At 38.5% G+C, this 217,369-nt stretch overlaps 10 protein-coding genes and 1 long non-coding RNA gene across 26 annotated transcripts; 4 read left to right on the plus strand and 7 right to left on the minus strand.

Moving 5' to 3' along the window:
- Window positions 1-3,297: 3,297 nt before the first annotated feature.
- Window positions 3,298-26,070, minus strand: med24 (mediator complex subunit 24). 3 transcript variants are annotated; one of them, XM_041816304.1, is made up of 26 exons: window positions 25,951-26,070; window positions 25,567-25,697; window positions 25,385-25,467; window positions 25,262-25,300; window positions 25,103-25,176; window positions 24,245-24,468; window positions 23,602-23,713; window positions 23,301-23,451; window positions 22,515-22,628; window positions 22,136-22,189; window positions 21,929-22,011; window positions 21,707-21,793; window positions 21,355-21,466; window positions 20,089-20,231; window positions 19,934-19,971; window positions 19,738-19,820; window positions 19,329-19,507; window positions 16,532-16,631; window positions 15,929-16,104; window positions 12,861-13,125; window positions 10,276-10,457; window positions 10,099-10,192; window positions 9,824-9,923; window positions 8,831-8,911; window positions 4,492-4,640; window positions 3,298-3,657 (listed from the first exon to the last, which is right to left on the minus strand). In XM_041816304.1, the coding sequence occupies exons 2-26, from the start codon at window positions 25,694-25,696 to the stop codon at window positions 3,541-3,543; spliced, it is 2,970 nt and encodes a 989-aa protein (XP_041672238.1). In that variant the 5' UTR covers window position 25,697; window positions 25,951-26,070; the 3' UTR covers window positions 3,298-3,540. The 3 variants fall into 3 exon arrangements, with proteins under 3 accessions (XP_041672238.1, XP_041672239.1, XP_041672237.1); XM_041816305.1 differs by having other exon boundaries at window positions 21,355-21,454; window positions 25,567-25,711; window positions 25,951-26,040; XM_041816303.1 differs by having other exon boundaries at window positions 25,567-25,711; window positions 25,951-26,040.
- An 11,482-nt stretch (window positions 26,071-37,552) lies between these two features.
- Window positions 37,553-38,854, minus strand: kcnj12a (potassium inwardly rectifying channel subfamily J member 12a). Its single transcript, XM_041815991.1, has one exon. It carries the CDS (start codon window positions 38,852-38,854, stop codon window positions 37,553-37,555), a length of 1,302 nt encoding a protein of 433 aa, XP_041671925.1.
- Window positions 38,855-93,172: 54,318 nt separating this feature from the next.
- On the minus strand, window positions 93,173-96,962 carry lyrm1 (LYR motif containing 1). Its single transcript, XM_041816013.1, has 5 exons — window positions 96,877-96,962; window positions 95,415-95,596; window positions 95,267-95,327; window positions 93,805-93,836; window positions 93,173-93,705 (listed from the first exon to the last, which is right to left on the minus strand). Exons 2-5 carry the CDS (start codon window positions 95,571-95,573, stop codon window positions 93,592-93,594), a joined length of 366 nt encoding a protein of 121 aa, XP_041671947.1. The 5' UTR covers window positions 95,574-95,596; window positions 96,877-96,962; the 3' UTR covers window positions 93,173-93,591.
- A 703-nt stretch (window positions 96,963-97,665) lies between these two features.
- dcun1d3 (defective in cullin neddylation 1 domain containing 3) lies at window positions 97,666-110,371 on the plus strand. Its single transcript, XM_041816029.1, has 5 exons — window positions 97,666-98,049; window positions 99,133-99,215; window positions 105,953-106,000; window positions 106,152-106,709; window positions 108,399-110,371. Exons 4-5 carry the CDS (start codon window positions 106,264-106,266, stop codon window positions 108,940-108,942), a joined length of 990 nt encoding a protein of 329 aa, XP_041671963.1. The 5' UTR covers window positions 97,666-98,049; window positions 99,133-99,215; window positions 105,953-106,000; window positions 106,152-106,263; the 3' UTR covers window positions 108,943-110,371.
- A 2,042-nt stretch (window positions 110,372-112,413) lies between these two features.
- LOC121528547 (katanin-interacting protein) lies at window positions 112,414-144,485 on the plus strand. 3 transcript variants are annotated; one of them, XM_041816054.1, is made up of 28 exons: window positions 112,414-112,506; window positions 113,050-113,158; window positions 116,210-116,298; window positions 116,514-116,689; window positions 117,109-117,221; window positions 117,335-117,436; window positions 117,587-117,736; window positions 117,977-118,220; window positions 118,753-118,884; window positions 118,986-119,143; window positions 122,822-122,937; window positions 123,238-123,334; window positions 123,445-123,657; window positions 125,001-125,138; window positions 126,001-126,844; window positions 128,243-129,007; window positions 129,096-129,304; window positions 129,397-129,475; window positions 131,163-131,340; window positions 131,463-131,628; window positions 135,398-135,564; window positions 135,647-135,711; window positions 136,153-136,263; window positions 137,423-137,562; window positions 137,650-137,751; window positions 137,837-137,997; window positions 142,803-142,888; window positions 143,020-144,485. In XM_041816054.1, exons 2-28 carry the CDS (start codon window positions 113,120-113,122, stop codon window positions 143,076-143,078), a joined length of 4,899 nt encoding a protein of 1,632 aa, XP_041671988.1. In that variant the 5' UTR covers window positions 112,414-112,506; window positions 113,050-113,119; the 3' UTR covers window positions 143,079-144,485. The 3 variants fall into 3 exon arrangements, with proteins under 3 accessions (XP_041671988.1, XP_041671990.1, XP_041671989.1); XM_041816056.1 differs by having other exon boundaries at window positions 123,448-123,657; XM_041816055.1 differs by lacking the exon at window positions 112,414-112,506 and adding an exon at window positions 112,653-112,709.
- Window positions 144,486-146,148: 1,663 nt separating this feature from the next.
- LOC121528506 (cytochrome c oxidase subunit 6B1) lies at window positions 146,149-148,226 on the minus strand. 2 transcript variants are annotated; one of them, XM_041815996.1, is made up of 4 exons: window positions 147,987-148,226; window positions 147,151-147,299; window positions 146,734-146,834; window positions 146,149-146,401 (listed from the first exon to the last, which is right to left on the minus strand). In XM_041815996.1, exons 2-4 carry the CDS (start codon window positions 147,254-147,256, stop codon window positions 146,348-146,350), a joined length of 261 nt encoding a protein of 86 aa, XP_041671930.1. In that variant the 5' UTR covers window positions 147,257-147,299; window positions 147,987-148,226; the 3' UTR covers window positions 146,149-146,347. The 2 variants fall into 2 exon arrangements, with proteins under 2 accessions (XP_041671930.1, XP_041671928.1); XM_041815994.1 differs by having other exon boundaries at window positions 147,151-147,264; window positions 147,987-148,216.
- Window positions 148,227-153,272: 5,046 nt separating this feature from the next.
- fam234a (family with sequence similarity 234 member A) lies at window positions 153,273-160,604 on the minus strand. Of its 6 annotated transcripts, none has more exons than XM_041814950.1 (12): window positions 160,471-160,604; window positions 159,288-159,592; window positions 159,098-159,208; window positions 158,828-159,010; window positions 157,758-157,882; window positions 157,483-157,615; window positions 155,357-155,489; window positions 155,139-155,282; window positions 154,822-154,903; window positions 154,570-154,722; window positions 154,383-154,485; window positions 153,273-153,660 (listed from the first exon to the last, which is right to left on the minus strand). In XM_041814950.1, the coding sequence occupies exons 2-12, from the start codon at window positions 159,559-159,561 to the stop codon at window positions 153,449-153,451; spliced, it is 1,653 nt and encodes a 550-aa protein (XP_041670884.1). In that variant the 5' UTR covers window positions 159,562-159,592; window positions 160,471-160,604; the 3' UTR covers window positions 153,273-153,448. The 6 variants fall into 6 exon arrangements, with proteins under 6 accessions (XP_041670884.1, XP_041670887.1, XP_041670886.1 ...); XM_041814953.1 differs by having other exon boundaries at window positions 160,527-160,598; XM_041814952.1 differs by having other exon boundaries at window positions 159,288-159,595; window positions 160,527-160,581.
- A 120-nt stretch (window positions 160,605-160,724) lies between these two features.
- luc7l (LUC7-like (S. cerevisiae)) lies at window positions 160,725-169,732 on the plus strand. Of its 2 annotated transcripts, XM_041816216.1 has the most exons (11): window positions 160,725-160,962; window positions 162,199-162,269; window positions 162,584-163,391; window positions 163,545-163,643; window positions 164,996-165,106; window positions 165,264-165,407; window positions 166,115-166,291; window positions 166,457-166,545; window positions 166,655-166,684; window positions 166,793-166,954; window positions 168,640-169,732. In XM_041816216.1, exons 3-11 carry the CDS (start codon window positions 163,254-163,256, stop codon window positions 168,758-168,760), a joined length of 1,071 nt encoding a protein of 356 aa, XP_041672150.1. In that variant the 5' UTR covers window positions 160,725-160,962; window positions 162,199-162,269; window positions 162,584-163,253; the 3' UTR covers window positions 168,761-169,732. The 2 variants fall into 2 exon arrangements, with proteins under 2 accessions (XP_041672150.1, XP_041672148.1); XM_041816214.1 differs by lacking the exon at window positions 162,199-162,269 and having other exon boundaries at window positions 163,297-163,391.
- On the minus strand, window positions 169,384-199,736 carry LOC121528671 (epidermal growth factor receptor kinase substrate 8-like protein 1). Of its 3 annotated transcripts, none has more exons than XM_041816209.1 (19): window positions 199,481-199,736; window positions 186,042-186,141; window positions 185,595-185,753; window positions 185,355-185,504; window positions 185,156-185,238; window positions 182,234-182,346; window positions 181,906-181,961; window positions 181,696-181,825; window positions 181,520-181,608; window positions 181,362-181,436; window positions 176,916-177,064; window positions 176,249-176,393; window positions 174,846-174,877; window positions 174,657-174,759; window positions 174,016-174,141; window positions 173,742-173,910; window positions 172,956-173,121; window positions 172,600-172,732; window positions 169,384-170,166 (listed from the first exon to the last, which is right to left on the minus strand). In XM_041816209.1, the coding sequence occupies exons 1-19, from the start codon at window positions 199,528-199,530 to the stop codon at window positions 170,080-170,082; spliced, it is 2,115 nt and encodes a 704-aa protein (XP_041672143.1). In that variant the 5' UTR covers window positions 199,531-199,736; the 3' UTR covers window positions 169,384-170,079. The 3 variants fall into 3 exon arrangements, with proteins under 3 accessions (XP_041672143.1, XP_041672142.1, XP_041672144.1); XM_041816208.1 differs by having other exon boundaries at window positions 174,846-174,880; window positions 199,481-199,734; XM_041816210.1 differs by lacking the exon at window positions 199,481-199,736 and adding an exon at window positions 188,481-188,586 and having other exon boundaries at window positions 174,846-174,880.
- LOC121528674 lies at window positions 191,057-193,919 on the minus strand. The gene is made up of 2 exons (XR_005993491.1): window positions 193,662-193,919; window positions 191,057-191,453 (listed from the first exon to the last, which is right to left on the minus strand). It is a non-coding gene; the product is annotated as an uncharacterized LOC121528674 (long non-coding RNA).
- LOC121528672 (sodium-dependent neutral amino acid transporter B(0)AT2-like) lies at window positions 196,422-215,260 on the plus strand. 3 transcript variants are annotated; one of them, XM_041816212.1, is made up of 12 exons: window positions 196,422-196,558; window positions 200,870-201,089; window positions 203,046-203,203; window positions 204,707-204,827; window positions 204,934-205,109; window positions 207,351-207,461; window positions 207,541-207,782; window positions 209,547-209,730; window positions 209,835-210,036; window positions 210,206-210,365; window positions 210,491-210,653; window positions 212,875-215,260. In XM_041816212.1, exons 2-12 carry the CDS (start codon window positions 200,870-200,872, stop codon window positions 213,118-213,120), a joined length of 1,983 nt encoding a protein of 660 aa, XP_041672146.1. In that variant the 5' UTR covers window positions 196,422-196,558; the 3' UTR covers window positions 213,121-215,260. The 3 variants fall into 3 exon arrangements, with proteins under 3 accessions (XP_041672146.1, XP_041672145.1, XP_041672147.1); XM_041816211.1 differs by lacking the exon at window positions 196,422-196,558 and adding an exon at window positions 199,102-199,404; XM_041816213.1 differs by lacking the exon at window positions 196,422-196,558 and adding an exon at window positions 200,698-200,761.
- Window positions 215,261-217,369: the final 2,109 nt, after the last annotated feature.

The raw sequence follows: 217,369 nt of genomic DNA on the forward strand, positions 1-217,369 counted from the left end.
TGAAACAGGCCATTTTGGAGCAGACAGTATGATGGCACCTTGGTGGCAGAAAAACAACAGGAGTAATTGGAGAAAAACAGTAATTTACATTGTTATAAATTAAACAGTTAGTTACATTAAGAGTTATTACTAACCAAACATACAAGTGCACTTGTATTAACAAGTGACTTGTTAATCATAGCTCAAGTCTTGTATTAGCAGCGTTTTATGTCTTGGCTGCTGGCCAGCTCTGTCCTTAACCCTTAGAGGTCCACTGGCTATTTTGCCATTTTGTTAATTTTCTTTAGACAAATTGAACCACTCAGAAAATAAATACCATGCTCATGTTTGGTATAATCTTTTTCGGCACCACCTCAACTTTATAAAATGAAAACTATATATTTTTAAGTTTAATTTACTGGATATAGGGCCTCCAAAAACACAAAAATGGATATTTAAAAATTATTATTTAAAACAATATATTGTCATTTTTTAAAAGAAATTACAAAATGCTGGAATTATGAAAAAACGCTAGTGCCAGTCCTGTACAGCATGGTCCACTGTCCCCTATGTGTAACATTAATTTTTATATCAAATTAAAATGACTATATTTCCTGTTTCACTTGGCCCATTGACATCAAACAAAAACTGAAAGAAAGCTTTAAAATCATGCTCTCCACACAAAGTGAATGCAGTGAAAAATGTGCCTTTTTGTTCATGCTGTCATGTGATGAAATCCCACTGGCATGATCGTGGACCCCTATAGGCTACCAACCTTAGTCCCTGCATGTACTTGTAAGGACATCACATTTTGGCTTTCCTACAAAATACTTATATTTTCTGCTATCAGAATTCAAATAATAATCTACAATTTCCACTGGAGTTTAAGTAATGTACTTAAAATGTTGGGAAGTTTCAGATGTCTGATGGACATTTTTCAGGATGTTTTCTTGAAATTTTGAGCAATTTTAATGGATTTTTCTGGGATATGTTTGTACATTTTAGACAGTTTCTTTGCTGCCCTTTGAAATTTACTGATTTTTATGGAAAATTAATGGAATTTGTTTGGATGTTTGGGGGAATTTTCAATCGTATTTATGTAATCTTGGGAATACATTTTTGTATTTCTTTTTTTTTTTTATTAAGTGATGCAAGACAGAACATGACAAGTGAAGGACAACATACAAGCATTACATACAGATGGTGGAGAAAAGACAGAGACAAGCAGGGACTCTACATTTTAACAGCCTGAAGGTGTTGAAGGCATATGAATTTGTGAGTGTGTGTGTGTATGTGTGTGTTGGGGGGTGTGGGGGTTGTGCGCGTATATAGACATTATACATATGTATTTGTGTGCATGTATTTGTTTTGGGGGAGACATAAGTTGAGACATAAGTTGAGATTAAGTTGCATAAATTGATAATAGACAGGAGGAGAGACACTGTGAGAATGCAGTATATATTGATAGGGTGAATGTATGGAAAGGAGTAGTTTATGCAGAGGAAAGAAAACCAAAATTAATACTTAATGTTGAAGAGAGAATGGAAAAAACTGAACAGAGGGACCCAAAAATAAATAAATAATGGGAAAAGATAAATAAGTAGATTAAAAAAAACAAAAAAAAAAAAACAATAACAATTATGATATTGGTAATGCCACAATTTAGATTATTTTCGTTACTGTTGCAGTTCTTGCTTCTATATCTAGTCTTTGGTCTCTCCCCCCAGAGGACCCTTCATTATTACTGTGAATATATGACTTCAGGTGCCCTACCTCAGTTGCTCCCAGACCCTTCGGAGGGAGCCGGCTGATGGGTAGACCTGTTGACAGTTTGTCAGCCAGTTGGGCCGCTCCCAGACCCAATGGGAGGGAGTCAGCTCATATGGGACAGTTTGTCTCTTTCACACTCCACCGTTCAAGGGTCAAGGGAGAGAAAGAGTTGGGGGTGGGGCACCAGGAGAAATTAGGAGAGACCAGGAGGGAATGAGCACAACCAATCAGCCAACTGCAGTGCACCATGCACATTACATGCCAACAGGAGAACAAACAAGTTAAAAAATAGGAAATAAATAGTAAATAAATAAATGTATACGAAGAGGAAGGAGAGAGAGAGAGAGAGAGAGAGAGAAAAATATATATATATGTTTGAAATTTTCAGGAATTTAAGGAACATATCTTGGAAATATTTTCATGGAAATTTGAGGGATAGTTTTGCATGTTTTGGAGCTTTCCATTGGAAGTTTTTATGGAAATTTGTTGTCAATATTTGGTGTATTTTCATGGGAAATAAGGAAATTTACTGGATGTTTGGAGTATTGTTGTGTAAATTCAGGGAATGCATTTGAAATTTTTGAGGACAAATTTTCTCTTCATCTTTAGATTGTTTAATGGAAACGTGATATGCTCTTGTAAATTTGGGGATTTTGGTGGAGATCCTTTCAAATTTCCAGAACTCTTATGGAAATATTAGGGAATTTATTTGGAGGTCTGGGGTAAGTTTACATCATTTTTGGTCAAAATGAATTCCTGTTCAAAGACAAGGCTGAGCTTTGAAACTTAACATTTCTCACTGATCCCTAGTAAGTGAGAGAAACTAAAAATGCATTCAAAAAAAACCATCTGGCAAATCTATTCATGGTTCTGAAAATGAGACCAAAGGGGCCAACTGCGGCCTCTGATCTGTTATCAAACAAACATGGCCTAGTTTAGGACACAAACCTTACCCCTGACTGTCTTTTACTTCTTTGTTTTCAACACTGTGGACTGGTGCTGCCATGTTAATACTGTAAACAAACATTTTGACAAGGAGATTTAGACTATGTGCTTTTATTCATGAATAAATCAATATCTCATTTCAAAATGTCTTGATCAAGAAAGACAAAAGACTAATAGTGGCAAATAGCTGCATGAATAGTTCTCATTTGCCCTTACTGCTCCGTCTCAAGGTCCTATTTACAATGCATGTCTGGCTGATATTAATCACCATTTGTATTATAAAGTTTGGCAGCTTCATGCTGTTTACTCATGTTTTGTGTCTGAATGAGCTGATGAGCTATCAGTTTCTCCCTTCTCTGCTACACAGAGCATCATTCTCATCCTGACCAGAGGCTGATCCAGTGGTAGCTGAGGACGACCAACCCCCCACCCCCCCCAACTTGCCTTTGCAGAGCAATTATAACAGCTGGAGAAGGCATCCATCAAAACCAGATGTTTTGATGTGAACTGACTGCAAACTACCTCTTGCTAACTTTCTGCCCAAAAATCATTTCTTCATTGTGTAAAAACACAAAAATGGTAAATTGACTAAGTAGGAAAGGATGTTCTTTGTGTTCTTTATTTTAAAAATTATTTACATAGTACTTTATAAAGTGTGAAAAAGAACGTGGAACATAAAAACAAAACACAGACACATGGTCATAGACACAACTTCCAACATCAACCAGACTTCAACTTTGATAACCCAGCCACTTCAAAGCCTCTCAAACCAAGACAAACTACAGCTAGGGATTTCTTTACTATCTGCTGAGCTAATACTGGGTCAACAGGAAGCAAAACCACCGTTCACAAAGCAGAGATAGCTTTGGCAGCAACTCTCCTCCCCAGCGGCAGACTCAGGTCAGTGATGGCCAGGACCACTTTAGGTTTGGCCAGAGCAGGCAGCTTAACCAACTCTGAAACCTGGAGGAATCAAAGAGACGAATACGAGTTATATTTCAGCTCTAGAGTGTTGTCACAAAGAAAAGCTCAATGTTATGATGTCCCTCAAGGCACTGTTTAATCTGGTTATAATTATTTAAAGGGCAAGTTTGATTAGGGCAAGCTGGGTCTTTGCCCAGACAAAGCTTTTGATGAAAAATAAAGTCTCAGCGACTCATTCTTTCCAACAAAAGACTGAAATAGAAGTTACACTAAACAAGTTCATTTTCTGTCCTTAACATTTTCTGTATTTGTTTGGGTTAGTAGTAGGAGCAAAATATTCTTCTTCCAATGGACCAAATGTGGCTAAACCAAAAATAAATCAATGAAATATTTGGGGTTAAACATAAGACAGCAGCCTCTGAGTGGAACTAGCAAACCCCTTTTTGAGTCTTGTAGAATTTACCTTATTATCCCTATACATTGCTCCTTTGTTGGGACATGTTTTAAAGTTCAAACACAGGATTAAAATTTGCATGATAAAAGATGTTTAAGTAAAAAATAAATGTTTTTTCAAGGAAGGAAAAATAAATGCTTTTCATTTATATGCCAGCCCCCTACATTAGTGAGCACACCAGTTAAGCTAGCCCAGTCCAAATGTCTGGTCATAGCCTAACATATCAAGTCTTCTCGCAGGCTCTAACTGCTAAGGGACCTTCACAGCCCACGCACCGTTGACCCTTGGATTGTCTCTCTGTTTTATCACTCTTTATGGATCAGCAGAATAAACACTTCCTGACAGTGTCTGACACAACAGCTACTCCTCTCCCTCCTTATCTCCACCTGTCTGTTCTCCCCTCCCAGTTCATTTCTCACCATTGTAAAAGGCATAAACTGCAGGATGCTGCCGCGGCTCCCCTGCTCCAGGCAATCCACACACTCCTCCATAAAACTTTGTACGAACTGGGTATGAGGTCCGGCCATCTTGGAGCCCACGATGGAGGAAATGAGGAGGAAGAGGTTGGCTGAGGGGAAGAGGAGAGGTGGCATGAACTGTAAACGTTGATCATTAGGAATTTTCTGAATGTTTTTGTGGTAAGGGTCAGCTATTTTGTGGCTTTGCAGGTATGATTAATTATTACCCAATACTCCTTTTGTATGAGCTGTAGGGAAAAAAATTAACAGGCAAACTGCTCAAAGTGAGATTATCATTGCATTATAAAAGCAGTGCAAAGGAATACTCTACAAACATAACTGAATACTAATTAGGGAGTAAAAAAATGTCAATGTACTAAGTTAATTCTCTGGTGCTCTTATCTTTAAAATTCACTAAATTTTCTGTCTTATTGAGAGAATTTGAATAGATGTCGACTGGAATTTCAGACAGAAGTCTCAGAGAAAACCTTGAGTTTTTTTAACCCTGAAATGATTTCTGTTTTAGAGAGAGAAGTAACTCTAACCTAGGAATGAGGGATGAGTCAAGCCAGTTTCACAAGGAAGGACACTTAATCAGTTACTTTGGTAACTACATTTGGAAAGTTAACCTGGTCAGGAGCAGGGTTTCTTCAGTTCCTCCCTGTCTCCTCTCCCTACAGAGCCAGAAATGTGGTTTCCTTAGAACATTCATCCATTCATTCATTTAGTTAATGTCAGTCATATTTTTTTGAACACAAATCCATGTTGTTTTATATGAATACAAAGACACTAGACTACATAAAACAGAAGAGATAAAAATGTCAAATTGATCAGGCTGAATTGATGAATTGAACAGGATAAAGGTGAGAGAGTATTTATGTTTGAAACCAGCTTTATGATGAGAATACAACTAATGCACAAACATTACAGACTAGGAAACATTTCATTAACGAAACAGAGAAAAAAGTCAGAGGTCTAATCCTGGATCAAATTATGTATAGACTTGTTTTAGAAGTACTTACATGAACGGTGGCTTGCTTTAGCTTTGTTAGCTTTAGCTGAAGCTAACATAGCTACACTAGCTACATAATTAAGCTAAGTACACAAGCCAGTGAAGCTGGGTTAGCTTTTGCAATGTAGCTCACATAGCTGCTTTACGGTCCTAGCGTAAGCTACATTAGCCGCATAGCTATGTTAGCTACGTAGCTCAATTAACTATAGCTAAGTTAGTTTTAGCAACATGAGCTGCATCAAACGTGGCCAAAGCTAAATTAGCTATATATATATATATGACATAGGTATGTTACAATGTCATTTAGCAGACACTTTAATCCAAAATGACGTACATTTGAGAGCAAGTACAACACGAGCAAAGATCTAGACAAGAAGAAACAACATTAATAAGTGTCACAAAAGGCTTCAAGTCCATTTGGACCAAGGTACTGCCATGCAGTGTTAAAAGCAATTCACATGGTGGATAAAACATTTTTTTCAAAATAAACATAATAAAAAAAACACAACCAATAATCAGTGTGAGAGATATGTTACTGCTTTGAGAGCTTAGCTATAGCTATCCGTTATCTACGTAGCTTGCGTAGCTAACAGAGCTACATAATCTTCTTTTGCAGTGTTGAAATGTTTTCACTGAGGATGAGCTTTTTTTCCTATAAGCACACGGTTAGATGTTTTTAAGTTAGATTTCACAGGTCACGTCTTTAACTTTGGTAACCTGTTACCTTTTCCCTAACCCAAAGCTAAAGAGAAGTTAGGGAAATGGAAATATGTGCTAAAGCTCCAAGCTTTAGCATGTTTTTCCATTTTAAGATGTACGGCGTCTCAGGTGAACAATCCGTAAGAGTGGCTGTGAGAGCCAGACTATCTTGGGCAAATTTCTTTCACTGAGGCTGCTAATTTCTGAATTTTCAGTGTTTGTAGCTTTACAAGTTATCATAATTTAGAGTCTTACTTTCCACAATAGACTCATAATAAAAATACTCAAACATTAAAAAAAAAAAAGTCATGTACTTAAGCTTTAAGGTAATGAAACTTCTTTGTTCTACTGTTGAACTTTTACATTAAATCCACAACAGCTAATACTCGAGTCCCAGTGTGAGATTTTTTTTTTTTTTTAACTGACAATTTTTATTGGGTTTTTACACATTAAGTACATCAGTAATAATGTATATGATGACAAAGTGTGTGATTTTTTAAATTACTCAGTTGACATTTGTCCTTGTTCAACTTTGAGAAACAAAAAAAGAAAAAACCTGAATCCCTCATGAAAAAACAGTTGTGTCAAAGCACAAGAGCACTGTGTAAACAAAAAGCAGGAGCTGCATGTACTAACACACCATGTTCTGCCCCACCGGCTCTTACAGTCAGTGGTGCGATTTCCCCTATTTGCTTGTCTGTTACTGCTTATGCTAGCTCAGCAGCAAAGAGTCAGCGAGGTGTTAGACAGGAGGTGTTAGAGGGGAGTAAAGTTTCCCTTTGAACTGGCAATGTGAAAAGGGGAAAAAAAACACACTCAAAGCCAACATCGTAAGTGCAAATCATTGTGAAAAAGCAACAGAGAAAACAAACAAATCAATAAAAAAATATTTCAATGTTTGAAGGATATAGAGCAACTTATTAAATTATGATAGAAAATATTTTATTTATTATAGGCACATCATAAACTAGATTGTGTACCAGTCTGTGAATCTACTAAAGGAAAGTAAAAGCATTTTTCCACAAGAATAAAAAAACACAGACAAAGGTGAATAGTCTATTTTGGGGTCTTCTGCATTTAACAGCACCCTTTGATACCATAGATCATAGCATTTTATTTAAAAGAATACATAACTGGGATGGCATTTCAGTTACAGCATTAAACTGGTTTCAATCATATTTGAAAAAAGTTATAATAAGGTCTGTATAAAAAAATCAGGTGTCCTCTACTTCTCTGCCATGTGGAGCTCTCCAAGGTTCAATCCTTGGCCCATTCCCTTTTCCTTTTTATATGCTGCTGTCTGCTTTATTTTCAAGAAGTTACATATCACTGTTACGCTGATGACACTCTGATTTATTTTTCTGCCAAATCACATAGGAGCTTTCAAAGATCTTCATCTATCATAACCTTGTCAAACTGGAAATTCTTATTGTGCCCGATCACTTCACCTCATGCGTTGAACAGTTTATAGGCATAATGGATCCAATATTGCAGCTACAGTAAAAACCTTAAGAGTCATTATTGACAAATACCTGACCTTTGAAAACCACGTCACAAAGCTTGTACAAAGTCTTCCTTTAATTACTTCAAAATATGACAAATGCTTTCACCCTCAGATCCAACACTGCTCACACACATAGCTTTTTTCTAGATCACTGATCATCAACTGATCAGCCTGGGGGCCATATCAGGCCCCTACAGCTTCCCATTTGGCTTCCAAAAGATTTATTAAAGTCAGAAAATGTGCTGAGGAAAAATGCATTGTTGCATTTATAGTATCTTTTCTTTCTTTCTTTCCTTTTTAACCCCTCCAGGTATGACAGTAACCCCAAAAATGAGTGAGATTAAACACATTTTTAAAGATTGGCTTGACGTTTGAAAAAGTTTTACAAGAATCCAACTATCAGCTATTACTAGCAAATACGATGCATGACACACATATACTCACCAGTCTAAACTTGATTACAGCCTCTGTTTTCTGTCAACTTAACACTTCAGGGCTTTGAGACTGTATTTTTCACTGCCTGAGAATTAAAACATAAGTCCTGTCTCCTTCAATCAGGATGCAGCATATTCACATCAAACCCAGTGATGGACTGAATGGCAGCCGTGGAAATATGTGGCTTAAATTTTTCAATCACTCCTTATGGGACTGAGTTCACTGGTAAAGGCTAAAAAAAATTAAGTACATTTCAAAGAAAATGGAACAAAAGCTGATCAAGCCTTTGCTAAACTAGCCCCCACTTCTGGAATGAACTCCCACAACAGTCACTAGAATGCTTCCATCAGCATTTAAGAACTAACTTGTATGGACAAGCCTTCATGTAACTTGCATTTTTGTGTCCTCCTATTCTGTGGATAAAGGCTTGCACAGTGTAAGATCAGATAACCCTGAAGGTCACAGCCTATGATTAGTTTGTGCTTAATTCACTTAACGTCACCCTTGACGCCTTACATGGACGCAAATAAATGCACAAATACGTCACTCATCAGTTGACAGACTTGATGTGTGTTATTTCCTTCCACTGTGTAAGACGCAGACAGAATGATATGCATGCACATACTGAAGAGACTGACATGAGATCTTACCCAGGACTCTGTTGAGAGGGTCTCTCATGTTGACTGTGTGGAGCTGAGAGGCTGAGAGGGAACTGCTCATGGATCGGTCTCCTGTGACACAATGTGTATGACACAACAGTGGTTGATTTTTATTTTACATGAGAGGAAACTGTAGCCATGAATAAGCTTTTTTGTTTTTGTTTTACATGTGAGAATACACAGAACTTCAACAAGGAAGCAGAAATGTTCCCCCAAGTGTCCTGTCGACAGCTGACTAAAGGTTGCAAAAGATTTAAAGATATCCTTCCTCCACTGACTTGCATAATCTTCCTCTGTTCATTAAATGACTTGTTGGAAAGGAAGGCTGTACTTGCAGGTTTCTTTAAATTTAATGCTGCAGTTTCAAGTGTCCAGTAATAAAGAAAAAACGCACATGATGTCCAGTTTCTACGTCAATTTTCTTTTCAGTAGAATACATAAAGCTATTTTGAAACTGGGTGGAAAAAACACTATTACTTTCATTCTGAAGAAGAGTGCATCATACACTTTCTCCCTAAGTCATGCAGCACTTAGATCACTGACAACATGTGACAGGATTACTTCTTTCAAATTACAGATAAACTGTAATTCCCAAGTCAGGTGTTGAAATGTGTTAGTGAGGCTGATAGTTGATTTGAGGAAGTGGCTTATAACTACACTTAAAAATATCTTTTTGGATTATTTAAATCAAAAACCTGCTATGCTCACTTAAGAGTCAGCTGATGGGAAAACCTTCCATAGATAGTGATAACTGATGATGATAACTGATAAGAAAGATCAATTAAAAGACCACAATTATTCATTTTTCTCTGCTGTAGCTCAAAGCAAACACAAGAACTAACTCATTGCTAATACCATCTTTGAAGTGTATTTGCTTTTTAAAATCCATGTGGTATTTAAATAATCCCCAGCTCAGACTGACTGAAAGGCCACTGGGTTCATAATTAAACCCATGCATTAAAACCCAGACATTAATGGACTGACCTGGGCTGGAGAGGGCGACAGGCTCATCCTCATTGGAGCTGAGCAGACGCATGAGCTTCGACGGCTGAGTGTCATCCAGGGGGAAGAGACTGTTGTAGTCCTATGGACAAAAATAAACAATAGGTATTCATTTGTGCTTTTTTCAATTGTTAGTGTCCAATATTAGGAATGAGGTCTGGTTATTTATAGAATTTAATACGTCAGTTCCTCATGCTAATGAGTGGTTGTTATGAGCAGCACTATGACACATACACTGCACACTGCAGCAGCTTTACCTCAATGTCTTCTCGCTGTCGTTTGCGTTGGCGTGCCGAGAATGGGCCTTTGTGGTGAGAGGAGTAAGAGCTGAGCGCACACCACACAGACAACCTGAGAAGTCATAAAGGAGTTGAGTTAGCTTCCTAAAATATCAAGGAACACTCAAGAGCTGCTGTCTTAAACTTTGGTCTTACTTGGCCAGCGCTTTCCCAGGTGGATCAGCCAGGCTGTTCCAGTGGGCAGAGTCAGTGAGCAGCTCAGGCAGGATGGTTCCCAATAGTATGAGGCTGATCTGCTGGGTGTCCAGGCAGAAGATACTGTAGAGTAACTCCACCACACGATTGGCCCACTCCTGACGGGTTTCCTTCAGCAGCTCCTGAAAAAGACGTAAATAAGATAGATGTGTCAAAGATGCTTTTAATACCAAGAGACAGGGTTTTTAACATGTAGGAGTATGTTTTTCAACCATTCTATAAAATGTACCATGTAGACCTTTTGACCACTGATGGTTTAAAGGTGTGAGAACAAGAGACAGAGGGCTGCATACTGTGATCAGTTCAAGTAGCAATCATGTAAATAAATGCATGGAAATGCTTTTTATTAACTTGGTAAATCACCATAGGAACAGAAAAATATTAGCTGTAGACCTGCCTCTGCGATTCATGGATGCAGTCTCTAAAGATCATTCAAGTCTGAAACCTCTGTGCAGATTGTGCAAATAACAATTCTATGCACCCTGATGGTTTAAAAAAAACCAAAGCAGTTCCTTATATGACAGTTAGAACTCTATTGAAGGACTAAATCTTAAGTTTCAGTTTCAGCCATGAACCTCTGCTCTGCTGAAGCAGAAGGGAAGATGGTGAATGAACATAGGTTCATACAACTAGAACATGACTCTCTGATTTCTCAGCTTTAGCAGATCATTCACACATTCTATTTCTTCACTATCTCAACTTATCCTGTTGCAAAACTTTTTGTTGAACAAACTCTGATTTGCTTTCATAATCCAACACATGAGAATAAGTTTACATAGTAGGAGCAAAATAAAATTAAAGACTTTTTAAGACACTTCATGTGCCATAAACGATCAAAATTGAAAGGCATATGAGATCTCTCTGTACAACAGACTAGGTCTGAATTTTCTGATTTAATGTTGTGTTCATGAAATGTTAAATGGTACAGAGAAGATACATCTTTTGTTCATAGACGGTCAAATTTGATGATTTTTGGCAAATTTAAAGCCTCTATCAATATGCCATATACTGATATTTATCAGGACATATTTTAGCAGGTACACTAGGCTGATTCTCAGCCTTTTAACCATCAAAAAGAGAAGAATGCTTTTTGTAAAGGAAGACCTGTTAAAAGATGTTAAGAGAACTGGAGTAGTGTTTCACAACAGTTTAAGGTGTATTTGATCACCATGAGTCAGATAAAATCAGAGAGGGGTCTGGGGTCCTCCCCCAGGAAATTTAGAAGATTCCTGGAATTCTGGAGAACAGTTATGCAACAATCTGTGGCGAAGATTAAAATCGAATTAAATTGGCAAGAAAATGAAGACTGGATAAGGACATGTCTAAGTCAAAGTGCCTACTAGAATTTAAGATCTCTCACTGGTAAAAACAGACTTTTCAAGACTTTCTAAGACCTTGAATTTCAAATGTCCAATTTAAGACTTTTCAGGATCTGCAGGAACAGTGTTGGAGTGTACTTTCGCATCATCCATCAATTAAATTGTCATTTTAAACACTGGCCGCTGCCTAATTTTGCAAACGGTGCACCTCAAAAAACCACCAGTGTCCACTTCAAGCTGGCTCTAGAAACCAAAGAATCCCATTAGTTTCAAAGGGAGGACTCCATCCACCTAGCTTCACACTGCAAGCATCCCCAGAATGCTTTGTGAGTTGCTTGCCTTGCGAGACCAGAGGCACTGTCACTTTAAAAACAGTATTCCTCAATGTGTGGCAAATTCATCCATGAAACAACATAACTGGTTTACCAACTAGTAAATACACATTATGGACTGTAGTTTTGTATTCAAACAACTCCTCAATTTAAAAAGTTAGTAAGCAACAGACGGAGCGCTGCTGAGCTGACTGTTCTGACATGACTTGGACACATTCATTGAGGCCCACCTCAAAACTCCATCTCCCACTATTTAAAGACTGACAGAAAGTTAGAGTCAGCATTCCAAAATGGGGTTTGCCATAACATCTCTGCAGAGATGTTATGCCATCACCAAGACCGTATCCATACATTATACAGTCTATGTTAGAGAATTAAAGACTGCAGGTTTGACAGAAAATGTGGATCCAAACTGATGGATTCAAATAAGCTCATTAAAGCTCATGTGAGAACCTTTTGGTCTGGGTCAGTCTTGGCAACCCCTGTGGATAATACAGTACGGCTACAAAACCTGCCTAGCTGGTTGAAAAAACAAAACCCACATGGTAACCTTAACTGTTTGATATTGTCTGACACAAAGACAAAAAAATCTACTATAAAAAGATGTATGAAAGACAAAGCTGCAGATGTCCTGTCTGACTGAGTCTAATCATGAAGGGGGAAAAACACTTCCAGCTGCTACAAAGATGGCAAACCAGTAATGAAAGCAGAACAACAGGTTTAAACAAAAAGGACTGTATGATATGTTACTTAACAGGTAGCATAACACCTAGTGGTTATTTTTTAAACAAGCTATGTTTAACTGAATTTCTTCACATTACTAGTCTTGGTGGTTTTGATCCTGAAGTTATCTGCATGTGTCTGGTCTTCCTACCTTGACCAGATTTTTGGTGAACCAGAACACTCCTCCCATGTTGAGCAGACTCTCAAACAGATGCAGGGCCCGGCTGTCCACCCAGCCTTTCCGCAGCACCGCCTGGAACTGTTTGCTGAGGGCCGTGTGGATGGGGTCTTTGGCTGGCAGAAGGTTTCGGTAAGGGATCGGCTCTTGGCCCTCGACTGGGGGACGCAGGGTCGCTGCCGTTTGTTGGAAGACGTCAGCGCACATGTGCTCCATGATGGAACTCATGATGATCACTCTGCAAAGAAAAGACTTTCTCATTGTGGTGGTCTGGAAAGGCGATCAGTTAAAACAAACTTAAGATGAGGCTTTATCTCAGCATGTGCTGAGCTTTTAAAGTATGTACCTTTGAAGGTGATGGTCGAATAGTTATATCACAAGATTACATTTCAGAAATTCTATGGACATATTTTTCTCCCAAAATATTGCAAATGCTACCACTTAAAGGTTTGCTCTTTTTAGATTTAGGGGCCAGGGATCTGTGTGATAAAATATCACAAATATCTTCTTTTAGAATAGCTTAATTTTTCTTAAGTTTTATTCCCTTTTGTCTTTTTGTTCAGTATCTTTTTTGAATTAGTCCTCTATTTAATTTTCTCAACTTTTTTTATGCCATATTCCTTTTGATTCATTTTAACATGTTTTAATATCTATTATTTTAATTGTTTCTATGAATTTTATTTAATTTATTTTTGTTAATTTTATTAGCTTTACTGTATTTACATTTTCATACACTTTTCCACTGTCATTTTTGTTGCTTTTATGTCTGTTTTTGCGATGATTTATATTGCTTTAAACAAAGGTTATAACCTACTTTTTGCCAGGGCCAGCTTTTTTCTTGACACACTGTGGGGCTGGTTTTTCAAACTAACAAAAAATATTTATAATTACAGTATTTAGGTCTAATTTAAATATCAACGTAATTACTTTTATTCTTCTAAATTTTTACTGTGTCATCAGTCCCTCTCATCTGTATTTCTGCCAGCAATGAGGGTGTATTTGAGATATTCTAGCTACCCATTCTGGGCTATTGTGCTATGTTCTGACTTGTAAAAAAAAAAAAAATCCATGCAGGAAACAGGTCTTTGTTCTGATTCTCAAACAGGAAAAACTGCACTCTCAAAGGGCCTGAAATGAAAAATTAACATGGATTTCCACAACTTTAATCAAAGAATGATTTGATACATATGTGTTTACCACACTAGAAACGCTATGTGTCACGTTTTTGGTTGATGAGTTTGTTAGGCCAAAGGTAGTACTTTAGACTTGACCAAAACAACTAAAATCAAACAATGGCATGCAAAAAAAATGCTGTTAGATAAGAACAGCAGTGAAGAATCAAAGATTAACAACCAGTGTGTCCCCACTCTTACATGCAGCAGGTTGAGGCACAAACACTTCAGTCATAAAACAGGAGTTTGTTTCACCAATCTATTACTGTTCACTTTACAATGGGTGCAGCAAGCCCTGCTTTTTATGAGAGCCAACGCTCTTCTCCTGGTTGAATATTCACTAACAATGGCTGACAGATGGATTTCTGTAAAATGGATCAAATGTCATTTCTGATAAAACTGTTTAAATCTCAGCTGGTTTTGTGATTTGCTTTAATACTTGTGGGAAATAGAAAAAAAGCCTCAACACCACCAAACCTTTGTTTTTTGCCTCTTCATATTTTATGAATGTGTTATCATTCTGAGGGAGAGATGGGAAGCTGTGGATGTAGCCCTGAGGCCACCACAAAAAGATTACTGGCTTAAAACCATTTTATTGCCTTTGAATTTAATTTCTTTTATCTGCTTGTTTGCATTGCTTTTACTTCTCCATATTTATTTATTGACTGTCTTCTATTGTCTTTACCCGTTTGCCTCCTCTTACTTTTTTTTGTGTAAGTTCACATTACAGCCAGTTGCTGTTGTGTTGTCTTGTTGTGTCAGGCGTTTTTGTTTGTGTTCTTTTGTTGCCTTTTGAGTTATTCCTCTGCCTTTTTTTTTTGTTCAGGCACTTCGTTAATTCTTGATCTTTAAAACAAGCAAAAGAAATTACATTCTTTGTTCAATATTGTATTTAACTCACAAAAATATATATAAAACACTGCTGATTTCATGAGTTTACCTTACCAGAAATGTTTATAAACCAATCAGACCTATTAAAATAAAAAACAAAGTGGTACATATGAATTCATAATGGATAAGCTGTAATCATTAACAAGTTACTTTTAAGCTTTAGAACATTTTAACTAATTTCACCTTGGTATTATTTAGGTTGATTCTGATTTTTATGCTCTTCTTCTCAGTATATTTTACATACATTTATCTAATTACACTTGGCTAATCTTTTCTATATAAACCCATTAGGAACAGAAACCAAATGTGAATAGAACAGCTTCTTTCACCCTGCTTTTAGAACATACTTTTTAGAGTTGTTGTAACTGAATAACAGTCTTAAATTGGCTTTCTTAGTATAACCAAATTCTAAATACCTACAAAGTAAAGCATTTTAGATCATGCTACTTCAAGGCCTAACAGCAGATCGACAAAGCTGCACAAAATATGACATTAAGAAGTACTTTTTAAAATTGTGTCTTTTTTGTTTTTTAAACAGCGTCTGATGAAGAGCTACTCTGCTTGAAACGTCACGTTGGTGCAATAAATAATTATATTTTTGGAGCCCTGCAGTGTGCGAGACATTTTTCTGTACTCTGCCAGTCTCTTTTTCGGCTCAGCACCTGCCCACCTAGGTTTGGATGTGTATGTAGACTTTTTTCTTACTTTGTAAAAATTGACCAATAAAGAGTCAACATGCGAAACAAAATAATACTAAATTCAAGTGAGCATATTTTAAAACTAAGTATTAACAGAAATGCACTGGTCAAAAGACAGTTATTAATGTACTTAAAAGGATTATGTGAATATATATATATATATATATATATATCTTTGATATTTAATCGTTCATGGAATGGATGGATAAGATTAGGCTGATTGACTTTTAGGCCTTCTTTTTTGAGGTTAAGTTTGAATGTGTTTATGTTTTAGATGTACCGTTCATTATAAAACTGCAGCGTGTTCTCCCCATACAGAGGGGTAACGAGCTGCCGGATCATCGTCTGGGGTTTCTCTCTCTCATCCCTCCCCAGCATGCGAACATGAGCGACCAGCCAGGCCACTGCACAGATAGCCATACTGCAAACTTTCCCCTTGATGTTGTCTGTGATTTTCTGTGCAGAGAGAAAGAAGGAGAGAGAGAGAGATGGCAGAGTCGGGGGAGAAAAGAGGAAGGAAGGATGTGGTGAGATTATGAAGTGTGGTCAAAGGAGAGAGAGGATGCTGACTAAAAGGGCATCCTTCCACTTTCCGTGATAGAAAAACTTGTATGGGAAAGGGAAAAAATGAGAAGTCGGATACACCCTGAGAAGCCTGGCACGTCACTATTGTTGCAACATATTCACTCATTTAAGTACGTCAATTTCTTCGGAATATGTCATGCTCCGTTTAGTAATGGGTCAAACCGCAAATCAAGGGAAAGAAACTTGTGGACATGTTAAGACATGAAAAGTTGTGGTATGAGCTAAGGGTCATATGAGCAACTGACAGATTTTTTTTTTTTCAAAGACATTAATATGAAGACACAAGAGTGGGACAGACCTGTACCGCCTCCACAGAGAGAACGCCGTTCTCCCACGCGTTCAGGACTTCCAGGATGGCTGCTGGGATGCTGAGGCAGATTTCATGCCATTTCACTTGACTGTCAACAAAAGAAGAGGCAGAAATACTTCTTTAAAGCACTTTATTTCAAATTTTCCCTAAAAAATATATTTAAATAAAATATAGGTAACAGAATAAAATCTGAAGTACTTGCAATGCACGAAAAATGTAAATGTAAAATATAATCAGTTAAGGTCATTTTTTGCAGGAATGAAAGCACCATAAAGTAAAGTTCAATACATTAAAATACATACATAAATATATTAAAAAAACAGCAAGATAGTGTTGGTAGAAATAAGCTTTATCAAGCATGAAAATTTAATTATCACTGTCAAACTCAAATTATTGATTTTAAGCATTTCATTACCTTTGATTATATTCATCCATTTTTAGTTTAATAAATAATTCATGTTGCTCCTATTTCTAGCATTGTAGGTTACATTAAGGAGATAAGAAGAGCATTTAAGTGAGAAAACTGCTCTGAAGGTCTAAAAAGCACTACAGATCAGGAACCACAATGTATCTTAGATAATCTTTGGGTTTTGACAGGAGGATAAAGTCCTGCAGAGAGAGGAAGAAGAAGAAGATACTTGAGTGCTTTACAATAATAAATTATCCCTGTGCATTTGCAAAGTATGCAGCTATGAAGATCTGTGCATTTTTAAGTGGACTGATTTGTACAGCCTCAGGCTGCTTGAATGTTTTTGCTTTAGTGTGCAAATGACAGAATGCAAAAGATGAACCTTAAGCCTGCAGTAAATCAAGATAAGCATGACCTGTGGGGTTACTTTGTAACATAACCAAGTTAAAAGCAGGCACTCAGAGCGAGGCCGAGGGCAACCCAATTCTTGAATTATGCCTGGTCTTGTTCAATGTTTGCTGTAGGAACAAACAAATTTTATGTGCACCAGACAATGTTTATCTTTAGTGAATTTTTGAGGGTTAAGATTTTCCATCTCCAAGAGAAAGCTCAATTATGGTCGAAAAACTAAAAGAACTACGTAACTCTTCAGGAAAGTCACTCCTTTTTTCTCAACAGCTAATAATATTTTTGTGCAATCACAGAGTTTAGAACATTCACTGATTCAATGAAAGAGTTCCGGGAATTTTTGTCTTGGACTTCAAGCACTTCACACATTTGCTGCCTCCACAGTGGACTGTATTTGTCAGCACAGGAAACTACAATGTTTCCTATGACGGCACACAGTTTTCTCACTGACTGTGCTACACTGAACTTTAAATTTGTTTTCCATTTAACCATCAGCATATGATTATTGGCTGACACAGCGGAGAACTATAGCTGTTGACGAAAAATGTAAAACAATTTTAACACTTACATCAAGGATTTTCTGCCCTAGTTATTTTATACTATACATATTCATTAAGTAAAATGAGAGTGGTTGATTTTTCTCTATTACTGGAATAAAACAATGATTTAAAAAAATAATAAACAACTCTTAAACACGTGTGCTGTATGTGACATTAATGACAGTAACACTAAAAAAGCAGTGGTTCTAAACTTGTGGGTTGGGACCCAGAAAAGGTTTGCAGAGCTGTTGTCAGTGGGTCATAAATGTTTGCCTGGATAAAAGAAAAAGTCTATGATATACGGAAGCCTTAAGTGGACATGAATGAAGGGTAAAAGTAACAAAAATTCAACGATAAAAGTAGAGGTGATAAAAAATCCATACTTAATTTTCAGCATCACTTTTTGTTACCTTCACCCTTGAGGCCTCTTTCCTTAAATGATAAATGAAAATATTTTAGCTGTTAATGATAAATGATGAATAAAAAATAATAAAAATCATCAAATTTGCAATTTACATCAAATTGCAACAATTTTCAATCAACCTCAAATTAATCAAATCAATTCATATTGATCACTTCAATTTTTAATTCAAATAACTTTTTATCACATCTGTATATAACTCACATGACTTTTAATCACCCCCCCTCCCTTTATCATGTAAATGTTTGATACTTTCACCCTTTATGTTATGCTCATTTGTTTTGTTTTGTTTTGTTTTGTTTGTTTGTTTTTACTTTTTTTCATAAAATAACAGGTGAATTTTGGCTGTTTTTTCTTTATCTTTAATAAATTATTTATCTTAGTGTCTTGGGACAACAGATTCAGTTTTCCCATGATAATAAGTCAATTTATCTAGACTTCCAGAAAACAATGTTTTCATTTTCTTAAGGGAAAAAGAGTCAAATATGCATGAATGTCCTCCCAAGGCTTTGGTAATAATGTGCTTTCTAAACATGATTGTTTTGTACCATCTCTTTGTTCAGCCAGGTCTTGCTCGCTCCATCTAAGGCCTAAAAAACATTTCCCATTTAAATCATTTGAGTGATTAAATTTACAGAAATGTGGATCATCAGTTCTCATCAAAAAGGTGGTGGTGGGTCCTGGGGCTAGACTATGAGAACAAATGGCCTAGAGTAATGGTTCCCAAAGTTGGTACACTGAAGGGGGGTCATGGGATGCTTTCCAAAAACAAAAACAAAAAAACAAAGAAATTTTTAATGATTTAAAGTGGTATATTTCATCCATTTCTGTAAAAAAAAGTATCCTTAAATTAGTTGAAATTAACATAAAACCATGTTTAGATTGTGCTTAAATGTAAGTCACATGTACTAGAACGCCCTATTTTGAGCGTCACAGGCTGTAAAGTTTTGGAACCCCTGGGCCAGAGCATGCACAAATTACCATTTCTTTTATTTGCATGTAACTTACACTAGTTTCATCTCTGAGGAGTTGTTCAGCAGAGTGACCAGGCTCTCCACTTTGCCAGGCTCTGGCCTGAAGCAGGGGTGGTCTGGGTTCAGAGTCTTGCCCTCTTCTGGCATGCAGGTCTGCAGCCATGTTTCAAAGAAGGGCGTCTCTCCTGAAGGGCTGGGGTCTGAAAGTATCACCTGGAAAAAAAAAAAAAAAAAAAATAGGGGAGACATCTATATCATGTATACTATTGTTTTCAGCAGGCAGTGATGCTGCAGAAATGATCTGCTGACTGCTCCACAGCTCTCTCTAGACATCTTGTGGTGAAACACAGTAAATGCAGGCTCATTTGCTGCTACATCCACACAATTTCAGTCGCTTTTGCATCTATAATGGTCATCACAGGTTTGAACCTTAATGAACTAACCTCAGATCCGTAAGTCTGCACCACATGGCAGAGCATGAGGAAGGAGATGTCAAATAGTAGGGCCCTTACTGAAGCAGATTTGGCTGAAGGATAGGAGGGAAAATCCCTGACCGTTAGTATCTTGTTCAATAAACAATATGTCAAAAAAGAAAGATATTCCCACATTGGAACATGTCACTCTTGTATTTGAACTCACATCCTTCCCCGCTGATGTGCTTGGGAAACTCATTGAGCCTTAAACACAGAAAAGACACATCTAGTTAAAATCAATTTCTTAAATCAACCAGACTTTTCCACTTGGGAATCAACTGGTATGAAAAGCTTAAGTAATGACCCTTGTGATTTACTTACTTTATAAACTTCCGAGCAAAGGATTTGAGTTTCCCAGTGGCTGCAGCGGCTGCCAAGAGAAGATCCAGGCTTTTTCCAGATAACATGTGTCCCAGGACCCCAAGAAGACCCTCAGGAGACTTAGAGTGATCTGCATCAACTGTCTTTTAAATGAGAAAATACAGAATTATGGGCATTTGTCATTTTTAGAACAGTACTTTTACTTATGATGTAATCTTAGAGAAAAAATTTCTATTGTTTCCTTCTTTGATTATCTTCATTTGACGATACCTTGGACTGGCAGATTAACTCAGTTGTGAGATCCAGCTTGTTCCAACCTCAACTTTTATCCAGTTATCTTAACTAGCTTCACCTCTGTAGATGGCACTGTATTACAATACTGTAGTATTGTAATGCACTTTATTTCATTTGGTGCCCAAGTTTCTCTTCATTATTTATAGCTCAGTCAGAACACTGTGGCCCAGCTTTGAACTCGTAAACACAAATACAAGCATTTTTCCCATTTCAGCCTTGCTTCACAAGCTCACTGTTCAACTGTCCCCCATGGGGCCTTTTCTTAAATCCACAGTTAAACTGCACTTTAAATCAGTGGCTTTTGGTTCTGCCTGAGAGATGCCTTTTATCCACTTTTTTTTAATTTATCTTAATATTTTAACAGTTTTTGTCCTGTTATTTTATATAGATCTTCTGTTGTGTGTTAAAATTGTTTTAATTTCTTATTGTACAGCCCTTTGGTCAACTTTTTAAGGGTTCACATAAACATTTGGATTGGATTTGGAACATTTTTTGTGAGCTTGTACTCTTTCTTTTTTAAACCATTTTCACACACAAAACACATAAAGAACTAATGACACAATTTCTGCTAGCAGTTATCCCTATTTGGCCTTTTCATTTCATTTTGTAGTATATTTTAAGCAAATGCAATGCAAGGATATTAATTTCAAACTAAAAACCAAAACAAATTCCCAGAAAGCTGCAACGCCTTGTAAAATGTGAATGAAACAGAATACAGTGATTAACAAATCATTTTCAACCTAAAGTCACCTAAATACAGCACAATGACAAGATATTTTATGTTCAAAGTAAAACTTTGTTTTTTTCTCTATATATATATATATATATCTATATATATATATATATATAGATATATATATATATGAACACATTCTGAATCAATAGAAATAGGTTGAAAAGGAATTGAGAACGCATCAAAACCTGTATTAACCTGATAGTAAACACATAAAGGGGTGAAATCAGGGGCTCTACCTTGAGAATATTGGTGACAGTGGGCTCAGCTCTCAGGATGAGGCCTGGGTTGGGCTGGATGTTTGCATTTTCGGCTGTTTTTTGCTTTGGGGCGAACTCCCTGTCCCCAGTCCTGAATCAAAAGTGCAGCGGAGGGGAAGGGATACAAAGAGGGAGGCAATAGAGGGAGAGAGAAAAAAAAAGAGAATGGGGGGCACGGGTGCATGGATAAAGTGTATCGTGTCAATATGGTCAACATGCTAGACATGATTATTTCGATAAAAAAGTAAAAACATCCTTAATTTTGTTCAGACTTCATTATTGTGTTTATGTTGTCATCTTTATGCACTTATTGTGAAATGGAAACCTGTACCGTTTTGCAGTGAGGCAGGTTGTGTTCGAGTCTGACAGCAGGCCCAGCTTGTTACACTCCTGCAGGAGCATGCCGAGGCAGTCACAGCTTAGTAAAGGAAAAAAAGAAAAGAAGAAGAATGTAAAACTTGAGGCTGTTGGTTTATTAGGAAATAGGATACAATTTCTTGAAGGCAGATTACAGTTTGCGAAAAAAGGTTGTGGAGTGAATTCATTTTCTTACTTGCATCTTTGATCAGCTTTGTCCAGAAGTGGTGTGAGCTTGAGTAAGTATTGAAATGCAATGTTGACATCCTCCATGAAGTCCTGTAGAAAAGAAGCTGTATTTTTAACCTATTTCTCTAAGACCATTACTACATAGAGGTCAAATGTCATGATTATTGTTATGCTGTTTCCTTTGGAGGAATCAGTGAGGGAGTGTGATGTTTACCTGTCCTTTGTCACCCTGAGGATACTTCTTTAGTCGAAGAAGAACTTGAGGAATCTGGAAGACGGAATCAAGAAAAGCTTCTTTAAATCGCAGTTTAAAAAATATTTAATAAAGAAACCTAATTTCATAATATATCATATACTGCATGAATGAATAGCAAAAGAAGATTAATTTGAGTCTATTACGTGGAAATTTACTGTATGATACGAAACATAATTGTAAAAGAGTATCAAAGCAATGGACATAAAACTTTGCTCAACAACTGCCATAATCCTGTGACTTCATCAATAAAAATGGGCCGGACTAAAAGAGAGACAGTGAAAAAAACAAGACTTCTCAAAGGCACATAAAAGGTACAGTGTTACCAAATGGATCTTACTTTGAGGAATGTGAAGGCAGTCCATTTGAGCTCCTCTGTACCCTCTGGTGACTCAATAAGGCCGGTAAAACAGGCTTTCCAGATCTCCAAGACAAAAAGAGGAGCAGGAATTCTCTGTGGAAGACAGATCACTTGAAGCAATGCTACTGATCAATTAACACCAGCAATAAACTGTCAAGGTGCAATAACAGATACGCTTAGCACTCTCGTGTTTTACAGGATCTCCCTCTATATGTCAGAAAGAGTGTATTGTTTCTACATTGCATTTTACAAATGTATTTATGTTTATACCTAATATTTTCTAAAGCTCAATTTAAGAACAATGCATAATAATTTCAATACACCAGTGCAAATAGAAAAAAAACATCTATTCTGCTATGGTAGAATAGATGTTTTTTAAGTTCATCTACTCAAATTAATGCATTCTCCTCCACTTTTGTATTCATAGAAGGAAATGCAACACTGGTAACACTGAGTTGGATTCACAAAGAGTAGCTGCAGATAGCACCAAGAGTTGTGCATCATGTGCAAATCCAGTTCACAAAGTATACAGTGCTTATATAAAGTATTCATCTCTTCAATGTTTAACTCTTTTACTAATTTTATAATTCAATCATGGCCAAAATTTGGGTTTTTGACAAAAAAATAAATAAACATTTCTACCAAGGAATGTCAAATAAATAAGAATATGTAGTGTGAAATAAGTGACAGCTTTGTTTTAAATCTGAGTCTTACAGTGTTCCAAGCAAAATCTAGCATCACATCCCTCTGCAGCTCAATGATCACCTGCATTCTCTTAATCATCATGAGTTGCTCTACGAGTGGCTGCGTCTCTCCCGTCAGGTTCATTGTCCCCTCTAGCATTATGAAGGCATGGATGGATGGGTAGGATGCATGTGGCTGAGGGTCGCACTGCACGGACAGCATTGAGGGGATACTAAGGAGAAAAAAATAAATACTAAGTATGAGGAAGATAAATTAAATCATATTTGACTTGACAAATTGTCAGGTCTAAGCTCTGCACCATCCTGCTTTAGCTATAGATCTCTGTCTATTAAAGATTTAGGAATAAGGGAGAAATACCCACCCTTTCACGAGTGATAAGCTCTCCTCTAATTTGGTTCTCAGTGCCTGGTTTTGTATGCTGCTGAGGCCTTCTGTCACTTTCAGCATTGACTGCTCTACATTGCTCCAGGAACCTATGAAGGACGATGAACAAGAAGGCTGTGAGAAATCTAACTCACATCAATCGTGCTTCATCAGTCTCTACAAAAACGTCATATCTTTTGAGGGAAGGATCTGTGGGATGTTGGCTAGCCTAGGTTTGTACAGAGGCAGTAACCCTCAAAGTGGTAGGCCTATGTTTGATTTCGACCCTCTGCTCCTTTCCACCATGCCATTTCCCACTTTTCTCACCAGTTTCCTACTCTATTTACTTTCTTATCAAAAAAAAAAACACATAAAAGCGTAAGACATATATTCTGATGTTATAAAATCCAGCAGTAAAAATAAGTAATAAAAATATCAGAATACATTTCCTCAAACAGTTTCCTCTTCATTCATATATGAAATCTCTTATCTCAATACAGGGAGTTTGGGAAAAAAGGTAGAAACTGTTAAAGATTTTCATTAAGATCTGGCAGAGCAAAAACTATGATAATTTTTGCAGAAATATTTTTCTGCCCTTATGCATTTTTGTCAATCCTATATGAAATCGTATCTACACTGACCTTGTTCCTCCAGCCTTGCGATGTGAACCAGAGCTCTATTCTTGTTGCTATTCATTAAATTCTGTAGCCTCTCTTGGCAAGCCTTTAGACTGGCCTCTGTGCTGGCTGAAGGACCAAGCTCTCTCAGCTTCTCACAGTACCAGGCACAGCCCTGCAGCAGCCAAACAACCACTCCCAGCAGAGCCCGACACAGGCCGATGCACTCCTCTGCTTTCCCGTGGCAACTTTGAAGTCAGAAATGATAGGCAGAGATACTTTAAGTGAGGAAAATGGTTTGGCTTTAAAAAATGTTGTTTATATTTAGTTTACAAAGGAAAAATTAGGCTTGGGTGTACATAGACATGGACAACATGCTCAAAGAAAATGGCCTGATTATAAAAATGGCAGCTGATATACAGTATATGGACAAAAGTATTTAGCTGCATCTGTTATTCATTGAACTCAGGTGCTTTAAACATAATTTAAAAAGCATTAAATCAAGTATCTATGCATGCAGTCTCCATTTGCAAACATTTGTGATACAAAATCAGTCGTCTTGAAGAGCGCGCCACATCTAAGCGCATGTATTTGAATATAATGTCATTATAGTTTCTGCTGGTGTAATGGTCAGGTGGCTAAATACGTTTGCCCACGTAGTGTATAAAGCGATACAGTGTGATTGCAAAGGTAAATATTAACGTGGAAAAAAGCTGCAGTCGTTTTTGCATGATCACTTTTTCACACACAGAAGCAATTAAGTCATAATCCATGCCTAGAGTGATAATCTAATCATGGGTTTTTTGAGGCTTCACATTCAAAACAGCCTCACAGCCATAATTAACAGAGAAGACAAGCACTGAGATGAATAATTTTGCATACCTGAGACGATGGCAAAACATGTCCATGATCTCCAGCAGGGATTTAACACATAGCTCCCGAGAAAAATCATCAAACTGTCAGAAAAGACATGAGACATACTCATGAAACCCTTTCTCCTTCTAACAAAATGCATGATAATATTCGTCGAGCAGAACTTACCTTGCTAATGGCAGTAAGGACACTGGAATAAGACACCATCTAAGGAGAGAGAAGGTATTATTTACATTTTTTTCAAAAGGAAAAACTTTAAAGTGCTGCTTAACCAAACAGTTTTTCTCTCACCTGAGAACTGATAGCATATTTCAGGTAGGACAAAATAAGGGGGTTTGGAGAAGGACCAATCATTGCTTGCTCCATCAGGGCCTCTGGAATCATGAAGCAGAATTCAGTCATGATAAAAAAATAAGACTGAAAGAACTGTTGTTTACATGATGGTAGAGAAACCTCTCTGTCTTTCATTTTACCTGCGAGGTTAAGGTAATCCCATGTTGCTCCCTTTGGAAAGTTTTTCTTGATGTTTATTGCCCATTGGTAATCACTCCAGCGCTCCTTCCATGCCTGCAGAATGGCTTGTTTCAGATTGACCACCTTCATCCTGGAAGAAACGACCTGTACGCTTGTAAAAACACTTTGTAACGACACACGCGTTTCCCAATTGATGATGCTTACTTTAGCAAAAATGCTCTTAACATTTAGCTGAATGACGTTAGCCGCTAGCTAGCGAAGTCATTCATGAGGAGATGAATTAAGGATGTGTTGAATTATTTGGGAATTAAAAACATGAGAATGCTTCAAGCTATTGTGGCAAACTCAGTGGAATCATCGTTTAGTTTAGTTGTAATGCTTACCTGGCTTTTTTTTCAATTCATAAAGATAACTGTTTGTAGTTCCTACGCTTCACAATACACAGAACGCCATTTTTACCGTGAACAACTTAATCGCGCATTGGCCAATATGCCCACACCGCAGTATTCCCTTCGTGGATTGGTTGAAGAGGGAACCAACGGCTCAACACGGAACGTTAAAGCAGTTACATAGCAGTATCAGAAGATGTCGCAATTTAGCTTTAACGTTTAAGGACTGGAAGCTCGACACAGTGTGAACTGTGAAGGAGAAAAGTGAGTTAAATGTAAAACTTTCACACTAAACGTCTATCTACCTACTAAAGCAAAAATACAAAATACTTGACTAAATGTCGACGCAGGCAGGTTTCTCTCTCGAGCGCTACTGACAAGCTAGCGTTTATTAAAACGTTAACTTCCCCTTGAAAATGTGTAACAAAAACAAGCTAACTTCAGCCAGCTAAACAAGGAGGTAAACTTTCCATTTAGAGTCATTTTAAGTGCAATTATTCCCTCGTTCTCTCAAAATTTAAATGGCTTTATTTTCCTTTTGGAAAAAATATTTTATTCATGAATGGCATACTGTGAAATACTTTGTTGTAAACCATCCTTTTCACGTGTGATTCATTGCCTCACTACAGTTTCAGCTGTCTTTGTGTGTCATTTCAGTCCTTTTCAACAAGATTTTTGTCAGTTATTTCACGCCATAGAGAAAGAACGTGAAGGGGGAAACACTATTGGAAACAACATTGTTGATGTGTGCAAGTAATTGATTGTGTGAGTAAAAACAATGCAAAATTGAGGACGGACAACTTTGAAGAGATACTTCAGAATTAATCTACGCATTTCAAGGCTCAGTTTGGCTTTACATGGTAGTTTTGAAATCGTTTGTAACACATGAAATTTATCAAATATTGATCTCTTTCCAGTTTTTCTGAAAGGGATGCTACACTGCAGATTAACACAACCTGCCCACCTCTGAGAGTGAAGGCCCTGCATTGAATCAGTGACTACAAAGACCCTCATTCTGCCCAACACTGGAGACCTTGTCCTGGCTAGGGTGAGGTCTGTACCCTGGGACAGAGTGATGCCAGCCTGTTCGTCTTGGCATAGTCAAGGTAGGCCAAAGACAGAGGGGTGATGTGGTTGATTGGTGCATGAGCGTGGAGATACTTGGGGAGATGCATCCACAAACTGCATTAGTGAAGGGTGTTGACAGATATGACTCTATCCCTGGGGAGACTAGAGAGCCTGCTCTGTGTCTATTCCCATGATTTCACTGCTGAGACAGTCCCAGTTTTTGCTGACTCTTATTGTTCTCCTCAGTTACCTTGAAGCTTTTACTTGTGGCTTATCCCATTGCAGTTTTCCTCTCTGGTATTGTTTATGATACTCAAAGCCTCCCTAAATAAATCTTCTGCAGAAGGAAGACATTTTTTGAAACATGCTTTCATGTTATTTATTTTTTATTTTTTGAAAGAGTTGTTAACCAGTCCCTCAGATGTAATTTTATAGCTGTTCTGGGCACCACAAAATAAATCCCAGCTCAGCTGGACGTGGCAAAGTAACTGCTCCTCTCTTCAAACCCGAGCATATAACACTTAGTATATCAAGAGGGTAGTTATAGCTTCATTTGTTGTTGTTTTTTTTGTTGGACTAATGAATGCTATTCATCATGTTGATTTGAGTAAATTGGTAGCCAACCCATTAAACACAGACAGGCAAAAGAGGACAATCTTATTGGGATTTAGGATGCATGGAAGTTAATGTAACTCATATTTCCTGGCTTTTGCCTCTTAGCAGTGATAAAATATCTGTTACTTTAAGCCTGTATTACCCTTTCTGTAGTATGTAACTTAACTTTCTTTCTTTCTTTTTCTTTCTTTCCTTCTTTCTCTCTCTTAAGCACACAGAGGGCCTTTGGGCTCACATAAGTAATTACCAAGGGAGCCAGGAAATGAGAGTGCCCCCCCTCATGTCCCCTCAGGTTGTCCGCTCATGTTGCATCATGAATCAGGCAACTACTGTAACCAAGAGGAGATAATGTCACACCATATTTAAGGCTACACACTGCTCCTTTCCTGTCATATGGGACACGGTCATTCATTTAGAACTGGGAGGACAATTATAAGAATGAAAATGAGCATCTGATTGATAAAACCAGTGGTAAGAGTCTCAAAGAAACACATAAGATCCTGCTCTAGTGGTCCAAACACAGGTCTTAACCACCTTTATTTTTGAACCTCTAATATCCATCAAAGTATATGGAAATGATATTATACAGATTTAGTGTATAAAAGTATGAATAGCTAACTGAAAATACCTGTGTGTGGATGCTGGCCTTAAACTGTAGACTGTATAAAACATGGGTGTAGTCTCAGTGATGTCACTCATTGTTTCTGAGGATTGAATATTCCTGCAGGTGCTCTCAAAAAACCCTGACTGTGCGCTCCGACATGGATGATTTTTCCTGTAAACTATGAAACATACAGACCTCAGAGTTATAGTTTTTGCTGTCATTTTCATTTTTTTGTTTGTTTTACAAACACATTCAAGCCTAAGCGTAGTGTAAAAATTTACATTGCAATATCTTCTTTAAGCAATAAATATACCAATGCATCTCAATAAATTACTATATCATGAAAAAATCTTTTTCCCTGGTATTTTAAGTTGAAATGGGAAACATGCATTGAATTCTAAATTCATCACACACAAAGGTTTTTTGCTTTAATCTTGATCCTATTTTATGAAAAAGTCAAATTTGCAATGGTTTCCTGAGCCTTTCTTAAGTCACTCTGGTTCAGTACTCACAACCACAGTCATGGGGAAGACTGCTGTCATGACAACCATTGATACCTTCCACAAAGGCGGTAAAGCCACAGAAGGTCACTGCTGAAATGGCAGACTGTTTTCAGATGTTGTATCAAAACATTTTCATGGAAAGTTGACTGGAAGAGCAAAGCAAAGAAAAGGTACACAAGCAACAGAGATGTGCTCAGCCTTCAGAGGATTGTAAAACAAATCAGATTCAAGAACTTAGGGGAGCTTCACAAGGAGAGGACTGAGGCTGGAGTCAGTGGATGAAAAGCCACCACACACAGACATCTACAGGAAATTCAGGAAGTGTCTTGTTCCTAGTGTCAAGCCAATCCAGAACCACAGACAACATCATAAGCACCTCACTTCAGCTAAGGAGAAAAAGAACTGGACCACTGCTCAGTGGTCCAAAGTCCAGATTTTGGATGAAAGTAAATTTAGCATAACATTGGTAAACTAAGGTTTATAAGTCTGGAGGAAGATTGGAAAGGCACAGAGTCCATTGTTTTAAGTTTTCACAGTCAGCAATGGTTTGAGGTGCCATGCCATCTGCTGGTGTTAGTCCACCATGCTTTATCAAGTCCAGAGTCACCACTGTAAGCCGTCCACCAGGAGATCTTAGGGCACTTCATGCTTCCCTCTGCTGAGAAGAATTAGTGAGTTACTGATTACTTTTTCCAGCAGGACTTGGCCTCTGCCCACAGTGAAGCCAAAACTATTAGAAACTGGTTTGCTGACCATGGTACTACTGTGTTTGATTGGCCAGCTAACTGACCTGAGTTCCATAGAGAATCTTTGGGGTGTTGCCAAGGGGAAGATAAGAGACACTAGACTTAACAATACAGATGAGCTGAAGGCTGCTATCAGAGCAACCCGGGCTTCATAACAACCCAACAGTGCCACAGACTGATTTGCTCCATGCCTTGTAATATTTTGATGTGGTGGATTTGGGGTTTTCGTGAGCTGTAAACAAAAAAAGAACAAAAGAACCCCTTTGAAATATTTTACTTCATGTAAATTATTTAGCTTTAGCTTTTTTATTAGCTTTAACTGTAGCTATTTGCAACTTTTCTTGTGAATCCAAAATAATTGATGCTTTTAGGATGGCTCACAGCTGTGGTGGTTTTCACCTGAATGCATAAAAAATGGTGTGATAGCATTTTAAGTGGTGACATGCTTTGTGATAATGCATTGCTTGTTTGCATAATTTGATTTTTCTCATGTATTGCAATACATTCAGACCTTTGCAATGTGTTTATTGCGTAAGCACATTGCAATAGCGATAAAATTACTACTTATTGTGCAGCCTAAAATGCCAGTGTAGCTCATCATTAGACTTTAGCTTCATCTTGGTGATTATATAAGGCATTTCATTTTGATTTTTACGATGTATATTATCTAATGACCAATTTCAGCTGGGCACATGCATATATATATATATATATATATATATATATATATGCTTGGCATATAGGACCTCCAATAAGTATCTCTGATTGAGTGCTACTATCACAGGAACTAGCGGTGCACTTTTAGCGAGGAGAAGTGTTAGACACAGAGGCACATGTGGCTTGACACTGTGGAGCTTTATATAGCCCCCTCAACACAATTTCTCCTCATTTTACTGTCATCCAAGGTCCAAGCGTATAGGGAGTTTGTACCAGCATTAATTATAACTGCTCTATATGGGCTGCCTGGCAGAGAGCCCAGCCAAACAGCATTCTAGAATCCTTATACTGGATCAAGTCTGAATTCTGTTGAAAATGTTTTATTTTATATCAAGCTAGCAAATGTAATAATCCAGACCCCAGCTGGCTTAATTAATCGTTCCCTTAGAGTCACAGAAGGGTCATTCCCAAGGGATCCTAGATGTCAAATTACTGTTTTGTAATTTGGGTTGAAAAAAAAAACGTTATTGCTACCGTATCTCTCTCTATCTCCTTCTCTTTCCCTCTGAGTTGTGTCTGGTTTGTTCCCAAGCTTCACACTTTCTGTGTGTTAAGTGACAGCAGCATCCATATGGTAATTAAAAAAGTTTTTTTGAAGGTGCCCTCAGTGTGTAGAAAGAGGCTGTGATACCCATGACACATATTGCTCTAGTATACAAATAACAGCAAAGATAGCATGACTGAATTCTGTGTTTTCAGGGGAATATGGGAAAAACCAATTCAGGACATTTCTGCATTTTTGCTGATCTTAATGTCAAAATCCAACAATAAGACATTTGTGTTTATAATTTTTTGGCCTAAGTGTACATGGATGAAGACTTTGATGTCTCATAATTATGGCACATGACTAGAGTTGTATTATACCAGTTAAAAAAGTAACTGAATTTTGTTATCTACACATCCTATCTAGAAACTAAGAGACCCCTTCCATCTGTACTGCATGTGTTTGGGATTACAAAGCAACTATCTCACTTACAGTGCTCTTATATATCCAGGGCATCTTCTCTTCTAATCCGACCAGCTATCAAAAGACAGCTCACTTTCATGGCAAAGTTAAATTCCAAGTTCCTAACCCGGTGTTGTACTAATGAAGAATCTATAATGCCTTCATGCATTAGGTGCTCATTAACACTGCCCAGCTCTAATCCTTAAAGCTTACTTCTACCCTGTGTGTGACACCAAGCAATACAAAACCCAACATACAGTGCCCAGGCAATGTTACATAATCAAACTAGGCACATGCTTCCAGTGCAGCCTCTGTGATCCCAGTGTCAGTTAGTGCTTAGACCCAACGCCTGAGCTCAGCACAACCAGCGGCCAACATGTTAATCCTACATCTGTCACCCACTAAGGGTGACTTAATCCCTCCACCCTGAATTATTTAGAAAAAAAAATGATGGCGATAAATCTTGTATGAAGAGTTCAGAAGTTGTCTTTGCTACTTGTCAAAGTTTTCTTTAGTTGTGATGATGAGGGTCTTGTGTATTTAATAGTGTATCTTTATTTTTGTGTTATTGACCAGAAATATCCAACAATGCTCATTATGAAATGAATGATGGTTATTCCAGTAAGCAGTTCTATCATGCAAAATACCTGTGCACTCCAACTGAAGCAGCTAGATAGAATAATACACAATAACAGTAATTTCATAATTTGCACCTGTGTCTTCCTGCTGTAAAAAAGTCTTAAAAAGGAGAATGATGTCTTGAAACATGGGTAGCAGCACCCCCCCAACTCCATCCATCCATCCATCCATCATCCATCCATCATCCATCCATCCATCCATCCATCCATCCATTCATCCATCCATCCAACCAACCAACCAACCAACCAACCAACCAATTAACTAGCTAACCAGCTAATCAACCAACTGATTGGAGGGTGTCAGGCTTGTGTCCACCCAGGGCTTTTATACAAATGTGTTTTTTAAAAATGCCCATTTGAGTGGTTGTGATTTTATGGAAATTTGAGTTGAGATTTCTTGTTAAAGAGGTTGTGAGGGGTCCTGAAGATAGACCAGTTGAGAAAGACATACTGCCTTGAAACATGGCAGTTTTCTCAGTTTTGAGACAGCAGACTTATAATGATCCCTCATGTGCTTCTACACCATTGATCTGAAAAAGTCAGCTGCTGGTGCCTTGCCCAGTTCAGAGGGGCCAAAAGGCCCCTGGCCCTGCTAGTTGTTTGTGTGTCACAGTGATTAATTGATGAGCCTTCTTGTTTAATTGGCCCATGACCAGGAAGTCATCTGACTTTGGTTACATCAATCTTGATCCCTCATCTTAAACCATCCCATTGTGGTGATGTATTACCTCAGGTAACACTTTAGCCAGTCATTAATTGAGCTTGAGGATGAGCAGGGTTGTATTGAATTTTAACAAACCAAGAGCAAAGACCAGTTGACCACTTTCAATAGAAGAGATACAAACAGTCATATTTCACAGTTAGTTTTTAATTTAACAATTTCATGTCTCTGAATTAGAATCAAAAGCCCAGTAGACATTTTGCTGGACATAGGAAGACTTCTACAGAGGTCAAAGATTTTTCCAATCATCCCTTTAAGAGAAATAACGTGAATCTTGAGCATCAGCGCTGAAATCAAACAACAGAAATAAAATCATTGAAAACTGAGACAAGAATCATATTTTGCCTCTCAATAGTTATCTCTTTGTAATACTCTAATAAAAACAGATGAATATTAATTGCTTTATTCTATCAAAAAGAGCTTGTATAAAAATAAGCAGGTTCCTCTTCAGCTGCTCCCTATTGTATTTTTATTTAAGATTACCATGCCTTTTACAATAAAAACATTAGATATATCTAAAACCTCTTTTCTGGGTTTCTTTCTGAAGGGCTCAGGTGGGCAAAAATCAAGCTTGAACAATCCATGAAAAAATCTCCAGTAGAAATGACTGAACTGTTTGTTTTTGTGATGCAGCATAGTCATGTCTTTTTTTAAACCACTGAAATTTAGTGAGTAGGTGCAGAGGCGTCACACATCAGTTAATAAAACCTTCCCAGAAGGCAATGAGCATAATAATATTTAGGACAGGGTAAAGAACTTTTAAATTATTAGCCAAAAAAACATCCCAATATTTTTTGACAACCCCCATTAAAAAGCAATATTAAACCAAGGAAGAGTCAAGCATGCCATCAGAATCAAATATTAGGACCTGTTAGTCATTGTGACCAAAATAACAACCATTTTATGGTTCTTATTCTTCTTTCCCTGTTGTAGTTTTCTCCATATGTTTTATTCTTCTCTTATTACTTGTAGTTTTGTCTGTAAATCAACATATTTGTTACGAATGGATATGACAGCTGTGTTTTATTGAGGTAATGGATAAATCTTAAAGAAAGCATTTTTTGTTACATAACAGTAACAGGATGATGAATGATATATGATTAAGAGAAGTGATCTTGACGCAAGCGTCACTTTTTATGCTTTCTATGGCCAAAAATTGTCTCGAAAACAAATATTTCTTATTGTACAAACCACTGTCCCTTAAATTATCTCTTGATTTGGTTTCACCTTCCAATTAAACAGGATTCTGCTCTTATTAATGCTATTGTTTTTAGAACAATTTAACCTTACTTTGATATTTTATCTCAGTAATCAAAAGTATATAAGTAAAATAAAAATGTGGCATCATTAACCTCATCCTATGCATTTAATGTGTTATCTCTATATCCAAAATTATATGTAGTATATCTTCTTGTTCATTGTTTAGTAGAAGAATTATTAGGCTAAATGAAATTAATTAAGAAAAATGTACTTTAATGTTATTGCTTTCAGTCTGACTATTTTCCACTTTAAGTGATCCTATAAGCTTATTGCTTTTAAAGAGCACAAAAAAATAAAGCAAGTCAGTTATGTAGACTATTTCTTTGTTGTAACAATGCTTCTTGGCAATAAATCATATACAGTTGGAAAGCCTGTTTGTTTATCTTTTAAACTGCGCAACATTTGTAAGGAACATGCATTTGCAGGATGAGCTAAGTATGTGGGTTGGTGCATTAAAAATTTGCCGGATCTTCTCTGCCAGTGCCAAACAGCTTATTCTGCCATTGCCTCTTGTTTGGTGGGATGAAGGACAGAAGTCTGAAGACATGAGATATTCTGGCAATTTAACAGTTAATTTGTTTAACAAACAGTAGTGTGTGGAAGAACCATGCAGCCACAACAGCCTGGCGCCTCCTCCTCATGCACAGCATTTGTCTCAAGTCAGCCAGTATTGTTGTTGTTGGTCACTCTGGCACAAACAGCACGCCCAAGCTAATCCCACGGATGTTCAGGTTATAGTAGGCTGTAGGCTGAACTATTACATATGAGTATCAATATTTAACTGTTACACTGATTATCATTAGTTTATATCAGGGCTATCCATACTGTGACTCAAGGGCCACCTGTAGCTCTTCAATAAATTTAATATATGTGATAAATTTAAGTTTATTTCTATTTGATTTGTGAACATTTTATTCCCTTACATAAACAGGACACTCTATGATATTAATGTTTAAAGGTAAAAAATGGAATTAAAAAAAAATTCCCAGAAAAAACACAATTTTGGAAAATACATAATTAAATTTGGCAAATATAAAATGGATTTCATAGGGTTTGGTTCCAGACTGTGGAGATGTGAGATTGCCACTCGTTGCAGAATATCTCAATATCTCTCTGCACTGACATTGCCTCCAGTGATGACAATCAGACAACTGATTAATCAATAGCAACCACTAACTAAGCTGTTTGGCATTGGTAGAGAAGGGTTGGCAAATTTTTCATGGACCCAATCCAAATACTCAGCTCTGCTGCTCATCCCACAAATGCATGTTCCTTACAAATGTGGCACAGTTTAAAGGAATATCAACAGGCTTTCCAACTGAATAAGGTTTACTGCCAGGAAGCATTGTTACAACAAAGAAATAAACTACCAGACAATTTTCCTTACTTGTTGTGCTAAGTTTTTATTTATTTATCTGTACAGTGAAATTTTTGTTTGAAGCAATGAAAATTAAACAGAGGAGGAGAGATCTGTTTACTTCTGTTCACCTGTTGCTTGTATGCAGTATATCTTTTACAGCAATTACAGCAAAGACATGTCAGGTCTCTTGCACATTTATCTTACATTTCAAAGGGTTCACTTAACATATACTAATTAGATATTATTTCATCCTGCCTTTAGGTTTAGATTCAGGTTAAATACAAGCTAGAAAAACTTTGAAACAAAAGTGACTCTGCTTGTTAAATCCTGTTAAATCTTCTCAAAGTTGGCCACAACATCTGGTTATTCTAACTTTATTAGCTAATGCAGAGTGCTGTTGATGCAATTACCCTATGATAATACTTGCTCTTTAGCATTTAGAATAAATAGGTTTGCTGCAACCAAAGCATAGAAAGTTAGTACTTGTGTTTATTTATATCAGACTGTTTTACAAGCCCTGGGTACAGATGATAATGGCATTTCTGTCCCAGTGCTAGTCACAATATGCATAGATTTATTTTCAAGAAGGACAAAAATATGTGAAGTTTGATGATTTTATGCCAGATTGTTGCACTTCAAATTCCCTTAAAGCAGGTGTGTCCAAATTTTTTCCACTGAGGGCCACATGCAGAAAATTAAAAGGCTGGCGTGGCCATTTTTATATGCCTCCCCTTCATGACTCTGTAGTCAGTCTAATTCAGGTAAAGATGTGCTTAGTGATAAGACGCTTAAATGACTAGCTGACAAGTAAAGTAGTTAGTCATTCCGAGATTTTAGGGAGGCCAGTCAGATTTCATGGCAGCCTTGGTTGGCTCTAGCTATCATTGGCTCCATCCTGGTCAGAATGAGAATGACACCCCATGTACCAGAGAATTAATAGTGTTGTCTCAGTTTAAATCATGAAAAGCGCATCAATAAATTGTCCCGTCAAAATGTTTGTTTACAGAATTAGTACAGTTGCTCTGCCAAGTGCTAAAAATAAGATATACACTAATCCAAATAAATTTTTACCGTCTTCACAAAGTATCATTTTTTCTGTGTTTTCTTATTGACAGGCGAGTATAGAAGGTAATACAAAACTATATTCGTCTGTCAGTAGTACTGTCAAAAGTTCTGATAGAATATAAAGTCAAGCACAAGCTTCATGTTCTAATGTGGGCTATTTTTTATTTATGTTTTAGAATTTGCTCCAGGCCGATTAAAAATGAGCCAAGTGCCACATTTGGCCCCTGGGCCATTGTTTGGACACCTCTGCCTTAAAGAGTAGAACAACACTGGTCAATGACTACCAACATACAGGTTTTAGTTTTGCCCTATTTAATTGATAATTATGTAAGTAAAGGTTCATTTTAAGGTGCATTTCTGTGTGAGATTACAAGTTGCTTCTTTGGGTAATTGATCAGATAAATAAAACCCTGGTTATTGCTATCAGTATCTTGCAAAAATACATTTTGTGATTCAGTGCTATGATAAAACAAGCTGGCTGTCCACTAATTGTGCTTTAGTTTCTTTGAACCTAACAATTTAGAAGTACTTGTTCATGAAATGATATGTGTAGGCAACTGAAGGCATATAATTACTGTATGTCAGTGGATTGTGTTTTTTTTATATCAGGAAGGTTAAAAAGTAAGCTTTAAGAGATAATAAATAGTATTTCTTTATCAAAATTAACAACTCTCCAACAAAATCTTTTATATTTCTTTAGTGCAATGCATTTTGCTTGCTCTCTTCAAAATAAAAGGCTAGGTTTACACCCATGCTGAAATGAAGGGTTAAAATACGTTGTTCTCAGTGGCTCATGGTCAGATGTTTATCATGGCTCATTGCATCTGAATGCTGCAGTGCACGAATTTTCACTGTGTCACTGAACGCCTGTCCAGCAAATTACAGCAATGTGAGTAGAGCTTAAGAGAGGCCTTGTAACACTATTATTTGTGCCCAAGAACAAGTTGAAGTACAATTACTATTTTCCAGAGGTGATTTTTGAAAGTGATACTGCACACAAAACATAACTTACCTAAGCAATTTATTTACACTTTAGATTTGACCTAAAGATTCTCTCATTGTTATTATTTTTGATGCTCTTTCATTGAACACTCTCAACTTAAAATGACCGTGTGAAAAAAAGATTCAAGTTTCCATAAGGAAGAAGGTCTCTCTGGCCTTCTCCTTGATTGTACACATTCTTTATCAATCTTGTCTTAGCTGTGAACTCGTATCTTTATCCCCTCCAGTCTTTTTCTGTTCTTATTGTCAAGTCTTTCACAGTTGTCAATTATCCTATGGCACTTTGCATTGTTCTGCATTTTTATCCTTAGATTTAGTCATTGGAGGTGACCCTGGGTCAATGAATAGAGGTCATATTTCCGACTCTCTACGGTAGGACCTTTGATCCAGCGACCTTGTTGCCTGTAGGCGTTCAAACTCATGCCGACTGTTCCGGTCCGGACTCAGGTTTGCCAGTGCTCTTCCTCCACTGCCAACATCCCCCTCCTCATCCTCACGGTTTAGGAAGGCCAGCTCATTTTCATAACAGAAGGAGTTTGAGCTGGGGACTAGAAACTTGTTTTCCACCATGTCCTTGGCACTGCAGCGAGGGGTGGACGGCACCTCATAGGTTTTGTGAAAGTGAGAGTAATCCACCTTGTACAAATTCTTCTCCTCGAACAACACCGGCTCAAAACGGTGTCCCCAAAGGATCTCAGAGGCCAGGTAAGAGCTGCGAGCCTGTGTGGTCATGGCAGTCGCTTCTACCATCCCCTCCAAGATGACGACAATCTCAAAGTCTGCTGTTTCCAAGTCCTGTTTGCCGATCCCAAACAGGGGGCTCTCCTCATCTATCTCATGGAGAATAGTGATGGGTGAAACCAAAAAAATCCTGTCTAGGCCTTTATCAAAGCCCACATTAATGTCTATTTGGTCTAGGGGAATATATTCACCTTCGTCAGTGATCCGAGGTTTGATGAGCTGTGCCCTGACATGGGCCTCTACAATGTGGCTCTTGCGTAGGTTCCCTACTCTCCACATGAGGCACAGCTTTCCATCTCTCATGGCAATGACTGCATTGTGGCTAAACAGCAGTGTTTGGGCTCGCTTCTTAGGCCTCGCCATCTTGGCCATAATGGCTCCAATCATGAAGCAGTCAATTATGCAACCCACAATGGACTGAAAGACCACCATGAAGACAGCCACTGGGCACTCCTCAGTCACACAGCGGTAGCCATAACCGATAGTAGACTGTGTTTCAATGGAAAATAGGAAGGCAGCCACAAATCCATTCACCTGCAGGACACATGGAGTGAAGTTATCATCTCCTGCTGGGTTATCTAGATCTCCGTGCAGCAAAGCAATGACCCAAAAGGCTAAACCGAAAGCAAGCCAGGAGACAACAAACACAAGAGTGAAGACTACCAGCATCCATCGCCAACGAATGTCAACACACGTGGTAAAGATGTCAGCCATGTAGCGTTGTGACTTCTCATCCATGTTGGCAAACTGCACGTTGCACTGGCCATTCTTTTTGACAAAACGATTGCGACATTTGCGGCGTGTGTGAATCTTGCCATTGCCAAAGCCATTCATGCCATGCATGGTAGTGAGGCGGAGGCCCTCTTCCTCGGATGACACAATGCTGTATCGGTTGATCCTTCCCACACTCATGCTAACGGCGGGGCCTCCAGCTGCAGGGTTAGAGCAGAAGGCCAGGCCTGGTGTTCCAGTGTGCGATTGAGGCCCCTCACAGCTTGATCATTGGTTGAGCTGCATTTGAATGAGTCATAGATTGGGAGCTGGGTGGGAGCCTTGTGCTTTAATCCAATCCCTGTAGAGAGTGTCAGGAAAAAAACAATGTTAGCCTCTTTGGTGACATAATGGTTAAATCATAACATACCTGAGTTTCAAACATCACCAGATAACAAACCATAAAAGCCTTGGTAAAAAAAAAAAAAAGTTGTTACATAAGAAACACTCCAACATTCGTTTTGCTACTGGCTTTAAAAGAAGGCCACAGATATTTATAGACAGAACAGTGGATGAGCTGTCTGTTAGAACCCAAATGACCAATTCACCATTATCACTAACAGTTCTTAAGCTTGTTATTTGAGTAAGTCATTTTTTAAGCTAGGATATACAAGCTGTAGAAGTAATAGATTCACTTTATTTTAATCGCTTTATTTATTTTTGATGTGTATTTTTTCCCCAGAGTTTTAGTTTGTGCCATTGAAAAGAATATTTATCATGTTACTTCATAAGTTCTACTGTTGTTGTGAACTCAAAAGAGGTACAATCAATGTATTTATAGTCAGAAATCCATCTTCTGCTAAGATTGTCTGCTGGTAGATGTAATTTGGATAATGCCTCTAATATAAAATATTAGCGACTGTAGTATGCAACAAGTATTCAAGCACTGAAAATACTCTATCCTGTCTCATTTCCCAGTTTGAGGATTTCACTGTATCTTTTTTTAAACAAGTCTTGATAATACAATTTTCTTCAGTTAATTTCACACCCCTGCTCATCACCATCTTTGCCTTTTTCAGACATCACGACTCTAAATCCAATTGGCCCTCACTGAAGGGTCCTCATGTCTTTTGATGTCAGCTGGGTAACTAAAGAGCTGGCCTCGCAGTAGAGCCACTTCTGTCACATGGCATGTCCTGTGCTCCTCTCTTTCAAATAAAAAATGACTGTAGAGACAAAACAAGTCATCTACTAACAGATGTTCATTATTATGTGATTATTTTAGCAACAACTCATCTTGATTGGTGGAAGGGAATAGGCTGTCATATTTTAGGGTGGTTTCACATTGAGAACCCAGGCCTAGATCTGAGTACACTTGACCTCAAAGTCTGGCTGATTTGATCAGTGTGAACTTAAGTGTACTGGACTGCTTGAAGAGGTGGTCTCCGACATAATAGACATGAACTCAAGTGTGGACCTTGGGAGATGTGAACACAGCAATGCTTGAATACAGGGTAGTCATTGGCAAGTTAAGTTGTGAAGGCAATTCCCGTCTCCCCAGAAAATTGTCAGATCCACAAAGCATGGGCCTATGTCCTCCTTTGAGCTGCATGGCCGATGTGCAATTAGATAAAGGTTCATTGATGCCATCTGAAATAGATTAAAAACAGCAATATTGGCAGGATGGACTTCAAGCTGTGATCCATGTCCCATCTTTGTCACTAGTGGTTTAGTTTATCAGTTTATTTGACAGGGGCCATGCAAAACAAAACTGTAAAGCCAGAGTTAGCTATAAAGCTAATTTTCATCTGTGGTCCCTGGGCAGGAGATGTAAAAGAATATACAATACAAATGATAAAAACAAACATACCAACATTTAAAACAATACATACTCAACAACAGTCCATAAGTAAAAACAACAGATTTGAAATTACATTTCATTGTCTCTAAGGTACATGATTAATCCAGTCACAGTCGTGATGTCACATAAAAGGTTGCATTTATTGTTGTATTAAGTTGCACTTGAAAGGTTTATAAAATGCCAGCAGGAAGGCCTTTAAATTTAAAAAGTGCTACTGTTTTTTTTTAAAAAGGCAAAACTTATTTTGGTTAAAATATTGTCTAATTTTGAAAACAGTACAGTAAAACCTCAGGGTTTGTATTTTTTATGCCACTTGATATTTGTATGTTTTGAGTTGAGAAATACACACTTAAAAATGATCATTATTCTCTGCATTTTCCTTGATAACCAAGCAAGTAGGCACATGATTCTATTTATACTGTAATCACAATATCAAATCACAACATTATCCAGTATAACTGCACACATTATTACCAAATAGTTCAGCCATTCTTATATCTCTCCCCTATGGTTGTTACTTCTTCTTTCTTCTTCTTGGTGGATTTGCGAACCAACTGTGTGCATACACATACAGACAACTATTGTATTGTATTGTATTGTGCTGTGTTAATATGCAAGTGTGCTCATGCACAGAATGATGTTAATGTGAAATCAGATCAGCAGAGGGGAGGGGAGGAGGGCACAATTGTGCTTGGCATGGTACGAAACAATCATGACTTATATGAAAATGCCCATTGTCTTTCTGGTGATTAATAAGGCTGCCACATTTATATAGTAGATAGGCTGCAACATGGCGTGCAGTCATCACACAACATAGATATGCATCTACAATACTTTTTTAAATGTGAGAGACTTGTTTGTCTATATTGAAAGAATAGCCATTGTGTGTTCCATTTACTCCAAGGAGGATGGAGAGAGTTGTACTCTTTATTTGACCCCATCCTGTAAAGCTGTTACAGCAAATTTATAGCACCTTATGGCATTGCGTATGTGTAGGTTGTTGATTCCTCTCTTGAGGTGTGCCCTGTACTACTTATAAATTCTAATAACACACACTTTGAAATTTGGCTCACAGGGAGATAATACAAGAGTAGACATGTAGCACATCTGACACCAAAAGAGAAATTTTTCTGTCAGAACAGCTGTCAAATGGTGCTCCTGATCATAGAGTAGATAATCTGGGCATTACTTTGGGTGTTGAGCCTCAGGGTCAGGGAGAATTACCCATGGGAGCTGGACTGAGGGGGACCCTCTGGGTGCAGACAGCTTTTATCGCCTGGACACACTCAGTATGACTCTTCCCGTCTGACTTGCACCCTTAGGATTTGAGTATTCCCTCATGGGCACTCCCAAATCCTTTGTGTCCTTCTGTCTGCACATTCACAGACAGATAAACTCTGTCCTCAAACACGTGCTTTCGGCTGAAAGTTTTCCTCAGCCTCATTTATACGACCATATTAAATCAATTTTAATGTTTTGAAGTTTGAATTTAGCCAAGCCACATAAATTGCAGTTACAAACGTATGGTGCTGTGAAAAAGTATTTACCCCTTCCTGATTTCTTTCTTTTTTTTTTTTTTTTGCATATTTGTCACACTCAAATGTTTCAGATCATCCAAACAACTTTTGATTTTAGATTATGATATCTTGAGTAAATACAAAATGATGATTTCATTTCCTTCAGGAAACACTCTCACCACACACTTAACCATTTCATTGTAAAATGGATTTACAATTTTACTTAGCGGAGCCTCTGGTGCAAGCAGTATGCTTTGACTTTCCAGGGGGCACATGGCTAGAAACCCCCATATGCATAAGTACATTTATGACAACGCGTATTGAATACAACAAAATTTCATTCAAAAACAATGAATCCACAGTAGCATGTATCTGAATATGAGAGTCAACAAGCTTTATGCTATAAAGGAAGAGGCTGGGGTGGAGGAGGTTAAGCATTGCCAGCAACAACAGGGTGGTGCATCAGCATTAATGAAGCAGGGATTAGTGAGAAGTACACCATATCAATCAAATACACCCCTGTGTTGAGAGAAAGAGCTGTGATTGGCTGTGGGAGCTAGGAAGAGATAATTGGGATCAGCTGGCTGTCAGCTGATCATGGCTAGGTGTATGACTACCATGTCCTTCATGAACTAATGATGAGCTTCATTTATTAAGAGAAAAAAGCCACCCAAACCTGTCTGGCCCTTTGTGAAAAAGTAATTGCCCTCTAAACCTAATAACAGTTTGTGCTGTCCTTGGTGGCAACAACTGCAAGGGTTTGTAATAACTGGCAATAAATGTTCCACATCACTGTGGAGGAATTTTGGCCCACTCTTCTTTGCATAATTTTTTAAATTCAGCCACAATGGAAGTTTTCTGAGCATAAATGGCCTGTTAAAGATCCTGCCAGAGCATCTCAAAAGGGTTTAAGTCTGGACTTTGACTAGGCCACATCAAAACCTTTTTCTTAGACATTGTCCTGGTGCATAACGAGCATGTGCTTGAGCGTGAGGTCACAAGCTGAAGCAATAAAACAGCCCCAGACCATCAAATTACCACCACCATGTTCGACTGTTGGTAAGATGTTCTTTTCATAAATGCTGAGTTTGTTTTATGCCAGATTTAACTGAACACACACACCTTCCAAAAAATTCAGCTTTTTGTCTCTCAGTCCACAAAATATTTTCCCAAAAGTCTTGGGGTTCATCAAGATGTGTTTCTGGCAACTAACGAACCTTTTTGTTCTTTTTGGTCAGCCGTGGTTTCTGGCTTTGGAACTCTCCCATGGATGCCATTTTTACTTGTTCTCTTTCTTATTGCTGAATCACGATCACTGATCTTAAAAGAGTCCAGTGAGGCCTGCAGGTCTTTAGATTTTGTTCTTGGTTCTTTTGTGACCTCTTGGATGAGTCATCGATGCGCTCTTCAATGTAGTAAAAAATTCTGTTACACTATCAGAGATCCCTACATGCACATTCTTAAAACTTTTCCACGTGGGTCAAACACATAGTCCTATCAGGAACTGTATACACAGCAGCTCCTGTCAAGTTGATGCTCTAAAGGAGGAAATCTGATAGAATTCCTGATAAAGTGCTCATGAAAATGATGATATCATGATAAAGTGATTCTGCAATAAGTGATATATTGCAAAACAGCATATAAGAATATATTATGTTAAACTAAATAGTACAAAGTGTCCCAAAAAAAGGACAAATGCAAAATTAGTGTAATTGTTTTCTGTAGTTTGTTTCATTCTCTTACCACATTTGATCTCTTAACTTCTTTCACTGATGTCCAGTATTGTCTCTCTTATCCTGCTGCTAATTTCCTTCTTGGCTAATTGTTACATTTCTCTCATTCATGTTCCAAGTGCCACTATGAGGAGCTATGGCACAGTTAGTCAGAATTGCAGGGAAATCTGTTTAATGCCAGTATTTAAAACTGAATTATCAATATGTGGCACTAGTGGACAATCACTAAATTATCACTAAATTGGGATTACAGCCTTATTAATCACAGCCCTGTTGCCTACTTCTTATGGCATCTCCTCCTCGATGATAACACAGATAGCTGTAATGAGCCTGTTCGTCCTCTGTAGCTCTCCCATTGTAATGGCAGGTGGACTTGGCTTTATTGCTTGGTCACTACGCTGACGTTGTTACATAATTAAGATGAATTTTGAGCCTGAACATTGTATCAGCATTTTCCATTATACATCTTGATCCTTGCACTGCTCACATGACTTGAGCAGCCCCTATATGGTGTGCTGTCTCCATATCATACAGTAGTTGTTAAGTGTCAGGTGTCCAGTGAATTGGTCTGATGAAAGTAAAACCCTCCCTGTGTCCGTGGAGTCATTAGATAAGTTCTGGTGAGCCTCAGGGAAGCCTTTGCTGTAGAAAGCTCTTTTAAACAAATTGTCCTTTTGAGAGGCTGCGATGCAAACTTGTTTGTATTAGAAATACGTCTGTGTCAATGATTCTTTGACTTAAAATGTTCAAACTGAACAATCACTATTATGTAGCTTTCATTAAAAAAAAAACAGATTTTCTTTACTGTTGCTAATTTGTAGACTACCTGCAAACACTGGCTAATGCACGTTTATATTTGTCCTAAGCTTAGATCTTTATACATTATTTACTCTTGCTTGATGGAGAAATTTCCACACATAATAAATACTATCATTCTGCTGAAAGCTACATTTATTTATAAAGCAGAATAAAAATCGTGAAAATGATTTTATTTGAAAGTACTACGCAAGTCATTTCCATTAGTAAGAAATGGATTCTTGTTCGATTTTATTTCTGTTCTGTCTCTAATCTTGCCTTTTATTTAGGATTATCTTACTGTCAGTCCTGCTTTGTGGATTTTTCTCTTGAACTAAATAAGAAATATTTGCAAATGTGCTGTTTCATAAGCCACATAAACTGCAGTTACAAATTATTCAAATGTTTGCTTTTTATTGAAAAGAACAACCATTTTATGCTAAAAATATAAGCTTCATTTGGTGCTTTTATTGCCAGTAGTACATGTAAGAATGTAGGTTTTTTTGTTGTTTAAATTTAAATTTAAATGAAAGATCTGCTCTATTCCCAAATTTTGAAACACAAGATAACTTATTTTCCACAAATTTGGTTCTTTAGAAGCAGGAATAACAACTAATATAGGCTTATTAATGCTTTGAAGGTGTGTAGATAACACAAATGTTGAACACCAAGCAGCGTGAAAAGACAGCTCAGTGGGAGGCCATTAGTATTCTCTTGTTGTATTTGTCTTGCAGTTCAAACACTTTAACTTGAGAGCGCATCAGTAACCGAAGAGCATGCATCTTTGATTCATCAGAGGAGGATTTGCACTACAGCCGATTATTCCATGAACAACCTTTTGTGACCTGGTCTGTTGTGTGTGTATTCCTGGGGAGTTGAGAGAAATGACCTAGGGAGGTGATAAGCTTGCAGCTGATTAGGATGAATAGGATGAATAATTGGATGTGCAAAATAACAGAAGGGGTAGGAAGGAACAACAAGCCAGACTCAGAGAGGGCACTTCATCTCAAGACAAGTGGCAAACTGAGCTCCCATCACTATGATCCGGGCCCACCTCCCAAGGCCATTGTGCAGGAAGGGCCAAGGCTCAGGTGTCATTGTATTTTCCTATAGCTCACCATGTGGAACTTGTCTCATCTCAAGTGACCTGCCAGTATTTTCCTATAGAAGGTAACACCCCTTCACCATGCAGAGATGTCATCTGATTGACAGCATGTTTCACAAACTAGATCCTGGCAGTTCTGATGTTTTTACACTGAATGTAATATTTAGTAATGCCAGACAATGAGGCACAGACAGTACAAGTTAGAACTGCATTGCTAAACTTGTAGGCCATCTCAGGTGCTAGTTGAGCTGAGCAGTAGAGAAAATGTTCATAAAGAGTTTATTCACTTTCTCTTATTGTTTAAACAGCTGCAATGCTCAATAAATATGTAACTAAATGTGTAGTTTTTGTGCAAGCTGCACCTGTAGCTTTTCCTCTGTTCAAACACCTGCTTCCCATTGATTGATCATTCTCTCCTGGGCTTTTTTGATCTTTTTTGTGCAGTTTTTTAATTACTTTTATCTATTCACAAAGGCTGAATCCCTCAGATTAAATGGAACTCTGCCATTTTCTATTTTAAGAGACAGACGATTAAGTATTTCTTTTAATATTACTGCTTGATGTTATAGATCACTTACTTTTTAAGCTATACTCCAGTGTTTTGCTATGATAATGTGCCCTTGGTGGTATTTTATATTTCAGATTTCAGTTTGACTCAGTGCAGACCAAATATCCAAACTGAGATAAAAAGCTGTATAATTTCATTGCTTGTATAATCTTATTGTCTTCATCTATGCCCATTTCTGTTCCACACCAGTGATTCCTTCACACACATTGACTGAAAATTGCATCACCTAAAGCAACAAATTATTCTTCTATGCCTGCTAATGTCTGTTCTCCAGTATTATCATTATGCTAAACTAGATGCTACTCTTTGTTTTTGATAAAAACTGTTAACAAGTGGACTTATTATCCAGCTGTTATTAAAGATTGAAAGGGAAGGGAATGGAAGTATGAATGTTATTTTACATTAAGCAAATTTGTGATTTTATGCTATTGTCAAGGCCTAAAACTTTGTCTATTTTCTTTTGATTGATTTTGAAGAAATACAACAAATTGTTTTACACATCTAAAAGGCAACAGAAATAAACTGATAACTGATTTAAGCATGGTTTTAAAATATTCTAAGCAAAGGAAATTATCATATTTTTAGGAAACATGAGAGCATCTCCAGCTCTGGATTATTGCTAACTTTTTAACCAAATTGACAAATATTTTATTGATTACATTTTATAAAGACTGAACATTTGTTCATTTAAAACTTTAGCAAAACTATTTTTATTATGCTAATGCTTTTATAGATCCTCCCATTACGCTGTTGCTCTTTGTCACAGAGGAAAAGATGTGGTATTGATCAAGACAACACAGAGATGAATTGCTGTTTTTTCTGATTTAATTGGCTGTAAACAGGAATTAATTTTAGACTCAGCTGGTTATTGATAAGTGTTTTGTTTGTCTGCCCTCTGGCACTCTTTCTGTTTGTTTTAACCCTTTGAATATCACATCCTGAGACCGACAGGCAAGGCCTTCTTGGCCATATGCTAAAGCTAAACAATTAACCCTGCAAAAGTGCCTTTGGATGGAAATATCACAATTATTCAAACAGTGTTATTGCCCTATCTTAGAACAAAAGCTGTAGTAAAGCTATGAATGATGTAAGCGTGTGATAAGTAACACATCGTTTGCTGTTTTGGCTTCACACAGTAGCACAATGTGTTTGAAATGTAGATATGAGCCTTTAATGGCTCCTGGTGTTGTTTACATTTGTATCAGAAGAAGTGCTGAAGGCTTTGAGCTGTTTTCGGACTACAGTTTTAGGGGAAAGCAGAGACAGAAAGATAAATCCTTTGCTTTTGAATTTTTATCTATGAATCCTATGTAATCAGCAACTGGTTGATTCTAATTTGATATGATTTTTACAGATGAATATGCTTAAAGAAGGAATGCTTAGAAGTTATAGCCAAAGTTTCCTTTTCTCCCCTTACCTTTATTTCTGCTTGTCTTCCTGCAGACTGCCGAAGCAAAAGGTGGTTTGTTGTCTCCCCGTGTCCCTATTAGCCAAACTGAGGCATTCTCAGCATCTGCCACCACAGCTGCTCCTTTTAAATGTGTTAATCTAACACTGGAGAAAGCCACTCCATCATTTTCAGCAAAAGACACAGCCCCTCTTTGAATTTCTTCATCCTTGCTTGATCCTTTGCTCTCCCTCTTTTTCAGGTGCTGATGCTGGCAGAGATTAAAAACACTTCTGATCAGGCTGAATCCCAGAAGAACCTCGCAACAAGTCAGCCAGTTAAGCTCTGGATGTGCAAACAGGTACAAAGCAGAGTGTTTAATTATCCCAGTGGAAATTCAGGTGTTTGTATCTCCATCTCTGAGGTATTTTCTTCAGCTGGTCCTCTACTCATCCTTTATCTTCACCAACCTGAAGTACATCTTACAAATTTTGTCAAACTGTACAATACTCCCTCACATAAAACGGGACAATACTCTCTCACTGCTATGAACTGAGCAGCTTGCTTTATCAATCTTTTGCAATCTGATCTAGCTGGACCGCTGGTCTCCCTCTCTCTCTCTTTTTCTCACTCTCTCTCCCTCTGACTATTTCTTTGGTTTCTCCTCTTCGTCTCTCTCCCTCCCTCCCTCCCCTGGTGTCACAGAAAGAAACTGCCATTTGCAGCCTCCCTCTCTCTCCTCCCTTCCTCTCTTTCTCTTTTTGTCTCCCTCCCTCCCTCCATCTCTGGCACTACCAGTTGACAGCAACTTGATGCACAGACGTATCATTCAGAAAACTCCAGCAGACAATCCACCATTGTATTTGATCAGATGTTAATCGAAAGTAAATGGAAGCAACATTATGAAGAGAAAAAGGCTTTCACAAAGACTTCCCTCATAAAATGAATAGCCCTGAGTTTGCTGCCTGTTTTAAAGCCCATCTGCTCTGCTCTCACGATGAATTAGTCATTTATTTTCATAGAGAAAAAGTGACCAACTGGAGGTTATTGGTTAAGTCAAAACTTTTCTCAGCATAAGCTTCCTTTAGATGCCAAGACATGACTGGGGTAACATGTTATGTATCTGTCTGACCTGCACTGAAAGGTTGATGTGATAAAAGGTTCTGTGCATCAGTATACCAGGCATTGGGTTCAGAGAGATGCCTTTCACACCTATCATCAACAGCTAATCAAAAACATATGACCCCAGGATGTGGGTTTGTGTGCCTGTGTGCATGTGTGTCCATGTCAGAGGAATTGAAAGTGAAGTGTGCCAATCACGCTATCAGACAGTGGCCTCATTTTGTGGTATTTGTAACACTGTTCGATAGCGAGTCTTTATAAAAAATATCTCCTGAGGTGTCACTATGCAGAAATCTTTGAAAAACTATTTGCCGATTTTTGCCTGCAGGTGTTTTTTTTGCGGGAGCGAACAAGCCATAGCTTTTTTTTTTTTACCCATCTTTACTACTATAGAGTACACCACCTTCACCCTTGACAGCTACAAAGTGTGACATTATCCTCACAGCTGAGCGCCTGCTCTTCTTTTCTCACGTCTTTTCAGAGAGCCGGTCATCAGTCAAATGCTAAAAGAGATGACAATTAGTACAGGAGGGGTTTGAACGAGTGAGAAGTTTCTAAATACAGCCAACCATACTGGCTCAGCCCCAGCTATATCACTAATGATTCATCAGTGCAGGAACCCTCTCCTTTTTTTATTCTCTCTTTCTCTCTCTGTGCTCCTATTCGCTCTTTCTCCCAGCCTCTGATTTCAGACTTCTGAGAGTGATTTGCAATAGCCTGTGTGTGATCATCACCAGGCTATTGTGTTTGGCCGAGCACGTCGACTAATGGAGCTCAAAGCGTCCCTTTAAAGCGCCTCTCCGTCTGTGTCGGCAACAGGTAGCGCACTGGTTCCTGCATAATGTAAGGCTCCGATGGCGTGGCTCTCTCGGCAAGCCTGGAGAACAGTAGATCACAAGGTTCACACATCCAGACGGTAAACCTTGTTATGTAACGGCACCATAATCACAGGTGTCGGCTCACATATCTTCTGCATGTGTCTAAATGAGAGGGTTTTACCTCCCAGAGAGAGGGCTAAGTGGGATTCACTGCAGCTTCCATGGCTACAGGTATAACACATTTTCACTATTTTCAGACCAATAAGATTTGGTTGGAATGAAGAGGGATGAGGGGAGAGACAGGAGGAGGAGGAGTGGGGCTTTTGGTCCCCTAAAGGCTTTAGCTATGCTCAGGCTATTATTAGACATGACTCTTCAGGAATAGGATCTCTTGGATAAATGAAAAATAAAATCAGGAAAAGATTTATAAATATAACAATTCAATCATATGTTTTGAAATCAAAATATTATCTGGCTATATTGGGGTAATTGTTTTTTTTCTCATGTATTCAGTTCCACTCTTAACATTTCAAGAGATCATAATCCAGGAATTTCGCAACATACATTACAGTGCTGAAGAGGGAAAAAAGAAAGAACAAAGAAATAAAAAATGCACTTAAATGTAAAAAGAAACCATTTAACCCTATGCAAAAATGTATGCAAAATTAATCATAAATAAAAAAAGAACAATCTGACTAACAGACTTAAAGTGAAAATTAAAGAAAGAATTGGAGCACTGAGGTTTTAAACAGCAGCTTATCAGAGAGACTGTAGAGAGAGGGTAGTCTGAGATAGGGAGATCTCTGCTCCTGCCAGTTGTGTGCAGTAAGGTGTAATTTGCATTAATCAAATCTGGCCTAAGAATAAACTTTTCACAATTCTTCTGGAGATAGTGATTGTGACATTTCATCCTTTACAATAAGGCAGAATGTGAACAGAAGCTATGCTGACATATTGCTGCTGACAGCTCAATCTCTCTCCTTCATGATCAAGAAAAATCATCTACTGAAGGGTTTTGAAAAACAGACGGCAATGCATTTCAAATATGAAGCATTAGTAGTAATGTGTGATGGCCTTATAGTTTATAAAATGACTATTGAGGAAAGATTGTTCAGGGAATAGCTCAGAGAGACAGATTAGCCTCAAAGGTTTGACTGAAGATAGTCTTCAGAGTCTTGCTGAATGTCTCACTCAGTCATGACACCTCGATAGAGATGGCAGTGTAGTTCATATGGAAGTATTTGATATGTTGCAATCAGCCTTTCTCATTGTGATAATCCAACCACAGAAATCTGTTGTCATTTAGCCCCTCTGAATTTTTACCCCAGGTGAACCATTCTCTTCTACACTAATCTGAATTGATTGAATCTTGCCCTGAAGAGCCAGAACTTTCCTCCATACTTGCTCAGCTTTTCACTGAGCACAGAATTAGATTTTTCTCAAAGACACCTGTCTGAAGCAGCTATTTCAGGCTTTGGAGCCATCCCTGTTCATTTCATCTTTGCAATTTAATTTCTTATCTATTTTGGGGGTATTACTGAACTCACATGAACTGAATAGTTGTGGCAGGACCTTCTTGTTCTTTTGTTAGTTTAAATATAAGGTGTTTAAGTGGGCATATGCGTTTAGGGGTTAATTCCCTGTTGAAAAGGGTAAGGATCTCAAACACTTATGATAACACAGAGTGTTATTGATGATATCATGCTACATTATGATTAGGGCTGTTAGCATTGATGCATTAATCATAAATAATTCAGGTCAGGTAATTACTGCAATAACTTTTTTAATCGCAGGCTTCCTTGTACCTTTCAGTACACTTTGGATAAAGCACTTCAACATCTCCCTACAGCCAGAGTGATGTAAAATAAATATACCACTGCTTTATCTTGTTGTCCCATTAAAAAACTCAGACAGCTCAGTGGACAAATCAGAGGTCATATACACCTTGTGTTAGCAAACGTTTGACTCATACTGAACCCTTATTTCATTTTCAATCCATAACAAGTTCATTTTTCTGTGGTTAAGCACAAATCTTAATCTTCGATCTATCTGTAGTTCATAAGTTTCTTTAAAAATAAAATCAGATCTGTGTCTAGAAGGAAGTCAAATGCCCTCAGTTTAAGATGGTACAGAAAATTAAGTAACTTAATAAATTGACAGCCCTAATTATGATACATTACGTTACAGAATGTCATGTTTTGTTATATCGTGATAATGCATGAACTTAAGTTACGTTACGCCAAATGGTGATGCAGTACGTTGTGTTGCATTACCTTATTGTCTGCTAAGCTACCTTATTTCTCCTCACATTGTCACATTGTGCTACACTTCATGGTGATGCATTGCATTAACTTTACTTGTCCTTACATTACGTTAAGTTACATTATATTATATAACACCATGCTACTTTACCTTACATTACACTACATTATGTTACATTATGTTACCTCACACTGCATGGCTTGCTAGTGCTGTGTTACCTTATGTCACACTACGCTACGTTATGTTGCGTTGCAGTACATTGCCTTAAGTTGCATTGGGTTATGTTGCGTGATACATGACATTAAATTATGTGACATGATGTGACATGACATTACCCTAGTGTTTTCTCCCTGTCCATTGTCTGATTGTCGTATGTCTTTCCCGGTGTTGCTCTTAGTAAGTTTTTTATTTCCTGTATTTGGACTTTCGGATTTCCGAGCCAGTCTAGACTACAGGCCCCTTACCACAGCAGATCTGATTGAAGAACACAGAATATGTGTTTGTGTAAGGAAACGTCTACTCAACAAGAAAGAATTGACTGCAAAGGATTTGGATGTGATCACCATTCCTAGTAAGGATGTGGTGATGGTTCATGAGCCTAAACAAAAAGGGTGGGTTTTTGTTGTCCTGAGGATTTAGTTGAAGTAGTTCTTCTGTTTGTTTAATGAAATCGTTTCAAGTGTTCTGCGTTTGGGTCCTTCTCCTTTTTTGCATTTTTTCCAAACGTGACAGGTGAAGACAGAGATAATGCTTTTACGTAATGACTCCTACTGTTGCACTTAACCTCCCTCTTTCTCTTCGTCTTACTTGGTCATCCTTTGCTCCTTTGACTCTAGAGACACTGATAACGATAGAGGAGTACTCTCATGGCCATCTACTGACACCTATTAATGGGGTTTTATTTTACAGTAGGCCTGCACAATATGAGAGAAAATGCACATATGCTGACAATGTAAAGTAATAATCATTATTCAGCAAATACACATCTCAAACCCTGCATAGCTAAAACTTACTTTGCCTACGTCATTCTGCCCTTTGGTTAAACCGAACACATCATGGCTGATGTATCAAGAACTTGATGTCATGTCTGTGAGGTCAAATATTGGCAAACTGAGTGTAAATGCACAGCAGGCGTGTTTTTTTTAATATGATGGGACACTTTACGCTTTATTTTTGCACCTTTGCCTTTTATAGGCAGAGAGAGGAGTACATGCGGTGAATTGCATGTTGAATCTTTGGATTTGTTTTAAGATTGTGGGCCAAACTGGTGCCCACCATGCTGCCCTATTTCACACATGCATTTGCCCTCCATTGACTAAACTAATGCAATATATACGGCTGTCTTTTTAAACCAAGGCAACGACTCTGATTGACCTGCAGGTTTTTGATAAAAACAAAGAAATCCAAACCAAATATTGATTCCATGTTATATCCAGAAGAGTTTATTATTACCTCCACCAAGGAGGTTATGTGATCGGCAGGTTTTGTTAGTTTGGTAGTTATTTTTTTGTTAGTTTGTTTGTTAGCAACATAACTCAAAAAGTTATGGATGGATTTTTGATGAAATTTTCAGGAAATGTCAGAAATGGCACGAAGAAGATCTGATCAGATTTTGGTAGTGATCCGGATCACCGTCTGGATCCAGGAATTTTTGAAAGGATTCTGTACTATTGGGAGATAGGGCTAATGGTGGAGGTCTGCACTCTCTGGGTGCTTTTCTAGTTGGGAAATACCACACTCATTTTCTCTTGTGTGTCATCATCTGCTTATTCAGCCAAAAATATGTTGGTTTTGAGGTGGTATTTAAGTAGTTGTGGACTAGCATAATATGCCATAGTTTAAGAAAAACCTGTGATGTGCTTTGATTAAAAATTTGATCTCTTTTCAGGCAAAAAAAAAATACCCTCCATGATCATGTTGATGATGATAAGGAAATAAAACCCTCATAATCAATATAAAGTTGTAAAGTAGCCATGTAGGTATTCTAAAGACTAGTTTAAACCAACTCTCACTCTTATGAAAACAGTGTGTTGCATTTTGATTTTAGGGTCAGTGTAAAACCTTAATTTTCTTTTGTGAAGCTGGAGTCATTCACGTTTAAAAAAAAGGTTTCCATACAGTCTAGAACCTACTATATATACTTTTCAGCTCCCCTGCTCTGGTATCATTGCTTTTCACTACACTTTCATTATCTAATGTGCTGTGCGGAGCGATGCTGGGGATGTCGTTAGGGGTATCTTTGGTTCACCATGTCGTCACCTTGCCTGCACACTGAGAAAAGCTTCTGTCTGCTTTTCCACCGATACCCTGGGGGGATTAATCGGCTCAAGATCCAGTGTCCTCAAAGCCACCTCTCCTTCTGCTGACCCTGACCTCTGCCTCTGCCCAAACAAACAGACTCTAGCTCTGGTGGGCAAACTCTTTCACCCCTCTTCTACATCTGGCAATTTTTATGTGCTAGCAAGTTTTCCTTTGCAGTAGATGCTTACATTTTCATCCTGCTTTCATCAGATGGAAGTGTTACTTTTGTAATACCATTATGGGGATACCACTAACCCTGTCAGTTAAGGGCCTGGGCACTGCCAGTGTCTAAAATGACCACCTTATAAACATCATGATGCATAAATAGCACTAAAAGAGGAAGTTTCACCCCAAAACGCTACATTATGATGCATGTGTGATAAGTGTAATATTTGTGTTGGTATAATACAAAACCTTTGATTTTATAGAAATGTAACATAGCTTGTTTGATAAAACCTAAAGCCCATTCATGAACAGGAATCATTCTTTTCTTTTTACCAAAAGCAGATATAGGAAATCTGCTGTTGTACAAACAAATATGACTCATGATGCTGAGCATTGTCGTTTTCTCTGCAAGATGTTTGAACTAATTAAGTGCAGAAATGTTTGAACCACTCAAGCATTTTTCAGTGTTTTCAAGTTACTGAGAGCTCCTGCAACTTGCTTATACTAGATGAGTTTGTGTTCAAACGTCAGATCAACCTCTAACCTGATGCTTCCCTTGTGTCTGTGTGACACTGCGTGTTGGTGAGTTCATTATAACAGATGTTGACACCGGTGACACGAATTAAAGCTCCCTGCTGAGCAGATTATGTCTTCAGACGTTGTCGAACTCCCTCTCTGTCTCTATCACAGCTATATTTAGAACTGGTTTCACACAGCTGAAAAAAAGCTCATTTATTTTTCACAGACACGACCACCTGTATGGAGGACAGCTCGTCACTGTCTGAAAAGGAAAAATTGTATTTTTTATCATTAGTAATAAAGCCGTGTCTGTATTAGGAATGATGACAATGAAGAACGTTGAAGTGATCTGAGTTCTGCTAATATTCTCTGCACTTTTTCCATGTAGATTCACTTTAAATAGTAGATCCAAGACATGGTGCAGTTTTTGGTCAACAGGCACATTGTGACTTAATCAGATCCAGAGTAAGATTTTCCCGTTTCCCTGCTCCTCTGCAGTGAGATCAGACAGTTTATATGATTACTTTTTGTATGAGTCTAAATCTCATAATCAGATCTTAAGACAAAATCAAGAGTCTGAGAAGAAGAACTTATTCTATTACTGCCATAGCTTTCACTGGGAATTGGTAAACTTAGCATGCATATGTTGTCTGACAGCATCAAAAGGTAGACTATTTTGCATTTATATTTTGTATATGAGTCTCAGTAGTGTTAGTTCATCTGTTTTAATACTCATCTTCTTGTTCCAAGCTTCTTTCATGTTCCCATGTACGTGTGCACAGGAGAGTGCATGCACACAGAGCTATTTGTAGCAGGTCTGGCTCCCTGGGAACTCATCCTCCATCTGTCGGTTCCACACAGCAGAGCCTTGCAAAGCCCTGAAATTGCCCAAAATGTACCTGCAGCTGACCCCTTTAACTCCGAAGTATCACAGACCCCATTTTTCAGAAGCATCTCTCTTTCTCTTTGCGCTCTCATGTTGTCTCTCCTCCTTTACTCTGATTTCTCTCACTGACATGCACACACACAAAGACCTTTCTGTAATCTGTGTGTGCTCTTTCACGCACTCAGGCACAGTCACTGTAACACCTACACACACTTGTCTTTAAAGTCACTGAAATAGAAACAAGACAGAAGCAACAGATTTGTGCCACATCTTAACAAGACAGGATGTCATCAAATTATTTAAATGTCACACATGCAGCACTGAAGCTTTAACACATGTTCAGTAGTGTGTTGTGGTGTTATTGAGATGCTGAAAAAATAGGCCTTTGGCCTCAGAAAAATGAATTAACCAGTGGGGCATATGGTGAGTTTGTGCAGGCATATGGTGGGACACCACTTGCCCCTATAGCTCAGGGCCTTTTTGGAGAGAGCAATGACATGTCATTCATAAGAAGAGGCTGAGATGCTCTCCTTTACACCTAAGAGCTGGAGGACTGTTTATGTTTCATTAAACAATTAACTATTTGATTTCCCTTTAAAGTCAAATTTTGAGAATACCAGCTCTTGTTAACATTAAATAAATGCATTTGAAAGCACCTAGAGGGATATGTTCTTTATGACCTGTACAGTCTTTTCTTTAATCAGTACATCACTGTTTTATAAAGGTCAGCCAGATGTTTTTGATGCTGGAACATTGAGTCAAGGCAACTCAAAATTGACCCTTTGTCAAGCCCTGCGCTTCTTGGTTCTTTTTTCTAGGTTAGAAATAAACTCTTGGTGCCAAGCTCCTTCCCAATGAAAGCAACTGAACAAAATGGTGATTTCATTGATTTTTATTTATAAAACTCATTGATTTGATTCTTTTTAAATTTGGCCTCAGCCAAAAATACAGTAGGGGGGATAAGGGTAACTCAAAGTTGTTTAAAATACTTGTAAACCAATAAAAAATATGTAGATTAGGTTTTGGTACAACAGAAAGCTGTGCTGTTGCCATCTTCATCTTCTCTGGTTTATTTCATCTAATGGAAAGCAGGCAGAGCTAAAGTTACTGATAGTTCAGTTTATTGTATCAATGCTACCACAGCAGCAAAAATGAAAAATAAGGTTAATATGTCAGAATGAGATGACATCTTAATCTTAATTAAGTTTTTGTCACTTAGGACCCTCATGCAGCAACCAAGACACTAATTTAATCTCTAAAATTTAGAAAAGTCAGAGCCAGAACTTAGCTTCAGTAATGTTCATGTGCCAATATATCTGCCACACTGGAGATTCCTTCTCCTTACATAACTGCCAAAATGGAAGTCTACAACAGTACAGACAGTTTATTTATTTATGATGTGTGGGCTAGTAAAGCTGGAAGTGTAAGGTAAGCACGATTAGCTAACATTAGCTAGTTCACATTGCTTAGCACTCCTATCAGGATCACTGTCAGCTGTTGGTCAGTGTTCGGGGGCTGGAATACAGGTTAAAAGGCAATCATATTTTGATCAAGTTAATCCAATAATTGATGGCCGGATTAGAAGAAATCTGTTTAGTGGCACTGTCTATTGTAACCTGCAGAGACAGAAGTATAACCTGAGCTTGTCTCCTCATCGGTACATCCTTCTGAACAACAACTTTCTTTTATAAAAAAAAAAAAAAATGAAATAACTAGTGAAGCACAGAACATTCAAGACTGTTAACTACTAGCGCACAGCAGAAGGAAACTGTTTTTGCCATCCTGGGGGCCACTTCTAAAGTGGAACTTATCTAATGCTAGCTATACTTTGACCACCATGTTTTTCACTCATCTATGACAATAACACATTCACAGATGTGGATAACTACAGACTTGGTTGTAGAGCTTTGTCTTCAAAACTTTGTGCCATTTTGTTCCCTGCTGCTGTGTTGACTTCATCACATCCTGTTTTTCCTCCACACTGCCCCTGCTGTACATGTGCATTCTGCATCTTGCACTAAGCAGCATTAATTTTTGAAACTTTGCACAGCCAACACCCCAAACAGACTGTGGGCATGCAGGACTGCCATAATGTTTGTACATATGTATAGGTTCAAAGGAAGTATATCTCCGGCCTTGGGGAGGGGATAAATCTCTGTGGATTATGAGGAGGAATAGTTCATGAATCCTGTGAAAACAAGCTAGCCATAGCTCAGCCCCTCCTTACATCTTGTGCATATTGAAGAGCATAAAAGTAATGTTTATTGACAAATGTGCACGTCTTACAGAAAAAAATGTGAGTTGACTCAATGTCTTCTTAAGGCTGGCCACACACTAGACAATTCTTTTAATCTGGAATGATTTTTAAACTGTAGGAGACCACAGACTTCAGGACAATTTCCAAAGATTTTTCATCTTTAATTCTCTGAACGCACACACCAGACGGCTCAGCCAGACTGTCAGATCACTGGAGACCATACATCTGCCGACCTGCCTACGACTTTGTGTCATCACGGGACTTCAGAAAAAACAACAAAACATGGATGTCTGTCGATACCGTCTTGCTGTCTCTCCACACCAGGCTGCCCTGGCATGCGTTACAGGTGAAGCAAAAGCCATAATACAAGGGAAAGACTCGGGATGAAATCCTGAGGATGCTACCCGGTCTTCTCGCTCTCACTGGTTGTTGTGGGTACTCCGTCAGCAGCTCTATGACCTAGAATCATAAATATCAAATGTATCTGATATTTACAATTTTGGATTTTGGAGGCTATGACACGATTTGGAGCAGTAAAACAGTCTTGTTGACACCACACACATGCAGACTACTCAGACAAATAGTCATTTGCGACGAGGCTCCTCTCAGGATACGCCCCCACGATTGTTGGGGGAGGCAAATCTTGCCCCAAATCGGGCTTAAAAATCTTGTAGTGTGTGGCTGGCCTAACTGATGATTCAAATCTTCAGCAGCTCTGGTCTGACTGCAGCTACATGAGAAATACTCCAAAAAATACATCAGATTTATTGTTGAAGGATTTACACACCACCGCTGTCTTGCATAAATGCAGTGAAAGTGCAGTGAGACATAATTTCTTGATTGTCAATTAAAACTTTGCAAAACTCCTTAAAAAACTTGTAGATCATGATTGCCTTTCACATCCCTTATCCCTTTGAGTGCAATTCAACCATTGCACTAACATCCATATCTGCGTGGCTCTGGTATCATCAGCTGTTCCCAGTTGTTCCAGGTTGGGCCCAGTGTTGCGTGGCAGGAGCTGATAGCAAGGCCGTAGCAGTGCAGATGCGTCAGCTTAATTCTCAGCTGAGGCTTTACACTAATTCACTGCATCCGATCCCGCAACAAGGCGCTCAATGGCCCCGCTCACCGGCTCCAAAGGCTACACATTTCTCCCATTGTTCCTGTGAGGGAAGCCGGATTTAAAGGGATGGCCGGTGAAGAGAATGATATTCAGCATTTTTTAAAAACTTTTTTTCCCTCTTTCTTTTTTGTTGCAGTACATTGCCCATGTCTGTCACAACATGTCATCAACTGTCAGTTTCATTCTGCATGTGCCTACACATGTGTGCCTACATGCATGTGTTTGTGTTTGGGTGTCACTGACCAAAGGTAACCCAGTGGGATTCAACCGGGCTCTGTGTGAGATTAAGCTTTTTGTGTTGCTGTCCCTCTTTAACAGCTCTCACTGTGGGCGTGTGGGTGAGAAGTGAGAAATAGACTGAGGCTGTGTGAAAGTATTAAAAGTCAGCCCTCATCATAGCTATGAGAATAACATTGTGTTAGTAAGGCAAACACAAACTCAGGAGGTATACCAATGCATGTCAGTCAATTATCCTGAACTACTGAACTCAAGCTACAAATCCCTATTTCTGTCTTATTAACTATACGATATGGTCGTATTAAGATCAGAATGTCCCTGCTATTTTAAAACAAACTCATTTTTAAAAACGGTAAAAGGGTATTTTAAAGTTTTAATGGGACTTCTAGCTTTTTAGTAATATACAAAAGAACTAGATGTGTGACGGATGCTTCTTTTATTTTCAGCTACCTTTGACCCACTTTAAATCCATTTGTCACTTTTTGCCCATTTTTATGTCTTTTTTGCCGCTTTTAACCCTTTTTTACCCTTTTTCTCTTGTTTTTACCACTTTGTCACCACTTTTAATACATTAATTCCATTTTTCACAATGTGCTTCTACCTTTGACCCAATTTCATCCATTTTGGTCCATTTCGCAACATCTTCTTTTGTCACTTTTAACCCATTTTGCAAGCCAAACTCAAACTTCTTAAAACCAAAGACAACTTTGGTCCACTAGCACCACGTTATAACCATTTTAGGTACAACCACTGATATAAGAGATATGCCACATGCACATGATAGTAGTATTACCTGTGACGTAACGTTAAAAAATGGCATGTAAAATCACATTTGTGGCAGAGTTGCATAAGTGATTGGACACGTGACATCATTTATCACTGACACAACAGTGTTCATGCAGTCTGCAAGTTAAAACAGAGATTTGAACTTATACGTTTAGCTAACTGGCAATGCAGTTGTTAACTTTTTTAGCTTTCTTACCATAACGTACTTTCTTAGATTTGACGTGCTATTTTTGAAGCTTGAGATTTTCACTATTGTAGGTTGTCACAGTAGACAGGACATTATGTGGCTGTTGTTCCTGTTGTTCTTGATTTGGGCCAGGGATGAACATGCTTCTCTGAAGGAGACGCAGGTATTACATCTTCAGCCATTATCTCAAACTGTTGATAGTTAAGGGGGAGGGGTCACTCCTCTGTTTACTCTGTGATGCTGAGGATTTTAGCTCACACTACAGTGAGAGCTCAGCTGAGTAAAAAAATACTTAATGAAAATAAATTATAGACAAGTAAAAGTAGCGACCAGTGCATGCCTGATGTAACGGAGTAAAAGTATTGTTTTTAATCACAAATGTAACGGAGTAAAAGTAAAAAGTACTCTGCTCAAAAACTACTCTCAGAAGTACGATATTTTCTTTTTTAAAAAACTGCTCAAGTACATGTAACGGAGTAAATGTATCGCGTTACTACCCACCTCTGGAAAACAGCTTAGACATCCTGTACTCCAACCATTTATTGTTTATGAGAATACAACTAGAGCTTAGTATTTATCTGACCGTGAGGTACCTTCTGCAGCTGTGCTATTTGGCAGACAAGTTGTTCTCAATAATTGATAGTATCATTACACCCAGAGAACTCAGAGATGGAGGACCCAAACTTATGTAACATTTTGCTTCAGTCCATCTAATCCTCTGGCATTAAAGACTAAAGCTGCACGCTCATAACATTATCCAACTCAGGAGACGGTGGGATGGGGCGCTCTCATTACATCCCTGAACCTCCTGGGTGAGCCCTCATGTCACCATAAGGTTCAGACCTGCAGCTTCATGAAAGAAGAGGTGCAAACTGACTGTCAGCACTCTTCTCTATTACACTTGATGGGGTAAGGCTGTTATTAAGCTGACAATACACACGTCAGAAAGACCAAGAGCAGAGCACTCCCTCTGAGGTTTTGTCTCACCCGTAACTCCATCCCAGCCCTTTAAACTCCATCACCCTATTGGATATCCTACAAATCGTTTGGATTTACTTTCTTCAACTTGCAGATGTTTTGATGCATTGAAGGACCTGGATCATTTCTGAAGACATGCATTATGTCGCTACATTTGTAATGAACTTTAATTTAAACTTTATGCCATTCAGTATCTTGCAGAAAATCATCTCGTGAACAAATACCGCGAAGTCCTAAATCTTTGAGAGGGATTTGGCTGTAGACAATACATCTCTGATGCAGTGTTAATTTCTTCGACTAAGACTATAAATAAAAATGTTCGTCAACAGCCTTTTTTCCATAACAAAAATTACACTAAGACTAACCAAAAATAGATCTTGGATGACTAAAACTGACAAAAGTAAGTTTAGTTTTCGTCAAGATGACTAAAACGACACTAAAAGGTAATAAAGTTTTTGTCTGATATTAAAAACCTATGAAATTTCACCACTGTGGGGAAATCTTTCAAAAACAATGCATCTGTATCTCTCTTGCCTCTCAGCTGTAGAAAGCAGGGACCCCAGGTCTAGAAGAGTCCATAGAACACGCCAACATAATTTGGTATCAGATTTAGACAAGGAAATAAATGCTTGGACTAAAAGTAAAGACTGAAATGCAAGGACGTTTTTTGGACTAAAATTAGACTAAAATGTTTTGGAGTTTTCGTCAACTAAAACAATAAAAGGTAAAAATGACTAAAAAGCTTGGACTAAAACTAAAAGACATGTCAAAAGACTAAAACTGAGACTGAAAAATAGCTGTCAAAATTAACAGTGCTCTGATGGCCACGCTCACAAAATGTTCACCTGAGGCCCCACATATCTCAGAAAGGACTTGCCTTAATTAGCTGGTACAATGTATTTCCAGTTTAAGATAAAAAAAAAATGTTCATAAACAAAGTCTGGCAGTTACATTCATTAAACTAGAATGGCCGTCTGAGGCAGCAGACCCACGCCTAAGCAGCGCCACCAAGGAACTTATGCTCCCATTGATTACTATGGTGTTCAAAATTTCGAAGTCTGACAAAAACCGAATGGGTGCGTGGATCATCACCAAAATCTAATCGATTCTTCCCTGTCACTATCCCAATATTCCCTGAAAGTTTGGTGAAGATCTGACTTTCCCTTCTCGAGTTATCTTGTACACATACAAACAAACAAAGAAATGAAGAAACAAAGATACAGAACCCTTTACATAACCCACTGCCGATTTCATCGGCGTGGGTAATAAACACACGGCAAACATTAGAGAAAGAGCAAGGTCTCATAAGTAAAATAGAGAAAACGGACAGGGGTCTAATCTGGAATAAAATTAGATGTAGACCTGTTTTATAAGTAGCTAAACAAATGGTGGCTCCTTTAGGATTGTAAGCTTTAGCTATAGCTGACATAGCTTTGCTAGCTACGTAGTTAACATTACGACATAAGTCAATGTAGCTAAGTTAGCCTTAGCAACGTGAGCTTTATCAAACGTAGCTAAAGATAATGCAGCTACATAAAGTCTACATAATTTACTTAGCTGCTTGTGAGCTTAGCTTTAGCTATGTAGCTAAGTTATCAATGTAGCACTGTTATTTATAGCTAAGTTAGCTTTAGCAACATGAGCTTTAGCAAATGCAGCTAAAACTAAGAGTGTTACGTAGATATGTATCTGCATGGTTTACATACAGTTGAAACCAGAAGTTTACATACACTATATAAAAAGGCACATAAACTTCTTTTTCTCACCATCTATCATTAAATCAGATTAAACTTTTCCTGCTTTTGGTCAATTAGGAGTACCAAAATTATTTCTATTTGCTAAATGCCAGAATAATGAGAGAGATCATTTTTTAGACAATTTTTTATTATTTTCTTGAGAGTCAGAAGTTTACATACACTAAGATTACTATGCCTTTAAACGATTTGGGAAAGCCCAGATGATGATGTCATGTCTTTGGAAGCCTCTGATAGGTTTATTGACAACATTTGAGTTAATCAGAGGCACACCTGTGGATGTATTTTAAGGCACACCTAAAACACACTGCTTCTTTGTATAACATCATGGGAAAATCAAAAGAAATCAGCCAAGATATCAGGAAGAGAATTGTGGACTTGCACAAGTCTGGTTCATCCTTGGGTGCAATTTCCAGATGCCTGAAGGTGCCACGTTCATCTGTTCAAACAATTATACGCAAGTATAAACACCATGGGAATGTCCAGCCATCATACCGCTCAGGAAGGAGACGGGTTCTGTGTCCCAGCGATGAACGTGCTTTGGTCCGAAAAGTGCATCTCAACCCAAGAACAAAAGCAAAAGACCTTGTGAAGATGCTGGCTGAAGCTGGTAAGAGTGTGTCATTATCAACAGTCAAACGAGTCAGTCCTGTACTGACATGGGCTGAAAGGCCACGCTCCCAGGAAGAAGCCATTACTCCAAAAGAAACATAAAAAAGCCAGATTACAGTTTGCAAATGCACGCAGGGACAAAGAGCTTAATTTTTGGAGACATGTTCTGTGGTCTGACGAAACTATTTTTAAAAAATGTAACTTTTTTGGCCATAATGACCATCGTCACATTTGGAGAAAAAAGGGGGAAGCTTGCAAGCCTTAGAACACCATCCCAACTGTGAAACATGAGGGTGGCAGCATCATGTTGTGGGGTTGTTTTGCTGCAGGAGGGACCCGTGCACTTCACAAAATAGATGGCATCATGAGGAAAGAACATTATGTGGAAATACTGAAGCAGCATCTCAAGACATCAGCCAGGAAGTTAAAGCTTGGGTGCAAATGGGTTTTCCAAATGGACAATGACCCTAAGCATACTGCCAAACTGGTCACAAAGTGGCTTAAGGATAACAAAGTCAAAGTTTTGGAGTGGCCATCACAAAGCCCTGATCTCAATCCCACTGAAAATTTATGGGCAGAGCTGAAAAGGCATGTGCGAGCAAGGCGGCCTACAAACTTGGTTAGTTACACCAGTTCTGCCAGGAGGAATGGGCCAAAATTCCTGCAAACTATTGTGAGAAGCTTGTGGAAGCATATCCAAAATGTTTGACCCAAGTCATACAGTTTAAAGGCAATGCTACCAAATACTAATGAAATGTATGTAAACTTCTGACTCTCAAGAATATAATTTAAAAAATGTCTAAAAAATGATCTCCCTCATTATTCTGGTATTTAGCAAATAGAAATAATTTTGGTAATCCTAATTGACCAAAAACAGGAAAAGTTTAAGTATTTACAGTTGGGTACTCACTGATACTGAGTACAAGTATGAGTATTTTACCATACCATAACTGTTCTTAAAAATATTTCGAAAGATTTTTTTTTTACATCAGATATTCCTGATCCCTCCTCTTGACAATTTCTTAGTGCATAGTTTTTATTCTCTTCTGCTTTTTCATCTTCATTTATGTTACCAAACCACAGACATAGCTCCAACTCTAACTACCTGTTCATATAATGAGCGGCTAACATCGTGCTTTCAAATGATACCCTCAGTATCTGCAATTTTAAGAGTACGAATACGAGTACTGAGACTTGGTGTCAGCTTTGATACCTGACACTGGTATCTGTGTTTCCCTGGAGAAAAATACAGATTTTTATAGAAGTATATTCTTTTTTGTGTGAAAGTAAAATCCTCATTGCTCAAAAGCAACTGGATTTGACCAACAGTCAAGATTAAAACATGCAACTTTGACATAATGTTTTTTCTCAGTAAAACCTTTTTGGCAAAATATTGCAATTGCAGTTAGTAATCTCTGAGTGCTCTCTGATTTGTAAGGCTGCTATTATTGGCATGATGTCCGTACCAGCAGATATGAAAATTCATACCAATATTTACAACCAATATTTTAGCTATAGAAATGTGCCCCTTAAGTCTGCACAATACAAGTGGATACAGTGAATGAATTAACCAAGAAATTACAGAAAGTCTGCAGATGCATTGCGCTTCTTTTACAGATGTTTAAGGCACTGATTCAAACCCTAGCCTCAACAAATGATCATGTCCCTACTACAGTTTGTGAATGTCTCTCTGTGTTGGCCTCTGGGCTCTTACATCAGATTCTTATTAGGCAATAATGCTAGAGGACAGTCAGATCCAAAGTAACAATGCCCTAGCTCTTGTTTTGGAGGACATATTTTATTTTTGGCTCATCACCTCAGCACCCTGTCTATTGATGAATGACCGATTGAGCTAGCTCCACCTGATATTTTGTCTGTTTAAATAGATCACTATCAATGGTGTTGATTTGGTTCACGAAAAAGTGAAGCCTTAAAACAATCTAAAACAAAACCATTATGAAACATTAAACTTTGTGATTAAATGGTTGTATTTTGTCTGCAGCAGCAATAAATTGTTGTCCTGTAGTACCGAGAGAAACAAGTGGTTAATTGGAGGGAAAATGCAGATGAAACAGTTTTAAACATCTGCATACTGATTGTCAAGTGGTTTCAAAGAATTGTAGTGTTGAGACATTACAGCAGAACTATCATTTGAAGTAGTTCTCCCAGACATCAAAAAATGGCCAATTACTTGTGATCAACTATCAATAATTCCAGGCAAACTTCTCCTGCACATTGTCTAACTTGTCAAAAAACCCTGGCATTGTTTCAGTACTAGTTACCTAGGTTTTTGTGCAAAAAACAGTGTTCAGGAGTTTGCTAGCAATTTTTGAACGGTTTCTTACTCTGCCATGCATCTATCTGATGAAATACATTAGTTTAAGAGTAAAATAGATTGATAAAATACTAAACAATACTAGGTAGAGCAACTACTTCAGTCATAGCACCTAACCTATTTGAAGGAAGTTAAATCTCATTGACTATTGATATTTCCCTGGTGCAGTGGAATATGGGAAACAAACCAAAATGAAAGAATCAATCACAAAATCAGCATGAGACAGTTTCCTAGCTGTATCCCTTTAGAGTCTCAAGGTAGATGCTAATATTTTGTATTTTCACCATGGCCCATCAAGCCTCTAAATTTGGTGGTCAAAATAGAATTTGAGTGGCCAGAATGTATTCAGGCCACTTAAATTCTTTATGGCCACATATGAATCTCAAAGATTTTATGTTTGACACACTAAACAATAATGGCAAAGCCTTTTTTTGCTCAGATTTGTTCTCCTGTCTCTTTCAGACCTAAAAGTGAAAAAATAATCATTCTGTGACAAAAGACCAGAAAAGACTGTTGTAGTTTCTGTCTGCAGAGACACAGAGGGCCACATCACAGCCTCTCTGTGTCTCTTTCCCTCCACTATGAGCCACCGGGCCTTTACACACGCGCTGTTCTGCAAAGTGGGATGTGATGACAGAACAGCCTGTCACAGTGCATTGTGGAAAATTGATATGGCAGGTAATGCCAGAGCTAGCATCAGAAACCATGAAAAAAAAATTGTTATAAAATGGGTGAAAAGACATTCAATATCTGAGCTACTGCCGTGGATTTAAGCTTTAAAGACCCGGAAAGTCACTGAAGTTCCAGGCGCACTAGAAATCCTTCTGTAAGGATAATGTAGGCGTCATTAGAATGGAGGACTTTCAGAAGAAAAAAACAAGCAAGTGGCTCAAAAATGATTTAACTTTAAATAATGTGCCCCTTGGTTTTGTATACAACAACGTCAGTCATCAGAGGGTTTTCATACAACCGAGTAGTTTCAGATGTTGGAATTAAATCATTTCCTCTGTTGGTACTATCGACTTAAAGTAAAGATAGTCCCACACAGGGTTGGGAATTAAGATCTTTGTCTACCTGCCCATTGTTACTGTCAGGTCTGCCAGCCACTCATTTCTTTAACCAGCCACTTTATGTTAACAGGCAGCATTGTGTAATAAAATATAATACAATAATCAAGGCTTATAGTATTCAAGCATAAGCTTAAAAAACACACTGATTACAAGTCATACGTTTGCAGGATTTTGTCTGTATTGTTCTGCGAGGGTCTCTCCCTTAACTCCCAATGCCTGTTTTAGTCACCTGTCGACAAATTCATTTTTGAAACAGATGACACTTTGTCTTAAAGATAGCAGGTATGGAAGTTACTGTAAGAGTGAGAGTGCCAAGGAGAGGCCTCAGTGTATGGTACTGTCAGCTCAGCTCAGTGTCAGTGTCTGTACTGACCATGGTGATCTGACGCCAAAGTGAGTGCTGGGCTGAGCCCCAGTGGTGAGGTGACACTCTCAGGATATGTGACCTTTTCACAACAGCCACGCTGAGCTTCTCTCTCCACCAGACATCTCAGGAGGAGTCATTTACATCTTCTTACTGATCTTTTTTATGCATCAGCTACAAATGCTAACAAAACAGTAAGTAGCAAAAGTGTTGTTGACCCCCCTGTTGTGTTTATATCATCAGTAAATCAAGATTCCTGACTGAGCTTGGCATGATAACTTGAAATTTTTTTAACACTGATGCACCCACTTTAGCACAGAATTGTCTTCTTCATCCTCAATAATTGGTGTACTACATTTCCCAGAGTTCCCCTTAGACCTTCAGGGACTTGGTGTGAACTTTTTACTCTCAGCCAAGGCTTGACATGTCTACAGCAGACAACAAGAGCCATTGTATGTGCTGCCTGAAATTTTCCAGCTGACAAGAGCTGAGAGAAGCCCGCCCCCACCTAACGAGTGTCTGACAGCTGCATTGCATCATGGTGTCTCAAGACCTCTTCCCAAGGATACTTTGAGAGCTTTAGCACCTCTGAGATGGATTTCGAAGAACTACTGATCTATATAGCAGCTTTTGTTCTCTGATTCTAAAAGGCTGACCTTTGTGGACAATGTGTTTATGTTCTCATGATAACTGGGATGATGTGATGTTTTTTTGCCAGAAAATATAAAGGTGTAGTTTTTGTTTATAGTGAGGTTCTTTGGATGGTAGTGTTGGACTGTCAAGACCAGACTTAGAGGAAATTGTCATAAAATTTTGTACAAACAGTCATAATATTGCATAATAGTCATGGTCTTTTCACTGAATAACACTACTTGCCTCCATAACATTAAGAAGCCATTTTTAAGGTCATTTGTCCATCCCAATCCTCTGCACTCCTCCATGTCTTCTTTACAGGGAACATGTTATCAGCTCCAGTGTAATTGGATCGGTGTTAAGATGATCTGCAGGAAAGAGGGACATCATCATCATCGAATCGCACACACATGCACACTCTCTTGCTGCAGCAATTACTACTTCAACATTTGTACCCTTGGTTACAGTGAAATGTAGTATTTCCACAGGGAGGTGGAAGCTCTAATAAGATGCTGTACATGTTCTCACTTATCACCTCATACCCTTTAAGAGAAGGTATAATTATCCTGACTTGTGTGGCCTTATATCTGATTATGCAAAAAAGTTTATCCACAGTGGAGGGTTGGGTTTTGCCTTATCAGACTCCAGCATAGGTAGAAGTTATGTTTTGGGATGTCTAGATTGATCTGTGTTATTCTAGATCTACAGGGCTCTATTGCTGAAAATAATCAGGTAACAGTTTGCTGGCCATTTATTATTCCACATACAGCGCTGTGGAAAAGTATTCACCCCTTCCTGATTTCTTTACTTTATATTTGTCACACCTAAACATTTCAGATCATCAGACAATTCTTTTACGAGACAAAGATGACCAGAGTAAATACAAAATGCAGTTTTTAAATGATATTAAAGAAAAACAGCCATCCAGACCTGCCTTGCCCTATGTGAAAAAATGTACAAAAATGTAAATATGGGCTAAACAGCTCGTCACAGCCACTTGCTACTGGTTGAACAAAGCCTTCACAAAGCTTTTTGATCGATTTAACGCCTTCACCAGACTGTGTGTCTATTGGAAGCTGTCATTTCTCCCATGTTTCCCTCTTTTTTCTATAAATCTAAAGAAGAGTTTCACTTTGTGTTTGTTCTTGTTTTGTCCCCGAGGAATGGCAAAGTGCTCTGTGCTTTTATAAACCTCAGCCCTGCTGAGCGCACTGCTGTCCAGTAAAGTAACTACTGCACTGCCAAAGAAGTGAGAGTCCCCAAGTACAACAGTACGCTCAGTGTTTGGCTGGGTCAGAGTGGTTTTCCTCCTCGTCCACAAAAAAAAAAATCACAGAGAGGTCAACATAAACTTACTGAATCATATGTGTGCTCCATTTTAGTGATGATACATTTGACTCAGTGTTCCAACCGGTCAGGAATAATTTCATTTGACCTTTTGAGTATTATTAGAATAACTTTTAAAAAAAAGGTGAATTATGTCTGTGCTTATAATTATGGCATAGAGTTTAAAGTAAAACGAGCAATCAGAGGCAAACACTCCCAGTTCAGTCTTGTTCTGTTTTTGACTGCAGATTGCCCACGTTTGCCATCTGCTTTTTTTGACGCCTCTTGTCTTTTTATGGATACTGATTCCCTCAGCTAAATGCTGCTTTGAGCAGACCTTGTCAAAACGCTTGTAAATCTGGGTACTGTCTCTATTACATTGATGAAGTGTCAAAAATCAGACATGTATAAAAACAGCACATCAGTTTGATTTCAGTAAAGGTCTGATCTAAAAGTACTGAGAAAAGCCTTAGTTAAAGGTACATTGTGTAGCTTATTTGAAATGTTACTAAAAATGTTACCTATGTGATAATGAAAACCGTCTGCTGCCACTGAACATTATTACTCATCTATCCTCGACCTCTTGAACATTTCTTTTCAGTCAGGCTATCTAATCTTATTACTTCACTAATTAACTGCAGACGTGTTTATTTTAGGATCTAGGTCAGCCTGGTATCAACATGACCTCTGTGGACTGGCTGGAGAGTATTTTGTATGTTTATATACCTAATATGAAATATATAAAGTCACAGTTAAATTACAAGCTTTTGTTATAGCTGATTAAATTAATTTGTGATTTTTCTAAAGAGGACTACATAAAAGCACTGCACATGTGGCCACAATAATTGGCAACTAATTTTTTGTATGCTCAGGAAAACCATAACAGCAATCAGCAGTTTAAACACACACAAATCTGAATGATAGAATAGAGAAATGTGGATATTTTTAATTGAAAATCCAATGAGTAAAAAACTAGCATTTTTTTGTGCACAGTTTTCAACCATTAAAAGAAAGCAGTGACCTTCCAGAGGACGTGCTGTCAGACAGCTAGGAGGCAATCTGAAATTTGATGTGAAGAGACAGGTATTGCTGACCTGCCATCTCAGGAAAACAACCAGTCCATAAAACCTTCCATCGAGAAGTTAAGTCTGTTAGAGTCCACGTGAGAAAAAAATGCTACAACTGATAACTACTGCATATGCACTTTTTAAATTTTTCAAACAAGTCAATTTATATCATGTGTTGGTTTTGGTATGCTTCCTTATGGTTAGATGGATGTTTTTTAAAACGATTTTAAAAGTTGTTTATTACAGACAAATAGTGCAAAGTCATTGATATAAATCCTTATATTTCTCCCTGTCCTTATGCTTTTTAGACGAGTTTTAGTCATCTTGACAAAAAATTAACTTACATTTAGTCAGTTTGAATCATCAAAGATCTATTTTTGGCTAGTCTTAGTCGAGTCTTTCTCAAGGACAAAAGGTAGTCCACAAGCTTTATTAGTCATAATTTTAGTTGACAAAATTAACACAGCTGCATATCTGCACTATAATGAAAGCTTTTATTCAAAATAGAGCAGGTGTGACTGTTTTCTCTAACACATCTGTCTTGACCTAAATGACCCTTAGCTAAGCCCCTCCCTAAAACAACCACTGTCCAATCCTAGGTTAGCAACCGCTACTATGCACGGGAGGCCTGACAAGCTTTCAGCAGATGCTAGGATGCTAGCAGAACATCTGAATCTTTACAGTGAAGTTAAATTTTTTGCTTTCACAAAGTAAAAAAAACAAGAGGAGAGTTGTCAGATATGAAAAAAACAGTGTGGAGGACAGTGAGAACACATGAACATAGGCAACAGCAACGTTAACATATATATATATTAAAGCTAACGCAACATTAGCTTAAAATGTATTAATACACTGCTTTCCACATTATTAAGCAAATGACATTCATCTCTTATTTTCCTAAATATTAATGCAAATGACAGTATTTTTCAAGTCATCAGCCGTTAGAGTATAATTCTAATGTTTTTGAACAAACTTCAAAATGATAACTATTATTTTTTTTTAAATATAAACCTCGAAATGCACTTTTCCACATTATTAAGCACGACAGAGTTTTAAAACATTTTATAGGTTGTAAAGACCTGGTCTTTTTTTAATTTACAGCATTAGGAAGTCACATTTACTGAAATCAGCTATTTCAATCAAAAACATATTAACAGGCCAAGTTCCATGTTAACATAGGAGCCCTTCTTTGATATCACCTTCACTATTCTTGCATCCATTGAACTTGTGAGTTTTTGGAGAGTTTCTGCTTGAATTTCTTTGCAGGATATTAGAATGTCCTCCCAGGGCTGCAGTTTTGATGTAAACTGCCTCCTACCCTCATAGATCTTTAGTTTGAGGATGCTTCAAAGGTTCTAAATAAGGTTTAAGTCAGGAGAGGATGGGGGCCACACCATGAATTTCTCTCCTTTTATGCCCATAGCAGCCAATGACACAGAGGTATTCTTTGCAGCATGAGATGGTGCATTGTCATGCATGAAGAAAATTTTACTACAGAAGGAACTGCTTTTCTTTTTTTGTACCATGGAAGAAAGTGGTCAGTCAGAAACTCTGTATACTTTGCTGAGGTCATTTTCACACCTTCAGGGACCCTAAACGGGCCTACCAGCTCTCTCTTCATGAATCCGGCCCAAAACAGGACTCCGTCCCCTCCTTGTTGACGTCATAGCCTTGTTGGGGCATAGTGGCCATCCACCAACCATCCACCACTCCTCCATCTGGACCATCCAGAGTTGCACGGTACTCATCAGTAAACAAGACTGTTTGAAAATGAGTCTTCATGTATTTCTGGGCCCACTCCAACCGTTTCTGCTTGTGAGCATTGGATCGGGTGGCCGAATAGTAGGTTTATGCATTACTGCAAGCCTCTGGAGGATCCTACACCTTGAGGTTGGTGGGACTCCAGAGGCACCAGCAGCTTCAAATACTTGTTTGCTGCTTTGTGATGGCATTTTAGTATCTGCTTTCTTAATCTGATGAATTTGTCTGTCAGAAAACTTCCTCATTATGCCTTTATTTGCAGGAACCCGTCTGTGCTCTGAATCAGCTACAAATTCCTTCACAGTATGATGATCACAATTAATTTTTCATGAAATATCTAATGTTTTCATTCCTTGTTCAAGGCATTACACTATTTGACACTTTTCGGCAGCAGAGAGATCCTTTTTCTTTTCTATATTGCTTGAAACCTGTGGCCTGATTAATAATGTGGAACATGTGGAAAAGTGCATTTTGAGGTTTTTATTTATAAAAAAAAATAATGTTTGCCATTATGAAGTTTGTTCAAAAACATTTAAATTATGCTCTAACGGCTGATGACTTGAAAAATACTCTGTCATTTGCATTAATATTTAGGAAAATAAGAGAAAAATGTCATTTGCCTAATAATGTGGAAAGCGGTGTATATTATGTCACTGTGCTGTACAAGAGCAATGTTGTTTGACTATGTTTGTCCCAATGGGTCACTTATTTCTGTCCCAGTTCTGACCCAAGTCACACACCATAAAAACTGAGCCTGATAGTAACCTAAGCTGTTGTTTCCCTGTTACAGCCTGCCTGTTTACACAGATTGCACATGGTTTGGACAATAAAAATGACTATTACAAGACATTATTTCATCTATCTATATGTTAAATGTTTAAACAAACAATGAAAACATGATGAGTTGTTTTTTACATACAGTCTGCTGCAACAATCACACTGCTGTGTTCAACACATGAACAACACTTAAGGTGCATTCCATTTGATCTCAGAGTTCTGAAATTCTGAGTTGACGTCATCAAGAGTGTCTTAACCGTCTTATTCTTCATAAGCTGAAGAACTCAACTCCAGCTGCTTTTCAGTTAAAACTATGAAATCTAACCATGGTTTATGTGGAGAAGAGAGAGATAGATGTCTACTTCAGTACTGTCCTCAAGTCCATGGATTGGCTGGAGCAGAAGTTCGGCTCACAGCGGCTGCTTTATGTTTATGTTGCTCACTTGTCTGCAGTCCTTCAGGTTTCAGCTTCATTTTCTCTGCCATTGATTATTAAATAAAAATTCATCCATGCCATCATGTTCCTGCATAGATGTCCGAAGATATTTGGCATGACGTCTTCAGTCTCGATGACATGAATATTCACTGCCTTAATTAGCCATGTGCTAGCCTACATGTTAGTCATTAGGTATTTAGTCTAATGCTAAGTAACAGCTCACACTCAGACAACAAATTATATGGGATCAAAGCTTTCACATGTGTGTTGGAGATGTTTCTGACTCCTCAGATTTTTTTTTTTTTTACACTTTTTGCTACGAATTTGTTATGATTTCCTTCAGAATACCCCCTACTTACAGTGTAAAACTAGGTATTCAGCACAACAGATGTGAAAGCTTGACAGGCGTAGCAACAATAATCAAGGGGGGGTGGGGCTTAGTGGAGGGTGAATTAAGAGTCATATTTATGTAACAAGACTAAGAAGTTCTCTCCATTTAGCATAGAATAAATCTAGTTGATTTAACATCCTGTATGCTAACTTTCCATAAGCTACCACTACACTATACTAACTAGAAGTTTTTTACCTAGCATGTTGGTCATGTGGATCAGTCTCAATTCAGGTTCAAGGAACCTCTTAAAGGGGTATTTTGGTATTTTTGAAGTTGGTTAATATGAGGTACTCAGTGGCATTCGCCTCCAGTGATTTCAGTGAGCATTGCCCTTTTGAACACAATGTGCTTGGGGAAGCTAGGCTGTACAGCATTGCAGACGGGTACACCGCATAAATTGTGAGTTCACCGCAAAAATATGACAAAAAACAATACTGAATTGATTGTACGCTTGATTCAGCAGAGGAAACAACAGATAGTGTTGTGTACAATTGAGCCAACATTGTTTTTGGCCCGCATTTTTACCTTAAATTTGCTAAATTATGAAGAGAAACTATACCCATCCACTGTACAGCATGCCTTTTCCAAGCATGTCATATTTAAAAGGGCAGTGCTCACTAAAATCATTGGAGGTATTGCAAAGAATATAATACAACTCCTATTCAAAAACAGCAAAATATCACTCTGAAGTGGTAGAATCCCCTCAAATATAAAGCCCCAAGATGTTTTGGGATGCTAATCCAAATTCCAAACCATTGGCTTGAATACATAATGCTATTTAAGCATGTTTTGGGAACACTTTTTTCATCTTGTGTTTTTTTGTTTTTTGCTTGTTTCAGATATTTCACTTCATTGTATTGATATAGTCTTACACTATGAATCTGCTTTGGAACACAGATTTAGAGCTTCATTATACATTATTTGGCTGTTCATTTAGCCTATACAATAGAACATAGTAACAAATAAAAATAAATCTGACTGTGGCTGAAATGCCGAGCTGTGAATCGTTAGTCTTCCTACTCACGGTAAGTGTTTTCTCAACCACGCTCTCTTTGTCTGCTCTCAGCGCGGTGCAATCACACTCCAAATGAATCATCTTTTGCTCTGAGTGCTCTGATTCTGACCAGGTTAGCTGCTAGTGCACCAGCACTGGTTCTGAACAAACCTAAACACTGGGCTGAACCTCATCTCTGCCACCGTTATTCTGTGAGTGAGCACCCACTGCTCCTCTCTCTGTTTCAAATGGATCACAACAAAGAGTGAAAGAGCCACAAATGAGACTCCAGCTTCTTTTAGAAAACACAAAAAATTGCACAGGACAGAGTGAAAGGCTTTTTGAATCTAACACCACAATAGAATAAAGCGCCGTGGAATTGAGTATACTTCGTTGAGGAGAATGACTAATGAATATGCAAACCTTCCTCCACACAAAGATCCAGTCAAAAGTATTCTGTTCCCATTCCCCTAAAATGAGTTTGTTTTCAGCCGCTTATTCATTCTCTTGATCATTTACCATCCACATGCTCAAACTCTTTCTGACTCCAGCATGTCAAAATGTTAATGTGGAAATTATTTACCAACCGCTATTTAGATACAATCTAAAATTAGCAGAACACATCATTGCCTTGTTCCTCGTAACAAGACATCTGTAAATGATGTGCAGAAGATCACACTTGGAGACCTGTGATTATTAATTTTCACTTCCAGACGCTCACTGACACCCTTGGAGGAGGAAGCATGAATGGTTAGGAGGAACCTTGGCACAAGAAAAAGCTATCATTAATATGCTATGTGTGACTGTATGTATTAGGAATGCGTGGTCTGAATGTTTATGAACCAGTTTTTATATCTAATTTTTGCATTTACAATTTTGCTTGTACTTTACCTGTAATCATTCTGCATGCAGGACAAAGACTAAAGATGTCTGACACAACTCCACCTCCTCTTATTGAACTAAAAATGAATCCAACCCCGAACGATTTGCAAAAATAATCTAATTGTGATTTTTTTTTTTTTCCAAAATATTGTGATTGCGATTTAATATGCGATTATTCTTTGGTTAATGTTGTGTATTTTTCAAAAAATTCAAGCAATAAATAATTCCATAAATAAGACCATGTGTATTGAAAACAATGAAATTATTTCCAAACCAATTCATCCATAGTAGCATGAATCTAAATATGGGCTACAACAAGCTTTAAACTATAATGAGGGCGGCTGGGGTGGGTGAGGCTGGCTACCAGCTAATGCAGCTGGGGTATGACTGTCGTGAAGTATCGCTAGGCTTCATCAGTTTTAGATGAGCTAACTATTTTTGCTCCTATTGCAAATGTGATGTCATTTGCTTTGTTTAAGGCTATTTTCATTTTTATGTCACTCATTTTGATTAAGAAAAACATACATAAAACACAAAAAGGAGGATTTTTGTAAACCATTATAAAAAAATTGACACTTAAATGTTTACATAATGTGCATTAAATCTCTGCCGCTGCAAAAATTGATTTATTAAACTGGTAACTGGCAACTTCTGCAATTTAAAAATTGCAGCAGACCATATTACGATTTAATCTAATTTGCAATTAATTGCCCAGCCCTACCCCCTGGTGCTGTGTAAATGTGTTGTGATGTCCTTATATATCCTTGTGTTCTTCTCTTATTTGTATTCTTCTTTATAGTTGTTAATCATAGTCTTGTATTTTTAACAGTTTTGTGGTTTGTTCATTACTATATGCATCACTGTTTGGATTTGGAATGGTGGTTCTTTACATATATTTTTATTCTAAGTTAAGGAAGCCAAATGTTTGCAGTGCTGGAGTTCAAGATGTATTTCCTGTAAGGTTTTGTGTTTATTGTATTATATCATATTATATTGCATCATTATATAAAATGATAATTTCCTACAGTATCATATTGTATCCTGTCACACTGCAACCGTGTCAGCTGCACCAAAACATAACTAAAATCACATATATAACCTGTTATTGAAAATTATTGTAAAGAAAAAATCATTTAATAACATTAGGGATGGTAGCATATTTGTCATCAGCCAATTTGGCAAGCAGACCTCAGAATTCCAGCCATATTAAACAACTACTAAACATTTGCTTCTCATAGCCATATATATTTACAGAATGCTATGATCCAGCATCATGTCTGCACTAGAGCTGGGCCACAGTCACATACGTCTTTCCAGACCTGGATGGTCCCTCTCCTCTCCTCCCTCTCTATAGTCAGCAGGCTAGAGCATCCATGGTTCCAAAAAGATTGATTAATCCGGCCACAGAGCAGTTTTCCACTTTGCTTCAGTCCACTTTAAATGAGCTTTGGCCAAGAGAAGACAGCAGCGTTTCGGGGCTGTGCTCACTTATGGCTTTTTCTTTGCATGACACAGCTTTCACCTGCACTTGTGGATGGCACAGCGAACTGTGAGCCTGGGCAGTGATTTCCTGTACAGAATCCTGTCTGTTTCAATGCAATGCCACCTTCGGCCTTGTCCCTTGCGCACAGATTCCTTCAGATTCTTTGAATCTTTTTATAACATTGGATGGTGAAATATTCAAAGTCTTCACAATTTTACACTTAGGAATATTTTTCAGAAATTTAGAAGGAGGCTTCAAAATGAGATGGCCTTCAACTCACCACTGTTATGTAATCACTCTGCTAATGTGCCCCCTGAAGGATGCAGCCTCTGAAATGGGACACAGTCCATAATGCAGGACATATCAGTGTGATCTGACAGAGCCTGGGTGCTTTTATTCTCTAAGGAGATTCTAGCTCTGGTTACCACTCTGACCATGTAACAATGGTCACCTGAAACCCAGCACCTACAGCCACCTACAACCAGTTGGCCTCATTTGTCACTTTCACCACATAGCTGTGCACATAGACCTATGGTACACACTATACTAAACATCTTCTGTCTGAGGGAATAATGCACAGCTTTTATTCCTGAGCAGGAGAACTGTTTAAATGATAACGGCTGCAAGTTGTTACAGGTAAAAAATCTGTTTTTAAAGGTGAATTTAACAGATGTGCACCTGGATGACACTGCAAGATAAGATAGCAAGTAACATTTAGAAATCAAACTGTGCATTAAACATGCATAATCACACAGCCTATCACGTTGCATGAAGCAATTTGCACCCACAGTTTTTTTCCACCAGCTACAAAGAGGTATCTTGTGTTTCCTGTCATGGCCGCCACTGGCTAACCTTTTTTTTCCATTTTTACCTGATGAACCTGGTGCTGGCCGAGCCTTTCAGTGAAGCCATCTCCTCACTTTCACTGCCCAGTGCTGGCTCTGTGCCCCGCCAGCCTCCTTCTCTAAAACCCACAACCCACCTCGTCTCACCCCACCCCCCCCCACCCCCAGAGGAGCATCAGCCGCGCTCCACCCAGTGAAGATGTAAACTAAGCTAGCTCAACACGAACACACCCTCCTCTATTATTCATCGGCCTACTTTAATGAGTTTTCCATTCACCTTCATGTATCTATCACATTTTTTGAAAAGTGTTTAATCACTTTAATTTCATTTGATCAAACTTTATATGCATCTATAAGGGATTAAGTGTACCCCCATGTGTTAGGCAGGGAAATGACTGAGGAGAATCAAAAAAATGTGTCTAAAGTGAAAAATTAGCATACTTTTCAGCATATAAAGGGCCTTACAAAAAAGAATACTGGCAGCTGCATTAAACTGATGTTTATCTCAATTCTCTCATAAGCCAAAGGGTTCATACAAACAAAATGCAACACCTGTCCTCAAAAGTTTGACTTCAAAAATACTACATTGCCAATCATTTCATCTGTCCTTGATGGTAATAATTAAACCTTGTTAGTGTCTCTTCCTTTTACACCAAAGGCCTGTCTAGGCTTTCACTGCCGTGCCAGGCCGAGAGATCGCATGTCAATCACACAGATAATATGTTTGTTTACATACCATGATCATGAAAAGAAGGCCAGCTAAATATTTGATAATGTCTTCGAGTTACCCAGGAACAGCCACCCTGTGACCCAACACTGGAGTTGGACCTGTGCAGATCCAGTCATTGTTAAACACCTCTACAGAGCGCTGGCTCACATTCGTGGGCACATGACTCTGCTTGGCAAACAATCCAAAGCACTCTCAGGCTTTGTGCTCTGTGTGCTCTTTGTGTATCGGACTCTCAGCATCTAGTTGTCCTCGATAAGCTGCATTCTGTTTTGCATGCTACAATTTAAAAAGAAAGCAGGATTTTAAAGGAAGAAGGTGTGAAAGTGTCTATGAAATCCCTTAAAAAGATAGATTCTCCTTTCATTAGAGTCCAATCATTAGCCCATCGCCCCTGACCTCACTTTGACTGTGTCACACTTGTATACACTTCACACATTTTCCATGTAGCGTCCCAGTGGACGGAGTTTAACCAAGCATGAATCAGCACTCCCCTGCTCTCTCTACATAGCAAGCACCAAGCAGTACTCTCCAATCTAAACCCCCCCCAACCCCACACATGCACACATAAGTCCTCCACCTCCTCTGAACTCACAGTAGTTGCTCTCTAAGCTGAGACAATGTGAAACCCGTGGTCCAAACAAAACCTGAGAAAAAACAAAGAGTGAGTGGGACGAGAGAGAGGAAGAGAGCTGGAGATGAGACAAATGTCTGTGGCAAAGGGAAAGGGCAATGAAGCACTTAGTCATTGAAGAACATCTCATTCTTTTGTGGCATATTTTGTAACACTCTAAATATAACTCTTGAAACAAAAATAACTAATTATTGTCTGTTACATTTTGTTGTTTTAGTGTTAACCTCCAGGGTATCTCAAGCCACAAATATGTACTCACAAGTGTTCTTACAAAGTCATTTTAGAAATAGATAATATTTTTGGCTGCTGTTGGCCAGTCACATGTAAATCTACCAGTGTTGGTATACTTTTTCCTTGATATAAGCTGATCATAAAACTTTTTGACAGATCATATTATGCAGAAAACAATGCTCTAGGTTGTTCAAAAATGGTATTATTAAATTCTCCCAACATTATTTTCAATATCGTCTTATGATTTTGTTTCTATTCAGTTGAACCAGAGATTGACATTGGTAGTTCATACAGAGCCATGTGTCCACAAATTGCATTTCATTTGAAAATAGTTCAACTTTTTGAACACTGCCGTTCTCGTCAATGTGATTTCTCCTTTACTAACCAGTTAAAATCAAAAAGGCTGGACTTCAGATACAAATGGAAAGGGGCAGCTAAAAACCTTCTCATGGTTTCTGTGTATGTGTTTGTCGAATGTCCTTAATTAAAAGCAAATGTCCAGCATACATCGCAATTCTAAAACAGACTTGATGATCCCCCAATCAGACAGACCTTGAGACATTTTGTAACCCAACAGCTTTAAGCACTGGTTATAATTTAGATGCCCTGAAATGTAGATTTTGGTGTTGCCAGTTCAAAATACTCCCATGGTGGGGTACATACTCCAAGAAAATTGGGCTGATTTTGGCTCTGATTCACCCCTCTTGACCAAAGTCAGCAACAGTTCGATCATTTCATTGTCCTGAAGTTAATCTTACCAGACTTCCTGTGGTGTGAAGTTTGTTGAGCGTGATTTTACCCTCCTTGATCTGCTCTGAAGAAAATCAGGACTGCTCTGGAGAAAATTTGTATACATTAAAAATTCTCATTATAAAGATCAGGAATCCTGTTGTGTGGAAGGAACACTGGGGACAGCTGAGCATACACTCTGAGGATTGTCATGTTGAATGGAACAATAGTGTCAGGAAACGAGCTGTGAGACACTACCTCTGTCTGGACAGAGGGGATGTCATTTTCCGGTACAATGTATTTTCTGTTTTGGATGGGGGTTTTTTTCTAAATTGAACTTTATTCATAAACAAAGTCTGGCAGTTACATTCATGAAAGAACTACATTGCTGGTCGAGGTCTAATCCAGCATTTAAAAAAATGTATCGACTCGGTGGTTTGCTTTAGCATCATTACCTTTAGTTAAAGTTAAAATCGCTTTTTTTTTAATTTAGTTGCATTATATTTTATGTAACGTAACAAATAAAGCATAAGCAAAAGTAGCCAATATAGCTTCAGCTTTAGCTATGTTACTGACACAGTTTACGTAGCTAACCTAGTTAACACAGCTTTGTTAGCTTTTGCCAAGTTTGCTGCATTTGAGTGTTTTCATGGAGGATGAGCTTTTTCTTTTTGTTTGCTGCCTGTCTTGGCCAGGAAACTCTTGTAAATGAGATTCTTGATCTCAGTGAGGTTCTCCTGGTTAGATACATTTAAATAAAGATAGATAATTAAATAAATACTTCTTTTTTAATAAACATTTTTGTGATCTGGTTTTCCAACCTTTCCTCCTTCCCCTATGCCTAACCAGAAGTTTAATCTGATTTTATTTCTGAAATTCAAGGGAGGCTGTCTGAAACCTGTGGTCTGCAGCCAGACTGTCTTGCTTAAATCTGAAATCATGTGCGGGCTCTCTCATTTTCAAATTTGGTTAAGGTTGTAGGTGCTGTTTGGATCTGAGATAGTACAAAATATCTCTCTATGTCTTGAAAGAGAACCCATATTCTTTGTATTTTGTGTCATGTCATGCTTTGCTAAACTGCCAGCTTAAAATCAAACTTTCTACTTCTTCTGTCTTAAATGGTGGATTTTAGCCATTCTTGGTAACCTTACCACCTCCCTCAAGATAACAATATAATATGGACTAACACCCTTTGTGCGCCCCAAGCCGACAGTTGAGAACCATGGCCTTAGAGGCTTCAGGAACAAATTGATTGCCTTTGAAATTAACACATTTCATGACTCTGATGATGGTGATTACTTATAATTGAATCAGTGGGGCACTAATCCTTTTAAGAGCTTTCACTTATTTAAATTACATGTGCAACAAAGAGCTGCAGTCGGGCTTATTACAAAAGCAAGCAAGCTGAACCAGCTATATAATAGTTTGGCCATTGCTAAAATGAATGAGATGTGCTTTGATAGAATAGATTTGATTAATTTAAACTGCATTAATAGCTTAAAATATGTTAATTAGTGGAGTTTTTTAGTTGATTTTTCCTTGACATGGCATGCTATTAATACTTTTACAGTGGTAGTATTTGCCTGACCTTGTGTAGTGTGACTGTAAAGTGAAAACAAGCTTGATGTTTTATTTAATGAAGGTACACATGTTGTCAGAACAGACAATCATGTGATCAGCAGCGGAGCATTAAGGCCGGTTGAACAGGTAAGACGAGGAGATGGATCTCCCCATTTACCAGCATCTAATTACCCCATCGCAGCTCCGTAAGTACAGCATTACATGTTCAACTCCTGCATTATTCTTTACCCTATTCTTTCCCTGTTTTTCGTGCTCCCACTGTTTCTGCCACCACATTTCCCCCAGGGTCTCTCTGAATCCCCTGAATTATGCACACGGAGTGAAGGGCTTAAAGGGCCTGTATGATGGATCACTCTCCTCTTTCTGGAGCCTTTCTGTATTCTTCTTCTCATACTCAAGCTTATTTATCATCTCCATAATGACACTGCTCTCAGGTGGATCACTAAATATCTATATTTACACCAGACAGCCTTTAAAAAAGACCTCCTTTCTCCATGATCCAGTTTTTAGTGTGTGACATCACTTCAAAAATGGGTCACACCCCTGCTGAGAGACTTATATTAACAATTTATTTATAGACCATAAAATCAACTTTTGCCTCATATGGTGTTTGTCCAAAGTCAAAGAAGACTTTTGAACGAAACTTTAATGAAAATTGTCCTACAATAATGCAAGTGTGGAAAGATCATGACTCAGAAAAGCTCTTTCAGAGTGTAAATTTAAACATACAATTTCTGTATATTCTCTTTTTTTAACAGTTGATAATCTTTTATTCATGCAAGCAGTAATTTTTTTCAATAGTAGATTTTCCATCTTGAATTGTTATAGATAACATCCTATGCTCACCCACATATATATAAATCAAAATCCCCATCAGACAGGGCCTTTCTGAGTTTGCATGTTCTTCCCACACGTGTGTGGGTCCTCCAGCTTCTGCCGACAGTCCAAACACAGCTCATTAGGTTAATTGATGAGTCTAAATTGTCCATGAAGTGAGTGTAGCCTGGTTATTTGTCTCTCTGAGTCAGCCCTGTGATTGACCGGTGACCAGCCCAGGGTTTACCCAGTCTTTTCCCCAAAGACAGCTGGGATCAGCTCCAGTCTACTGCAACCCTGAAGGGAACAAGCTGTATAGATAATGGATTGACAGATGGACTCATAGCAGCTACTTGAATCTGATTGGCTCGGCTGGTGTGTGCCTTACGCACTTTAACTGCAATTCGACTTTATTCTTGGTCTGTCTTAAGCAAAGGTCATGCAGCAACCTACTGTATTGTCATATTTGGGTCTTTGTATTTTAGTGTACTGTCTATGTTGTCTGGTCTCTTGGTGTTGTCTGATTTTTATGTAGATATTTAATGTACTCTTTGTATATACCATCTACCTGCCAGGGACTACAGATGGAAATTAGCCTATGACTACAATCTGGCACATTTACATGTCCATGTTCATTAATGTGCATTGTCCCTCGTTATTATATAAAGAAATAAAATAAATAAATAATGAAATATCGGCAGGCAAAAGGAACACAGAAATTTCAATATGCAGTCAAGAAAATATCTCAGATCCATTCATTAAAATGTTACTGTCACAAGAAATGTTATTAGTGGATTGTTATTTCATTTATTTACCTCCTAGTCAGACTGGTCTGTTGAGAATTTATAAAAAACTCCAACATAAAAACTGTCTTTGCAAACAGAAAAATACAGCAGAAATTAAACAAAGTTAAAAAAAAAAAAGTTCTTGATGAAAAAATATATTTATGTTACCCATAATTAATAAGGGTACAATGATGTTAAACTTTAGCACTTTCAACAAGTGGACAGATCAGGTGCCCATATACAGGAGCTATTAAAAGCTGATTGGTCGATATCCAACTGTATTTATTACCTTAATACCTCTTTTCTGCAATTTAATTATTAGATCTAAATTTGTTTTATATGTATTTCCTCAAATTTCAGCTCAGTACATCGTATAAGCCACTGCAAGTGAACAGTACAGTATATGAAGGCTGTTCGTATTCAGTAAATCCCTTGTTCTGTTAAAGTAGAAAACAAATTTGGATACGTTTTTTTTTACATGTGAGGTGTCCAACAAAGTTTATCATCTATAATCACCCTCAAACACTTAGTTTTAAATAGTCTTTCAACTTCAACATTGTTTGAGTTCAGTTTCATGTCAGCCAGCCCTTTTAACATCAAACAACATACATTTTCAACCCTCCAAAGAGAGGTTTATGGATTATTTAAATATTTTTCTTGCCTCATAAGGAAATGGTCATAAATAATTCCTGAAACAAATTAAACATCTGTTTTAAGTCTCCTTCAATATAAACAAAAAAAATTACAATCCCCAATCACTTTATATTGTAAATGTGTTCAGTGGCTTATTAACATAAGTCAGCCAATCATAGGGCAGCAACTAATGCATTTAGGCATGTAGACATAATAGAGATGATGTGCTGAAGCTCAAACTGAGCATCAAAATGAGGAAGGTGTTTTAAGTGCAAGGAGCATGCCATGGTTGCTGGTGCCAGACAGGCTGGTCTGAGTATTTAACAAACTGCTAATCTACTGGGCTTTTCCTGCACACCATCATCTCTAGGGTTTACAGAAAACAGTCAAAGACAAAAAATCCAGTGAGTGGCAGTTCTCTAGGCCAAAATGCCTTGTTGATGGCAGAGGTCAGAGGAGAATGACCAGCGTGGTTCAAGTTGGAAGAAAGGCAAACACAGCTAATACTAAACAAGAACCCCCTACAATGATGTATGCTGTAAAGCATCCCTAAACTCATAACACATCAAACCTTTAAGCAGATGGGCTACAGAACAGGAAATGGGGCTACAATTAATACAGGCTCACCAAAATTGGACAATAGAAGATTGGAAAAACATTGCCTGGTCTGATGGGTCTTCATTTCTGCCATAACATTTAAATTTTTGGTTCTGAATTTGGCATAAACAGCATGAAATTCTGTATTGCATGTTAAAAGTCACTTAAAGGTCACATATTTTACTCCTTAGAGACAAGTTTATATTGGTCTCAGTGGTCCTCAAAACATGCCTGTGAAGTTTGTTGCTGAATAAACACTCCAGTAATGGATTTCTGTATGTCTAAAAACACCTCTCTGTTTCAGCCCTGCTCAGAAAGAGCAAATTCTGTCTGTGGCTTTAAATGTTAACAAGCTGTCTGACTCCGCCCCACTCAGGAAATAGATGTGGCTCTCCTGATCTGAGAGGAGGGTCAGGAGAGGAACTTTCTTCCAAGTGTGGAGGGCCAACCAAACCTGGAGGCGGTGCTAACTCCCCACATGACATCATCAGGGGGAAATCTGAGAACGGCTTGTTTCAGCACACATTTTCTGAAAGGTGGAGAAAGAGAGGGGGTGAGGGAATGGATTTTTCTGATTCTTGGAGGGATTGTGGACAGGCCTGGGGCACAGAATTTTGTTAGAAAAGCCTGAAAAAGCGTATTTTGCATAATAAGTGGTCTTTAAAGCATCTTTCCTCCCCATTTTGATGTTTCTTTTGAACTTCAGCCCATCATCTTGACCACGTATACATGCATTGGTTGCTGCCATGTGATTGGCTGACTGGACATCTGTGTTAATGTGCACTTTCACATACATGCCTTAACGAAGTGGTTGTGAGTAGCACACTGTACATACTGTATAAGTCCTGTGGGGAAATTAAGGTGCAGATGTAAAACAGAATACCTAAAAACACAAATAATACCAATATCAAACACATGTTAAAGGTGATATTTATCTTTTTATCTTTTCACAATTGTTTTATCACTTGCAGCATAATGTTAATTTAAAAAATGTTCCATTCATGGTATGAAGGCCCAGAAAGACACATACAGGCAGCTAGAGTGCTGCAACAGCTACTCCATTATTTCTTGTTTTTCTGTACACATTTTTCTTGTATCTTCCAGTGATCAACATGGACAGTCACAAGCATAAACAGAAGGATCCCGTTCACAAGCTGGCAAATATCACATTCAAATACAGCAGGCTTCAACACTATGTTTGGCAAACAATCTGCCACCTTTGCTGGAGTTGAATAGTTCTTTCCCCTCTCGCCACAGGAGAAGTGTGACAATATGTGGAAAATAACACAAGTATGCTTATAGTCTTTAATGAAGGGCTGTTTTGATCCTTGTATTGTAAGTGTAAAGAACTGAGAGATAAATGGCAATAAAGATGGTCTTAAAAGTTGTAATATACTGTAAATAACAACACAAGACAGTATTTGAGCTCACTGCCAATGTCCAAGTATTAAAACACTTTTTAAAGTGCTAATGTACGGAAGCCAATTTCTGCCTAATAAAAAAGTGAAAGTAATGCAATTCTTGAAAAAAAAATCTTAAGTCATAATTATGAGATAAAAAGTCAAAACTATGAGATAAAAAGTCTTTTTATCTCATAATAATGACTTTATATCTCTTGATTTTGACTTTGATATCTCATAATTTTGACTTTTTATCTCATAATTATGATTTTTTTTCTCATAAGTATGACTTTATATCTCCTGATTTTGAGTTTTATCTCATAATTTTGACTTTTTATCCATAGTTAAGTTTTTCTGTTTCTTAATTATGACTCTTTATCTCCTAGTTTTGCCTTTATATCTCATAATTTTGACTTTTTATCTCCTAATTTCAACTTTTATCTCATAATCATGATTTTTTTATCTTATAATTATGACTTAGTTTTGTTTTTGGTTTTTTTTTGTCAAATTGCCTTACTTACACACTTTTCTTTTTTAAGTTCCCAAAAAAAGAAAAATCACACATTTAAAGCCTGTCTTAAAGGGTATTGAGCAGTGATTTGAATGTGGATATGTCTTTGCAGCCTTGGATATGTTTAGGTAGTGAGTTCCATAGGGAGGGGCAGGAATAGAAAAGGCAGTGTGAAAATGTCTTGTGAAATGATCCATCCACTTGCTATTTAGCAAATACACCTAATTTTGTGCATGTTTTTTTTTAAAGACTCCTCAATTTAGATTATCAAAAAAGCAACAAAGGAAATTCAAGCCAGGTATCATTAGAGTGTCTAGTGAGGCCACATCGTTACAGGGGTCAGGGGGTGAGGGGACTGGAATTATGTGGGGTAGCTTGGGCAACAGAAAGCACAGCCAGTGGCAGAGAATAAACTCAAGTCAGCAGCACAAAAGACAACAGAGATGCAGCAACAGTACAGCAGATTCTGGTTGCAGTTCATCCAAAGTTTCAATGACAACGTTAAATAATTCATGTCTGTCACAGCAGCTCTGTCAGAAGCCACTGTGACAGGACTCATCCCATTGCAACAATAAAAATGAATGATTTCTCTGGCTTTTGAAATGGTTGGTAATATGTTAGGTAATGGAAGTTCTCTACTAAAAACATAAATAGAATTGGAGCAGTCATCTTACTACTATAACTGGTGGCCTGTGTGTCTGTCTGTGTCTATATGTGTGCCACGTTGTTGCTCTAATTGTTCTTGATACTCAAAGCCTTTTTGGGTGTACTGGTTCAAAATCGGTGCCATAACAAAATCATAAATATACACAGATTTTCTACAAATCCAGAATTGTTGCATCGTTCTCTTCAGTTTGCACCCCTCACCTTCCCCATCCACCATTACACATACGTTCAGTCTGCCACAATGCTGAAGAGGAGATGACTTTCGCTCTTAAAGACACACAAAGACAAACTACATCAGGCACAGGAGTCTGTTTTTTCATTAAAACTGAGAGAGTAAGTGACAGAGCTGGAAAACAATGGGACTTTTTTTAAACACAACCACAAGGAAACAGATTTGGCACACCTGGATGTTATAATTCACCTGCACTACGATCCCTGATTAAAGAAAGCTCTCTTTAATGCATTTCTTCTTGCTCTTATGTGTAAACATAAGAATATGTGTCTGTCCCTTTGCTGTCAACTAGTGTGATGCTTTGTTAAAGCTCCACAATAAAGTGGAGTAAATAAGTCAAAAGGCACAGCTTTACTGCTCTCCTTAGTTGTAGGCTGATCACTGCAAATACACACCATCATGTGGAGAGGCTGAGCTATTATGCAGTTTTTGGGGGAAAAACACCCCTCTCCATGCAATTGGTCTTATTGCATTAAGCATTTAATGACAAGGATGGTAATAGTACGATCTTCAGTGCTGATGGAAATGCACTGCAGTTTTTATAACACAAAAACTTTTCAGAGATCAGGAAACAATTTCACCTCTGTATGACTGAAATAAATGATTTCAATGTTGTGTAAATAAGGTCAGTAAATATCATGTTGACATTGTTATTACTTAGCCATAACCAGGAGTTAAATACGTCTGTAGCTCCCAGCTTGTCTTTATCTATTTGTGGCATTTTTATGCAAGATGTGAGTGTTGTGGTTATTTTCTCAGACTTTTCCTTCATTCAAGGAAGACACTTTGTCAAGGTGGTCCTTAAGTGAACACATTAATATTGCCATTATTTTGATTAATCACACTGTCCATTATTCTGAATTGTAAACATGGATTGTCATCATTTCTGCATGATGTGAGCAGGATCGGAGAGACCTGTTGCAGGTGCAGGCAGGAGTGGACGGCACACACTGCAGGAGCAAGCGGTAATGGTCAGAAATCCAGTGTGAGCAGGATTAAGAAATGTTTCCCAGGCTCTAGTTTTTGTAATTAATGTTGCGGTTTCAGTGCAAAAATTGTGCATACTGCACCTTTAACTGAGTAAAATAGATGGTAAATACAGGGTTTAACAACTTTCCAAATTGACATATATAAATGAGTAATGTTTTGTGCCTGTCCTGCTTGGTCTTGTGAGAGTTAAAATCACATTTCTGTTCTCTGTAATAAATGAAACATCATTGCAACATGACTAATGACTAAAGCACAACTACAGATGCACAATGTTAGATTTTGGCTGATATTTACAAATTCATTTTAGTTGATCCCTATATCAATGCAGATATCTCAACATGGTTCAGACCTTAAACTTCAGTCCTTAGAGCACAATTTAAAGTTTAAGGATGACAAAGAAAAGCTGACGTGGGTCTACTGGACCTGCCTAAAGTCCCTCAAACTTTTTAGTACATTCAGCTGATATCTATAGCCAATTCTGTGAATACTGCTGGAAATGTTAATATCCACCACTACTGATTTATTCCTATCAGTCATTTCTAAAGAGGAGTGATAAATATGAATGCATGGACTACATCTCTAAATTACTGTTGAAATAAAAAGTACGCTGCTGCTACTCGCCTGTCAGTCTCTAAATGCGTTGAGGATGGTCATTTATCACTGAGATAATGTAGTCTTTTAAGTGAAAAACAAAGCAGTAGTAACCCAAAACGTTTATTGAGTGAATTTGCTCTGCAGCCCACAATTAGTTAGCGTGAATTTGTAATAGATGTTCAGGAGACGGAGTCCTCTGAGAACAAAACAATGGAGACAAACGACTATTTTAGAAGTTTAAAATCAATGATATATTCATAGCTCTGTTCAAGTTAGAAACCAAAATAATTGGTGATTTATTACAAAAACATTCTCATTTTCCAGCTGTTGTTGACCCATTTGGTGAACTTTGTTCCTGATTTTCTGAGCTGAACCCACTGAACTGCAAAATAAAAGCCTTCAGTGCTTAGTATTGTGTGACCCCTTGTGGACAAAGAGTGAAAAAGTCAACATGCCTTTGCTCAATTTCATTTCAGGAACAAGAGGAGATTCCTTCCAGGGCGGGATAAAGGTGTATAGTTTCCTCCTCATTTATTTTTAAGCCTTTGTCCTGAATTACTCTTGTCAATCTGACTTCATACTGGTTTATAGGTCGACTTTTTGGAGACAACCTAGTTTAGCTGCAGGCTCAGTTTCTCTCTGTGTTTCTACAGTCGACTCTTTGTCAGTATGGAGATTACTTTACAGACACTTCTCTTTGAGTATTCCTTTAAAGCCATATCTTTTCCCTGTGTTAGAAGTCTTAAGGGTGAAAACAATTCTGTTCTTTTCTGCGTGCAGACATGTATGCTATCAACTACATCGGACATGTTAGTTCTGTGATTAAATTAAGATGGCTTTATTTTACAAGGACACCACCTCTGAAGACACACAACGCACACGCCTTTGGCTGCAGTCTGGTGCGTCACCCACTGAAGTGACATCACCATCTGAAACATGCAAACTTAACTCAGTGTCCTCTGGGCTCCATCATGTGGCTGCATACAAGCCAGTGTGGCACTGAAGGACAAAGATAATGACCTCAAAAAGTCCTCAAAAAGAGGACACCAAGCTAGTCAAGGTGACTCATTCAGAGTGTGTCATGATAATGGTTGTGCCAAGTCTACATTAAGAGCTCCGGGCTGTTTGAGTTGACATATATACAACACTGAATCACAAGAGAACAATACTGAACTGTGAACGTGTGCCCCACTGAGATTATCGTGTCATGTTTGCTGATCCACACGTTTTTTAATTTCGTGCTCCTTTCTGGAAAGTGGAGCAGAACGTAAAAGAAAGGATAAGTCCCAGTGGAACTCGACATATGAAGGGCTTTTCAAGAACACCTGGTCTGTAGCAAACTCACTGAAATCAGCTCCATTGTCTGATGCCTGTCATTCAGGAAAAATGGTCTAACCTCATGATTATATGTCTTGTAAAGAGTTTTTAAAGGGGACATATTTTTCCCTTTTAAGACAAGTTTATATTGGTCTCAGAAGTCCCCAAAACATGCCTGTGAAGTTGGTTGCTGAAAAAACACCTAGTATAGGATTTTTGCATGTCTAAAAACCCCTCTGTTTCAGCCCTGCTCAGAACAAGCCCTTTCTGTGGTTTTAAATGGTAATTAGCTGTCTGACTCCGCCCCCAACCACACCCATCTAAGGCTGTGGCTCTCCTGATGTTACAATGTTACAGACACTTTTATCAATCTCCCAGAATATGTCAGCAGGGTAACCCACTGAGCTATCCAGCATCTCAGCCTGGCAAATGAGAGGAAGATCAGTAGAGGAGGGCGGAACTTTCCTCCAAGCAGAGAGGGCGAACCAAACCTGAGGGCGGGTGCTTACTCCCCATGTGAGGTCACAAGGGTAAAATCTGAGAACGGCTTGTTTCAGCACACATTTTCTAAAAGGGGGTTGAACGGGAGGGGGGAAGGGAATGGATTTTTCTGTTGCTTGAGGGGACTGTGGACAGGCCAGATGCACATATTATGTCAGAAAAGCCTGAAAAAGTGATTTTTGCATAATATGTTCCCTTTAACTGCTGATGAAAACAGACCATGGGGATTTTTTTTAACCAGCATAAAAATGTAATATTTCAGTTTTCTTTTTTTTAATACATTTGCAAAAATTTCAAATCACTGTCATAATGGGGTCCTGGGTGTGGATTAATGAGAATAAAATGGATTGTTTTACTGTAGCAACAGGCTTCAGCATAACAATTTTGAAAAAAAAATGAATGGGGTTCTGAATACTTTCAAAATGCACTGCAAATATTTTCTGTTGTTTTTGCTCTGTATGTTTATCTCACATTTTGTCCAGTTGTGCTTGAGGTTTCTGCTTGTTAAATTGAAGTTTTTCTTTTCACTACTCCCACTATATACAATTGAATCAATGATAGCTAGGTAAATGTAATCCCATAGACCCCTGTGTATAGGCACAGTATGGCTACTCTCCTCTCAGGCAGTGCTTTTAACATAAACAAGGACTCTTAAAGCAGCTGAAGGCAACACTGTCAATAATGATGATAAGGTGTGTATCAAAAATATGAGTCCTGTCAAGAATAATTGCCCATGACAGCTAAAAATGAGGCCATCTTAAGCTTCACATTGATTGCAAAATATGTATTACATCTTCAGCTGTTAGTTGCAGTTTGTCAGAATTATTTATTGTACCTGTACAGTTCATCGCTTTATCAGCTATTGAAGTCGGTATTATTCTTTGAAATAAAAAAATGTTAATATTTCTATATTTTCTTAAGACTATTATCATCATAAAGCTAAAATGACTTTATTCCATTAAAAAGAGGTCAATATTTATGGTGCTGTATAATATTTTAAATCACATTAAGATACAAACTTCATGTCCACCATTTCATTCGGTAATTCTGCTTCATACCAAGTTTACCCAAATCTTCCTTTTTAACAGCTCTCTGTTTATGTTGTTGCCTTCCTGGAGAGCATTCTGTAAGTTTTCTCATGTTGTCATCATTTCACATGCTTGTCTGTGATTGAAGAAAATGACCTTACCGTCAAAGGTCATCATACAGGCATGATGACGTTCCTGGTTACAGTTTCTCAGATGTTTAAAGGTCACATATAAAAATGCATTTTTTTTTCAGGCTTTTCTAGCAAAAATATACACCCCTGGCCTGTACACAATCCACCCCAAGAATCAGAAGTAATTGAAGTGCACGTGTTTTCGCTAATGTGAATGTTTTGCAGATGATGAACCTTCAGGGCACCCATACACATCAAAAAACATTTGAAAGCATCCAACAAATTGTTGGAAATGATCGATGACTCAGTATAAGAATGATAGAAGAAATGGTCTCCATTAATGAAGAGACAGTTCAGCAAATTTTGCATGAAATTTGATCATGACAAGAGTGTGTGCCAAAGTTGTCCCAAACCTTCAGACTCCTCAAAAAGAAAAACAAATTTGTGGAGAGATTTTGGAACAAATTGAAGGAAATCCAGTTTTTGTAGCAGATGAAACTTGGATCTTCCAATACAATCCTGAGACAAAATGGCAGTCACTGCATTGGAAAACACCATCATCACCAAGGATGAAGAAAGCATGGCAAAGCAAGCCCAATTTCAAAGACATGTTGATTGTTTTCTTTGATATTTAGGGTGTAATTTTGGAACAAAACGGTCAACGGTGAATCAACACTATTACAAACAGGTTCTAGAAAAGTCTGAAGAAAGAGACCACAATTGTGGGAGAATATTTTCATTTTTGATCTAGACATTGCACCATCGCATCATAATGCGTTCTTGGTAAAGCAGTTTCTGGGACAAGAACAAATCCCAGTACTTGATCACCCTCCCAAATTCACCTGATTTGGCACTGGGACTTTTTCCTAAGATCAAATCTGTGCTCAAAGGAACACATTTGGAGTTTGTGTCAGAAGTAAAGAAAAGAACAGCCGGTTCTGAGACAAAGACTGACTGCTCTGCTTTGATCAGTGGAAGACCTGAACACAGCGGGTGAGTATATTGAAGAAGGACATTGGAAAATGTTAAATAAAACTGTATTGCAGTCTTGTTTTTTAATTGCCATACTTCGTATTATGAAGTGTTCTTAATACAACTTTATTAGCATCTTCATGTTGAAGTTCAGTTGCTTATAACAAATAGTTAAAATCATTGTATATCTCCATTTTAACACAAATCAAACACCCGTCTTAACCCCTACATGGCATAACAAAATGGGATATATTGTACAACATTAAGAGAAAAATAAATAAAATATACAATTTTATCGTATATTACAGGCCATTCCACAATGACAGGCTTCTGAAGCAGAGGCCAACACTCTCCAGGAACAGTTAGAGCTCATGTATTACACAGTTAACAGAGAAAAATAACAGTGCAAAGTGTTTCTTCATGAATGACGGTTTGCTCTTGCATCATTGAGTGCTTGCAACAGATCAGCTTGTGGATGCACTCTGGTTTCCTGTCCTTGGTAACTTGAACTCTTGCAAGGAGTGCATCAGGTCTCGTCATGTGACTGTAAGTAAATTGGCTTGGCTTGCTTCCTCAGGCGCTGCTGTGCTCGCAGCTTCCTGCCTTTCTGAGTCGCCAGTCCCAGTGGTGGAAGATATGTCTGGAAATATTCAGAGAACAAAATAAAAACAGCTGATTAAAACTTTACTGCAACACAGTGACCACAATAAACGTGCTCTCTCCTGTGTTTATTACTTACAGCTCTTGGATATGGGTTCCTGTAATGTAGACCTGGGAAACAAAAAATGAAAATCAAATCAATCAATGGAATAATAATACAATAATACATTTTATTAAGGGTGCCTTTATACGACAACAGGGGCTCTCAGTCAAAACAATAAAAAGATGAGGAATAAGAGATGCACTGCTCAGCTCTTCCCTCCTCTAACTACCTCCGCTGATTTGTGGACTTCCTGGTTTGTGCTGTAAACTACTTGCAAAGCATTCTGGGATCACTTGCAGCATTAGCCAGAAAGAGCATTTTTAACAGCTGAGACCTTAGACCTTACATCTGGGAGCAAAAGTAACTCTTATCTATAATAGAGTTGTATCAATAAATTTAATTGAATCAATTAAAATGCAACCTTCACAGCACATTTCCAAATCAAAATGCTCCCTTTAGACTTAACTCCTTCTTCCCTGAACCCCCCACCCATGTTTCTTCAGCAAACATCTGTGAGACGGAGAGAGTGGCAGAGCGGTGCTAAGAAACACATGAAAACAAGATTCTGCAATTGATTTCAAGTGATAATATGCATTTCAGTGTCACTTTGGTTTCTTGTATGCTGATGACAATGCTACATCATTAAACCCCGAGGAACAACATTATGAGTTATTGGAGCATTTTTGAGCCTCTGAGTGACACGAGCTGAAGAAAGCAGCATCCCATAAATGTGGACACAGAGCTGAGAACAACAAATCCAAAGGAGGTTTGACATTTTGCTTTATTAATATTCAAGAAAATCAAAACTTAGAAGAAATGTTGTAAACAAGTTAAACATTTAGCATCAATCATGCAAATATTTAACCTTGCAAAACAGATGGATTTGCCCGTTTCCGTGATTCTTACTGGCAGATCCATCTTGCAAAGCTCCCATCTGAACCGCTTGGGCCCGGTTAGAAAGTGACAAGGCCAATCAGCGTCGAGGGGCAGTACTTTTGGGCACGTCAGAGTTGTGATGTAAGCAAGCAGCTAGAACAGGCCGGTGCAAGTATGGCGGAAGAGATTAGGCTGTATGCTGCTAAAACGTGAGTTTTATCAGAACTTGATGACATTTCTTTGTTAAAAGAAGAACAAAGAACTACAGTGAGTTGTTTTCTTTTCAAAAATGACAAAAGTTGTGTACTGACATGTCTACAGTCGCAGCTATCTATGGAGTTTATTCACCTCGGTTTGGGGCTACAACGTCATGCGTTTTCTTGATCTGATTGGCCCATAGAGATATGACAGAACGTTCATCCAATCATCCTCCGAGTTTTTTTCAAAGGCTCTGCCCTCTCTCAAACACTGTCTATCGAAGGTTTTCCAGATGGATGTGTGAAAACACATCCATCTGGTGTGTCAGGTTAGAAAATAATAGTATTCTGTTAAAAGTGATTCTCATCTGAATTGGAAAAGGCTTTATTAGACCTTGTGTGAAGAGGCATTTCTCCCATCTTACCTATTTCTATCCTTGCTTCACATTCTTCTATACACTTCTTTATTGATTCTTGATCTGTGAGCTGGAAGGCAAACAAAAAAAAAGCTTACCCCTCCATATAAATATAACTTTTCATCTCTGTGAGGATTGTGGTTATTTTTGTCCATACCTGTTGGTTCTGTCTGAACAGTGTGCGTGCCTCTTGAAGGATGTATTTTCTCTCTGTCTCTGTGTCACCAGCAACTCCACTCTGTGCCTGCCATGTTCGAGCGATGCGGAACACTCGCATGTACAGGTTCAGGACGGTCCTGCGAGTGGAGGCTGTCATCTGGGCTCAGAAACAGCAGTTAACTAAAATGTAGAGTAATGTGTCCATTTTAATGTACGCATACATTTTTTTTATTCAAAATACTTTCTTGTTGCTAAACTAATTTGAAGCTACTCACTTGCTTTGATTCCCTTACTAAGGTTATAAAAAAAAAAGACAGTTTTTTAAAGATTGATTTTGGGACTTTTATGTGCCCTCATGCACAGAGAAGGACAGTGGACAAAGTGACAAACGGGAATGAGAGAGTAGGGTTGGACATGCTGGAAAGGTACCACAGGTCAGACTTGAACCTGGGCCGCCAGGTCACAACCAAACAGCTAGGTCATGTACGTCTCATTATTAAAACTGTAAAAAAAATTCTCTTCTGTCAAATTTAATCTAATAGCAGCTGCAAGCAAAATAAGGGGGAACACCATCTTACTTGCTCAAATATTTTGGCAAAAATTGTATTTTTGCAAAATAAATATTGCTTGTAATTTTTAGGCTTTAAAAATTAACAAATAACCCAGCATTGGGTGCCTTTTGTTACCATATGAAAACAGTCATAAATATAGTTAGATTTTACAAGCGTCATACTGAATTTACAATGCTGGTATTGTGACAGCCCAAGACCTTACCTTGAAATACTGTAAAACAAAACTCCCATTAATCTATCAACAATCACTGACATATACAAAAAACTAACCAACAGATATATAAATAAGCAACCACGATCAGGATAATCTTATACAACTTTGAGGCAAATCGTAATAAAATTCAGTGTGACATTTTTTGATGCACCTTACGTTAAGTAACTTAACCCCAGCTTGCTCCCACTGTTGCGTCGGTGGTGTGTGAATGTGAAGAAATAGGATTAGCTAAAACTGATGGCCACTTCACCTATTGTGGAGTGAATGGGTCAGTGTGACCTGGGGTTAGGTACAGTCGCTTTAGCCTGCTGTTCCCATTTTGTCACACTGGGTGTCGCTGTTATCACAAAAAGACTGATTCCACACATGACAGTGATGAAACATTACATGAATGAACGCATCTGGCATTAACGCTATGCTCTGATAAACGCTGGGATAACAAGGAGGTAACAACAAACATATATTTAGTGGTTAATGACTTTCAAAACTAAAAACACAAACAACACTCTGGTATCACTTGTCAACATCAAGTCAGTCGCCCTGTAGCTCCATTAGGCATAGACAGTTAATAAAAACGATGCGTTGATTTTCGGCAAAGGGGCGTCTAACACTGTAGACTCCATTACATTGATTTCCTGTATTTAACTGGGGTTAAAGTATCAACCATGACCTACCGACTGTCTTGAGAAGCTTGAGCTCGACAGAAGCTGTAGTGGTAAGGGCAGCAAAAACACATTTGTCGCCGGATGATGACGTCTACCAGAATCAATTTGTAGTTTTTTTCCCCAAAGCTTTATTAGTGGAATATAATGTGGATTGACAGTACTCAAAATGTTTCAGCGGCATAAAAACTTTGGCACAAAAAACTCTTGTGAAGAAGAGGTTTAAGTAACATGCCATATACGCACAAAATGCAAATGGAAAAAGGAACTTACTGTAATAATGAGGCGTAATACACATTGGTTTGGGCATGAGCAGTTTAAGTCTCATTTTTTATTAATAGTATTTAAATTTTAACCAACTTTAATGTCATAAATATAACTAAATTGCAAAGGCATCCTACATAACAACAAAAATCAAAACAGCTGTAATAAGCAAAGTAAAGTTATACTAACAAAAACATAAGAAACGTTACTTAAAATAGGGATGCTGAAAACGAAAAAAAAAAAACAATTATAATTGTTACTGTCATCCCTGCAAAGTTTAAGTTGCATCTGTGTCAGAAGACTGCAACACTTTTTGTAGTTATTTTTAGAGCCATTCATTAGTTTAAAGATTTAAAGAAAACATTGAAGAGTTAATTTAAGTATCTGTGAAAGTGCCACCTGCCTCTCTAAGAGGTTTTAGGGCTGCATAAACCTTATGTGTTTTATGGTAATTACATTTAAATGAATATTTGTATGTTGTGTTGTTACCATTGCTGTGAGGTAGATCAGCTGTTGGCCGCTTGCAGCAGGGAGGAAGTGATGCAGGAAAATGTTCACAATGTAGCTACACTCAATGACTAAAAGGGGGAAGCACAAAGAAATTGGCTGCTTAAGCTGGGATGGTCCTTTAACTCTAACAGTAGATTTGTTATAGTTATAAATGAAGTGAGGAGCGACCCCCCATTGCTGTTTTTTATTAAATTATTTTTATAAAGTGAAGTAATAATCGACATTGATGTGGAAGTTTTTGTCAGCTACCAGCTAACTAGTTAGCTAGCAATCTGAGTTAACGCGACGAGTTTGCCTCAGTTCGTTTCTTGTCGTAAACGCTGCCTTGGCCAACTTACTAACTACTTTATTTGAGCTGGCACACCTGAAGTAATGTACATCCAGGTCAACACAGAGGAATCTGTTAAAAAGGTAAGTTACTTTGGTATGATAATCGTGTCGCGCTGTTTTAATCGAAAGACCTAGCTTAGCCGATAGCTAACTTTTAGTTAACCGAGCTGATGCTAGCTAGCTATGGCGACGTCGTCGGGGCCAGACAGTTTTGATGTAAATGTTTCAATGGAGATGGTGTTTTGTAAAATTTTATCAAGCTTTACACTAAGAACTACTTGTTTCTTGACTGGTTGAACTATCCTGCTGTAGTTTGTTATCAAAACTGTATTTACTTGCCATTTTAGTTGTTTTGTATGTGCTGTTAAGCTCACTTGATCCTGTTTGAGCTAGCTACTTCCCCCCAGAACTAGGAAAAAATAACATTAATGACTGTAATATCAGTAGGGATCATCTATTCAGTTTTACGGAAGCGACACATCGCCAACAGCGGGGCAGATACAACACATTCTAAGTCTTGCTCAACTTTGTTATAGCTGCTGGTTTTCTGCCTTACAAATTAGCTTTATAAAACTACAGTGCTTGGCTAATACAGAAGGCTAGTTGAGGATGATAATTGAACATCGGGATTAATAATAAGTAGGCCACGAGACGTCCAACAGATGTTTAAGTGAAGTTAGTCAGCGCCAGCCGAGGAGACATTTGTCTCGACATGCCCCGATCTATGATCCACACAGACGATTTGCTCCGATGTTGTTTATATTTGCTTTTCTTAAGGAATACTAAACAAGTCCTGAGTTGATAAAATCAACGATAAAAGCTACTTAAATTTCAAGGAGCTAGTAGTTTTGGATTTTGAAAGCGAGTTTGTGAGATGTAATTCAGAACAAAGCGTGTCTGTGCCCTGTTAGAGGTCTGTCATTGGACACCCTCAACTCCAACACAAGAGCCTAAGTCCACAATACATTATACATTTTAAATCCTAAGGCTTTAACGTAATTTCCTTTGTCGATTTAATTAAAACACTGAAAACAATTCTGCACTGATGAGAAGTGTTTTGTTGTGCCCATATGACAGATTCATTGCCTGTTGACAAAAATAGAGTTTTGGGTATGATGAGCTATCGCTTTCTGCTTATGATGACAAGATAATGTGTCTTTTCAGCACTGTGGATGTCAAGGTCACAACGATGGAGCTGAATAGAGAGACACTCTGATCCATGGCCAATGCCATCTGAGGGACTCTGTGTAAGTAATACCCTGACCAGCTACTTCATAAGAAGACAATTAGGTGGTCAATGTTTACCTTTGGTGGAAGGAAGTGTGTGTAATTATCAAAAAGATTCATAACGTCAATGCATGTAAAGGTTGTCAAATTATTCAGTGCTTTGAGATCTTGTCATGATAAATACCAGTCATCATAGTTAGGGATGGGTATCATTTGGGTTTTTCTAGTACCTCTGCTAAACTAATACTTTTATACTGTGCTGGTGCCTTAAAAGTGTGTTGAAAGTCAGCAGGAGTCAAAGCGGTCTGAGTGTAGTGCATAATTTACTGAAATATTTTAAGAAGGTGCCAGTTGAATTTGGGATAAGAAAAGGCAACTGATGTAACTTCACACTAATTCCATATCGATTTTCTTGCCTTTCATTTGGGGTGGCAGGGTATCGAAATTAACTATCAATATTGTTGTTGTAATTCAGTCCAGTAGGTATCAGATGTTGGTACTAGGACCATGTCGATACCATAGTGATCTAGTATCAAAAATTAGCAATATTTTCCAAATTTTTAAGATCATCAATTAAATTTCAACCAAAGGCTGCCAAGAGAGAGAGAGCAAGAGAGACCACCCTTCATTACACAAATATGTTTTCAACTTGTTAGTGCAAAGTAGGAAGGAGTTTGCGAAGACTTTTTGGCAATTTAGAAATATATATTTCAGTCAGGAACACTCTTGTCATATATTTAATGATTTTATTGCAAAATGGATATACAGTTTTACTTAGCAGAGCCTCTGGTGCAAGCTTGACTTTCCAGGGAGCACATGGCTAGAAACCCCCATGCATTTATTACAACACGTATTGAATACAACAAAATTTCATTCTAAAATAATGAATCCACATTAGCGTGAATCTGAATATGAGAGTCAATAAGCTTTATGCTATAAAGGAGGAGGCTGGGGTGGAGGAAGTTAAGCCTTGCAGTAGCAACAGGAGTGTGGTGCATCAGCATTAATGCAAGCAGGGATTAGTCAGAAGTACATCATATTTAAATACACTGCTGTGTTGAGAAAAAGAGGTGTGATTGGCTGTGGGAGCTGGGAGGTGATAATTAGGATCAACTGGTTGTCAGGTCATGGCTGGGTGTATGACTACCATGTCCTAACAAACTAACATTAGGCTTCATTTATAATTTCCCAACATTGGTGGCCCAATGTCAACATTGCAGCCAAACCAATAAGGATGTAAAATATTGGATTTTTGCTGATATCTTATATGCCAGTATTTACAGATTAATTTTAGCCAACACAGATATTTAATTGTAGTTCAGACCTTAAAAAATTTTAGTTTGAGGTTGAATAAATTAACAAATATCAGTCCTTAAAACACACTTTGAAGTGTCAGGGATGATGGTGAACAAAAAAACATCAGCTGACGTAGGTCTGTTGTTCCACTTGTTTGATCATTTGGCCAATATATACAGCTGATGTAGGCAGATTTTCAAAGTCAAAATATTGGTTATAATTATGGCCAGAAATTTTAATATCTGCTAATATCAATATCATGCATCCATGATAAACAATATCAAAATTATTTGATTTTACTAATTATGTGAGATCTGAGTTTTTTAAAATATCCCTATTATAAACATAGAGTTCGATTAATGTGAACTGCAATAATAAAAATAATAAATCAAGGTACTTCCAGTAAAATGGACTGATAGAAGACAGATCAAACTTAAATTTCTCTTGTGTCAGATTGATTACTTTAAACATTAGTTCGTGTACAGTCATGTAATGCAGTTTGCATAGAAATATTCCAATAATCATTCCTAGGAATCAGTTCCTCTGATACAGCCTAAAATGCAGTACAAGGATTGGTTTAGTTGCTTCATTTATTCCTCAAGTATTGATTGATATTAGCCCTAAAATGTTATCGTTACTGTTATTGTTACTCAAACCAGTAATGTACTCATAATAGATTCATAACCTTTCATTCAGAATTTTACTTCCTCCAACAACTATTACCTACGTTAGAAATGAAGAAGTGGTTTCAGCTTTTCAAGTCATGATGATGAATAGAAACAGTGCATTTCTAGCTAATCAGCTGTAGTTGACACAGTATTCCCCATCACATGTTTTGGGGCCCTGATTACATAAATTTGAAGTTGAAATAATAAGACAATAAAATCTGGCTGACAAACAGAGGGGATTTTTAGCTCAGCCTTTCCCCTTTCATGTAATGAGTCTGGCAGCACAACAGAGATGGCAATCATATCACATTAATAAGAATAAAGTGATGAATAAATGAAAGTCTGTATTGTCATTGAAAGCACAGCAAGCAACACAAATGTGAATGCAACTCGACTGGTTTAAATACAACATAAAACACAGGACAATTTAACATGCAATAAAAACACAATATGTAATGAAGATTCATTAAAACCGAGGCTAAAATGACAATTAAAACTTGATATTGCACACTTAAAACTAAATTTAACTCACTTCTAAAAATGAAGTAAAGTGCAAGGAGTAGCAGCATGAGTGAAGGATTTTATTGTCTTACAGAGTTTAGAGTGCAGATGATCATTGGAAAGATGATAACATACATGTGCTGTTCTTTAACAAGTCTAGTAATAAATATTATTGGGGAAAATGAATGTAAACATCTTTAGTACAATTTTTTCCCTAACCTAAGTCAAGTTAAATTAGTTGTTTGTTTTTTTACATAAACCAACCTATAGTCTTTTTTCTGTAACAGCATGATATAGGATGGCTGCTACACAGTCAAACACGGAACCTGCTAGATCTCACTCTTACAGCGTGTTCTTAAAGCCGGCTCAGACGTCATGATTTTTTATGTTTCAATGGTCACTATGTCAGATTCACAGAGCCAGAGAGGTGTAGTGATTTCACTGACAGGCATGTCAGACTACACAGTGCTACCCGAGTAGTCCTCACCACCACAATGATGACATTAAAAGGCAGAGAGGTTGGGCTAGACTACACCCAGAAAGATGGTTAACAAACACACTGTTTTTACTGTACTGTTTGTTTACCCATCCAAACTTGGTGATGAATGATCAGCTAGCTTGATATTGATGTTATTGGCAGTTACTCACAGGTTTGTTAGTGTGTCTGCTTTTTCTCTCTCACTTTACTCTTTTTCCGTCAACAACACATCAGAAAGGCAGGGTTGTAGTTGCCAGAGCTCTACAATCTTTCCAGTGTCTCATAGTTTGATCTCAAGGCAATAACTTCATCCCTTGTCTTCACTTTGTCTTGTTTAGATTTTGAGACAACTACATGTGCAAAGCACTGTGTGCTTTCATCGATAAACGTCATTGCTGTCATGGAAGAAATCATGGGACCCAGGAGAAAAATCAAACCAGCTAGACTTTCTGTTGGGAGGTTGTGAGGCATCTCAGACGTGTCCTTGATTGCCATTCACAAAATGAAACAACAGATTTTCAGGTCCAAACCTCCATGACTGGTTGGGTTACAAGTAGGGGTGAAATGATTCCTCAAATTATTCGAGTGATTCGATTAAAAAAATTATTCAAGCAAATTATCTGCCTCGAGGGTTCGCTTAAATCAGTCACGTATGTATTTATGCCCATGCTGTAAGCTTGGACATCGCGCAGTGTGTTACACAGCGTGCTGTTTTGCACGGATGCCTATTTGTGTGGCATAATGCACTTGTTTTCTCTGTTACTATAACGTAACATGCATGATTCAAGGCGTAAAAATGACGAGGGAAGAGAAGTTGATGCATTGATGTTGACAGGCATGCATCCTGCGTTTTTACGCATCCAGTGGCTGCGGCTTCATAGCAAATATGGCACTATGCCTGCAGGGGTGAACCTACGCAGATCCCCGGGTTTACGCACTGCCTGCATGACTCACTGTGTGAGACAGTGCTCAATTTGTGTCTGCAGACTTTCCTAAACTTCTCTGATTGACCCAACAGTTTTACAGAAAACCATCTGGTGTCATGATTCACGTCCTGTTTTGGTGCTTTCCCTCTCCCTCTCTCTCCCTCTCTCTCCCTCTCTTCCGCCTGCACACATTATACATTTAATTAGAAATTATTTAAAATTCAGCACACTGATGTCTTTATTACAGCGTATTTTTCATAGTTTCAGCATCCCGAATAATTTGATTCTTCTATTGATAATAGTTGACAGTAATTAAATAGAAAAACTATTGCCACAGACAGTGACTGAGACTAAATAGGTTGAAGTTCATCATCATATAGTCAGGATTCAACGGGTCACAGAAGTAGTTTTATCCCTTAAAATGTGTTCTCCATGTCAGTGGATGGTCTTAAAAGATCATATTTTTTATGGTGGATGAACTCACAAACAAAAATGTGCAAAAATTAAAAGTGAACACCCTTTGAATTATAGACCGTATTCCTGTAATCTAAAGGTTCACCTTTCAGACATCATCAGACCACTGTGTGAATAATGGAACTTTATTCTTGCTATAATGTGAAATATTACATTCATGCATAAAGTAGAGGATGTTAAAATGATTAAGTGTCCCTTTACTTTAATGACAAACTGGAAAATAAAAATAAACTGCAATAGGAGAAATGAAGTGTTGGCACCAAAAATTTCGTGGGAGAAGATCCCTAAAACCCTTAATATGGCATAATCTAATGTCATTATTTAACTTCCTTTCCTTGTAACTTTAAGAAATGTAAATTGCCATCATAACTTTATTGCACTTTTTAAAATACATTTTCTTTAGGGAACCTGGTAATACCAATTTGTAATATAGCAGTAGTTCATTTAAGGGGCTCAGCTTCTTTTCTCATTTGTCTAGTACTTCTTCTCTTAAAAAATCAAAAGTGACTGATTTAAAAAATGCAATATTTCTTATTAGAGCACTCAATCGGTAGAAGTATTGCCAAACTACTCAATTACAAAAAGAATCACAATAACGCTTGTTGATGACTTCATTGTATCTGCCTCGGTGTGACTATGGCTTCAAGCACAGAGACCACAGGAGGAGCTGGTTAAAAAACGATGCTACGTAGAGGTGGGCGGTAAACCGGTATTAATACCGTCCCACAGCTGGCGGAGAGAGTGAGTTGTGACACGCAGCTCAGGCTGAGTCTAGTCAATAGCACGTTTAGCTCTAGCATTACATGTAGCCAGGTAACGAACCGAATGTCAAGGACTCTTGCCGTTGTAACTAGGCACAGTCAGCAGGCAAAACGTGTTTTTTCCTATCAAAGTCTGACGGCCATACCGCAACAAATGTCAGTGTGCTGTCTCTGTCAGCCTGCCTGGGGCTGTAACACAAGCTAAGTGCTGCGTTGGCTGGTCGCAGAGCCCAGCGCTGCAGCTCTTCCTCTTACAATGGCATAAACAGCTGTTTAAAAGTCTATTTTAACTTATGATTTCCTTTTCTAAGTCCACGGTGAGTCAAAGATCCAGGCTGCGATGTTAAATGAGGTCAGAAAAGCTGCTGTAAACTAGCCGTATTCTCTGGTACGTCAGCCAAAGCTAAGCTCACTCAATGCTAACACAATTCTTCCGTCAAGCTCTTCAAAATAAAATTAACGTGTTCAAGTCATTAGCAGCTTAGCAGAGATGAAATGCGAAACTTGGTGTGCAGTTAGAAGTAAACCTAGAGAGACTTAAAAAAAATAAAACATGTTTTCTCTATTCCTATACGTAGAGATAAATTGAGTATGCCATCAGAGGCTTGTTTTAAGGGGAGAAGGGGGTTAATAACACTTGAATTTGGATTAAAAAGCATTATCTCTTTTTAATTTTGTAATACCATGATATTATACTGTTATCGTCAAAGGCAAGAAAAATACCGTGACATGATTTTTAGGCCATATCGCCCAGGCCTAGTCTTAGCCAGTCTTTACGGCATGGGAGTGAGCATCAGTGATAAAATCAGCTTGATAACACTGAATCCTTTTTGTATCTAAACTACAAGCTGTGCAGAAGCAGCATGAAGCGACTTGCCATTTTTATCCCATCACCCTTGTTTTGTTTTGGGGGTGTTTTTTTGGTCACTTTTGTCGCCTCTGTTGACATGGTCAAGGAATGAGGACTGAGGGGATTTTACAAGTTTCAATTAGTGTCCACCAGGAAGATTTTGAAAAACAATGTGGTCACTTTCCTCACTCACAAAGCTTATTAGCTTGTTTTTTCAAAGTGGAGATGGTGGTGCATAAATGATATCTGTGATTCACATGTTGTGTGCTGACTTGTGTTAACACGAAGACAAAACTATTCAACTCACCACCATCAAAAGCTTGTCGATAAAAAGCAGCACACTTCTGCTTCTTCACAGTCAAATTACTTATTAAAGTTCTTCATAATAGAGTTTTATGAAAATGTATGTGTGTGGTGTCTAGTCAGAATTCTCATAAGAATACGGAAATCGTTAAAAAAAAGTGGGGAATAAGTAGATAAATTCATACAAACGTAGTCAGACTTGCATGGCTCAACTCAAAGAGGGCTCTTTGACATTGAGTGTTTTTCACAAATGCCCTGGTGAAATTTTCTAGAAGTTTTCATGTCGGTCAGCGAAAGGTTGGAGGAGGAAAAAAACAGAAGGGAGCTAACAGGGGAATTTCAGAGTAAAGTTTCAGACATGCTGCTCACCAGTTATTTTTAGGAAACTTTCAGGGATTCTGTGCAACTTTGACTAGTGCTTTAGTGTCTCTGCAACAAAGAATTCATGCTGCACTAGGTTTCTGTGGTTATAAGTGATCTTGAACTGTTTTTTTCCTCAGACTAAAGTGTGGAAGTGCAAAACCTGAATCCTGGCAGATTTGGCAAAGGTAATTTAATGACCTTTAACATTTAAAAGAAAAAGAGGTTTTATTTTCCTCCAGAAATTTGAATCTTGACCTTTTCTACTTTGAGCAAGACAGCCTCAGGTCAGACCCACAGTTAATGACACTTAACATTTCACCTCTGTCTCCTCCCCAGGCCTGAGGGTATGTTGAGACGTCCTGCTAGACCAGAGCAGAGGCGTCCAGGTGGTTCCGACGGGGACTGAAGGTGAGGAGAAAGGACAGACGAGGGGACCAGGGAGGAAGACATGGGCCAGTGTGTCACCAAGTGTAAGAACCCAACGTCCTCACTCGGCAGCAAGAGTGGAGACAAGGAGAGTGGCTCCAAGTCCTACCACAAGAAAGGAGGCGGAGCCGGTGGTGGTGGGGGCCACAAAGAAGAACCTAGTGCCCCGTGTAGCAAAGCCACCAGCGAGCTGTCCAATGGCACAAAGGCTCCTGAGGTCACTGTGGAGACGCCCGTCATCCCCACAGTAATGGGGGAACCACGCAAGGATGAGAGTCTGGATGGGGACGGGCTGTCACTGATGCGCATTGAGGAGCTGTTCTCCTGCTACAAGGATGAGCAGGAAGACGCCATTTTGGAGGAAGGCATGGAGAGCTTTTGTAACGACCTGTGTGTGGACCCAGCAGAGTTTCGAGTGCTTGTTCTCGCCTGGAAGTTTCAAGCAGCGACAATGTGCAAGTTTACAAGGTGAGGCAGGGTTTTGGGGAATGGGGCATGTTATTGTTACTGGTATTTGTTGATCAGGGTGAACTAGCATAACAACTGCTAGACGATTGGCTGTGAATGAGATTAGACGACTAAAGAAACTACAACCCAGATGCTCTGCAGGAATATAAACAATGTTTTGATAAACAGAATTTGCCATCATTTCCTGTCTTATTTTTGAGTCCCATACCTTTGTTTTCTGTTTTAATATTCACTGTCTGGCTGGAAAAGTCAAAAATCAAGAGAAAAACTTATTTTCTCCTATCAAATCTTATTGGAATGTAATTGGGGTAAAAAATAAAACACTTTTTTTCATCAACGAAGTCGGCCAGATATATATCCTGAAGATCTTCTGAAAACTGGTCCCACTCTTATATTGCAATAATTAAAAAAGCATTTTGTTTATTCTTTTACCTCATGATTTTATCCGCGTTAGATGTGTTTATTTGCATTCAGTCCTTTTGTAACATAAGTTACATGCTTGTTTCTCCCTTCTACTCTTACTGTCATTTCTTGTAGTCTTTTGATTTAAAACACATTTCTAAAGCAGGTTACTTTGACTAGATTGCTGTTGGTTAATAATTGCACCTCTTATCCAAACAGTTTAACAGGATTTTAACTCATACCTTCTATGCATAAATTAAGCATCACATTTAATATGTAAACATTTCTTTGAAATGTAAAATAAATGTCAAAAGTAGAACTCAAAATAATTTACAAGTTCATTAAATTTGTTACATTTAGGGAGAGAAAGAAAAACTGAAGTAAATAGTGCATTCTTGACAAGAAAAACAAGAAAAGCAGCAATAAACTAGCTACAAGTGCTTTGTTTCTTGTGTTTATATACAGAAAACAACACAGAGCACTGTAGTATGAGTGTAGGACACTGTTGGCATCTCGCAGCCACAAAAAATATATATAATGGTATAGGAAACTCCGGTCTTAACACGAGACATCACACCTTAGTTTATGCTAGAAGGAGGCTGATACCTGTTGATTTCTCTCTCTTCTGCTCTCTCTCCCTCTTCCAAGTGCAAACACATTCAGTGATGATAATACATACCGATATAAATACCGCATATATATTGCATATAATTTTGCAGTATAAATGACCTGCATGACAAGTACTTCTCAAGCCATAAAGGCAGCTGCTTCTCCATTATCCGTTTGACTCCCTGGCCTTCAGTCTTCCACTTTCCAGTTGTCGATTAATCTATCCTACAGCAACACAGCTTTCAGCATCCTAAACTGAAGCAATGTGCACCCACCCAGTAGTTTCATACTGTCAGGTGTGGGGGAACACAGGAAATAGATTCTGCTGTACACTCCCACTCTGCAGTGTGTGTCAGAGATGAATAGGACTGCCTGCTGGCCAGACTGCTCGTCACTGTTCTCTCTCTGTGATTCTTAACTCAGCACTTTTCCATCCAGTGGCTTTTGACAACAGCACACTCTGGTTTTCAACATGTTTTATAGTCAGCTGTTGCTTACTGGAACTGTTTGAATTACGTTTGACTTTTGTGGCCTGTGTTGTAGCGCTTTGGTTAACAGTATTTATACATGTTTTAAGAGTCATCTCTTTTGAAAAACACAACAGTGTATCCGTTCAACTAAAGCTTACATTTGGCCTTAATCTCTTTAATTTTCTTTTTGTTTACTTTGTGTCTTCAGGAAGGAATTCATTGAGGGCTGCAAGGCCATAAAGGCAGACAGCCTGGAGGGCATCTGCTCACGTTTCCCCTGCATGCTGTTAGACGCCCAGGGTGAGGAGAACTTCAAGGACCTGTACCGCTTCACTTTCCAGTTCGGCTTGGACGCTGAGGAGGGACAACGCTCGCTGCAGCGTGAAATCGCCATCGCCTTGTGGCGCCTTGTTTTCACCCAGGACACACCTGCAATCCTGGAGCGCTGGCTGGACTTCCTGGCAGAGAACCCCTCAGGTATTCGGGGCATCTCAAGGGACACGTGGAACATGTTTCTCAACTTCACCCAGGCCATCGGGCCTGACTTGAGCAACTACAGCGAAGACGAGGCCTGGCCCAGCCTCTTCGACACTTTCGTGGAGTGGGAGCTGGAGCGCAGGAAAAAAGAGGAGGAACAGGCACTGACGGCAAATGAGGAAGAGAGGAGGTGTACTGAGACAGAGTGTTCTCCCACCACAGACAGACGTGAAACAGAGGGGAGTCGCGGCTCACAGACGTGGGGGGGCCACTGACCAGGAAACATGAAATATTTGTAAAGGAGGGAAGGATGTGACCTACACGTGAACTGTGCATCTGTGAATCATTGAATGAATATGAGTATTACAGTGACAGCTGTTCATCTGGGCTCTCCTTTTTTCTGTCGGGTGGGATTCCTGCTTTGCAACCTTGTTTTTTTGGTTTTTGAAAGGGCTCTAAGAACTTTTCTGTTTTAAGCACTTCTATTTAAGTTATTGTTTTACTTTTCTCTCCTCCCATGAGTGTTTTTAGTCAACGGACGTGTGGTCCATTTTAACATATACCTACCTAACATAACCCAGCAGAGTTAGCTCAATAAAAGCTTAATTTTCATTACAAGCGTCAGGAAAAGCCATAGACATTTCCCACATTTATCATTTAGACAGTTGATTTTGACCAGGTAACAGTACTGGTATGTTTTCTGCAAGGAACTAGTTAATAATAAATAAGAAGGGAAATTTTGGCAACCTGTGGACAACAAAATATGAGATTTACAGTGAGAGTTGGGGTCATGAAGCTCATCTTGACTGAGCTAATCCACATGGATTGTATGCTTTTATCTTGCAGTGCTGTGAGGATTAATTGATTGCACATATATGCCTTTGTAACTGTTAGCCTGCAGTATCACTGCAAACGGTAACGGGTTACAGTTCTGTCACAAGGGCGTTCAATTTTCAAATAACTAAAAAACATCATTTACATTTAATACACAAGTTGGTTTCTGTAACACACCCACCCTCTCTTCTGCGTTGAGTGTTTTGAGTGCTACTTGTGCAGTTAGCAGCGTGTTAAAGCAGCTGACTGTGCTCCTTTTGACCTAAAGCATGAACCATTTTAACGTCCACCTATTTTCAAGAAGCGGTTAAGTGTTTAAAACACAATGATGCTAGCTTTTCTCTAAGATTGAAGCCTGGGACACAAAGTGGCAAGAGCCTGGTCTTGGTGCATAAATTCATGACAGTTAACACTGGGTCACACGCAGTGCTTTTATTTACTTTCAGGGGTTAAATATTATTCCCATCTTTGAACTACTATATTTTAAAGAAATGTCTACATATTCCACAAATAATGTTGGCTGCTGCTGGTGATGGTTGTAATGGAGTGCACAAAAAAACCAATGGCATGCTTAGTGGATATACTTGCAATGCTTTGCAGAGAGATTGATGTCAACCACATCATTTCCATTTCAACCTTTTCCAAACAGTAGATGGTTCTTAAGTATAGCCTAGGGTGTTTTGAGATGAGTGAATGAGTATTAACTAGACATGCTTGCTAATCAAGAGTCTGTGATATGGGTCCAATGTGGTAAGAAGGGTGGCCATAACCTGATCTGTTTGGTTTACATCTAAAATGGTTTTATTTCAAACCCCTTTGTCCTTTTTTATATAAAATGTATTGATTTATAATAAATAAAACAGTGTTGAACTTTTGACTGCTGACCACTGATATCTTTACATATCAGTTTATTTTGAGGGTAGGGAATTTCAACACAGCTTCTCCAAACATCCTAGTTTAATTTTTTTTATTCTTATTAGTTTATTTTGCACACAGAGACATAATAATTTTACATAAACTACCAGGGTCTCAATTATTAGTCCCAGGAATGCTTAAGTCAGTTGTGTCGACTTGCTGGATAACAGCCTGCAGATATTTGTTGTAGTTTTCAGTCGATCTCAGACACGTCTCCTGAGGAATCCCAACCAAATCTTCTTTGACCAGTCTCTCAAGATCCTCTAGATTTGATTGTCTTCTTTCATTGACCTTGTTCTTCAGTTCACCCCACATATTTTTCATGGGATTCAAGGCAGGGCGTTGTGCTGGCCAATCAGTAACATTCACTTTGGGCTCCTGGAAGTAGTTCTTCACCAGGAGTGATGTATGTTTTAGGTAGTCAAGTTGGAAGATACAGCTATTACCCAGACCCAGTTTTTCTGCTGAGTTACTGAGGATTTCTACAAATAGAGAAACATCCCAAAGAATAAAACTAAAATATGCTGTATGAAAATATGGTATTTACTGAATTGTTTTTGTTCACCATTTTCATCTTGTTGTCTGTCCCTGCTTTCTTTCCCTCCATCATCCTCATCTTGTTCACTGTACCTGCTTTTGTCCCTTACATCATCCTCATCTTGTTCTCTGTCCCTGATTTCTTCCCCTCCACCATTTTTGTCTTGTTCACTGTCACTGCCTTCTTCCCCCATCATCCTCATCTTGTTCTCTGTCCCTGCCTTCTTCCCCCATCATCCTCATCTTGTTCTCTGTCCCTGCTTTCTTCCCATCCATCATCCTCATCTTGTTCTCTGTACCTGCTTCCTTCTAGTCCATCATTGTTATCTTGTTCTCTGTCCCTGCCTTCTTCCCCTCCATTTTCTTCATCTTGTTTTCTGTACCTGCTTTCTTCCCCTCCATCATCCTCATCTTGTTCTCTGTCGCTCCTTTCTTCTCCTCTACCATTTTCATCTTGTTTTCTCTCCCTGATTTCATCTCCTCCACAATTTTCATCTTGTTCTCTGTCCCTGCCTTCTTTGCCTCTACCATTTTCATCTTGTTCACTGTCCCTGCCTTCTTCCCCTATCATCCTCATCTTGTTCACTGTCCCTGCCTTCTTCCCCATCATCCTCATCTTGTTCACTGTCCCTGCCTTCTTCCCCTCCATTTTCTTCATCTTGTTTTCTGTATCTGCTTTCTTCCCCTCCATCATCCTCATCTTGTTCTCTGTCGCTCATTTCTTCTCCTCCACCATTTTCATCATATTCTCTGTCCCTGATTTAATTTCCCCCACAATTTTCATCTTGTTGTCTGTCCCTGCCTTTTTCCCCTCCATCATTTTCATCTTGTTCTCTGTCCCTGCTTTCAACCCTCTATCATCCTCATCTTGTTCTCTGTACCTGCTTTCTTCCCCTCGATCGTCCTCATCTTGTTTTTCCTCCTCCACCATTTTCATCTTGTTGGCTGTCCCTGCCTTCTTCCCCTCCATCATTTTCATCTTGTTCTCTGTCCCTGCTTTCTTCCTCTCTACCATTTTCATCTTGTTCTCTGTACCTGCTTTCTTCCACTCGATTGTCTTCATCTTGTTCTCTGTCCCTGCCTTCTTCCACTCGATTGTCTTCATCTTGTTCTCTGTCCCTCTTTTTTCCTCCTTCAGCATCCTCATCTTGTCCTCTGTCCCTGCTTTTTCTCCTCTATCAAACTCATCTTGTTCTCTTCCCCGTCTCAGGAGGTTAAAAATTCCATTTACTGTTTAACACCACTGGAGAATACTTTAAAAAACTGTAATTTTCATTGGGTGGGGGGGGGGGAGTTATTTTGTCCTCATTTGTACTTGTACTCTCCAGATGAGTGTGGGTGTTGCAGGTCTTGTGGAGGCTTGTATGGATACAGGAGCAGCAGAGAGGGAGAGGACAGGCAAAGGAGGAGGGGCTTACACTGATGGAGCTCTTGTCATTGGTGGACAGCCATCCTAGTTACCAACCAACACTACTCACAGGACACATGAGAAAACAGGAAAAAGTCGTACATTTTAAGAAAGATAACAAATTAAACACAGATTTGTGGTGACGGTGGGTATTTTTCTGGCATTTAAAATGCAAGTGCCAGCGAGAATCTGTGAAAAAATAGTTTTTTGTTTCGTTTTATGTTGAGAAAAGCTACAAGCTAATGCTAACTTGCTAGCCTCCGTTTGTTATTAGCGTCAGTGCTAACGATGCTGTTTGGTCGCCTGTTATGTCTTCTCCAGGGACTATCCTGCTAAAAAAACTTTCTGGTAATGTAAAAATTATCCAGCTAGCCTTCTCTTATTATCCATATCAGGAATAGCAAGCTTGACCGCCATCGTTATGGTTTACAGAAATTAATATTACAGCCGTTTGGTCCCTTCATGAGATTATGATGCGGCAGCGCAAAGATGTCTTGAAATGTGTTTTTATTCATCAAAACCCGGCTAAAGCAAGAAGTAAGCGCTTGGCGTGGTCGTAGCAGATATTTTGTTAGTTGTTCATCCTCTTCTAACGGGTGGGGCGACATTTTTAAAGAGCTGCTTACAAGGTAATTTAGGTATCATGTCACAGGTAACCTTGGGATGCTCATGTGTGTTTCCTCTACAGCGATAATGAAGCAAAACAAAGATTTCAATGATGGATACTCGGCGCTCCCCCAAATCTCGGTTCGGATTATATGAACAGCTTCATCCGCAGGCACACAATGGATAACGAGGTAAGGAAACATCGTTTTCGTGTAATGACTCATCTGCTCTGTCAGAGAGTTCAAATCATCTGTCATCTTACTTGATTTGCTAAAAAAATAAGCTGTCGGATTTCCTGTGCATTTGTTTCAATTATGCATGCCAGGTTTTACAGCAGAGTCTCAGCTGTCTCTTGTTTTTCTACACTCTGGTACTAACAAGTACTCTCTGTTCCCTCTTTAAATTTCTTTGTTTCCCTCCTGCTCCTCATATAGGCTGATGCTGTAGCATTTTTCATTTCTAAAAACTGAGTAAGGGCTTTGTGATTTTTTTATCTTGCATGGTTTATAAAAGTGGAATGGCATGAGCTGTCCTGTATGTGTCTGTGTAACGAAGACAACCAGTGCTCCTTCCAAGACTCAATAATTCAATTCATACTGGCTGAAAGTCAAAATCAACATTTCTTTTCCTCAGGCATGCAGAAATAACAAGTCTTTATGGAGTCTTTTCATTTTAAGTGGTGGATTGTTAATGTCTCTGTTAGATTCTCAAATGTAGAATTGATTTCTTATGTGAAGTTAAGTTTTAATCTTACAAGCGCAGATTTTAAGTCTAGTTTGTCTTTGATGTTGTTTGAAATATACACAAATACAGAGTGATATAATATTTAGTTCCTCAGGGGCAGCAATGCTACATAAGAAATTAGACATTAGAGGTTGAAACATAAGGTTGAATGAAGTGTGAGAGAAACTGTTAAAATGGCACTTGAAGCGACAGAGGCAGTGTTAAATCAGACCAGTAGAAACAGATCCACCAGTACTTACAAAGTGCAGCTAGAAATATTACACCAATATACAATAGCCGCATTTCCGTCCAGTTTGGTGGTCCAGTTTGATTGAGTACGGTTTGGTATGGTTTGGTAAACCACAAAATAGTTTGCATTTCCACAGTTACCTGTACCTCCATTGGTGGGTGTGTAGCTCCAGCCTTTTGGGGCGGGGTATGCTCGGCATCCCCATGGAAGGCTGCTGAAAAAATAGGATGGTATGGGTCACTTATTTAGGACCCTTTCCAAATGGTAATGGAAACACAAATGTGTACCCTACCAAACTGAACCAGACCGCTTGGTAGAAACAGCCTAAGGCTTCCCAGTTAGGGCAAAAAGCAAGATTGTGATGATACTGAGATTGGGATTATTAAACATACTTTAAGTGTGATTTCAATGATTAAATGCTTTTGTAGGAATGCATGATACTCTGTTTTTTGCTGTTATCCATTATGCCAGCAATTTCAAAGTCGTTTTAGCTGATAACAATATTGATGAAGATTTTTATATTTATACTTAAGACCTAAAACTTAAGTCCTCAAAGTACACTTTAGAGTTCAAGGATGAACAGAATAACAAAATTGAGTAATTAAAACACATTATAAAATGTAAGGAATGGGGATAAACAAAGAAAAAGACTTAAGCTGTCAGGGGTCTGTTTGTCCAGCCTAAAACTCCAAAAGTTTTTTGCAGCCGATATAGGCCAGTATTAAAGAAGTGTTTATACCTGCCTACACTGATAATTAACTTTTTAAGCTAATATTGGCTGATACTGATGTCATGCTTATAATATCGGGCTTTCTTATAAATTTGTTGGCTTGTTTTGAGAGGATGCAAAAACTGTGTAAAACATTTTGCAAGTTATTTCACATTATTCTAGGTCCAACTCCTTAAACTCAAGTTGCTCATTATGACTAAAGTTGATTTCTCTTTTTTGTTAACTAACAGCTGTCTTAGTCTCATCTTCTACAGCTCTCTTGCTTTACAAACTAACTGGAAATATGCACCATGTCTGTCACTGCTCCTCACTTAAATTAAAAGGGAGAGCTGTTTTGGTGGGAGGGGCAAAGAGTGCGCTGTACCTTTCTGTTGTCTTCCGTAGCTCTCTTGCTTTACAAAAAAAAACTGGAAGTCTGCGCCATGTCTCTCTCTGCTCCTCACTTAAATTAAAAAGAGAGCTGTTTTGGTGACTGTTTTATACACTACACTGTAAAGGAAGATCAACATGACATATAACATAGCAATCATAATCTTGATTGTCATGTTTTACAGTGGGGAGCCAAAATTATATTTGAAATTACATCTCCAGTTGTTGCCCAGCTTTTGTGTACATAACGGAAATATTACCCTAAATAGACCCATACATGGAGAATAAAGCACTTACAGAAAAGTATGATCTTTTTTTGCCTTTATTTAATTGGCGAGACAGGAAGTTATGGGGAGAGAGTGGAGAAGAAATGCACAAAACAGCACCAGATTTGGGATCAGTCATTGTGTCTAGGTTGGTTGCTTCTGTATTTGGGCGTCTACTGTACTAACTGAGCCAAACTGGCGCCCATAAAGACAAATAAAAGGAATACTTTGTACTAAACTGTGTGAATTGCTGGGTTGTAGGATGACAAATAGTCAGCTTCATCTCTTTATTTGGCATGCAAGTAAGTATGCATTATGCAAAGAAGACATTACTGTGCAATGTAATAGCTCTTGATCCAGTCATTTTAATCTGTGTGCCCACATCTAATGAATTCAGTGTAGGATTGAGTTTTAAAGCGCCTACATTTGACTAGGTATTGATTCATGAAATTGTTGGAATTACTCCACATGGATGTTGGCCCAACTTTAGTCAGTAGTTTCACTTAGTTAAGGCACTCATACTGTCGTGCTTGCTTTTCCTCCAATTTATTTCAGTGTGGGGAGTCTCCTGGCGTTAGAGTAAAAAAGAAGTTGTCATTATTTTGAACCATCGTGAACAAAATCAGCAAACATTTTGAAAAATTACAACCATGCACAGATGGATGAATCTTCAGCGTATTTTCCACCTCATTCACTGACTCAGTGTTTTCCCCATTGCATGAGCTGTCGTGACGCTTTATGTACTCAAGACTGGAAGAGAAGCAGTTTGCATTCATTTTGTAATATTGTTTGCAGTCTGTGAATGTGAATACCCATGTTGCACTGTGACAATCTGTTGTCCTCAAATAGCTGATGTCGGCTTTCCTGACTCTGCATGTGTTTACTCTTGCTCATGCTCTTGAAGGAGAATCCGACGTGCCAAGGAGGGAAGCTTGCCTCTGCTGTAGATGACACTCTGGATGAATATTTAATCGCCCTCCAGCACAAAAACAGGTGAAGTGTGAGCATGGGCTGCTTGGGAGGGATGGATAGGTTTACAGAAGAGACACACATAGCTTTTGGGACACTGATTGTTTTGTTAATCTTGGGTACACAGAAGTAGAGTGTGAAGCATGCAAGATTAAAACAGATCTGTGGGTCTAAATCTTAAACTTAATCAAGCTGTGTTGCAGTGCCCTTTTTTTTTCACAGTTTTCTTTCCTCCTCAGGATCCTAAAGCGCCTTAAAGTCAAAGACCCTAGAGAGATCGAGTTGGAACAGCTTGAGCAAGGTTTCTCTATTTATTTAAATGGAGCAAATGCTGATGCCAGTAGGAAGCAGCCCAAGAGCTCCAACCACCAGTCTGTGTCCTCCTCACATGCTCGGAGGCCTGCACATACAGCAGGTATGCTGCTCTGAGACCAAAATAAACCTACACACTTTAAAGTAAAAACTCTTATGTAAGACCTCATAATTCTTTTATCTCTCTGATGTGCGGGGGGGAAAGTTGCACTAAGTTATTTTTACACATAAATGGAGGGCTCCACATCGTACTCATCTTTAACTGCTTCTGTCATCCCCAGACCATATGGAGGACCAGCAAATAGCCAACACTCTTCAGCTTGTATCGTGCATGGCATGATCTCATGCCCATTCCTCAGTGAATAAATGATAGTGACAGTTGTAGCTGGCAGCCAGTTCTTAGTTCTTCCTCTCTCTGTGCTGTGGACCATCTGCGAGTGTGCCAGCGTGTTCCTTCTCCTCCGAGGCAGCAGTCCGCTGCAAGCTGCTCACGTTCTTTTCTTTGCTCTTACTCATTCGCAGATGCCTGTAGAAGCATCCACCAGTTAACTGAAGACAGGCGCAATCTGGAGCAGACCCACAGGAAGAGGAGTCACACTGCCCCCGGAAAGGTCCAGAGGAAAGAATGGGTACAGGTAGAGGCTTCTCATTTCTTCTTATTGTAATTGTTGAATTCAGTGTGTGAGAAAAAAACTACTTCCCTGTAAAAGTACACTGTGTAAATGTTTCCTTTCATGTCTGTTTGAAGGATTCTGTGAGAATTCGAACAGAAGAAGGACCAAGTTTGAAAATCTCCCCAGAAAAGCGCTACCCGGAGGATTTTGAGCCTTATGAAAGCATAGACATGGAGGTAGAGTGAAAACATAACAATGCCTACTAAGCCTGTGTGTGGGTGTTTTTTCAAGGGGAGGGGCTATGTGTCAGATGCAGCTGTCTGTACTACTTAGCATCTCTCCATCTCTGCCATTTCCACTTTGTCCAATCACCCTGTGTCACACAGAGCTCCAGTCCGCGCTCGTCTCATACCCCCTGCTCCCAAAGAGATACCCTCAAGGTGTCACGCTCCTTCAGCTCCAGGCCTGAAAGCCAAGGAGGCCAGGCCAGCCAGGAGCACAATGAGAAGGTACTTCTCAACCTTGAAGAAGTGAAGGTAAGCTAAAGAATAAGTATGCATCATGCTGTTTTTTAACCTGTCAAGGGAAGTGAATCATCTATATTAGTTTAACGCTCCTGGATGTTAATTTATGACACATTTTGTTAATGATGACTTCATAAATCAAGTGAGTACTTAAACTGTCATCACACATGTGTGTCTATTTGCGCCTCTGAGTGCTTAAACTGATGACTGTGTGCATGGGTGCATACATAAATGCTGACATTTGTAAACTAGGTTCTGCGTAGGAGCCTGGAGGTTAGCATGCGGCGGAGCAATCGCGGCTCAGCAGGGGAGGAGTCAGATGAGGAGTGGGTGGAGGAGCAGATCGAGAGGGAGGAGAGCGTCGAGAGTCTGGATGAACTGGGACTGCCTCTCACATCCTCAAAGTCCTCCTCCTCCAGCCCTCGACCCAGCGGCTCCCGCAGCCATCTTGACTCAGCAAACCTCATTGTTTTGGACTTTGGGCCCTCACCTAAAGGTAGGCTTCATCACTCACTTTCTTGGTTTATTATTGATTTTTAGAGTGAGTCTTGGCTGTTTGGAGTGATTCCATGCTCTTCCTTGTCTGCTTCATCAGCACTGACCTGCTCATGTGGGGACAAAGAGGCAAGGACGTTTGCCTGTCTGTGCCTACTTCAAGTATTAGTCATTCTTGGGATGTAGAAGCACTCTGGGCATCTTGCACCTGCAGATTCTCAGTATATTCTTGGGTTGTCACAATAACAGATTTTAAAACTTTCATTTAATTCTTGTAAATATCAAACAGTATCTATACCCATTTAATACCACAGCAACAAAAACTCTAAAGTACCAAATATTGGATAGTTTCCTGTTTTTAGTTACCAGAAATGCAGCTAATTCCTGCTTTGGTTCGTTTTGATTCCATGAAAAAACAGATTGTATTGTTTAAAACAAATGATATTCAAAAGTATCAGTGTCTTGATAATTTTGACTACCTTACTATATCCCTTCTTTGATGATCTTCCTCTTCCTTTTTTGTCCCATGACAGGTCGTAAGCTTGAACGCTCTCTGTCTGCAAAAAGGAAAGAAAGCATCGACGCTTATATACCAACTAAGCCTATGTTGGTGAAGAGCAAGACATTAGATAGGCCACCTTCCAAAGGCAGCTGGGATAGTCAGAGTGAGTCCTTTAAAATTTTTGAGTGTTACAATTATGTCGTCAGTGTTTTTGTTACTTACAATATGATGCTTGACTGTTGTCTAACAGCTATTTGCTTTCAGTTTCAGGGTCAAAGATTCGGGTGGAGAGGCCTCTGTCAGCTGCCAAAAAGGCTTCTTTTGAGGAGCGGGACCCAGAGGAGATGGCATGCAGGGTGCGTCATGCTATCCAGAGAGAGAACGATCCTTTGCAGAGTTTTGAGCTCTTCAGCTACAACACGGTTTGTGAAACCCTCACTGTACTTACATATTTTAATGATGATCAGCTGTTAGTTGCTGTAATGCTGATCCAAAGAACACCTATTTTGTGGTCTGAATTTAGTTGCGGAAAAATGCTGGTTGTTCAGGTCAATTTATGTTTAGAGTTTAGGTCATTGCATCGTAGCTCCATTGATGAATATAAAATGGTATCATCTGCATAACGTTAAAAAAGCATGTAGCGTTTCCTGATACAGTTACCAAGAAAGTTGGATAGAAAATAAAAATGGTCTGAGCACATAGCCTTGTGATACTCCATGTTAACTTTGGAAGATTAATTGTTTATGTGTCAGGTCAGGTATGGGAGCATATGTTGGTTCGGCACTTTGCCAGGCCCATGCCCCATCTCTTCAGGTATCCCCCCAGCTGCCCCCTCAATAATACCTTGGAGGGGGCTGTTTCAGTTCTTACCTCCAACATCAAGGGGGCCAGTTGGTTTGCAACCGTGTATGCGCCCCCCACTTAGGGATCGGACCAGTAGTAGGTGTATCCACCCTCACTTATCTCGCCAGTGCAAGGGCACCCCACCGCAGACAAAGCGGCAACGGCAATCCAAAGCCAAGCCAGCTCACTCGACATCGCTGGTATGCAAGAGTCCTTCCAAAGGAAAGCCCAGGCCTTCATATGTCGTGCAGCTCATCTAATAGCTACAACCTCTGGTGTACTGCCCCTGCCCTGCGCAAATCTTTAATTCACAGATATTTTTGTGTGATGTAGTAGTAAGGGTGTGGGGGTTCACACCCTGTGCCCCGGGGCTCTGGAAGAAAGGCTAACCGCTTTTCAACTGCATAAGCACCTGCCATTAATGTGTACAAATGGAGATTTATCTGATGGTTCATTTAATGCCAAATAAGGGCTTGAATCACTAAAGGATTGTGCCACTTTTGCTGATGCTAAACCTGTGCAAATGAGAGAAAAAGAGAGAAATGGATGCAAACTGCACTGCCAAGCAGACATTGTCCTGGTCGTGCCTGTCCCATTTGCCTGTCTGTAAATAAGATAGTATTCAAAAATTTGGCACACAATTACCCCCTTTCTATGTAATTCACATACACCAGTGATAATTGCCACATGCACTCAAAATGGTGCTATTTGACACCACTGAAGTAAAGTTAGTTTCTTTTTTTTCCTCTCTCTTTCCCTAGGGTTAATTTTATCAACTCAACCTATGACTAGTTACAACAAAGAAATAATCTACCAAACACACATTTCCCACACATTAATGCTTACTCAGCATTATGTACAATAAAGCTTCAGATAATTGTTTTTGTCTCATTTATAACTATAGTAACAATTGAAGGGACTCACTTGTTTCAGGGTGGGCGGTGCAATATTGGAATATAAATACTATCAAGACAACATGCAGCAAAGCCTGTATTTACTGAGTGAACTAAAAAGAAATCCACAGGTTGGGATGCAAAGAAAAATTTTCAAGAGCCAGAAGACATTGCTGTCTCTTTCCTCTGCTCTTTGTCTATAACAAACACTAATGTTAGCATGTATGTTTTCATGAGATGCTGAAGGGACTAGATGAAATGTTTTACAGACAGATGAATTAAACCAAAAAGCAGTGATAGCCTAATGCAAACAAAATTCAAGGGCTGACACCTTTCACTCGAAACGGCAGAGTGTGCAGCTGACTGATTGACAGACTCAGAGGGAGACGGAGAGGATGCTCACAAAGTGATGCAGAACTACTGTGTCTGATTGTTTCACAGTGGTTACGCTGTAAATAACTTGCAAACAACATCTTGCATTTGACATAAAGATGCAGGCTTTTTGTCCAGTGCTGCTGAGTGTCTCTGCTCTTTCCCCTGTCAGAGCCCCAAGTCCCATTTATCATCGGATTAAAAAGTTTATGTCAGCGTTAGTGTTTGCTACAGACAGAGAGCAGAAGAGAGAAAAGACATTGTCTTCTGGTTATTAAGTCCCAACCAGCAAGCTTTTTCACTTCTCCTCAGTAAATAAACGCTGCATGCTGTCTGATAACGCTCATAAGTGCACGGGCTGGAACAAGTGATCCTGTTAATAGTTATTATCATATAAATTAATGATCTGGGGATACTTTGTAGGCTATATAATGCCAAAGAGTTATTGTGCCATGATCACAGAAATTATGATTAAAGGCAGGAGAATGCTGATCAGCTGTCATTTTAGTACAGCAGAATGAGGATAAAAATCATTAATAATACTTCATAAAGCTTGTTATGTTCATTTTTAAGATCATGCAGACTACCAGAGGATGCAATGAGGAACCTGTCACTGATAAAGCTGATTTTTTTTACCTGCACGACCAATCGATTTGCCAGTGTGTGGGTGTAATTTCAGTTGACCAAGATTTTGTTTGGTTGTCTACAGCCTTACAAAATCCTGTCACTGTCACTAGCTAGTTTGAAACAACATTGACTCTCTCTCACTCTCACTGCGAATTTCTGACCAAATGGGATTTTGGATGGACATGAGCTCATCAATTAACAACTTGACTGGAGGGTGTCAACTCTAGTTTTGAGCCCCAACATCCACAAGAATGAACTGGCAACTGTGTTACAGCATCACTCTGTCAGAGAGAGAAATGTCTGAACTGAGTTTGGATGCATGTCTCTGCACCTTCAGTAAGGACTCTGTGTTCCAAGTATGAAAACTGTAGTTTGCTTTTTTTAGGTCTGACTCTGTCTATGTCACATCTACTGTGATCTTGGTGTAAAGCAACTGATGTGACACATGGATGGTTGCAATCAGAGGCATGATTTTCACATTCATTTTCACTCAGTTGCCAAACTTGGTGGGCGTCAGTGCTGGCTTATAATCAGTACAAATTCTCTTGTGTACAGGGGCATTTTTCTGGTGCTAATCATGGGGCTGTTAGCTGGTGAAATCCATTCCCTAGTGTTCAGTGTCTCCAACAAGATGTTATGGTCAAATGTGTCAATTTCCCCTTCTTGTACTAATAAAAATAAAGAGCAGATCTTTGTCTAAAGCCATTAGAACACTGTTTTTCAAGATTTGTATTAGATCTGCTGTTGTTGTGTTTTGATGAACTCTAGATTCAGACTGTTAATTCTAAAAATAAGCTGATATTTTGCATAATGTCACACAAAGGGTCGGCACGTGCTCGTTGGGAATCTTCAGAAGAAAGGGAACGTTAGATCTGAGTTTATATTTAGCTAAGGTGCCTGAATCAAGACTCAACTTTTTAAGCTTTTATTCTTGCAGTGTGTGCCGCAGTATTTGCAAGAAAATTGATCATGATAAGTGAAGAAGTGCTAACCAGGTGCATGATGTGGGCAAGTAAGTCATGAATTTAGGTCAGTCCATGGGACAGAACAAAATATGTTTTAAAGCTGTTTCCAAGGTGCTTATATTGAAGGAAAATCAGCTCCAGTAAAAAACAGCAGGTTATGATTTTTAAGTCTGATGTTTAGAGAAATATGCTGAAAAAGCACTCAGGTTTGTTTTTGTGTCCTTTCATTAACTCTGATTATTAGGCCGCAGCATTTCAGAGGGCCTTGGTGTATTGTTTTAAACATAGTTCTCCCTATACAGAGATAGTGTTGTGGATTTGGCTTACATGTAAGCTCTGCATTTAAAGCTTAGACATCTCTGCTGACCTTTTTATTTTACCCCTTTTTTTTTTTATCCAGGGCAGGGGACACCAGGCAACGAATGGCTTAATGCGCCGCAGCAGCAGCAGCAGTCATGACAGAGATGAGAGCAGTGTCACGATGGCAATGAACAGAATAACTCTCTTGGGACCAAGGTATGCTGATTAAACACAGTACTTAAACTCAGAAAATGCAAAAACATACTGACTTCTGAGTGATAGAGGAACACCTGCTGTTATGATAATAAACATGTAGCCGATATTTAGCAATGCCTGAATAAATGTAATGCAGTTTATATGAACTAATACAAAGACAAATTTATGGTGTTCACATCCTCTGACCTTGAGGAATTATATGTCAGCGTGATTGTGCTCAGCTATCAATCCCCATTAACAGCTAAAGGTCAGAGATAATAGACCAGGCAGCAGAGCTCATGGTGTCATCCTTCTATTCAGGCAACAACAGAAGCTGCTGAAAGCCTTGGAGAAACTTGAAGCAACACCCAGCAACAACACTGCTCAGAGTGTCAGAACAGACTCTAACAAGCAGCCGGTGAGTCAGTCACAGTGTCTCACACTTCACATTAAATTATCCCAATACTGCTGACTGTGATAGAGACATACGCGCTCAGAAGCACTTGTTAATGTTGTGTGCTGTCATAGCAGAGACGGCGGTCTTCAACCGAGGTCATACCTGCATTGTACGTTACCATGGAGATCCTGTCAAACTGGGGGAATGCTCTGCAGGTCGGGCTGACTGAGTTGCAGTTTTTCTGCCTCAGGAACAAGAAGCTGTACGTGTCGCCTCATGACCTGGACATCAGGAACACAGACTACCCGGGGAACCTGGAGGCACTTGTTAATGGAAAGATGAAGGTCGGTTTCTAACTCCTGCTTGTTTGAAACAATTCTGCCACATGAATTTAACATAAAAATTCAACATTAAAGCTCTTCTTGTCCTTTTAATTAAGGGATGTACTGATACTTTTGTATTTTTTTCAGACAACCACATCTGTCTTTGTCTTTTTTATTCTTAATATAGACGTTGAATGAAAAATGTTGACAGGGTAAAAGCTGTGCAGTCGCAGGAAGCATGAGGAGTCTGCAATGGCTGATGTTTGCACCATATGAAGATTTAAATTAAGCCATTTAAACACTCATCTTTATTTTTATCAGCATCTTTATCGTCAATAACAGTATACAATCAAGAGGGAAGTAAAACACTTCACACTGGCATACGGTGCCTATAAAAAGCATTTTTTCTCTTTTATTGAATTTTACAAATCGTCGTCATGGTCAATATAATTTGGCTTTTTTTTTTTTTTTACAAAACTCTTTAATGTCAAATCATATTTATGCAAAGTAATGTCAATTAAATAAAAATATGAACTTAAAAAACCTGTATAAATATTCATCCAGCCAATATGGGCTCGTTCTCTCATAGCTGGTGAAATGAGGATCACCTAAGTGCAGAAAATGTGTCTCAAGTAGTACAAAGACACCTGTGTCTGAAAGGTCCAGTCACTGGTTAATCAGTATTCCTGGCTACTATTATACCACGAAGACAAAAGAACACTTTAAGCAAGAGAAAAGGTAAGTGAAAGGTATAAAATCAGGGGATGGATACAAAACAAAATTCTAAGGCACTGGACATCCTCCACAGCTCAGTTAAATCAGTCATTAGCCGGAAATGGAAGATATATGACATGTGTAAATCTGTCTAGATCAGGCCGTCCTTACGAACTGACTGACCTTGCAAAAAGGAGACTAGTGAGAGAGGCCTCCAAGACACCTATGACTACTCTGAATGAGTTACAAGCTTCTGCAGCTGAGATGGGAGAGACTCTGCAAACAACAAAACAAACAAAACAAAACAAGTCAGTGTTTTGTTCCCTTCACACTGACAAATTATCCATGGATCAAATTAAACATAACAACCCGTGTCAGCCATAGATATTTTGACCGTTTATAGCAGGAACTGCTACACTGGAGCAAAAAACATTTATTATGGCTCTGTAAATTTTTTTTTTGTCCCAGTTGTTTGTCCCAGTGATCAAGCAAGCGCTTTAATAAGTCCCTGAATCTTAAAAATCCTAAATGGGACACAGCCATCAGTCAAGTTACTATTTATACTCAGGCTTTTGTACCTGTCTTTTGAGCACTACTTGCACGAACAAAGCATTTTCTGATTTTTTTTTCTCTCTTTTGCTTGGCTACAGACCACCAAAGAGCGTCACATGTGGGCGTGTCCGTTCCACCCTCCCATCCAGCTTTACTTCATCATCAGGAACACAGAGCGCTTACCTGACTTTGGAATATCTCGCATCAAAATCTGGAACTACAACAGAAGCCTGAATGTATGTGCTTTTTATTATTATGTTTCACTACACTGATTCATTCCCCTTTTGAGAAACAAGATGATTAATTTTTCTCTCTGTGACTCTAGGTCTGATAAATACAGCATGCTTCTACACGCCTCTACACTGTAGAGGCGTGATCGTGTCAGGGGTGGGGTTTGTTTTAGCAGTGGTTGGCTGAGCTGCCAGTCAGTCTGTCCAAATGTAGAGCAGTGAGAGATTAGCTCCAAAGGATTAGTGTTGGGGGAAACATGGGCTTCTGCCTCTCAACCTTATTGCTGTAATACACTCAAAGACCCCCGTATATCTGTCTTTATGTTGTTTCAACTGTCTAGAGTGACTAGATGTCTTGATCCTTAAAGGTAAGGAGCTGTTGGTGGGAAATAGTGTGTAGTTTAACCTGGGTTAAAGTGGTTTAGTGCCTAAAGAATCACATAGATTTAATTTGGGCTTCAGCCATTTCTTCGAGGTAGCCATGTCCGCGAGAGTACTAATTACTATTATCTTTAAGAGCACTTACTCTGCGTTTAGGAAATAGTTATAATTTTTAGTCTGTATGCTTTTAGAGTTTGTAACTTGCATTGCCAAGTTGCATTAAAATTAATTTATTCGCTGTACAAAAACAACAAAGTATGAAATGCTGGATACTATCCTGTGGTGCCTTTTAAAACCAAATTCTTTATTTTATTTATTTGAATCTTCTCTTTTTTTTTAAAGTGCAGAAAAAAATAAAATATGTAGATACCAGATATTGGAATTTTAAATAAATGTGGATTTTTGTTGCATAACTCTGCCAAAGCTCAGGTTCTGGTGACTCTCTCTGTGATTTCAGGTTAATCAAAGCTCTTTCTTTTCCTTTCAGGATCTTGACATCGGTGCCCGGCTCATAAAACTGTACTTGAACAGCACTTTAGTGTTTGAAGGTGAACTAGAGAAGGGCTGCGCCAACCAGGTCTTTGACTACAGCACCTCCATAGACCTCAAGGATTTCCAGGCCTCAGACTCCTTGTTCTCCAGCCCCGTGTCCTCAGGACACAGTCTCCGGGGTGCCAGCCCCCAGCGCCATGATGACAGGAAGATTGGGGAGAGCACCACTACCCAGAGACACCTAAATTCCAATCAGCAGTTGTCTGACGCAGCAGGCCAGGCTATGTTAGGTATGCAGGAAAAATCTCATACACCTCTACCGCCCATCACTCCCTCTCCCTCTGCTCACCGCTCCTCCACCCAGAGAAACTCTTTTGACCTGCCGGAGGAGCCCCTCTCTCTCAGGCAGCAGGTGGAGTCTCCTGCCCCCATGGAGCAGACGGTCACCACCCAGCCGTCCTCATCACGGGTGGCCCCTCAGTGGCTGCAGCCCCTGAACAGAGGAGCCCCAGAGGGCTGTGAGACCAGCCGAGAGAGGCCCCGGTGGCTGGTGCCCCAACACTCTGCAGAGCCCAAATCGCCGTCATCCTCCTCCTCTTCAATGCTCCCAGAGCTGCCATGTAACCCCGCCAGAGTGTGCCGGGGCAATGAGAGGACAACAAACAGGGGTCAGTGGAAGGCTAACTCTGTGGACCAGAGCTGTGACCTGCTGGAGGAGCTCGGAGAGCAGAAGCCAAACAGACCAATCAGTGGGCGCAGGAGCTCCTTTAGAAACACTCCAGCCAGTGCCAGGACAACAGAGGAGCAGCAGCGAAGAGCTACTGCAGTGACAAACACAGGTAGGAAAAGCTACTACCTCCAAGTTCTGACAGGCAAACACTGAGGAACGCCTCTGTGTGTTGTATTTCATCAGCAATTATGCCATGATGCAGGCGAGGGGCTCCAAACCTTTTCCCCTGATCCCCCATACTTGTATCTTCCAAAAAGCCAAGCCCTCCAGAACCCACGTGAAAAGGTGGTGCATTTCAGTCACAAGCGATCACAAAGAACCCAGAATGCAAGTGTGGATGACTAAATACCCTGAACTTTTTAAGTAACGGTTTCATTTCTGTTTGTTTTGTCCATATCCTATTCTAAAACCTCAGCTCAGTGGTTCCTCCTGGTTGGGAACATTGATCGGAGTAATTAGTTTCTGTCTGATTGGCAGCATGCTGTCAATTTATCCTTCCCATCGGACACCTATTTAGTAGTTCTGCTTCAAGTGTTTGACTATTGACTATGACAAGAGGAATGCATTCAAAGTCTCTGTCTGATCACTAAAATAAGGAAGTGTTTATTGTACAAACCTTCTGAAAATAAACAATATTTGCTAGGCTGCAGATGAAGAATAGAAAAGGGTTGAACTCTTGTTTACAAAACAAACCAATTCAAATGTATTTATGATCCAATTTTAAAGACTTAAAATTGTCTGAGGCAGTTATCATAAATAAAGGAAGGATGTCCCAAACTCTTGGGTCAGTCCCCCAATTTAAGTTTTTATTTTTGTTTTTTTTATTTTTGCACAGTTAAGAATGACAGGAGCAGATAATATACAGTGCAGGAAGAGACAGAAAACAGAGAGCTCCATCTCAATAAAGTAAAAAAAAATTAAAAAAAAAAAAAAAGAAAGAAAGAAAGAAACAGAATCACACAAAGTTAGAGGAACTCAAGATTGCTTTTCAAAAAGTAATATATGCATGTTTTTTAAGATATATTTTGCAGACTTTTTTATGCTTACATTCATAGAAGAAGAAACAGGGATGGGGGGGGCAACCCAGGTGCCTGCATACATGGGGCATGCCTTAAACCCCCAGGCCATCTGCGCCTCAGTATAAGTATTTTTAAGTTGTAATTAAGAACATAATTTATCATTTAAAATGAATCAAAAACATAAAAAATGATTTTGTCCTGAGGGCCAAACTGCACCTAGTAAAGGTAGTATAGTAATGCAGAATCTCAATTAAGTTCGTAGATGAAAAACTTCAGGAAAATTATTCTTGACATGGATGTGGACCTCCCTTCCTCTTCAAAACTCCTGTGGCATTATCTCTTGCTTATCTAATCTGCCTTCTCATATTTCCTTTGTGTTTGTTTACTTTTTAAATAATAATTTAAATAAAATTTACAGTCATTGGAGGATTGTTTTTTTTTTTTTTTACTGTATTTTAATTACAAGCCTTTCTTTGTGAACTCTTTAGAGGAGCCAATGTCACTGGTGAGTAGCCGGAGACAGAGCAGCTCTCGCTCTCAGCTGCACAGCCAACAGGATGACACCCTCAGGGAGTCCTGGGACTCTCTCACCAAATTCAACCAATGCCAGCGTGGACGCATCTCCAACATGGGCTTCGAAGGTGACATCTTTGACGAGTTCCTTCAGCGCCAGGGCCGCGGTCCACCCACTTTGCCCATTAACACCTCCACAGCCCCCAGGAGCCCACTCTCCTCTTTAACGAATCAGGGAGTCCCATGTGAAAACCCTGAAGACGATTCGTCCATGGAGCGGGAGGAGGAGTTCGAGATCCCGGTGTTGCCTCAGGGCCAACGCCTGGTCATCAATATCTTCTCCACATGGGGCGACCGCCACTATGTCGGCCTCAACGGGCTTGAGGTGTTCAGCTCCAGCGGGGAGCCTCTACAGCCTGCACACATTCACGCCGACCCTCCAGACATCAACATCCTCCCTGCATATGGCAAAGATCCACGAGTGGTTACAAACCTGATCAACGGTGTTAATCGTACCCAGGATGACATGCACCTTTGGCTTGCTCCCTTCACCCCTGGCAGAATCCATACCATCTTCCTGGATTTTGGTGCTCCGTATCAGGTGGCGATGATCAGAGTGTGGAACTACAACAAGTCACGTATTCACTCCTTCAGAGGGGTGAAGGAAGTGGAAATGCTGCTGGATGGACGTTGCATCTTCAGGGGCGAGATTGCAAAGGCCTCTGGGACTCTGTCAGGAGGTAGCAGAATGAAACAGAATCACAACTTTTCAGTTTCCTTTTTCTGCCATTTTCAGTTTCCTTTACTTCATTTTTCTGTCACTTTCAGGGCTGGACCAGTTTGGTGACACCATCCTGTTCACCACTGACGATGACATCCTGGAGGCCATGTCTCGATATGATGAAACCTTCCTCAGTGAAGGTGAGTGTCCAGAGAATCTAGTGTATGAGGAGGAGCTGCAGAGACCACGCACCGCTGATGGAGAGGGGGAGGAAAGACCTTTTACACAAGCTGGTTTCAGAGACGAAGACCTTCAAGTAAGTTCAAGATTTATCAGCAGCAAATGTAGGCTGTTCTAGAAATGTTCTGTGTTTTTTATTTGGTGTCAATGTTTCACATGTTTTCCTAGCTAAAACTCCACCTCAACCCCCCCTTGAGTCAGTCTGAGGAGAACATGGAGCATATTCCTGGGGTGTACACTGGAAAGTGTGAGTAGATATCAGAATTCTGTCAGATGATGTTATATTTATTGGTTTGTTTACAGTCATGGACGAAAATATTGGCACCCCTGGAATTTTTCCAGAAAATACATCATTTCTCCCAGAAATTGTTGCAATCGTCAAATGTTTTTGGTATACATGTGTTCATTGCCTTTATGTGCATTGGAACAACACAAAAAATCTGAAGAAAAAAGACAAAATTGACATAATTTTACACAAAACTCAAAAAATGGGCCGGAGAAAATTATTGGCACCCTCAACTTAATGTTTTGTTGCACACCCTTGTAAAAAATTAACTGAAACCAATCACTTCCTGTAACCATCAACAAGCTTCTTACACCTCTCAACTGGAATTTTGGACCACTCTTCTTTTGCAAACTGCTTCAGATCTCTCAGATTTGAAGGGTGCTTCTTGCAACAGCAGTTTTGCGATTTCTTCATAGGTGTCCAATGGGATTTAGATCCAGACTCATTGCTGGCCACTTCAGAACTCTCCAGCGCTTTGTCTCCAACCATTTCTTGGTGCTTTTTGAGGTATGTTTCGGGTCATTGTCCTGTTGGAACACCCATGACCTCTGATGCAGACCCAACTTTCTGACACTAGGCCCTACATTGCGGCCCAAAATGTTTTGATAGTCTCAGATTTCATGATTCCTTGCATACAGTCAAGGCACCCAGTGCCACAGGCAACAAAATAACCCCAAAACATCTTTGAACCTCCACCATGTTTGACTGTAGGTTCTGTGTTCTTTTCTTTGTAGGCCTCATTCCATTTTCTGTAAACAGTAGAATGACCTGCTTTTCCAAAAAGCTCTACCTTAGTCTCATCTGTCCACAAAATGTTCTCCCAGAAGGACTGAGGCTTACTCAGGTACATTTTTGCAAACTCCAGTCTGGCTTTTTTATGTCTCTTTGTCAGCAGTGGGGTTCTCCTTGGTCTCCTGCCATATTGCTTCATCTCATTCAGATGACGACGTATGGTCTGAGCTCACACTTTTGCACCCTGAGTCTGCAAGACAGCCTGAATTTGTGTGGAAGTTGACTGAGGATGTTTATCCACCATTCACACTATCCTGCGTTGCATTCTTTTGTCAGTTTTTCCCTTCCGTCCACGTCCAGGGAGATTAGTCACAGTACCGTGGCTTATAAACTTCTTGATTATATTTCGCACAATGGACAGAGGAATTTCAAGATCTCTGGAGATGGTCTTGAAACCTTGAGATTGTTCATATTTTTCCACAATTTTGCTTCCTAAGTCCTCAGACAATTCTCGGCTCTTCTTTCTCTCCTCCATGCTTGGTGTGACACACACAGGCACACAACACAAAGGTCGAGTCAACTTTTAGACATTCTAACTGGCTTCAGGTGTGATTTCTAGATTGTCAGCACCTGTTACTGTCACAGGTGAGTTTAAATGAGCATCACATGCTTGAAATAGAATGATTTACCCACAGTTTTAAAAGGGTGCCAATAATTTTGTCCGGCCCATTTTTTGAGTTTTGTGTAAAATTATGTCAATTTGTCTTTTTTCTTTGGATTTTTAAACACGTGTATACCAAAAACATTTGTAAATGCAACAATTTCTGGGAGAAATGGTGTATTTTCTGGAAAAATTCCAGGGGTGCCAATATTTTCGTCCATGACTGTACTTATAAGCGTTTATGCCCACACCCAGGCCTTAGACTAGAGATGGTGCTGACTTGGGGCGACTCTCACTACATGGGCCTGACGGGGTTGGAGGTGGTGGGGAAAGATGGAGAAAGTTTACCATTAGACCTCAATATGATGGCTGCCTCCCCTAGAGACCTGAACGACCTACCTGAGTACGGACATGACCTGCGGACACTTGATAAGTATGTGAGACTCTAAATGCTCTGTGAAAATGTTTACCTCTGTGTGTTTTACTGACTAAAGGGACGATTTCTACCTTAAAAAAACTCAATACTCTCCATATAACATAGCTTTCTTTATCCAGGCTTATGGATGGCCATAACATAACCACAGATGACCAGCACATGTGGCTGATCCCTTTCTCCTATGGAGAGCCCCACATCTTAAACATAACATTCAGCAAGACCCAGACCATTGCAGGATTCCGTATCTGGAACTACAACAAGTCGCCTGAGGACTCGTACAGAGGGGTGAGACTCTTCTGACAGGCTCCAGCCAGGGCCAGTTTAGGATACTGTAATAGAGTGGGCTTGTTCAGTTTTATCTATGGGTAAATTCAGCAGTAGGTATTCAGGAGGTTATGGAAGACTGTGTGTAAGGTGCCTGGCTGCAGAGATGTTTTAACAGTTTCAGCAACATGTGTTGCAAGAGGGGTATATGAGGTTAAAAAAAAAAAAAAAACAACTTTGTGGCATAAAACACTGAACTTATTGATTAATTAAATAAGTTATTGAATGTCTGGTCCTTTTGACTATTCAGCCTGCCACTATAAAGGATTGTTTTATCATTTATAGTTTGTGCGAGGCTATAGAGCCCCTGAAATCCTAGACAGTGAACATTTTTAGCTTGTGTGGGCTTGATCAAAAATTTCCCTCTTGGACTTCAGGGGCTCTGTATCAGTGTTGATTTTGTCGACTAAAACTATGACTAAAATGTTAGTTAGGGATTCAAAATCCTTCTTGTTTTTGTTTAAATGAAAAAGACTAAAATTACCAAAGTGTGGTAAAAACTAAAAGTCATTTTAATATTAAGTCAAAGACTAAATGTTTATTTTTCATGATATAACAGGAATGAGAAAGAGACTTGAAGGAAAAGAGCCACTAGCCAGACTTGAACCAGGGCTGCCTACGTACATGGGGCACTAATGATGATGCAATATTTCTTTTACTAAAAATGTGTCAAAAGAAAATCATTTTTCCAGTGGCAGAGATTTTATGCACATTATGTAAAAATAGCTCATTCTATCTAAAACTGGTGAAGCCTAGCGTTACTTCACGACAGTCATACCCCAGCTGCAATTAGCTGGTAGACAGCCTCACCTCCCCAACCCCGCCACCTCCTTTATAGCTTAAAGCTTGTTGCACCCTCATATTCAGATTCATGCTACTATGAATTAATTGCTTAGGAAATAATTACATTGTTTTCCATACTCATGGTTTTATTTATGGAATTATTTATTGCTTGAATTTATTGAAAAATACATAAGATTAACCCATGAATAATCTCATATTAAATCACAATCACAATATTTGGTAAAAAAAATCGCAATTAGATTATTTTTGCAGATTGTTCAGCCCTATGATGCACTAACTAAAAGAGTTTCTACTTCCCTTATCATCAGCACTTGTCATACGGAGCTATAAAAATATGATACATTAATATTTTATCTTACTTTCATTGCACTAATCTTTTCACCTACAACTAACCTAAATATTGCTCCCAAATATACATTAATTTTTATAGATTTTAACCCTTTGAATGCCAGTTTTTTTGTCTCACTGCCATGTTTTTGTTGAAAAAATCTGTAAAATGAATTATTTTCTGTAGACTACGGGCAAAGTAATTCTTTTGTGTTGAATTATTACAGCCTGGGATATGTCAATGAATAGCAGCAACATTGATTTTTATGCATTATTATTTTTTTGCATCGTTTTTCTTCATATGCCAAATATGGTCAAAATGACGCCATCTGGTGGAAAGTTGTAAAAATGATCAATGCCAAAGCAAAAGCCCAGATTAACACCCAGATATGATTAAATGCATGTATTATGCTTTAAAGGAGTGAGGTCAAAAAATGCAGTTTCAATGGGTTTCAATGATGCATTTTTCAGAAATAGTCAGTCAGCCAAACCTTTATTTATTCTCGAAAGGACATTGAGGTTTCCTTCATTTCCAATGCCGTCGAGATTACAGACACATTAAAACCACAGCACAATAAAACAAGTACAGTATATAGAACAATCACTGTGAACAACAATCTCATCAGTGACAAGGTAGATAAAATGAAATCAGGTAAAACAGTTGCAGCGAGAAACACAATGGCTAGAAATCAAAGTCCTGAACTCTGAAAGAGAGGGAAGAACATCAATTTTTAGAGATTGTTGGAGGATGTTCCATGAGCTTGGAGTATCAAAGGAAAAAGCTGTTTTACCAAGTTCAGTACATGCTCGAGGAACTTTAAGAAGTAAGATCAGTAGAGCGAGTTGTATAGTTACCAGCATTCCACTCTAACAAGGTTGAGTGTAACTCTTGCTTGTATACAGTTTATTTTAGACTTACTGTAAGAGCTGAGCTGGAAATAACAAGATAAATAAATACACAATCTTGCCAAAATTCATGCCATATACATGAACACAGCCAAAATGATAAGAAAGTAAAGAACAAAAAAAGAACATACAGCCTGTTCTTAGGTTTATAGTTAACTAAAACTAACTAAATAACTGAAACTTTAATGAAGAAATCATTTTAGTTAATTGGAACGAAATAAAATCTAAGCTTACAAAAACAAAATCTAACTAAAACTTAATTCTGTGCTTACAAAACTAACTACAATAAAATGACATTAGAGTCGCCTTAGTATGACCCTGCAGCAGCAGACTGACTGACATGAATACCCAAGCCTGAAGAGAGTTTAATCGCCCAATTTAATTGAAGAAGAATCCATGCAGAATCTATGGTAGTTCTAGGTTTTGATTTGTATACATCATTTGTAAACATCAAAATTGAATAAATAAAATGAGAAGTGGAGAGCCCTTTTGGGTCTTGTCCCTAACAAGTATCCCATGTTGCTGATAACAGTAAAGCTAATACTAAAACTAATAAAAACTTAACAGGCCACCAGTAAAACTAAAGAAGCTAAACTGAAAATGAAACAAAAAACAAAAACTTCATAAAACTATAAAACTAATCAAAAATCCATAGCTATTGTAACCCATGCATGTTCTCACTAAACCCAGCCCATCTCCATGCTATTAAATGTATTCATGGGACCAGTTTAAACCTGGCATCCTTTAGTCAGGTTATGTTCTCGTTTACATTTTAAACAACATTTCTGAGGTGTTTGAGTGTCAGAAATCTGTCCAGATGATGTAAACTGGCACAGCACAGAAGCATGTGTTACAGACGCAGCCAATTTGTTAATTATGGTAAACAAAGCAGTGAGGATGACAAGCTGTCGTGCAGACATCATGCTGAAGGCACGGAGCTTTTTGGAGGGTATTTATCTAATCTCAAACAGACCACAGTCTGCACTGTTGTTCACAAACTTCATTGGTAAACAGAGTTGCATTACAACAGATTAACAATTGAAGTTTTAGTATCTTGTAAACTGTGTGCTCCATCTCACTTACTCATCCCCATCTTCTTTTTATCACTGTGTGCTTATGCAGCAGACCAGACATGCAGTGTCATTTTAAAAGCTTTGGTCCCTCGTTTTATCAAAACCATACATTTAAATAAATGTGGCTGCATAGTTTTTGTTGATACACAACTTGAAGTGCAGTTTTTTATCATAAATGACTTATTAATTCAACACCTAACAAGCTGTGCTTGCCAACGCATCTTGAGCCATTTTGAATTTGTGCAGTGAGTCTGCACCAAGGGAAGTTGCTCTGATGATATTACAGGAAAACAGACTAAAACTCTGAAAATCTTGGATAAAGTCATCTAGTTATGCTGCTAAGTCTAACAAGATGATCAGATCTCTCTGACCTTTCTAGAGAGGTGCATTGATAAAGTCACGTAGCTTTTTCTTCATTAGAATTGTTAAGACACTAGAATGAAAAAAGTCTCCAAACTTGCAATCATTACACGGTAGCAATGCCAGTTCCCTTTAGATAATAGGGGTAAATTTTATTAGTAGTTTAACCACAAGGTTTTACATTTAACAAAGACAATCTGATGAAAAAAAGATGGTAAAAAGCACATTAAACATAAAAAACCTGTCTCCATTTTGTTCAGGTGAAGGTGATCCATGTGTTTGTGGACGATGTTGCCATCTCCCCGCCCGAGGGCTTCCTGATCAGGAAAGGACCTGGCAACTGTCACTTTGACTTTGCTCAGGAGATCCTCTTCATAGATTTCCTCCAAAAACCCACCGACAGCAAGGGAATAGAGGACTATCACAAGTAGGAGCCAGACTTCAAATTAGCATGTGTTGCAATGCCAGAAACTCTCTTAACTAGTAAGTAATGTATGTCTTTATTTCAGAGGAAGCTTGAAGAAACAAGAGCAGGCCAGCATGGACTATGAAGCTCCCATCATGCCTTGTGGATGTATCCTTGTTACAGTTATGAATCCAGTCATAAATTCACAGCTAATTTTTTGAGTATTAAATGTATGACAACAATTTGCAGTTTGTTTAATATGTTTTACACAATATGAGCTTAATTTTCTTTTTTACTGAGCTACAGATGTTATAGTACATGTATAGTGTATTGAGAAGAAGTGCACTAGTATGTATATAATGTATAGTGCATTATACAACGTTATTTTTAATAAATAGTAATAAATCAACACTGACTGTGTTCAAATCACACAAGAGTTAATTTGCTTTTAAGAATGATTTTTTAAAATTTAAAGTCTAAACTCACAATTCAGACAATAAAATAGTTAAAGATGAGAATAGCGCTTTATTTAGTAAATAAGAATTTACTTTATCAGAGCCTTTCTGATGTTTGTTACACGTTGTTTATTCCTTAACCCTCGCCTGTCAGTCATCTTTCAGCTGCAGCTCTTAACAACGTGGGGAGACCCATACTACATCGGCCTCAACGGCCTTGAGTTTTACAACCAGAGCCACGAGAAGATGAGTCTATGTGAAAACAGTATCCTTTAATGAAGCACCAATCCTGTCAAACCTAAAGCCTTTAGCTGAAATTTATCTCTATATTTCAAATTTAATTGTAACTGTGGCAAAGAAAGATAAACATTTAATTTAGATGGAGATTTTTAAAGTTAAAATTATAAATCTTCTCCTTTTGTTTGTTATGGATGAGAACAGATTCTAAAACTTGTCTGATTACAGTTTTATATGTTTTTTTTATGTGATATTTGCACAATATGCCTGTCATGGCTGGCAGTGCCTCAGCCTGTAAGAACTTGGGTTAATAATCAGAGGTTTGCTGGTTTAGTCTGGTGATGGGTCTGGTAGCTGGAAGGATACCAGTTCGCTTCCTGAGTAGGACACTGAACCCCTAACTGCTCAGGTGGAGCTTGTTTGTATGCAGCAGCTCTAACTCTGCATCTCCTTTGCATGTCCACTGGATCCTGGTTGTACTGTGCATGTTTTTCAGCCTATGTGTGTAGCACGTGTGATAACAGTGCAAAAATGGGATTTGATAAATAAATTACAGTCATGTACATACATTTTAGACATGTAGGGCACTAGGGATTCATCACAGGGCCTGATGTGCCACAACCCAGGCCAGGAGAGGGGGGCAAGGGTCAAGCTCAATACACATCAACATATGAGTACCGCCTGGCATCCAAGGTTAAGGAGGACAGCGTCTCTTTTGTCTTTTCACCCCTGATGATTTGCTCAGACACCCCTGGCAGTTTTCAGGCCTTTGGGACATCCCCAGCATGAGCAGGGGCTAATGGCAACCCTACTTGCCACCCAGACAGTACCCTAGCCCTTGTTTACTCCTCACACCCACCCTTTTTGTGCCCTGAAGGTGTGGACTTTGTTAATTTTTCAACACTTTATTTCCCCCTGGTAAAATTCAAGGACATCCAGAGCATGACCGATGTTGTGTCAGTCCTTCCCACTCAATGGGTCCCCCTTAGATGGGCTTATTTGCCATTACACCCCTTACTTCAGCCTAAGCTTTTGGCCCAAGCATGCCTTAAAGTTCTGCACAGTACTGTTTATCTCCCTCTTATGATATAGATTAAAATATGCAAAGAGTAAATTGACCTGTTATAAATAGAAATTTAGGGTGTATTTGTGTGCAGTAATTGGTTCCTCAACGTAATGTCCACTAGACATTGCTGCTTTTCCTGACAGCGTAAACATCCTGGACAATGTGAGCGGTGATGTTAGGACTCCAGATAAATTAATAGACGGAGACAACAGCACCCACGATGGAAGACACATGTGGTTAGCACCGGTGCTTCCTGGACTGGTGAGGAGATAAAGAGACAATAAACAGACAGTACATATATAAACATACTCAGTAGAGATGTTAAAGGAAATTTTTGTTTCTTCTCAGGTAAACCGTGTGTATGTCATCTTTGATCAGCCTGTAACTGTGTCCATGATCAAACTGTGGAACTACTCAAAGACACCACAGAGAGGAGTCAAGGAGTTTGGGGTAAGCATCTCAGTCTGCTGTGGGCTTTGAAATTACTGCTTTTGTCTTCAGTTCAGCTAACATAAAAACATTGTTGTGTTTTCAGCTGCTGGTGGATGACCTCCTGGTGTATAACGGCATCCTGGACTGTGTCAGCCATGTGTCAAGAGGTATCCTGCCCACCTGTGATCCAGAGGTGCCCTATCACACCATCCTGTTCACAGACAATGCCTACATCGCACACAGGGAGAGGAACACTGTCATCAGGTTAGCCTGGATTTTTAAACAATTTTTTCTAAAATACTTCATGTATGCTTTACATGTACATTTTAAACGTCAACAAAAATGTATCCAGCAGTGTGCAAAGTGTTTGCAAAGTTGAAGACCATATCAAATTGAAGGTTGAAACCATAGTGTGATCCAAGAAGGGTAGCTCACAAAAAATTTTGTTAATTTTAAACTTTTTCCCTTATTTTGCAGCTTTATAAAATTAAAGCTTATCTGTGGGTGTATTATTTATATAGTGGATATTTATAAGCATAGCCTTAAGCTTGGCTACACTGTGCAATTTTCAGCTTATTCAGAAAGAGAGTTACATGGCTCACTTGAGGGCCGGACTAACTTCCGGTCTGATGATGTATCATTTGTCATGCAGTGTACGGTCCACACAACAGCCAACCACAACCCTACCAGCTGCTATCAGCAAGTTGGATAGATTTCTGACTTTTTTGATCATATGACTGCACAGAATTGCACAGTGAGAGCAAAACTATGAGCAGAATCTCCAACTCTGTGCCATTTTTTTCCTTTTTCAACTGTAGCAATTTAAAGAGTGCAAACAAGACAATATATATGACTTCAGCCTTGGTCCATCACATCAAAAGGCCTCATTCACAGCATCTTCTAAGATTTTTTTACATTTGTTCTTAAGAAAATTAAGAGAAACCCACATGGACTTTATGACACGTTCTTAATCTTGTGAACCGTTCACACCTGTGTTACGTTTTAGGTGCTCATAAGCTGAAAGTGCCTGCATGTTTCCCCTACTTAGGATAGAGAAATGCCTCTTTTATGCCCATACATGGACAATGAACTGCAGTGCTGTGTGCAAACAAAGAAGTAACACAGAAGTGAGAGAAGTAACAAGATGTTGGTAACATCCAAATGAATATCAACCATAAAAAAAATCACAATATTTTTAAATAGTTCAATCTGTCAAAAGTGGACATAGTGCTGCTCCAAGTTGCATCAAAAGAGGAAGATTTGAATATATTTTCAGTACCAGTTGTAGATATTAAAGCTTGAGTATGTAACATCCGATGAGAACCGTGTAGAATCAACTCTACTCCCCCTCCCTTCCTGTTCTTCTCTGTGTTTGAGCTCCGTAGCTCCGCCCCTCTTCTCACATACCTCCGCTGAACAAATACTGGCGGTGGCAAAGCTCTCGTGGAGTGATTTTGCTCCACTTTTCCACTGAAATCAATGGCCGGATTACAGGCAAGAAAACACTTCATCTCATGATGAACAAATTCTACACAGGACCGAACAAAGCTGGTAACTCAGCCATTGTTTTAACTTCTCACTGAGCTTAGAGGCAGAGGAGCACCTCTACAGCGGCCAATAGGAACGCTTCCTCTGACCTGAGCTGTGATTGGCTGCGAGTGCTACCCTCCTCCTGGCTGGAGCATCGTCCCTTGCTGGTTTTCCTCAAGTGAGAGTGCAGCGCGAGAAGGCGTTGTGGAAGTGTGTTATTCTGTTAGATGGCTTTAATAACAACACCCTGGCGGGTTGTGTTGTTTTTGTGGGCATACGATACTAAAGATAAATCGCTTACTGCAGCTTTAAATATATCATAGGTTGAAATCATTGGTTAAGATGGTGTTTTTAATCGGAAATGGCATGCATCGTGCAGTAATAACAAAAGGATGCATTCATGATGAATTCCAAAATATCTGAATCAGGCGTTGAGGGAGGGTTCAACCTGAGTAGGGTTTTATTAAAGCAAACATTTATTCCAAACTCTAACATTTTAAAACAATGGAACAGCATTTAAACACTGTAAGTTCCTGGCATGTTTAGAGAGTTTTTGATTGTTTTTAATAAGTCACAAACATTAAAACTCCTACACCTTTTTCATTTATATTCAGAATTTAACATTTTGCTGAAAAGATCAAACACTGCATGTTTCAATTTATACTTAACCATAGTTAAGTTACGTATTTGTGCTCAACATTCAATTACTTAAACGTGTGAAGTTGACAAAAATGCAGTGAATTGAATTAAAAAACATATTTTATTGTGTCATTCTTAATCTAGCATGTTTGAGTGCTGTGACGTGCAAAATTAAACATTTTATCCTGTCATATCAGCACTGAAATGTTTATTAGAGTGCTCTGGAATGTTTTTATATTTTGTTTTTAGCTAAAAACAGAGGTAAGGACAATTTGGTGAGTGCCAGAATCTTCTTAAAAACTGTGCGAGATGGTTTTATGAACATGTTCCTTCTTAAAAGCGGTTGTTACAGTCCCAGCTATGTGAGTTGCGAGCACTCCTGTTGTCCTTGACCATCAGAACAAACAGTGTGATCACATAAATTGTGAGTACTTGTTGTGCAGAGTAAACAGTTTAGTTGCACAGTATGAGCTGACGTGCGACCTCGACTGTTATAGAGTCGGCTTGAAACAGCACAGTGTATGCCAGGCTTTACTTGTGTTTACACCTTCCAAGTTACAAAAACTGATTTCCACTTCTTGCATTAGAATATGTAAGGTGTTTTTCTTGTTTGTTTTTTTAAATATCTACGTGTGCGATTTCTGCTTTTATTTTTGGATATGTCACCTAGAAAACTTGGAAAATGTAAAGAAATGCTTTCCTGGCACTGGCAGCAGCTTTAGCCCTGGAAAATAGGCCCTCAAATACACGAGTCAGATAGTTTTATAGATAGTATATTGATAGTTTGCCATCACTGTTGATAAAGCTAATATCAGAAGTCCCAACCCTTCTTGATTTTGATTGGTAAGCTCACGAGAAGTCTCATTGACAAGCAAGTTTCACCTAACAGCTCTGTGAGCACTGTGAAAAATGTAGAAAATGGATGAAGCTAGTTTAAAACTTGGCTGTTGCCAGGCAGACCAAACCTTCTCCTCACATAGTAGCTGTGATTGGCTGGGTAGGTGCTAACTTTCCCTGACTTGTTGTTTGATCCAGACTTGTTAACCCTTTATAGGGCACTCATTGAAATACTTTGAAATTCAAGCCCTAGGATGTTATTGGTGGACATCCTAAGACTTTTTTTGTTTACTTTTGTCACTTTTATGTATATTTTGAAATATTATGTTTAAAATCAGGGTCAGCAAAGTAACCAGATACAGTTCCTTTTTATGAAAAAAAAAATCCATGGATTGTATGCATATTAAATTTTTTTTTTATGGAAAACAAACACCTAAAAAGTCAAATGAGTATTTACTTGAACATGAAAAAAAAGATACAAAAGATTTATTTTAAATACAAATATTTTTGAGGTACATTTTCATGTTTGAAAGATGAGTCGGCATGCGGCTTTTCCATTAAACTTATGACATGGAACAGGTACAGGTCAGACTACACAGTCATCTGAAATAGCTTCAGTGTCTCTTGGCAGGCTCAGGAACATCAGAGTCGGTGAAGTTGCCTTTAGATTCTGACCTCTATTGAAGGCAAGAAATTACTGGCATCAGAATACTGTATAAGTAATGGTGGTATCACCAGTTTTATCTTACAATTCCAGCACCTATAATAATCACAAATATTTATTGACTATATCTAGTGTTGATGAGGCTCACATTAAAAATAAAATCTGATTTTAAAATGGAAAAAAATGGTAAAACTGTTTTAATACTCTCTAAAATCACATATATTTCACTATTAACACAGTTTATTTTACCCTTATAATTCCTTCAGAAAACCTAAAAAATCACAAATATTGAATGTCTCAATAAATTTTAGCAGGATCACTAAAAATAAAAAAACTGATATAAACTACATAACTTTAATGCAACTGTAATAATAAATAATAAAGAACCAAAAATGGCAGCTGTTTTAATAATCATTCATAAAAGTGACTATAAATTAGCACAATTTACAATTGGATCACTCTTCTTTTCTTTGTTTTACAAACCTATGGCAACATCTGACCGCACAGTAGAGGACTATTATCCTCAATATTTCATTTTTCAAGAAAATACCCTTAGTATGGTTTGCCATATGTTTTAATTAGGCCAGTATTTTACACCCTGAATGGGCCTATATCCAAATTTGGTTCAATTTTTCACACTAAAATTGCAGCAACTGCTAGAGAATGGAAGCCCTAAGCAGACACACATCTATACATTTTTTACTCCCTTTGCTGATGCTGAAAAGTAAGTTGAAGTTGTCTTCTTGAGATCTTGACTCATTTATTTCATTATCTATGGATAACAATGCTGTTTTTCCCATGATGATGGGTAACTAATGACTGAAAAGGAGACTAAAATCAAATGTATGGATATATGTCCATGTAGAGCGTCAGTAGTTAAGAGTTATTGATGGGCCCTGTCTTGTTTGGAAGTGTGGGGGTCTGATGAAGGCTGCAGGATTATTAAAGAAGGAAACAGCGGCTCCAGACAAACAGAGTGACAATAAAATATGTGTTTTTCAGCCTCAGTGTCACAAAGTAGAGCCTTAATTAAACACAGATGTGCTCTTCTCCACCTCAGCCCCCGCGGCAGCAGACACTACAAACAGTGAGTAACAGAGCGTCGTGTCAGCACCCCCCTGTGGTCAATCCCTGTACTGAAGATTCCTCCAGTGCCCTCAAACGCCCCCATCAGCCATCCCTCACTCTACTTCCTACACTTGTTTTGTCTCACCCCCTGCTCTCTCTCTCTCTTTCCTTCCTCTCTAGTCCCATCCCTCGTCTCAAGGCCTGGACCTGCTGGCTTCAAGCTTTGTTATTAGTGAAACCTCCATTTTATGTCTTTCCTTGTTACTGTTCTTATTTAGAACGGCAAATCAACTTAGCCCTGCTGCCTCTGTGTTTTATTCTTGTGTTGCAGTAATTATGTGGAGGATCAGGATGTGAAGATGACCAATGAGAACCAAATAGTCCATCACAGCAAGAAGGTGCCAACAGCAGATCCAGGTGAGCAGGGAACAGCTTAAATGCACTTTCTTAGTACTTCAAATATCAATCCTTAATCCATAAGAGAAGAGCTGAAGAGTCTTTTTGATGCTATGTTTTTTGATCTGTATGTTTTATGTTGGATGATGCAGCTCTTCGGCCGAAAACCTGCATGACTGATGGTGGGAAACATGGAAAGAGGAGGTACTGACAGAAAGGATGGAACCATGGCTGACTTTTTGCTTGCTTGGTTTTTTTTTTTTTTTTTTTTTGCTCGCTGACTTTTGAAAACCTCCTTAAGTCGGAAGTTTCTGGTGCACACTGAAGAGGACAGAGCTTGGATAACACTGGGTTTGTGCACACCTCTTTCCCTTTGCAAATATAAACATACCAATGCAGATATGTCAACATGTGTGGACAGGTACTGTATGAAAAACGCCCAGTTGCCCCTTCCACAGTGCCAGGATAACCTACAAGGCTGCATTAAATCAGCCTAATTATTGTGCCTAGTTCATAACACTATATCTGTGGCTGCTAGTTGTGAAATTGTGCTGCATATTTAACGCTGCTTGTTGCGTGCAAATACTTCAAAAAGAAAAAAAAAAAAAAAAAAGCTCTACGGCCACATGTAAACACTGTCACATCAGGATGTGGCCTAAGCTACATTTATATTTAATCCACTGATGAGCCTACAGGATCAGCTCTCTGCCTAAAGGGCATGAAAGCTGACCAACACTCCCACCAGAGCACCAACCTATCACAACGCTATGCAGACACTCATTTATATCTATCAATAGTTTATATATGTCCACTGATATATTTCAAAGCCACACGGATTTACTCCACAGATGTTTTCAACCTTAAAAGATTTATATGAATGGTTAAAATACACCTGGAAAAAAGATATTAAAGCTCCTGTGAGGAACTTTTGGTTTGTGTTAATTTTGGCGCCCCCTGTGGACAAAGCTCTTCATTGTGTTGCTTTGATGATTTTGTACATGTAATTGAGCCATTTGAAGCTTATTTCTTGTCACAGTCAAACATATCAGTCATTGCTAATCTGCTGTTGGTGTCGTTGATCACTGACACCTTTAGCAATGACTTCAGGCTTTAAAAGCAACTAGATACAGATAGTCAATCTTTTGTTGATGATCTGGTTTTTTTCTTCACTAATACAGATCAATATTTATTTCAGTCTGTTTCTTAACAAGCTAAGTACTTGTCACAGGAGCTTTAAATTGATCACATTTTGTACATTTTCAACTTCAATGAAAAAAGTAAATCTTTAGACTACAGTTTTGACTCTTCAGAATACAGTGAATTCAAGAAGTATTCCACCCCTTTTCACTTTGCTCAATTTTGTTGAAGCCTGATACTGGAGTCATAAAAAAATATTTTCATTCTCATTAATCTACACTCTATTCCATCCTGACAAAGTGAAAACAGAATTTGAAAAAAAGCAAATTAATTGGAATAAAAAACCTGAAATATCACATTTAGATAAGTATTCTGACCCTTTGCAAAAACACTTATTTCTCGTCCTATTTCTTTTGATATTTGCTGAGATATTTCTACACCTTGATTGGAGTCCACCTGTAGTAAATTAAATTGATTGAAACAATTTAAAAGGGCACACAATTCTCTATAGAAAGTCTCACAGCTGATAATGCATATCAGAGCAGAAACCAAGCCATGAGGTCAAAGGAATGTCCTGCAGGGCTCAGAGACAGGATTGTTGACCGGCACAGATCTAGAGAAGGCTACAAAAAAAGTCTGCTCCATTGAAGGTTCTCAACATCGGTCTCTGTAATTCTCAAATGAAAGTAGTTTGGCACAACCGGGACTTTTCTAAGCGTGATCAGGGGCCTTAGGAAGAGAAGTAACAAAGAATCTGATGGTCATTACTGTGACCATCACTTATCTGGGCTTACGGCAGAGCGACTGGATGGAAGCCTCTCATCAGTGCAGAACACATTAAAGTCTACTTGTCTCTCATTTGGAGTTTTTTGCAAACTCCAAGCAGTCTTTCATGTGTTTTACTTGGAGGGGGGACTTCCATCCCGTTTGCTCGACCAGCTCTTTGAAGAGTCCTGGTTTTGTCAAACTTCTTCCATTTAAGAATCGCGGAGGCAACTGTGCTCTCAGGAACCTTCAGTTCCTTTGACCTCATGGTGTGGTATGCATTGTCAGCTGTGAGACCTTCTATAGAGAGGTGTGTGCCTTTTGAAATTGTGTCCATCGGTTTATTTTACCACAGGTGAACTCCAACCAAGATGTTGAAACATCTCAGCAAAGATCAAGAGAAATGGGGGGAACCTGAGCTAAATTTCAAGTGTTTTTGCAAAATACTTATGTAAATGTGATATTTCAGGGTTTTTTTATTTTTTATTTTGTAATTAATTCACACTTATCAGGTACTGAGTGTACATTAAAGAGATATTTTTTCCAACTGTAGCATCAGGCTGCAACACAACAAACTTTTAAAAAGTGAAGGGGGTCTAAATACTTTCTAAGTGCAGTGTAAATTTGGCCTCAAATTCAAGACAGTCTATTTTTTCTGCATAACATCAAGTAGAAGAATACACTTGTTTGCAATCCAAGTGACCTTTATCGAAGTTGCTCTTTAAGGTAGATTGTTGTAGAAGCAAACTCCACTTAAGCCAGCAAAAGCAGTTTTAGTCTTTTGGTTGGAAATACAAAAATAAAATGTACTTTTTCCAGCTTGGATTTTGAGTAGATTCAGTAACAGGCAACTTCTTATATGCAAATACTCTAACTTTACCTCAAATTGAGAAGAATGATCTTTAAAAAGGGATTTATGTAATTCTACCTTCACTATAATACTGGATGTTGTTCTGCTCATTTTTTCAAAATTTCCTGTAGTAATTTCTTGCATGATTCTCCTCGGCATTAGCTGCTGTTATCATCCTTTAATATTTTGTTGAAGGAGTTTTTACTGCTGCTTCTTTGAGCCCTGATATTAACTATCTCATACTCCTTCCTTATAATGGGAGTTTACTTGTAAATGAAATGCAGTTTTATGTATTTAATTTGTGTCACACAGCAACAATAGTCATCACCCTGGCGGTGGCTTATTTTGCTTATGTGGCATTTAGTGTTTTGAAATATTTAATTATTTTTCTAATCTTGATTAAATCTGTATATTTGATGTAGGTTTATTTGAATGAATAAAACATTGAAATATCTTTGCATGTGTGTTTTTTTAAATGAAATTTGTCAGGGGGTTTTTTGATGAAAAAAAGAAACATGGGACAAATATGTAATTTATATATCTCCTGAGATACTTTAATACAGACTCTGCTGTACATTTCACGGTATGTATAAGGAATGACCACTCAGATACAGAGCAGAGTATCAGTAGTTAAAAGGCGGTGTTGGAGCTACATTATCTCCCACCATTTATACAGTTAGCTGAAAATATTACATCCAAGTGGACTCAGAGCTTTGGACACGGCAGTTTTAGATTTTCCCCGGGAACGTCCCCTCGTCTCGCTGGTCGTCCCATTTCTGGACCTAAAGGGGCAGAAGTTCACATGTAAACTTGGACATATTTTAACTCCATATGATTAAAAAGGGACATCTTCATGTTTAGCTGAGGATGATTTAAAAGGAATGTCTACTTTTGGCATGAAGCTCTTCATTTTTGTTTTGATTCTCAGGACGGAGCAGAAACTCACAGGAATTTGAGGGATGTCAAAGTTGTTTGACCCGAGCAAAACAAACTCAGACCACATGTGGAGAGTACCATGTGGATCTTGCCATTCCCATCAAATCCCTTGTGTGTTCTCCTCTGGATTATCTCACTGAAAAGCTAAAATTAGATGCAATAAAACATTTTTTTTTACCCAGGACATGGGGCAGAGTGACTGGTAGACCCTCAAGTACCAGTCACAGGGGGCTGTGTCCACTCCTTTGGCATCCAGAGCTTTCTGGCATCTGTGATAGTCTGTTAATAGACAAACAATAACAATATTTTAAACCCCTCATGGCCTTGATCCAGGTTTTAAGGGGGCAGGTCAGGAAGTCTCTATCTGGATTACCCCCAGGGATCAACATGTGCAAAGCCCCCAGGTGAGCTTTGCTTGGTTCTATACTTTACAGATTAATTCACCATTACTTGTTGATTAAAAAGAAAATGATGGGATATTTTACTGTAAAATAAATATGTTAAAATGCATTAAAAGCTGTTATGGTTAAGGATGGAGACATGTCTAGACCCCCCTCCCTCTCAGCTGACTGCTATGACCTTGACCCAGTCTTACCCAGGTAGTTGGACCAGCAGTTCCTAGTCTGGTTTTGGTTAGGGAATCTGGCGTCAAAGGGAGCAGTGCGATAAGTCTCAAGTTTAGTCTTGATATCCTCAGCCATTTTCACTTCTGTCAAGAAGAAAATTCAGAAATGTATTCCGAGTCTGTCAAGGAAAAAAAGCTTTTTCTGTTATCAAGGGAAACGAACCAATTATGTGTCAATCTGCACTTGACCAATAGTAAAGCTCATCTAGTTTTAGGACAGGTGTGCCGATAGGCTGACCCACATCATATATGTGCTGCTAAATGCTCTAAATGAGGGTGCCAGGCAGCTAAGCGGGGACGCAACTATTTTGGGGAGATTTGGGGTGCTGCATGCGGCAATACATAGACGTTTCTGGAAATGCAGCGCTGCCGGCACGAGCATTACTCTCTTTTAACTGAGCAAATAGAAGATTTTTGAGTGGTCGGCAATCAAAAAAACGCCTAATAACGACATTAGTGTAAGAAAAACGGACACCCAAATACGGAAATACTAAACGATACTGATAGGTAGCTTATCGATATCCATGTTTACTAGGCCTTTAACACATTTCCCTTATACAAAGCCCAGTTTCTGTTTCTGTTTTAATAGCCTCAAGGAAATAAAAGATAATTTGTTAGTTTTCTTGATTGAATAAACCGTTAAAACATCAAACATATTGAAAGATAGAGCATTTAAATTAGTGTTATCAGTTTAAGACGCCTCAGCGGAGCAGTCAATAATAATCCCAGCCTTAAAAATATTAAAGTAGCTTTAAATTACATGTTCAAACAGAAATAGTTTGAAGAGACATGCGAGTGTTCGTTACCTCTGTGTCAGTCGCTGGCTCGAGCTCAAAGTGACTTTTATACTGGACGGTGAAAGTGTCTCGTTCCCTCTGATAAGGACTGTGCGCACCACGCGCGCGCTCCGCTCTGTGGGGTATCGCAGCCGTGCAGTCCTATCATAATGGTATGGCGGACTCAGGTCACATTGAAATGACAGGCAGGGCTCAGAATACGAACACAGGTATGTGTGGGTAGAGAGAGGCAGCTGGGATGAACTGAGGTAACACAGGAACAATGCGGCGCTGTTTTGTATTGTTTTATTTCTGGTTTCATACATGGCTTTGTACTTTTTCTACAGGATGCGGAAGTATTCAGCCTTTCTTTATAATGGCTAATCATTACCACATGTTGGCACTATTCACTACACATCAGGTATTTTAAATGGGGTCTTATCAGGGGAGGGCTACAGTGCGTTTTACTTTTTAAATACAAACTGGGCAGCAAAGAAAACCCATTCTCCTCAATTAGGAGCTCTGTCTAGGAACCAGGTCAGGTAAGGACACTGCAGCGATCATTATCAAGTAGCACAGGCGAAGAAATCAAGGTGCACGGCCCATATTGTTTATTACGCGTTTGTGTCGCGAGATTTCAAAAGGGTCGCAGATTTATCCAACTTGGGGAACATTATTTTAAAATCCATTCATGAACATTTTAAGAAGTATTCGAGCATTTTCTAAAAACAAATCCAGCTTTGTGTAAAGGTGGACATAAATGGACCCATCTTCATCGGACTGTTGTGGCTATTTCAGCCTTTCCATCCTCCAAGAGTCTCATCCAAATCCTCCTTGAGCCGGGTACCGCGCTCTAAAGAGTCCAGGTGTTCGGTGGACTGCGTGGCTCATGTCTCCATCATGATACCATAAAGAAGTCATGAGTCTGTGAGGCAGAGGAGTGTCATGGTTAATAAACGACGCGCTCCATTGAAGAGCAAACTTGAGTTACAACTCCGTGTGAGACGTGACTGTCTACACTACGTGCATGGACAGCGTGACACACAGAGGATCTGACCGCGCTTCACTGCGCATGCGTGATAAGTAGTGTTGCAATGCTAATGTCTACATTGCAACACAAGAGGGCAGAAAAGGTCGTGTTTTATGTTATTGATCAGGACACAACGTCTGTTTTCTGAATCAAAGGGTTGATTTGTAGTTGATTCATCGAAATAAATGTATAAATATAAAAAAACATGTATTTGTTGATTTTTCCCCCTCAAAAACAATCAATAAAATTACTTTTTTTACCTTATAGTTTTTTGGTTTGAGGATAAATTGTATACAGTCATGTCCAAAAGATTTTATACATACAAAAAAACAACAAAACAAATGTTTCAACTAATTCAAAAAATACCACTGTTAACTCAATTAGATTTGATTAATTGGTTATCCAGCCTTAATATGAAAAATGTTATTAAAGCAAAATCATGGTTGAAAACTAAACTGTGATATCCCTATTTTATTTTTATCCTGGTAACCACTAAAATCAAAGCAAAAAACAACTAATTTTTACTTGTTCATGCTGTACTATACAACATTTTTATAAATGTAAACCTCTTTTCTTACAACAGAATTACCTTTTTGTATTAATGTCAACAATGTGGACTAAACCATTTGTGAAAGTGATGTCAGACTGCCTAGCTAGGCCTCAATGTGCATAAATATCAGGATAGCAGACAATAAAGCAGAAGAAAATGGAAAAAAAAAAATAAGAAAAAATTATTACATTATTGCATTAAGTGCCAAAAACAGGTTAAGAGGGGCAAAAAATTTGCAGCAAAAGCAGTAAAAGGGGATTAAAAAGTGGCAAAATGGCTTTAAATACTTTACAACAGGTGAAGTTTGGCAAAATATGGTTAAAAGTGTCAAAATAGAAGAAAAGGGACAAAAAATGTTCTAATTAGGCATAAATTTGTTAAAAGTGGCATAAAGGGGTTACAAGGAACAAAAACAGGCAGAAAAAAAAACAGTGGCAAAAATAGGCAGAAAAAGTGAAATGGGTCTAAATGGGCAGGATAAAGAGGTGATATGGAGTTTAAAAAGTGGTGAAATTGTCAAAAACTGTTAAAAATGTGTTAGGAATGTTGAAAATGGGTGAAATTTGGCAAAGTGTGGTTAAAAGATGCAAAAATTTGGTTAAAAGAAATGGGTTTAAAGCAGCACAAATTGGCAGAAAGCGTGTTGAATAGGGGTTAAAATGGGGCAAGTGGGGCAAAAAGTGACAAAAAAATAAGTGAAAAGAGGTGAAAATTGGTTAAAATTGCAAAAAGGGGCTACAAGAAACAAAAAAAGGGCATGAAAAGGAGTTAAAAGTTGCAAGATGGATAAAAAGTGGCAAAACAGGCAGTAAAAAGATGAGATAAGGGGTCAAAAAGTGATGAAAATTGGCAGAAAAAAAGGGGTAAAAAAAGTGGTGAAATGGGTCACAAAGTGTCAAAAAATATTGAGTAAAAGGTGCAAAATGGCCAAAAGTGGCAAAAAAGGGTCAAAAAGTGGTTAAAGTATCTCAACAATAGAAGCCAATAAAAGCTTGACACGCTTCAGCTCCTAAAGGAGGTAGCTGTTAGAAAGGATGTCAGCACCCTTACTACTGATCCAACACATATATTAATATCATTAAGGATTCGTTCTTGTGATGGGCCCATTTACTGAGTTTTTCAGGGGCCTTGCAAATTCTGTGGGCAGGTCTGTCCCTCTTTGTGAACTACTAAAGCTAACTAGACCATCAGAATTAAGAAAGTGGTTGTCAAATGAGGTTAAAAGTATGCAGCAGAGACATCTTAGTGGTAAAAAGAAGCAGGGTGAGAGTTTATGACAGGTACATCCAGTAGACACCTTGCACATCTACTGGACAAAAAGAAAGAAGATTGCTTTTTTCAGCACAACATAGAAGTTATCTACAGGAGATTAAAGGCTTTAATGATTGGGTGAGTTATTTAGGCCCATTTAAGAGATTGCCAGTACTTGTTATCAGGCCTGACACAGAGTTTGCTAGGCCCATGAAAAACCCAGTTAATGGGCCTCAGTAGCAGTTTATTGATAATATCAATATGTTTGATCATTAGCAATGGTGCTAGCAAGCATCTTTTCTAACAGTTACCTCATTATGGAGCTGAAAAGTGTGTCAAGCTTATTTTAGATTCATTACTTGTTTGGCCACTTTTTGCTTATTTTGCTTCCTTAAACCCATTTTTGCTATTCTCTGACCCATTTGCCACTTTTCACTGATGTTCTCATGGCTAATGTGCAATTCCTGCAGTTTTCCATTGTGTGCAGTTTTGTTCTGAGTGACGGTGCACGCTACCACATACTGGGTCTGTGCCTGAAGCTGGATGTATCCCAGAGCATGAGATCACAAGACCAAGGAGATCTAAAAGTTCACGTGGTAATATCAATATCACATGATAATAACCTTGTACAAAGTGAGAACAAACTGTGACAGGTTACTTTGCCTTTCAGTGGTCACTTTCACTTCACTATTATTTCCTTCATTTTTAGAAAATTTTAGAAATTAATTGAAATGTAAGCCACAACTGTCATGCAATACACAGGAGTAGTGAAGGCAAAACATTTGTATTGTTTTTCTTCAAATATCCATCTAATTGAACTCATTTTGATCTACATTTCAGTTTCCTAAAACTATAGAAATGTAGAGTGTTTCTTTGTACAAAATACAGATGAAATATGGTATTCCAGTCAGGTGAACATGTCTTAATATGGAGGGTTCCCTATAAGAAAACCAAACAAAGAAAAGCAGCTACTTAAAAACGTTTTAATTTTGCTCAAATTCAAAAATATCAAGTCAGAAAGAAAAGCCAGCTCAAACAAAAGTTCAATATATTAATGTACATCAAAAACCAAAACCTGATCTCCGATAGTTAACCGATATAAAATCACTGAGAAATAAAAACAGCTTTATAAAAGAGGATGTCAGCCCACAGCATTAATTATCACTGATCTGAAGAACCTTTGACACAGTGAGCATCAAACAACATCTGTTACAGCATCTTGGATTGAATGGGTGTGCATAGTGTGCAACCAACACCTATCAAGTTAATATTTACATCTTGTCTGTTGATACACAGTTAAGAAAACACCAAAGAAGCCCTTGCATTGTAACCATATCTTTAAGGCAACTGAATTGTCTGAACTGTCTGTGTAGAGATGTGCTACATTTTAAACCAAGTGTGGCATAATTTTGCATAGATCCAAATAAAATCCAGCATGTGCCATAAAAAAGGAGTGTTGCATCATTGCAGTAAAAGTGCTAGGAACAATACAGCAAGGAAGATTGTCTTTATCAGCAGGAGGAGAGCAGCCTGTGAATGGGATTGTCTGGAAGCAGTAGCAATTTGGGAACTAAAATCAAAACCATGTACACATTCAGAAGATAACAGGAAGAACCCTGTCAAATTAAGTGCACACATTTCGTTTTCTTAGAGTTCTGCAGTCAGAAAGTCATAGCTTAGTGTTCACTTTTTACTTTAGTGGGAGACTAAACCACTAAATCACAGGTGTCAAACTCAAGGCCGGGGGCCAAATCCAGTCCGTGGAACAGTTAAATCCGGCCTGCAAGATGATCTCATATTTCTGTTGTAACTTGCCCATCAGTATGAGGGGTGCAGATTTCCTCAAGTATATAAATGTGAACTTATACTTGATGATTTAAGATATCCTTGTTAAGTCATAAAATCTGAAAAAGTAAGGAGTAAAAATAATTAGATAAAAAGTCAGGAATGTGGGGAAAGAAATTAATTTGTGTTTTAATTTCACGTTTTCAATTTTGCATCTCACAATTAGGACTCAAACTTAGGATTTTGACTTTTAATTTCATACTTTGAGTAAGTCAACTCATAATTTTGACTTCTCATATAATATTATCAGCTTTAAGATTCATAATTCTAATTTTTAAGTGATATTTTGACCTTTTTAAACAATTATTTTGTATTTTACCTCATATTTTCAACTCCAAACTTTGACTTCATAATCCCATAGTTTGACCTTTTAGACTCACAATTTAAAATTTGAATCATTTTTGGACTTTTAATTTCATGATTACTAATTTTACTTCATATTTTGACCTGTTAAACTCATTATTTTGACTTCTTTCTAATATATTTACCATTTAAAACACTATTTTTTAATTTCAATTTCATGATTTGACCTTTTTGAACTAATACATTTACTTTTCTCAGATTGTGAGCCTTTAAACTCATCTTTCTGACTTTTTAAATTTCAAAACTTCTATCATCAGTGCTATTTTTTTCATATTTTAATACTGGTGAAACAAGGTTGACAGTTTCTAGGTAAAAAGGTGACCCTGTTAGGCCCTCAGGTTAGTCCTGAATTCAGAATCTAGCCTCTGCTGTGATTGAGTTTGACACCCCTGCACTAAATAGTCAATTGGACCAAAGTAATCCTAAACTGAGGGAATGCTGTACAGTACTGGATCACCAGTCGCTGAATCGCAGACGATTGAAGGCCTCTTTGATGTCCTCATTGGTTTCTGAGCTTCCTCCGCTTCCAAGGCGGCGCACTGTGCTGAAGGGGACGTCCTGCTTCAGCTTCCTTTTGCTGAGGACAACGGTGCCCCCAGCGCCCTCCCTCCCAGGACCCGTCAGCAGGATGTAGGCAGCGTGGCGTCCACGTTCCAACAGTGTGGCTATGATGGGAACAAAAAACACAGCCACAAAAGCTAAATCTGATGGGTATACCATAAATGGAGGTTTACTCTAAACTGTCTTAGGGTCTCATTCATAAAGCAGTGAGTAGAACTCATACTTAAGTAATGTAAAAAAAACATTCAGATTTATAGTGTGGGCACTAATTTTTGTCACCACCACAGAATTAAGCCATGTGATTGCACACACTGAATGGATCACATTATAGGAGCCTACAAGGTTTCATGTTTTTACATGTTTACTTAAGTTAAAATCAATACTTAAATTTTAGCAGATTCTTCATACATTAAAAGATGCATGACAAGATGCACAAAGTCTATCAGATGGTCAAATGTAAACTGGCGTGTTAACATGATTTCCTGCAGCCTCTCTCTCCGGAGCATTAGAAGAGGTTTTGTTTTTCTTTACTGCAATGACTTTATCAGCAAATCACTTCTTCTCAGTCTGACTGAAGCAGACAGGTGGTGATCCTCTTTGTGAGGACAATGTTTCAAAATGACTTGTCAAACACCCCCTTATATAGGGCGCTCTGGGCCAGAAGCAGAAAGCCTGACTTAAAGAGACAGTTCATTACCATCTGTAGTACCCGATAACTCTGAAACTCAAACAAAGCCTGGGTTTGTTAAACTGACTTTGTAGGACACCTCCTGCAGATTTTCATGTTTGATTATGCATTAAAGCACATTAAAGAAACAAAGACTACCTTTAAATGTTATGATGTGGTCCATAGAGCTGGTGGACTCGAGGAGAACTTTAGAATAAAGAGGAAGGAGCATGTAGGAACATCGCTCACTACTGAATGGGACCTGGAAGAAAACAAAGAAGACAGATTAACATTTTTTTGAGAAATTCTGTAAACATGCATTATGATATAAAAGAAGGGTTCTTACACTTGAGTTTGCATCCATGGGCATCTGGCCCCAAAACACAAAGATGGAGAAGGAGTTGGTGGTGTGAATGGCAGAGGGCCTGGGTGAGTTAGGAGAAGCCAAAAGGTTGACTTGCCAAAGCACACCACCAGACTTTCCATCAAGTATTAAAACCTGCAAACAACACAGGCAGCATTTAAGAACATGCATGACTCAAATATCAAACATGAGAGAGTGTGGACAGAAGGTAATATTACATCACAGCAGTCTCACCCTCTTTGTGTTGTTGCCGTTATCTTCCTCCACCACGACATCAAGCACATCATCTTTGTTGAAGTGACCAAAGGAGGGCTCGCTGAATGAAAGAGAACACATTACATTATAACCAATTAAATGTTAAAGTGAAATATTAATTAGACAGCCATAACAACTAATGTAATCACTCATACTGATCGAATTCTCACAATGCCTTTAAATTTTATTGATGAAATTCTTATCAATGAAACTTGCTAATTATCTTTCCATTAATACAATCAGATTTCAATGGTTTCATGAGAAGTGCAACATAAAAGAATAAAATACGAGTTTACCTGAGGACAGTGCTGGTATTAAATCTCCACAACAACTTCAAGTTTTTTCCATCGATTAAAGCCACCTCCCTCCCCGTAACGATCAGCAGGTTGGGTGGATCGCCCGTTTCTCCAACTCTGAGAACTTGTTTGACTGAATCAGACCTACGGAGAAAAAAATTAAATATGAACAAAAGGCTCACAGCAATGTGATAATGAATAGGTAAGATGTCTCTTACTCGTAAACAGGCACAAGGCCAGTTATTGCATTGGAGCTTTTCTCCCAGTGTTTGTCCTTCTTCAAGCTCGCTTCCATCCCTGCTTTAGCCTGAGCAGCGATCTTCCACAGAGCCAGGCCAAAAACACCAGAGTCTGTCATTAAAGAGACACAACATTGCTCACTACTGTGCAGCTGTATAATGCACTCAAGACCTTTGTCCGTACAGACCAAAGTATTCAGATGCCTGACCACTACAACAACAGGGACTGTACTGACACTATTTAAATATATATGTACTTTAATATGGAGGTGGCCCCCTTTGCAGCTATAACAGCCTCCTCTTTTCTTGGAATGCTTTCCACAAGATTTTAAAGTGTTTCTGTGAGAATTGCATCCATTCATCCAATAGAGCATTTATAAGGCCAGTCAATTTTTCCACACCAAACTCATCAAACCATGCCTTTATAGTCCTTGCTTTGTGCACTGGGGTCCAGTCATGTTGTAATAGAAAAGAGCCTTCCCCAAAATGTTGCAACAAAGTTGGAAACATAGCATTGTCTAAAATGTCTTGGTATGCTGAAGCATTAAGAGACAAGGGGCCAAGCCCAAACCCACATTTCCACTACTACAGTCCAGTGTCAGAGTGCTTTACAACCCTCCACCGATGCTTTGCACTAGACTTGGTGAGTGGGGTCTTGCATGCAGCTGCTCGGCCAATTGAAACCCATTCCATGAATCTACCACTGCAGTTTTTGTATTCACATTAATGCCAGTGGTAGTTCAGAACTCTTCGGCTATTGAATCAGCAGATGCCTGCACCATGCACCTTAGCGTTTGTTGACCCCACTTTCTGATTTTACATGGTCTTCTCCTAAGTGGCTGAGTTGCTGTTGTTCCTACAAGCTTCCACTTTCTCATATTTGCAAACAGTTGACTGTGGAATATCCAGCAGGGATGAAATTCCAAATTATTCCAAAGGTGGCCTCCATCACAGTACCATGTTTAAAGTCACTGAGCTCCTTAGAGCAACCCATTTGTATCACAAATATTTGCAAATGGAGACTGCATGTGTAGGTGCTAATTGAAACACCTGAATTCAATATTAACAGGTGTGGCAAAATACTTTTTTCCATAAAGTGTATGTCAAACTTGATTTTTTTAATAATACAATGATGAAAATGAGGCGTTTAAAGACATGGTACAAGATAAATGTCAGACAAAAACAACCCATTTCCTCTGATTATTATACGAACACTATTTTCTACATATTTTCTACAATACCATTCCTGACAGAAATAGGACGCACCCCGAGGACAGTTTTAAATCAACTCCTTTCAGTATTCAGATAAGGAAGAATAGTCGATCAATCCACAGAGCAGCTATAACTCATATTTGTTTGTTAATATCATTAAATTGTCAGCTTTTAGAAATGTAGCTCTATATCAAATCAGGATCACTTGAGTATATGAGATGTGGCCAGTGTCTCTTTCACTCCTGATTTATTAGGTAGGTATTAGGTATTTCTAACTTTATCTGGATGAATCCTTATTTTTTTATCACTGCGTGATGTAAGTGATATAATTGGTAAGAACCCAGTATTTCCTGTATGTGGAGTTCAGAGCAAAACTGTATTTAGGGTTTATTGTTATTTGGAAGCAACTGACATTTTCATACTTCTCTTCTTAGACGTGTGTGCCTTTAGTATATGCACACAGACGTGCATTCTCATGGTCTAGTATGGAAATAAAGAGTGTTTTTCTGTGCTTATCAATAAAAACATGGCCAAGCTTCCAGTTTACAAGTACATGGCATTTATCATTTTAAGACCACTGGTGTCAACAATTTAATAGTTTAACTACACATCAGGAATTGGAAATAGGCTTCTCTTAGAAATTTTAAGAACAAATTCATGAAAAATCTCAGAGGATACAGTGATTAAGTACAGTGATTATTATTTTCAGTGCACTTTTTTGTATTTCATTCAAAACTAGAGTGATTTAAGATTAAAAGGCTCCTGAACAGGACATGATGTTCAGTTAGCTCTCCACAGGAAAAACGCAGAGAAAATGTCCTTTATACGATATCCTAAAATAATCAAACAAGTTGATTAAGTCATACTTTATCCATACAAGTACTGGAACAAACCTTTTTGTAGTAGCACATAGTGAGAACCTTCTGCAGTGCAGTGAAGAAGATGACTGGCCGTCTCAGTAGGGTCCAGTGTCACCGTGGAGCCAATCTGCACACCTGTCTTCCCTGAGAGGAACACCAGCTGAGTCTGTAGGTGGGACATTTAGTCTAGATGAATTCTATTTGAATGGACTGACCCATTCATTGCCACTGGTTAATTATGATAGATATGACTTGTGTTGCAGAGAGATTTAATACTGCTTACTAAATGTGTTAGTGATGACGTTTACCTGTGTGCTGTCAGGAGCCACCAGGGCCACATCACTGACTTGGTCCCCATCCAGATCTGGGATACTTAAAACAGGAACAGTGCTGTGTAGACCGGGTGGCTGAGGCTGCTGCCACCTTACTGCACCTATGTACAAACACAAGAAAAGATCCTCAGCCTGACTGAGTTTATTTAATTTCAAAGTAAACACTACACCTATAATTGAGTTTTATGATAGCTGATTCTTGACCCCTGAATATTCAGTTGACTAACTTATCTTAATGACCTTTCAGTGCATCTCAGGGATCATCAGGAGATGGATTCACAACTTTGTTATTACATTTACTTTTTTAAAATTAATATTCTGACTTTTAAGGTAAGCAAAATGAGATTTTTCATAAGAGTTACCTCAAACTTTTTTATGAAATCAATATAGATGCTAAGGTATTTTACTTGCATTTGATTATCATATAAATCTGACCCATTTATGAGGAAAAAAACGCTATTTTGTGGGTATTCTTAATTTTTTTTTTTCAGGCAAAATAAAAATGTTTGACATCCTGCATTCAGAAGCATACACAAGTTTTTCTTCCAATGACATATCTTAAACTTCATCTATTGTAAGGTATCTAGCAGTTACAGGCCATTACTTTGTTTTCATTTTCTTACTTTTAGAGCTATTTGCTACTTTCAATGCCAATCAACATGGAATATTCCCTCCTAAGCCTTATGTTATAAAGTATTCATCCATATTTTCAGAAACAAATGACCCTCTGCTGACCATTTTATTGGATTTTCAATTTATTTCACATCTTGTCTTTAAAGAATTAAAGTTAACAAAATCCAAAGCATGGATTCACAATGTCATTATCAGATTTTGGCAGGACCAACAGACCTATCTCATCTAAAGTTTTTCTTTGTTTACCATTATTCCTTATACTTCAAACTGTTTTCAAGGACTGAAGGTTTGTGTCTGAACTTTAATTATATATCAGTATTGGTATTGGCTATCATGCTTGCAACTATTGTCAAATTTGATATCAGCAAAAATCCAACATTGTGCATCCCTGATCTAGAGAAAGAGTCACTGACCACTGTATTTGTCAACGGCTGTAAGGTTGTAAGAATGGGACAGCAGACAGTCCCAGTTTCTTCTTGTTCCTTTATCTAGACCGCACTGGGCCCAGTGGTACTCCGGGTGCAATGGACGCTCCCACAAACTCTTTCCATTCGCCCCATCCACTGCTAGCAAAAACACGCATGGCGAGGGCAGACCTGAAAAAACACAATCTCTGAATTGCACAATACAACACAGTCCTCTCTGACAGGTGTCTAAAGTTTGGTTTACATATGACTTTATACCTGCATCAGCACATGTGTTGTTCTGACTGCCCTCTGTGTCTTTGAGGACAAACAGGACATCCATCACTTTGTCCTTGCTTGTATCTTCAATGGTGAGAAAGTCATAGGTAGCTGAAGAGTTGGAGAGCAATTAGTCCTACATTCAAAACACTAAGCAGCAGGAAAAAAAACACCACAAAACTGCACAAACCTGCTTCGGGGAACGTCCTGTTCCAGGTGAGTTCATACTGCGGTCTGACAGGACAGGGGATGATAAAAGAGAAGGCAAATACGATGGTGAGGCAGAGGAACAAGGAGAAGAAGAAGACTGCAGTTCTCCAGTGGGTCAGTTTGGACAGCCCCAAGGCCTCTTTCCAGTTCTTCTTCTTCTTCAGCTCTGTTGCTGTCTGTGCTGTTGCTGTCTCCACCCCATCCTCGCCTCGCTTCAGAGGGTCGCCTTCAGTGGCACTGCCTGTGGTCTCCATTGCCACCTCAATGCATTACAGGCATGCAGATCTACTTCACATGAGAAAATAAATATAGTAATATAGTACAGTGAATGACACATTCCTTGCATGAGGACTAAATAACAAACATGCATGAGTAGAAGTAACCAACAATGTTAACAGACACAGCTTGCTTGCATTCACAGATATAGCACATGAAAAAAATACTAAAGACAGCAGAGTCTGCCAGTCCAGCTATTTCTGCTGCATCAACCTTTGTGGACCTGAACCTATTCAGACCCGCCAGCAATGACTCCAGAGGTTTCTCAGCACAAAAACAACCATCACTCAGGCTAGCATACCATGTTTTGTCCGAGGAGACACAAGTATAGTACTTTAAAATGTAGGAAGAAGTAATTAAACATGTAGTAAAATGTGTGAAATCTGTGAATTTAACGACATATGTTAGCTAAATATCCCAAAATGATGTTTTAGTCGGTCACCTCAGTGTCGCAATGCTATCATTGTTAGCGTGCTTTGGTTTCTAAAGTTTACCGTCAACACCTACTCTGTTTGCTAACTTGTTGAACAAGTCGCACACCTAACACACAGTGTTAACAGTACAATGCATAATCATCACGAAATATAGTTTCGATTAAAAGTCGCGACGACTTAATATGATTTCATGTCTTACTTGGCCCCCTCCTAACGTCGGTGGTGGCCACTGGTGCGGCCAACTTCAGGTAGTAGGCCTGTCACAAACAAGCAGGGCTGTCTGACAACCACAGCTGCATAAACAAATCACAGGCAAGCCCACTATTGTAACGTTTGGAAGGCTTCAATGCTCTTAGTTCTCTCGGATATGCATGGAAAAGGCTACTTTCTTCATGCATACGCCGAAAATGTATACACCCCAACGTTATCCAGGAGCCCAACTACGACACTTACATTAACATCAACCTTCCTCCACTCAAACTCCAGTATAAATGTTAAAAAGAAGCTACCAGAGGACGACAGATGGTGAGTAGTAGGTGAGAAGTTGCTGCCTGAAAGCCAAATTCGGGGCAAAATACGCATCTTTTTCACCGAGTGGGTGGAAGCCGCTGTGATTGGCTAACACCTTCTACTCGGAAGTTCTGATTGGTTATTTCAATGTATATAGCCCACCCATTTCTCGTTCACTGGACGGAAGTTTGAAACAACATGCCGTGTCGTCACATCCCAATCTAAAAGGGAAACTGGATAGTCCACGAAATAGAAAAAGACTTCGAGGGGTGATGCTTGGACGAATAAATAATCACATAACCTAGCGTAAACTCTAAAAAACTGTTTTAGTTCTTTATTTTTCACTAAACGCTATCGACGGACGACCCTCAACCATGTCTGCTCAGGCTCAAATGAGAGCGCTTCTCGACCAGTTAATGGGAACTGCGAGGGATGGTGAGTTACCGTAGCATGCTAGCTGTGCTAGCTAGCTAGCCAAGATGGAGGCACTGCTGAGGCTGGCTGGTGTTGGTGTGTGATGGACAGACCTGCATGAATGGATGCACTGCAGAGGGCTGTTAAAATATCAGAATTTTACTCTCTACTATCGTTCACGTAAAGAATTTACTCACTGATGTTTGTATCCAATTAGGGGATGGTTGTTTTCAAATATGATCACTATGTTGTAAGTTTCGTCTTTACGACTTAAGGCGAAAATCCATGGCTGTTAGCTCAGTTAGCTAGCGCTACCGTGTATTATGATGTTAGACGACTGGGCGCCAAAATAATGTAAACAACATAAATTTGAATTTAAAATCTTTAAGAATAAATTTTAATAGAGCTTAATGATCGCAGACAACATTAATGTTAAACAGTTACAGCACTTTTTGTTTTAGACTTTGAAGGCACACGTAGGCTTTACGTCACTTTAGGCCTTACCAGTGGTCGCTGAATGAACATAAGCGGCAATGGACACGTTTTTTAAAGCATAAATAGTTCAGTATATATTTAAAATATCTGGACTAAAACCTTGATTTTAACATTTAAAACAGTACATTTGATTTAAGTTTTGATGACCTGCTCAGCTCACAATATGATAATGACTGACAATATAATATAACTAAAGTGTCCTGCGACTTTGTAATTTTACAGTGAAGATGAATAAAGTAAAATGTTAAATCAGAACAATGTTTTAAAACCAATTTCTGACGACATAGATGTTGTGTATTTATTTTATTTCTTCTAATTGCAGGTCTCTACATTTTACTTAATTAAAATGAAAATTACGTGCACATAATGTACTTTTAGATCATAGTTTTGTCCTAATTAGATGTTTCTTGGTAAATATTAAAGTGTAAACACACAGTTTTAGGTAGTTGTCAATCATCCTGTGGATACAGACGTTGGAGGGTTAATAAGCTGTCATGTCTGATGTTTTATGGGCAGTGTCAGTATCAATCAGCTTATTGCTGCTCTGCCGTTTAAAGTCTGAGAGGCTCATCCTGACAGATGATTGAATAAAACTGCAGCCCTGTTTATTTTTAACAAATTGATCATTCAATTTGTGGGGGTGGAGTGAATTTGTGGTGTGAGTTTGTGGTTGTATGTGTGGTTACATTTATATCAAATTCTTCCCATACATGTGTTTCATACAAACTGAACAATTGTGGCCCCTTTATTTTATTCATTAAGGTTCAGTGTATCTTTGCCAGCCTACAACAATCTGCAAAGGAGTTGCAGAAAAGCCTCATGTTCATCGAGCCGTGAGTCACACATAATTTTTAAAGCTGTTATGATGAATATCCAAACAATTTGTTTGCCTTCCGGAAGTTACTGTAGCTTTTTATTTTAATCACACAAATGGGTTTATCTTCAGTGGCACTAGAGTAACAATTTGGAGTAGTTTTAAAGTAGCCTGAGCTAAGACGTCTGATCGCGCTGAATCCAAACGAGCAGTTTTTCTTTTAGACGTCTGTTTTCAGAAGGCAATTTTTAACAGTCATCGAAGCAAAACAAAGAACTTTGCACACATCATTTACAATCTGACTTGTGTATGACTCCCAACTTCTTACTACAGGTATGGGCAAGAAAACTGTTCCCATTTATACTTTTCTGCAGCGGGTTTAAAATTCTGCAGCTGGGGTCTTGAAGATGCAGAAGGGTACAGTATGTGGTGCAGATCGCAGTGTGTATAAACTACATTTTTTCCTTGGATTTCTTTTGCATTTTTGTTTTGAATTTCTTTTAAATGATTCATATATGTAAAGGCTTGGCTGGACATTTGTCTGAAATGCATACACTTTTTAATCACAGTGCTTATAGCAGCATTTTCTGCATTGTAAAATAACCCTAAGGTAAATAAAATTGACTTATTATAAGTTCTGTTCCCATGTACAGTTTTAAATTGGACTTTAAGCCTCATCATACATTGAACTCTTGAGGCTCTAACATTGCTTCACTGTTTTGTTTATATTTTGAAAAGGTAAGCATGAAGAAATGCAGGAAGTAGAGTATAAATGCGCACAGTACTTTTATAATACATGTCACAAAAATAAAGCATTTATGAAGTCAAGCAGTGGCAGAGTAAAAGTGTTACATTTCACAAGTGAATGTTAAACTGACCATCATTTAAGTGGACACAAAATGAAGAAATACAATTTGGAGTTACACAAATCTGCCCAATAAATATAGTGCAGTTACAGTTATATGATTTTAAAACACTGGATACTTCGCCGTTTCTTGTAAACATGCATGGGTTTTCCTCACTGGTTGTTTCTTGGACTGTTTCAGGTGATGAAACGCGTCAGAGGGTCAAGTTCACCGACGAGCGAGTCTGCAAAAGTCACCTTCTGAACTGCTGTCCACATGACATCCTGTCTGGAACTGTAAGTGGTCCACAATTTATAGCCACAAGATGCCACTATCATTTTTTAGCACTTAGGTAAAATTCAGAAATAAGACCAGAAAGCTAGTACATCTAAAAATAGAACTCCTATTTATAGCAAACTTTTAACTCATGTCTGCTTGTGTTTTGATAGCGCATGGACCTAGGAGAGTGCACGAAGATCCATGACCTGGCACTGCGAGCAGATTATGAAATTGCGTCCAAGGAGAGAGATCTGTTCTTTGAGCTTGATGTAAGTGAATTCTGCTTTTGCTACACTAGTGTACATATCAAAAATGATAACCAAAGTGAAAGGCAATATGACAGTTGGTTTTGTTCAAGGGTAAAGCTGGCTTTGCTATGAATCACAGTATTTGCACTTTTAGGGTGCATGGGCACACTACAAACTGCACCCTGAGTGTTTTAGTCAAGTGTAAAGAAACAATCAGTAAATCAACTTTCAGGTCACATCATTCAGTTTTTGCTCCAAACTTAAGTTTTGTCATAGCAAATGTTTTTTTGTTATAGAATAGTGGGTTTATGTTTTTTACCTTCACTAGTCATGACACTCTGATTCCTCTCATTTAAACTTTTTGACTAATTTAGAACAGCATGTGACAAACTCGGGCTGAACAATATGTTGTTATTTATTTAAAGGGATGTGCAGTTTTAGTCATGTGACCTGAACCACATCATCCTGCCTCTTCTGTGCTATGATGGAAACCAAAAGCCCAGTTTTTTTGTTTGAATGTCTAGAGCTAGAAGCTAGATTCAGTCAGTCTGATATCAACATCAGCTGTCAAAACTGAGTAGCGTGCATGCAGAGTCTATAAATAAACATACAGGCTTAAGGCAACGCTCCCATCACATGTAATGACTGCATGATGCTCCAGGCAGACACTCAATAAAGCAAGGCTCATCCAAGTGAATGTAGTTTCGTTGTCAGCTGCCTCTTGTCTCTGTAAATGCTGTGGCCACTTTTATAAAGTTTAAATGCATAAAAATACAGCAGAGTGTTTACTTTAGAGCTTCAAGTGTGCCCTACAGTGCATGAGTCACGAGCTGCAGAATAACAGTGAATTTTAGTTTAATTAGAAGTTATGCTCGCAAGGCTGATCATGTAGACTTAACTTTAAAAAAATTTATGAAATGTTTGTAATTTAAGTAACACAAAAACAAGCAACAAGTTTATTTGTGAAGTTCAAGAAATAAAATCGGCTGTTCCACCTTTTTACCCACCATGTCCCTCTTCTCTTCCTCTGTGTTTGTCATCTGAATATGACTTAAAAATCCATATAAGAAAAAGATATAACTATTTGACTGAAAATGTAATTAATGTGCATGTAAGACACAAAATGTAATTGGTAAAATTTCCTTTTTTAAACTAAAATTGGAATATGTATCACAAAAAAAAATATTGCATCGTCAGTTTCTGCCCAATATCATTAAGCCCTATTTTAAATCCATTGTCTTCTGTGTAAGCTTTAGTGTTAATCTCGTAAGCATTGCCCCAGAAAGAAGGGTTGATTGGTACAAATGTGTGCGGATCTACAAAGTCAAATATTTAACTCTTTTCTCTGTTAACAAACATTTGCTCACCTTCAGGCGGTGGATCACCTGGAGTCGTTCATTGCTGACTGTGACCGGAGGACAGAACTGGCAAAGAAGCGCCTGGCAGAGACCCAAGAAGAGATCAGTGCTGAGGTGGCAGCAAAGGTGAGTGACGCAAGATGCTTAGAAGCAGTGTAATACCAGGAAACCACAGTCATGTATGGTTATCCACTAGGAATTTAACTTTATTATGCAATATCAAATGCTTGTTACAGGATAAATACATGTGTGATGATTTGGTTTTCTGTGTGCTGTTCTGCAGGCAGAGAAAGTTCATGAACTGAATGAGGAAATAGGAAAACTCCTGGCCAAGGCTGAGCAGCTTGGAGCCGAGGGCAACGTCGATGAGGCTCAGAAGGTTCTGCAGGAAGTGGAGAAGGTTCGCACCAGGAAGAAAGATGCAGAGGTAAGGAGGGAGAGCTGTTGAGGATTTTTTGCCTAAAGTCTGATTACTTGTTCCAAGCATGATGATAGCTTTATGTGATAGTTATGGGGTTTCATGACCGGTGTGATCCAACAATTGATTCTTTTATCCCGTGTAGTGTGTCATAATAAACAATAAAGCTGCATTTGCGACACCTACCAATAGAAATTCTAGTACGCTTGTTGTTTCTGCCTTCAGTGATTTGTTCCATCACATATAACAGCACAGAGCATTTTATGTGTAAAAGTCACTGATGTAAACAAACCAAATGGTAAAGTGAAAGAAGAATAAAGTTGGTGCTGTGAGATGGAATTATGAGTTGAGAGATTTTACTCTTTAAGGGACTAGTATGACAGACTGAAAAAGAGAGAAGTGGGTGAGAAATGGCAGACATTCCAGCGAGAATAGGCATTTCTGCTGATCATATAACACAGTAGAGACAATATGTGTCGTATTTTTCCTTTGGGTGTCATCTAGCTCTACTTTCTGTCATCATATAGTCAGTAGTGATGGTTGGTGGGACAACACCATCTATTTGTCAAGTGATGGTATGAATTCCCAGCTCAGTGAACGCCCCATCTCGCACAATAGTTGTAGTCACAGACAATAAGATTTCATAGTCTGACCCCAGCTTAAAAGGTTGTGTTACTTGTATTGATAAGTCTATCTGCTCATCCTTAAATCCTCAGGAGGAGTACAGAAACTCGATGCCAGCCTCCAGCTTCCAGCAGCAGAAGCTCCGTGTGTGCGAGGTTTGCTCTGCTTACCTCGGTCTCCATGACAACGACCGCCGCTTGGCTGACCATTTTGGTGGGAAACTTCACCTGGGCTTCATTCAGATCAGGGAGAAACTGGACCAACTAAAGGTGGGTCTCAGCGAGTCCCTCAATGTACACAATGAATCTGCAACTCCAAAGTTTGTCTGGGAGTGACAAAAAAAAGAAAGGAAAAAAAAGCTTTCCAAAGTGTCTGAGGATTAGACAAATAATGGTTTCACCTCTTATTTGACTCTGCTGTTTTGTTTTGTTTAGAAAACGGTGGTCGACAAGCAGGAGAAAAGAAACCAGGAGCGCTTGAAGAGACGAGAAGAGAGGGAGAAGGAGGAGAGGATGAGGAAGAGGTTGGTGCAGACATTTCAAATGCTGATACTAATTAGAATAAAAATGTAATTTTTCTCTTGTGTGAAGTCCAAGTTTTGATGATCTATTTTGCACCTTTTTTCTCCATAGGACCAGATCACGCAGCAGGGAGCACAGAAGGTAGGAAACCTCCCACTGTGTACAATAAAAAACAATCAGCTGCTCCACGTTAAGAAACTGTTAGAGGTGAAGTGTAACTCTCATGTTGTTTTCTGTTGTTTTTATCAGGTCTCGTTCTCGTGACCGCAGAAGGAGGCGCTCTCGCTCCTCATCACGTGATAGGCGCCGCTCTCGCTCACGCTCTAGGGAGAGGAAGAGGAGGCATCGCAGCCGCTCCCGTTCCCGCAGCCGAGGACACCGTCACAGCCACGAGCGGAGCTCCAAACACAAGTAAACGAACAACTCCACTCACAACATTCACACCAGACCTCCACAGAGTCTAGCTTCCAAGAAACTCATCAACACTTAAGTCACCAGTGCAACTGTTGTTTTTAAAAATGAAGCATCTACAAACTGTTTAAGTTTCTGCAGATAGTTGATAATTGATACACAGGACATTTGAATACACAACTTATTTTCTGTTTTTATAAAGGAAATGTTGAAACGTTGCATCTAAACTCTTTGCTCCTTTGTGGATTAATTCCTAATGGATTTATTCTTGCTATAATGGGAAATATTACATTCATGCATAAAGCAGAGGATGGTAAAATGATTAAGTGTCCCTTTACTTTAATGACAAATTGGAGAATAGAAATTAACTACAATAGAAGAAATAAAGTGTTAGCACCAAAAATTTCCTGGGAGAGGATCCCTAAAACCCCAAATATGGCATAATCTAATGTAATTATTTAACTTCCTTTCCTTGTAACTTTAAGAAATGTAAATTGCCATCAGAACTTCATTGCACTTTGTTAAATGTATTTTCTTTAGAGAACCTGTTAATACTAATTTTTCATATAGAAGTAGTTCATTTTAGGGGCCCAGCTTCTTTTCTCATTTGTTTAGTACTACTTCTCTTAAATCAAAGGTGACTGATTAAAAAATGCAATATTCCTTATTAGAGTACTCAATGAATCACCAGAACAATCGCTAGAGTACTCGGTTACAAAAAGAATCGACTGCTGTGACCCTAGTTTGAAGACAACAAGGTGAATGTTCAGCAGTGGCTGAGTGTAAGCTCAGACCTCAATCCAGTAGTGAATTTGTGGATGGACTTGAAAACGGCTGGGCCCACCTGTCGCTTGCAATGTGACAGAGCTTAAACAATTTTGTGCAGAAGAATGGAGTAAAATTGTACTGTCCAGATGTGCAAGTCTAAATGAGACCTATCCACAAAGAATCAGTGCTATGATTGCAGCCAAAAGTGCATCTACTAAATACTGACTGGAGGGGGGTGAATATTTATGCTGTCACTTATTTTACATTACATATTTTTATTGTATTGACATTACTTTGTAGAAATCTGTTTTCACTCGACAAGAAAGAAGTTTTTTGTCAAAAAAGCCAAATTATATTGATCATGACTGTTATATAAAATCAATAAAAGGGTAAAACGTCCAAACAGGTAATACTTTTTATGGCGCTGTATGTTTCTACAGTATTGTGTGTGGAGAGCAACAGAATGGCCAAAACAGACTCTGACAGACACCAGAGTCCTGATGGTTAAAATCAGAAATCTGTTGTTGTAAAAATAATTTTTAGTGAGAGAAAAAAAAATCATGGTTGACAACAGGCAGGAGGAAGTGGTGATCAAGACTATTTTGAAAGTTTTTGAAAATTCATGAAGAAAGTAAGACCTGATCTTAGAGGAGGACTGTAAGTAGGGTTGGAAAGGAAACACAGGTCAGACTTAAACCTGGGCCACACAAACATGTGAGGCGCAACTTAACTGCAAGACCATCTGCACTCCTCAATCATACTTGGCACACATCACACCACAGGAAATCTGACAAGATGCTTCTTAGAACCATCAAAGATCAGGGCTAAGCTTGGTTTGACAGGAGGGGGAATTGGGCCATCTCTAAATATTTTCTTTTCTTTTGCACGCTAATGTTCCTAAACTTCTCGCCCCCCAGGTCGTCCAGGGACCGAGAACGCTCCTCCAGAGACAGATCACGAGAGCGAGACAGGCGGGACGGTATGAACGGCCGGTCAGACTCCCGCCGAGCAGACGACAGGGACATGGGGGACCTCTGAAGACCAAACTCCCATCAGTTACCACACATCCTCCTCTTGTCTCTCTCTCTCTCAATTGTCTGTCCATTTCTAATAACCTGATGTCACATACGTCCTTCCCTCTGTTCTCCTGCATCAGTCCTTTGTTTGCTTTGTTCACAAATGTGAGATATTCTACAGATATTCATCACATTAAGCTTGAATGGAGAGGTGGGTGAGTCATGATCTTTGATAGAGCTTACTGTAAAACCCACATCTGTTATTTGTATCTAAAACATCCTGTGTGTTAGAAATGATCCCAGCAGAAGAAGCAAACATGGACCGATGGTCTGAAGCCTAAAATGTAACTGACAAATATTCATTTCTCACATCCTCATGTTATTTTTAAGACCCAGTCTGTCTGTAAATATGATTTGGGCCGACTGATTGTCATGGTGTGAAAAACCTTGTCCTATCAGAAAGGTTTTGGGTTTGTTTTTTTATGTCTCTTTGAGTTTTTTTTTTTGTAATTCACCAGCTCTTGTTACACAGAAGTTCTTGATCGTCTGTCCACTATTCTTAGTTTGATAAAAGCCCAAGTAAAGTAATAGAAACCCAGTTATTACCAATTTTTTAAACTTTGATTTCATGCTGTCAGCAGTGTGAACTTCTTTCTTTTTTTTTTCAAACCCCTGCATTACGTTTGTCTTGATTTCTTTATTTAAAAAAAATAAAATAAATTGTCACTTCACAGGAAGTGTTGGCATGTGAAGATGTAGGTACAAAAAAGACACATCGGAAATCCAGAGTTATAACTGTACATTTGTTTTTATTAGTCAAGTTCGTCAATTTAAAAATGCCCATTTTGGACATAATTCTGTGTGTATAGATTTATAATTGCATACACATTTTAATGGAAGCATTGCTTTACCTAATGTATGAAGTCATATCTGTTTATGTTCTGCTGGACATCTTTCTTTAAAGTCTCAATTAAAAAAATCCCACCATTTTAAATCTGTCTGTTTGTCTTTGTTTTTGTTAGTCATGTCATTCATGGCTTCAATCAAGTATATTACAAACAAGATAAATACAATTTAAGTTAGTTTTTACTTAATGAGATAAAAATTATTCACATTAAAATCAACATTATCCGTTACAGTTATCTAAAGGTAAAATATGAAACTGAATCAGCGCTTGTTTTTACCAAAAGATGAAATTTTCTGGCATCCAGCCAGAGTTGATAAGATGAATATAAAATAATGATGCCATGTAGAGGTTAAAGTCACTGTCAATTTGTTCTCTGAATTTTTTCACACATGGAGGAGTTAAGGAAAGAACAAACGCTCATCTTAAAGTCCTGTTCACAATGTGCTGCTCTCTAGCTTTAGATCCACCTTCATCTTCTGCTTCTCCATCACCGTCTCCAGCTCCGTGGCTCTTCTGGCATCCTGGAGAAACAAAAAAATTATATGTTGCACGACGCTCTTACACAACTGTAGGTAGGCATCGGCTGACATTTGAAAGTTTAAAAGAATCCTAACATGATGTTTCTGTGGTTTATTAGAGCAGTGGTTCTAAGGTGGTCTAACCTCAGGGCCCACCATCATTTCATTTAAGAGAAATTGCATCCCAACTTCCTTAAAAGTTTGAACCATTTAACTTTATTAAACTAAAAATGTTGCAGCTTGGACCTTAAAAGAAATGGAACCAGTGACAGAGACAGGACAAAACAAATATGCAATAAAAGCACATCTTTATAGACGCCCAAGGACTGTAGTTCCTAAACTTTTCTGTTTAGGAGCTACAGGAACTTTTTATGCCCCCATTCATTAGTATGCACACATGAATGTCAAACACAGTCATGCTGTTTGCTAACAAATTCCTATATTACTTTTTGTTACTCTCAAATGTCTACAAAAAGTACAGAATAGCAAAGGCAAATAGATCTTCCAGGTTGAGATAGTCACTTGTAGGTCATTTTTAATGTACAGCTTTGACCTTCTAAGCTGGCCTATCACAGCAAAATTGCTAATGTTAAATCAACTCTCATAGAATTCATTTTAATTTTATTTTCTAAGTTTATATAATTCTTGTGGATTTCGTGTTAAATGTTCTCTTTGGAAAGTGTAAATTCTTGGACTCTCTCATAGTGTTAATGCTTAACAGTGGTGTTTTTACACATCAAAGTTTAGTTCTTAACAATACTGGGTTATTTTCTTTCTCTTTGGGTGTAAATTTCAAGTATCCACAATTTGGATTGATAACACAGCAATGCATTTTCAATACATAGAAAAAGATTGCTACACATTAATAAACACTTGTGGTTTAGTCGTGTTTTCTGGCAAGGACTGAGCAAAGAGGCAAATGCAGGTCTTATAAACACCCTTCATGAGCATCAGCAAGCCACCTTCCCCTTGCCACAGGTGGAAAGTGACTAGGCTGGCCACACACTACATTTGAAGTGCAGTTTGAGGCACTCCTGACCACTGTTTCCTGAGAGGAGGCTCATTGCAAACAATTGTTTGACTGAATAATCCTAAAGTGTGTGGTGTCAACACAATTATTTTACTGCTCCACACCGCGTTGTCATATCCCTGACCTGAGATCATAATATCATAAATGTCTGCTATTCACGCAATCTAGGTAATTTTACCTCCAGTGGAATAACCACGACAACCAATGACAGCGAGCAGACAAAAACATAACTTTAATTACACCCAGGATTTCATCCTGATTCTTTCCCTGTTTTATGTTTTTTTCCTGCAACTGTAACACATGCCAGGACAGCCTTTGAAGGAACAGCAAGCTAAAGATATTAAAGGTACAGTGTGTAATATTTAGCCTAGTAGCATTTAGCAAAACAAGCTTGGTTAAAATGAAACATAACATTTATAAGTAGATTGATCTAAATTAGTGTTGACATCTGATAACACATTTTTTAAATTTATGCTTTTAATTAACTCAGAATAAGCCTTTTATTCATACATAGGGAGGGTCCTCTCCAAGGACGCTGCCATCTTGGATTTTTGCATTTTGCCTGTTTCTATGGCACCATAGAAGGAACCAAATAACAGTTAAGCATGTATTGATTTTTAAACTTCACTGGTTCCCACAGTTATCACCAGAGAAATGATCATCACACTCCAGAATTGACTGTTAGATGTTGATAGTCCCAGTTTTACACACTGCACCTTTAAGTCATACATTTTTATTCCTATTTTAAGGTCATGTTTGATGCCGTGAAATCCTGTGTGTGGGGAATCTTTACTGTGGGGTGGTTGGCAGGTGTGTGGTCTCCAGTGGTCTGATGCTCTTGCTGAGTCGTCCAGCGTGTGCGTTCAGAGGGTTATAAGATGTACAATCACTGGAAATTGTCCCTATGTCTGTGGCGTTTTGAATATCTTTAAGAAATCGTAAATTCTGTAGTATGTTCTCCAGCCTAACTCGGTGGATAACTTCACTCATGGTGTGTCCCTGAAGTGAACATTGTCCAACAAGTAGCATCTAAGCACATATAAATACATTTAAAAACATCTAAACACTCTACCCAAGGGCATGTTGGGAAAACAATGTCCCTAGATTTGTAAGGGCAGTGTGCAGCTCCTAGATTAATGGACTCTTTACAGAGTTAAAATTAAACTTTGTGGAGTTAAAATCTACTCTGAACTGTTTAACAGATTTCAACACACCAGTTTTTGCTCTGTAGTGTTGAACGGGTGAACTGTCATTTTCAAGTCTTCAGTTTAGTACTTGTGATGTCTGGTGTAGATTCATTGGTAGCCCTGTCTACTTTGTAGCAGTGCTAAACATCATGCACTGGCTTTGATTAAGGTTTTTATTCAGGTCCATATTTAAAAAAGACATTTTTGTCCAAAACTCACCTCCAGCAGTGCTTTCTGCACAGTGAGCTGACTATAGACTCTGGCGCCCTCATCTGGAATCACGGCTCGTAGTTCTTCCTTGTTCAGGGAGAAGAGCTGAGCCCCTGTCAGCACTCCTAAACATGTCACTGTCCTGAAGGATGAAGAACACAAATACCTCCTCAGTCACAATCTAGAGAAACAAACACCTGCAGTCTCTCCATCCAGATACAGAATAACAATCAGGAAGTCCTCATATTTCCCTTTAGCTATGAGTGTTAATGAGGTGAGGTCATTAAAACAGAAATAGCGTTGTACTGGCAGCTGTCCCACTATGCAAACAGGTGTGCAGACAGCAGCTGTGTGACGCCACTCACGGTTCACTGAAGCCTTTCCCTCGCAGCCACTCGGCTACCTCGTCTGGAGGAGAGTGGTAGTTCAGGGGCACCGTGGTCTCTGAGGAACGGGGGATGTTCAGAGGTTTGTTTAGGTTGGCCTTTCCGTTGGTCAGCCGCGCAAGCAGCTCATCATTCACCATCATGACTGAGAGAGAACATAAGAATAGACATGTTTAAGTCTTTGGAAGAAAAAATCAAACAAGCTGAACCAGAACTGTAGAAGCCCTAAGCAGACATGCATACAGTACATTTTATTTTACGCCATATAACAAGTAAATATATGGTTGTTTTCTTGAAATTGCAAATTATTTGAGTCATGTTGGAATAGAAAAGGGCCTTCTCAAAACTGTTGCCACAAAGGTGGAAGCATAGCATTGTACAAAATATCTTGGTAGGCTGAAGCATTAAGATTGGATTTAACTGGAGACACAAGGCCAACTTCTGCACCATAACAGTTGTTGCTCTGTAACTTTAACTGGTCTTCCGCCTCGTGACTGAGTTGCTGTTGTTCCTGAAAGCTTCCACTTTGAAATAATATCAGCAGGATTATAATTTCACAAACTTTCTTATTGCAAAGATGGCATCCTACCATGCACTATATTTTCAGAACATACTGTGTTTTACAGCACTCTCTTATTTGTCTTTGTGCTCTAACTTTGACCCACATAAACTCATAAATTAAACCAGGGTCATTTTAGTTCCATCTATTGAGCAGCACTAATGCTCAGCAGCCACACCTCCTTCACAAACAAACACCTCTTATACCTTTGTTTTCTGAGTCTTCTACAGCCTGTGGGTGCAGGTTGTATGGCGGGAGGCTGCGTGGGCGCCCGGGGGAGTGGGTGGGTGCCTGGTGGGTTGGTGCCTGATGTAGAGCAGGAGGGCTGGGTGGGACTGGGGTCATACTCTTTGTGAGAGGAGGTGGAGCTGGAGCCTGCAGGAATGTGGAACAGAGAGGAAATGAGGCTGGAATTCGCTCAGGTATGTGCAGGTGAGAGCATAGCTCTGAGGTTTGTGTAGTTCATATTGTGTGTCTTACACTGGGGGGTTTGTTGACAGCGGGGCTGTCTATGTGAGCCATGGACTCCAGGATGTTGAAGGGGACAAATCCGATCTGGCCGTAGTTATTACGAACCTTCCACCAACGTTTGGATGATTCGATTACCTGATGAGCGGAAGAGATTTTTATGCTGTTTTATCAACAATTTATTGATGTAAAAATAGAGTTTTCAGCATTTCAACATTATTCAAAAGATATCAAATTTCCAGCATGAATGCTTTTCAACAAGCTTCTTCATGGGATCCTGAATGCACCACAGTTACTGTGACTTTAAAGCTCCTGTGAGGATTTTCTATCTGGTTGTTAAACAGACTGAAATTAATCCTGAAGTCACCCTCAGAGCTACAAAAGATAATGGGACCATCAGGAGCATGAGCATAATTCAATTAAGTTATTCTGTTATGTCTGTAAACTCTATTGTGGGGTGGGTGACAGATGGCTGGAGATGATAAAGATAAAGAAAAAGACTTTGTTTGCATTTTCATAGCAAAGATTCAGAGTAAATCTTTCATTTGGCTATCAAAATAAAGCAGGATGAAACACAGCTGATATGTGCAAACCAAGACCAGTAACCAAAAGTTCCTCCTGGGAGCTTTAAATGATTGACTCTGCTTCTTTACCTCGAGTGTCTCCCCGTGCTGCACCGACAGCTCGCTGCTGTTCCTGGCGATGAAGTCGTAGGTGCAGCTGTAGAGTCTCTCTGGGTCTGTTGTGGATCCATCTCTGAAAGAAAGAGAGACAGACTATGTTCAAATACAGCCTCCATAAACTGTGGCAGCAGAGGGATTTTATTGTGAAAGGTCACCTACGTTTCATCACCGATGTGGACGTCTGGAACTGACTGCTGCAAGGGGAACAGGGACAAAAGTTCATGAATAAAGAGCATGTAAAGAGTTAATGAGATCAGTTAATTACAATTAAAAAAACACAGTCAAGACAGACTTCTCTTTGAGAAAATGAGCCAGTAAGATTTTAAAATGCATGTGAACTCTTTGGAAAACACATTTGAGTCTAAGTTGTTGTCAAAAAGTCTGATCAAGCTCAATATGAGTCACATTCACCACAAAAGTCCAGATAAACATTTAAGTCAAGATACAAAAACAGTAAGGTCTGAAATGCTTGAAATAAATAAATATAAAAATTTCCAATTCTTTTTAGATGTGTTGAAATAAGATGCACAAACTACTATAGATAAAGACACTAGGAAAATTAAGAAGAAAAATTTCTCACACATTTCCATTTTTTGCAAAAAATTCAGTTTTTTTTTTTTGCTTGTAATATTCAGAAATAAGATGTTAATCTTATGTCAAATTAATGTGTCTTTTAATACATTTAAGGATATATTTGCAATGTGAATGAGACAAATACATGGATTATGCAGTTACGGACCCACAATCTGTTGGGGCCCAAATAATCAGACCCTGACAAAAATCTCACAAAACAAAAAAGGCAAAAGGTAATCCCCGCCAAAAATGTTCAAATTGGAATTAATTCCAAAAAATACGAAAACTTTTAGTGAAAAAATATAAAAAAGAAGAACAAAAAACATAACAGAAAAGGCGTAGCATAAAGCTACTGGAATCTAAAGTTCTGGTCCAAACTGGGCAACTTTTCTTGAGGATATTTCACCTCTCCTCCTAAAGGCCCTTTTCAACCGAGTTTGGACCAAGCCTTTGATAATGATGATCTGAACAAATGAGAACCTACATTGATTTGACTTTGTGCATTTTGAGCCACTGTTGTGGTTCGAAGGTCAAATATGCAGAGGTACAATTTCTACATTCATTAAACAAGACTTTGTTAAAACATACTATATGTATGACTAACTGCAACTATTTGGGATGTCTGTTGAAATGCCGGACAGGGAAAAAGAGTAGCTGCACCTACTCCCCCGAACAAGGCGCGTTAGAGAGCATGGCGTCAGTGGACATCCATCCATTATGCTCCATGAACCACCTTTACTGTAGATGTCACTACTCCTCCACTGACGCAATTCTGTACAGCTCTGAAAGTTTAGTCAGTCAGCCAGGCAGGCAGGCAGTCACATACAAACCCATGTGTAGGGCTCACCCTAGCAAAAATGACTACTGCTATGATCTATATATACTTTTAGTTGAGACCTTACACACGCTAATTCACATGTTCCCAGTGTCTGACTCACACATATGTGCACATGTCTGACCCATATCACTCACACACAGGTATTCCATACCTCTTGTTTTACTCGGAGGTCTTCATGTTTGTGCTGTGACTCAACCGGATCCTCCCAAACCTGCCCGTCTGCTCTCACTGCTTCTGGCTTCCAACCGTCCAAGAAAACTGGGGTGTAGGGAGCGATGGGGCCTCTGAGCTGAGAACTGAGAGAGGACAAAAGTGTCATTATGCAAACTTAACAATGTGACCTTAAGTTTCATAATAGTTTCAAAAGTTTCAGTTGGTTTGGGATATTTATAACAAGGATTTTATGGACATTTAAAGGTTATGGTGTCTTTTCCTGCTAAAAAAAAAAAAATCTTCAACAGATACGTGTTCACCAGATTTTTGTTGATGGATGAGAGGATACAAAATTTACCACCCTGTCTGTTGATATTTTACAGCTGTTTTTACTTCTCTCTTTTTTAGATAGGACAGCTAAAGAGAGATGGGTAATGTAGGGAATGAAATACACCAAATAGCCACAGTTTGGAGTTAAAACAGCAACCAGAGCATCCAGGACTGAAGCTTTGTACTGTATAAAAGGCACCTGCTTAACTAATTAAGCTAAACAAAACGCCCACTACTGAACTTTCTTACACCGTACATGTTAGGTTGTATGATCTCAAGAGAAATATTGTGATTATTTAGAAATGCTTTGCTTTCTTAGCGATAGCTTTACTGACCGTGGGAGAGTCCAATTAGGACCCAAAGATGACCACAGCTGCCTCTCCCCCTCGTTCAGGGTGTCTTGAAGCAAGGAAACAGCAGAGTTGGTCATAGCGGGGCTGGACACTGAAGCTCCCAAACCTGGTCCTCCTGTAGTTTTCACCATCTGTATGCACCACAGTAAGACAGAAAACTGTTAATACAAACAGCATACATAAAAAGAGCTTACGATCTCGCCACCAAATGTAAAGTTAATAATGCTCTTCATGCTCATACAAATGGCCAACATTTTTGGGATGCATTTACACAAACAAACACATAAAGAAGTTGCACACACAACCCCAGAAATATGAGGCTGTTTCCATTCAGGTGTGCCAGTGTACACAAATCAAACACACCCTTTAGTTCTTTTATGGAGGACTGATTCATACCTAACATGACACACCTGACATTCCTGTGATGCTCTCCTTGAAATCAGTTTCACATATTTGAATTATAGTGCTTTCTGCTTATTGTGGTGTTGAGAGTAAAGAGGCTGTTAGAATTATAAAAGGCATATCAACAAGGCCGGGGAAATTTTATTTTAAAGAGACTAAGAATTTCTTCGATGTTTTTCAAAAAAAGACCACAGTTATTACTGATGCCTCTTTATCAGCTTTAAAAGGAATAAAACCATCAGCACAAAGTTGATTGATTCAGAAAGATCACTTTTAAAAGCCTAAAACCACTACTGGGGGGTAGGTGTCAGATTAAGGAAAATCAGGAAAATCATGGTATGTTTATGTTAATCTTAACAATACGGATGGGCACATTCAATTAAACCATTTGAAAAGTAATACCTAACTTCAGCCAAGCATGATGTGCACATACGTCAGGATACCAGAGAAAAAAGTAGAAGGAGCTGAAATAACTTTAAGGGAAAATTATTTTATGAATTGCAAAAAGATGCAAAAAGTTAAGAAATTGGCAGAAATTGGTCATTAAGTGGCAAAATTGGCTGGAAAAATGGTAAAGAGTGATTACAGAGAGGAAAAATTGATTAAAAGTGGCCAAAAAATGGATAACAGCTGCAGAAATGGGCTAAGAAAGGCAAAAAGTATTAGAAATTGGCAAAGAAATTGTGAACTGGTGAAAAAGTGGAATTGTTGGGCTACATGTGGCAAAAAATGGCAAAAGGGGCAAAAATGGTTTAAAGACAAAAAATGCCATAAAAATTGCAAAAATGAAAAAGTGGCATAAATGGGTTAAATTGGCAAAAACAAGCAGAACTGGGAAAAAAATTGGTTAAAAGGGACAAAAATTGACTAACAGCCAGAAAAAAATTGGGCTAAGAGAAACAAAAAGGGGCAAACATAGGAGGGAGAAAATGGTGAAAAGTGTTATAAAGTGCCAAAAACAGTGACAAAAATATGCAAAAGCTGCAAAAATTGGTGGCAAAAAGTTGGCCACATTGGGTTGCAGAGGAAATTGATGTATGATCAATAACTCACAACTGGGGAGGACCCATTTCCTGTTTTTTATGGGCCCAGCCAATTCTGTGCTCAGGCCTGCTTGTGACCCTAAAATGAAACCGTTAATAAAACATTACTTGCAAAGTCCTCAAAGACTAGAGAACAAAATCTGCACAAAAAGAAATTAACTCAAAGGAGCTTTAACCTAGAAATCTGTAACTAATTTTTTTTTTACAGGAATTGGATCAAAAAGCTAGCAAACACCTGTTCATATACAAGCAGCAACACAGTTTTAATCCCAATCATATAGTCCGCCTCAAATCCAACCTAAATGCTTCCAAAGTCAGCATGAAAAAAAACACTCTATGAAACTCATTTCAGCCATAAGAGTTTTCAAAGAATGGCTGCATGTGTTAAGGTGTTTAGAGTTTCTATTAGGGGACCTACCTGCCTTCTGTCAACACTGATTGAACTTGTAGTTTCTGGCAACATGACTCAACTATGCTGACGCCTTTCCTTTATTATTACATGACACATACTTAGAGCCTTTTTCACACTTTTGTCCAATAACATCTCAGGGACAAAGATGTATCCTCCATTTGAACTATTACCTTAAAGCAAACAATCAAAATAACATTCGTTATGTAACATAAGCTCCTATAAGGATTTCTCAACTGGTTATGAAACATGATGAAATTAATATTGACACGTCTTTATGAGCTGAAGAAACAAACCAAACCATCAGCATAAAGACTGATGACTTTTATAGAGTTATTATTTATGCCTGAATTCCCTTCCACAGGGTAGGTGTCAGAAGAGTCTTATCAACAACAATAGGATTTTAAACATTTTCCAAAGAGATAATTCTCATTACAGGATATATTTTACATAAAAAGACAGAGATTTTTGTGGATTTTTTTTTGTTAACTTAGCAAAAAGATAAGAGGTATCACTTTGTCAACAAAGGGCACAAGAGCTTTAGATACCTTAATCATTTGTAAATGTTTTCTACTGATTTATCCATAAAATCTGTGAATATTTTAACTGACTTATTTTGTAATCTGTAGTATGTGGTAATTAGAGAACTGTTAATATACTGTTAGTTTACTGTATTACAGTACACTTTAATGCAGCGCAGATCTCTTAATCACTGTCTCAAATCAAGCACTGCTGTGTTGCACTAACAGGAAGTGACAACAGTTTAAGTGTGTCTATTTTCTTCTTCTACTTCTTTTTTAACAAGTTATAAACAGACATTAGGCAGTTATAATCAAAATTACACAGTTATTTTACTTACTATAAGATACATGTTACTTCTATTTAATTATAAAGTTATTCTCTGAAAGGAAATTAACTTATTTTGCCTTCAATTCCTTTGTCTTGATGGAAATCTGCTGCCGTTACCAATAACACATTAGCTAGCTAGCAAATGCTAACATAAGTGTGCTAGCAAGCTAACGTTACAATACCGCTGTTACCAATATAGCATTCGTTGAGGGTGCGAAGTGTCCATCGTTTCACATTCAGTTTAATTTATTTATTTTGACGTTTTGAGTGTGCGAGAAGTTTACTGCACTTGTAGGTGATGTAGCAGATGTGGCACTGTTTGCTTGCTATCATGCTAGCTAACTTTATCATAAGCTAGCTAGCTAACATGTAAGCACAGCGGCAGATTTCTATCAAGAAAATGGAATTGAAAGAAAAATAAGTTCATTTTCTTTGAGGGGATAATTTAAACTTAAAACACAAATTACGTGAATTTAACAGTGAGCGAAAATAGCCTTCAAATACAAATTATAATTGCTTAACAACTGTTCAAAACTTGCTAATAAGAAAAAGTAGAAGAAGAAAACAGACACTTAAACCGTTATCACTTCCTGTGAGTGCAAAAACGGCAGTGCATGCTTTAAAACAATACTAACCCAGGGTGATTAAGTGTCATGTACTGTGTTTAAGTACACCGTAACAAAGTACACTAACTGAAGTTTGCTAGCATTAGCAGTAGTCTATTCAGTGCTTCTGTTCCTAGGGAATTATTGTTTTATGCTCCATATAATTATTCAGATATCTACAGACATTTAAGCTTTTTAAACTTTCCATTTACAAAATATGCACTACACAGATTACTGTGAGGGAATTTGTGGCAGACTAGTGCTAGCATCCAATGAGTAACATGCCTCTTTACTCATTTAGGTGGGGGCAAGGCCTGATAAAACAGTGTGCAGAAGGTCAAATTTCAAAGGTCCAATTCCAGTTCTGTACAGCATTTAAGTGTACTGTAATAAAGTGTACTAACAGAAGTATGCAATTTGAGACAGACTGACTTATTTCTGCTAACATTAGCATTAGCCCATTTCAGTCCTGTTGCAGGGAGCTCTTGTTCCTAAGGGGAAATGTTGTTTTATGCTTTATTAAATTAATTACAGGTATCTTATTCTGACATTTTAAGCTTCCAAAACTTTCAGTGTACAAAATGTGCACTACACAGATTACTGTGAGGAGTTTGTGTCAGGCTAGCTCTAGCATCCAGTGAGTAACATGCCCCTTTCTAAACTTCAGGTGGGGCCAAGGCCATATGGAGCAGAGTGTAGGACATAAGATGCAGGAGGTCTAAAGCAGGGGTGTCCAAACTATGGCCTGGGGGCCAAATGTGGCCAGCGGTTCATTTTTTTATTGGCCCAAAGCATATTCTAAAAATAATGTGAAATATGGCCCACATTAGGATATGCAGCTTGTGGCAATTGAGGCAACACTGTAAATGTTTAACATGCTCAACCAAAATAATAAGGATATCTTGATTTATAACACCCTTATTAACAGCAGAAAAGCCGTACCAATATAATTCCAGAGGCAGAGCTTGGTTTTACTAACTTTACTATCTTAAAATGGAAGTGGCCCCGCCATTTTTATATAGTTCTGTATGTGGCTCTCAGTGGAAAACGTTTGGACACCCCTGGTCTAAAGTTACAACAGCTGATGTCCCCACAAGCCCTAGGAATGATGCTCACTCACCATATCCAAAGGTTTGAACACATGGTGAACAAGCTCCTCTGATGAAGGATTTGAGATGGTTGATTTCAGACGGGCCTGTAAAACAATACAGAGAGGAATTAATTTCATAGCATAGTTGGTGAAGGAAAAGAATGCATGTCAAATGAGGGAGTACAGACCAGCAGGCTGAAGCAGTATTTGAACTTCTGGAAGATATCGATGAACTCCTCCTCAGGTGGGGGGCGAGCCTTTGCAGTGAGTAAATCCTCTGTTGATCAGAAGTGGGGACACATCATGAATTATAATCAAAAACAATTTTGATATTTCAACTCATACACATCATCTCTCTTCCTACCTTCAGCTGTTTGCTTTTTGCTTTTCTTCTTCTTCTTCTTCCTCTGGTTCAGCACCGTCGCAGCTTCTGCAGTCTGCTGCAGCTTCCCCATAAAGTTTTCGATGTCATCGAAACAGTGGTTGAGGATCCCCTGGGGGGAGAAAAGGAGTTTCTTAACACTGTTTGGATATTAAAGACGGCTGAAGATGGTGATGAGGATAGTCCACATACCACTTCTCTTTCTGCTCTCAGGAAGGAGATGTCAGGCCCTCCATTCATGCCGTTTGCTGTCATAGCAGAGAGGAAAAGTTTCGGTTCATCCATTTTCATTCATGGCTTTGCAAGATTTGGAATCCCAACCCCCTTTAACCCTGAAACCCGCCCACATCCCCCCTTAAACACACAAACACACAAAGAAATCTCTGTTCCCCCTTAAACCTATCACCTGAAACGCCTCTCACATCTCTCTTTCCTGTTTTTCTTACCTTCCCATCACAAAACACAATAAAAATAAAGCCATTCACTGATATTCACACATGAATAAAGTGCTTTTTCTCACCTCTGAGTCCAGGGTAAGGTGGAGGGTTGGCTGGAGGGGGATTTGGAGCATGTGCAATTGGGGGGCTTGGGATTTCGTAGGGGTCGAGCATGTCTCCACCACTCTGAGGAAGCCTAAAGGATGAGAGGACACCGTCAAACCCTGCCCTTGTAGTAATTTCCCACAGGTTGTGTTCTTGTTAAGTGCTCACTCAGCAGGTAACACCCTTTAAGACACACTCATAACAGCATTTGATCGCCCATCTTCACCCCTGTTTGTGAATCCAGCCACAAAACACAATAGATATGTCTCTGAAATCCAATCCTTCAGCCCTTATTCCACCATAAAAGTACTGTAAACAGTGTCACAGTGCTTAGTCATGGATATAACCTACACAGCACACAACACTTGAATCAAAATTCTCCTTTCAAAGTAATCAGACAAGCCAAAAACAAACTAAAAGTTACCTCAAGATAAAATATTAATGTTTGCTTTCTCTTTCATGATACATGTAACTCCATCAGAATGCTGACTCAAACTTTCCTTTGTTTTTTTTTTCTCTATTTACCACCTAAAACCCCAAAACAAAGCCACCAATCTATCTTACCGCAGGTTTCTGTCCTTCACAAATCCTTCTGAGACAATTCTTTCCTCAAGGTAAATAAGCCCCATCAAGGCCCGAGCCTGCAACCTGTAGCCTTCATCCCTCCTCTGGTGTCTCTACTTTCTGTCACAATGGCCTTGCTATCTCCGTCACACCTTGTTAAGTTATGTAGGAACCGGTAAAACGGGTCTTTCCCTGGCTCAGCTGTTTACACTGTCCTCCCTGTCTCTCCCTCTCTCTCTCGCTCAGACAGGTGCATGGTGATGGGCTGCTTTGATTCAGCAGAAATGAAATCATAAAGGGAGGGAAAATGGGAAAGCAAACCATTTTAGTGGATAGGGTTGAGTTATTATGTAATATCAGGGCTTGTCTTTTGTTTGGGATCCATATTTTGTACAGCTTGTCGACCCATTAAGTTCTTTTCATACAACAGAATAGGAAACATACTCATGAACAAAAGGAAATCTATACTTTCTTCTATTGATATCATGTTAAAAAAGTATATTACATGAGATAAAAACAGTACAAGGCTAAAGCTCCTGTGAGAAAATTTGGCATTGTGTCATTTTTAGCACCCCCTCTGGACAAACCATCTCAAAAGAGTTCAGCAAATGTAAATAACTGGCTTTAATTTTTAAACTAATTTCCAACTGGGTGCAGGCCTAGCACAGAAGTGTCCAAACAATGGCCCGGGGGCTGTTTGTAGCCCAGAGTACATTTTTGATTGGCTCACAGAAGGTTCTAAAAATAAACTAAAATATGGCCCACGTTTGAACATAAATCTTGTTTTTGGTTAATTTGTAAACAAACATTTTGACAAGAAGAATTTATTGATTTTTTTTTATTAAATTGAGACAACTTTAAATGGTTAAACATATTGGTAACCAAATAATAATATCTTATGGCTTATGGTGGCATATAGCAGTATTAAAGGCGTTCCAGAGAAGAGACAGTGGTGGCCAGGGCCAACCAGGGCCCCAAAATCCCTAAAATGATTGCCTATTTGCCTTGTCAGGCATGTGGCTAATCACTTAGCATGTCTTAACCTACATCAGATTTGTTTTACTAAATTTAATGTCCTCCATGTGAGGAATATGGAGGTGTCCCCACCATTCTTATATTTTTCTGTATGTGGCCACGGTGGAAAAAGTGTGGACACCCCTGGCCCAGCGGTTAGGTTGTGCTCTTTGCACACGGGTAGCCTGGACCCTCTTTCCTGCACACTCCTGGCCCTGTCTCGGGCTCTTTCCACTAGCCTTGTCTATAAAAAAGGCATGGAACCCCCCAAAAACAAAATTTCAATGTGGTTCTCAAAGCAGTTATCATAACCTGTAACTTTCAATGAATTTGGTTTCCATAAACATCATTTTTGTTACCTGCAAAAATGCGTACAGAGTTTACCCACAGACATTTTATTCATCTGAGAAAGTAGAAGAAAACAAATCCTGCCCTTTAGAGGTGAAATGGACCAGGACATAGTAAGAGCACACTGCCTCCTGTTGAATAACTGGCCAAAATGCCCGTCTCTACCCTTGTGAAATGCTGCCTGGCATTACAGGAAGGTACAAACATAGCAGTGCCACTAGAGTGAAGATGGTGAAATCATGTTTTCATAAATTCTATTATTAGTAAATTTTCAAAACAGACAGATAATTTTGAATTCTAAAATCTATCTGGCCATGCCCAGATGTCATGTTATATTATAAACATGTTCAGTAGTCCTGACCATTACACTAACAAGGACTGTAATAACATTGTATTCAAATTCATGTAAGTTCTTCCACACTGGATTCATCAAACCATGTCTTTATAGTCCTTGATTTGTGCACTGGGGCACAGCCATGTTGGAAAACGGCCTTCTCCAAACTGTTGCCACAAAGTTGGAAGCATAGCATTGTCCAAAATGTCTTGGTAAGCTGATGCGTTAAGATTGGCCTTCACTGGAGATAAGAGGCCTAGCCCAAAACTGCCCAATACCATTATCTGTCCACCAAACTTCACAGTTGGCCCAATGCAGCCAGACTGATAACGCTCTCCTGGCATCCGCCAAACCCAGAAAATGTCTCTCCAGCTGTTATCAATTTACTCATCAAATAATTCAATAATCAAAAATGACCATTTACACTGTATTCATTTTGATGCTTTTGGTCTTTTTTGCTTTTGCAGTTCATATTGCAGCCTTACTTAAGACTTCAGTCCTTTCCTTAACCAGCCCAAAAATCCCCATAAAGTGCTTTAAAAAAGGAGAAACTAACATTAAATCAATGCTGTTAAAGGTCTATTTCACAACTATTTTTGATTATTTCTTTTGGAGCTTCTAAAAAAGCCATTCACTCTACCTGAGAGCATCAGGAACTTTCTTACTCCTGTTTTTTGAGGAATCTGAAACTGCATGTTCAATGTCTTCACAGATCTGCTCTGCCTGCAAGAAAAAACAGAAGAATCTTGAAGTGACATCTCTTGTAAAACCTGAACCTGGCTGACAATTTCAGACTGAGTCAGGCTAGAAGCTGCTCTGCTGTTTTGGCTTTTACTCACCTTTACAGTCTCACAGTTAAAGAAATGAATGTCCGGCTTCTCCTGATCTGAACTCTGGCAGACTAAGAGGAGGAGGGATGGGAAGTGTTTCACTGTGTTTATGGCGTCACAGCGGAAAATAGATCTGAAAGCGTACTTTTCCAGCTCGTCCTGCACAAGAAAATGAGCAAAAGGTTACTTATGTGGAATAATGTATAAATGTGATCTTTCACGACTGGCCGATGATGAATCTGTTCTAACCTGGCTCTGTATGTCTCTGAGATGAATGGCTTCTGCTCCGATATCTAGAAACATCTGTTGACTCCACAGTTTGTTGCTCTGAGCCAGGAAGGAGAGACGTGCCTGCGCCTCCTCCACACTCTGCACATCCCCGTCCTGGAGCGAGAACGTCAGCAGGTGCTACAAGAAAGGAGGGGAAATGCATCTTTAAATCACCATCATTACTCATTCTTTTGTTTGAATCTTTGGGAAAAACCCTTTGAGGTAGAATAATCATTTACAATAGTGACAACCGTACTAAAACAATGAAGCGAACTCAAAGGCCATTTAAATAGATTAATCAGAGGCCAGAAATGTACCAGAAAATTTATTAGTAAGCAAGAATGAACAATGAAAAAGGAATGAAACAATCAATAAGGCAATAATAACATTACAATGACTTTAACATGAAGACATTTTATTACTTACATTTACAAGATAACGTGAGAAGTTTGTCATCCTGACTTTGTTCAGAAGATACTTAAAGCTCCTGTGAGGAACTCCTAGCTTGCGTTGATTCTGGCGCCCCCTGTGGACAAAACAGGAACAAATTAATACCTGGAAGCAGGCCTGACAACAGGATTGGCTTGGCCCTTTAAAACTCTGTGGATGGTCCCTCCCCTGTTGTGATTTATTGACGTTATCAATGGATGCATGTTGGATTAGTCACATTGGCACTAGTGTACTGACTAACAGTAAACCCATATTGGAGCTGACACATTTATCAAGCTAGTATTGGGTTCTTATTTTCAAATTACTCAATCGTGCCACTTTTGAACCCTTTTTCCAGTGGTTTTCAAATGGTGTAGACAGGCACATCGGTGTGTCTTTAGGCAAGATTAAGTGTGCTGTGGAAAATTGGAAATACACGTGCCAATAAAACTACATAACAATGCAACTAAAGATTAGGAATGCACCATACAAAATGCACAATATCAGTATCAGCAGATACTAGCTTAAAAAGTTAACTATTAGTAAAAGCAGATATACAAATGTCTGATGATATTTATAACTGATATATGGCTTTATATACTGGCCAGTATCATCTGCAAATGTCAGCCTGAGTTAGCTGTCAAAATTAGCCTGTATCAGCTGTAAATAATAGCCTATGGGAAATGCAAGTATTGGCCTAAATTGGCTGTATGTATAGACCCATACTGACTGTGAATGTTGGCCTAAATCAAATGTAAATCTAGGCCTGTATCTGCAGTTAATGTCAGCCTGCATCACATCTAAATATCACCATATATCTGCAGTGAATATCAGCCTATGCTGGCTGTAAATACCAGCCATATCGGCTGTATATACGGCCTTTATCAACCATAAGTATAGGCCGTATCAGCTCTAAACATAAGCCTATATCTGCTGTAAATACTGACCTATATCAGTTTTGATTATTTGCCTATATTGGGTTTAAATATCGGCTCACATTTGCTGTACATTTTGACCTGTATCTTCTGTGAATATTGTTCATATGCCCAGACAAGTTTGCAGAGTTTTAGTCAGGACCAACAGATCCGCTGAAGTCATTGTTTTTGTTCAACATCATTCCTTCAACTTCAAGTGTGCTATAAGGAATGAAGTTTTACAACTTAATTTTATTTTTTAATATTTGCACAGAAGTGTTTGCAGATCTCCTTCTGTGCATGTGTCTGTTTAAGTCACAATTGCTATTCAAAACTTAAAAAGGCTGCATGCCAGCCAGCATTACACCGGTCACCTACCCTCACTGCACAGATTAAAGCTGTAGAAAAAACATATAGAAGTGATCAGACTCGTCCTTGATGGTCTTGTTTGCATTCCTAGGTTATAATGAAGCATCAACATTAACTCTAATCTGTTTGAATACTTGCCAAAAAAAAGCCCTCATAGGAGCTTTAATCTTGATCAGCTTTCTATGAATCTACAGCTGGACAGACAGGATCAGAAAATATTCAAGGTGGAGCAACATTGATTTCATTCACTCTCAGACATCCTGTGGTTTCAGAGAGTTTTTTTAAAGGAAGCAGCTGTTTATTCTTAGCTCATCTACTCCTAAACCAACAAGTTTGAGCCAGTACCTGCTTAAGCAACACCCTTGTCCATTTTCTGTTTTCTACGTCAGCCTCTGTCTGCTTCACTAACCTGGGATTACGCAGCCAGCTGACAAACCAGTCCGACCACAATACAGTGCATGTATCTGTGCTGCTCAGTCTCTGACAATACTGGGAGCACTGGTATCAACCACCCGTTTAAGTCACACTTTCTGTAGCCTGGTTTCATTAGATACCTGATAAAAAAACCTTTTTCCATTCTTTTAACTCAGCAGCTGAGGCCAAATTCACTGGGTTTAGTGTCATACTAATGCAGGATAGTCTACTTGATCACAAAGTATAATCTAAGACTGTTCTGTGTCCAAAATTAGCAATTAGCATAGCAATTTGAGCAAAGAAATCTAATGTTAAAAGGGCAGGAATACATTTGTGTAGCTGCACATTCTTGTCTTGTTTTCCATCACTTTAGTTTCATTTGCTATTTCAAATAAACACAATATCAGTAGTCCAGGGTTAGGCTTCTAAATTCTGCATCAACATGACACAGTTTAGGAGGGAAAAGTCATGTTTTGGTAGTAATTTTTGCAAAAATGTCTTGAAAGTAGGACCAATTTAAGTAAATCTACATCAGAAGTCTAGAATCAAAACAAACAGAGAAAAAAATGCTGAATGATGAAGTGACTAGAACAATGGCTATACATCACTTATCATCTGTCCAAGAACATGTGGCATCTCACACAGTGTCTTTCAGCTCTCTTATGTCAACACTGTTATTAGAAATCAAAAAAATGTTTCCAGTTCTGATTCCTTAAAAGCAAACATTAGATCAACTTACCTTGGACAGATGTATCCAACACTGAATTCCCTGATGTTAACAGCTGTATGTGTGTGTTCACTGACAGTGAAACTTGTCCTGTGTGTACCTGCAGGTATCTCACTCCTCACTCTCCCCTCACTGGTATTGAAAGCTTTCAGCAGAAGGTGTGTCACTTTGTTCAGTCCCGCCCAGACAGAAGACCCACCTTAGAGATACAAATATTTACCCATTCTCTCACCTGTTCACCCAAATACTCACAACTGTGCACATTTCTCATATGGACACGTGGGGGCAATAACACAGGGGCAGTGACAGTGACAGGGGGCCAAAGGTAAAGACAAATATGTCAACAAATCATTTATATATTTTTCTTAGTAATAAGGACAGAGAACTTCAGGGTGTACACAAATCTGAAATATGATTATTCAACAGTACTCTTCACCACTTCTGAATATTGTAACATGTCTCTAGCCCATGTGTAACTTACAACAAAGAATAAATAACTTTTTTTGGGCTAAATCTGCTCTCCAATCACAAATCACACATTTTTATAAATTGCATGTAACTTTACCACACAGTAATCAACCCAATCATAGTTTAATTATTTCTGAAGGGATCTAAGGAACAATAATTTGCTTAACAGAAAGACATTTTGGAGTTTTTTTGGATGATCAAAAAATGTTTTGATGCTTTTTTTTCCACTCATGGCTACTTATTTGTAGTTTTAAACAGATAAAATCAAAGGTATCTATCCCCCTTAATTTTGGCAGCCCTTATTAAATCTAGTCTTAGTCCCTAGATTTTCCATATTTTAGTTAAAGTCTCATTTGAGTCATTTTTAACCTTTATAGTTTCAGTTGACTAAAAATCCAAAATGTTTAGTCCATTTTTAGTCATTAAAAAAAATCATACATTTCAGTCTTTAATTTCTGTCGAGGCATTTATTTTCTTTGCAATAATTTAATCAGACAAGTTGTAAAATTATTATAATTGTAAAACACTCAATATCAGTACTTGTGATTGATCTAAAAACACTGATGAAAGTATAGAGGTACCTTTTATACTCAGCAGAAAAATATCTCTATTTATTTTCCATGCATTCCTCCACACGCGCTCACATATCGTCATGTAGTCATAACTGTCACCATAAAAGCTTTGATTTTAGGACCTTACCTTGGAGCCAGGGATGCTTTACAAATAGACAGGCACCAGCTAACAGGTGTAGGTGCTGCTAGGTGCTGACAAACTAGTTTAGAAACTTTAAGTTGGGCGTCATCTGCGGATTTAGGAGAGACTGAAGGCTGTTTTGAACAAGTGGTGCACTCATCATGTCACAAGGCAGAAGTATGGTTTTATTGTATTCACGTATGCTTTTATTCTTTGTTTTCTATACAGATCTTTATTTTATTGTTGTTGTGGTTTAATCTGGATTGTTTTAATTGTCTTGATTTTATTGCATGTTTTTAGAGCCATACTGCCTGGTCTTAAACCTGGAGTCTGTTATTTTATTTATGTCAGTTAAGTGACGGTTGATGCTGGTCTACAGGCTCCTTAGGCTAGCAGCGCTGTACTCCCTGCTCAGAAAATATAACTGTCTCAGGTTGCTATAGTTACTCCTAACGGAGTAACAGCTGCTGTGCATTAATTTGGAACGGTGTAATGATTTTTTTGACCGGAGGTACTTCTGAAGTTCGAACGGTGTCCATATATCAGAAGTTAATGGACAAAATGGAATTTCCAGAGCCAATCAGAATCGAATATTCACCAAGACCATGGTATAAACAAAAATAAGAGACTGATTAGAAGTAACCCATGAGACTGTGGAAAACTATTAAAGCAATCAAGATACTAAAGGTTTTTTTCAAGAAGATCCCTGACATATCTCACGTTAAGACTGAACAAATTCATATTGACCTTTCCCTTTCAAATAGCATGTTTTATCAAGAATGAAGACAAATTTTACATCAGTGGATTCAGCTAGCACATAATATGAGACTTTTTTTTTTTTAAGATTTATTTTTGGGCCTTTATTAGATAGAGGAGGACAGTGGATAGAATTGGAAACAGGGTCAAGAGTGGGGGAGAGACATGCGGTAAAGGGCCTCAGGCCGGATTTGAACCTGGGCCGCCCACATACATGGGGAGTGCCTTTAACCACTAGGCCACCTGCTCCCTGTATATATGAGACTATTTTAGATGAATTTGAAAATATTGAGCGAATACCTTTTTCCTGGTTGTTTATGCACAGTTATGGGGAAGTTTAAGGAGAGTTTGTTAATGTCAGAAAGCAATATGTCTCTACTCTGGCCCTGCCCAATAAAGCTTCGCCGAGGGTTCGAAAAACTTTCTAGAGGTCTATGTCCATCATGCAGTCACATATAGTTCTAAATTTAGTTGCATGTTTATTCCAACTTTATTCCAACAGCTAGAGTGTGTAAATAGAATAGATTCTAACTTTGCTTTACATGGAATTTAACTTAATATTTATCAACAAAGACTATTTCAATGCCTTAAAAAAGCAAATACAAACAGGGAAATGAAAGAAAACAAGAAAAAAGAACAAAATAAGCAAGCATCGATCAATCAAACAGATATATCTTTGCACAGCTCCCTTTAATAACAAATATTATCCCAAGAAACATTACAGACAGAGCAGAAGTCTTTGTTATAATAGTGACGAAGATCCAACATCAATCCTCAGTGAACTCAACACTGAACATTTAACAGAAGAGGTGGAAACAAAAATTAAATACAGGAATAAAAGCAGAATTTAAATCATTGAGATGCTTCTTCTTAGCTGGAAAGATGAAATGACAAACATCTTATTCTGGATTTCCACTGCTCATGGCAACACACTTTTGAATTTTTTTGGTTCCTCCTGTTCCTCTTTAATGTGTGCTGGTTCTGGTGACTCCTCCTGGTTCCGACTGGAGCTCCTCTTCTACCGCCTATGGAGAAACTCTTCTTTTGTCACAATCAGCTGCTGGACATCTGTGGAGAAAAATCAACACGCAGCTTTCTAAATATAGTAACTATAAGGTAAATCAGCCATAGCTCTATGTTCTGCATAGTAGGGATGTGTACACAGGGATGTACATTTTGTAAGTGAGTGGATGTTTGGAAGTCATGTCAAAGTCATAACTTTTCTTTCCTTGTGTTTTAGAAATTAGAACAGGGGCTTAGATGTGAGGAATATCAAACTCTCCTAGCAGAGTCATTTCTGAGTTCCTTCAAAACTCACAGACATTTCCTTGATATTTCATTGATGATGTAGCTGGTTTTAGAGACAGGGATTCCACCACACAGAAATAAGATCTTCTCATCAAAAATATGCATATTACAGTAATAACTTAATAAGAAACACATTTAGAGCCATGAAGAACATCTTTATCACAAAAAGCTCCTTCTTTATTACAAGACAAAGATGCCATCTGTTAAGGTTTCAAACTTTCCATTTTTCATCATTACATATTTCATTAATATGGGCTGGACACTGTACATGGCTCTGAATAGACCTATGATGGGGCATCAGTGAGATCACTGACCTCAGTCACATTCACATCACATGACTGATGCACCAACAGCCTTAACCTCCTCAGACTTGAGCCTTTGTTTGAAGTGCATTCTAGATTTCTTGCTCTTGTTTGGGATCAGTAAAACCTGATAAGTAAAAAACTTAAGCCTTGTCTTTGAACAGGAAGTTGTTTTTACCAAAAATGATGTCTGCATATGATGACAACGGGCCTATCTTACTGTACAATGCACAAAATATGGATTTCTTTATTCTTTTTGTTTACATTTTCATTCATTTTCGTGTGTTTTGACCAGCTGGTAGTCAGTAAGAAATACTGTCAGTCATGAAGAGACATAGTCTAGTCCCTTTTCTTTTAATGGACCACAAGAACTTGTTAATGCCAGGTATAAACACAATTTCTACTAAAAGTTAAAGAGGTCTTGGAAAATTATCTTTAAAAAATAATTAGAGATTCCCAAAACATTAAAAATCCCATAAATTCCTTTATACTTCTTTAAACATGTTTTTTGTGAAAGTCAAATAATCTCTTTTTAAGTAGGCAACCATAGCCAGGATGTTAGACAACTTGACTAGTGCTCTATAACAGTACAGACTTTATCTAATCACAGAGTATCACATAAAATCAGAGAGGGGTCTGGTGTCCTCACCCAGGAAATGTAGAACATCCAACACAGAATACCCTGAATTATGGAGAATATTTATGCAACAATTTGTGGCAGCAGATAATTAGAATTGTAAGATTGGATAAGAACATGTCTTAGTTAAAGTGCCTTTGAAAATGTAAGATCTCTCACTGGTAAAAACTCAGACTTTTTGTGGCCTTACATATCAGATGTGCAATTTAAGACTTTTCCAGGATCTACAGAAACCCTGAGGGTAGAGCACTCAAAATGTGGGGTAGGAGTTAAAGTTGGAAATGGGACTGAGCCGAAGTTTCCTCCTTCTATCCAGAATTTGCAGCTGCACTGCAATTGAATCAAAATATGTACCTGTTAACTTAACATATGGTCAAAACCTAATATTTTCTTTCTAATTAAGGAAAAATCATATTATACTTTACAACCCCCTCAGAAAAAATACCTACTAAGTACTCAGTACTTGTAGTAAACTTTAATAAATGACTTGAGCAGATTTATAGAGCACTAAATTTATTCCTACTTAAGGCATTTTTTGTAACTCCTCTTTTACCTAAGAACAATTTTCTTGTCCATTTTCCACCCTTGCAACCAAACCCAGTATGCCCAACTCTTGACGTTTTTCACTATTTACTAGATGTTGTGAAGACTCATTTTAAACCACTTTTAACGTCTTTTCAACGGTTTTAACGGTTAGCATATTCTACCTTCTTTAAACATCTAATGTCAGCGCACCAAATACAATTTAACTGGCACTTTAAACACGTCTACACCCCTTCATCTCTTTCAGTGATCACCATCATAAATGTTTTCACTCAACATCACATTTATCAAATGGTTGGTGTTTCTGTTTAAGGAGTGACTGAGTTAACTGGTGACTTTCTGATCAACGACTTCTTGACTGTCATGGTTACAACTGGCGTTAGTAAAGTTGCTAGCCAACACCAGTTAGCATAACAGAGTCACTCTCATACCACACAACAGATACAGCTGATTAATAATATTTAATCAATAATAAAGAGAACAAACCTGCTCTGTGTAACTGGACTTCGGGGTTAAAAACAGCGTCCAGTAGTTTTTGTTGTCGCTGGTTCTCCACTTTCAAACGAGAATTTTCCTCCTCATACTCTGCTAGCATTCTTTCAAACGGCTCCAAAATCTCTTCGGCAAGTACAGTTAGTCTGAATTTGACCAAGCTCCTCACTGTTTGGATTCCCGACATCTTCACAACTTCTCTCAGCAGATTTCCCTCCAAGATCCGTTATCCGTTAGAGCTTTTAGGCCTACCTGCCCTGGCTCACATTGGCTTGGTTACGAGTGACGTCATCATATTTTTTACCCGTGAAAACAAAGAACAGCTAAATCACAAACAGGAGCTCACACTCTGAGAGATGAACTCACATGTAGTGATTTTGGAACCGAAGATGTTTGCTGACCAAATAATAAATTTATCAATAGATCAATTCACTTTTGTGCCATTTTATTATTTTATGATTATTAGTATCATCACAATCATTGTTATATTTTATTGTATTTCTTATTCTATTCACAAATTCAATTTTCAATTTAGGGTTATTGTGATATTATTTATCTCTGGTTTTGAACATCTACTCTTTGTATGTCTAGCTCTATAGTTTTTTTTAATTATTATTATTTGGGATCTTTTTTGTAAGTACTTTATAATTTTTCACTTTGTACAAAGAAAAAAACAAAGAAAACCAACAAGGGTCTCAGACATTACAGGTACACCTCAAAAAATTAGAATATCATAAAAAAAAAAGTTCAATGTTTTTTGTCACTTATTTTAGAAAGTAAAACCCTTATTTTACATAGACTCATTACACAGAGTGAAATATTTCAAGCCTTTATTTCTTGAAATGTTGATAATTATGGCTTACAGATAATAAACCCAAAATTCAGTGTCTTAGAAAATTAGAATATTGTGAAAAAGTTGAATATTGGAAAGTCATGGTGTCACACCCTAATCAGCTAATTAACTCAAAACACCTGCAGAGGTTTCCTGAGCCTTTTAATCAGGGGCCATCAAGTATCTTTGCACAGGGGCCAGATTTAGTCTGGACAGAAACTCTGGGGGCCGAGCTTTCAAATACACAAAAATTAAATAAATATTTTGGTCTGGTTTACATATTTGTATTTTCTTTCAAAATGCAGGACATTTTTAGTCATTAACTGTGAGATCTATCCCTGTTATCTATAATGCAGCAGGCCACAAGGAGACAGGCCTGACAACAGAGTTGGCTGAGCCCCAGAAAATCCCAGAGAAGGAGCTTTCCACAATCGTGAATTAGCACCAGTATTTAACTCATTTTAACACCTTTTTGCCTCTTTAACCCAATTTTTTTTTGCCATTCTTTAACCCCTTCAAACCACTTTTCCTGCATGTTTTATCCCCTTTGTGCCACGAGGAGCCATGGGTTGAGTATCTCTGTTCTACAGGCTACATTAAGCAGAAAGTAATGGTGTGGTGCATTCTTTAATCAATTTTGTCACTGTTTTTACTGTAATTATTGTTAGGGGGGCTGAGGAACATTTCAGGGGGCTTCAGCCCCCCTAAAATGGTCTAACGACATCCATGGTTGAGACTGATTTTTAGATGCAACACACCTGTAGCAGTTCCCGCACCTGTAAGGACAGATCAGCGCACCAATGAGGTGCATCTCTTCTGCTGAGGCCTCTTCACCCCTGGTAATATGCCCACAAACACTGGCTGTTTTCAGGCCCTTGGGACATCCACAGCATGACCAGGGGCAACCCTAAGCTGCTCTGACGGTACCCTGGGCTGTACCTACTTACCACATCCATCCCTTACTGTGTTGTTAAGTTGTGGACTCTGTTGTTTTTTTCAACAGGTTTTTTCTCATACCCCTGGTAAAATGCAAGGACATCCATAGCGCTAGGGTTGTGTCAATCCTCCTTCCTGCCTGATGGTGCCCTCAGGTGGCTCACTTGCCACATTTATGCCTTACTTATACCTCAATTTTTGGCCCAAACATTCCAAGAAGTACTAGTCATGACAAGGCATCAGTATTAATCTGACTGTGTTTCATTATACCTGCTAAAATTCATTGCAGAAGCTTTATATTATTTAGGATGTTTAGCCACATGGTGGAAGCCTAGGTAGAAGAATCCTACATGCAAATATTTTAATGCATGTTTCTTCATTTAAAAAAAAAATTTAATCCCCTTAAAGCCTGTTGTATCATATTTGACACATACTTTTATGATACCTCTATCTAATCAATATGATCAATAAAGTACCAAAATAGTTCTGAATACAATCTGATAAATGAAAAAATGCCCTCAAGTGGATTATCAGTTATCAAAAACACCTAATGTATCAAATGAGATACAAAAAATATATATGTTAAATTTTATGGAAATTTGGATTTTATTGGATGAACATTTCAGTTCCAAAAAATGAGAATTATCTGGCAATAATTTGTGTATTTAGGCTTTAAAGGGTTAAAAATCCTCAAAATAATTGCTTTTCAGAAAAAAATAGATTTAAAAATGTCATTTGAGTACCATTATTTGAGCCCATTCTACAGGTTTTGAACAGAATTTCAGCTTTTATGTTTACAAATATAACTAAGTAGTTGTCCTTTTTCTCGAGAATCACACAGTGAGATCTCAGTCCCGAAGCGTACTCTGGCCCCTTAGGGTACATGCATTAGGTCTGGTCTTGGGTCCTCAAGGACGGCATCATGTAGTTAAAAAGGGAAATTAGGGTGTCAGATTTCACAACAGACCTCATCTGGAGGATGAACAAGCACCCTTTAATCCGCCAATGGAGGAGAAAGGCGGAGTCAGGTGGAGTGGCAGCAGTAGAGGTTCCCACTTGACTTTGGTGTGAGGACATTTGGAAAATTTCTCAAGGATTTCTCTTTTTCAGTGCTGCAAACAAGGTAAACGACAGTCATTCTTTAAAACACGCTTTCTTTTTTAGGGACATAAATTTCACTAGGTTATAGTTTATGAGAGGAGAGCTGACGTAGACGTGTGTGCTTTATTTGCCTACAGTACAGGCATACGTGGCACGCAGGGGCACGCGATTTTCAAACACTGCAGCAGTGGTCCAGAGAAATGTCACTGTGCGGGTCAGAGCGACCGAAGTGACCTAAAGCCTACTACATTAAAACCTTTAACAGAAAAGAGACAAATGGGGGCTGATTATATAAAAATATGAGCACTGTGTTCTGTACAGCTACGTTTTCAATAACATGCAGGTGCTTTAATGTTAATTTCTGTAAAAGCATGATTTTCCAAGAAAATCAGATATGACTAACAGGAGTTGACTGTTGCATCAGCTGAGCTTTTCTTTTTTTATCGCTTAAATTGACCTGAAACAGGATGCTTATGAATTGCATCAAGTAGTGTGGGGAAAGTAAATATTTGCCACGTATGTTTGACGATCCAGGAGGATAAACTTTTCCTTGACCCATTTTTTTTTATAACTATATACAAATAAAAAAGTCTGACTTTGTCAAGTGTAAACGATACGACAATAAAGGATGTGGAGGGTCCCTTTTCCTCTCTTAAACTCCTTGCCTGATCTGGCATCAAACAGTCACACGTGTTAAGAAATAAAATCCAAAGAGGATCAGGGTCTTATGCTGCGTTCACGGAGCTAATGTTCGTTTGGACGTCGGGGGCTCAACCCCGCTCTTGATTGATTTAAAGGCTTAAAATGCTTCTGATCTGATGTGATGTTCGGCCTTACAAAGGCTCAGCAGCAGTGGAAACGAAACTGATATCAGCCAGCTTCAACCGCATGATATAGCTACAAGATGACACGTTTTAAATGTTTTCATAGCATTGTTTTTTTTTTTTACTTTAAACTATAAACCTTAAATTAGAATTTACAATACTGCTAAACTGTCACAGTTATTAAGAAAATTGGAGGATTAAAATGTATACTCAAAAGGAATACATTAATGTACCTAAACAATATAGCCTGTTGTTTTAAAGAGAATTATGTAATGTGCTAAATAAAGTTGGTCGCATTAGTTACTGGCATTAGGCGATGAGAGTAAAGTATCACGCCAAAAGTGTGCTTTCTTGGAGTTTCAGATTGTCTAAAAAAACTAGGGGTGCACCATGCTGTATTATTTCCATTATCCAATATACCAGTATTTACATAATAATATTAGCCAACACTGATATTAATACAGATATTAAGATTTAGGCTAGTTCAGAGTCAGAAAGAAAACTTTAGTCCTTAAAACACACAATGTAAAGTTAAATCGTGTCACATTTATAAGGAAGAGGCATTTGTGGGATGAGCAGCAGAGCTGAGTATGTAGGCTGAGTATGAAAAACTTACCAGATCTTTTCTGCCAGTGCCAAACAGCTTTTTCTGCTGTTGACTCTTTTTCTTAAAGCTTCTGGCACCCCCAGATGCTTACAGTCAGGTTCCTGATTGGCACCTGATTGTCAATCTCTATGTAGAGAGATTTCAAGATGAAATTCTGCAATCTGTGGCAATCCCATATCTCCATAGTCAGGGACCAGACAGACCGGGGTTCATCAGAGACTATCTCCAGAATTTGGAAGTGAAGAGGGTAGAATGGCCTGCCAGTTTGGGCATGCTATTCGTGCCAGATTGACCAACTTAACCATATTGGCTAACTAGCAACAAATGGTAGTTGAAGAATGGGATGCCATTCCATAGCAGTGTGTGACCAGGCTGGGGACCAGCATGAGGAGGAGGTGCCAGGTTGTTGTGGCTGTGTATGGTTCTTCCACATGCTACTGAAGCTCCTGTTTGTTTAATAAATACATTTTTAAATTGCCAATATGTCTTGCCTCTTCAGAATTTAATCATCCAGTCCCCTAAACAACACCAAACAAGAGTCAGAGAATTACAACTGTATAAGATTTTTTGCCAAGAAAAGTTATTACAAGAAAGAAGTAATGCACCATTACCAAATTTCCTTACTTTTTTTTTTAGACAGATTTTGATAGCCAAAATATCAGTCAAAAATATTAGTAGAAATTTTCCTATCTGTTTGTACCCATATCATACAGATTTTTTTTCTTTTTAATTATTTATATCTTATTTTTAACTCTGACTTATAAGGTAAGAGTGCTTTGAAAGGCTCATATAAATAAAATGAATTATAGATAATATGAAGTGCCGGTATTGATCATTAGATAATATTATGCATCCTTAAAAAATCAAATTGTTTCAATGAATCACAGATTTAAGAAAACATTACGAATAAATATATAACCTATATATATGCTTCAAGAAATGTTATTGATTAAATCAAATGAAACTCATTACATAGGTCGCAACAGCATGCATTCAACCCCACGGCATGTTGATGTTTGTGTGGCCTACTTTTGTGACCACGCACATAACTCCACAGGTTCCGTGCAGTCCTTGAACGCAGCATAGTAGATGGGGTGGGGTTCATTGTATTGCATCACGCGGAAGAAACAAACCCCCGGCTGCACCAATAAACCGCTACAGTAGGCGGATGAAGAGATTACTACCGCGTGAAATGCTTCCGTGTGTTTTCATGTCCTTATTTATAGTTATATCTCACCATAAATGAATGTATTTTCTTACATTGTTTAGTTTGATTTAATTCAACGAATGAAAGACGAAAAGCAGAGCCCGCGAGAAGGTTTAAAACGCAGAAACAGCCACACGTGCTCGTGCCGCCTTTGAAGTGTAAAAGATTTACGTGGACGTTTAACGTGTTCTGCCTTATTCGGTGCATCTCTTACCTTTTCGTCGAAAAAGGTGAGTTTGGTTTATCATAACGTGTCAGTTTTCTCCGTGTAAGACGAACAGTTATTGAACAGTGTTATTCATGTACCTGACCACGCTGTTTGTCGCCCTGGGGTCTGCGACGTACATGACCAACATGTTATCCGTAGATTTTTTTGTTTTAAGTGAGAATGATATCAATATTTGTTCTTAACAAAATTTTCTCACTAGTTTGTGAACACGTTAAGACGTGTGTTGAACCCATATCGTCTAATCAGGGATTATTTTACACCTGGGCTCCAAGGCAGATACAATTAGTGCGATTAACCACCTGGTGGGTGAACGTAGGTGTCTGCTACTGTCTGCACTCGACTGTCAAACATTGTGGGGAATTACCTTTTATTTTAATGCATTAGCACCATTACGAGTTCAGTTATTAAAGTTACAAGTTTTGGCATTGAAAAGCTTGATATGCAGAAAAATCTAAAAAGTCCTTATGCAGTGGCCAAAATTGTGGAAGTGTTAAATTGTTAAACAAATCAACTGGTGTATTTGATTCCTGACAACTTAATTGTCTCCAACTAATGGGGGCAGATGATAACTAACTTAAACTTTATTTGACTTCATCAAAAGATATGCAAACAGGCTATACATCCATCCACTAGATAGAATATATGCATGAGAAGAAAGAGTTGAATTCAGATATTTATTTTCAATGTTTTTTTTTTTTTGTGAATGTCCACATTGCAATGGAAATAAAATCACAACTTAGCAGCCCAACATCTTTTGCAAAATCCTCATTCATAATATTATGGTGTCATAGTAACTGGATGTTCGATGTAGAACTACTGTGTTGCAGTGTGTAAACGTGAGTTTCAGTTTATTGCTGTTTTTATTGCGGGGTTGGTCGTGTATTTCCCTCATTTTATCTCGTACAATTCTGTTGCGATGCATTGTAATTTATTCATTAACCCATCTTATCAGATAAATGAGGGAAAGTGGAGAGAATAGTAAATTCCTCTGAAATGCAGTAGAATACGTCATGTTATGCTGCATTATGCTTTATCGAATAAACATACTGGTTATTATGAAAAGGAAATGAAAGAAAGTATAAAGCCTCAGCCCTTAGAAAAAGTCCCAGACACTTTTTATTATACCATCAAATTCAACAGCAACATACATTGTCTGAAACTGAAATACCAGCGAGATTCTAGCTTCTCTAAATCAGTTAAAGTGAAAAGGGAACATGAGGACATTTATGAAAGTAGATTTATGGAGGGTTGTTTTTAAAGACTGTCTGTTGATGGTAGATGGACATGAGTGGGCAAACAAAGAAAACAAAGACAATGTCAAAGCTAGCTGGAGCTATCAGTTGATTGCTACTCTTCAAGTAAGGCCACAAGCATCACTGACACAACTTTGCAAAACAGTCCTAATGATTTAATAAAAAATGGTGCACTGAAGTGTATCTGTTATTTGACCTTTTTTCTGTTTTTAGATGGAGAAGCAGCCTTTACCAACTGATGATGACAGAACAGGAGCCACAGAGTCCGAGATGGATTGCCTCGCTGGCCAGGAGAGCCAGCAGAGCACATCTGAGCCCGCTGCTCGAGCTGGATGGAACAGTAAAATCGAGTATTTTTTGGCCCAGGTGGGTTTCAGCGTTGGACTCGGCAATGTCTGGAGGTTTCCTTATTTGTGCCATCAAAATGGAGGAGGTGAGTATCTCTAATTATGAAAATTCTGTTTTTGAATTATACTCATTTTACTCAACATACTTAAAATAACTTGTGAAGCACTTATGGTAAATAATGTTACAGTGCTTTACAAAACATTAAAACAGTAAACACTAATAAAATACATCACTATGTGGGAATATAACAGGACAAATATGAATAAAAGATGAACAACTTGAAACAATAGTGTAGTGTAAGTATTAAAGAACAAGGTATCAATATTTGAAGACAAGAGAAAAGACTCCATTAAAACATACAGAGGGCTGCACGATTGTACAGAGTTTATTGGCCTTCAGAAAGGGCCTTTCTGTGTGGAGTCTGCCCAATTGAAGACATGCTCATTAGGTTAATATGACTCTAAATTGCCCATAGGTATGAAAGTCAGAGTGGCTGCTTCTCTCTGCATGTCAGTTTTGTGATTGACTGGTGACCAGTCCAGGGTTTACCTGATGTACCACCCGTGGCAGCAGGGATCAGCTCGAGCCCCCTACAACCCTGCATGGAGTAAGCAGGATAGATCAGTGCTTCTTAACTGGTCTAGTGTCAAACCACCACCCCTTTAAATACAAATCACAGCCCAAATTTATAAAAATATTAAATCATAACCTTCTGTTTTTGATGCAACATCTGGCAGCTAGATGGAAGTACATAAAAGTACATCATAAAGTTTTTGCCACATAATTTTTGCAGGCGTCCACAACCCACTGAAAATAGCTTTGCTACCACTTTTGGGCCTTAACACACCAGTTGAGAATCAAGAGTATAGATCAGTGGTGCCCAACTTAGGGTCTGGGCGCCAAAGGTCTTAGGTGGGGGTGCAGGATCCTGTCTGGTCTAACGTCAAAATTAGATGAACATATATTATTAAAATTCATGATTAGAAAATTATTATATCAATACGGGGGGGGGGGGGTGTATATTATAAATATATTAATATATTGATATATTTACAAGAGAACAAACTCGGAATTATAGAGTTTAAAACACTGGAGATTTACACGAAAAACATGAAATTTCTGAGTATAAAGGTTTTTTGGATTGTACATTTCCAGCCATGTAAAGTCAGAAATTTAGAAGAAGCCAAACTGAAAACAGTGGTAAAATTTTCAACTTATGGACTTTATAATCTTAAAAAATCCAAGTCTTGGTTCACATACATTTCTGACTTTTAAAGTCATCATTTTCTATTTTTTCCTCCTAAATTAGCATCTTTTAAACTTGTGATGTTTTTTTTCTTGACAATGAACAGATCCTCTTTATGTTTTTTTCTAGAGTCAAACTTATACATATTTGTGATAATGGATAGTTTATACTTTAGCCTTTTGTCAAGAGCAATAGTCTAAAGGCCTGTTTGTTGGAATTTTGTCAATAAAAACAATGGTATAGATGATGGATAAAACACTGAAATCTTTAAGAGATATCAAAAAACTAATGGTGCATTTCTCCCCAGCTTGCTAGCTTAATGCTTCAAATAAGCTGGGTTACAGTAGTAGGAGTGTCTTGCAGAAGACGACCAAGACAAATAAAACGAGTGATCTGAACACCAGCACATGTAAATTTATTTTAAATCTATGTTAACTACGAACTGCATGCCTCAGAATATGAACACTACATAGTCAATAAACATGCTGTTTGTGGATGTCTGAAATCAACTAAACTATGTTTAGCTCTGAAGTTTTATGTTCACTGTTACCATGAAAAATGAGATAAATTCTACAGAAAAATGCATATAGACACAGTCCTTGATGATTAAGTGGCTGCTCCTGCATATGTAACAGCTGGTAATTATCCGTAAAAATAGATGGAGTAGAACCATTCTGATCTCTGCTGTCAGCAACACAAAAGTGGAGCACCACTTGCTTTTCTTTTCCTTAATCAAGGGTTTTAGCAAATCATATATGCTGTCCTGCTGACCATGTGTGTGTCACCTTTTCTCAGGAGCTTTCCTCCTGCTTTATGTGCTGTTGATGCTGGTGGTGGGCATCCCTTTATTCTTCTTGGAGCTGGCAGCCGGGCAGGCCATCCGACAGGGCAGCATCGGAGTGTGGAAGTACATCTCCCCAAGGCTTTCAGGAATTGGATACTCGAGCTGTGTGGTAAGAACGTGTTACTGACTTCAGAGCTCATGCAGTTAGGTTCTTTGGCTTATACACTGTGTTCCAAATTATCATGCATATGCTATTTATGTTCCTTTTATTTCCTAAATAGTCAACATAAGTGGCAGTCAATAGGATTTTTCATTCCTCAAATATATTTTAATCTTTTTTTTTATTTGACAAAATTACCAATGATGACAATAGCGTTTTTCTGCAAAATAACTTAAAATGCAGTGTTCCAAATTACTATGCATAACAGGGTTTCAAAACATTCAATAGTTTCTAAAGGATCGAATACAGAAATCTGTTGTATTCTTTGGGGTATTTTTTTCTCTCAAATCAAAGCTATTTCAGTCAAAAATATGAGCTTACTCTGGAAGACACGGTTCTTCTTTTTATACAGTGGCAGGAAATGGGCAGTTAGTAACTCCACATATTTTCCTGAGATTATTTTGACACCTTCAGGCATCTTAAAGGAGCCTACCAACTCACTTCCTATGATTCTTGCCCAAAGCATCACTCCACCACGTCCTTGCTGACGTTGCAGCCTTGCTGGGACATGGTGGACATCCACCTACCATCCAGAAGTCCATCCATCTTGACCATCCAGTGTAGCACAGCCTTCATCAGTGGACAAAACAGTTTGAAAATTAGTCTTCATATGTTTCTGAGCCCACTGCAATCATTTCTCCTTATTGGCATTGGTTGAGGGTGGCTGAAATATAGCTTTATGCTCATCAGCAAGCCTCTGGAGGATCTTGCATCGAGAGTTTCTAGTGACTCCAGAGACATCAGCAGCTTCAAGTACCCGTTTACTACTCATCAGTGGATTTTTCTCAGCTGCTCTCTTAATACAATGAATTTGCCTCACAGAAACTTTCCTTGATACGCCTTTATCTGAACAAACCTGTCTGCGCTCTGAATCACACTAAAATCTTTTCACAGTATGATTAACTCTTGAAATTTTTTAAGAAATATCTAGTGTTTTCATACCTTTTGCAAGACACTGCATCATTCACGCTCTACCTGTGCAGAAAGATCTTCCTTTTTCCCCATATTGCATGAAACCTGTGACTTGCTTAATAATGTGGAACAACCCCCTTAAGTAGTTTCCCTTTAATTAGGCTCACCTGGCAAAATCATTACCAAACCTCTCTGAGATTCATGTAAGTGATGGAAACTGACAGGAAAAGCAGCAGTATTTAATATTTTATTTGAAAACTTAGAAACCAAATGTTGTTTATTTGGAATCGTATTTGCACAATAGTTTGGAAAACAGTGCAATGTTGCTTGTCTGGACCAAGAATTATTATGAAGTACCTGCAGAGAGGCATGCTATGACTTGCTATTGTCTTTGGACTGTCATTCCTCAAGGCTTTTAGTTGAAATGTTGTCTATTTTATCATGTAAATAACTGCAGAGAGAAGTATGCGCTTTTTCTTTCAAAACAACCCACACTAAAACGCTTCTCAATACCTGGACAATGTTTTCTGATGTCCTCAGGTGTGTTTCTTTGTGGCTCTTTACTACAACGTTATCCTGGCGTGGAGTCTTTTCTATCTCGGGAACTCGTTCCAGTACCCTTTGCCTTGGGAACAGTGTCCAAAAGAGGGGAATGTAACAGGTAAAACTGAAATCTTACAACTGTAAAGGAATAAAGCAGTTATTGAAATTTAGAATATAAGCCACACTAAAGATAAGTAAGCTATATTTTTTCCTCTTTTCACCAGTACAAGAATGTCAGAAGAGCTCCCCAACATCGTATTTCTGGTACCGCAAAGCTTTGGATATCACCGACTCGATTGATGAGACGGGGACTTTTAACACGTACATCGTCTGCTGTCTGCTGGCCGCCTGGACTATCGTGTGTCTGGGGATGTTCAAGGGAATCAAGAGCTCTGTCAAGGTAACACAGACATCTGGGTTGATTGCACAGTCAGTGAAGCTGATATTAAAAAGGGTTGTTTTGCATACAGATAGAAGCTGACAGATGAAATGAAACTGCTTCACCACTGGACTTCCAGTCATTTACTAGATTCTTGTTTAAATGAATGATTGCCATAAGGCTATATATCTTGTCAGTGGCATGCATGTATGAGTTTAAGGGTTCATATTTTATTAACACTATTATCATGTTTGGGGGAAAGGTTGGTGTTCAAAGAAAAATGTTGTGGTGAGACGAAGAGTAGTTTGGGAATAATTAAGCCTTATATAACATAACTACTTAGAGGGGCTCTGTGTTACTGAGAAAAACCAACTCATTGAGAAAATTGTATCCTGTTGGACTCTCTTTGGGATCTCAGTTTGGCCAAATCCTGGTCATGTGTTGGGCTTAGGTTTCATTGTTTGACACCACTGGAATGTGCAGCTTAGGTGCACTGACCTACTTGAGTTATCCACTTTGAGTTTCAGTAATAGTGAGTGTTTTAAATTTCCTTGAAGGAAACATTTTTAAAAAGTTCTCCGGGGATGACACTGGAGGTGATTTTCAACAGCGGGGATTTCACATAGTATATTATTGGTGGACATCCCATGACTTTTTTTTTACTCTTGTTATTTGCATGTATCTTTTTTAGTTATTATGGTGAAAATCAAGGTCAACAAGCTGATTGTTTATAGTTCCTTGCCTGAGTATGCATATTAAAATGTTAATAATGGAAAATAAACACATACAAAGTCAAAGGAGAATTTATGTACACATTTAGAATTTATGTAAATATAAAATACTTAATTATACAAAGAATTTATTTAAGGCATAAAATGAAACTTCAAAGATGAATCAAAGTGCTGCCTCTTAATAAAACTTGGAGCATGGTGGTACATGGTTTTATGTGATATTACTAAATAGTAATCGGTAAACAGTATCGCCTGCTGTAAGTGTGTCAGTTTGGGAAGAAACTTTAAAGTGTCACCGCTCAGAAGATAACCTTGTCAGTGCCTGTACTTTAGATGGTTCAAACACAGCACCAAATCAATTTGGGTATGCCTGGACCAATTTTTTTCACTAATTTTACCCAGATTTGTAGATCTTGCAGTGTAAATATATAATAATAATAATAATAATAATAATAATAATAATAATAATAGTTTTATTTATATAGCACCTTTCAAAACACTGTTACAAGGTGCTTTACGTCATAAAATCAAATAAAACGCACACCAATTAAAAAAACAACATAATAAGGTAAAATTAAATAAGGAACATTAAAAACATTGAGCACAGGAACAGTTTTGGCAGTGTGAGATTAAATCTGTCAGGTTATACAGACAAAAAGAAAACGGGATAAATCAGTGACAGAGTCTAAACAGATAATCAAGCAATAAAACTATTAGCACAATACACGGGGGGGTAAAACTATTAAAACAGATTTACTATTAAAAAAAAAAAGCCTGTCTGTAAAAGTAGGTTTTAAGAAATGATTTGTGTGTGATGTATGTTGGGGCGAGTCCGTGTAATTCTTTAAAAGTAATAAGTAAAAGTTTAAAATCAATCCTATACTTACAAACCAGCTATGTGGGTACTGTCAACTGCTTTATCAGACTGAGCACATTCCCAAATGGGCCCAGGCACGGATCGATGCTGCTAGTGTGTAAGTAAGCCAAAGTGGGGGGAGAGGAACTGGTTCAAATCAGTCAAGCCTAACATGAAAGCTTCCTTAAAGTCACTTTGTTGGTCTTCATCTTGGCAGTAGAGCCGGACAAGAAGACTCACCCGGCTAGTTGTCGGCAGCTGTATTTGTCTTAAATTGAGGGCTAACATAAAAATATTAATAATATATAAATGAATCAGTAAATCTGGTGTCAACTAGCAACGTTTAATAATTAGGCTGTTGACGAAACATGCACATCTCCTGTTCTTTCATCTTAAAGTCAGGAATGTAACCCTGCCTGAAACAAACACCCTGTTTCTTATGATAAAGATTACAACCAAAAGGAATGTTGTTCCTGCTTAGCTTGATGTAAGGTGTGTCTTACAAGTTCTTACTTGAAAATTTTGCACTCAAGATAAAACATTATATATCAAAGTGGGGACTATGATTGATTAAAGCAGCAATTTTTTTTCTGCAGGGAAAACCAAATAACCAATTTCCACTGAAAGCATCCATATTTATGTTATTATTCTTTCTCATTTCTTTCCACTTCGTAGGTGATGTATTTCTCGTCCATCTTCCCCTATGTGGTGCTGTTCTGCTTCCTGGTGCGAGGACTCCTGCTGGATGGAGCCTTAGATGGAATCACCTACATGTTCTACCCAAAGGTATTCAAACTTAAAATGACAAGTAATGCAGGGTTGAGATCTTCTCTCACTCACTTCATGTTTCCTCTTTTCTTTCTAGCTGGAAATTTGGGCAGACATCCAGGTGTGGAGGCAGGCAGCCACTCAGGTCTTCTTTGCTCTGGGCCTCGGCTTTGGATCCATCATCGCCTACTCCTCCTACAATCCAAAGAACAACAACTGTCACCGGGACGCCTTCACTGTCTCTTCTATTAACTTTCTCACATCTGTGCTGGCCACTCTGGTGGTGTTTGCTGTGCTTGGCTTCCGTGCCAAAGAAAAGGTCACGAGCTGTATCATCAGGTATGTTTAATTAGAAGTATTAATGATTCAAGCATTCACAAAAATTTGGTTTAAATTTAAATGGGACATTAATCAGTCGCTCCTGGATTTCTTCTGTAAATAATGCATCCTAAAATACATTTATTCCATTTTAGAATAGTATGTGAGTACATGTTTGATCATGAGCACAGGGGAAATAGATTGACTGGTCAGGCTTATAGGAAAAGTTGTTGTAATAGAAAGTATTCAGGCTTTTGTACATGGCCAGTCGCTCTCAATGTTTTAATTCCTTTATGTCCTTAGACCATAAGAGATACTATCACAACCTGATACGGTTGAAATCAAAATTATTCAGCCCCCACTGCAAATCAGGTTAGTTGTGAACATTTACAAACTTTCTGTGAGGAAAAAAAAGAAACCATAACAACTGGAATAGCTCAACACAAATGTTTCAAGTGATTTCCCCACATCCAACTCAAAATGCAGCTTATAATGACTTCTGCAGTCTCAAAAATAATTATTTCCTGAATAGAATCCCTCACAACTGCTCAATTATGCAAAACTAGTGTTATTTCGAGCCCACCCAATGCAATTAATCAAGGAAATGAATGTTGGAAGCATAGTTCACAAGTTTAAAGTTACAGAAATAGTGGTTGCACTACCTTGACGGGGAGAAAAAGGGAATCTATTCTATCAATGAATGGTTGCAACCAGATAATGCAGGAGAAGGCAGGTTGTGAAAAACCCTTGAGTGACTGCAAAAGACCTCCTGCATGCCTCCTTCGTGGGAACAGGGACTGAGATTTCAATGAGTACAGTGAGGCGTGTACTGAACGTTGATGGTTTCCATGCCAGAACACCACTATTGACCCAAAAGCACAAGAAAAGTCTGCTCCAGCATGCTCAAAATCATATCAATAAGCCACAGAGGTTTTGTTTCTCTGTTCTGTGGATGGCACAATGGATCAGCAGTATGTCTGGAGGAAGAAGACTGAAGCATACACTGAAAAGAGCACTGTGCTCACAGTTAAACATGGTTGAAGCTAGGTGATGCTCTGGAGCTGCTTTGCATCCTCTGGCTCTGGAAACCTGCAGCGTGTGGAAGGCAGGAAGGATTCATTTAGGTATCCGAAAATCCTGAGAGGAAACACCATGCTGTCTTTGAGGAAACTGAAGCTTGGGTGTCATTCCACCTTCCAACAGGACAAAGATCCCAAGCAAAGTATACCTCAAATTTCACCAAGGCTTGGTTGCAGAAGTCCCGGAGGATTCTACAATGGTCGTCACAGTCACCTGATTTGAACCCCATGGAAAATCTGTGGTGGGATTTGAAGAAGGCGGTTCTAGCATGCAGTCCCAAGAATATTACTGAAATGGAGTGCATTGTACATGAGGAATGGGCTAAGATTCCTCTGGGATGCTGTCAGAAGCTGGTGTCCGGCTGTGTATCTCATTTGCAGCAGGTCAGAAGCAAAAGGGTGCTCTGTGAAGTACTGAAGATGTTTACCTTGAAAGGGTTGAATGACTTTAAAACTGCAGAAGTCATTATAAGCTGCATTTTCCATTGAATTTTGGAAAACCATTTGAAGCATTAGTTGTGTTGATCTATTTCAACTGTTTTTGTTTTTGTTTTTTTCCTCCACAAAAAGCAGAAGTCAGTACATTTTCTCAATAAACCTGATTTGCAATGGGGGCTGAATAATCTTTATTTCAACTGTATGTCTTGTTGTGTAATCTGTGTTCATGATTACAGAGACATTTTTTGTTTTTGTCTTTTTTCCTCAGTAACATCAAGGAGTTATCAGAGCAGTTTCACAGCGGTTTTGTTGACCAAACCCTGATGCCATCCTTTGACTACTCTGACCCCAGTTCTGTGGCCTTTGAGGACTACAGGGCCTGGTTTAAACAGTCTGGAAACATGGTTCCTGGCAATTTAACAGACTGTGACCTGGAGAAAGAGATGCAGAAGGTACATTTTTGTGAGAGTCTTTGGCGCATCCTCAGTTTACTTTAGTGGATATTTTTATTGTTGCGTTGTATGTCACTACTAAAGCTGGCTCTGTTTGTGTTCAGGGTGTGGAGGGCACAGGATTAGCTTTCATCGCCTTCACTGAGGCCATGTCTCTCCTACCTGGCAGCCCCTTCTGGTCAGCGCTCTTCTTCCTCATGCTCCTGAACTTAGGTCTCAGCACCATGTTTGGAACTATGGAGGGCATCCTCGCACCACTCGCTGACCGCTTCAAAACTCTGGCCAACAACAAGACCAAACTTACAAGTAAACACATATTAAAACATGCTCACCGTTCTGCAAGCTTCAGCATAACCTAGGAGATAGATAGCTGAGTTACTGTATATGACGAGTATCTTAAAGCTGCGTGCTTCCTCTCTGCAGTCACTGTTTGTGTTTTATTTATTTTAACATGTCTGTCTTTATTCCTCTGCAGTTTTCAGTTGCATCATTGGCTTTATAATTGGCCTGCTTTTCACTCAGCGCTGTGGGAACTACTTTGTGACGATGTTCGATGATTACTCTGCCACTCTTCCTCTCATCATCGTGGTGGTTTTTGAGACCTTCAGTGTGTCTTGGTTGTATGGAGCTGATAGGTAATGTCTATGACTGTCTTTCTCTGATTAAAACATTGATTTCTATAGAAATCTCAGCTAATGATGAAGTTTCTCTGTCTTAGTACAGTTCTTCTCACAAAAATGTGTAACTTCTGTTTCTTCAGGTTTCTTGATGACATTGAGGGAATGTTGGGCTGGCGTCCCAGTGTCATTTACAAATATTTGTGGAAGTACATCTGCCTGCTTGCTATGCTTGGCCTGCTGGCAGCCACAACCATTCAAATGATTATCAAACGTCCCACTTATGTGGCCTGGAACGAAGAGATGGTAGGAGGAATTTTAGTTTTCTTCACAAATGCATGACTGAAAAGTCTTAGAGAAGATCAGTACAGTCTTCCATTGAAACCTTCCTGACTTGCCTGTTCACATATGCACCTCAAAGTGGGAGATTTTCCCAGTTGGGTAGGAAAGACAGAGAATCAGGGCATAAAAGGAATAAGCTGAAGGTGGACAAAACTTCTGTTTACACAGGGCGAACCCCAACTTTATCACAGGGAGAATAAAAAGCAATTTATTTTCATGCATGAAGCTCATCCTTAAAGTTTGGTGAAATTTTCTGGAGTTTTGGGTGTGTTTTAACACCAGAACTGGAGAGAGTATCTGCCTTAACATGGAAGAAAACTGCTATTTAAGAAACGTATACATGTATGTGCAGGGTTCCCACAGAGTTTTAAATTGGACATTTGAAATTTAAGACCTTTTAAAGTTGTCTTTTTACTAGCAAGAGGTCTTAATTTTTACAAGGTACATTGACCAGTACTTGACTTTATCCAGTTTTTGTTTTCCAGCTAATGCTGTACGATTCTGATCCTCCTTTTTTGGGTGGCTATATGCCTATCCACGTAACAAATAACGGCATTTACAGCAGTGCTGTGCAGCATAACCTGTGTGTCTCAGTCCTGACCCCTCAGTGTAAGCAGGGCACAGAGCAGATCCTTCCATGTAAGACAAATGGCAAAATAATTTCAGAGAAACAGAAGTAGTGTATTCAACCACACAGACTAGTCTCATCGTTATTAAAGGCCACTCCAGAAAACAGCAGAAAACTGGTGGCAGCAACATGGCGGCTGAAAGGCGGTCTCTGTCACTGTGTTCATACTCGCTCATATTTGCATCCTTCTCCTTTCTCAGCATAACAATGAGCAGATATATCCTATTTTAGAGAAAATAGTGTTCTAATGTTAACAAATCAGTATTTTTAATCAAACCGCACTCATACCGCAAGATACATCTTGTGCATTACAGATTGATTGCTAAACACATTTAACAACAATTAAACAGCAAAAACAAGACAAATTATCAGAAAAACTATCAAATCAGTCACTGAGGCAGGGAGAGAGAAAGTGAGAAAGGAAGAATTAGAATGTTAGTCAGTTATTAAGGTTGTTAAACTTTTAAAAGTTTTTCTGATCATTATTGACAGGATCAACCGCTTATTTTGATAAACTCTGCACATTATACTATTGAATGTTTTTCTTTATGTGAGGTTAGCCTCAGATAGTCTTTATTTTTTTGGTGTTAAAGCAGGAAAACAGGCTTCTCTGTAATTTGTTTAATATTCAAGCTGACTACAATGTGAGCTTTATGAAGGAAAAAGTGTTCTTATTTCATCAATAATCGATAATTTTGTGCTTTTCTACCTGAATTTCTAACGATAGATTGTTGTATAAATAATTAGGGAATTCAGTGTTGGATGCTCAAAGTTACCTGGGGAAGGACCCCAAAACCCCCGACTTATTTTATATTACTTGCTGTGATTAGATAACCCTGTACTGTTGTACAGCACTGGTCCAGTTCTCTAACATCTGGTCTACCAAGTTGCCCACTTAAAATTGTGCAGCTCACACTGAAGAGGTCGTCCCTGACAAAAAAGCATTTTTCTGCTGTTTGATAATTTAGTTGTTTAGAATAATGTCAGCAAAAATGTGTTATGATGAATATTACCATATAGCATGAAGACAGAATAGAGGCATTAAATGTGCTAGAAAAAAAATCAAATGTGTGCTTTTATGGACAAAAAATTCTTAGTCCTATACCCTTTGACATTTCAGAAATGGAAAATTGGATAAAGGAATTGCAGTGGTCTGTTGTACTAAAAAATCTCACGTCTTTCATTTTTGACCGTTTTCTGTGCAAAAGGGTACCATTAATTTTTCTCGTTTTAGACGTTAAAAGGTCCTAAAAGTCTTAAAGTTGGTTTTCAAAGGTTTGTAGGTACTCTGGCATATTTTATTTAGTCTAACTAGGAATGTTATCAGATGTTTAAGCAGATTGAACTCCTGTAAGTGAAACTACAGGACATGTTGCAACCTTTTTAAGGCCAATAGTTTTTGTTGCACTTGGAAAACTGACAGACTGAAATGCAAACTGTCTCTTGTTTAATTCATGCCCTACCAGGAAGAGGGGACTAATAATGAAGAATTTGAAATTTACTGAAAAGATGTTCCCACTGTTTGTTCATTACTTTTTTGTTTACTTTCTCTTACAGGGGTCTGAAGAAACTCTGCCATACCCAGACTGGGCTCTTGCTGTTCTGGCGTTACTGATCGTATTTGCCATGATGCCCGTCCCCCTGGGTCTGATCCACGCTGTTCTGCAGGACAGAACAAAGAAAGCAGCAAGGGACACCGAGATTGGTCAGTACAGCATCGTTAGCACTGACGAGAAGTATGAAACCCCCATGACCGACATGTCAGAGCTCGACCAAAGGAACGGCACCGCTGTCCAGTTCTAAAAAACAATGAACTTGCTCTCACATGGTGAGAAAATTGTTCAGTAATCAGCAGCCAAAACCTCAGTCAACCACATGAATGAATCCCACAGCTTCTAGTGCAGCTGTGGCCCAAAGAGCCACAAATGTGACACATGGTCCTCATTTTTATATGAAAGCTTTTTCTACTACAAGTCCAACATTTTGTTGTAAAAAAAAAAAAAAACTTGGTACAGACAAAATATGAGCAGGTAACTTATTTTTATTTCGTTAACCACAAGACAGATTTTTAAGTGTCATTAAGTTTTTTTTTTTTATCCAAATGGGCAAAATTATGTTTGTCTTTCACTCTAAGTCATAGACTGCTCACGTTGGTTTGTTTTGTAGATTTAGTTTACATGGCAACTTTTATTTTTAGATCTTTTGTCCTTTATTTTTGTGTCATTCTCAATCGTGAAATGTACCTCAACTCCGTCCTTGTTTTCCATTTTGACCTCCTTCATACCACTCAGACAACAATTTGCCTCTAAAAGTTGTCCCTTTTTTAAATCAAAACTTTCTCACTGCCTCATTTTAAAAGGCGTGTTTTTCTGTCTTCAGACTCTTCAGCATGAGCTCAGAGTTCTTGCGTATTTTTCAGCGCAACAATCAAGTGAGTCGTGCGACTTAAAATATGTGGCTGAATCAGATGAAATTCCCACAGTGTACACCCAGTTTTATCCAGTCAGGAGTTATGAAGTGAATCTGACTAGAATAAAAGTCAAAATGGCTTTAAATAGAACAAGTATCAATACATTGCAGCACAGCAGTACATAAGAGATGGTACATTTGGTAAGATGAGGAAGCCAACTTAAACTTCTATAAACAGTCCACCATCAAGCAGAGTGGAACAAAAACAATCCTAATTACTCTGCAGGGAGATAGATTTTACGCACCCTTGATATGATGTAGAAAAACACTCTGAAAACCCTGAGCACAGAGTGATACAGACACAGACGTAGCATTAACCATGTCATGTGCTCCTTCGGTGCACTGTCAGAATGAACATTAATGGGACCACTTCAGAAAATTGCAGATTTGTGAGCTTGCTGTCAACTTCTCAAACATTGACTGTACACAAAACAGCCATATACAAGATTTCACCTTAGACTGTATGAATTTTACAAAGCCTTTTGGATTTTAGTGGCATGGTTGTTCAGAACTGCTTAGCATTAATTGCTATTTGAGCTGAGTTACAACAGAGAAGCTGAGCCTGAAATAAAAGCAAAATAAGATGGGGTTGGATGACTGTTACATAAGAAAAGAAAGTTATTTCTTCGTATGGTTGTTGTAAACAGTATTAATGCTATTCGCTACACAGGTGCCATTTCACCATGTTTACAGCTCAAAAAACCACTGAGTCTCTGTTTTGGGTCTTGAGGTTGATTTTCTATCGTACATATAAAGTACTGTAATGTTTACAGGTGTATTGTGTAGCGACACAAGTCATACTATGTATGCATGTTAAAACACTGCTGATATACAGTACAGTACTTGAAAGTGAAGCTGTCGGCTTTGTGGTTGTTGTTTTAGCATCACTGTTTTTCTAATTGGTGGGAAAAAACAATCAGGTCACTGAAAGTTTGAATCATCCTGTTGTGTTGATTTCCATGATGTTGGCAAGCACGGGGGTCCTCAACCCTACACTGTTGTCATGGTGAAGATCAAAATGTAAATATGTATTTAATACAGGAACATTTCTGTCAGATAAAACGTAACTGTTTAAGTGTGGGAGACGTGTCATATTTGTTTTTATGACTGGATATTTGCATGACATTTTTGGAGGAGTTAATCATTTTCTTTACATTTCAGCGAATGTAATTCCACTGTTTATATGTATGATATGTTTTTAGATATAATTGATTGGTCATCAGTGTCTGCATCTGAAATGAAAGAGGTTTTCAGTGGGTTTCTACCTAAATGAACTGAACTTGAATACATGTGTTTGTACATGTATGTACAAAAGTGCCTTCAGATGGAATGAGGCAGAACAACATGTTAAATGTACAGATTAACTTTTTATTGGAGTATGTAGTCTTTAAGGCTGTTTATTATTGATATTTGTGAAAATGTAATATAATGACACTGTAATGTAATATATTTGTACCATTTTATTAAAGCTTTCTTTGTGCATACAGTGTATTTAAACAGTCTTTGACTTCTGAAATGAGATTAATTTTGGCTTGACATCTTTGATATCGTAATAACCCTTAATTTACTTTACGATGATTTCCTTCCACCCCAACTTTATCTTCCCTGTATTTTCTTTCCATCTACTGTCATACATAGGAAAAAAGGGTTTGCAGTATTTCATGCAGGCATCTTCACTGCATATTTGTGGTGAAATTCCTGACCTAAAAGCCCTGAGATGAGATAATGGTAGTTTAGAGTGAAGAGCGTTTTTAAACTGCTTTCTCCACCACAGCAGCCTGCTGTCCATCTGTAACACTGTCTGCCTGGGAACGTTGACTCATAGACAGACTCCTGCCAGTGTAAACATCCACAGAGCAGGAATATGAACATCACTTTTCCTCACCTTTAATCTAAATGCTCTTACTTTAGGTAGATGTCACTTTTTCTTGGGTTTCTTTGTAAGACTTTTTCCCCTCTTATTCGCTGAATAAGTGCAGGTGTCCTGAAACATGATGTCCAAGGCTATCAGATAGCTTTTACTCTGTAAGGACTGTTGTGACTGTTAGACTTGGCGTATGCCTCTGTTTATCTTTCATCTCTTTCTACCCTGGAGCACTCTTTCTTTTCAAGGCCATGCACTGTGAGAGTGAAACACAAACCACCATTCCGAGAAATATGTTTGAAACAAGCCTGCACAGAGGACAAATTTGAAAATGTTACCTTGTTTGATGAAAAAAAATCTCTTTTCAGAATGACCCAAACTATTCTTCTTCAACTGACACTGCAACAGAAAGAAAAAACTGTCCTTTTTGCATACATTTTATGACTATGAATTTTAGTAAAATAAGCTTCTTTCTTTGCAGTCAATGAGTGATTAAGTCCCTTTCACAGGGAAAACTGTTACTAGGTCCAGAGAATTCCCTTCTGGTTTGTAGTTGTTTTACTGCACATAAACGGCGTAAGAGTTCAGTAGTTCATATTTTTGTCAGCAGGGAGTGCTGTTTCATTCATAATGGAACAACTCTCAGTAAGATGAGGAAAGTAAGTTTTGTCATCAGATGCCTCAACCCCCCCCCCTTGCAGTATTTTTTTCCAGCTTGGGGACCCACAACCACCTCCTTCATTAGCATTGCCACTTAAATTTCTGAAAAATTTCAGACGATCAAATTTAGGAAACTCCAGAAACACTTGGAGTTTGGAGAACTTTGTCAGACCTACAAGTGTTGCTGGAGCTTTCGGTTTCCTCCAAACTTTCCTGATTCTCCATGCACCTTGGAAGTCAGTAAAGTTGAGCCAAAATTACTTACTTCAGCTTATCAAATTTATTTGATGTAAAATGTTGCAGTTTGGATCTTGGATGGGAAAAAACACAAAAGAGTAAAGAGACAAAGAAGCCATGGGAGATCATGGAGGCTTTTTTTTATTTTACTCTGCTTCCTATGTTCACAGGTAAACTTCAGTTGTTTTCAAGTTACCTGGAGAAAGTAACATGAGAAAACCAAGATGATGCAACAGTTAAGACCCACTTTTGGGTCCTTGCTCTGCTAATAAAAACACCTCACTTAAATTGACTAAAGCAAAACATTCTTCACCATATCTGGTTTGTGGTTTCTACCTGGCCTGGAAATTTTTCCTTACAGAATTACTCTGACCATAGTCACAACAGTCACAAAGTTACTATGGTTACCCTTCAACAGTCACATAGTTACTATGGTGACCTCTCAACACTCACAGGGTTACTATGGTGACCTCTCAACAGTCACAGAGTTACTATAGTGACCTCTCAACAGTCACAGAGTTACTATGGTGACCTCTCAACAGTCACATAGTTACTATAGTGACCTCTCCACAGTCACAGAGTTACTATGGTGACCTCTCAACAGTCACAGAGTTACTATGGTGACCTCTCAACAGTCACATAGTTACTATGGTGACCTCTCAACAGTCACAGAGTTACTCTGGTGACTGTTCAGTAGTTAAAGGATACTTAAACATTTTGGCAAATTCGTCCATTGCCATAATCCCTAGTCTTAGTAATAGGTTCGTTACCTTTAGTTGTTGGTGCAAGCTGTTTTTAGATCGCCACTGCCGAGTTTGGACC

This window comes from Cheilinus undulatus, linkage group 20 (genome assembly GCF_018320785.1).
Source record: "Cheilinus undulatus linkage group 20, ASM1832078v1, whole genome shotgun sequence".
NCBI lineage: Eukaryota > Metazoa > Chordata > Actinopteri > Labriformes > Labridae > Cheilinus > Cheilinus undulatus.

Excerpts from the sequence above, each read along its gene's own strand:
- med24 (XM_041816304.1), bottom strand. The coding sequence starts at position 25,696 with ATGAAGGTGGTCAATCTGAAACAAGCCATTCTGCAGGCATGGAAGGAG. Across the intron at positions 23,452-23,601 it reads AGCTTATCACTCGTGAAAGG|TATCCCCTCAATGCTGTCCG; the intron begins GTGGGTATTTCT and ends TTTTCTCCTTAG. Across the intron at positions 10,193-10,275 it reads CCTGGGAAAGCGCTGGCCAA|GTTGTCTGTGTGGTGTGCGC; the intron begins GTAAGACCAAAG and ends ATGACTTCTCAG.
- kcnj12a (XM_041815991.1), bottom strand. The coding sequence starts at position 38,854 with ATGAGTGTGGGAAGGATCAACCGATACAGCATTGTGTCATCCGAGGAA.
- lyrm1 (XM_041816013.1), bottom strand. The coding sequence starts at position 95,573 with ATGACAGCCTCCACTCGCAGGACCGTCCTGAACCTGTACATGCGAGTG. Across the intron at positions 95,328-95,414 it reads TGTTCAGACAGAACCAACAG|CTCACAGATCAAGAATCAAT; the intron begins GTATGGACAAAA and ends TTTGCCTTCCAG. Across the intron at positions 93,837-95,266 it reads TGAAGCAAGGATAGAAATAG|GTCTACATTACAGGAACCCA; the intron begins GTAAGATGGGAG and ends TTTGTTTCCCAG.
- dcun1d3 (XM_041816029.1), top strand. The coding sequence starts at position 106,264 with ATGGGCCAGTGTGTCACCAAGTGTAAGAACCCAACGTCCTCACTCGGC. Across the intron at positions 106,710-108,398 it reads ACAATGTGCAAGTTTACAAG|GAAGGAATTCATTGAGGGCT; the intron begins GTGAGGCAGGGT and ends TTGTGTCTTCAG.
- LOC121528547 (XM_041816054.1), top strand. The coding sequence starts at position 113,120 with ATGAACAGCTTCATCCGCAGGCACACAATGGATAACGAG. Across the intron at positions 117,437-117,586 it reads ATGAAAGCATAGACATGGAG|AGCTCCAGTCCGCGCTCGTC; the intron begins GTAGAGTGAAAA and ends TGTGTCACACAG. Across the intron at positions 125,139-126,000 it reads ACTACAACAGAAGCCTGAAT|GATCTTGACATCGGTGCCCG; the intron begins GTATGTGCTTTT and ends TTTTCCTTTCAG.
- LOC121528506 (XM_041815996.1), bottom strand. The coding sequence starts at position 147,256 with ATGGCTGAGGATATCAAGACTAAACTTGAGACTTATCGCACTGCTCCC. Across the intron at positions 146,835-147,150 it reads CTGCTGGTCCAACTACCTGG|ACTATCACAGATGCCAGAAA; the intron begins GTAAGACTGGGT and ends GTCTATTAACAG. Across the intron at positions 146,402-146,733 it reads CACTCTGCCCCATGTCCTGG|GTCCAGAAATGGGACGACCA; the intron begins GTAAAAAAAAAT and ends CTGCCCCTTTAG.
- fam234a (XM_041814950.1), bottom strand. The coding sequence starts at position 159,561 with ATGGAGACCACAGGCAGTGCCACTGAAGGCGACCCTCTGAAGCGAGGC. Across the intron at positions 157,883-158,827 it reads AGCCGTTGACAAATACAGTG|GTGCAGTAAGGTGGCAGCAG; the intron begins GTCAGTGACTCT and ends GTTTGTACATAG. Across the intron at positions 153,661-154,382 it reads CCACATCATAACATTTAAAG|CCACACTGTTGGAACGTGGA; the intron begins GTAGTCTTTGTT and ends TTCCCATCATAG.
- luc7l (XM_041816214.1), top strand. The coding sequence starts at position 160,902 with ATGTCTGCTCAGGCTCAAATGAGAGCGCTTCTCGACCAGTTAATGGGA. Across the intron at positions 166,292-166,456 it reads AGAAACTGGACCAACTAAAG|AAAACGGTGGTCGACAAGCA; the intron begins GTGGGTCTCAGC and ends TGTTTTGTTTAG. Across the intron at positions 166,955-168,639 it reads GAGCGGAGCTCCAAACACAA|GTCGTCCAGGGACCGAGAAC; the intron begins GTAAACGAACAA and ends CTCGCCCCCCAG.
- LOC121528671 (XM_041816208.1), bottom strand. The coding sequence starts at position 199,530 with ATGTTGGTCATGTACGTCGCAGACCCCAGGGCGACAAACAGCGTGGTC. Across the intron at positions 185,754-186,041 it reads TCTCACGTTATCTTGTAAAT|CACCTGCTGACGTTCTCGCT; the intron begins GTAAGTAATAAA and ends CCTTTCTTGTAG. Across the intron at positions 177,065-181,361 it reads TGTTCAAACCTTTGGATATG|ATGGTGAAAACTACAGGAGG; the intron begins GTGAGTGAGCAT and ends TGGTGCATACAG.
- LOC121528672 (XM_041816212.1), top strand. The coding sequence starts at position 200,870 with ATGGAGAAGCAGCCTTTACCAACTGATGATGACAGAACAGGAGCCACA. Across the intron at positions 204,828-204,933 it reads AAAAGAGGGGAATGTAACAG|TACAAGAATGTCAGAAGAGC; the intron begins GTAAAACTGAAA and ends TCTTTTCACCAG. Across the intron at positions 205,110-207,350 it reads GAATCAAGAGCTCTGTCAAG|GTGATGTATTTCTCGTCCAT; the intron begins GTAACACAGACA and ends TCCACTTCGTAG.